Source organism: Lichenostomus cassidix, chromosome 18 (assembly GCF_008360975.1).
Source record: "Lichenostomus cassidix isolate B80296 chromosome 18, HeHo_3.0, whole genome shotgun sequence".
NCBI lineage: Eukaryota > Metazoa > Chordata > Aves > Passeriformes > Meliphagidae > Lichenostomus > Lichenostomus cassidix.
Window position 1 is genome coordinate 10,169,117 of NC_139498.1, and position 285,305 is coordinate 10,454,421.

A 285,305-nucleotide genomic window follows, 5' to 3' on the forward strand; every position below is an offset into this window, starting at 1 on the left:
GAGCTGCTCCACCGAGGAGAATGGACAAAAATCCAGCCTTGTGGTTCCTCAGGTGACTCCACACCCATCCCATCATTCCCTGGTAAAGGTCCATCAGCTGGCCCTGTTCTGTCAGCTCTGGGTGACAGTGATGTCCCTGCAGGGTCACAAGGACCTGCTCACCTGTCCCTCTGCTCAGGACTGCCCTGTGCCCATTCCCCAGGGAGAGGATGTGGATCCTCCCCAGACTGTGGGGATGAGCAGTTCTGGCTCAGCCTGGGTAGATCCCACTGCACCACCCAGCAAAGGACACCAGCAGGGACACAGCTGCACTGGGGCAGGCCAGGGGCTCCTCCTGGCTGGGGACAGCCACCAAAGTGTCTCTCCAGTCACACAAGGGATGTTCTACCCTCATTGGGATGGTGCCAGGCTGCCCAGGCCACCAGAACCACTTTAGGCCACCCCCAGGGAAGCTGAAAGGCCAGGGAGTCAGCTCTGAGTTGATTTCTGACCTGATGTAGCCTTGTGTCCAGCAAGGAGAAGCAGCAAGATGAGCAGAATACCCTTCCTGGCCATGTTTGGGTGACAGGGACACACACTGCAGGTCAGAGAAGCTGGGGTGACTCAGTGAGGCCAGTGGAGGTGGCTGGAGTGAAGGCTGCTCAGCAAAGAGTGAGCTCTGCACCTACATGGTGATAGCAATTCCAACTGGGATTGGGAACAGAGGGATTTACTGGCTTTTGAGCTAAGAATTGGTCCCAACCTCATCTCAGTCACCACTTGCTCTCAACACCTCAGATCCTGATGTTCTCCTCAATACCTTTCATGGGAAATGGAAAAATTAGCTAATTCCCTATTGCTCCATCCCCACTTATTAGTGCTACACAGAACTGGGTAATTATGGGTAGAACTGCCAGGCAAAACGAAACTTCTCCCTTAAAAATGCATTTTAATTACCTCTGCTGGGTTCATGTGCTCCCTAGGAAGTGCTGGTTGTGCCTCACTGACTGAGCTCTGCTCACAGGGAGACAGGAGAGCACAGGCTTGGCCAAAGGGCTGCAAAAGGGCTTTGTCTCCCCTCTGGACCTACCCTGGAAGATGACTGTGGGGTGTCATTCCTCAAAGCTTGTTTGAGCTACTAAAGTTGGATCTACTAAAGTTTGATCTACTAAAGTTGAACAGCAAACAGAAAGATACAGAATTGTTGAATTACGGACTGGTTTAGGTTAGAAGGCACTTGAATGATCATTCAGTGCCACCCCTACCCCTCCCACTATCCCAGGTTGCTCCAAGCCCCAATGTCCAGCCTGGCCTTGGGCACTTCTAGGGATCCAGGGGCAGCACAGCTTCTCTGGGCACCCTGTGCCAGGGCCTGCCCACCCTCACAGGGAGGAATTCCTTCCCAATATCCCATCTAACGCTCCTCTCTTGGTGTGAAGCCATTCCCCCTTGTCCTGTCACTCCATCCCTTGTAAATAGCTTCTCTTCATCTTGTTGGCTCCATTCAGGCACTGAAAGGCCAAGTCAGGTCATCCTGAAGCCTTTTTTTCCCCCCAGGCTGAGCAATCCCAATGTGCCTCAGCAAAGGCCGAGAGAGCAGAACTTGGGGCTTGGTGAGTGAGTGGTGGAGATGTGACAACCTCTGCCCCACACCAGGCAGCAGTGGGAAGGATCCCTGAGCACCAGCAGGGCTCCTCTGGAGCTCAGTGCCAGAGCTGTCAGGTGCCAGAGCAGGGACAGGGCAGAGATTTGGGTGAGGAGAGCTTCTCCCAAAGCCCTGCAGTCCAAGGATGGGCTGGCAGCAGCACCAGGCTGGGAGGAGAGCATTCCCTGCCCTCCCTGCACCCCAGGGCTGTGCTCTGGAAGGGCACTGACACCTCACCAACTCTGCCCAGCTCTCACAGTTCTTAATGTAAGCAAATTTGCATGGTGCTGAAGGCAAACGGATATGGAAATAGGAAATTTTACATTTCCTTCACAAAAGGCAACAAAAGAACCCAGCTGGACAGAGTGGTGAGGAAGCTCAGACTCAGAGCTGGTAGAAAGGAAAATGCAGTTTGACCCCTCTGGGGTGGCAGAGGAGCTGCTCAGCCAGACCCACCCTGACCTCCTTGGCACTTTCACATCCTGGGTGGGTGATGGGAAAAGCCCTGTGGGTGTTTGTGCTCCACTGCCAAGGGCAAAAGCAAAGCCCCTGTGGAAGCCTCACCACCGTGGGACATTCCACAAGTTCCCACTTTGCAATTCAAGGCTTTCTCAATGGAGACAATATCATGGATTATGGAGGCAAACTTAAAGAAGGGCAGCTTTAAAATACAATCATCTAGGCTTGTGAGACAACATTTTACAGCAAGTGGTAATGTCTCTCTCCTCCCCTTGCTTTTTCCTGGCAAGACGATGAAATGCAGTAAATAAATACATAAAAATAATGAGTCTTCCAGACCTTGCAGCATTCATTTTAATAGATGCTATTTAACTACACACAGAATCACAGATATCTACCTTTCAAATGCTGGTTACAAAGATTGGGAAGGCTGCCAACAAAATGGCTTTTATTTCCCCCCAATAGATATCAAAAAGAAACAATTTATATGTTGAAATTGCCTTTATTTTTTAATCCATAAATAGTTGTTACTGACAAAAGTGGAAAAATCCTTAAGACTCTAAATTTTACTAAACTGATAATATTTTTGTTTACAGTACATACAGAATGTGCTTTTACAGGTAAGTATAACAACAAGAATAATACAGAGAAAAACAGTCAAATACTGCTCATCTTGAAGCTTGTTTAATGGTTAACCAAGAGTCTGTGCAAAGTTACAGATACAAATGTACTTCCTCTTCAGTACTACTGTATAATAAACATGGAATCCATAAACTGGGCTAAAGCACAAAAATATCCACTTAACCCCTCTTAGGAAATATTGTCCCCCAAACTAAAAATATTACAGTAAGAAGTGTCTTTCTCAGAGCCAAGAAATTCTTGCTACAAAAATGTCTCAGGGGGTTGCAGGCGGGCAGGAGCAGCGGCGGAGCAGAGGGGCAGGGGGAGCAGCTCCTCCCAGCAGCAGGGTGGGGTGGAGAGAGACCTCCTGGGATGGAGAGAGACCTCCTGGGATGGAGAGAGACCTCCTGGGATGGAGAGAGACCTCCTGGGATGGGGAGAGACCTCCTGGGATGGGGAGAGACCTTCTGGGATGGGGAGAGACCTCCTGGGATGGAGAGAAACCTCCAGAGATGGAGACCTCCTGGGATGGAGAGAAACATCCTGGGATGGAGAGAGATTTCCCAGGATGGAGATAGACTTCCTGGGATGGGGAGAGACCTCCTGGGATGGAGAGTGATTTCCCAGGATGAAGACCTCCTGGGATGGAGATCTTCTGGGATGGAGATCTCCTTGGATGGAGACCTTCTGGGATGGAGAGAGACGTCCCAGGATGGAGACCTCCAGGCATGGAGATCTCCTGGGATGGAGAGAGATTTCCCAGGATGGAGATAGACCTCCTGGGATGGAGACCTCCAGGCATGAAGATCTCCTGGCATGGAGACCTCCTGGGATGGAGACCTCCCAGACATCATGTGGCCAGGGTGGAGACCCGGGGTGCTGGGAGCAGAGATCTCTTTCAGATTTACACTGACACACTCGGACAGCTCCGTCCAACTCTCCCCTCGCGCTGGGGAAGCACAGTTGGCTTTTCCCAGCTGGGATTTCGGCTCGGGGAGGGCACCTCTCACAACAGAGAGCTGGGAATGATCCCTTCTCCCACCTGCACAGAAGTGGCTGTTCCCTCAGGAGCAGCCCCAACGTGGGCTTATTGCTAACAACACTCACTAGGAAAATATTTAAGCCCCTTTCTCACACATTTCCCTTCTTTACCCTTCACTCAGCTGAAATACACCTGAACACGAAATCTGTTCGTGTTAAAGATATTTCAGCAGAGCCCCTCCTTCCAGATTAAGCACTAAATCTGAAACAAAATGAAGACAAGCTTTTTCTCCATGAGCTGAAGATGACAAATTGATCACGAAGAGAACACATACTTCAAACACAATTAAAGTTACACTGTTTCGTGGTGACTTTGCTTGTGGTGGTGGAAGAAGATGAGGATGTCTTCCCAGCTACCAGGAACTAACCATCTTTTACAAAAACCTGATGCCAAGCTCCTGCAGGTTCCTGGTGGGAATGCTTCTGAGAGAACAGAAATGTGCATGTGGGAAGCTCAAGTTCCTGGGAGCAGCTTTGCAGCTAGCCAGGCTCAGCAGACAGAAATTAAATCCAGGCCAGGGAAGGAGGGCTTACTCCCGGACAACTGTCTCTGTTTCTTCCCACCCACCCCCATCCCCAAGTAACAGATCATCATTTATAAAAGGAACATTAAAACATTGAAAAATATTTCATTATTTTCCTTAAAACACGATTCACTGGCATTAGAAGGCTTTTTATGACAAAGTTTCTGTTCCATGTGGTGCTGTGTGTGGTTCATTAAAAATAGTTTTCCATGTTTCGAAGAATGATTCAACACAGTTTGGAAGCTTAGATTGGTACAGGGTCAGTCAGAATGCACTGATTGCATTTTACAGTATGTATGTGTATATATTTTTGTATCTATATACACATACACAACCAGGGAGTTGTATAAAACCCAGTGCAGCCATCCAGGATGTGTGGCTGCTCAGGGAATGCAAATTATTATCAGCTTGTAGGAAATTAATATAAATTTTTCTACATCCCCCTCCCCCAGTCCCTGCACATGCACTCTGGGAACTGGGCACTCCCCAGGGGTGTGTTTGCACCTGTGGGTGGAGAAAAATAGAGATCAATTCTTCAGAGGATATGAGATTAATCAAGGCAGGTTATATCTTACTGTACAGAGGAATGTGGCTGCTTCCCGCTTTTCTCCTGAGTGCAGGATGTTGGGGTGACTCAACATGAGGAGAAGGAGGCAGGAAGGTCACAGAGCAGGAACAGCATCCCTTAGAGCTGCTGCCTGCCAGGACCCTGACCAGAGGGAGAGCAGTGGGAATCTGGGTGATCCCAGCCTGGCACTCTCATTCTGGGCAGGATTGTGACACATCACACACGATGTGTCAGGACAATGACAAACAAGATCAACAAAAACACTTTGCTGCTCTACAGTTTCTGCTGCCAGGGGATCTCAAAGCACTTCACAGACGTTATGGTCTGATCCCTCCATAGGATTGGCAATTCCCATTATCATCACCTGTGGACCATGGGGAACTGAAGTGCTTGGGGCCAGGCTGTGGGTTGTGACACTCAGTCCCAGACCAAGTGTTCGTTCAGTGACAAGGAGGAATAAGGGAAGAAAAATGACCTAAGGACACCTGTGTGTGCTGAAATGCCATTGCCCCATCTACCAACCCATTCCAGCACACAGAGCAAGCCGTGGGAACACATGGTGCCCAGGTGGTATCCAGGGCACGATTCCTTCCCAAGGAAATTTGCTGAACATTTTCTGTGGTGGTGGCAGAGTCCCTGAAGAGATTTGGCCTAAAAAGGCTCCTTGTGGGACACATCTGCTTGAAACAGCTGAGTGGGTGGAAAAAAGATAAGGAAATGAGGCTAAGATTTCTCTGGAGGATTCTTGCCCAGGTAGGACATGGCAGCAGAGGGCCTGTGATATTTGTTAGCCAGAATAGGAGAGGACACAGAGGTCGAATGGCCCAGGCACAGCTCAGCATCTGCACGGGCTACTTGAAGGAAAAATTTCCAAATTTGCATCTGGTCCACCAACTTCTTAGTTCACAAATGGAACATTTAGATGAAGACTAGAACTTGAGACACACAGCTATGGACATGGAAAGAGAGGAGTGTTTACCTACCCACAGCCTCCCACCGTCACCTCTTCTCCAGCTCTGCCACCACAGCTCCTGGATTTTACAGTGGACTCTGCTCTCCCACAGTGTTCAGATCTCCCTGGCTTTGCTTGGGCCAAGAGAGAATGAAAGAGCCCCAGAACCTCAGCAGGGGCTGCTTCCCCATGAGCTGTGAGAGTTTCTCTTCTCTTCACAAGAGTTACAAACTTCAGCTTGTGGGAAGCTCAGCAAGGGCAATGTTTTCACAGGGATTGTCTTCTGGGAGGAAATATCCAGGGACTGAGCTGAGGAGCTTGGAGGTAGTCAGGGGAGAGTAGTGTCCATCAAGGGAGGGGGCATGATGAGGTGTGAGCCTGTTCTCTCTCATCCCTCCCATGCCATGAACTGCCACCCTGATCCATAGACAGTTCTGGTTGTTGCCCAGAGGGATTTTGCCCAAGGCTGCAGGATCTGACCCTGGAGACTGTTATTTGTTCATTCCTTCCCATTTCAGTTTCCGTCAAACAAAGCCCCAGTAACCTCTCACTGATGGAGTCTTCTCAACACAGACTCCATCAGACAGGGCAGGATAAAGCTCTGGAAATAGGAGCAGCTCCAGGACAGGCTGGGAAAGAGAAAGGCCACCTGGACACCCCACTGAGACCCACCTGTAAGTGCCACTGGGGTAAGGACACATGCTCCTCCCACCTACCCTGCACCAGAAAATCCTGGTGCTGCACCAAAGCCTCCACAGGAGACTCACCCTCACTACCTACAATTGTTGTTTGCTACAGGACTGGACAGGGTGGGCTGGGAATGTCATTAAGGCCAGGAGGTGGGAGGTATTTGAGGGGAGGGAGAAGGGCAGAGCAAAGCTCAGTGAAGCCTAACAAAGAGCCATGTAGGGAAGGAGTCAGCATGGGAATGTGGGACATGAAGAGAAGTGCACAGGGATGTGCTCACAGCCTGAAGTCAGTCGTCATCTCACCCGGAAGAGGGAGAGTGCCTGCCTGGATCCATGGGGTGTGTGCATGTGGTGGGGCCTTGAGGGCACACCAGGGATGGTGTCCAGCACCCACAGCTACAGCCCTGGCTCTGGCTGGCCTTCCAACCCTCTAGGACCCTTTCCTGGCCGCAGAAGTGTGTTCTGGTGGGAGTTGGTTCTACAGAATTTGGTAGGAACACAAATTGAAGGGGAAAAAAAAATAAAAGAAAAACTGAACCCAAATCCAACAAAAAACCAAAGCAAAGCCCAATCTGTCTGGAAAGCCAAAGGTAAAACCCTCACAAATTCTGGACCCACGAGTCTATGTTTCAAAGATTTTACAAATATACAGTATCTAATTAGCATTATATCAGATATACAACATGCCCATTAATTATAATTATGCTGGATATATAATTTATATGCATGAAATGTAACTGTCTTCATGGTTAGGATTGGGACTCAGTGGAATTGGAATTTGGAAGGTTTTCTGGGAGGCCTTTGCAGGGAGAGAAAACCACGGCAAGTTACCGACCTGCTTTTCGGTAAACAGACACCCTCAGCTTTGTGCCTCTGCTAAGGGCTGGAAAAAGATTTGCTACATATGGAGTTCTAGGCTGCAAATGAGAGGAGAAAACGTTCAGAAACAGGGCAAGTGGGCCATGGAAAATGCTATCAGGAAAAGAAACTTCTGGGGTGAAATCCGGGTGTGGCAGCCTTGCCTGGCGGGGTCTCGGTGGGGTCAGGACCTCCCCCAGCACAGGTCAGCAGTGTGGAGCTGAACAGGGTCTGGTGCTTTAGCTTCAGCAGTGGCAAGAAGCTGGAGGAACAGAAACCCTCTTCCTCCTTTCTATTTACATGTTGGAGACACCAAGATACTAGAATGAGTGGAGAAAAGGGTCTAACAAGCATTTCAGCGTATTTGTGCTTATTGAACACATCAACCCCACTACTTCCTACACTGAGAGAGCAGGCGATTTGTAGGCACTAGTATGTTTTTATCTTATGAGTATATTTAATATAAACTAAAACTTTATTTCTCAGCCAGGCTATTCTTGTCCCTAGATCTGCCAGTCCCGTAGGAAAGTCTGCCCTTGAACTTGCTCCAAGGGTGACAAAGAACAGATGTGTGGGTGCTGACGGGTGTGGAGCAGCCTGGGGCTGACCCCAGCAGCCAGAACTTCCCTACTTGCTACAGAAAGACCCAACAGGAGGACCAAGAATGAGGCCCCTTCCTGCCAGGATTGGGGGGGCTGCATTTCCTCCTTCCTATCTCAGGCTGCTTCTCCTTGGAGCAACTGAAAAGTCCTGAATTCATGGAAACAATGGGATAATGCAGGTGAGCCCTTGGAAGGAGCCATCGATTACTATGGCTTTCTTTGACAGAAACTGATGCACATCAGGAAATTTCCTCTGTTATCCCTCACTAGTGTCTGACTGCTTGCTTCGGTTCTTCCTGTGTCACTGATGAAGGGGTGGCTTTAAAAACAACGTGGATGGGACTGTCAGAGAAGTCTTTGCAGACACTGAGTTAGTAGAGGTTATCTTGGCCTATAAGGCCACTGCAGAACAGGGTGCTGTGGCCACCCCAGTCCTTAAGGAGTATCTACAATGCACTGGGTCGTGTCAAACAGTCACCTCGGTTTTGCTGGCGGTGCGGTAGTGGTGGTGGTGGCCGGGGATGTAATGCAGCTGTTCCACCGTGTTGTGCCGGCGCGAGGCGAACGCTTGGCGCTTTGCCGAGGTGGGGTTCATACTCAAGGTATTGTACAAGTTATTTGAGGCACTGGGATGGGGGTGCATTTTTGACATCCTGTAGCGATCCAAGACCGGTGTTGACACAAAGACATCTGTGTGTGACAATGCCCTCGACATGGACTGCTCGGGGTACCCCGAGCGCTCCGGGGACAGCAGTGGGTCCTGGGAGTGCAGGCGCTCTGCCGACAGGAGCTGCTCGTCTGACAGGATCCGTTCATAGGACATGCTGAACTCCTCGGGCATGATCCTCTCCGGGGACAGCACTCTGTCCTGGGACATGGCCCTGATGGGACGGCGGGGCCTGTCCCTGTGGTTGCTCTGCTGGGACATTTTGATGACGTTGATGGGCAGCGTGCCCCGGGCTGCCAGGTCGGGCAGGTGTCTCCTCCTCATGTAGTACTCATCAGCCTCTTTGTCAGCTGTGGAAAGGGAGAGGGAGAGGTCAGAGATGTCAGAGTGCTGTCCCACGGGGTGAGAAGAGGCTGTGCTCAGCACTCAGCCTGGAGCTGCCCCTGGGGACACCTGAGGGGCTACAGACATGGACATCCCTGTCAGCAAGAGTGTGTGCTTTGTCACCCAGGGCTTATGGCAGAGAGAGGAGGGGGAAATGCATGGGGTCAGGGTGAGTCACTGGGCAGTGCATCCCACCCTCCTGCACCAGGGGACAACACACTCCCTTTGCTGCCAAGGCCAGACTGTGGCACCATGTGATTTACACAAAAGGTGACTTAGAGAAATTCTCAAATGTCACCTTCACAGGAAAGAACACGGCAGGTGAGCTGAGCAGGCAAGGAATTTCCTCATTTTCCCATTTGAGGAAATGCACATCTCACCCCTGGCCTTAGACACAGGTATTCCCTGGAGTCCATGACTGACCTCATCACACTTCAATTACCATATTTAAATATTTGTACATGTGATAACAAAACAGGTTTGGTGGTCGTGGGATGGTCTCTGAGACACTGGATCAGCTGCCTAAGGTTTCATTTCCTATTTTTTTCAATCACCCTTAGTTGATATAATAGAATTTATCCCATGGAACATTTTGTGCTCATTTTGCTGCTCCTGCATCTCAAATGATATATCTGTTGCTCTGAAATGCAGCACACACCCCACACACACTCACCCTCCTTTTTTGGCTTTGATAGAGATGCTGCAGACTCAGAGAGGATGTTGGCTAATGTAGCTGTATCGTGCTAGATCCCTGGAATTCTACTGCAGCTGCAATGACCTGGTTCAACCAACTCATCACTGGAAGAAGCAACTCCTCAATTGTTTGAGATTTTTAAAAAATCAACAGCAGAAACACAAAAACTTTCTGGTTAACCCATTTGATGTTCATATGCCATGAACTGTGGTGCTAGGATCACTTACCTGGAAGGAGGCTTGGCAGTCCCTGGGCAGCCTGAGCTGTCCTGCTGTGTGTGGCTGCAAAGCCCAGAATGCCATCCCTCCCCAAAATTCCACTGTCACAAGGGGGAGAGCACAGCTCTGGCCTCCGTGGGTCAGGGGATGGAGTCACATTTAATGCTCCACACTGATCATCCCTGTGAGCCTTCTCCCTCAGCTCTCTCTCTGTTTTCTGGATGTGTCCAAACGCATCCCACTTCCTTTCTGGCTCATCAGTGACTTCAGAGCACCTCAGAGTGAGACCCACCCCAGACACCTGGCAGGGCCCTTCCTCTCCTTGGAGAAGGCAGCCATGGTGTGCAGGAAGGGGATTCCTCATGCAAAGGCAGAGGAAATTTCTCCACCTTACAGAGGAAATGAGGCTTGCTTCAAAGTAACCTCATGGGAACAGCCTGGCATGGAGTCCCCAGAGCTGGGAACACTCACAGGACCAGCATGGACTTTTTCTCCCAGGCTTGAGCCAAGTGCTGATGGGCAAAGATGTCCTCTCCTACATGGCCTTGGCCAGCTCCTGGGACCTGACATAAAATTCCTTTGGAAAGTCATTTGCTTATAAGACAAATATGATGAAGATCTATGATAATGATAATACAGAGGAGCCTAGTTTATTTTCTGAGCTCCAGTATTTCAGTCCATGGGAGGTGATGTAAGATAGGAAAATATCAGGTGGTGGAAGAGGAAAATTTCCCATGCATGGAGATTCTGAGGATGTTTGAGTGATAAAAGAGCAAAGCTCTGCTGCAGGACAGAGTTGGGGCAATCATGAGGCAGGTGAGGAAGGTGCTCTCTCTTCCTGTAGGCCTTCAACAGCCTGGCAATTAAATATGGGTGGAAATTTCCTGTTTCTTCTGACACAGCCATCAGTCTGAAGGTTTTGTGCACCACATTGGCTGAGAGTTGAAGACAATTGACTGCTTGGCCAGAGCTCCTGTGATGGGTTCTGATAACATCCCAGAGCTTTGCTCACAAGATAGCAGATCCACATTTTAGACAAAATAACTCCTCAGTTGGAAAATCTAAGGACACTTTGCTGCCTCAGAGCCCCAAAATATATAAACAACAGTGAACTGGGGGGAGCGAGCTTGGGGGGGTTGACCTCATCACCTGAAGGTGAAATTGGAGGATAAAACCTTCAGCCAAACCCTGCAGAGCTGTGCTGGATCATGTCCCTCACTCATGTTCTTGTCCCCTCTCCCACATCTTCCCTTCCCTGACCCCCACGGCTCTCTGCACAGCCCAGAAGAGCCATGAGATGCAGGGATTGATTCCCTGTCTCCCATCCAGAAGAAGGAGCTGAGAAGATCTGTGCCATGGCCTGCTGGCACCGTGGCTGCTGCCAACGCCTTCCTCACAGCCCACACAGCCCCATCTGAGGGCACCCACAGATCCCCTGTGCTCACTTCCTGCTCGTGGGATTTGCTCTCCAGAGCACACACTGGAGGAATGAGTCTTTATTTTTCACAATCCAACACTTCTTGGAAGGATGTCTCACTGCAAATGTCAGACAGCAGCTCTCCTGGCCTCGAGCTCTCCTGTCTTTAAAACCACCTTCCAGGAAGCCTGAGGGCTGGGGAAATTCCATATGGCCCCAGGAACTGTAGGCATTTTCATTCTATACTGTGCCCATAGCTAGAAACCACCCAGGGTGTGCACAGGCTCAGTAACGATGCTCCAGGCTGGCTGCAGAGTGGGAATGAAGCAATTAGCACTCTGGCACTAGGCCTCTGCTCTGGATGAGAGGACTTCCACTGGATTTGCCCAAGTGACTCTAAATAGATGTAATTAAAGCACAGAACATCCCAAATGGAGATGTGCTTGGATGCTCACACCTGGCTGTGGTAGTTGCCAGCAGGAGCTAAACCAGCTTATGTGAGGTTTACAGCCCTGAGTCTGCCAGAGAGGTGGCACAACCAGCTGATTAAAAGTGGTCTGAAGTTGTTCCTTGCTAATTTAGATAAAAAATGCTGCATGCTCTACACTTCAAAACATTTTGTCCATTAGGAGCATTAAAAACACCTTTTCCTTCCCTCTCCCACCCTGTGACCCTTGTACAAGTCTGTGCAGCCTTTTGCTGGCCATGGCTAAACTGATTTCATTTCCAGGTTTTCATTTCTAAGCTCACTCCAGCTGTGCCCCCCGTGGTGCTGAGGGACACACGGAGGAGGGACATTTCCAGGTGGAGAAAAACTTCTCATCTCCATCTCAAAGCAATCAGAAGAGCCGGAGCAGCCGTGTGTCACACCCAGCAAGCTGCTCTAGGCAGCACCAGACAGACATTTTCCAGGCTGTTGGCTCTGAGGGGGTGTCAGCCTGAGCCAGGGATGGAGAATGAAGCCTGACAGGAATGTGCTGCATCACACACGTGCCTCGAGCCAAGGGAGAGCTCAGCACAGCTCTGCCACCACAGAATTCCTACACCCAGGGACGGCAGGGAAACAATTCCAGCTCCAGGCTTGGGGAAGTGGAGCTCCAGGAGCTTCACCCACTGGGTGGGAACTGTGGAGATCTGGTTGCACAGCTGGGCAAAACCAAAGTTCTTCTGGGAACTGAAATCTTGGAATCACAAGATTCCAAGGATCCAAGGTTTGTGTTGGAAGAGATCTTAAAGAGATGTTAAAGTTCCAACTGATGCACTAAGGATTTTTAGCTTCTATTTTTCCTGTATCTGTAGTTTTGGTGTGCAGCTCTAGGCTCCATATAAAGTGCTAAAAACCTCTGTTCCCAGCATTTTAGACAAAACAGTTCCTCTCAGCTGGGAAATCCAAGGACACTTCACCACCTCAGAGCCCCAAAATATGTAAATAACAGTGAATTGGGGGGAACAAGCTTGGGGTGGTTGACATCATCAGCTGAAGGTGTAATTGGAGGATTAAGGCTGATATGTTAATAGACAAAACTTATAAAATATGATGAGTTTGTGACTTTTTGTCCATTTTGGGTGTAGCCTCTCGAGTGGGCTCTGTCTGCCCTGAATGTACCTGGAAACCTTCAATAACTTTTTCTACTTTTGTCTAGCCTCTGTTTCAGGTAAGCTCTGTTCAGCATCACAACCCCTGCCATGGGCAGAGAGACCTCCCAGGCTGATTCCTCTCCCCCTCATCACAGCAACACAATCCCTGGGACAGTGAGGCTCTGATCACTCTGCCCCTTACCTTGTCACTGATGGTCCTAGGAGAGTGGATATGCACAATTTTAACCCAAATAAAATTCATTTTAACCAAATAAAAACTCCAATCCGGTATGTTTCTCCATCAAGGATGTGCGTAGAAATTCAAAAATTTGTCCTAAGAGGATTCCAAAGGACCAGAAACTGTGAGCAGACAAAAAGAAATCACTGGTGTAATTGCTTGAGAGAAATTTTTCTACTTTTAAATCGGTCCTGGGTCTTCACTTGTGTTTTTCAAACATTTGGAAGTGAAATTACTGGAAATCATGCTTTCTGCACAATTTGTAGGCTTTTTTCATAGGTTTTGGTTTGGGTTTTTTCTGCCCTCTCTCTCCTCCTTTGGCAGTTTCTAGAACATTGACCAGGGCTGATCTCACAAAACTTCAGGAATGCTTGGGAGCTTCAACTGCCTTGGCTTTAGGATAAACTGATTTGGGATTTTTTTGTATGTTGGGTTTTGGTTTTGCCCCACTCGGAGGGAGATCCCCAAATTAATGCTATTGCTCACACATTCCACCTCCACCTAAGATGCCACTGCAGAAAGGCAGAGCAGAGCTCCTCTGGCACTGGTTTTATAGAAAAGAGGCACATTTGTGATGTTCTGGGAAGAGAACATGGAAAAGCCAAGGACAGTTTTTCTCCCTGTTTCTCCTGGTTAGAATAGGTGCATATCTATGTGTATGTGAGGCACTCACTGTAATTCCTCTGCTTTTCCTAAAGGTAATTTCCCTGGATTTCTTGCACTCCAGCTCCAGCAGGTTTCCTCTCTGGACTTGTCTCTCCTTGTTTTAATTGCCTTTAACATTTCCAAACTGCCCAGTCATTTGTGATGATTCTCCAGCTGGTACCAAGTGGTTTAATATGCCTGAAAATGCGAGTTTCCTTCCTGACTGACCTTTCTCACTTAGCTGGAAAGAGCCATTCCCTGGAGCACTGGGCAGGATGGAATTAATCTGGCTGCTCAGGACGGAATTAATCTGGATGCTCAGGATGGAATTCATCCGGCTGCTCTTGCTCAGCTGCATTCCCACACCATCCCATCAGTGCCCTTCCCACCTGCCAGGGCTGCCAGGGGTACCCAGCTCCTCAGAGACCCTCCCAGCACACAGGTAACAGCCCAGGTGGGTTCCCTGCTGTCTGTACCCTGAAGGAAAAGCCAGGGAGATAAAGAGCCCTGGAAGAAGGAAGCTCCCTGTTCATGTGGGACTTGGTCCTGACTGCCTTCCAGAGTGTTTCCTACTGCTCCTGAAGGCTGTGCATCCCCTTCAAGCCCTTAGTTTGGAAAAAGAAAAAGCCCCAGTGCTGCTTTCCCACAGGCCAGGCCAGGTGGGTGCCCTACCTGCGAATGAATCCAGGTGAGGAATTCCACCCCAGCCCAGCCACACTCAGGATGCAGCAGGAATTCCCTCCCTGGAGTCTCCTGAAGTGGGATGTACTGAGCTGTGGGCATCACAGACAAGGGTTGGTACCCAAAAGGAGTCACCAGGGCACCTCAGGTGTCACCAAGAGCCTGGGAGCTTCCCAGAGGTCCCATAGATTGTCCCCCCTGATTACAGACCATGCAGCACACAGGGGATGGCTGATGGCTCTGGGGGGACAAGGTGAGGGGAGGTGGAGCTGACCCTGCCCTTGTTCACTCTGTCTCCTCATCTCTGGCAACAAGATATTAAATATTATTTCCTCTTGGATAAGCTTTGGTTATTAAATTTAGATATTCTCAGGCAGAAACTGTCTTTCACGATCTGTCTCTGCTAACTGGAGGAAAATAAGTAACCTTTCCCTGCCTGGCAAGCCCAAAGAAACCCTGACAAGCAACTGAAACATAGATTTAAAAAATATCTAATGCTTTTTATTTTGCTCAAATAAAAATGTTACATTTGTTAATGAGCTCTGCATAACGTTTTTTTTTCCCCTAAGCATGACAGGGAGTCCATTGGAAAGAAGTAATTTTAAATAAGAAAACTGAAGGCCCAATAAATAATTTTCAAACTCCAGCTTTCAGATATTGCAGTTTTTTTGTGTTGCCTTTAGCTCCTTCATATAGAATACGACAATTATCTTGCTGGCATTTTGCAAGGGGAGGTTTGGGAGCTGGGTGCCTCTTTTGCTTTGGCTCTGGAGGAGAGCAGCTGTAAGAAAGTGATTCAGTGATTCTGGAGGTGCTGAGTGTATTCAGTCCCAGTGGGAGCAGGGAGGGCTTGGCACTCTCAGAGCTGAGATTATTTGGCTACTCAAAAACACAGAGTCAAGTTGCTCTGGCATTTGCCAGGGGCTGTGCAAGAGGCTGAGTTAGTATCTTGCAGAGATCACTGAGGTCTGTCTAGAGCTGCCCTGGGTGGGTAAATAGGTGGCATTTGCCCTGCAGAGAGCAGGGATGCCCTGCTGGGGTTGGGGGTGTGGATATTCAAGGGCTTGACTGAACCCCACTCCAGCCAAGGGCCAAAGGCAAGCTCAGTGTCCTTGGGCTCCTGGGGACACTCAGGCATCCACTGGCTAGGACAGGGACAGCCCAGGGGGGCAGGAAAGGCTCCAGGAGCACTGACTACACTCACAACATTTAATCCTGGCACCTTAACACAAACCTATTTTTGCCATTTTAAACAAATACCTAAGAAATCATAAAATCATATTGTAGAATCTCAGATGGTTTGGGTTGGAAAGGACCTTAAAGATCACCCAGTCCAACCCCTGCCATGGCAGGGACACCTTCCACTGTCCCAGGCTGCTCCAAGCCCCAGTGTCCAGCCTGGCCTTGGACACTGCCAGGGATCCAGGGGCAGCACAGCTTCTCTGGGCACCCTGTGCCAGGGTCTCCAGAGGGTGTATTTTGTGTGCTGAGAAATTCTCCTTTTGATCACCTCGAAGTGGGGACAATGTCAAGCAGAAATGTTACCATGCTGTGATTTCAAGGGGTTTCCAATATCAGACAGCATCCTCCAAGCTACTCATGAACATCGAAAATTCATCACTGGGATGCTGTGAGGGGAAAATTCTTTTGGTTGGGAGTGTGAGATCCAAGTGTTTGCAGGGAACAAAGCTCATGGCAGAAGCAGAGCTGTGCACATGGCATATGGAACAGGAAAGAGGGCACGATCCAATCCCCAAATACCTCAGCTCTGGTCTCCAATACAGTTCAGCATATTCTTACTTTTAAGCACATCAAGTGAATTTGCCTTCATATAAGACAAGTACAGAAGTCCCCCGTTGAAGTGCCAAAGAGTGGAGACTTTTTGTTTTTTGTGCTAAATTCCATTTCATTGTCTCTTCTGAAAGATCTTCCACAGATATTTCTTATGGACAATCCAAGGGCTTCCCTGCCACTTAATTTGGTGTGTCTTCCTTAGCTGGCTAAAATGGGAATGTAGATTTTGTACAGAATAAGTCAGATCTGCTTCTCTTCCTCAGTGATCCATTGAAAGTGTAAACACCTGAGTTATTTCTCTAAATTATAGGCAAGTGTGACTCCATGGCTGCATCCAGAAACTGCTAATGGAAAATGCAGACCCAGGATGAGTCTGGAGAGAGCATTTCCTGCACAAAAATCACTTGTTTCAGAATCCCACTGAAGCTGAAGGGTTTGAGATCAGCAAAGGGGATTAGCTGGAGCACTGTGGGACCATTGGCAGAACAATGCAATCCATGAATTAGCAGGAAAGGAGAGATACTAATGGGTTTGAATAGGGCAAACCTGCTGGAAAATCCAAAGTACCCTGTGGATGTGAGTAAGGGACAGGTCAGCACCAGGTCTGGACACACCCTGTGGAACACACAGATCACAGCACTGCCCAAGGCAGCCAGGACTCCCCCTGGAAAAGCTGTCCCAAACCACCTTCTCAGCTTCCTGTTGTGATTTGGTTCCAGCTGCCCCCGTGGCTGCTGAGATCCCTGCCCTGGCTGTGCCAAGGGCAGCTCTGAGCACCCAGCCAGGCTCAGCTCGACTCCAGCAGAGAGGAGAAAAGGATTCTCAGATGACTCTGTCAGGAGCAGATCCGAGGGGAGGAGTGGGAGGCAGCACAGCAAGGAGGTCAGGAAGCAAACAACCACATGTACTCTCCCAGTAATGAAATGACTCCACACTCATCCCTGATGGGAAGTGACAGCCAGAGGAATCATTACCAGGAGATGCCAACTCGGGAATGCCACGGCGGAGCGACGAGGCTTATTGCCTTAACGCCGTGCCCACCGCGGCCCGAGAGACAGAGATACAGGGGGAAGGAAACGAGCTGACACCTACTTAGTCTCTTCAGAGATGAATATTTACTCGGGTTTGTCTTGACTGCAGACTCGTAGGACGGCGGGAGGTGGGAGAGGTTCTGGAAGGAGCGCGAGAAGGACAGGTCGTAGGGCTCGGTGGCTGAAGTGAGGATGTTGTTCATTCGCGGTTTGTCTGCAAAAAAAACAACAGAGAGAGGCAGGTCTACAGTGAGCACCAAAGCATGGAGAGAGGCAAACCATTCCCACGGGCTCCAGCAGGGAGCAAAGCTGGATCCCAGCCAGCCTCAGCGACAGCCGCTGGGACATGATTCAAAGTGGCAGCGGCAGATCAGTGAGAAATGGATCCTGGGGTGTTGTTTTCTTGTCCACAGTGATTACGGAGAGAAGCAAAGTGCTGCCTCACAGTCACCTGGAGCTGCTCTCCCAGTGGGATGGGGCTGGACTGGCCCTGCAGGGCTGAGCTCAGGCAGCACCACTCAGCTTCACCCCCAAACTGTGCTCTCCCCATGCTCAGGGACACACAAACCAGTCTTTTAACTGGGGCTGATGACCTGACTGCCCTGTTCTCATGCCAGATTCCTCACTCTGAGTGCTCTGAGCCTGGAGGCTGCTGAGCAATGCTGGTGCATGGCTCTGGGGCTGTGGGGCTATGGAAACCTTCCTGCTCTCCCTGCACTCAGGAGAGTGGGGAGTGGGGCTGTGGGGACACATCTGGGGCACTCAGAGGACAAGGCAAGGTGTTTGAGAGGTTCCTGAGGCAGGAAATCTCTATCCTGAGGGGTGGAGGATGCCCCTCTACAGATGTTCATTTTGCTGGTCACTGAGGGAGTCCCCAGGCAGTGTGTAAACACCCTCAGGATGTTAATGTTGTCAGGATTGTAATGCTGTCAATAAAGATTAGCACTGAGCCCAGACACTAAAATTGAAGTCCAGACTATCTGCAGAGTTCTCAAACCTTGCTCCTTTGCTGCAAGCTGGAAAATGCTCTTTCATCAGCCCAGCCAAGGGACAGAAACCTGTTGAATTGCAGTTATAACTCCCAGGTGTTCAGACATTAAAATGGGCAGATATGAAAGTATTTAACAAAGCAGAAACTTCAATTATTGGAAGCAGAGCTGGAACTGACACCATGAGCTCTGTGGGACCCCAGAGCAGTGCTGGGGTTCTGTACCTGAGGCAAAAGAACAAGGAGGTGACCACTGCAAGTGTGGTCTGAAAATGAAATGAGATGGGTAAGTTCTCTGCAGGAGCAGCACAACGTTCAAGCCTTGGGTTCACACAATTCCTGTTGTACATCCCTGAGGTGTCCCCATGAAGAGCAGTGCATGGTCAGTGTGCACTCACCTGCCCCAAGCCCTCTTGCTTCCTCTGCACAGTGGATGAAAGCACAGATTCTGCCCAAAATTGACAGAGCAGCAGGGGAATTTCAATTGGAAAATGTGTTGGCTTTGTGCAGTGTCCATACATTTGCTAACTTCTCCCATTTCCCAGAAAAAAAATTAAAAATAATCCTCCCAAGTAGAGTGCAGATATTTCACAGATAATTTTCTAGACCTGAGTCTAGTCTAAACCTCTGTTTCCTTCAAAAAATATCTGTCAGAGTGAGGCCATCTCCTCCCCTGCTGCCTTTCTCCCAGGTGGAGCCCTGTTTGTTGGGCAGCAGAACATCTCCCTCCTCTCTGCATTTTGCATTTCACTGTTTCCTCAGTGCTCCTGCTGCCTGAAAATGACCCCAGCACTTCCCCAGTGTGTCTGTGCATGGGGATCCAGAGCTGCTTCCACAACTTTTGTCCCACTGTAACTTCCTCTGGATATTTTAAACCTCCTCTCACCCCTCCTCAGCTCTGCAGTGCCAAAGACAGGCTGAGGCAGTCCTGACTTCCAGCACAGACCTGACTGTGATTTCCCAGAGTGAGGCACTTCCTTATGGAATTTATCCCTGGTGAAAAATTCCTCTTAACAACGAAATAACCACTATGGTTGATAAACTCTCCTTTCCCATTGCTCCTGTTCCTCTCTGCACTCCTGGAACAGGGCTCTGGTCTGGCAGAAAGAGCACAGAGCCAAGTGAACTGGAGTGTCATCTCTTAGAGAGCATCATTTCCTTGCTGATGACTTCAATCCATGTCTAATAGACTGACTGCAGGATTAGGGAGTGCATCGTATTCATCAGGGGGCTGGAAACAATTGATTAGATATTATCCAGTAAACAGAGACTGTATCAGCATTGAAACCATGTCCCTACTCCTACTCGTGCTTGTGTGGCAAGGACCCTGGGGTAACATCTCTTTGCAAATTCCTCAGCCAGAACCTGTAGCTAATCTCCATTTTCATGGAGGTTTGGACATGCTGCAGTAAGCCCAGCCATATGTATGGAGCTTGTGCTCGGTGCCAAAGCAGGAGCATTAATTGACTGCTTGCATGAGGTGTGTGAAATTAAGTGCCACACATTTATCTGATGGGCTGGTGCAGAATCACTTCATCTCCTTCCTGCTTTTTCCATCCAGTCAGTCAGGAACAGACCGTAATGATTTTGGCAAATGAGAAGTCACCTTGAAATCCACTGCCCATCATTCAGCAAAATAAGGGATAAACTGAAATGACCAAAGCTAATTTCAGATGTCTTTTGCATAATGTAGTTTGAGGGGGAGATCAGAGAACTGAGGCACTCTAGTAAGGAGAAATATCTTGTGCAATTTATATTCTGGGGCCAGTTCAGCACACGTTTCTCAGTAGTTTTTCACTCCTGCAATATATTTGAGTCATGCTTGTCTCTGGTCTCTCTCCTCTTCGTTTGTGGTGTTTGTGGCTCCTATGGAAGCTGCAGGGCATAGTCAATAATCAGGATGTAAATAAAAAGGTCTCCCATTCCCTGCAAGGTAGCTAAGGTTGCACCCTGCTGTGTTCCCCAGCATTCCCACTCATCCCAGTCCAGCTCTACATGCCAGGCAGCTGGAGATGACCACTGGAAAACAAGCTCTGTCCATGGTTATTGGGATTACCTTCGAAAGCCAGCTTTACCCCTCATTTTCCTCACCACCATCCTGCAGCTCTGTGCCATTTTGTGCCCCTCTGACACACCATCCACTCTGGCACAGCAATTTGCAGAGCAAAAGGCAGGAGGTGGAGCTCACCCAGCACAGAGAACACACAGCAGCCATGGGAACCTCACCCAGCAATGCCATTTCTCTTGGGCTCTGAATTCCCTTTGCTACAGCCTTAGAACAACCCCACCTTGGTACAGCCAGTGCAACGTTTTAAAATTCTGCTGATGTCTCTGATTGATTCAGCAGGAGAGGGCTCAGCTCTGCAGCATTTCCTCACCTTCCAGGCAGCAGGGGTGGCACAGTGCTTTGGGCAGGGATACTCCAGCCCTGGCACAGCCCAGAACTCACCAGGCTGGCACAAGGAGCTCAGGAAGGGAGCAGGGAACTCTGTGGAGCTCTTGTCTCTCCTCCTGGAGCCCTAGCAGGTAAGGTGGGTGCATTTCTTCTGCTTCACGAGCCAGAACTGTCAGGGCACTCCAAGCCCTGCTGTATTTTTGTGGAAGCAGAGGATCCCTCAGCCAGGCTCTGAGAGGCTCCTGCTCTGCTCACAGCCTTGCACAGAGGCTGGGGAAGGGGCTGCCCTGGAGGAGCGCAGGGAGCACTGCCTGTGCTCCTGCTCCATCCTCATCCAAGCAGCAAAATGGCCTGGCTTTGGTGTGGCACCCAGGAGGGTGTGAGTCCTGCAGTCCTGCTGCTCCTGGGGGATTGCAGGGAAGGTGAACACAAGGATTCACTGCTCTGCTGGACTCAGGCACTCAGCTGGTTCCTCATCTAAGAGGGAAACTAAGTCCCTCTCAGCTGAGGAAGAGCCTCCTTTCTCTGCCAGTGCTTTGCAAACTTTCTGCAAGCTCAGGGCTCAGAAGAAGTTTTGGGATTTCTAGAGCTGTGGAGATTAGACCTGAAGTCTTCTTGTCACATCTTGCTCTGCCCATGTTGTTGGAAGACAGTTTCAAAGTGTGTTTACATGAGGCACAAAACCTTTCATGTTCAAGGACAGGAGCAGATGATACCCAATGCAAAAAAAAAAAAAAAAAAGTGAATTGATGGCAAAGTTTTGAACAAAGCTCAAGTGGCAAAAGGGATGTGCTGCAGATTTGCATTCGAGTCTGCACATATGTTGTGCGAATTCTGCAAGACATTTCAACAGATGCCTTTTAAAACATTCACCCAGAGAAAGCAAACAATGTCACCTAGGAGAAGCTGCTACAACCCAGCCTTCTGCTGCTCAGCTTCAGCTCAGCACAGCTCCAGCCCTCTGTCAAAGCACTCCCTGCTCCCCCAGCACTGCCTGCTGCTCAGCCCTCGGAAGGCTCAGACGCAAAGTCTTGGATTCTGACGCAAGTTCTCACAAAGGGCCTCACTCCTCGGGAAGATCTGGTGGCACTGATGACGTTCTGGAGCCTTCTGTGCCAGCACTCAGACCTCCCAGGCCATCCTGAAGTGACACGCTGTCAGAGCAGGCAAAGAACTGATGTTCACAGACTCAGATTAAAATTTATAACATATATCTTCAGTGTTTGTGTTTTCACACTTCTGGTTTTCATGTTACAAACACTGTTATTAATAGTCCTTTGCATTTCTCATGACTAATCTCTAGGAGGTTTCTACATTTCCAGGTCAGATCCTCTGTGGTGTAAATCAGAGCTCTCCAGTGAGTAGCTGCCCTCATTTACAAGAGCTGGAGATGGAGGATTTGAAATTCAGCCAGTGAGAAAACCTCTCTGCCTATCAGGATGGGTCTAGGATTGGGTCTTTCAGGGCTCCTGGCTGAGAACTGAGCAGCAGCCTGAAGGAGGAAGGTGTAAAGGATGAACCACAGCCTGCAGGGTGATGTCCTTGGGTGTGACAGTGATGATATCCCTGAATGCTGTCACCTGGGAGATTGGCATGGAAATACACCTGAGTACACAGAATGCTTCCCTGGGCATTGCAGCTCCACCCCACAGCCAGGCTGAGAGGAGCAACAGTGAAGGGGAGAACTTAGAAATGAGAATTGCCCTGAGCAATTGGAGCAAAGGCTCTGCTCATTCTCATGGAGTTTGCTGCCTTTGCCTGGGGATGCAGAACTCAGCGGCTGGCTGTGACCCCAGAGCTGCCAACCCCAGGGCTGTGCAGAGCTGGGGCTGCTCTTGCTGGGTTTGAGACCATTGCAAACTGCTAGCTCCTTCCACCTCTGCAAGGGCCTCATGCCCAGAGCTCCTCAGTGCAGAGAGAGGGAGCTGATTCCAAAGGGGAAGTCACACAGTCATGGAATGGTCTGGTTTGGTTTGGTTTGGATCATAAAGACCACTCAGTCCCACCCCTGCCATGGCAGGGACACCTTCCACTGTCCCAGGCTGCTCCAAGCCCTGTCCAACCTGGCCTTGGACATTCCAGGGATCCAGGGGCAGCACAGCTTGTGGTCTGGTTGGAGCTCAATGGCTTTAAGCTCCCTTCCAGCCACACCATGCCAGGATTCCATGACTGTGACTAAAGGAAGAACAGCACACATGTCATCAGGGGTGAGTCCAACCTCCCTCAGCCCAACCACAGCCCCAGAGGGTGGCTCTGCACTGTGGGACATGGTGGCCAGTGAGCTCTCAGGGCACAGCAGGTGGATGTGGCCCTGAGTCTCCAGCAATTTCACTCCAGTGAGCTCTGATTCTGGAGCTGAAGCTGTTTTGCACGGCAGCAATCTGTGCATGGTGCTGTCAGAGCTGCTGGGCAGAGCAGGGCTCAGTGCCTGGCACCCCAAAGGGCAGCAGGGATGCACAAGGAGCTGCTGCTGTGTCCTGTCACACCTGGATCCTCTCCTTCCCACTGCCATTGCAGCCCTGCTGCCCTGCAGGAGGTCAGCACATCACATATTTGTTCTGGAGGTTATGTGCTGCACATCTGATTAGCTCCTCATTTTCTCCCAGATATTTCTGCTGGGGATAAAGCTAATTTAAACAGTCCTTAATTGTTGTGATTTTGTAAACAGTGTCTTAAACACAATAGACACAAAACTCTCAACAAATTGCTGGAGGAGATGTGACAGAATAGGGAATCATTTTCATATCTTCTGGGATTGCCCCAAATTGAAGCTTCTGGTCTGATGTTAGAAAATTGATGCAAGGATTTTTTCAGCAATATATCCCCCAAAGCCCTATTAGTGTGTGGGAAGGAAGATGCCCTGGATTTTTGAAATGAAGAAAAGAGAAAGAAGGAGGAAAAGAAGGAAGGAAAAGAAAGAAAAAAGAGAAGAGAATAAAGAGAAGAAAAGAGGGAGGGAGGAAAGGAAAGGAAAGGAAAGGAAAGGAAAGGAAAGGAAAGGAAAGGAAAGGAAAGGAAAGGAAAGGAAAGGAAAGGAAAGGAAAGGAAAGGAAAGGAAAGGAAAGGAAAGGAAAGGAAAGGAAAGGAAAGGAAAGGAAAGGAAAGGAAAGGAAAGGAAAGGAAAGGAAAGGAAAGGAAAGGAAAGGAATATAAAAAAGACACAAATGTTCATGAGTGTACATAGAGGAATCTGATAGAAGTTCACACAAGTACAGCCATAAAATGAAATTTGCCTCCATCAGAGCCATCTCAGGCATCATCTGTGGAAAAACACTTGGCCAAATTAAAATCTTGAAGTAATTGGCTGCTCGTGGTGGTTTACCAAGTATTTCTTGAGATGATTGTCAAATGCAATTAACTGACATAAAAATCGTGGTATGAACTTCCTTCTAACCATATTATTTGGAAATGCGCTTGGTATTTATAAAGATGCAAAAAAAAAAATGTTTATTAGGTACTCTTTAGGTTAGGATAATTATATATGCACTAAATATAATGAGATGAAACTTCAGTAGCAGTGAAAAATAAAGCAATAAGCTGCACAGAAACTGAGCCCAGGCAGTCAATGTGTATTTCTGTTATAGCTGATGCTCAGTTCTCTTTTGTGCCCCCAGCTTGGTTTTTTTCCTTCACATTTTAATGTTTTTATGGGAAAATCATTTTATGTGCTTATTTTGTGTGAAGCCTGAATATCTAAGCAAGATAAATTAATGTATCAAAAGATTTAGCTGCATTTCATATGTAAAACTTGGTTGTGCTTAGAGCCTAATACTTGCTCCCTCCCACTCACATTTTACATACAAATCACTACATTTCCTAAAAGTGCTGTAGAGTTCTTCATTTGCAGCTCAAATCTGCAGCTGAGGTAGAAATAAAGTCTAGAGTTAAGGAAACCCACATGAAAATTCTGATTTCAGTGGAACTGGGGTCTGAAGTCTGGCAGGAGAGCAGAATTCAGGCTGAGGTTTTTAAAGGACTGTAGGTACCTCTGTATTGGGACATTTGGTGTCCTGGGGAGGCATTAGGGGCAGGAATAGTACAGCAGAAAAAAAAATCCAGGGATTTCTGGAAGATTTATGGTGCTCAAAGTCACAGTGGTTAATTCAGAGCCCTCAGCAACAGCAGAATTAAAATCCTGGGTTGGGAGAGTCATGGAACTGTGGAGTCCCAGGATGGGTTGGGTTGGAAGGAACCCTAAAGCTCACCCAGTGCCATGGGCAGGAACACCTTCCAGGGGCTCCAAGCCTCATCCAACCTGGCCTTGGACACTTCCTTTGACTCACCTGCCTGTGGTCACTTCTCCTGATCCTGCTGGGAATTGTCTTCTCCACCATCCACATTTTCCAGCACACATTCCAGCCCTCTGTGCCAGCCAGGCAGGGAGGAAAGGGAGATTTGCCCTCAGCCTGTGCTGACAGAGCTGGGAAGAGCTCTGTGCCAACGAGGTGAGAGCAGCCTGGCAGCACAGATCAAACCTGAGCCCATTTCATTAGTGCTCATTCCTTCCTGCATGGGAAGAGCTCAGGGCAATGCCAGCTGTGGTGGGCAGAGAATTGGCACTCAGAAGTTGTGCCCCAAGAGTGGCACCCTGTGCCAGGTTAAACCAGAGAGCCAGGGCTTTACCTGGAACCTGCAGTTGGAGCAGAACAGCCCCAACACCTAAGGTCAAATCTGCTTTTTTCTTTGTTTTCCTCATTCCTTGTGAGCATGGATTGTTCTTATCCTCTGGAATTAGTTTCTTTGTGGCGACTGAAGGCAGCAGGACATAAGGAGCTGGAGAGAATCTGCCGTGGGAACAGATGTTGGCCACCCTCTGCCTTTCTCTGCCGAGCACTGGCCCTGTCAGGGATGGAGCAGGATGCTCCCAGAACAGCTGCCCCACTGCACATCTGGATCATTCCTGCACACTGAGATCCTGTTGTGGTTCCCAAAACAGGGGATGGCTGTCCCACTGCACATCTGGATCGCTGCCAGATGCTGAGATCCTGATGTGATTCCCAAGACCTTTGGGAAAACCCATGGGTTGGTGCATTTGGCTCTGCTTTTCCCAAGGGCCAGCCAGTGCAGGAAGAGGAAAGGAAACTTGGCTTTCCTTCCTTCCCCACCAGGAGCTCTCCTGCAGAGCCTGGGGCTCCCCAGCTGGGTGTGGGAATCCTCTGCTGCCCAATCCCAGGAGGGAGAGAGCTTGGAGACTGAGGGAGTTACAGGTGAAGGTAAAAGACTGAGAAGTTCCTGTGGTGGTGGGAGAAAGGAGAGACATCTCCAGCCCACAGCAGCTGAGCTCTCATCCTGACAGGAATTCCAGGATTCAACAGCTCACCCTTCACACCCATGGGGAGCATCTCTTCCCAGACAGAAAGGGAATTAAATTAAACCTGAGGTGCTGCTGGGCTTGGTCACAATTGCAGCAGGAATTCTGAATCCTGCAAGCTTTTTTGATGTCTTGCTTGAAAGGTCCAAATATCTTTTCACGCTTGCCAAGCAATGGCTCACCAACAACAGCACACATGAATATAAAGAACAAAGCATCCATGACCAGATGGAAAACTCAGGGAAAAGACACCTCTGAATCACACAGTTATTTGCAGTCAGCTCATCCAAGTCACTCGGAACAACCAAATTATTAAGACACAGGAAGCGCAAGGAATCCAAGATTATGAGTGTATCTGCCTTTGGTTTTTTGTCTCTTAAGTACATAACAAAGCAAAGCATCTGTTAGGGCCAGGGGGAAGTGGAATTGTTTTAGCACATTCCCTTGAGTTCTTGGATGCAATGGGAACCTGATGGTGGAGCTGCATCAGATCTCCTGGGCAGACACAGGCTAAGGGCAGCTCAGAACTCAGCATGGGCTGGCTTTTGAGAAGAAGTGTCAAGACCAAGGAGATGACAACACAATTTCAACCCTCTTTCTCCAGTTTTTCTCTCTTTTTTTTTTTTTTTTTCCTCAGGAAGGTAAAAAAGTGAACAGAATAAGTGGTCTGAGGAACATTGGAGGCTGTCAGTTCAGGCTCAATGAATACTGCTGAGTTTCAAGCTGACACTGTTCCTTCTGGAGTTTTTGGAAGACAGAAAATGAAGCCCTAATAACACAGTCTTACCACTGGAAGCAACTTGCAGGCTGAAGAGCTGCCTGACTCCTCTGGGGAGGAGAAACCCCAAAAGTTTTAGGTGATCTTTCCAAGGGCAATTGTTCTCCCACTCTCCTTAGCAGCAGGGAGATTTCTATACATGACCACAACTTGCAATAAATCTGCTCCAGGGTAGTCAGGATGAGATTTAGGAATTCAGAGCAAACACCAGGACAAAAAGAGCAGCAAATCCAGAGATTCAGTGCTGCCTGAAGTGTTTGAGATTTGCTGAGGAGGAAGGTTCCAGCTGCAAACGCTGGAGGAATGGATCACATTCCAAAGGCAAGGGAAGAACACAGACAAGACCAAGGCAAGGCAGCAGAAGAGGGAAGAAAGCAGAAGGGACCTGAGGGATCAATCAGAGGTTGGTCTGATTGCACAGAGCCCATGGATTTGGGTGCAGGGATTGGCCTGGGGCTGGATGGAGCTGGGAGCTGCTGGGTTGGACTGGTCTGTGGTGGCTCTGAGGGAGGTTGGACACAGGCCAGGCTCCACTGCTGCTCTGGGGCCAGGGAAACCCACAGGAGGGGACAGAAGGGCTGGGGGACAGGGCTGAGCAGAGAGGGACAGCTTTCTGGCCATGGAGGAAGCACAGAAACATCTCCAGGCTGGGACGAGATGGGGGAAACAAAGTGGGAAATAAAGGAGTATCTTGGAATTACACACAAGGATGATCAGCACAGTTAGAAAAGACTGGGCCATATTTCACTGTGCACACTATTGAAAATATGGTCCTGTGTTTAATGTTAATGGAAACCATCAGCCATGCAGCATCACCAGAGGAATATTTCCATTAACATTAAACACACTTTGGTGCCAGTAAACCTTACTGGCTGGCAGAGGAAAGTTACAACGTGTGTAATTTTGCTCTTTGCTTTCTCTTACCATGTGTAGGTGTCTGGGTGGCACTGTTTAGTATCAGGTGATTATAATTTTGTTCTTGGTCATCTGAAATTCACAGAAAAAAAAAATCCCTTTAAGAACCAGCTTAGCATTGCCACTGATCTGCAGATGATAATTACAGCTCGCAGTATCACAGGAAATCTCAGCATGATTAAAGAAAGGAGAAGGAAATGCTTAAGAAAGCAGAAGATTCTGTTATGCAGTTCACTTAAAATTCCAGATGCAAGGAGCACACGATAATGGGAATCTGCTCCCCTTCTGCTGAGCCTGCAAATGAGGGTTCTCTGCAAAGGTAAGAGACAGGTCCAGACAGGAGCACACCCAGCTGGACCCACAGAACCCCATGGTGCTCCTGGGGCTGCTGGGGCTCCACAGCCCCCATCCCACTGCTCCAGCTCCATCCTGGCAGGAGCTGTGGAGCTTTGGAGGTTTTCAGGCTGTGAGCCCCAACCACACAAACCCAGAGTGTCCCACTGTGACCACAAGCACAAGCACCAGGCTCTGTGTGAGTGCAGAGAGGAATCAAAGGTGTGGCTTGGCAGGGTTGAACTGTGCATCCCTCCCCAGGAAGTGGGAGTCCTGAGACTGATGATGGGTCAGTCTCAGGAGCATTGCAGTGGGAATCCTGAGATTGATGCTCCCAGGGCAGGGGACACAACCCACAGCAGAGTCACTGCTGGAATTGGGGCTGGCAATGCCCTTTGGGGTGGAAAACAACTCTGTCTCCTTCTCACTGTAATGAAATAATCAGATAAGGGACTCCTGATAAACCTCCATGGCCTTTAGTTTCCACACACACTCCAGTAAGGAATGAGCTCCTCATACAGATCTTTACAGCACAGAGGAGATCTCTAGCAATCTTTCCTGTCCTGCTCTGCTGGTGCAGGGGAGCTACTCCAATGTCTACTCTGCTATTCCTAAACCTTTCATGGATATTTCACTTCCTCCCAAGATCTGTTTCACTGGGTCTTTCCTCCTACTTTTCAGACCAGTTCCTTCTTTCCTACACTCCATGGACATGGAGAGAATTTCCCTTATTTCTGCCCCAGCTGTTTATGACAACACTGTTGCCGTGTGCTCCTTGGGCTTTATCTTTCATGCTAACACCATTTCTGTTATGTTCCCCTAGAAAACCTGCTTTGCCTTGGATTCCTGTCATTCCAGCACCCCGTGCTCCAGCTGACCCAGATCCTTCTCAAGTCTGGGGTGTGTTTCTGAGAGTTCTAACAGGGCAGAGTGAATGCCTGGATTGTCCCAAGTCAACTTCCCTTTTCACACAAACTTGTGACATTTTTCTTTTCCTGGTTCATGTAAACTTTGTGATCCTTTATTGCTTTTCCAAGGAACTCTCCAATTGTTCTCCAACACAGAAAAGGCTTTTTAGTATTCCTGCTTCAGCCTGAGGCATCTCATTTTTCTCCATTTAATCAATTTATTTTCAGGCTATTTATCCAATTTGTCAAGAACATTTTAAATTCTGATCCTGTTCTCTAATAGACTTATGGTCATCCAAGCTTCATATCACCTGCAAATTTAATAAGCAAATTCCTTTTCCAGCAGGAACAAAGAGACCAAATCCAGAACCACATCAGTCCATCCTTCCCCTGATGTTTGATCCCTGCATGGTCACTCAGCCCTCCTGGCCTCTACCCCAGACAGCTTCATTAACAACCTGCTTCTCCAATTAATCTCACGTTGCTTTCCTCAAAACTGCTGGAAATCTTGCTGAGGTCATGATCCTTAAAAAGAATTATTCCTCCCTGGCCATAAAACACAGCAAAAAAATCAAAATAAGGTTAAATTGCCATGATTTGTTTCTGAGTTTATCTCAGGTGGAGCTGCTCTCCCTGCAGAGTGTGGGGAGTGTCTGGGTGCAACCAGGATTAAAATCAGAGTTTATTTATTCAGGTAACAACAAACTGGGCATCTTCACCTGCTTCCTGCTCCATCCAGAAACCAGGCACTACTTATATCCCAGACAGAGGGGAAAAAAAGGATTTTAGCCTGGCTGCCAGCATGAGATGAGCAACCCTTGAGAGGAGCCCAGGTCCACAGGGATGCCTTAAGTGCCCTTGAACAAGTGACCTACAGGTTTCCTAAATTTGAATTTTCATTTGGATCCTCCACTGTTGGTTGCTTTCAGCAAGGACAAATCCTGCAGGAACTCATTTTGTGACTCTGCTTCAGTTTCTGTTCCTCCATGCAGTCAAATTTCACCATAATGTGAAAACTGGACCAGAGGATGAGTGGGACAAATAAGAAACTGGATATTCCTGAATCCCTGTCATTGTCTGGAGGGATATTTGGAGATATGGGACCAGATGGGTGAATTTTCACCCAGTTCCCAGTAAGCATGATGCATTCCCCTGCTTGTTAGTATCTACATTAGCTTTTAATTGTTTCTGGATTCACAGAGACCTTTTCAGTAAGAATTTTAAAAAGCAATATGTGATGGTAAACCTCAGAAATAAGATATCTTTAGAAATAACTGCAGTGATTTCAGTCTTTGTCACCAAAATTCAAAAAATACTTCATCTGTAAATATTTTTTTTCTTTTTTTTTATGGTGAGACTAAGAAAACAATTTATTACTAGAAAGCTCCCCCATGTGTAGATATTTCTAGGCCATGAGGCTTGCCAATCATCAACTTGACATTTCTCTTAGATAATCTGACTATTCCATGCCTCTGGAAAGCTGTGGGGGAATTCTGCATGTGCAGAATTCCTCAGCTTTGATCCATGGCATTGTTAGGCAGAAGTGTAGTTTGAATATCACTGTCAGAATGGGGTTTGATCCTTCTGGCAATGAGATGCTTGAGCTGCCAAACATGGCTCTGGGGCAGGATCCTCTGTGAAGAAATTTTTGGATTTTGGTTGCAAAAATCCTAAAATCCTTTGGTTGCCCTGTTTCTCTCTGATGGCTGGTTTTGCTTTTCTGCTGTCTGGTTCAAAAATCCCAGAATCTCTGAGGCTGCAGGGAACTCTGGAGACCTCCCAGTCCACCTCTGCCCAAAGCAGGGGCAGCTGGAATGGGTGATCAGCACCATTTTCATTAGGGTTTGGAATATCCCCAAGGACAACCTGGAGCAAAGGAGGCTCAGGGAGACCTTGTGGCTCTGCACAGCTCCTGACAGGAGGGGACAGGGTGGAAATCAGCAGGAATTTCTCCATGGAAAGGGTGCTCAGGCCTTGGCAGAAGCTGCCCAGGGAGGTTTGGAGTGCCCATCCCTGGAAGTGTCAAAAAAACATGTGGATTTGGCACTTGAGGTCATGGATTAGTGAACATGGAGCTGCTGCTGGGTTGGTGGTTGGACCTGATGAACTTAAAGGTCTTTTCAAGCTGAACACTCATGACTGTGACTCCATGGGCTCTGAGGATGGACACTGTATCCTCTCCCCAAATGCTTTTCCAGCGTCCAACCACCCTCACAAGAAAGGAGGTTTTTCTGATGTTGAGGTGGGATTTGTGCATCATGGTTTGTGCTTTTGCCTCTTGCCCTGGGCAGCCCTGGGGAGGGATGGCTCCCCCTGCTTTGTCACCCCTCAGTCAGTCAATCCCAGGCACTGCCCAGATCCCCCTGAGCCTCCTCTTCTCCAGCCTCCCCCACTCTCCAGTCCCTTCCCCATCCTCCTGGCCCTTTGCTGGACCTGCTCCAGCCTGGCTGTGGCTCTACTGTCCTGGTGCTCTCCCTGCTCCCAGTGATGTCTGATGGCTTTTTGTCTTTTCTTTTTATACCCTTTTTATACATTTTTATACCCTTTCCCTCTCCTTGTACCCTTCACAGACACTCCTTGTACCTTAGCCCCACATGTTTATAACTCTTGTAGTCTGATGTTTAGCTTAGTTTGGGGGTTCTCCAAGGGGGGGGGAAGTGAAACATCCCCACTGTCTCAAAACTAGAGGCTCCAAGCTTGGCTGGGGCCTCCTCTCTAGAATATGAAAACTAGGCTGCAGTCTCACTTGGGGGAGAGTAATTAGAATAGGAGAACAATGACTTTATTTGTTAAGTTTCTTCTTGGAGGATTTTCGGCAGATATGCTAATTTGCGAGGTCCATAAAATTCTATACAGAGTGCTCCTCAGTGTGTTTCCACCTTTGATGAGTGTGCAACTAGGATCCTATTAAACCCAAGGTAATACCCTTTTCCCCATACTGCTGTGTCTGCCTGATATCTTTACCAGCTTTGAGGCATCACCAGCACTGCAGATGTTGGTCCCCAGAGCTGCTGGATGCACAGGATCCCCTCTCCTAACCCGCCGGCCCCATTCCCATTCCCATTCCCATTCCCGGGTGCATCCCGGGATGCTGCTGCCTCCTTTGCCACAAGGGCGCATCGCTCCCTCATCTTCGACCTGCACCCAGCACGGATCCCAGCGGCTATTTTACCCCCCATTTATTACCTTATTTATAAGTTACTCGAGCTATTTTTGAGGTCGCAAACCAGGTAGTGAGCAGTGAGCCTGCTGCATGTCTCGACGACCTCTCCTTGACATTTGCAGCTGATAAGTTCATCGAGCATGACTAAATTGCTCGACAGACACTTCCCTCCCTCCCTCCCGCCAGCCTTGGAAAGTGATGCATTTCCCCAGGAGGTCTCCATCCTTCCACAAGCTTCCCGAGGAGCCTGTGGTTCCTCTGCCCATCCCTCTGGGCTCCAGCCAGACGTGGCTGCAGTCACGCTAAGGAGAGCACCAGCCTGGCTCCAGCAAAGCTCATGTACAGACCGAGCTGCGGGAAGCACCCAGAGCCCCGAGCTGTGTGCTGTTCCTGCCTGGTGTTGTTCACACGCGGCAGGAGCTGGCAGGTGAAGGGGGATACAAGGATGGAGACACTCGAGGTGTGAAATGCCAGCGTTCAGAACAGGAATGGACACAAGCTGAGCACGACAATTGTTCCAGAAGGGAAACAGCAGAGGTTTGTCTCTCCTGCAAACACTCACGGGTCACTTATCCCCACAGCCTCACTCCTGGGGGAAATTGGGTCTTCACTGAGGACAGTTGCACCTGAATAGGAACCATCATCTGATGTTGAGCAACTTCTCATTTCACCCCAAATCCTTTCCTTTCCCTTCCCCTTCCCTTTTCCTTTCCTTTCCTTTCCTTTCCTTTCCTTTCCTTTCCTTTCCTTTCCTTTCCTTTCCTTTCCTTTCCTTTCCTTTCCTTTCCTTTCCTTTCCTTTCCTTTCCTTTCCTTTCCTTTCCTTTCCTTTCCCTTTTCCTTCCCCCTTCCCCCTTCCCTTCCTTTCCTTTTTTATTTCCTCTCTAAAACTCAGGTGTTTTGAAGCTACTGCTGAAGCAATGACATCCAACCCAGTCAGAACCTGAATTATTGGCATTTTGATGTGGCTGAGCTAATCAAGCATCTGAATGCAGCACGGGGCTTCATTTACCACTTCTGTAGCCCTTTGTAAACACTTTCCAAGCAATAAAATGCTTTTAAATGATGGCTGAGCCTTCCTACACCTCTTCAGGTTTAACAAGATAATGCTGTTAATTGTGAAGTGCCAGTTAGGCAGAAGCTTATCTATTGTTGAGACAAGGATCTCAGTTCAAAGCTATTTACCAGGAAACTCCACTAGGGAAAGAAAGGATCCGCAGGGCTCTGAATTGCCAGACCACAATAGGAAATTTCTGAGAGCAGCTGGAGTAGCAATCAGATAAAATAACCAGCAGAAAGAATGAGATGTTTCAGTGGAAAAAAGCAAACCAGTGCTCCTATTCCTTTGCAAACAGGGGAGACACGTGCACAGAGAAGGGTTTTAAGGGCTTTTAGGTTTTCTCCAAAGTAAATGAGGCCACATGAAAAGGACAGGACAAAACGCTGCATCCCACACAGTCACATCTGTGGTTATTTCTGAATTCAGTAACCACTGCTTTGGGAAATAAACTCTTCACCCACGTGGGGTTGGGGAGGTGATGGGGACACTGAAAGGAGGAGGGGAGGTGTTGTTGGAGGAAGAAAGAGAAGCCTGCAGGTGCTGAGGAGCACTAAGGGACAATCTGGGTCTGCTGGGATGGCCTTGCTGCCATGCTGGGGTGGCACTTCTGCTGCAGTCACCAAACTGTCCCAGCAGCCCAGAGGCTCTCTGTGCCCCTGGAGTGCCTGTGTTAGCTCAGGGTGCAGGGAAACCACCCAGAGGTAGGCTGGGCTGAGGGACAGGGCAGCCCCAGCTCCTGCCCTGTCCACGTCCCTGCCTGGCCAGCTGTCCCACAGGCCCTGGGGACATGGCTGAAGGTGCACAGTGCAGTGACCAACCCTGATCCCCACCCTGCAACCCCACAGCCCCCCTGGACCCCAGCACCCCAGCACCCCAACCCTGCTGGTGGCAGGGACACCTTGCACCCTGAAATGGAGAAATCTCCCACGTTCAGCACTCAGGGAGCAGCTGAGCCTGTGCACCACCAACTCCCTGCTGTCTCTCCTGTCCCTGTTGCTGCCTCACACTTCTCTGTGTCACACGAGGTGACACTCAGGTGGCCTGGCAGCCCAGCACGGTGGAGGAGGTGTGTCCTGCAGGGAGAAGGGTTTCTGCTGTGGCTGGGCTGAGGGCTCAGGCAGCTGCACCACAGGGGCTCAGGAGCTCCTAAACTTCCCCAAGAGCTTCTCTCCTTATTGTCCCCAGCCTGTGTTTGAAGATGGAGAGGGAGGATCTCTCTGTGGATTCCTGATGTTTTGAAGAGAATGCACACGTGTTTTGGAAAAGAATCCCAGAATATCCTGAGTGGAAAGGACCCACAAAGATCATCCAGTCCAGCTCCTGGCCCTGCCCAGACACCCCAGCAATCCCACCCTGGGCATCCCTGGCAGTGCTGTCCAAACACTCCTGGAGCTCTGGCAGCCTCAGGCTGTGCCCATTGCCTGGGGAGCTGTCCCAGCTGACCCCACTGACCCCATGGAATCACACCATTGTTAAGGCTGGAAAAGACCTTTAGGATCATCAAGTCCAACCACCAGCCCAGCCTCACCACTGTGCTCACCACTGGCATTGTCCCCAAGTGCCACATCCACACAGTTCTGAACACTTCCAGGGCTGGTGGCTCCACCACTGTCCTGGGCAGCTCCTTGCAGTGCTTGGCAATAGGAGGTCATTTTTGTTCAGCAGCAAAAGCAGGGAGGAGTTGGAGGAGAGGCTGTGCTGGAGCTGGCTGGGCATCTGCTGGTTGGTGATGAACAACTGCTTTCATTTGGGTTTTATTGCCCTCTCTTCATTATTTTCCTTTTCAATTTATTACAATTAATTTTTAAATTTCTTTAATTAAACTGTCTTTATGCACAACTTTTCTCACTTTTACCTTCCAATTCTCCTCCGCATCCTGTTGGCTGTGTGGGGCTGAGCTGGGCTGAAACCACAGTCACCACCTGAATTGTCTGCACCAAAGTGCAAAACTCTGAGTAACTTGTTAAAGGACACTGTAAATAGACCCCAAAGAGTTCCCATTGCACTTCCTAGTGAGGAAATCCTCTTAAGAGATCAACCTTTTTGCACAGATTTAACCTTTCCTTTGGTACTTAGTTTTAGTCTTCTCCAGAGCCTATTTGTTTCAGTCTCAGATATTTCATATGGGAATATTAGTAATAAAAACTTGATTTATTGTGTTCTATAATGGAACAAAAATCAGGTGTCAGAATACAAAAAGGAAATGCTCTATTTTCCAGCCTGTCTTTCCTAATAAAGTTCCTTATAAAAACTGCAAAGCAAGGATATTTTAAATATATGCCAACTGAATTACAGATACATCTGTAACTCTATTACAGATACATGATCATTCTGACAGTCATGCAATATTTTGCATTCATTTTACAGTATTTATGAAAGTACTGGGAACTGCTCTGAAATCTATAGGCAACAGGACAAAAGAAATGCCCTAAAAAGGAGCCATCAGCCCTTGAAGGCACCCAGGGCAGTGGTAGAGTCCCCATCACTGGAGGGATTTAAAAGACAGGTGGATGTGGCACTTGGGGACATGGAGCAGTGGTTGGACACTTAGAGGCCTTTTCCAACCTAAGCGATTTCATGAAAAACAATTCTTTGCCTTCTGCCCCTCTGGTCTTTCCCACAGCCTCAGCACTTGCCCATCCCAGCCCTATTCCCCAGCAGAGATTTCCAGAGCAGGATGGAACATGCAGTTGTTGTTCTCATGACAAGATACCTCCTTGATATGTGCAAAAATGAAGAGAATTAAGAGAATTTTAGAATTTGTTAGAAATTTCTTTCCAATGAAGAGAAAATCCTTTTCCAGGGCTGATCTTCCCAAGCACTTGAGGCTTTAGGAAGTGAGGGAAATGCAAAGCCTGGAGGCAAGGAGGAAAGCAGCCCAAAACCTGCTGAGGAGGATGGAAAAACCTTCAGCTCAAAGCTCCTCATTGCTCACCCACCTGCCCCCTCTGGCATTTCCTGCTCACATTTTGTATTCTAGAGGGGAAGCCTTGAGCAAATGTCCTTCAGCTGCTGGCAGGGATGGTCAAGCAGAGCTGAGCAGGGAAGGGGAGCAGGGAAGGAAGGGGAGCAGGGAAGGAAGGGGAGCAGGGAAGGGGAGCAGGGAAGGGGAGCAGGGAAGGGGAGCAGGGAAGGGGAGCAGGGAAGGGGAGCAGGCCATCAGCACCAACCCTTTCCCCATGATTCTGGGCAGTGAGAGGGGCAAAGTGCAGCCCAGCAATGGGGCAGTGAAGCTCAGGGTCCCTCAGTGTGCCCAGGCAGGACTCAGAGGTGATGAGCACATGCATATTCAGCCTAATAGATCGTTAAACTCCAGCTGCCTTTGGTGTAAACGAGCCAAGAGCTAATTACTTTATACTTCTGTGCTGCGAATATCCTGCTTGCAGAGTGTTTCTGCACCTGCCTGACGATCCCCAAGCACACTGGCCCCCAAAAATGGCCTGTGGCAAGGGGCCAGCAGGACAAAACCAAGAGTTAAGCTGCTGGTAGAGTCAGCATGTCAGTCATTAGAGGGGCTGGAAATGCCAAATGAAAGGCTGTCCCCAAACCCTCCTTTTGATATTCATTATGTCAGGTTTTTGTTCTACCATTCCAACCTATTTTTCAACTGTAATCCTGTGACTCATTCATTGAACAGGATGCTCAGGGAATAAGGCAGCTATTCAGGAGTTATTTTAATCCTCATTAAGCGGTGAATGGCCCTGTTCTTTAGTATCCCACGCTATCCAAATCCTGCACTGATTATGGAACTGTTATTTTCCATGAAGGCTTTCCTCCACACCCATCCAAGCCTCACAAACAGCTCCCAGACTCCCGTGGCAGGTAGAGTGGGGGCTGCCAGCCCAGGTTGTACCTGAGCCCCAGAACAGGTGTGCTCACACCTGCCCAGCTTTGTTTTGTTGAGGAGCAGCCCTGCAACACTCAGGTCCAATTTTTCATTGCACACAGGGGATTTTTAATAGAATTTTGCAAGCACAAATCAGCTGCTAATTAATCATGCCCGTTTTGTGGGGGAGGAAAGGCAGCTGGAGCAGTTCCTGGTTTACCTGGGGGGGAAATAATGGAGGCAGGAAGAATCACTGGCCACACAATAAGAGGAGGAGGACTGGAAATGCTCCCCCAGCCCAGCTGAACCCCAGGTCTGTCACTCTCCATCACAGCCCTGCTAACCACTGCAGTGAGGGGCAGGGATGGAGCAAAGGTCTGGTGGTGAGAATCAGCTGAGGGAGCTGGGAAAGGAACTCAGGCTGGAGCAAAGGAGGCTCAGGGGGACCTTGTGGCTCTGCACAGCTGCTGACAGGAGGGGACAGCCGGGGGGTCAGGCTGTGCTCCAGGGAACAGGGACAGGAGGAGAGGGAATGGCCTCAGGCTGGGCCAGGGGAGGCTCAGGTTGGATATTTGAGAATATTTCTTCACAGAAAGGGTGCTCAGGCATTGGAAGGGGCTGCCCAGGGAAGTGGTGGAGTCCCATCCCTGGAAGTGTAAAACCATATGGCACTGAGGCCATGGTTTAGTGGTGAACAAGGTGCTGGGGTGGTGGTGCAACTTGGGGATTTTATTGTCCAACCTGACTGACTCCATGATTCAGTGTTTCTATGACTGTGGCTGTGGCAGCCCACTGGAGCTCAACCCCTTGGAAAACCATGACCAGGTGTTTGGAACTTGAGTGAGACAGAAACCAGAGGGACTTTGAAAGGCTTTGATAACTCAGCCTCCCCCAGCCCTGTCCCTGGGCAGACCCTGCTGTCCAGCCCCATCAGCAGAGCCTGCCAGGGTGCTCTGGGAGGTGCTGACCCAGCAAGGTCACACAGGAGGTTGGGTGTCTCTCCCATCTGGAGCTGCTGCAGTCTCATCAGCAGGATTTGCACTCTGAATTTGGCTGCAGGAACTACCTGGCAGTGCCAAAGAGCAGTCAGGGTCAGCTGGACATCACTCCAGTGCTTCCCCTGCCCACCCCTGGAGGTGGCACTTGGTGCTTCTCACATCTTGGGAGTGCTACAAGCCCTGACCCTTCACTGCCCTGTCCCAGCAGTGCTCAGGGCAGGTATTTTACTTGATAAACATCCACCGAGTACCTCAAGACTGTGTGAGTTAACATTTCACTGGAGACTTCAGCTCAGTCATTTGCTGCTTTTTGAACCTCTCTTTTTTCCAGCTTGGGTTGTGTTTATTCCTTATTTTAAGGCTGTGGGAAATGAGGGCTCAAATGAACTCTAAGAAATCAAGTGGGAGGTGAATCACAGAATCAGGGAAAACATCCTGAGGTGGAAGGGAACCATAGGGATCAACTCCTGGCCCTGCACAGACACCCCAACAACCCCACCCTGTGCATCCCTCGCAGTGCTGTCCAAACACTCCTGGAGCTCTGGCAGCCTCAGGCTGTGCCCATTGCCTGGGGATCCTGGGCAGTGCCAGCACCCTCTGGGGGAAGAACCTTTCCCAAAATCCAACCTAAACCCTCTCCTGACACAGCTTCACAAGGTACAGCTGCAGGTGGAGAACACTTGGCTGCAATGGAACACTTGGCTGCTGAAGTTCTGGAGGTTACAGCTGAGGAAAATAAAGAAAAAAATTAGAAAGCCAACAAAGCCCACTGAGATGCGAGGTGGAAAATAATCCTTCTCCCTCCAATATCTGAGTAAAAATGGGCGTGTGAGGAGGATGTTCTCGTACAACAGGGCTTGGAGTTCACTCACAAAAATCTGTCTCCTGTGCTGGAAGGCTGCACAAATCACACACTCATTCACAGTGGATTCTCCTCCTCCCACACAGCCCTCGTATCCACGATGGAACATGGAAACCAAGCCCACTCACAGCTCCCTACACACCAACATATGTCTCCCTCCCAGCACAGCCCTGCAGCTCCTCCCCGACTCCTTCCCAGTGCCAAAATGCCAAAGCAAACTGCAGGGAAGAGCTTGGCAGGAGGAAAATACAACTTCTGTTTTCAGGAAACGGCAGCTAAAAAGGGCACTTGAAGAAAAACAAAGCCACAAGAAAAATATTTCCCAATCTTGGCTTTAAAATGATATTTTTAAAACAGCAACAACCGCAGTGAAGATAAAGGTCACACAGAGCATCAAATCTCTCTCTCTCTCTCCAAGGAAGCTGATGCCTTCTGGAGCACCTTTGGAGAGGCTGTTGGCTTGAAGAAGAAATGTTTTTTCCTCCTCATGGACAGCAGAAGCTGAGGTCTGTCAAAAGGGCAGCTTTTCCTGCTGTTTCCAGAGCCTGGTTGGCTCAGCAGCAGGAGGTTTTGGAAAAGAGACACATCCTGCCTGGGGAACCCCTCAGCAATGCCTCTGTTCTGTAGAGCAGCAGCCACAGTGCCCTCAGCACAACAGGAATGTCTGAACTCACCTGGGGCTGCAGGTCAGCATCCCTCCATAGCATTTCCTGTTTTGTTTATTCTGCTTTTCTTTGCTTGCAACTAACCCATCACTGCCCTTTCTCACATGTTCCAGAATAAATCAGGAGAAAAAAGTGGATGAAGGACTCGAAGAAGTTCAGATTAAGAGAAAGAACAAGGAGTTCCTTTCTGGGAGAGAAAGTTCTGCAAAGCCCAGGGCACAGATGTGGCTGGTGTTGACAACAAGTGCCTGGGATCCCCTCTGAGTCTGAGAACCTCACTCTGCCTTGGAAATTGGATAAATCTGGACTGGTTTCCTCAAAACTCCAACAGCTGAGCAGGCTGCATGACTAACATGAGCCAGCAGTGCACAAACAGCAGCTGGGGGAGCAGCCCTGGATGGCAACCTTTGGGAAAACGTTCAGAACGTGCAGCTCATGTTTGCAGCGAAAACATATGGTCAGGAGAGAACAAAATGTGTCCTTTAAAGGGCATTTCTGAAGATGGGGTTGATTTGAGAAGGTATAAATAGTATGAGTTCCTAAAGCAGGATTAGTTAAATGCAATCTTTGGTGGAACACAGCCAGCTCTTGCACATCCCCAGTGCAGAGATAATGATGCAAATACCTTTGGAAGTAACACACAGTGCTTTTTAGCCCCATGGTATTGGCAGGAAGGAGAAGGGTGGGGAACACAAAGTCCTCCTCTTCTTTTTCCCTCCTCCAGGAAGTACGAAGAGAATTGAGGGTGAAATCCCTGTGAGAAGGGCTCTCCAGTCAGTCCAGGGGTGCTGGACCTCAGATCCACTGGGAGAGCAGAAGTCCAAGCCCTGTTCATTGCTTTCCCCCAGGAAACAGCAGGTCTGGCTGTCCTTTCTGACCCTTTAGACTGAAGAGACATGAATTAGCAGAGCTAAAACCCTTAGCCTGCTACACTCCAAGCCTTTTTCACTGTTTTCCCTCAGGAAACACCAAGGTCTGGCTGTCCCATCTGACTCTTTAGACTGAAGAGACAGGAATTAGGAGAGAGCTAAAACCCTTAGCCTGCTACACTCCAAGCATAACCCCAGAAAAAACAATCTTCTTTGTTTTTCCATGGAACAGAACTGGGTTGGTCCTTGTCCTGTCACCAGGTCCTTGCAGGAGGATGCAGGACTCTGGAAAGCAGGATGAACTCCCAGCTTGCCCAGCAGGGCTTTCCCAGCCTCAGGAGTGAGAAATGTGTGGTGTTACAAGCAACACCATGCTCGAGATGAATAGACTGAACTCCTTAACTGGTTTTAAATCACTCTAAAGCCATGGAAATTCACCTGCTGTTCATTTGTCACCTAGGCCTGGCCAGCCTGGAGGCGTCTGGGCAGAGAAGCAAAGCTCTTCTCTCTATGTGGCACAGAAAGCAGTGCCTATGAGGGGCCAGGAATGTGTCTGTTGGGATGGTTTGAAATTCATTCCACCCTTCTGCTGATTCCTGGCGTTTCCTTTTCCCTGTTTTCCTTTCCCCTTGTTTGCATGCCTGTCAACTGCTAAACGTGGCTTTGGGCCAGTGGCTCAGCACAATTAACATCCAGATGCAATCTAACACTGATCACAGTCTTATCTTGAAGCATATAAAGAAGTCACCAGCACTAATCAAGCCCTTAAAATGAGCCATGGCCATAAGTGCTTTATTAAGGCACACAGAAAGTGGCTCTGTGTTAGGGAAGAACCAAGAGCTCTATTTAAATCCTAATCCTATCAGCAATTAAGCAGATGGTTAACTTTAAGCATCTGCTTAAGTCTAACTAAGTCACATTAAAGAGTGGCTTTCAAAACAGCGATTCTATGGAAAGATCTGTGTGTGACAGTGACAAAATCTTGCTTTTTTACTGAGAATTCCTTCCTCTGCTCTGGCAGTGCTTCAATTCCAGCAAGAGGGAGATGGTGGTGCAGATTCTTTGAAGGAACTGAGGAGAGATCATGGATTCCCAGACCTGTTTGGGTTGGGAGGGACCTCAAAGCCCATCCAGTGCCACCCCTGCCATGGCAGGGACACCTTCCACTATCACAGGTTACTCCAAGCCCCAATGTCCAGCCTGGCCTTGGACACTGCCAGGGATCCAGGGGCAGCACAGCTTCTCTGGGCACCCTGTGCCAGGGCCTGCCCACCCTCACAGGGAACAATTCCTTCCCAATATCCCATCCATCCCTGCCCTCTGGCAGTGGGAACCATTACCCCTTGTCCTGTCCCTCCAGCCCTTGTAAATTGTCCCTCTCCATCTTTTCTGAAGGCTCCTTTCATGTACTGGAAAGCCACAACAAAGTCATTCCAGAGCCTTCTCTTCTCCAGGCTGTACAATCCCAATTTTCTTAGCCTTCCCAAGATGTCCTACCTCTGACCTCCAGCAGAGTGTGTGTTCCTGGTATGAAGCACAGATTCTGGGGTATTTTATACATTCTTATTATTTTTAAAATAAATATTTAATTAGAAGCTCCTTTCCATATGTTGTGACTAGAAAATTCCTGTTTGGCCAACTCAAAACCAGCTGAAATGACACTACTTTTTTAAAAAATAATATAAATTTTTCATGTTTGTGAGCCTCAGACCAGGGAAATATATTGCAAAAACTGGATTACTGCTAAAGGGGAATAAAAAGCACAGTTTAAAGCCCAGCTATTCCAGGAAAGCTGCCTTGATTCCAGTGTCCCAAATTGCCTGGCACAGTCAACATCTCTCAATAATGAGTCTGTCTCTAGTGACAATAAGTTACAATATTTATCATTATTTAGGTTTGCTCAAACAGGTGTCATTTGGGAATATTCTGCAATAACTACTGATATTAACCATCCTTAAAAATAGCACCACCAGTTGTGGCATCCTGCTGTCCCTTTCCATGGAAAATGAGCATCTCCTGGACAACTGCTTGGATGTCCAGTTGGCCCAGTTTTGAAAGTGAAATTATAAACCTTTCAAGCCCCAGGTTCTCGAATCCTTTGCTTAGGTGGGAATTTCACTGAGCTTTAATTAAAGGGAGATCACTGCCTCTCTTTGGTACTGAAGAGGCAGAGAGAGCTCTTGGCACCTCCTCAAGGCAAAAGGCAAAACAAAAGACTAAAACATTTATTTATTTTGAACCTGTGGGTTTAGGTTCAACCTCAGGTGTTTTTCCAATCTCATTTGTGGTTTCTTTACCATGTGTGGTTGAAACTCCCCTGGATAACTCATGGAATATTTACTGCCTTCCTGTATGGAAAGCTGGGGAACTGGCAGAGGCCAGGATTTACCGCAGAGTGAGCTCTCTCCTGCAGGCAAAGCAATTCCCAGTTATTTACTCACTCCCTGCCTCACATGGGAATAGTTACGTTAGCAGATTTGCTCCTCAGCTCTGCTTGCAGGAACACAGCTTTTATTGGGTTTTCTCAGGGTTTATTTCATTTTAGTTCTGCACCAAACTCACCACGGCCAAGCACAGCAGTTGTGAGGTCAGATTAACTGGGTGTTGGGGTGATGGGGCTGGAGAATTGTCCTGCTCCCTCCTCAGCCCTCAGGAAATGATTCCCATCCCTCCCTTGGGCCTGGTTTCCATAGGATCTCGCAGGAAATTCTCTCTGTTTTTTCATTTGTCTGGTTTTGTCGAGTTTTAGCCAGATTGGGTTCCTGATCTCACTTTTGGTGCAAAGGTGGGAGGCAGAGTGAGCAGATGGGGATGGGATGGGATGGGATAATGGGATGGGATAATGGGATGGGATGGGATGGGATGGGATGGGATGGGATAATGGGATGGGATAATGGGATGGGATGGGATGGGATGGGATGGGATGGGATAATGGGATGGGATGCAGCTGCCCCTTTCAGAGGTGAGTGGTGCTCCCCTCACAGGGAGGGTGGGTGGTTGGCTCAGTTCATGGTTTACTTCAGGAATCCTGGTCCCAATGTGAAGCTGTTCCAGGAACAAAACTCCCATAAGCACCTGGCCTGTGCCCTCAGGGTAAAGATCACAGCTGCATCTCAAGCAGAGCAGTGATGTTTGCCCAAGCTGGGCAGCTCCTCCAACCTCCCAACCCTGTTCTCTGAAACCTGCAAAGCCCTCGAGTTCAGTCACCCCTCAAGGAACACTGCTGGAGGGAAAAGCAGGCCCAGCTGGAGCCATGGAGTGTGACCACATCCTTCTGCATGTGGCAAGCACTGCTGGGGACAGCCTTGGGGCCAAGGTCTGTGCGGCCTTGCTATCTCTGGGGAGGAGACAGTAGCAAAAGGCACAGGAAGGTGAGCTCCAGGTGAAGCCAAGCAAGATGTGTGGGATGCAGCACTGCCAAGGGCTGGGGGCAAACCCAGGCTCACCACATCACCCTGTGCAAGGCACTCTCTCCAGCGTTCACTCAGAAAATGAGAGTGCAGGGGGTTAAGGTTTGGAGTGAGATTGAAATGAAAGCACATTTGTATGGAATAACCTCATGGACAGACACCTGGAATGATAATTACACACAAAATGTGTCTCCCTGTGCTGGTCTGGGCTCCTTGCAAAGTCCCCAGAGACACACACTGTGAGCCCATGCTGCTGCTCCTCTGCGACCCACAGCACACCACCAAGGCCAGCTGCAGGTGTGTGGACATCTTTCTTCCTCCCTGCTGACTCTGAAAGACCCCCAGAGCTTGGGAAAAATCCCTCACCTGTTTTTCAGAATGAAAAACTGGAGGCAGGAAGGGGAGAAGTTCCCTGAACAAGTGGTTCTTGAAGGTACAGTAAAATGTGCAGGGCATTTCCCAGTGCAGAGAAGGTATTTTTTCTCCTCCCTTTCCCCTGTTCTTCCCTCCATCTGCTCCCCTTTGGTGCTGTGCTGAGCTCTGTCCAGATGGTGCTGGCACACTGCAGTGCCCTCAGCCCAGATGCAAACCTGTCCCCTGAGGAAGGTGACTCCTTCTGCACCAGGAGCTGCAAACCTTCCTGGGGAGGCATTTCTGGAAAAGGGGCTTTGGCTCCTGGGCTCCTTGGCTCGGGGAGGAGCAGCCTGGGCAGGAGATGATGTCAGATAAAACTCCTCTACAGGATCTACAGCTGTTTTGGAAAATTCAAAATTCAAACCCCAAATACTGAACTGTTACCTCAGGTCTTTGTCAAAGACAAAACAGCTGCAGGTCCTGAAAGCCCTGAGGGTGTGAAGCTGCTGGGGGAAGTGTGAGGAGCTTGGGTTGAGCAGTGAGGGATTGGGGCACCCTTGGGCACTGCTCACACCCAGTGTTCCCTACAGCACCCATGGGGGGGCTGCAGTACAGCCAGGTGACACTGTCCTGTGCCAGCCCTGCTCTCCAACCCCCTGAATTAGTCAGGTGTCACCCTGCACTGTCACACAGCTAGGGACAGAGCCACAGCTCCCCCAAACCCTCTGGGGATCCCTCTGAGACCTTCCTCCACTCCCTTGTTCACAAGGTCCTCCCCAGTCTCAGGGCTTGGAAAGCTCCTGCTCTGTGAGCCATTCATTCCAGCTGCTCTCCTTGTGCAAAATGTTGGGAATTCAGAGTGCTGGCAGCCACTGGCACTGCCCTGGCACCCTGAGGAGACCCTGACTTCCTCACACCTCCTGTTGTGTGACAGCAATGCCATGCTGCTGATGCCTGATGACTTCTGCCTTTTCTTTTTTATATACCCTTTTATATATTTTATATACCCTTTCTATATTTTATATACCCTTTATACATTCTTTGTACCCTTAGCCTATACACTGTAATTTTTGTAGTCCAAAATTCTAGATTAGTTTTAGCGAGGCAGAAAAACCAAACATTCCCAGTAAGAAGCCAGAGAGCTCTGTGCTACCTCAAAACTCAAGGTTTTAACTTTGGTTGAACCTCTCTAAAACATATTTTATAAACTGAGCTCTAGCCTCATTTGGAAAAGGTTTCTTTGGAATAGGGAGGACGTTACTTCCTTTATAAAACTTCTTATTGGGGAATCCTAGGCAGATATGCTCATTTGCAAGGTGCATAAAAATTGAATATGCATTATAAGGAGTGTGCATCTCAGCGTGTTCCACCTTTGAAGAGCTGTGCACCCAGGATGCTATTAAAATCCTGAAGTAAAACCCTTTTACCCCTTTAACTGTGTCACCTCATCATTCTAAGAGCAGCTGAAAGGCAACATTGTGCAAAAGGGCTCTGCACATGGCACTGTGTGCCCAGTGCTGTGCCCAGTGCTGCCAGCCAGGAACAAGGATCAGATAAATTGGGGACAACTTTCTCCCTTGCACTTGCCTTCCCCAGGCTCTTTTCTGGGGCATTTCCCTTTGGAGGAAGAGATTTGTTTCTACAAAATCAGGCTGGGGAAACTCTAGGTCTGCTTTCATGTAGCCATTTCCCAGTTCCATACCCAGGCTCCCCTCCCTTGAACACTACATTTCTTTAGCATCATAGCTATGTATTCTGATTTCTTAACCCAGATCATGTCCAGCTGCAGCTTTAAATGTAGGAAGGACAATTCCACTGGAGAAATGCAGCTTCACTTAAATGCAGCACTCACTTAAAGACTGAGACTCTATGGTAGGTTATGTCTGCTGTCATGTAAATGTGGCAAATGATGTGACAAATGATGTGACAAGTGAAGTTTGTCATTCATCCTGTGAATTGCAGTGACACCCAGCACTGGGGGCGGTGGGGCAATGTGGATTCTCCCTGCCTGGAGGGACTGGATTGCAGTCATGCTGGGAGGCACTGCTGCCTCCTTTTCTCTCTGCATCTCTCCCTGCTTGCTAGTGCTGAGCCAGGGTGTGGGGAACTGAGCTAAACTGGGGCACTGACCAGCCCAAGCTTTTCCCAAGCTGCATCCTTCCCACGTTTTGGCTGACACAGGACAGCACCAGCGTGCTGCCAAGGGGGTGAAAGGCAATGCTGAGGCTGCACGTGCTGCATGAAGCACTGAAAGCCCCCAGGCTCAGAAAAACGAGGCTGAACAGATGGCTGGCAGCTGAAATCAGCTCACCAAGAGCTCAGCAGATCCACCTGATGTCATTTGCTGTCATAAAAACCATATTTCAGCCGTGCTCGTGTCTGATGGCTCCTGGGCTGGTGTTCTCCTGCTGCAGGTGGTTGGTTTGTGGTGCAGAGCTGTGCCAGCCCAGCTGCAGGTGCAGAGCACAGCCCTGTCCCTGCCAGGGGACACTGCCCAGCCAGGTGTGTGCCCTGCTGCTGCCTCAGGGCACCTGCCTGGGGAGAGCAGCCTTCACAGCAGCAGGTGTGGCATGGATAAAAATCCTTCCAGGGGTTACACAGCGGGAAATATTTGGATAGAAGTGTAAAATCAGCATCCTTGAAGGGAAGGGGCTGCCCTGGTCTGAGCCAGCAGCTGTGGCAGGGAGATGTTCTGTGGCAGGGAGATAGCAGCATCTGCTCTGTGGTTCCTGGGCTCAGATTGGGTGCAAGTTTGAGCTGAGAGCAGCGATTGTGCAACCTCTGCAGGCTGGGCTTCCCTGGGCACTGCCAGCCCTGCTCCTCTGGGAGCTGCCAGGCCACCTCTGCCAGCATGCCAGGAGCTGGGAGTCCCTCCTGCAGGGACATGTCTCACTTGGGACACCCAGAGTGCATTTCCCAGGCTCAGCCCACCCCATGGGCTGTTCACTTCCTGGGAAGCTGTGCTCCTTGTCATCCAACCCTCTGAATCCTTGGAAATCCATCCAGGAATGCCCAGCTCAGCCCAGCCTGGGCCTTCCAGGGCCTGCTGGCCCCAGTGCTGCAGGGCACCGAGCACTGCTGTCTCCCAGCAGCTCTCCAGGCAGAGCAATCCCACCCTGTGGTGCTCTCTGCATGGCCCAAGAGCCAGGGGATGCTCTGGCAGCTGCAGAGGTGGGCAGGGGTCTCTGGGGACACTTCTCACCACCTTGTCCCCAGGACAAGGCACTGGGCAGTGCTGTCCCCTGCACCTGATGGACACAGCCCTGCCCTGCTGAGCAGGAGCTCAATCCCAAAAGGCTGGAGTCCCTGCTTTGCCTTTTCCATCATATAAATCCTTGGCAAGTCTGATCTCATCTCCCTGTCCTTGTCACACATCGTCCCCAGAAGGGACACTGGAGGGACATCTGCAGCCCTGACAGCCAGGAATGAGTCCCCAGCGTGGAGCAATCCCTCCACAGCACTCAGGCTGTGCCAAAGCCCCTGATCTGCAGCTCCACCCAGGACTGTGCCCAGGCAGTGCCCTGGGGCAGAGCTGAGCCCTGTAGGACCACGGGAGAGATCCTGCCTGCAGCCAGGGCTGGAGCCAAGGAGCTTCAGGTTGGATCAGTGGTTCTGGGACACAGTTCCTGTGTGGAATAGTGGTTCTCATTCCCACAGACTGCTCCTGGATCCCCCTGCCTTGCTGTGCCAGGCTGCAAGATAATGCCACAAACCCTGATTGTGCCAGGCTGCAGGATAACCCCACAAGACCCTGGTTGTGCCAGGCTGCAGGATAACCCCACAAACCCTCTGTGCCAGGCTGCAGGATAACCCCACAAACCCTCTGTGCCAGGCTGCAGGATAACCCCACAAACCCTCCACCAAAACCCACAAACCCCCAGGATAACCCCACAAACCCTCACCCTGCCACCTGTCTGGCATGGGCTGGGAGAAGATTTTCCAAGAGTACACAAAACCACCTCCCACCCTCTGCATCCACAGCCTGCAGCTTCCAGTTCTTGCTTCAAATGCCACCGAGTTTTCCCGCAGTTTAACATTTTGATCAGGTTTCTCTGCTGGGAGAGGCTCCGGCAGTGACTCACGGCGATTTGGGAATCTCTCCTGCCAGTCCCACCTGCACACAGACAGCTAGGAAGCTTCCCTGTTTCCTGCTCTTCCCTCTGCCCCCAGCTTTGCCAGCAGCCTGGCAGCTGCCAGAGCTTCCCTTAGAGAGTGCCGAGGGAAATTGTACCAAGTTTAAAATTTTTTTATATCACTTTAGTCAGGGGTTTTGTTCGCCTTTGCCCCCGGGGAGGGGAATTGAAGATTCTTTTCAGGGGAATGTTTCACCATTCATGAGCTTAACATCTCAATGGACTGGGAGCTGCCAGAGGATGCACAAGAGATAAATGAGCATCAAACCCAAACATCACCCCTGGCAGGGCCAGAGACACCTCAGTCTGGGGAAAGAGAGATAAGAGAGCAAAGAATGAAAAGCTAATTAACATCTAAGATGAAGGGATCGATAACCAAGAGGAAACCAAATACTAAGAGCTCTGTAACTTGGGACCAATGAACATTGAACCAGTGAATATCTCTGGGTTTTGACTGTATAAGTATGTGAAAAAACTTGTAAAATTCATGTGTCATGGAATGATTTTATCTGCACAACGTGGGCAACGTGTGGATGAAATGATTCCTATTGCACATCCTGGCCGGAATGAAGTAATGCCTCGATTTTTTAACACTAAAAACGTTGTTGGAGCATTTTGGTTTTCCCTGCAGTTTCAGTGACAACAGGACGAGGAGAGGGGAACATCCATGGGAAGGCAGCACACAGTCAGCAGGGAGCCATGGCTCCTTTTCCTGCTCACAGGACACCGTGAGGGGCAGGAAAGCCTTGCAGGGAGAAAGCTGTGCTGCCATTCCAGGCACCTGGAGAGATGGCAGAGGGACACTACAGACACAGGGATCCCTCAAGTCCTCCCAAAGGGAACTTCTCTTCCCACATTCAGGCTTGGTGTCAGGAACTTGGGCACTGCTGAGTTCTGCACCCAATTTTATATGTACAGATTTTATATGCCTCTCAATTTTTAGAGGCAATTAGGAAGTTATTAATTTAGTAAGTTATTGCTATTTATTAATCTCCACAGACCTTGTAGATGCTTGTCATTAGTAAAATTTTTTTTAATTGCACCTAACTTTTGGCTTCCCAGCTTGTGGATTTTACACAGTTCTGAGAAAAAGAACAAGGGATTTACATTCTTCCCTTTTAATGCTGATAAATGGCTCTTGTTGGGCTAAGGAGCAATGAGCAGGGAGAGACACAAGATCAAACAGATCTTATCTGATCACAAATCTGGTCAGCCTGGAAATGAGGAGAGGGTGCTGAAGCTGTTCTGAAGCCCACCAGGAGAGAGGAAAGCAATGGATCTGAAGTGGGACAGGGCAGGGAGAGAAGGGACAGTGGATGGCAGTTTGTGGTGGCCTCAGTGTCACACACTGGTGGGGAGGCTGAGCCAGGCTCCCCAGCAGGACCTGAGTATTTTTTTCCTGTGTCTTTTTCCCAGTTTTCCACTTTTCTGCTTTTCCAATGGGATATTCTGCACTCCACGAGGGAAGCAATGGATGGTGATTCCTTAGCTCCTGACTGGGATGCAAAGGCTGGGGTTGCCTCAGATAAAGGTGGGGCATGAAAGCACCACAATTCCATGGAGCTCATCCATCCATCCATCCATCCATCCTAAACAGAGCTGTGCAGGGCTGGGGTACAAGGCTGCCCTGCTTCCCAGGAACAGCCCACTGCTTCCCAGAACAATCCAGGAGCACCACACTGCTTCCTAGGAACACCACACTGCTTCCCAAGAACATCCCGCTGCTTCCCAGGAGCATCCCAGGAACTCCACACTGCTTCCCAGTGCTTCCCATTCCTTTCCAGGAACATCCTACTGCTTCCCAGAGCTTCCCACTGCTTCTCAGGAACACCACACTGCTGCTCAGGGCTCCACACTCATTTCCAGGAACATCCTACTGTTTCCCAGGAACATCTCACTGCTTCCAGGAGCATCTCACTGCTTCCCGGAGCTCCCCACGGCTCTGTAAAGCCTCACAGGCAGAAATTTCCACATTTGCAGGGTGGGAGCTGATAAACTGTGAGTGAACATGGCACCTGACAAAGGATTTTAACACACTTGGAAAAACAGTGCTTTAAATGTTTAGCAGCCAGCAGTGAAACACATCTGCTCTGGGGTGGAACAATTCCTGACACTGCTGGAAACGCCTGAGTGGGGAATGGGAACTGTGAGGCTGATTTGCTCCAGGACACAACTGCTGGGATGTCTCTGCAGGCAGCAATTCCCTGGACTGCTGGGAGACAGGATTGTGATATGGACTAAGAGCAGCATTTGCAAATCACACTGAGAATGATGCCTTAGACAAGAGTTTCTCATGCAGGAACATAACCAGGGTGGTTTAGAGGCCTGGAAGATTTAATCCAGGCTTTCTCTTCCTGCTCTCACCTCCCCCTGCTCTCATCTCCCTCCTACTTGGCAGATTTTGTCCAGTATAACAGGGATTGCAGGCAATGGGGAGAAGAGCAGGGAAGAGAGGCTGGAGGCTGATAGTCCCACTTGGGCTGAGATGTAGCTGCCAGGACCTTTCTCCTCTCCTCTCCTCTCCTCTCCTCTCCTCTCCTCTCCTCTCCTCTCCTCTCCTCTCCTCTCCTCTCCTCTCCTCTCCTCTCCTCTCCTCTCCTCTCCTCTCCTCTCCTCTCCTCTCCTCTCCTCTCCTCTCCTCTCCTCTCCTCTCCTCTCCTCTCCTCTCTCCTGGAGCTGCTGGAGCATTTGCAGTGTCCCAGCTCAAGGCTGACTAATGAAACTGTTCATATTCCCAGAATTCCCATGAGGTGGGCAGAGAGCAACTGTTCTTGGAAATATTTGAGTTTTTCAGAATTGGCTTTTGTTCCCCATAGGGGATGAATTTCCTACAGACATTCAGGGATGTCACCTCCTGGGATGGCCTGGGAGCACAGAGGGGCAGCACTGGTGGGGCAGCCACTTTCAGGGAAAACTGCTCTGGAAAAGCTCTCTCAAGTGAGTGCCAGCAGCTTCCAAAAGGAAAATAAACCAACAACCCTAAACCCAAACTCATAGAGAGTCCTGAATCCTCCCCTGCTCACAATTTCCTGCAGCATCCATGCCCAGGCTGCTCCTGGCTGAGTGCTCAGCCTGCTGCAGCAGCTCTGGTGTGCAGGGAAGGTCTCCAGGGAAGGATTCCTGGAGAGCAGCAATTGTCCCTGCAGCAGAGCCTGCAGGGTCCTTGGCCATGAGGGACCATTGCAGCAAGTGCTGCACACCCAGGCTGGGGCTCTGTACTGACCCAGGGGCTGGCAGCAGCACAGAGCTCCCAGCACTTCCTGAAGGGACCTGGGGAGCAGCAGCCCCACTGAGCACCTGCTTTGGGCTGAAGGCTCTGGAGATGTGAATTTCCTCCTGTGCAGGGATCCTCAGGCACCGGGCACTTCCTAACAGAGCTTGTTCTCCTGGGATTTCTGAACTGGAGCTCCATGGAGTTTGGAAACCAAAAGGGTTTATTGGTGTGGATGTTTTTTGAACTGGGAAAATGGCAGCCCTGTGCCCAGGGTGAGGATGGAGGCTCCAAGGATTAGCTCAGAGTGTGCCATGAGGTGACAAACAGTCCCAGTCTGGCTCTTCCATCCCTGCAGGGCATTTCAGGGGCTCAGAACAATCCTTTTGTATCAAACCAAAACCCAAGGAGACTCGGGGGATTTCCCCATGGAAGATGGAGTCTCCATGCCTCAGCATCTTCCCATCGAAGTCACACTGCACCCACAGCACCTCCCTGGCTGCTCAGAGCAGCACCTTGGGCTCCTGCAGCTGCTTTCCCTGTCACTGTCACCATGAGCTCCTTGCTGCACATCAAAGCTGTGCCATTCACCTCTCAGCCCTGCCCAGCACATTCCCACGAGCTGTTCCCTCCTGCCAGTGATGGGATAGCCCTGGAAAACCCAACCCTTGTCCCTTGGGCTGTGCAAAGGGGTGCAGTGCCCCTGCAGGGGTCTCTCACTGCCAGGACCCAGCAGCTGGAGCTGGGTGGGCTCTGTTCCCCCTCTGTGCTGCTGCTTTCAGCTCCCGGGGGTGCAGAAGCAGATCCTTGGTGAACTCTGCATTTCAGAGTCCCATGGCAATTCCCATCTCTCAGCCACAGCCTCTCCTGCCTCTGCCTGTCTCTCACTGGTGAATTCCAAGTCCTTCCTGCACTTTGCACACTGCAGAGTTGCATCTCCTGATCCTCAGTGCTGAGGCAAGTTCTGCCCACACCTCCCTCCCTCCCTCCCCCTGAGCCACTCAGCCCTGCTTTTTGGGGAGGAGGGACAGTGGATGCAGGGCACAGACACATCAATATTTCAGAGCTGCTAATGCAGGCTCTCCATGAACTCTCCCTGCTGCTCTCTGTGCATCCCTCTAGCTGGATGAATCATGAGCAGGGAGAGCAGAGTGGAGTCTGCAGTGTTCAGGTGACAGCAGGGACATGGCTTGGGCCCATGGGGCAGTCAGCATTATTGGAAAGTTGTTCTCTGACAAACCCTCCCCTGCTGGGCTCTCCAGAGCTCTGTGAGCCATGTGGGCCCTGCTGGCTTGGTCCCAGGTCCCTGGGGGATTGCAGCTCTGTCCCCAGAGCTGGGCAGTCCCACAGCCCCTGTTCATGGCCTGTTCACAGCATTCCCTCTGGTCATGCACTGCTGCCCATGGTATTCCCATCCCTTCCCACACAGCACGGCCCAGGCTGCTTGGGATGGATCTCTCCTGAGACACTGCCATGTGTCACCTGTCACACCATCCACGGTTTTGGCCTTTGCTGACTCTCCAGACACATCCTGTTCAGATCCCTGAAGCACCTGATGTCTTCTTGCACCCCTTCCCACACCATTTTTTCACCACATGTGTTTAGGAAGGTCACAGAATCCCAAATCACTGAGGTTGGAAAACCCCTCCAGGACCATCCAGTCCAAGCTGTGCCCAATGCCCACCTTGTCCCCAGCCCAGAGCACTCAGTGCCACATCCAGGTGACACCTGCAGGGATGGGAACTGCAAACCTCCCTGGGCAGCTCCTGCCAAGGCCTGAGCACCCTTTCCATGGAGAAATTCCTCTTAATATCCAATCTAGGTCTCTCTGCCTTTGGGCAAGTTAAAGTTGAAGAAGGTCAAATCCAAGACATGGAGAGCTGCATTTCTAGCCATGATCCCTCTGGGACAGAGGGACAAACGTCCCTACAGCTCTGTCATTTGCAGCTGGATTACAAGGCTAGTCCTGCTCAGGTGCCAGCAGATAACAGCATTTCTAGCAATAAACAGGAATTCCAGCAGATTACAATATTCCCAGCAATGGGAATGCTGGAGATCAGGAAGTTGAACTGCTCAGCAGGGCACAGCCAAACTCATCTCCAGGATCCTGAAAGCACCCAAGACCTGCACCTGCAAAGGATCCTGCCCAGCACAGCCTAGGAGCTCCAGGTTGGCCCCAACCCCTGGATAGGAGCAGCTGGGAATTGGCACTCTGAGTGCATCCCCTTGCTCCCCAGGAAAAGATGCACAGCTGGGTCCCCCTATAATCACTGTTTTGTCATGGGGACTTTCAATGTTTTCTTCAGATATCCACATTCTAAAAATCAAAAGGTGTCACCAGCTGCATCCCAGGACTCTGTGGCTCAAACCTGCTTAGCTTTCCTTACACTCATCATCAGCTGGGGACTCATTTCCGAGGCATGGAGTCAATGTTGCAAAAACCCAGCCAGATTTTACTGCTCTGTAAAAACCTGAGCTGCTCCTGAGCCCTGAGCACAGTGCTCTCTGCTCCTCATTGCCCTCTCTGGACCTCTTGCCGAGCACTTCCAACGAGGAGATCCATCAGTCCCTGCTGAACTTCCCTCCATCCCTCCCTGGGAAGTGCAGGGATGATTCCAGGAGGGCAATCCCAGCACTCCCCCAGCCCAGTTAGGCTGCAATCAGCACAATCAGGACCTCTTTCCCTGAGGACAACAAGCCTCAGAGACATAATTTCATGCTCCTGCTGTCAGCTGCCTTGTACAATTTATCTTCTCATTACCTCTTTAACAGCACTGCTATTCACTGGCTGATCGAGGGAAATAACTCTTGGGATGGAGACGTTGGCTTTGGATAGAAAGCAGTGATATTATTATGCAGCAATATATATGCTAAGTTTCTGCAGCCAGAGCCCAGAGGAGATTGGGAAGGTGGAGAACAGCTGGGCTGCTGGGATCCAAAGATGGTTCTCTCTTGTTTAATGTCACCTTAAGGCAGGTGGACTTGTCATGGGAGTAAAAAGTGGTGGGCTGGAGAGAGGAGAGAAGGGAGAAGGGAGAGGGGAGAAAAGAGAAAAGAGAAGAGAGAGAAAAAAGAGAAAAGAGAAAAGAGAAAAGAGAAAAGAGAAAAGAGAAAAGAGAAAAGAGAAAAGAGAAAAAAGAGAAAAGAGAAAAGAGAAAAGAGAAAAAAGAGAAAAAAGACAAAAGAGAGAAAAAAGAGTAAAGAGTAAAGAGAAAAGAGAGAAAACAGAGCAGAGAGACAAGAGAGAGAAAAGCCCATCTGAAATCAGAGTAACTCAGCCCACACATACTCCAGACTGCTGTGTTATAGCAGATAACTTTCAGAGGATTCTGGTCTTTAGGGTGCTCCCCATGCTGCCCTCTAAACAGAGCTGGAGGCCCCACTGTGGCCTCCAAGGAAGAAGTAAGAAGAAATGACCCTAAGGAAGAGCACTGGACAGCTGACTTGGCAAAGGAAGCCATCAAAGGTAGCTGGTGCTGTGTGCAACGTTTTACCACATCCATCTCCAGCCATGCAATTCACCTGCAAACCTGCAGGGATCGGGAGATCTTCCTGTGCTGCTCTCTCAGTTGATTTTCCACTATTAAAGTCCCTGCTCAGCCTCAGTTTCTTGCCTGCACAAATCCCCTGCTCTGCTGGCACAGCTCAGCTCTGCCCAGGGCTGGAGCTCATCTCAGCTCTGCCTCTGGGGTTGTGTGAGGACTTTCTGCCTGGACTCCTCCCTGCTTCCTCCCTCCCTCTCACTGAGCAGGAGTGCCTATCACAGGCGGCTGGGGCTGTGTGGTTTGGCAAGGCACCAGGAATTTTTGATTCCAGAGGCACTCTGTTTTCAGCAGGAGCCTCAGCACTTTCCCTGGGCAGCATCAGACACTTTTCATGGTAAATTTCCCTTTGCTGGGAATTCAGCTTCCAACAAAAACAGTGTTAAGAATACTTTTACTAGCTCAGTGCACACCCAAGGCATGGGGACTGGAAAGGCACACCTGTTTCCAGGTGTGGGGAAACACACCTTCGAGCTGCTGATCTCCCTCCAAGGGCACCACCTCTCTCAGCACAGCTAAATCAAGCTACAGGCAGAGAAAAAATTAAAAATCTCTAGCTTTCATGCTATTTGTGTGTTTCCAACTCAGTCATAATTGTTTTATTTAGGATATTTAATGCTGAAATTCAAGTTCTTCACCTTTTCTGTTGATTGTCCTGGAGGACTTGTGAGGAAGTCAGGCCTAGTGATGTGATAGCTGACTTGTCAGCTCCTGATCAGTGACAATCCATGCTGCAAAGGGAACACAACCGGCAAGGTTCCTGGGAGAAGGATTAGGAACAGACTCTCCCAGGTCCTCACAGCCCAAAAGCAGCTATGGGTTGGTCTCTGACCCTACTCAGTGGTCACCTGTGCAACCAGGGTACCACAGCTAGACCTTTTTGCCACCAACACTTTCCATCAGCATCACTGCCCCTGAGAAGATCCATGTCCAGGAGCCATCTCTTTTCCAGGAGAGTGGAGGTGTGTGGGATGAGCCCCTCGTTGCTCAGTGCAGTGAAACAGGGATTAGTTACAACCTCAGCACAAAAAGCCACCAGCAAATGCCAGCACTGTGCCATACCAACCTTCCAGCCTGAACTGGTGCTGCAGATGATGGGGAGCTGAGCAATGAGGATGTGAGCAGATCAGAAAACCTTTCTGAGTGCTGAGCCCAGCAGCTGCTTTGCTGGGTCACCAGCCAGGCTGCAGCAGGGAGCAGCAGCCCTGCCTAGCCAGGAGGGATGAGCCCAAACATTTTTGTGCCACGTCTCTGAAAAGGGCATTGTCTCAGTCCCTCCAGCTTTCTCCTTTTAGGAGGAAAAAACATATTGAATAAAATATAGACACATCAGCAAAGATGCTGTGGGCACAGGAGTTCCCTGAGCTCTGCTGGCTCCCAGCTCTCCCAGCTTTGCTGGGTTTGCTTCCACACGCTGCACACACGCTGGAGTGTGTCACTCCCTGGGGACACACAGGAGCTGTCACAAAGCATTACAGCAGCTGCTTCTCCAGAGCTGCCTGCACCCCTCTCAGGGCTCTGGGCACTGCTGGGTAGAAGGCAGCAGCCTGCCCAGCAGCCCCTTTGGATTTGCCTGCCTGTGCTCTGTGCAGCTGCTGAGGGCACAGCGTGGGCTGGGCTGGGGATGTTCACTGCAGTGGGAAAGGCTGGTGCTGGGGGAAACAGCTCTCCCTCCCCAGAGCCTGTGACAAGGCTAATTCCCCACTGGTTCTGCCCTCATCTCTACCCAGAAGTCTGCAGGAAGAGAGGGCCTTGCCAAAAAGAGGGCTTTGGCAAGGTCTCTGCCTCTGGCAGGGTTGAACGTGGTCTGGGCAAAGGCCTCTTCTCTCCATTCTGTCAGCCCTTACCCCAGCTCTATGCCCCCAAGATTTCACCCCACCTGAGAGGTGGAATGCCCTCAGCAAGCTGGGCAGCAGTGCTCCATGCTCTGCTCACCCCAGAGCCCAGGCAGAACCTCTGTGACTCAGGACCTGCTGAGAGAAGGAGGCAACACACAGCCCCGAGCAGAACCATCACCACTCTGCTCTTTGCCTCAGTGACCCTGCAAAAACCCTGCAGGGCTCAGCTGTGGGTTGTTCTGGAGGCTCTGGGATGCCCTCCCCAGCCTGCTGACCCAGTTCAGTGTGGTGCCAAAGCATTGGTGCAGCACCAGCTCAGGATCCTTGGCCAGCACCTCCAGCATGATCTTGCCCATTAACTCTGCATAAACAAACAATCACTTATAACGTCAGGGAAAATAACCTCACCCATAATCACTGATTAGAAATGTTTGCTTATGGCTGGTTATTTATAGCCTACAAGAGGTAAATGTCACCCTCATTCCCTGCGTTCATGGGAGATATTGTTTAATTAGCGATCGCAGCCTCTGGGCTGCTGCTCTTTGGAATGGGAGATGAGTTCTGCTGTGCTTTATTTACCCTTCCTTCTGCTTCCCCAGCTCTTGTGCAGGAGTGGGATCTTGTTCAGGGGTTGGATCTCACCTGCAGTCCCTCACAGAATGTGCAGGGCACTGTTCTGGGCTGCCCTGCCCTGCCCTGGGATGTTTCTCACACAACACCACGGCCATCCCTCAGTCTCTGCTGTGATTTACACTGCATCTGACAATCCCTGTGAGCCCCCCAAGGTGCTCAGCCACAGCACTCCCACAATGTTCTTCCAAAGGAAGGCAAGAGTGTGGAAGAGATAAAAAGAACAGGAGGTTCATACTGACAGAAATGTCTCAACCTTCCCAAATTTGGGGTAGACTTAAAGGGAGGTCATTCCTTGAGAAAGTCCAGCCTAAGACATCTGAGATGAGTGGTTAGAGCAGAGCACAGAGAAGAATGAGCTGGAGCAATCCCTGCTCACAGGAGACCAGCTGTGAGCTGTGCTCTGCAACCCCAGGTCAGTGGAGGGATTAAGGGGACTGAGGGAGGATGGCTTAAAGCCAGAGGCAGAAATCACAAGTACCTGAGCTCCTCACCCATGCAGAGCGTGACAAGACCTACAGAATGGTATGAAGGACCACTGAAGCCTCAGGGTAATCTCAGCTTGCCAAGAGGTCAGGCAGTGCCTGCACTTTGCACTCCACCCTCGAGTGGGATCAGTAGTGAACAGGATGTGCTGATGAGCCTTTTTCCTAGCATCCCAGCTCTGCTGTCCTTGATGTTTGTTGAACATACTCAGAGCTACTCAAATCCCCCAGCAGCCTGTGATTATCTCATCTCTGCAGACAGGGAGTTTGTACATGCTCTGACAAACCAAACACGGGAGCAGCGATCTGTCAGGAGGAGTCTGCTTCACTCTCCCTGTGCCGTGGCAGAGCTCTGCTGGTACCGCTGGGATTCCTTGTACAAAAGCAGAACGACATCCAGGAGCTCCTAAACCCCTCTGTTATTGCTGTGTTTGTCTGGAGCAGCCAAACATGTTGTCCTCCCACGCTGTTCCTGCCAAGGCAGACGTGTCCTCACAGCATCCTCACTGCTGGGGCAATATCTCCCTCACACCAGCTAGCCCCAGAAAGGCCACAGCGTGTGACAGGGACTAATGGAAAGTTCATGGCACTCTGTCAGGCACCAGGACAGGAATGATCAGAGCTGGGCACAGGGACACCCTCCCTGCTGCTCTGCTGCTGGAGGGCAGGAGCTCTGGGCTGGCTTGCAGAGGGCACAAGGAACTGCTGCTGGCACAGGGGTTGGCAAGATGAGAGCTCACTGTGCAGCACCAGCACTGCCCTGCCTGCCCACCCTGCTGCTGGAGCCCCAATCTGGGCTGGGCTGGGATTCCCCCAGAGCAGAGGCTCTGCTTTGCCACACCTGCCTGCAAGATCCCCCCTGCAAGAGCACAGAGCACAGAGGAGGTTACAGCTAAAAACCACAGGGAGCTCCTGAGTGCTCTGGCCCTGAGCACCAGGATGCCACTTCTCTCTCTTTACGAATTCATCTGGGTGTCTCTGGGTAGACAACAGTTGCCTTGTGTCTTTTCAACATGCTCTATTAACTGCCATCACATTCTATCACTCCTCTGGCAATATCCAGCAACACCTCTGTAATTTATTGTCATTAGTTTTATTCACAGCCGTCACAGAGGTCACAGCAGGGGGGGAGAAGAGAACTTCATCCATTTCACCACTGAACGTCCTGCAGTAATAGCTTTTCAAACAGCTGATGGTAAAGGGAGATGAAAAGATAATGAATAACGAGGAATAAAGGAACTGACCTTTTTCCAACAAGAGGCTCTTTCAGCATCATGACACTTGGAATTTGGGTGAAACGAGCCCTGACTCCTGAGGCTGTGCTTTCTGACACCTCTGATGCAGACATCTCCCTCGGAGCTGGGCTGCTCAGCCTCCCTTTGCAGGCAGGGAAGCTGTTCTGTCAGAGGTGTATGATGAACTGTACCTTAAAAATTCCTGTTTCATGCCAGTGCTCTGAGGAGAGCCTGGAGGATTGTCCTGCATGGAGATATCTGCATGTGGCTCATGCCCACTGCACTGATCAGCTGCTCTTAGTGGCTCTAAGCTCAGAGATGCAGCTCCTGCCCCTGAGGAGGAAAAACCCTGGGCACCAGCCTTTTGTACAGAAAACAGACCAAAAAAGGGGCCACATGTGTCCCAATGGCACCTGGAGGTGCAGGCAGGGTGGAACTGTCCACACCCAGTGCTGAAGTGATTCCCATGTCGCCCAGGCCAGACTGAAAATCCTAAACCATGGGGATAAAAATGGGATTTCCACCACATGCAGAATTCCAGATAATGATTTTTTTCTTTGTTTGTTGTAAATCCCGTTGAAGAGAGGAAGGTACAGGCCACCCAATCACACAGATTTCAGGAGATATTTAGGATTAAATGCTTTAAACACATCTGTGTTTGTTTCCATGTGAACGCCAGGAAAGAGGGAGGGAGGAGGAAGGAAAACAAGCTGTTGCTGCAGAGAGCAATCACACTTTTGTGTTCAGAGGGAAAAGAAGCACCTCAGGTAATTCCTGCAGTGGTTGCCACCTCAAATCCAGCACTCCCATGGACCAGAGAGAAAGGAGAGTGTGGCACAAAGCTTGGCAGTTTGGTAAATGGAAAAACTGATTGTTCTGAAACATCTTCAGCAGAGTTTTTCCTTCCTGGAAATCTGCCTGGGTGTCCCTGTAACTGAGAGGGAAGACTGAACAAACTCCAAGAGGTCCCCAGAACTGCAGGCATTTGGACCAACGTGGAGCTTTTTTTCTACAAAACACAAGAAAAAGTGAATAAAGTATTTCTGACACTCTTGATCATGCAATTGATATTCCTGAGGTTTGTGTAGCTCCATGAAACTTTCTCCTTCCAAAAGCTGATGGTGCTTCAGGCAAAGGGTTGTGTCAGAGCTGTTCAGCCCCAGGGGCCAAGCACAGCCACAAAGTTCACCCTCCACACTTTGGATCCTGAGCTGTTTGTGCTAAAAGTGGAGTCAATGCTCTCATGCTTGTCAATCCTGAATAAAATTCCAGGAATTTTACAGTGTTTGCTGCATGTAAATGAAAACTGTAGGGTATCCTGATCTACAAAACTAATTAACTTGCTGATAAATTTGAAAATATCTACAGGGAGCTCATTAAGGGGAAAAAAAAATCCCCTGAATGGTGGAGTTCACAGAGCTTAACCCCGAGGTGAGAAGCAATGAGCATTCCAGCAAACCAAGCTGAATGTCACTCTTGGAAAAGTCCAAGGTGGGAGCTACACCCAGGGAAGGACCTGGACACAGAGAGACTCCTGGGTCACCAGGGCACCTCTACAACAAGATTCTGCTCCAATTTTCCTTGGAAGAATGTTTCTTCCAGTTTTAATTCCTCTAGTCCTCAAGGTTGTCTGCTATTTGCCCCACGAGCTAGGTTTGGGCTGAATTTCCCTACAGTGCTCCCCAGCCATGAGTTATTAGCACATTACATATTTTTATTAAGATTTTCCATAAAAATGTTGAACAATATTAGCCTTAGGTGTAGCCATTTCGGAGCTCTGGCAACTCCTCCCAGCCTGACTCTTCCCTTTAACACAAGATCTTTTCTGTCTTGTCTTCCTGGGCTTCCTCCCTCCCCTTTTAATTCTCCTGTAATCCTCGTTTTCCTCGGCATGGCTAATGAGTCCCTCATGTGACACCGTATCGAATGCTCCCTCCCAGCCCCCAGAGATGCTATCCAGCTTGTTCCCTTTGTCTAAAAACTCCATTACCTTATCAGGGAAAGATATCGGATTAGCCTGCCACAATCTCCTTTGGATAAAGCCATGCTTCATTCCAGCCTATTTCCCACTTAGAGCCATGGCTTTAATTACTTCTGCCTCCAAAATCTATTTCAAAGCTTGCATCAAGCTGAGCTCCTCTTTCAGGCTCCAAACCCCACTGTTTGCCATTCCTTATCAGGGCCCTTGGGCTGTGGCAGATGTTTTGTCCCAGCAAGGGAATGGCTGAGTGGGATGCTCTCCCTCCTGGGCTGTGGGCTTGGAGTCAGGGGGGAGATCCAACCTCCCAGGGCTTTAGGAACTCCTCACAGGAAGATTTTCTGGCCCATTGGGCAGCTGGACTGCTGGAAACAGGCTCACAGTCATCTCAGCTTTTGCACCATGACAAGAGTTTTAGGATCTCTTCAGGGAATCTGAAGTTGCCACTTCTCTCAGGTCTGACTGAATGGACCTCCCTGCCCAGTTCAGGCTCAAATGAAACCCACTTTTGTTGGTTGCAAAACTGAGAGCTGGGGATGTGTAGGGAACCCAGCAATAAAAGGCCATTCCCCAGTGTGGGACATTCAGAATCCCTGGAGCCTGAAGTGCTGCTGCTGATCCCAGACCTGTGGCTGTGGCCTCAGCTCCTGGAGTATTCCCTGGAGCATTGCTCTGTCTCTGTCCTTCTGATATCCTGGTCAACATCCACATCATTAAAAATGGAACACAAGTCCTCCCTTTATTTTGGAGTCCTACTGAGGATGGCTGTAATTTCACATCCCCCTCATTTCGCAGTAGTCTCACTTGCTCTCTTCTCCTCCTCATTTCATTTACATAACCAAAGAGCTTTTTCTCTTTGCTTTAACATGTAACTCACTGTGACACTTGACAGTTCTCCCTTCATCGATGCACTTCTTGACCTCTACGTTGTACTCTTTTGCTGATCAATCTCTTTAGCTTGGTTTCCCAAGGGGAAAAAAAAATCCAACCACTTTTTCATTCCTTCATTACTTCTCCTGCAGTAATTTTAAAACCCAATGGCCAATTCCAACCCCACCTGAAAGGATGGCAGAAGCACCTGTGATAATTAAGATTCTGCAAGTTTTTTTTCAAAAATTGGCAGCTGAGTAGATGAGAGAGATTCAAATTGGTGGCTGCACTGAGGGAAAAGGAAGCATCTCCAAACCATTATAGATTCCCCTTGGCAGCTCCTCTTTGTCAGTCAGCACCAGCCTGCAGCCAGCTCTGCCTGCAGGAGCCTCCAGGCTCCCCCAGCTCCCACGGGATCATGGAATAATGGGGGAGACTTAAGGGTTTGAGCTTGGGGTCTCTGTTGCTGTTTTGTGGGGTTTTGGGGGTGACTGGAGTGCAGGAAACACAACACATCCCTAACCAAACCCATATTCCTGCTTGCACTCCTTAAGGAATAAGCTGCCCTTCCTTCCTTCCTTCCTTCCTTCCTTCCTTCCTTCCTTCCTTCCTTCCTTCCTTCCTTCCTTCCTTCCTTCCTTCCTTCTTCCCTCCCCTTCCTTCCTTCCTTCCTTCCTTCCTTCCTTCCTTCCTTCCTTCCTTCCTTCCTTCCTTCCTTCCTTCCTTCCTTCCTTCCTTCCTTCCTTCCTTCCTTCCTTCCTTCCTTCCTTCCCTCCCTCCCTCCCTCCCTCCCTCCCTCCCTCCCTCCGCTTATTCTGAACATGACTTTTCTAAATTCAGTTATCTGTGATATCCCCTCCCTTGAAAATTTTGAAAATACAGACTCCTAACAGTTTTCCACCTGGAATTTGAGGTGCTGATTCTGAACCAAAGTCCTTGAGCTTCTCAGGCTTTGCTAAAACCTTCCCTGAGTTTGTAAGAGCTTTCCTTTTTGAACTGAAGAAATTTACCCACAGATCCATCCTTTGTCCTGGTATTTCAATTCATCTCAAGCCTATTGTGCTCATTCCACTCAAGGTCACTGTGTCTCACACACATTTTGTGAAACCTCCTCAGTGTAAGTGGTGCCTCTTGTTTATCGAGTGGCTGCTGGGGAAAGAAATTCATGAGACACCATGTCCAAGGCACCAGAGAGAGCTGGGAGCTGTTCTTGTTCTGTAAGCTGTTATTTTCTAGGGAATTAAAATCCCCACGATGACAAAATTCCCCCACTAACACTAATTTTGCTGTGTTTACCCATTTCCATTATAAACACTCCTCCGGCAGAACCTCTATTACCATTCTGTCCAGACTGAGAGTGCCCATGGCACACTTTTGTTGCCATGGTCTCCTTGATTTTCTCCTCATTCCATCACGTTTTCACCCCACCTGAACAGCCCTTGAAGGCTGCACACCCCAGGGCCAGCCTCAAGCACTCCCTCTCCTTTAACCCTCTCAGCTCCTTCACATCTCCAGATTATTTTGTTGCTGCTGGTGATGTTGCTACTGCTGCCCCAAGCCTTTTACCCTGACCCATTTAGGTGCTCTGACAGGTTTTTACTCCTCTTCACACTCCTGCTGGCTTGTGTTTGTCCTTTCCTTTCATCACTGCACCTCCTTTCCCTGACAAGAAATTCGTAACAAAGACTCTCTGACCACAGGGATCTTTCTGCTTGTTCCCAGTCTTCTCCCTTTGTGTCCTGCCTGGGAACAATCTCCTTTCTTCTCTCCCATTTCGTTTTCCATGTACTCTGCCCTGTTTTGCTTGGACACCAAGTCCTCTTACTTTCACTGTCCCCCTTTATTCTGAAGGATGAGGAGCCTCTCCCTGCTCCACCTCATCTCCATCTGCGCTGATCTCTTTTGCATATTCATTGCTGCAGCAATTCAATTCCTTAGATCTCTTTACCAACATCTGGCCTCTTCTTCTTCTACGTGGCCTCCAAATTCTCCTGATCACCTCATGCAAATTTGGGCTTTCTTGGACAATCATTTCTAACCTGTCATTTCAATTTTAAATGTATCCATTTTTGATTTCCCTGTCTGTCTTTTTTCATCCATTGTCTTTCAGCAGCTCAGTGTGTGTTTGACCTTGGAGAGCTGCCCAAGAGCAAGATGTGTCCAGTGCCTCCTTTCTAGTGGTACAATTTTTCTGGACACTAATATGGCTTTAATCCACCACCACTGCCTTGCCTTTTTTGCTTTAATCCATGGAATACAGACTTCCTGAAGTTCTTCAACTGTTTGACTTCCCAAACTTTCAGTGCCAGCCTTAACTTGTTGTTTTGGCTGGTCTATGCCTTAGTGCTCAGTTTTCCATAAGATAATTCACCAATAACACATCCTGCAATCTCACAGGAGTGGCCTTTTCCCACTGGGAACAATTCCAGCACAACCATCTGGATTTGGGTCATGGCAGAGCCTTTTCCATTGCATTCTGTATGGAACAAGCTCTGTGAATTGAAGGGAACACAACAGAAAGGCTACACCAATACACTGTAAACTACAGGGAAAAAACCTGAAAAAAACAGTTTCTAGTAAAAGGCATTGCCACATTCCATGGCAATCCTGACTTCTGAGGACTTCATCTAAAAGGAATTGTCTCATTCTGGGAAAGTGATGGGACCTGACTCTGGCAATTAAACTGCACCATGTGGCAAAGCCTTGAGTTGTTCAGTCACCAGCCAAAGATGTTCTTCCATTGCTCACAGCTTTATGGAGGGCATTTGTCTCCAAATAGTGCTCCCAAAACCCAGCCTTGCAGAGCCTGGACCTGGGAGAGTGTAACTTGTGCATCAAGTGAAAATGGGATTTGGACTGCAAAGTCTCTCCCCACTGCAGCCATTCCCTAGGAAGGATTTCCCAACCTCCCTGAAATCTGGGTTTACTGACACAGGGACACAGGAGAGCAGCATAAATACAATTTTATGAAGATTCATAGTAATCCCTGTTCTCTGGAGAGCTGCTGGAATGGCAACAAAAGGTCCTTTTCCCCTCAGAGAGTTAAAATCACTGTACAAGTAACCACCAGATATTAGCACTGTCACTGGGGCTAATGAAGCCTTTACCCTGGATCAGAGTGAGAACCTGAGCCAGCCTCAGTAATTGCTGTGTTATCAGTGCAAACATCAGAAGCTGCTCTCTCAGCCTCCCTTGGGATGCTCAGCCAGCAGCTGGGGAGGCTCAGGCACCCTGAAAGCCCTTCTGTGGAGCTGCTGGGGGACGAGGAGACTCCCTGAACACCCATCACACCCAGCAGTGCTGGGCACCCTTTGCTGCCAGGCTGGAAGAAGGGCCAGGCAAAGCAAAGCAAAGCAACAGAGTCCATTTTTCATATAAATTTGCCTAATTTACACCCAGGGTTTCCACCTGAGATCTCCTGTGGGCAGATGTGCCCACACATCTTTTGTGCAGAGGCTTTGCTGTTGTGGAGCTCAGCCCTGGAGGAGCCTGCTGCAAGGAACTTCCCTTTCTTTGCTTCAGTTTTTGAAATAGGTGCTAAAATTCCCAAGAGAAGCAAGCAGGAGTTGGGTTTGTGCCTCCCTGCCTTCTCTCCCAGCTTTGAACCTTTGCTTACAAGATGAGTAACATCAAGTGATTCTGAAACGCCTCTGGCAGATACAAGACAAGCCTTCAGAGGATGGATCTCGCTTTAACTCCTCCAACAAACGCTTTCCTGGTGTTTGGTGCACTCAGCAGCTGAAGAGAGGTGGGAGATGTGCAGCAGGGCTGCAGCTTGGGAAAAACTGGGAAGTGATGTGGATTGGGGAGGGAAGCTGAGGCCCTTGTGCTGGAGACTTGTGGGCTGTAATTATTTCCCAATTGGTAATTGGGGTGTGCAGCCTGGGGAAGCAGCAGATGGTAATTACATCCCATTAAATGTTTGTGTTTAGCTGGAGCTGTTTCAGTGCTGGCAGCGTGGGGTGGAGCTGGGGCTGGGCTGAGGGGCTGCCTGACACCTCACCAGGCTCGTGGGGAAGCTCCTGCATGCTTCCCACAACAGCCAGACAGGGACAGATCACCCAGGGATTGGGGATCAGGGTCCTCAGCCCTGTGCAGGAAGAACAGAGAATTGCAGTGCAGCACGAGAAGGAAGCACAAGAAGCCTCCCCTCTGTGTGGGGACAGCCCAGGCAAGCCCTGTCTAGGGTTTGTTCCTCTTGCCTCCTGTGTCCACAAGCCTTTCCCACTCCTCATGCACTGCACAACTCCCATTCCAACCACCCTGACTGCCAATCCAGTGTAGGACTCAGCCCTGTCCCACTGCCTCTCTCCACGGGGAGGACAGGAGGGACCTGGCAGAGCTCCTGTGCTCTCCAAGTGGCACTGCACTGCAGAGACAACACCTTCCCAGGGTTTCTGTTACAAATGTGTGAAGGAAGTCCTCATGTCCTTATTTTCAGAGCTCTTCTCCCAGCTGGAAGCCTCATGGGGCAGAGGAGCTTCTCAGACACCTTCTCACTGTGCAGGACCCTCCAAAGCAGATTTTCTCCTTGTGGAAGGCTCTGCTCCACACCTGCCAAAGTCTGTGTTTAAACATCTGAAACTCTGAAAGGTTCAGCAGGATATTCCTAACTTCCACACCCTTTCCTCTCCATCTCAGCCAGGGATATTCAGCCAGCATTGATTGCATCACAACTTTCAGCTTTTTTCTGGAAGATGCTCCATTTCTTATTCTGACCCAGCAGATACAAGATTGCCCAGGAAGGGGAAGTTTGTCCTGACCTCAGCATTGTCCAAAAGTTTCATTAAAAAAGGCAAGATATTTATAAAACACAGGTTTCCAGCTGATTAGTGGTTATTGCTCAGGCCTGAGAATGCTGGGGAGAGAATGCAAAGAGTCAAGGAGAGCTGGAGAGAAAGAAGGAGGAGGAAATTTGGGAAAACATTTCTAGAACCTCAAAGGAAACAGGCCAGGTTGCAAACACTTGTTATGAAGTGAAAGATGTGCAGTGATTATGGGTGAGCAGAGCTGGGAGGAGAAGAGCACAGCAAATTTAATATATATGGGTCTCACAAAAGAATCACCCTAAAGATTTGGGATCACCCTATAGATCTGTAGGAAACCCTGGGCAGTGCAGCAGGTTGGTGTGTCAGCACCACAAGCTCCCAGGGGAAGCAGAGGGCCTTCAGAACAGCCCTGAAATGATTGAAGGACAAGCTAAATAGGAAAGATTAAAGGAATTAAATTATGCATGGCTCGGGCAAGCAGTGATTAAGTAGCCAGGCAAGGAGGAAAACTGTTTAGTGTGGTCTGATAAGGAACAGCCTGAAGTTAAAAGGTGAGACTGATAATGGAAAGTGGAGACTGCACAAGAGAAAAGTTTTCTAAGAAAAACTCCAGTACTGCTTAGTGCTGGGTTTCTGAAGGGGGGTGGAAATGCAATTATTGAAAACTTGGCAAAATGCTGGAGAACATTCAGAGGGACAAGAGTGTTCAGCCCAAGGTACAGGTGCCAGCTCTGCTCTGGGAGCAGGGGTGCTGATGTGGCTCTCACATGTTTTGTTCATCCCATCAGTGGAGGCTCCTTTGTGAGCAGAGCAGGGAAGGTTTTCAGAACATGGCTGGGCTGAATTGTCTCAATATCACCAACACAGCAGCAGGGAGCCAGTCCTGGTGGGTCTGCTGTGGGATGGGCAGAGCTGGAATGCCCCAGGAATGGAGGATTCTTTGTGAAATACATGCATAAATACAATTTTACGATGATTCACAGTAATCCCTGCTCTCTAGAAAGCTGCTGGAATGGCAAGAAAAGGTCCTTTTCCCCTCTGGAGGGGTAAAATGTCCTGGGCTCCACTGTCTGAGCAGTGCATGCAGTGCCAGCCTGAGTCATTGGCCTTTGCAGGATGTGCTCTGCACTGAGGAGGGTTGGAAGGCCTGTGGGGATCCTTTCAGAATAAGCTTTCTTTCTAAGTGTAAAATATTATTCCCATCCACAATAATTATTAGAATAATAAAGATCTCATTACAGAAGCAGCAGGACTGTTCTCAGGTATTGCACTGAGCCCTCCCTGGGAATGCAGCAGTGCAAGATATGCTGATGTTGCCTTCTAGCAGACACATTGGAACAACTTGTGCTAATTGCCATTAATAAATATATGCTAAAAGCATGACTGGGAACCAGGCACACACACAGCTTTGGCTACTGATTGAAAATTGTACCACTGGGTTGTATTTTCTGCTCACTTTCATTATAAATCTCCAAGGGGCTTTTATTGTTTGTGTCTGCAATCAGCACAACGTTTGGGTTCTGCCATGGGCTGTATCTCCCCAGCCCTTGCAGTTGTTGGGATGCACTGCTGCATCCCCAGATGTGTGTAACACACACCACACCCCAGGCTGCTTTTCTGATGGACACAGAGGTTGAATTCACCAGGATGTTTGATGTCCCTTCCTCACTGGAGGTCATGGCTGTGGCCACTGCCCACACTCTGCTGCTCTTGGCTGTTCCCTGATCTCTGTCTCTGCTCTCCCTGGCACACCAAGGCAATGGACATAGCAAATTTCCTTGTGCCAGAGCCAGGGGAGTTGTGCTAAACACTTGCTAAACACTTCCCTGAGTTTGTAAGAGCTTTCCTTTTTGAACTGAAGAAATTTACCCACAGATCCATCCTTTGTCCTGGTATTTCATTTCATCTCAAGCCTTTTGTGCTCATTCCACCCAAGGTCATAGTGTAATAACCCACAGGGATGCTCAGCATGTCCCTCAGGATCAGTTCTCATGCCTTAGGCTCCTGTATGGATCAAAGCACAAGCCAGGCTGGGACATTTTCACCCCTTGTCATGCCTTCCCCTCTGCCTCAGCCCAGGCTGCCTGAGGTTTGTGAGGTTCTCCTGGGTTGGCAGGACACCTCTCCTGGGCTGTGGGTGCTGCCAGACCAGCAGCATCCAAACTGGGATCCCACAGACCCTCCCTCATGGGTGATGGAGCAACTGGTGTTCTTTCCCAGGGGTGTTCTTTACCAGTGTTACACTGAAGGCAATGATGGAAAAAGGCAAAGCCCACTGGCACACAAACAGGGAGAAGGAAATGGCACTAGTGAGGCAGTAAATCCAATAAAAGGGTTAATTTCCACAGTGGAAGAAGCAGTGGTTGTCACAAAAACAGCAGTTCTCCTCCACAGAGTGAGGAACTGCACTGCACAGGAGGAGTGTGAAGGTCACCTTCCCCCCTGGCTGTGCTGCTGCCAGGGTCAGCCCAGCCCAGAGTGTCCTGCCTCAGCTGCACAGAGCAGCTCTTCCAGCTGTTCCAGCTGTTCCAGCTGTCTGGGTGCTCCCAGCCTGCTCTGAACCAGCCACACACAGATCCCCTTCACAGCATGGACAAGAAGAGCAGATTTCAGATTGGAGCCAAAGAATCCCCTCAGGCTTTTGGGCAGGCTTAACTCCTCAAGGGAGCATCAGGATTTCTCCACACAGCATTTTGCAAACTTGCCTTGGGAAATGGGATTCCAATAATTAGGAAAACATCCCAGCTACCCCTCCCTGCAGCTTTGCAAAACAAGAACTAAAATCTCTTCCTTTTCTCCCCAGCTGCTTCACCTGTGCCTGTGATTTGGTGAAAGGCACTGAGCAAGCACCCCTTTCCCACAGACCTCTGCACTCCAGCTGACTCTGGGATGCTCATCCATGGTGTTGTGCCCAGCCTGTGTCCCTCAGTGGGAAGAGCATGGACAACCACAACATCCCTGCACTGTCCCCAGAGGTGGGATGAGCCTGCAGAGCCCTAGATGTGTTTACATCAGACCTTATTCCCCCATGATGCCAGGGACAGAGGCACAGGGGGTCACCTAAACCATTGCTCAGAGAAGCTGTGCTGCCTCTGGATCCCTGGAAGTGTCCAAGGTCAGGTTGGACAGGCTGGGAATACCCTGGGACAGTGGAAGGTGTCCCTGCCCATGGCAGGGGGTGGCACTGGATGAGCTTTATGGTTTCTTTCCACCCAAACCAGTCTGGGATTCCATGAGAGAGATAATCCAACCCTGTTCCTAACAACAGGAGGCTAAAAACCTCATCTCTCCCCAGTGAGTTGTTCTCAGACACTCAGCTGTGTGAAGACATTTCTGGCTGGCTGTCCAGCAGTGCTGACCCTGGCAGCCAACACTGAGCCCTCAGTGCTCCATTTCTGCTCAGGCCAGGGCTGGTGGGCATTTGCAGAAGGATTTCCTTGCTCTCCTGGCAGTGCCAATTTGTGTTCCCTCACTAAAGAGGAGCCTCAGCACCTCACAGCCAACAGGCTGTCCGAGGGAGATACTTCAGCTAAAAGCTGGGAATGGATGGAGAGCCCTTGGTGCCTCTCTGCCTCATGGGGGATGTGTGCAATAGAGACCCAGCAGGAGAACAGGGAGAGCTTTTCCAGGGGGGAGAGGCTGAGATTGGGCTGAGAGCCTCCAGCACAGCCCCTTGGCAAGGTGACCCTCAGGCTCCCTCCTGCCTGCCCAGGTGCTGCAGGCACAGGTGGGACATGGGGATGTCCAGGTTGTCACCAGGGCTGAAAGCCTGCTGTCACCACCCTGCCTCAGGCTGCTGCTGAGCAAGGCAAACGTGCCAGGGAGAGCTCAGAATTATCCTAATTCATAGAGCACACACCAAAAATTATAACCCCAGTTATAATAAAACACAAAAAAATTATAACCCTAGTTAGAATAAAACACATCTCCAGCATTAACACTTGTTGGCATTGCTATTAGATGATAAACATGCCCAATAACAAACACAACAATGTTTTTCTCTGGAACTATCTTGGTGATTTTGTTTGCTTAAGAGAAGAAAGGCAGCTGTGTTTGGGGACAGCATCTCCTCCCTGATACTGTATCTCACCAGGAAAGCTGCTTTGAAGCACGTTGGGATCAAGCACAGACAAAGGAAAATGGAAATTTCACTGTGAAAACTAATGATGAACCAATTTATCCAAGTTAAAGCAAAAGACTGAAAACAATTCTAAGCAGTTTAATGACAAAATACTCTAATCCAATGCTGGTGTAAGAGTTTCACTTGTGGCATCTCTTATTAGAGAAACAGAACCCATGAGAGTGCAGATGTGAATAAAATATCTCATTTTATGGCCTCAGAGAAAAAAAGAAACCTTTGAGGGGTTTATAAGCTCTTTCATCATTATGCAGTTGTTCTGCAGAGCTTGGGAAATCCTCTAGATTTAGAATAACTTTGGAATCCTATCTCGTGTGTGTGAAGGTCTCTGGGAATGCCAGGGAGGATGGTTTGGTGCAAAGACTCCCATGGGTTCTGCTGCCAGTGCCTTGAAATGACCCTGTGGAGAGCAGGAAAGGAGCTGCACCCCTCAGGGTCCTGCAGAATGAACCTCAGCAATGCATTCTCTAACTAACTTAGACAATTAACTAACTATGAAATAATAACCAACTTCTGAAATAGTAGTGCTGAGGAAGCTCAGAGAATCCCAAATCACTGAGGCTGGAAAATCCCTCCAGGACCATCCAGTCCAAGCTGTGCCCAATGCCCACCTTGTCCCCAGCCCAGAGCACTCAGTGCCACAGCCAGGCCTTCCTTGGACACCTCTGATGCCTTAGAATTTTGGCTTCTATATTTTTCATGTATCTGTAATCCTGTAATCTCTTAGTGTATAACTCTAGACTCCACATAGGGTATTGAGTTACTGTTCTCTCATTTTTAGACAAATCAATTCCTCTCTAAGCTCAAAACTCAAGGACGCCTCACTGTCTCAGAGCCCCAAGGTATGTAAACAGCAGTGAACTGGGGGGAGCAAACTTGGAGTAACTGACTTCATTACCTGAAGCTGTAATTGGAGGATTAACCCTGATATGCAAAAGGAAAAAAATTATAAAGTATGAAAACCCTGTGACCCATCATCCATTTTGGGTAGCCCCTGGGTGGGCTGTGACTGCCCTAAATGAACCTGAAGGCCCTTCAATAAATAGAATAGGCTTGACTTCATCTAGCCTCTGTTTTAGGTAAGCCTGCCTAGGGATGAGCACTCCAAACCTCCCTGGGCAGCTCCGGCCAAGGCCTGAGCACCCTTTCCATGGAGAAATTCCTGCTGCTGGCCAAGCTGAGCCTCCCCTGGCCCAGCCTGAGGCTGTTCCCTCTCCTCCTGTCCCTGTTCCCTGGAGCACAGCCTGACCCCCCAGCTGTCCCCTCCTGTCAGCAGCTGTGCAGAGCCACAAGGTCCCCCTGAGCCTCCTTTGCTCCAGGCTGAGCTCCTTTCCCAGCTCCCTCAGCCTCTCCTGGTGCTCCAAACCCTTCCCAGCTCTGTTCCCTTCCCTGGACACCTCCAGCCCCTCAATTCAAGCCCTGGGGAATGTTCCATGTGCCACCTCAGGGAACAGCAAAGCCCCCCTTGGCAAGTTTGTGATCTGGAGCTTTCCCAGGGCTCTGAATCCAGGGATTGCACCAGGGAAGCAGATATGGCTACAAGTCAATTGTCTTCCTGAGGGAAGAAAGGTGAACAGAAATGAGGAGTCAACATTGCTCAAAACCTTTTAAACATCAAAGGACACTCATGCAGAGGAGCTGAAGGATGCTTCATGCCCAGCCTCAGACAGTGAGAATTCACAGCCACTGACGCCTGGCCAGATTCCCTCATGGAGAGAGAGCCAGGGAGGGGAGAGACAGCTCTTCCCATCCTCTTTGAAACTTTATTTGCATTCATCAGCAGCAAGAAAACCCTGAATATGCCTGGGCAGGGCAGAGCTCAGCCTTCAGAGCTGGCCTTGCCTCCTACACCCCTGATCTGATTGCAGAAACCCACGGGGACAGGAGCTCTGAGCGGAGGGGAGGCTCTAGGGTTGCATTTTTCACTTATTACTTCTCTCTTTTACAACTGTACTTCCAATTTTGTAACCAGGAACCGAATCTTCCTCGTAACACAGATAAACTCCTGCAAGATTTCACTTGCTGTTTTGAGCAAGTACAGCTGGAGGGACAACGTTTGCCTGAAAGCAATTAACCCCCCTCTACAGGTGAATTCCAGGGCTGCTGGGCTCCAGGATGAACTAGGAAATCTCAGGGTATGGACATGTTTCGTGCCAAGCTGCAGGGAACATCTGGCAGAGTGCTTATCAGCAGCTGCAGGCTGTAGGGTGGCTTCTGGGAGGCATCTGCTGACAAGCAGAGGGGACAATCTGAGTGTTGAAGGGACAGCCTGAGTGCTGAAGGGTCACTCAGGGCAGCTGGATCAGCAGCTGCTCCCCTGGGATGCAGTGGGGAAGCATGGAGGGGAAGGACAGGGGCTGTGTGCTCTATAAATACCCCTGAGGGCACTCAGGGCCCCTTGGGGATTTCTCAGATGAGCAGGGCTGGGTTTGGGGTACATTGCTGAGCCAGGGTTCGTTTTTCCCTCATTTCCTCCAGAGGATATGTCACAGGATGTGGCTCTGCCATGCAGGTGCCACACTGATGTGACCTGAAGAGTCTAGCAGAGCAGGTGGCATTCACTGTTTAGTGAGGGGAGAATCTGCTGCCTCCCCCTGTGCCTCCCTCTGCCACTTCTCCTGGTTTCCATCTTCTCCTGGGTGTCCCAGAGCACCACCCTTGGGGTGTTTCCTCCTGCAATTTGAGTTCTTCCTCCCTTCCCACTGTCCCTGCCCTGATACAAAGTGAAGGTGAAGGATTGAGCTCATTCTCTGTGTCACAATGTCCTTCCCCATGAAAGCAGCTCAGAGGAAGGGCAATGACCTTGGGCTCTGATAATCTGGAGGCTCCCCAGTGCACATTCTGCAAGCCCTGGATGCTGAGGTGCTCCTTCCACATCTCACCCCTCATAAACAGGGAGCAAAACCTCTGCTTTCCCATCAGACATCAACTCCAGCCTGTTGTCTGTGGGATTGAGGGCTCAGGGCAGCTCAGGCCAAAGTGCCCCTGAAGCAGCAAACACCTCAGTGCTGAGCCAGTCCTGTTGCTCTGGAAATGCTGTCTGGAACACTAACAGGAGGCTGAAATCCCAAGGATTCCTCTGAAGCAGCTCCTGCTGTGCACAAGCTGGGTGAGAGAGGCAGGAGCAGGGACCTTGCTAATGCTGTGAAGAAACAGCTGCCCGGAGAGAAAAGGAGATTGATGACAACAGAGCTGGCAGGAGGTGCTGGATGGAGCTGAAAGGCAGGAGGACACTCAGCCCTCTTCCCTCTGGAGGTGGGAATCAGCTCCCTCCTTCCCCAGGCTCTCCTGCTGGGCATACTGGGACACCTCGTGCCTTTCACAGGGAGCTCTGGGGAGTTTATACACATTCCAGAGAGGCTGGAGCATCTGTGCCTGCACTGAAAAGTTCAAAACAAGTGGTTTTTCTTTCAGAGATGAGAGAGAAGCCTCAGCTCTCATTTTTTGGGTGAAAAGACAGCATTTTAACTTGTGAGACACCCACAGATGCACAGACCAGACTGAAAACAAAACACGAAACTGATGTCCAGAAATTCTTGGTCACAACAAAAATGTGCACAAATGTGGTCTACAAAACCTCAGGAAGAGCAGCCACAAACCCATGGCTTAAACTTGAAAGGAAATGTTGTTTTAAAATTTGGTTTCTTGCTGAAGCACTGCTTTGCAAACCAGGAATTCAGAGAAAATTTCACTTTGACTACAATAACTTGGGATGTTACAAACCAATGTTTGGGCCCAGGAGCTGCTCAGTGGAATTGATGGGAGCTGCAGTGAAGCACAGAAATGTCCAACTTGGATTCCCTGCTCATCATCTCCATCCAGGCTCCTGGACCTACTTGTCCAACACTTCAGCCCCTGAGTAGCTGATGAATCCTGGAACAGCGATTGGAAACGCAGAACTGAGGCTTGGGACACACATTCCCTGGAATAAATAAAATCTTCCAGCAATGCACTGGGCTCCTTGTGGGCCTTAGAGCACCTGGGGTGACCCCTGAGAGAGGAAGGACTGTCTGAGTTCCCACTACAAAACACTCCCTTCTGGCCTGTGCTTTGAGGAGCTGCAGATCACCCTGAGCTGGACAGCCAGGATTCCTGGAACCACTGGGCTCCTGCCAAAGCTTGTTCTGCTCCAGAGTGTCAGATGAAATGCTGGTGGATCAGTTAATTATTTGATTCCTTCTGCAAGGCTTTATTTTACTGGGACATTTACAACAGGGACTGAGATACTCAGTTCCAATTCAAATTAGCTCACTGGGCTGCTGCATGTGTTCCCTGAAATCCTTTGATGAGTCACAGGAACAGTTGCTATCATTCCCTTTTTATTTCATTTTTTTATGCTTAAGAGTAGAGATCAGAGTAAGCAGCACGAGTTCACCAATATTTTGCTATTGCTGCTGTCACAGCTGTCCCCAGTGTTCCCTTTTGTCCCTCTCTCTGAGCTCTGATGACTCTGCACTCAGGCTGTCACCAAAGGGGAGGGGTTAGACCCAGCTCAGCCCAGCTCCAATCTTCTGACTTCTGCTGGGGATGAATCATCCATCACAGAATCATTAAGGTTACAAAATACACCCAAGATCATCAAGTCTAACTCAGCCCCAAAGAATGATGTATAATACAGTACTCCAGTGGGATTCTGTTACTTCCCATTATCTTTAACATCTGCTATAACTGAAGCCCAGACTGATTGCTCTGGAGCCTCCAGGCTTTCACTCTCTACAGGTTTATGGATATTTTCTCATTTTTCTTTAAAATCCTTCTTTACACTAATCTGAAAGAATGGTCTCTTCTACAGCAGAGCAGGGATGGTGTTGGCCAGGTCAGACCAGGACAGCCAGAAGGAGAGGTTAGCTGTGCCTGGTGAGCCCAGAATTTCCCGGAGTCCCAGAGGATGCTCCAGAGAGTCCCAAGATGGTGCAATCCCAAGTCTCTGCCTGCAGCCTTCCAGCCCAGCCCCAGAACATCCCCTGCTCAGGACAGCCGTGTGCACCCAGGACCATTCCTGAGGAGCAGGAGTGCAAGCTGCACTCACAGCAGAGGTGCAATTCCTGCAATGCCAACCCCACGTGGCTCTCGTTTGGGCAAAGGTTGGGCTAGCTGCTCTGGGAGGTCTTTTCCAGCCTCACTGTCCCTGGGATTCTGTGATTTCAGCATTGTGTGAGATAAACCCTGTGCAGAGCTAAACCCCTCCAGCCACACCAGAGATCTTCCCCGGGCAGGTGAGGTCAGAGGGGTGGGCAGAGCACCAGGGGAGAGAGGGGAAGGCAGAATTTGGACACTGGGCATCCAACACCAGCACGTTCATCTCCTTCTCCTCTCATTTGTTCCCCTTTCCCTCAGCGCCTGGAAGCTGCTGTGTGTGACTGAAGGGAATAACCAAACATCCTGAGCTTTTATTCTCTCCAGAAATGCCAGTAATTGTTAGAAATTGTTTAGAAATAGCTCAGGAAATTGTTCAGAAATTGTTTTTTCTCGTGTCAGGCTGGCTGGTAACCCTTATTCAGGGTGTGGCCGAAGGGAGGTGTGTCCTGGGGCACTGTCTGGGGCACTGCCCTGATTACAGGGGATAAATTGGCTGGTAATTAGTGTTCCATGGTGAATCCTCCCTAACACCCTTTACCCTGCTGGCTGTCACGGTGACTGTGCCACCAGGATCTCAGTGTGCTGAAGCAGCTGCAGGAGGGAAGGGGAACATGCTGGGACAATCAATATCACTGATCCTGGTTCTGTGCCCAATATTGTGCTCAAAGCAGGAGAAGGAGGCAACTGGCACCTCCCACAGCACCTCAGTCAGGGGTTTCCACTGCTGGGCGCTCACTGATGATGGGATTTTAATTAGTGTTAGTCAGGTGTGAATTAATCTGATCATTTCACAGGTTGGAGCACCTGATGGATCTTAGGAGGGATCTGGTTTTATGCAAGATCTCCACAGCTCCTCTCCCCACATGACCTGTGGAGTTTTTTGGGAATTCTGGCTGTTCTGAGGCTGCTGACTGTGGCTAGCACAGGTCTTTCCCATGAGAATTTTTTCCTGTGTTTTATAAACAAAGATAAAGTTTGGATGTTATTACAAACAGTGCCTCGAGATTTGGACAGTTCAGGCCTGGCCAATCAGGCCTAGGGGGAGGTTTCTGACTGACCAATCTGAGTGACCTCTGAAAAATCTATATAAGTTGGAATTAAATAATAAAAGCTCTCTTTTTGATGCCACACTGAGAATCCAGGTCTTCTTTCTCTGCTAGCAGCTCAACAGCGACAGCTGACCACTGATGGCAGCAGGGGAAGCAGCAGTGCTGGGTGGCACAGGCAGCATCAGAACACACACAGCTTTCCTGGACATTTCCCTGTATTTCCAGGGTGTTTCCCACAGGAAATGAAAAAGGAAGCAGCCTCTTCCCTCTGCAGTTTGATTCTGCTCCACTTGAGCCATCTCAATTTGCCCTATGCATTGCCATATTTTTGCACCCAATTTGCAGTGATTGTTTCCATTCCCAGTCTACACAAATAATTACACATATATTTATTCCCTCATGGCAGCCTTTTTGGTGAAACTGTCTCCTTGTGACATTGCCATTCCCCCCTAATCTAAAATTCTGTATATTTTCCAGCAGCTCTATTTATTCCAAGATAGTTTTCTGTCAATCTCTATTTACACTGGGTTAGTATTTTTCCAAACATTTGATTAAGTTTGCAATAAAGTTTGGAATGTGGAAGAGAATCAAAAGTGGCCAACATGATTTTCAGCAACACATGCAGAGCCCTCAGCTGCTATTAGTGCACTTCACAGGGCTGTGTTCCACGTAAGGAGCCACCAAAATATTGTATTTATTTTGGTATGAGCTTACAGTAGAAAGAGTAAATGAAGCAGAAATAAATTTGGGGATGGGAGCTGGAGGGACTGATGAGAAGAAGTCCTGAAGAGCAAATCAGCCTGCAGAGGGATTCCTCAGCCCTTCAGCAACGGGGCAGGGATATTGGGGTAACACAAAGGTCACCTCTGCTCACAGTGAGTTTATATAAAAATATTCCAATTAGGGAAATCAGAAAACAACACCAATATTTAGGCTTAAATCTAGATCCATCTAGACCTGTGCAAACACAGAAATGAATCAGTGCCTGGTGTGGCAGTGGATGTGCTGCTCCAAAAGCTGGATGCTGCTTTGTGCAATTCCCAAAATCCTGATTTTGCAAAGATTTAGGCACTGGAGGCAGAACAACAGGTCTGTGCTCAAATTTGCCCTCCTAGAAATCCCCATTGCAGATTCCCCACAACTCTCCTGACCCCACAGCACAGTGTTGATGGTTTCCAGGCTCTCTGGAGAGCTGTCCTCTCCCCTTCCTGTGCTCAAGACAAGCCTGTTTGTGCCCAGAATGGCAGTGAATGAGAACTGGACTCAACCTGAGACCTGTCAGCAACTCCCTGCACCAGGAATTTCAGAGCAAAGGATTCCCACTCTTCCCTCTTCCCCTTGGGGCTGTGAGGCAGCCAAACCCCTCAGCTAACAGGCAGAAGAGAGCAGCCTCAGCCCTCAGCCCTCCTGCTGAAGCTGCTGCACAAAACAGAGAAAAGCCATGTTGGCATTTTCCATTTTCACCCTTCCTGTTTTCTTTCTTCCCCAGCAAAGCCAACATCCAAAACTTCCCAAGGAATCCACGTTGAACAAGAAGTGCAACTGGAGAAAGTTTTCCAGCTCCTTTCAGTCATCCAGGTAGAGGAGAAGAAAATCCCTGCCCATATCTGTTGTGGGAAGTCCTGGCTCCAGGCTGAGGTCTGCTCCTGGCAGGACAATTCTCCATTCCTACACCCAAGACAGACTTTTGGCCCATTGAGCAACTCCACCAAAGTGCATGTGAAAGTTGATTTCACAGCTCTGCCATTCCTCCAACCCTAATTACTAATAGAGACTAATTATCAGAGCAGTGTGATAGCAGACACGGAGCTTTATCCTTTCTGAGATTCCAATTACAGTCTCACCATCAGGAGCCATGCAGGAAATCCCAGATAAGAGATCTCAGCCTGTGTGTCCCTGAGGGAAAACCAGTTTGGTCCTTATCCCTCCAGGAAACCTGGGCCAGCAACAACTGTAAATCCAATTTCCTAAGAGGTTCCACTGTCAGCAGAGGCAGAGGGAGGAGTTAGGGATGGACCAGCAGAGCCAGCAGCTGAGAGATGTGTGTGTTGCACATGTGGGATTCCAGACAGGCCTTTTCCTTAGGCAAAAGGGTTTGGAATGAGGAGCCTCAGAGCAGGAGAGTCCCTGGCATTGCTGGGGGAAGTCTGCCTTGTGCAGATCTGTGCTGGGCTGCACAGTGACCAATGCCTGGGGCACACTGGGGGCTCCCTTTGGGAAAAATAGTCTGGCATGAAGCTGGATTTACAGGAAAACTTTAGGGATCTGAAGAGTGAAATAGCTCCAGAAACTCTCCTTGTGGAAGTAGAAAATGTGGTTAATAAAGGCTTTGTCCTTCTTCATCAGTGGAGTCTCTGTGCTGATGGAATCTCCATCAACATCAATGGGCAAGAGCCCAGGGAAGAAGGAGCCCATAGCTCTGGCTGTCCAGGAGGATTCATCTGAGAGAATGTCCAAGAGCTTGGGCCAATTGCAGCAAAATGTGAGAGCATGAAGTGTCTCAAGACAGCACTCAGCTGGACCTGAAGGGGAACCAGGAATCCTGCATGGTGATGGACACAGCATGGACACACTGGATATGACCTGGGGGGATTCTAGGGGATGGAATCTCCAAACAGCCTGCTGGACATGAGGCTGCAGGTTCTTGTCAGAGAATCATGGAATCCCAGAGTGGTTTGGGTTGGAAGGGACCTTAAAAACCATCCAGCCCAAGCCCTCCCATGGGCAGGGACACCTTCCACTGTCCCAGGCTGCTCCAAGCCCCAATGTCCAGCCTGGCCTTGGACACTTCCAGGGATCCAGGGGCAGCACAGTTTCTCTGGGCACCCTCAGCACCCTCACAGGGAGGAATTTTTTCCCAACATCTGATCTAAATCTGCTGTCCTTCAGCTTAAACCCATTCCCCTTGTCCTTGTCCTTTGGAAAAGTCCCTCTCTCCTGGAGCCCCTTCAGGCACCAGAAGGTGCTGGGATATCTCCCCAGAGCCTTCTGTTCCCCAGGCTGGATCAACACTGAGCTGCTGAGCTGGGACTGAGGGTGGCCCAGGGCAGCTCCTGCTGCTGTTTCCAGGCCCATTCAGACCTGTGATGTGCAAACAGTGACCTCCAGAGTCCCAAAGCCCAGCAATCCATGGGTAACAGTCATCTGGAGTGCTCCTGTGCACACAGGCTGTGGAGTTCTGGACAATCCAGACCTCTCTATGAACACATTTCCTTTGTTCAGTGCTGGTGGCATCTCCTGCACTGTGGTGTCACACCCTGGAGCCACCAGGGACATCAGGGACATGGGCAGGTGGACAGTCCTACAGCAACCCTCACCTCCAACCACAGCCATGCCAGCAACCCTCTCCTCAGCTGAGGAAAACACATTATAACTCCTCAATAATACCAATAAAAAGAAATTAATCCACTTTGATTAACAATAAAGGGTTTTGCCTTAATTCTTAGTAACTGCTAAATAATTTCCAGCCATTTTTGCCTTGATTTCAGTTCCTGGTGTGTGAAAAAAAAAATCAATTCCAGCTTAAGACTTATTAAAGTATTATTCTATCTGCAGATGTGATTAGAATGAAATGCACAAGGCTGGGTTTAATGGTCTTGCTCTCATAACATCACTGGTTAATTAGGATCCCTTGGGATCATGGCTGGGCTATCCTTCACTCCCACCAGGAAACACCTCCCCAGTGTCTCACACCTCAAAGTGCCACCTGCCTCTACTCATTCGTGGATATTGTCCCAAAAATACTGCTTTCTCTCAGAAGATGCATTTCAGGCTTAGCGGGGCCACAGTTGTCACTTGGAAGCACAAACAGTCACAAATCTGAGTTTTCAGAGTGATGCTCCTGGTTCTTCATGGGGCACAGAGCACTGGGAAAGGATGAGGTGTTGCCAACAGGGAAAATGCACTCCTGGAAACCCTGAGGTGTTAGTGAGGCAAACAGGAGGCAAGGTGTGATCAGCAGATCAGAGCCTGAGCAGCCCCTGCCCATCCCTCAGCTGGAGAAGGGCTGGGCAGAGCCCTGCAGGGAGCTCTGTTCTGCTGGAACAACGTCATGGATTCCATGGAATCTCCTGGAACAACGTCATGGATTCCATGGAATCTCCTGGAACAACGTCATGGATTCCATGGAATCTCCTGGAACAACGTCATGGATTCCATGATCTGTCTGACTGGATCTGCACCCTGAGCAGCTCCCACAGGAGAGGCTCTGAGCTCAAACACCCCACTGATGGATCCTCACATCCCTCTTGGGAAGAGGGATAACTCTGTCCTCTCCTCCCTGCTGTAAGATGGGGAAGTTTGGCACAGAGGTTGACCAGATCAGATTTGGTAGTATCTAAATGCATCCCCTAGGTTTGACAGGGTGTTTGAAAGCCCCCTGGTAAGAGTTAGCTGGACTATTTGTACCAAGGACAGCTCAGGGAGGATCTGATTCCTTGGCTGGCAGGAGAACCAGGAGAACATGGAGCTCAGGGTGCCAAGGCAGTCAGACTTGCTGCCCAAGGGACTGAAGGTTCAGCACCTCGAGACAGAAGCAGCACAGGGCAGACACCTCCCTGGGGAGCCCAGCAGGAAATTCTGGAGAGGTGGTTAAACCATCATTCTCCATGGGAGGCCAAGGCTAAGGACACTCATTTCTAGAGAAAACATCGTTGTGTGAGCTGGAAATGAGGTTGAAAATGAGGTTGGTTGGGGGGTTCTCTCCCTGTCTGAGTTCAGACATTGCTCTCCAAACAGCACCAACAGCAGCATTTAAATCAAGGTCTCTGCCCTCTGGTTTTGGTGGAATTACACATCACTGTCAAAGGCACTAAGCTGGGAATCAGTTGTATTGTTTGGGACTAAAATAAGGTTTTACTCACATCCTTCTCCTGCTGCCAAACGCAGGAGTCAAGTTCACCCCAACTTTCTCCGAGTTTCACATGAGAAATATTAAGCCAGTAAAACTTTGATAAAATCTACATCTAAATAAGAGTCCCCTCTGAAGGAAGAAGACTTATGCTGATGTGTGGAGTTGAAATAAGATTGACATTTGGAGGACATGAAATCTTTTGGGAAGCCCTAAAATATCCCCTAAGTAGGTCAGCTCAGTGACCTGGATCTGTACTTTTAATACAGGAGTAGCCTATATTTGCTCCAAGTGTTTGCTGAGGAACGAAGGGTTTTTGGGCTGTGGGTTTATTTTTAGTAGTTAAATGTGACCTTTGGAGGAGATCCTATAATAAGAACAACGACAAAGCTGGCCAGGGGTGAGTCACACCACATGCTTTGATTTAGAGATGATGAACACACATCATTTATCCCCTGGTCATTTCTGGGAGAAACTCTCACACAGGCAATTTTCACTGGAGGAATCAAGTCAATACTCTCAAATAGGAGGAATTTCTTGTTGGCAAAAAATATTCCTTGTCTTACAGGGTAATTAATCATCATTTCCATCAAAGGAGAACAGATTCTTTAGGATCTAAAATAAAAGAAGAAACCCAGGCAAGGTCAGAGGTTCCTCACTGCCTTGCCAAGCCTAGCTCAGATTCAAGCAGCCACCATCCAGGAGTTTTTACAATCAATCCCTTTATAACCTCCCTTCTTTTCCAATTTTCCCCATTCTAAAACAGTCTAAACAAATAAGTACAGAAAAGGTTGGCCTTTCTTCCTGCTTTGGGGTGTTCCTTACCCTGAGCAACCCCAAGGATCAGCTCCAAATCACACAACAAAACTCCCAGCTATGGGAGAAACCACAGCCTGGGTTGGGAAGAGAAAGCTTTTATTCCTGTCTAACCACATCAATAATTCCCAGCCTTCCCTGGGAATAAATCTGAGTTACCATATGCATCACCCTGCTGATCGAAATCCATATGGGGTTCATGGAAAATCAATATTTGTGTGAATATTCTTCAGGCGAGGGATGAAATTAGTCACAAGATATTAGGTAGAAGATACATGAAATGATGAACAGAGTGGCTTCCCAAAGGACATTTTCCCTTCAGGCCTTCAGTGAAGATCTCACTGTCTCAGATTAATTGCCCCAGCTCAGCCAGGGAGGCAGCGAAGCTGCAGGGATCATGGAGCTCTGGATCACCAGAGGTCTGCCTGGATCTCCACACTCATCCAGTCCAAAAAGCTCCTGTGGCTCTGAGGAGAACATCTTCACCACCATTCGTGGAACCATGGAATGGTGTGGGTTGGAAGGACCTTCAGACATCACCTCATTGCACTCCCTGGGCAAAGCCAAGCTCCAGAGAGACACCACTGAGCCATCCAACATTCACTGCCAGGGCAGACACAGCTCCCACCCTCCTGCTCTCAGAGGAGCAACCTGACAGTGGTTTGCCTGTCCTAGGACAGAATCAAACACCTGGAAATGGGATTAGATCCATCAGAACTGGTTATTTCTCAGGATGACTCTGCCACCAATTCTGGCAAGTTTGTGACAGATCACACTGCATGGCATCTCCACACAGCTGGAGCAGCTGTTTTCAGTGTTTTCCAGGGAATTTGCCATTTCTCCCCTCATTTCCTCCTTTTCCTCTACATCCAAGGATCTGCCCCTCTGTTCCTGTCTTGTCTTTGACAGCTAGCTGGTGGCTGCCAGAGGGATGATGTGTTTTAGGTAAGGAGCACACAGAAATAATCTCTCCTTCAATGTGTTCCCACAGAACAAGCTTGGAATGTGCTTGAAACATCTCCCTGGGACAGGGACAGCACCAGGGAATGGCTGGAGCAGTGCCAGGGCAGGTCAGGCTGGAGATCAGGAAAGGTTCTTCCCTCAGAGGGTGCTGGCACTGCCCAGGCTCCCCAGGAATGGGCACAGCCTGAGGCTGCCCCTGGATCCCTGAAAGTGTCCAAAGCCAGGTTGCATGGGGCTTGGAGGAACCTGGGACAGTGGAAGGTGATAAGCTTTGTGGTCCTTTCCAACCCAAACCATTCTGGAATTCTGTGATTATGACATCAGAGTGGGAACACCTGTGCAGCCAGTGAAGGATAAGATTTGTCTCCAAAGGACAATTCCAGTTTTGGGTGCAATGGGTTCCACTCAAGTGACAAGAGGCAAGGGCTTGATAAAGAAACATCACCCAAGTCCTCTATCCCAGAAAGGGTCCAGAACACACCTAGCCTTGCTCTGTTCCAGCATGAATTCACTTTGTCTTCTTCTTCGTAACAGCTTTTAAATGGTCCATCAATTATCTGGAAAATCTCACCCTTCCAAGCTTTGACTTGGAGGAAAAATGATGATGTATTGATGTTTGTTGATAGAATACATTAGATAAGTAAATCAGTCTGTTAAAAGGATATTAACTGGGAGAATGGTTTCCCTCATACTTTAAATGAATGGAAAAGTCTTTAAATGTCAATAACATTATGCAGTCATCTTAGCAGTTGACTTAAAAAATGGATTTATTTGTGTACTTGATAGAAATCCATCCTAAGATAATACACCCAAGACATGTGCTGACATCTGGGTTCACTATTTGATTTATCTATGGCAAGACTGACAAAATAGGACCCAAAAGTGTTTCTTCTTTCCCATCCCTGACAGGCTTTTCTAGGTTTGCCCTCAGACTGCTTTTATCTTCAAAGTGTCCCAGAAATGCAGAGCAATGTCAGGATACAGACTCAGTCCCAGGTAAACAAATGCAGCCAGGAGCCTGACTCACTCATTTCTGGCTGCGATGTGCAAGGTCTGGCTTTGTGTTGGCAAGTCTAAGTGGAACAGTCCTGCTGATTCCAGTGGCACTCAGGGAATGTCGGTGTGAATTGTACCATCCAAAAATCCCAGCAGGCTGAGCAGGGTCTGTCCATGCTCTGCTGTGTCACAGATGTCTGTGCTGCCCTTATGGGCTTATTGTATCTAAATGCCAGAATAGGAAATCATTTGTTCCAACAAACGCCTTTTCCTAAGGTCGACTGTGAGGCACCTCTGGGGTGATCCTGCCCTGTGCGCAGCCCTGGAGCAGCTCTGCAGTGCTGTGTGCAGCTCTGGATCCTCAGCCCAGCAGCACAGGGAGCTCCCAGCAGGGCCAGCAGAGGCTGTGCAGCTCAGCAAGGCCTGGAGCAGCTCGGTGCCCAGCAAAGGCTGAGGGAGCCCAGCTGAGAGGAGCCCTCAGCCCTGGCTGTCCCTGGCTGTCCCTGGCTGTCCCTGGCTGTCCCTGGCTGTCCCTGGCTGCAGGGAGCTCAGACAGGGCCAGGCTCTGCTCCAGGGGCAGCAATGGCACCAGAGGAACGGTAGGGACTGAGCCCAGGGAGCTCCACTGCACAGGAGGCACAACTTCTTCCCTGGGCAGTGCCAGCCCTGAACAGAGCCCAGAGAGGGCTGCAGTCTCCTTCCTGGGGATATTCCAGAGCTGCCTGGACACAATGCTGTGCCCTGAGCTCTGGGATGGCCCTGCTGGAGCAGGGAGGTGGCACAGATGGGACCCACTGAGGTCCCTCCAGCCTGACCCATCCTGGGACTCTGGGATCTGCAGCACACTCTCTAATCTCAAAATATAACTGAACTTCAACTCATTCCTTAATGAGGAAATGTTATCCTTAAGTATACTTCCATGTTTTTGTGTTTGAGGAAACATGGAAGAACACTGTGGCTTTGAGTTGAGCCAAGGTGAGGCACCATCCACCTCATCAGAAACTACCTCTGCCAGGGCCTCTTCTTGTTCTTGGGTCCTCCTAGACCCAACCTCCTGTGAGGACAGTCTGGGCTCATCCCTGTGTTTTGCCATCTAAACATGAGGTGTCTCAAGCTGGTGTTCTGGGCTCCTCCCACCGTACAAGGAAAAAGTGAGGCATCTCCACAGCACAGCAAGGAAAGCCTTGGAATGTCACCTCCTGGAGGTGTCCAGCTCCTGGTCACAGCAGAGTGGCTGAAGTCCTGCATCCTGCCACTGGAAGGACAGCTGAAGCCTGGAGGTGAAGCCAGCATTTCTTCACACACGTGGGAAATTCTCTCATTCATTTCTTATCTCATTTCTTAATGAAATTCTGTGACCTCTGGGTAGGTGACATGAAGTCAGCACAGACTTTGATTCCCTGCAGTGGAGAGGCCATAAAGGAGTTGTGACAGTTGCTAAAGATCTAAATGTGTTTGATTGCTGCGTTTCTGGGACTCAGCACAAATTTCTGTGTGGAAATTAAGAGACAAATTATATCTCTCTGCTGCATCTCCATGACAAACAGATTTTGTGTACTGATTGCACCTCCATTTTGTTTGATTTCGAGAGTTTCAGGTAAATGGGCTCTGTTTATTTAAGTAAGTTATAAATTTTGGGGAATGAGCTGAGTTTAAAGAGGTATCTAAATTTAGCTGTAGTGGTAAGTACTTCTAATAATGCCCCAATAGAAACTATTTTCTCCTGTATTCCCCAAACTATGAGTTAACTGCTTCAGAAGCTCTTTGGATGGCCAATTTCTCCTGGAGTTAAGGTTGTGACAGCCTCATAACTGTGTTGATAGCTCTCACAATTACTGATTAGTCTTGAAAGTGGTGAGCAATTCCAGCAGTAAACAGCAAATCTCTCCCAATAATCTGCTGACTGTTACCCTGCTGCAGTGGTTGGGAAAGTCCCCTTGAAAACTAAAGCTGAATTTCAAGCCCACTTCATTCACTGAGGCAAATGTGACTTTCAGCTGGTTGGACTCAGCCTCTGGAGCTGCTGATAGGAAGGAAACCTAATTAATGGGGAGGTAAAGAGAGTGATAACAGCTGGAGTGGGATTAGTGGTGTGAGCTTTCACCCTTAGTTCTCTGTGGTCATCCCAGAGAAATAATCTATTATTGGAGCAAAAGACATGATCCAGGCTTTCCATTTCATTGGAATGAGACAGTCTGGAGTCTGCTCTGAGGAAACATCTCAAGGAAGAGCTGCCAAAACTCCTGGGAAAATGACTGCCCAATGATATTGAGCATCCCAGGAGCTCAAAGTATTCACGTTGTTCTCAGCTTCCAAATGACAAGGTGTTTTCTCCCACAGAGGTGACTGGGAATCTTTTAATTGCAATGAGGGGGAATAAAAATGTTATGGAGTCGTAAAGCTTGCAGCTACAGATGGAACAGCTGGCACAGCAGGGACAGAGACATCAGGCACAGCTTGACACTCCCCAAAGTCCTGTGTGCTCAGAGCCAGGCTGGGGACGTGAGGCACCAACCCTGCACTTGCAGTCCTTGAAGGACCTGAGCTCATTTGAACTCCCCTCACACCCAGGATGGACGCACTGGGATCTGGACTAGAGACTTCCATGACTTTTTTTAACTGGTTGTGCCTTTACAGAAGGATTTGACAAACCCATCAACCCTTCAAAACCAATGTCCCATGAAGGGCACTTCCCAGAACAAGCCCTTGCTGTGACCAGCGCTGTCACAGGAGGGAAATGACCTCAGAATGCTGCACTCAACCCTTTCTGAAAGCCCAGTGCCTGTGCTTGCTCTGGGAAGGAAGGGCAGGAGGGAAAGAATTATCCCATTTCACTGTTTCTTGTCCAAGCTCTGTTGGGAGAAGCTCCATGGCAAGGAGGGAGCAGAGGGTTGGGGATCTTCCTGGCTTTGGAGACCTTCACATGTCCTTGCAGCACACAAAGGAGCACTCCTGATTATTCTGGATAAATCTAAATAAATCAATAGCAAGCAGCACACAATGACCCCAGGCTGTGTCAGGAGGAGGATTAGCAGGAGTCAGAGGGAACAGCCTCATCTTTGCTCTTTACTCTTGATGAATCTCTGACAGCAGGCACCAGGTCCTGCCTGTGCCTCGAGGGGAGGGACTGAGAGGAGGATTTGCTAAACCTTCTGCCAAGGCAATGAAAGGAAAGATCAGCTCATTTTCCTCAGCAAGCTGTGGCTTCTTCCACAGGCAGTGAAGAGATGAAGGCACACTCTGTGCTGCCCATGCCCCTGTCTGGGGGATGAACATTTGTTTTGCTCCTGGGCAGCACCATGAGATGGCTCCAGGCCTCACCCTCACTGCTGGCCTTTATTAGATGTACCACCCACGGACACTGGAACATCCTTCCTCCCCACCCACCCTGAATTTTGGAAAAGCCAAGCTCAGGGGGCTCTTCAGGCTCCTCTCTGGGACTGCAGCCTGCTGACTCCCCCAGGAGCCTGGGGACAGCCAGTGTGGCACTGCCACCACAGCTTTTGTACAGCAGAAATGCCTTTCCCCTTCTCCTGAGTGCAGTTCTGCTTCCACTGGACTCCAAACTGTCAGGAGACCTTCCCAGCCAGCCCAGTTGGACTGTGCTGGGCAGCAAATCCCTCATTTCTATTTCCCTGCTCTCTCTTTTCCCAGCTGGGAACTCAACCTCACACAGCCAACAGGATGTGGGAGGGAATTGGAAAGGTAAAAGTGAGAAAAGTTGTGCATAAAGACAGTTAATGAAAGAAATAAAATGTGATAATAAATTACAATGAAAAGGAAAATAATGAAGAGAGGGCAATAAAACCCAAATGAAAGCAGTTGTTCATCACCAACCAACAGATGCCCAGCCAGCCCCAGCACAGCCTCTGCTCCAACTCCTCCCTGCTTTTGCTGCTGAACAAAAATGACCTCCTATTGCCAAGCACTGCAAGGAGCTGCCCAGGACAGTGGTGGAGCCACCAGCCCTGGAAGTGTTCAGAACTGTGTGGATGTGGCACTTGGGGACAAGGCCAGTGGTGAGCACAGTGGTGAGGCTGGGCTGGTGGTTGGACTTGATGACCCTAAAGGTCTTTTCCAGCCTTAACAATGGTGTGATTCCATGGGGTCAGTGGGGTCAGCTGGGACAGCTCCTTGTCCCCCAGCCTGCTCCCTTGGCCATGTCTGTGCTGCTCAGCAGGACTGACCCTCCCAGTGACCAGCACTGCTCCAGCCCAGCCCCAAACCCAGCTCAGGGCAGCTCCTGAAGACAGCAGCAGCTCCAGCCCAGCCCAACCCACACCCACGTGCCTCCAAAGACACTGTCCCTCTGCCAAGGAGATGTCCCCATGTGCCACTTGGGATCAAAGGCTTCAGGTTTTGAGGCACATCCAGAGGGATCCACCTGGATCCTGCAGCTGCAGCATCAACACATGGAATTCTGGCCACCAAGGTAAATAAATGGGCTGAAGCAGGGCCTTCCCAGGGCTGTTTCCTGTTGTTCTTTCAGATTTTGTGTGTCAGGAGCTCATCCCTCTCACCAGGCAGTGTGAACCCAATGCTTGTGGGAGAATGTCTTTCTTCCAGACACAATCTCTCCTACCCAGGAGAGGTGGTGGGACAAATATTCCATTCAAACTAGTCCAAGACTCATGAAAATTCCTTGGAAGAAGAACGAAATTACCACAGAATGATATCCAATTGCTAGAAATCCAGTCCTTGCCTGAGAGGACAGATACAGTGCACAGTGTCTTACTGACTACACAGACTGTTAGTGTAGCACAGCATCAACTCACAGCACTATATAAAAATAATAAAAATACCACCAGCATTCTCTGCCTGCATTATTCTGTCTCAGCTTGTATACACACTAATGAGGACTTGCAGTTGTAGAAATGTAACGTTCCCTACTAAGTATATTATTTGTAGGTTCTCTAATAAATCAATGTTTTATGCAAGCAAAACCCTTAAAGTTAATGTTAGCAAAAAGTGCGCTCTCATCCCCAGCAGCTCCCAAACCCCTGCAATGCAGCCTTTTATTATTTCTGTAAAAGAAAAAACGGGAAATCAATAGAGATTCCTCGTGCGTAATCCTCAGCAAGATTAGCACTTTGTCAACCTCGGGTATAATCTCCTGGAAAGCAAAAAGGAGAAGGGTGAGAGGGTGAGGGGGAGGGAGAAAAAGGGAAGAAGTCACAGGGAAGCCATAAAGTGAGTTGGGGTTGTTCACTGTGCTTCTTCAAAAGAATATTTCAAAGGTGACTCTGCTCTGCTCCCCTTGGTGCCCAGATGTGCCTCACCCAGCTGTTGGCACCTTTAGACTGCAACTGGGAGAGAAACCTTCCAGTTTAGCAGTAAAGTTCCCTGTTTTAAAAAGGGAATTTAGGACCTAAATGTCAAAGTAAGCCCAGGAAGGGCAGTGCTGAGTGTTGGTGTCTTGAGCCTTGCCCAGGGTAAGAGCCTGGAGAGCTCTCTGGGGACCTTCCTGGAGCCACAGGGATGGCAATGCAGGTGACATCCCAACTCTGCATGGGAAAATTCATGGGCAAAGTGAATAATGGATCAGGGGAAGGACAGGGAGGGACAGAAATGCACCAAACTGTGTGTGTGGGACAGAATCTGTTGTGTCACATCCTGTCTGCTGTTCCTCCTCCCTCTGCCACCACCCCTGGGTTAAATTCACGGGGGAGCTGCATGGAGAGGCAACCCAAACACGAGCAAGAGGGAGAAATAATATCAAAGGATCAAAGACATGGGCAGGAAATGAGTGAAGAAAGTTGTCATCACCACAAACAATTCATTGGGAATAATCACCTGTTTCAATTTGGGCCAGAATTAAACAATATTGCAAAATCAGGTCAGGATGGAAGGGTGGGGACAATGCAGCACAATGGGATCACTGACAGGGTGAGGAGCAGAGTGAGGAGCAAAGTGAGGAGCAGAGCCATGGAGAGCAGCCCAGGGCACCATGTGAGTCCTGCACAGCTCAGCAGCTCCTCATGTGCAGCTGCCCACAGAAGCTCTCTGCTGCTGAGGAAGTTCTCTCTCCCAAACTGCAGTTCCTGGAAAGCTCAGGAAGTGCAAGAGCAGAGTTTAAACAAACAATCCAGCAGCTGCTGCTGCTCAGCAGCTGAAATCCTCGAGAGGGGCTGCTGCCATTTAGCCCTGTCTTCCTAATGAAACCATCCTTGGCTCGTGCTCAGCTCCACCTGACAGCGCAGAGCCAGCAGTTTTAATACAATTCCCACTTTTGATGCATAATTTATTGAGAAAAATGGAAATGAGCCTTCAGTTTTTCCCTTGCAGTCCTTCTCACACGAGCTTGCTTTCACTTACTGCTGTGGAAATGGCCTCCCAATAAACCCAAGTAATCTCTTCTGTGAATAAATAGATATTGCCAGTAACTCCCAAACCTCTGAAGCTGCTTTTCATGCAGTTCCCATTTCACCTGACAAATGTAAGGCTTGATAAAAAACAGCCAGAGAAAACTGAGGGTACTTCATGAAGAATTTGCATTCTGGAGACCTTCCCAAGTTATCCCTGAGGAGTTAGAGTGAGCAGGTAACAAATACTGCCAAGTAATCATCCACCCAAGCCTAAACCTTCATTCCATTAAGTTGCTACAGCTGATTATATGATTATAATATTTGATTATAATATGATTATAATATTTATGATCTATAAATCTATGATCTATAAATCTATTATCTATCTATAGATGATTGTAATATTTAATAAGCATGACTTTTATTGTTATATGGACCTCATTTGTTCTATATAATAATGGAAAAAGGGGTGCACTGGTTTGGCTTCCAACGTGCTAAAGTGATGCTAAAGGTTTAACACACTCCAAGAAGTGCTGATGCCACAGAAATTATTCTCCATCTGAGATCTGAATTGCTAAAGAGAGGAGCTCCTTTCTCTTCAATGACTCTGCAGAAGAATAAGCTCCTGACTATTAGACAGCCTAGTGGGTGAATAAATGCTCTTGTAATTTTTCCTCCAGATCTGTGGAATTCCCCAGACCAACAAATGTTACTTATTAAGCTCCTGACACTGGGATTCTGGACTCCTTACGTAAAACTAGCAATAAAGTCTTCAAAAATCTCATTAAAAGATTAGCCTGCTATCACCAGCAGCTGGGACATTGCAGAGGAGTGTGCTCAGCTCCCAGAGCCAGGAGGTAGAGGGAAACCTGGGCAAAATTCTGCTCTCAGCACATTCCAGCAATAAATACTGCACATCCCATCAATAAATACTGCACAGCTGGGATGAGGCTCAGAAGGGATGCACATCACCAAATATTGGCTATCAGAAAAGCAGGAGGGGATGTTCTCCTTACAGCCTCCTCCAGCTGCCAGCAATGATCAGATAAATGTCCTGTTTTTATCTCCTCCCTGAAGGAGGCACCTTGGCTCCTGATTCAGACAAGGCTGAAAATTAGGCACTTTGGGCAAATTGCTGAAGTTCTGTGGTGGTCAGTCAGACCCTGAGCCCTGATTCCTGCCCAGCTGTGGCTGCAGCAGCTGATTTATGTATTAATTCTAGCTTTGTCTTGAAAGCCTCCAGGGATGGAGGAACTCTGGACTCTATTGGTCATGTTAGGTTTATTTTTTTATTGTATTTATTTATTAATTTATGATATACCTGCCATTCTAGTACCTAAAGGAGCTGGAGAGGAGCTTTTCACAAGGTCCTGGAGTGACAGAACAAGGGGGAATGCCCCTGAGCTGGAGGAGACCAGGTTTAGATGGGATATTTAGATGGGATATTGGGAAGGAATTGTTCCCTGGCAGGGTGGGAAGCCCTGGCACAGGGTGCCCAGAGAAGCTGTGCTGCCCCTGGATCCCTGGAGGTGTCCAAGACCAGGCTGGACACTGGGACTTGGAGCAACCTGGGATAGTGGAAAGTGTCCCTGCCATGGCAGGGGTGGGATGGGATGGTTTGTAAGGTCCATTCCAACCCAAACCATTCTGGGATTCTCTGTTGCTTTCCATAGCTGAGCTGATTTTTCTCTGTCTGCCTGGGCTCAGCTATTAAAGAAACTCTTTATTAGATCTGTCAGCTCAGCTCAGCTCACCTGATACCTGTCTGCTCTCTTTATATTCAGTATATCTAGTGCTGTCTGAATCCCTGATTTCTTTGTGGAATAAAAGCAAATTTCCTCAAATCAAGAAATTATTCAACTCTTATATTCACAATTTTCTCTTCCTTCATGGCTGATTGGTTTAAATTCAGAGCAGAGCTGTGCTATCTCATTGGGGCTGTTTGCACACATCTCCTGATGCACCACTTCAAAGCTGCAAATGAAACAAGTTTTTGTCAGCACTGGGGTACCTGAAATTCAGCAATCAATTCTGATGTCTGTTCAAACACTGTTCCTTGTTGAGCTTCCTGTCCAATACTCAGAAACAAATTCTTAAAACTACCTTCCTGTAACTTCAGCTGATAAAAGGCAGGTAACAACAACACCTGGGAAACTACAGAAAAGTGTTGTCATGAGTACAGCCGAAGAATTTTAATTCAGCAGTTCAAATAAATACCTGCAGGCGCTTTGCTGTTGTCTGTCATTGCTCCCTGAGCTAAGTGCCAGCCTGGCTTTCATCTGCCTGCTCTGAAGAGGACTGGAATTCCTCCTGGGAGGTGTGGTCACACTTTCCAAACATACAAAGTTTTCCATGAAGTTCGAGTTAGCTTGGACAACTTTGGAAGCTTATGTAAGGGAATAACTTTGTTGTCTTATTCTTAGATCCTGCAGGACATAAACCACATTAAAAACAGGATTCCAGCACCATCCATATTATTGTCTTCTTCTTGGGAGGATAAAGCACTGTTGTGTTAAGAAATCTCAAACTCTTCAGATAATCCCCAAACCTTTCAGACAGAGCAAGATTCACACAGAAATGAGCACTGGTCATTGCAGTGTGTCCTGATTTTTTATGGGATCATGACAAAGTTGCTGTGAATCCTCTCAGTGACCATTGGGACACAGAGAGGCTGCAGCAGATGGGGTGAATAATCAGAGGATTTTATTAAAATAGACATGGAAGGGGACATTCCTGGACCAGGTGTATTTTTCCAGTGGAGAGGGTACCAAAAGCCTTAAGAAAAGTCTTCCAAGATAACCTTATCTCAAGATAACCTCAAAGGATATCCTCAAACCCCTCCTCCTCTGTGGATCAGTGCTGAGTTCCCCAAGTTTAACCTCTCATTCTAGCTGCTCCTGAGTCATTTTCTGCCATGCAAAAAAAAACAAAACAAACCCAAACCCACAACAGAAGAAAAGTACAAAGTGAACATCAGCCTCAGTAGGTTTAACTAAAATCTTCCTTAATTCTCATGCTTGGCCTGCAGCCCCAGTGGAGAAAACTCCAAAGGTTCTTCAATACTCGGTGGGAAGGAAGTTAAGGTTTGAAGGTGCTAATTAATGTGGGATCACTCCTGGCAAAACTGTGCTGTTTCTCCACTCTATTCCAGTTGATCCTGGCCCAGCACGGAGTGCACTGGCACTTCAAGTCAAGAAATGGATGGATTCAAGTCAGGAAATGCTATTTTTTTATCCTGAACATCATAACTTGCCTGTGAACCAAACATTTCTGCCCTCAGACAAAAGTGACCCCAGCTCACTAGAGAGCCACACTCATGGCACAGAAACTTGAGCCATTCTGGGTCACATCATCAATTCAATCTGCATTCAGACCAGGGCTGGACCTTGCAAGGTCGAAGCAAACAGCTGCTGATGTGGCTGAACATCTGGCTCAGGTCACTCGTGTTTGATGACATCCCCAGCTCACCCAGAGCTCTGCTGGCACAGTCCCTGTGGGATCCACATCACAGCACCAGCACCTAGCAGACCAAAGGCACAGTTGTCCCCTGCTGAAGGTGGCTGTGGCTCCAGAGCTGTGACTCATGTCTGCAGATCCCCTATAAACAGCCTTTAGCTCATGGTGTCCCATGACATGTCTGCTGTCCCCCATAGTGATGTCACCTGTCTGAGGGTGACATCCAAAGCCAGCACTGTGTCCCCCCAAAGGACAGGGCTGCTCTTGTGCCCTGCCACACCTCTGTGCCTTCAGATGAATGAGTTACAGGCAGAGAAAACTGTCTTTATTCCTGTGTGCTCAGCAAGGCTGATCCTGACCCAAGATTCCTGTGGTTCTGCAGCCTGGCTGATGGAAAATATCTTGGGAGATAAAGGACCTGCCAGTCTCTGGGAAATGACAGATCCTGGGTTGTTCTCTGGATTAGAAAAGTGAAGATGAGAGAGCAAAAATACAGCTGTGTATTAAACTAGGCAGGGAAATAGAGAATTTTAATGATTTTCTTGTCCTCATTGTTGCTTTGCAGTCCCAATAACGTCACCCTCCATTTTATCCCCTCCTCATAAACCTCTCCACTCTCCATCACTCATGTTCCTTCATATCCCTAAATCACAGACCTGCAGAATCACACAAGGTTTGGGTTGAGAGGGAGCTTAAAGCTCATCTTGTTCCACCCTATGGCACAGGCACACCTCCCACCATCCCAGGCTGCTCCAAGCCCTGTCCAACCTGACCCTCTAAATTGCTTGAACATTTTAGTATCAACTATTTTCCACCGCAAAAATTATTTCATTGATATTTTTATTTTAAAAAAAAACCACCTAGGATTATGTATTCTTAACAGAGGGTTTAACAGGGGTTAGAGGGGTATTTAGTTGCATCACATTTGTGGGAAAAGGAAAAAGTGATCCTTTGTGCAGCTCAAAGATCCACATTAAACAACCTGGAGTGAAGGAAGGGAGAACCTCTTGCTGATGAGAAGGAGGAAATGACCTCCTAAACATGGAAAGGAAAGGCTGAATGCTGGACTCCCTGACATCAGCTCAGGTGAGAACCAATCAGGAAAGAGAGATTCAAGAGTTTGGGAAATAACAGACCACTGCATTTAACTTTGCTAATTGGTGAGAGAAATAAGATCAAGTCTATCATTAATATCTGCAGAAAATAACTTGATGAACAACACTGTGGGAGGCAATTCTGTCAAAGTTTTGATCAATGTCGATCAAAAACAATTTCTTGAGAAGGAGAAGCCACTGGTGCTGCCTGTGTGGGTTTAGGAGGGAGGAACACACTGATCCATTGGTTAAAATGGTGCCAGAGAAATGAAAAAAACATCTTTTACAGATGCCAAGGGGCAGTGAGCCCAGCACTGAGAAGCCTCTTCTCAGGCTAGACCACATCCTTCAGAATCCCAGAATCCCAGCACCACTGAGGTTGGGAAATCCTCCCAGCCCATCCAGTCCAAGCTGTGCCTGATCCCCACCTTGTCCCCAGCCCAGAGCACTCAGTGCCACCTCCAGGCCTTCCTGGGACACCTGCAGGGATGGGAACTGCAAACCTCCCTGGGCAGCTCCTGCCAAGGCCTGAGCACCCTTTCCATGGAGAAATTCCTGCTGCTGTCCAAGCTGAGCCTCCCCTGGCCCAGCCTGAGGCTGTTCCCTCTCCTTCTGTCCCTGTTCCCTGGAGCACAGCCTGACCCCCTGGCTGTCCCCTCCTGTCAGCAGCTGTGCAGAGCCACAAGGTCCCCCTGAGCCTCCTTTGCTCCAGGCTAAAGAATTTCCCTTTAGTGCTGTAGGTTCATTGTCTCTTGGCTGCATTGATTTCCATGGGAAGGGATTGTCCTTCAGTCTGGTTTCTCCTGATGCTCCCTGAGAGAGATCTTGGGAGCTGCAAAAGTTTTCTTCCTTCTTTCCAAATTATTGTCACCTTGCCTGTTTGGACAGGGCATCTGCAAGTGCTTTCTCCAGTCCTGCTGTAACCTGCCTCTGCCCCCTGAAGAAGTGGGGAAGGACACGACTCAGGCATAAAACAACTATCTGAGAAGTATCACTTGACATGTGAACAGCAGGAAATGCATCCTCAAAATCCAGCACTGTCTTAGAAGTTATGGCATCAAATTCCCTGTGAGTGTTGCTGTCCATGTGGGCAGAGTGTGAATGGTCATCTGCCAACCCCTCTGGTTTCATGCAGCATTCCCTGAGCAGGGGGAGCCCAGGATCTCAGGTTGGGCACCCAAACTCTCAGGCTGGGCACCCAAACTTCAACAAAAACACACTGAGGTGTTCCCAGATCACAGGACACCTGTCCAACGCTGAGCTCTGCACTACATCAAGAGGATGGAACATGCTGCACCTCACCAAATCCCAAAGATGTTTCTCTAGATAAGACGAATAAATTGGACTTGGTTCAGCCTTAGCATGTTTGAACATGTGAAATATCTGTTTCACTCAAGGCATGGAGAAGAATTTAATTTGCACACTGAGGAGGGATTTAAGTGGCTGCACTCCTCCCTGTGCAATGTTTATTCAGAGCACAAGTGTGATTTCTTTTTGATGTTATTACCTGGAACATGTTTGTGTCTTTCAGTCTGTCCTTCTGAACACTTTCCACTGTCCCAGGCTGCTCCAAGCCCCAGTGTCCAACCTGGCCTTGAACACTGCCAGGGATCCAGGAGCAGCCACAGCTTCTCTGGGCACCCTGTGCCAGGGCCTGCCCACCCTCACAGCCAATAATTTATTCTGTATATCTCATCTAAACCTTCTCTCTGTCAGTCTGAACCCATTCCCCCTTGTCCTGTCACTCCAGTTCCTGATGAACAATCCCTCTCCCATTTCCCTGTAGCTCCTTCAGACCCTGGAAGGTACTCTGAGGTCTCCACACAACCTTCTCTTCTCCAGGGTGAACAACCCCAACTCTCAGCCTGTCTGCTGGGTTTTCATCAATAAAGTCATGTATTTCCCTGCCAATGAATCTTTGTGCAGAGAAAATCATCAGTGAGACCATGGCAGACAGACCAAATGGAAGCCCTGATCCAGCAGGGACAGGCAGGGGAGCAGCTGGTGGCACTTCCAGAGCTCCTTGTGGCCAGAGCTGGGCACAGGGCTCCGTGCTGGAGGCAGAGTGTGGAGCACAGGGCTGCTCTGGCCCAGCCCGTGGGAGGAAATGTCACCCAGATGGCTCCAGGCTGGTGTGGGATCACAGCAGGGGACTGAGCCTCCCCAGAAACAGCTTTCCCTCAAAAAAACATGGATGTCTTCAAAGTGCTGCTGCTGGTGGGAATGTAGCAGTGTCAACACATTCCTAACTGGGAAACACTCTTGGCACCTGCATGGAATTGCTAGCCAGGAGTCAGAGGGAAGCAGAGAGCTGGGACTTGAACTTGTGGTGAGGACAGTCACCCTGGGTGGGACATGCAGGTCAGTCCTGCAGCCTCCAGGTCGGTCCTGCTGCCCCATCCCAGCAGGAACTGCTGCTCAGGATCCATGGCTGGAGCCTTGAAGGTATTTGAAGACATTTTTTCTCTCCAGCTGCTTGCTGAAGTGTGGCCTCCCCTCAGAATTACAACAGGAGCCCCACAGGTACCAACCACTCCATCCTGGAGTTTTTGGTTTTGTCCTGCCACAGGAATATTTCTGCATCAGTTCAGACAGGGAGAGAGTCTGATTGGCTCTCATAGGAATGTGCAGAGACAGCCTAGTTCTGCAGGGAATAAGGAGTAAACTTCCTTTTTAGAAATGATTAGACAGAGGGACTGGTTTGTTACAGAAATCCTCACTCCATGGTTTCAGCTCATACTTACACACTCAGGATAATTCTCTTGGTCCCTTTATGGATAAACTTAGTATAAAACAGCCTCGTTTCTTAAGCAGAACACTGATTTTTCAAATATTTAGGGTTTTTTTAAATGTACAGGTAAATTACTTGGCTTTGCTTGGGACAGTTTTTGCTTCCAAGAGGTGTTCAAAATAGTGACATGAAGTGATTTGTCAGTTAAATCAAAGGTGCTACATCTGGGATTAATTATACCCTTTTTTCCATTGTAATCTCCTGCTCTGCTCCATGGCTTGTCTGTTATCTCCTGGAAATACCAATCAAAGAGAGCTCTGGAGTTAATTACTTGCTGTCAAGTCTTATAGAAATGGCATTATTGTCATCTGCTGTGGTGACAGGAGGATGCAGAACACAGTTAGGCCATGCTGGTGAATTCATGCCCTGCCCATGGAATCCCAGCAGTGAGGATTTCGTGGGAAGCTGGTTTGAATTGGTCCAGGTTTACCCTACTGGAAGCACAAAGCTTAGATAAGACAAGCACCTTTAATGTTCTTGTCAGCCCCACAAAACAGCAATCTAAATCTCAGTGTTAGAAGCATCACAGAATTCTGGAACTGCAGATGCTGGAGGCACCTCTGGAGACCTCCTAGTCCCTTCAGAAAGCAGGATCAGCTGGAGCAGGTTGCCCAGAACCAGCTGGGTTTTCCACAGCTCCAAGGACTGGGACTCCACAGCCTGCCTGGGTAACTCATTGCAGTGCTTGAACACACCCACAGGAAAAAACATTTTTTCTTGTTCTTGTTCCCTGTATTTCAGTTTGTGCCTTTTCCCTTTAGTCCTGGCACTGGATAACAGAGGCAAGAGTCTGGCTGTGTCTTCCCCCATGGCTGAGGTGCCCCTGGGACTCCTCCAGGCTGAACCCTCCCAGATACTCCAGCCTCTCCCCACAGCACAGATACTGCAGTCCCTGCCTCATCTTCACTGCCTTGCTCTGCACTCACACCACTGTATCCCTGTCTATCCATTGCGACTCCAGCCCTGGATCCAGGATGTTTATGCAGATTCCCTCCCTCCCCTGCTGTCCATGCTCAGGACCCACTCCAGGATGCTGCCTTTACCTTTCCTCACTGCACAGTGGTTGCTCACCTTCAGCTTGTTGCCCCCAGTGACTCTCACAGCCCTTTCTGCAAAGCCATCCTGTGCTTTCCAGAGGCTCCTTGGGGCTGCCAGGAGGGAGCAGATCCCATCCCAAGCAGCTTGGGAAGGTCACCAGCCCAGCCTGCAGCTCTGGGGTGTTACAGGAGTGTGGTGCTTTAACTCCCCCAGCACTGAGCACTCCTGGCTTCCAGCTCCACCTTCAGCCTGGGGCCATCTGTCATTCTTTCATCTGCCCCAGTAAAGTTTTGGAGATTTGGGATAGCACTCAACATGTCAAGCAGTAAATCAGCCCCAAAGGCTCTGTCCCCTTCTCCACGGGGATATCCAGTGTGTCACTGCACAGCTCAGGCTCAGCAGAGCTCTCTGCCAGCCCCCTGGCATTCCCAGAAATCAGGAACTTCCTCAGCACTGCACTCCCTTTTGTGTCCAAAGTGAGAAGAACCCTTGCCAGCTCATTTGGAGGCTGAGGTCGGCAAGATCAAGACAGGTCCATTGGGGAAAATTGTTCCACGCTCCGAATTTACATTTCCCTCCATTTGCAATGCCAGCTTCCTTTCATTCCAGTTTAGTATTCCAGATTTATGCAACCAGATTTCTTTGATCTCAACCAGCTCACAAAAGCTTTCAAGACGCTCTGCCTTTTGAGCCTTTCGAGTGGGAGTCACAGCAGACGAGTTCAGGGGGTGGATGTGCATCTCTGAGCAGCTGTGACCGCAGGGTCCCTCACTGCAGGGACTGCTGGGCCACTTGTGCTGCTCTGAATGAGCTCTCTGTCACTGGGCTGTGCTCCCTGGGGGGACCACAAACTGCTGAAACAAAGCTGCAACATCTGAGTGTTGCTCACCGCAGGAAGAGCAGGTTCTTTCAAGGAGGAGCTGTGTGTGTTTAATGAAAACCCCTGAAGAGATTTGGGGTCATTCCACAGAATGAGCAAGTTCAAACCAGGGAATAAAAGGATTAATTCACCGAGGAGGAAGTCAGAACCTTTCACAGCGAGAGAGGGACCCTGCATCACCCCTGGAATGCTAATTGCACTGCTCTAACTAACTTGTCAAAACACTGGGGCCAGACAGATTTTCAAAGCCAAGAGTTGGCCAAGGTCAAATATCTCGAGCCAGGTGCTTTGCCCAGAAGTCATGGAGAAAATACAGTTCTATAAATACAGTTACAGTTTGCACAGCAGTCAGAGCAATGGGAATTGTCCCTGCTCTGAGGTGCCTCAGGTGCCCTGTGGCTGCAGTGGAATTAACCCTGACTGTCCTCATGGATATGGATGTAAATTCAGCACCAGCTCCTTGCATTGGTTCCATGTCTGAGATCTGGTCTGGTGGTATGGAAGAAAAGGGAAAACATGTAAAATGTGACTGATAAATTCATTTATTCTGAGTCACACCCCAGTGTCACCTGTCCAGTGGTGTCAGCCAGCCCCGGGCTGGGATCACAGACCAACAGGCTGAGTTTAGAGTTGAGCAGGGAGGAATCTGAGATCTGACATCTGCATCCTTCAAGGCATGTCCACTCCAGAGCAGCTTTAATGCTCAGCCTGGGTCTCTGCTGTACAGGGGCCAGGGGAGCTGGGAGTGCTCTGGTCCATGTCTCACCCTCTCAGATTTATAATCCAGGTACAATTTGAACTATCTAAAAGGGTTTTGCTTAAATCCTCTCAGTTCAAGGACTTTTCCTACCAGGTCCTTGCAGGGAATTTGAAGCCAGAGGTCATGGTAGCTGCAGGGCAAGTGTGAGCATCCAAAATATTACAGCAACATCAAGGAAACTCAGAATATTTTATGGCTTTCTAAGAGCTGAGCAACTGAAATGGCAAACTGGACCTCAGACCTAAACACCACTTGTTAGGGAAGGCATGACCTACTGTGACACAGAATTCCTATTTCCTATATATTTATTAATATTTGCTGAAGGAGAAATTTGAACAGAAGAGGTGTGAACCTGTCCTCCCTACAGGGTCTGTCCCAGACATTACATCATTGGATTTCATAACAGGCCTAATAACAAGTGTGGGGAGGAATAATAACAGTTCATGTGGGGAGGGTGCAAAAACGTAAAAAAATAAATAAAATATCCACGTTGACGGTAATAGCAATGCCAATGTACACCAGGAGCCATGAGGCTGACGGTGCCTGTGAGTCCCAGGTGTGCCCATGGTGGCTACAAACCCTGTGCTCAATGCCCTTTGGCTGCATGGCTGAGAGGATTTGATAATTTCTGCTGTTTGGGGTGGTTTTCAGCCTGGCACTGATGCAGATGCTTCAGTACAATCCAATGTTTTCTTGAGCAAATCCTACTGTTAACAGAGAGCCTTTATTTTGCCAGACCACCTCCCTAGATTATGACCAATTAATTTGGTGACAAGCCCAGTCATTTGCAAAATTAGTGGCTAAGGCACCTCAACAGGAAAATAAAAATGTGGGCAACGAACTAAACAAAATGTAAAACATTCTGCAAACCAATAATCAAGTGATTCTGGAGCCTATTTTGCTGCAACAAAGCACTTTATCAGCCAGGATATGTTTTAGCAATAATGACACTTTATGAAGCTCATCATCTATTTCCAATTCAGACTGCCCTGGCCAGCAGAGAGCCAGAATATTCCACACCTCAGTGAGACCAGAATCCCAGGAACAGGAGGTGCTGAATATTCATTCAGCTCCATCTCCTACTCCTGACTGTGATCTCTGCTCAGATTCTTGAAGCCTAATTTTAATTAATACAAATTGCTGCTTAATATTCAGCCTGAAGTTTCGTTGTGCCTCCCTCTTCCCTTTTTGGAGACAATTGAATATTCACTGCCCTCCCCAAATTTGCATTAATCCAGGAGAAGTTTTTCCCATGAAAGAGGCTGGATGTGTGCTGGGAGTGTCAGTGAGGCAGTGGAGATGTCTCAGCAATGTGAGTGTCCTCTCTTTTCTCTCTCCAGCAGCCCCAGAGCTCTCAGACCATCTTGAATCTCTATCCTATGGCAAACAGACAGTGAGAATCTCTACCAGAAGGTGAAGGAAGGATGCTGGAAGGGTTTCCATAATGATCAATCCATCACCAGAGTCTGGTGGAAGTGAAATCACTGAGTTTCCACCACTATGAGTCTCATGTGGTTATTCATGGTCAGGAAGCTGCAGTGTTGGGTGACAGGGGGGAACTGATGTGCAAAATAATAAAAGATCTTCACCCTTGGGTTCACTTCCACCACCACAGAAAGGAAAGATCCCCAGTGAAACAGGAACCTCTCAGAAGATGCATATTTTGGTGTGCAGGAAAAGAGGGATGAGGCACACAGGAGGTGTTGGGATGTGGGCTGAGCCAAGTCTCCCTCTGAGCAAAGGAAAAGTCCCAGTCAGGACTGCCTGGAAAGGGTCATGGTGGCAAACAGGAACATCTTTTCCTCCAGGAATGGTGATCATGTAGGACCTCCATTATCTGAAATCACTAGACCTGATTACAGCAGGACTCCCTCCAGCTTGGCTTCCTGTCCAAACCAGGGCCAGGAACAGCTGAGGAACCCCGTGGTGGATAATTATCAAATAAAGTGCCTGAGGGCAATGTTCTCTTGGAGCTGCACCAGTTATTTGGACTTGGCTTGAGCTCTGAGAGATAACAGAGCATGACCCAGAAACGCCTCCCATGTGTGTCAGGTGGAGCTTACATAAGCTTCCCAAGGTAGTTTACAAATAAAAAAAAAAATAATGGGCACACAACATACATGGGAAACACAGATATCCCATGGATTGTGAGCTGCTGGACAATGGAAGTCACTCAGGTTCCCCTAATTGCCACTTTGTGGCACTTGCAGGAATTGGGAAGTGAATGATGTTTCCTTTCTCTGCCCTGAATTTTCTGTTCACTGTTACCCCACGTTAGGTGGTTTGCATGGGAATCGTTCATAGAAAAATTTCCTGGGAAGTTTTTCTCTTGTCTCTCCTGATGAAAACACACCATCTGCAAGCCTTGTGATGAGTCAGTGAGGGAGAATGGGCTCAGCTGGGGCCAGCACGGCTCCACCTGGGAATGTGCTCTCCCAGGAGTGGGAATGTGCTCTCCCAGGAGTGGGAATGTGCTCTCCCAGGAGTGGGAAGGAGCTCTCTCGCCGTGAAATCCTGGCATCTGCAGCAGGAAGTGATAACAGGCTGTATTGACAGCCCGGCTCATGAAACATGATTTGCTATTCCTTCTGGTTCTGTAAACCTGGCTAAGTGCTACCCCTTGGTCAATAAAGCTGGATGTTTACCTCAGTGCTGTCAATATTTCTGCCATTCCAGCGCGGCTTGGGGCTCAATAACCGTGAGCTCTGAAATCAGGGAGCTGCTGGGGATGGATTTGTGCAGCATCAGCTCAGCGGGAGGCTGAGCAGGGTAATGCAGAGAACAGAGAGCTCTGCTGGGCAAGTTCTCCTCCTCACAGCAGCACACAGCCAGGAGGGTTGGAAAAGATCTCCAAGATGATCGAATCCAGCCTTGGATCAACTCTGCTGTGCTCACTGAACCACATCGTGCACAGTGTGATCAACCACAGCTGCCTGGGGTTTGAACCCTTCCAGGGATGGTGGCTCCACCCCAGGCAGTTGTTTCAATATTCACCCACTCTTTTAGCAAAGCAAATCTTCCTGATGTCCAACCTGAACCTCTCCTGGTGCAACTCAAGGCCATTGGCCACTTGTTAGCTGGGAGAAGATCCCAAATCCCTCCTGCTGCACCCTCCTGTCACCTCATAGCAGAGAGCAAGAAAGTCCCTCCTAAACCTTTTCTCCTTTTTAATTTTTTTATTGGTTGTGCAATTTTTATGATTATTTTCCTTTACTACCTTGAATTCTATGTTCACCTCCTGTCTGAACTTGGAGTCTGAATTGTCTCAGAGTGAGACAAGCACAGCCTTTCCAAGCATTCTTCTCAGAAGCAAGGAAGGAGCTTCCATCACTTGGAAAATCCTTGAGGGAATGTTGGGGAGTTTTTGCACAGCCAGGCAAGAGAAATGGAGCACCATGATCTGTCTGGCACTGGGACTCTGGAATGACCCAAATCCTGCATTTTTTTCCAGGATTCCCTTGTACTTCCTTCCATCCATGAAACACAAAAGGAACTGGACAGAGCAGTGAATGCTCAGGTGAGAGTGTTAAGTGTTAAATGTGAAATTTATTTCCAAATATTCCAAATTATCAGGTATTGATGGCCATGGTGAGACTCTGATCCCAGACTCTGCTCCCAGCATCCTGCAGAAGGCACATCATGCTAGGATTTGCTCCTTTGGCCTTTCTAAAATGGGGTGTAAATGAGAAGCAAGGCAGGATTGTAAATGGGGATGAAATATTTTCCTCTTTAAAATCTTTTCTTCTTTCCAATTTCCAATCTTCTGACCAAAAAAAGAGGGACATTTGCTTTTTGCCCAGGAAAACAGCTTTCAAAAGAAGTCTCTCATTTTCAGCTTTTCAACAGGAACCCACGTGATTATTATATCATATCGTATAGCATCATATAATATCATATTCTATCACATTCTATCATATATAATTTAGAATATATTTATTATATTTATTATATTTTTGTATATTCTGTATATTCTATCTATTCTATTCTATTCTATACATCATTTAAAATATTTAAAGTTTTGCTGCTGTTTTTCTACATTTTTTTTTTTTCCTGTTTTAATGTCTCATTTCACCTCCTGGCTTTTCAGCCCCTGCACCCCAGCAGGGAAGGTCACTCTCACAAGGCTTTGCAAGGATTTTCAGCCACCATGGGTGACGCTGGGGGAGCTCAGCTTTGCCTCCTGTTTTCTGGGACACTGCACACCCAGAAGGTCACTGGCATAGCCCTGTCTGTGGGTAGCTGAGCATGGAACTGCAGCTTTCAGGGACATAACCTGTTCATTTCCCATCTTTTCTCTGCCTATCTTGACCTCAGAGGACACAGAAAATAGCTTGAACTAGACTTCAAAACAAAACATTTCATTCACCCTTCAGTGTGCTTGTCTGGGTGGTTCTTTGTCAGTTCTTGGGTTGTGGGGGAAGGAGGAAAAAATAAAAAGTGAAGCATTTCATTTTTTCATTTTGGATTGACCCAAAAATCCCATTTTCTGGTTCAGTCAGCAAAGCAGGTCATCAATTATTCAGCATGTTCCACATCAGTGAGAGGGAAGCAGTGCTGGGCTGGCCTGGGAGGGGTGGGAGGGCAGTGGGGTCACTGGGGGGAGGAGATGCCACTGCAGGTGTGACCCACTGGAGCCAGGGGAGTGTTTTTAGCTGCTCCTCTGCCACTCTGGAATGCACCTGAGCGGATGAGGGACTCAGGAGGAGTTGGGATCTGGACTGAGCTGAGAGGGGGAAAAGTCTGAGTCAGGACTGCCTGGAAAGGGTCACAGTGACAAACAGGAACATCTTTGTCGTGTGTCCTCAGGAGAGGAGAGGCTTCAGGGAAGGGGATGGTGGAGGAGCTGCATTTTCTGAATTCCTGATTCCAACAGGATCCCTGCAGGGAGCAGGGCAGGGAGATGAGGGAGGGAGAGAGGATCACAGGCTGCTCCTTGCTTTGGGACATTGGTTCCCTTCTCAAGAGGAGCCAATCCTGCAGCTGAAGGACTCCCTGCTCCCCTGGCCAGGGTTATTTACACCCTGCATGTGCATTTTGGGTGTTGGACCCCTGACTTCTCATCCCAAGGGGCTCTAAGGAGAGGTCCTGAGCAGCTCCTTTGGGACAGAGAAGCCTCACAGCCATTCACACCCAGCCCTGGGCTGGGGAACCAGAGATCACCAAGGCCAGCCTGGGACCCCAAATCCATTTCACTGTCCCCTGTTTCTGGCAGGGAGTGAAGAACCTTTCCCTGCCCCTGCCCTGGCACAGCTCCAGCCATTCCCTGGCACAGATGGAGACCCTCAGCTGCTCCAGGAGCACAGCCAGCTTATTTGCTGTGTTTAATGCTCCCAAATCCCAGCTCGTGGATTCCTCCTGCATCCAGGGAGGACAAACCCAGCAGCTCCCCCTGTGCTGGAGGCTCAGGGTGCACTCAGCATTGCAGACCCTGAGGTTCCTCATTCCTCAGGTTATTCAACTCAAACTCTCTTTGTTTCAGTGATTTTGGTGATATTTGGAAGGAGTGAAGTTCTCTGTGTTGTTGTGTTACATCAAATCAACACTTTCTTGAAAACAGGAACTTGGGAGGCAAATTTAATGTCTGTTTTTAACCTCACAGAATTATCTGGGTCTGATTGGCCAAGATGCCCAAGCCAGAGCAGTGTTTTAAAGGGAAAGCAGGTTGGAAGAGGTGGCCTGTTCCTTGCAGAAGCTGAGTTTTCCTCCAGGAAAATCAGAGGGGGAAAAGAAACAGAAGAAAATGGAAGTCCAAAGAATTTTCAATAATACTTTTTTTTCAATTTCGGAATTTTTTTTGCTGGTTGGAAATTCAATTTCCCCTCCACATAAAGCTGCTTGGATAAATGTCTGAGCATCTGCCTCGGTGACACCTTTACCTGTCACCATCTATCATTTACATTCCAGCTTTGCAATCTAGAAATTTAATCAGAGACTCTGAGCACAGCATTCCATCCCCCTCACCCCAACCAAGGGTGGCTTGGGGGATCCACAAGCCGAAGCAAGAATGAGTCATGAGTTTTATCAGATGGTTTTGAGTATTGTAGTGGGACAGAAATGCAATTATTGGTAAAAAAGGAGCTATCCTAGACTGAAAAATAATTTAAAAAAAAGAAAACCACCATTCCAGTCACTGGAAAATATGTAGTATGAACAGTTACAAAAAAAAATCTCTAAATTTTCAAGAAGTCCCATTTTGGCATTTCAAGCTGGGCAAGTGGTTTGGGGTTTTTTTGTAACTCAGCGTTTGGAGGAATCAAGAGAATATGAGATCTCTTAGCTAAAATTATGTATTCTGAGTAATAAAAAAATTAAAAATCATATAATCCCAGACTGGTTTGGGTTGGAAGGGACCTCAAAACTCAGTTTATTCCACCCCCATGGGCAGGGACACCTTCCACTAGCCCAGGTTGTTCCCAGCCCTGTCCAACCTGGTCTTGGACACTGCCAGGGATGGCCAGGTTGGACATTGGGATCACCCTGGGACAGTGGAAAGTGTCCCTGCCCATGGCAGGGGTGGCACTGGATGATCTTTAATGTCCATTCCAACCCAAACCATTCCATGATTCTAACTACCAGATTTTGCCCAGGTTTTAGAGAAATGTGGAATCATCCCCCTCTTCTCCTCTGTTTTTCCATTTCTCCTAGCAAAGAACAGAAATAAAAGAACTTCCCATCCCAGAGAGAACCCAACCTTTGCATCCCCTCAAGTGGCCTGACAAGAGGAGTGCCCCAAGACCTCTCCTTTGCCATGGGGTGCAAAAAGGACCAGGATGGAGCCAAGTCCCACCTGCATCTCCTGGGTCTGAAGCCCACAGCATCCCCATGTCACCCCAGCAGCACCCAAGGGTGACCCAGCCTTGTCCAGCCCAGGATGCACAACTGTTGTTTTCAGGCCTCTGAGGAGAAATGTCTCCTGTCCAGGGCAGTTCTCCTCTGCTATCACCACTAATCCTGTTAATAGAAATTGCATCAATAAACCCAGCTCCTTTTGATGTCTTCCTCCCTACTCTTCATGGTGGATTACTGCAGTAGGTCACCTTGTCTCCTCCCCTCTCCCTGTTAGAGCATCCTCCTTTGAAATCTGTAATTATCTCTCCCAGATAATTGCCAAAATCATTTGCAGTCCTGGAGAGATCTTCAAAACCTACTTGTTTATGAAAGCAAATAATTCAGGTTAATCAAATATTGTGAGATTTCCACTCTGCCTGTCTAGGTATTTGTACATTTAAATCTGCACCTTGGCTGTTACACAACCAGCCTGGAAATCAACCTTCACTGCAGGAGAGGCACAGACAGGAGGGAACTCTGCACTTTGCACTTCCAGGGAAAGGCCCTTGGATCCCAGGGAATTCAGGGGGAGGAATTGGAGAGGCTGGAGGAGGAGAGCTGAGCATTCCCAGTGCCACAGGAGCCAGCAGGAGCAGTGTTGGGTGTTTCCAGCACCCCTTGGCAGCCTGAAGGAGCTGCTGGCCACCAGGGCTGTGTCAGTGACAAGGGAAGGAGGGACAGCACATCCAGGGAAGAGCTCTCAGCAGGAGGAAATCCCTGCCAGGGGAAGAGTGACCCCAAAGGGGCTCTGAGAGATTTCTGCCACAGCACAGTGACACCCAGCAAAGGGCTTTGGGGTGTCTGGGGCAGTGTGGGGTCCCAGTGATGCTGCCAGGGCTCACAGCCTGCCCAGGCCCTGCACTTTGGCTGCATTATCCCATTCCCTGTCCCCTCTCCCAGTGTGGCCCAAGTTCATCCAGCCTGAGGCTTCCCAGGGCACACTGTGTGTCTGCAGGGGACACCTTGGTGACTCCATCAGAGCCACCAGCTCCCCCAGTGTGCCCTCCCTCTGAGCACAGAGCTCACCTCAGCATCAGGGCAGCTGAGGCAGCTGGACTGAGACCCACCAGTGGGCATTGCCAAGCTCAGGGAACCCAAATTTCATGACAAAATGGGCAGATCTGAGCAAACCTGGGCACTGTGCACATCCAGTCAGGAGCAGACTGCACAGTTCTGGGACTGGTGGCACACAGAGGAGACATTTGGACTCTCCTCACCACCAGATCATCACTGCAGTCACATCTTTGATCTCTCCTGGATCATATCAGCACTGGAATGCATTTCATGCCCTGGCAGGAGCTGCCCAGGGAGGTTTGCAGTTCCCATCCCTGCAGGTGTCCAAGGAAGGCCTGGAGGTGGCACTGAGTGCTCTGGGCTGGGGACAAGGTGGGCATTGTCACAGCTTGGACTGGATGGTCCTGAAGGGATTTTCCAACCTCAGTGATCTGGGATTCTGAGGGTCTTTACCTATCTACCTGTTTGTCTCCTGGGAAACAACATTCCAGCCTGGGCAGCAGCAGGTAGGGATTTTGGGGATCAAAAATCCCAAAAAAATCAGATTGCTCTGCAGGTCTGACCCTGCAGGGGAGCAGAAACTGCTGATGGAACAGGAACTCTTAATGGGAGTCACTTATCCAGAGCCCTTTCCCAATTTCTTCCTCTCTACAAACTCAGTGAACAATCCTAATTTGCTGCCTGGAGTTAAAATATTTATTCTGGACAAACATTCCAACCCTCTGGGTTCCCAGGTTGTCCAAAGAATTTTTTCAGCTCTTCCCAGGCACGTGGTTGAAGGTTATAACCAGAAATATTTTTTTTAATTTTTTTTAGGAAATAGTAATTAATTTCCAGTGAATGTAACAGATTACAAGGATTTATAAAGTTTGGGTCCAAATTCCAGATAAAGGTTTCCATATACACCAATTATAACGTGTGAAGTTTTAACAATTTAGGGATAATATTCAATTCCTGATTCCAAATTCCTCTCTCATTATTTGCTGGAGGTGACAAGTAAAAATGTCCTGAAGGAATAATTATTTATTACAAGAAACTGGGATAGTGGAAGGTGTCCCTGCCCATGGCAGGATGAGATGAGCTTTAAGGTCCCTTCCAACCCAACCCATTCCATAATGATTCCATAACAAACTGGACAAATCTAGATCACACATTTAAAGGTAAATAACCATAATTTTTTCAAATGTCTCTTGAGATTTTGAAAACTATCTGTGATCAGGGTTTTTTTGGGTTTTGTTTTTTTTTTTTCATTCTTTTATTTTTTTATTCTGAATGACATTAGTTTCAAAACTTCATTTGCAGTCTACAACGGAAATCTTCAAAGATTGAAAGCGAAATGGAAACTTTGCAAGATCCTGTCCCAAATTTGTTATCAGAGTGTATATTTTTAAATATCTTTTCTTCCCTCTGTTTTCAGAAAGGAAAAAGAAGACATCAAAATATCAGCATTTCTCATCAAAACTTCACTCATAGCTTCAGTTTCCTGTCTCATTTTCTCTGAAAGCAGCCAAAATTGCAAGAAATGAGCTCCAGGAGGAGGTTTGTGGCTCTAACAGTGAGCCCCAGGAAGAGCAGCAATTCCAGCCTGGCTGGACCATGGGCAGGAATTTACATAAATACTCAGCAGCACTGGAAGCTCTTCTCTAATTAAGATGCCATAATATAAACTCTGTTTTTATAAGGCCTATAAAATTCATCCTGGGAGTGGACTTGGCATCCCCATGGGACCAATCTGCCACTGTTTGTTTATTTTTTTATCGATTTATCAAAAAAGTAATAGACATCGTGTTCTTCCCCTGCCATGCTGCTGCTTTATAATTGAAGGAGGCACTTCTGCTCTGAGCCCCTATTTGCAAGCAATTAGATGTTGCTTTAAAAAATATGTCTGGTGAAATTGATTTTTCATGTCTCTCGTGAGTGATGAGATGGAAGTTTCAATAAACGCAAAGCGCAAAGGCCAATTCTGAGACTTCCCAGCTCCAGTGTTTTCTCTGCCTTTAAGTAATAGCAGTTTGGGATTGTCAGGCGCAGGGAGAGGGATGCTGCCTAGTGCAGACAGCTCAGGAGCTCAACAAATAACAGGAATGGTATTGAATCCATTGATTCTTCCCAGTGAAATGCAGCGTTATTTCCTGCTGCTTTCCAATACTCCGTTTGCCAGCCTCCCCGAGCAGCTCAGCTTTATTAACAAATAAAAGTTTGCAGTCCTGATGGCTGGAGAGAGACAGCAATATGCACAAATTCAGCAGATTTACACAGTGAACGCCAAATATTTTAAAATTTCATGAGTTTTGGAGAGCAGTTTTTTGATGTTCTAATGCTGGGCTAAGCGATAACAGAAAGATCCAATAATTTCATGTTGTTCCTTCATTTCTCCTGCTCTGGCTTTCTCCCTGCTCCAGCCCTACAGCCTGAGCTGCTTAACCCAGAAACAAAGTCCTGAATTGAGTTTGCCATTGTACTGCCAAGGCATGGAGGGACAGGAGTGATTTGGCTTCTGTGCCACTCGTTGGGAACTGAAGCTGTGCTCACCCAGGGTTATGTCACAGAGCATGGAATGGTTTGGGCTGGGAGGGACTTCACAAACCATCCAGTGCCACCCCTGCCATGTCAGGGACACCTTCCACTGTCCCAGGCTGCTCCAAGCCCTGTCCAGCCTGGCCTTGGACACTGCCAGGGATCCAGGGGCAGCACAGCTTCTCTGGGCACCCTGTGCCAGGGCCTGCCCACCCTCCCAGGGAGGAATTCCTTCCCAATATCCAATGTCCAGCCAATCCAATTCTCCTTGCTATCAGGAGAGGTCATTCCACTGTGACCTTGTGGGAATCATCCCAAGCACAGGTTGTACTTGGAGGTTTTTGCAACCCAGAGTGATGGAGCTGAAATGTGAACTGGAGAGTAAACACTCACCCAGGACATGGGGTGGAGAACATCCTTCTGCTCTGCAGCCTTTGGGATGTTCTCTCTCTGTCTCTGAGCCCTCTGGGGACACTTCAGCCTCCTCTCAGCCCCAAAGGCTGGCTCAGGAGCTGTGCAGTGGCTATGGCACTGTGGCACATTGTACAGTCCACAGCTCTTACTCTCAATCCTTCTGTTCTTGGCACAGAAACTCTCCCAGGATGGTCCTTTTGTCCATTCACAGCCCTGAGGGAGCTGTTCTGCCTCCCCTGTCCCAGGGCCCTGCTGCATCCCCAGCACCTTGTGCTACATACAGGCAGTAATCCATGTGGGAATCTGCCTCCCTGGCACTCCGTGGGACTCTCCAGCCCCAGGCTGTTCACAGGGACAGAGCAGGATGTGATCCATGGCCCTGGGCCTGCTGTGACTGCCATGTGCCACCCTGGGGACTGATGGCAAAGGGGATTGATGGCAAAGGGTTCTCAGCACAGACCTGAGGTGTTTTCTGGAAAGAGATCTCTGCTCCATCATCCCCTGGCTCTGGGAATTGCTCCTTCCTCCTGAAGCTTTGCCTCTGTGTCTCACTGCACACCCAGACCTTCCCTGGACCCAGCAGTGCTCTGTCTGTCCCAGGCAGAGCTGCAGGAGCAGCTCAAGCACAGAGCTCCAGCAGCAGGGGCTCATCTGGGGCTGTTCAGATCTCCCAAACCTCCTCAGACCTTTGGGAGGAGCTCAGGTCCCTTAGATTTGCCTCTCCAGCCCTGTTTGCTCCCTTGGCAAGTGTCACACCCCAATATTCCTCCAGTGCTTCAGTAGGAAGAGCCCAGGGTAAGACACAGGGTTTTTCCTGCACTGCCCTCCCTGCACAGACACTGTCCCCTCTGTCACCACACCCCAGCTGAGCCCTCTCTGTAGCTGACCCAGGCAGGGCATTTTTGTGCCGTTTTTATCAAGCTGATGTTTTGGAATCTCCACCAATGCCCACCTTCAGGGGCTGAGAGCCAAACACCCACCTCATCCCTCAGAGGGACCTTTCTTCCATCAACTGTCCTTCAGCTCATTTTCTGCATTTTTAGTGAAACCTCCACAGCTTTACCTGGCACTGGAGCCTCCCTTCCTTCACACTGAGTCCCAGGTTTCTTTTCAATGCCAATTAACAGTTTTTCTCTTCCCCTCACTAGGACGCCCTTTCCCTTGTAGTTTTCCTGCCCTGTCCCAGTGCTCCCAGCAGCACAGATGCTTCCTGCTGCCAGGGGAAAGCAAATTAGAGCTTGTCCTGTCTCATATGTCAGTGATAAGTGTCAGGGGAACCTTTGCTCCCAGCACACACAGGGCCATATGTTTGGTTCCCAAGCCAGAGCAGCAGCAAAATGCTGCTGATGGAAGCAATGCTGGCATGCATTTAATTCCTTCAGTTTTGTGCCTTGGCACTCCTGGATAATCCTTTGTGCTGGGTGCTCAGAGTCACTCCTGTCTTGAAGAACTCACAGATCAAGGAGGGCAAAGCCAGAGTGAGGGGAAACTGCAAATCAGCAGTGAGAGGAGCAAACCTGGTGTGTGTTAAGCAGAGCAGGAGCTGCACCCAGGGCTTGGCTGGCCAAGGTCAAGAGGCTCTTCAGGGAATCAGAGAAGAGAACCACAGAATCCTTGAGGCTGGAGAAGATTTTCAGGATCATCCAGTCCAGCCTGTGAACTGATCACCACCAGCCCAGAGCACTCAGTGCCACCTCCAGGCCTTCCTGGGACACCTCCAGGGCTGGGCACTCCAAACCTCCCTGGGCAGCCCCTGCCAATGTTTAACCACCATTTCCATGGAGAAATTCCTGCTGCTGTCCAACCTGAGCCTCCCCTGCCCAGCCTGAGGCTGTTCCCTCTCCTCCTGTCCCTGTTCCCTGGAGCACAGCCTGACCCCCCGGCTGTCCCCTCCTGTCAGCAGCTGTGCAGAGCCACAAGGTCCCCCTGAGCCTCCTTTGCTCCAGAAAATCAGAACACATTTGTGAGTAGATGTGAGCAGGGTGAGCTCCACTCCTGCCCAGGCAGCTCAACTTCCTCTGCACTGCATTTTCCCTTCTCCTGCCCCCAAATCCCCACCACAGCTCAGCTCTGCTTGGGATACACCACACCCTGCACCTTTCCCAGCCTCCTTTCTGTTGTCTCTCCCTGGCTCCCCATCACCAACTCACACAAGGGAGCCTTTGCCACTTTCCTTGATTCACAACTTCAGGGTCTCCTTCAGACAGTGCAGATAAAAGTCTACATGCACATGGAATTTAAATTTTCATTTCACTACCAAACTGCCCTCACACTGCTGCTGAATAGGTGGGGTTGGCTTGTAAATGCAGTATTTTGCCTCTGCAAAATATTGCCTGAATATTTGTGGCTGAAGCAGAGCGAAGCAGTTCCAGAGAAGCAAACATTAGAACTATAAAGGTTAGAGCAGGAGTGCAGCTTTGAAAGGGAACCAGAGCCTGCAGATAGAAGGGGAGATTTGTACAGTAGAATTTGTGTTTAATTTCTGCTTTATCCAAGCTTTTATTTATGCTAAATCGAGTTAGCAGGGCGGCGTGTCTAACAGGATAGAGCATGGAAATTAGGGAAAATGCAGGGAAATCAGGGAGAGGCTGCAGGGAAATCGAGGAGAATGCAGAGACTGTGGAAGGAAATCAGGGAGGCTCAGGAACTGTGTGGAAGGCATGAGTTTGTTCCCTGGCACTAAGGAAGTGTCAGCCCTGGCTCAGCAGAGAGCAAAAATGAACCAGCAATGCCACGATGGGGTGAACATCCCTGTGGAACCCAAGAAAATGCCTGGTGTGTGGGGAGCTGGATAGATGGGGCTGCTCCACACTGTGCTGCAAAGATGTGTGCAGCTCTGGGTACTCATGGTGAGACAGACATGGAGGGGCTGGAGATGTCCAGGGAAGGGAACAGAGCTGGGAAGGGTCTGGAGCACCAGGAGAGGCTGAGGGAGCTGGGAAAGGAGCTCAGCCTGGAGCAAAGGAGGCTCAGGGGGACCTTGTGGCTCTGCACAGCTGCTGACAGGAGGGGACAGCCAGGGGGTCAGGCTGTGCTCCAGGGAACAGGGACAGGAGGAGAGGGAACAGCCTCAGGCTGGGCCAGGGGAGGGGAGGTTCAGTATTGGGGAAAATTTTTTTCTGGGAAAGGAGGGACAGAAGCGGTGTGACTTTTCCTGTACCACACAGGACACCTCACTGGGGAGCTGCAGCTCAGCCCAGGCTGGGTTATGTCACAGAATCACAGGAGGGTTTGGTTGCCAACACTGGCAGAGGCTGCCCAGGGCAGGGGTTGGGTCACCATCCCTGGTAGTGTTCCCACAATGTGTGGATGTGGCACTCGAGGACAAGGAGCTGGGGCTGGCTTGGTGGTTGCACTTGATGATCCCAAAGGTTTTTTCCAACCTTTAAAATTCTGGTTTTTAATACTGTTGCTAGAGTTTTACCTTTTAATATTAGACAACAGGATCAGGAAGGGATGAGCCAGCAGTGCAGCAGGAGCAGGGCTGGAGCTGCTCAGGGAGCAGGACAGAGCCCTCAGCTGGTGCCACCAACCTCCAGGGGCTCAGCATTCCTGGGTGAACAAACCCTACCACACAGCCTGTCCATGCTCCGAGATCTCTGGCTGGGAGTTCACACTGCAAACCCTACAGTGTCTCTTCTGTTCACAGTTACTCCATCAGGGGTAACCTGGGCCTTGAAATGGCACAGAAATCAGGAAAATGGGGGTACATGGTACAGTCCTGAGTGAAATGAGCTCTGGGACAGAGTTTGGCATTAAGGCTTAGCAGGATGAGCTGAGGGATGGAGCAGCTCTGCTGGGAGGAAAGGCTGGGAAAGCTGGGATTGTTCAGCTGGAGAGGAGAAGCTTTGGGGTGACCTAACTGTGACCTTCCAGGACCTGAAGGAGCTGCAGGAAAGATGGAGAGAGACTCTTTACAAGGGATGGAGGGACAGGACACAGGGAATGGCTTCTACTGACTGAGGGCAGGGATAGATGGGATATTGGGAGAAATTTCTCCCTGTGAGGGTGTTGAGGCCCTGGCACAGGGTGCCCAGAGAAGCTGTGCTACCCCTGGATCCCTGGCAGTGTCCAAAGCCAGGTTGGACATTGGGGCTTGGAGCAGCCTGGGACAGTGGGAGGTGTCCTGCCATGGCAGGGGTGGGGCTGTATGGATTTAAGATCTTCCCAACCCAAACCATTCTGTGATTCTGTGACTAACAGCAGTAATTTTCTCCTTCTGCAATCTCAGTTCAGCCACTGAATCCTGATTTCCAGAAAAGAATTATCTAAGAACTCTAACAAGAGACTGCAGTGCTCTCACCCAGCCCCTTCTCCAGGGTCATGTCCTCTAACAGGAATCCTCCATGTTCACAGGGTGTCTTCCCCAGCCCGAGCTCTTCCTTCATCTGCATTAAAAAGAGCTGCAAGGCTTTGAAACACCTGCTGCTGCCCTGGGGCTGTGATCGCCTCATTCACATGCAGATCCACCTCCCGAGGAAATGACAGGATGGCTTCCCGAGTTCAGCGGCCTCTGGACCAGCCTCTCAGGGAACAAATGAAGCAAATACTCCTCCAAAAGCCACTCCAAAAAAATGATTGCCTCACTCATGTTAAATTGTGGCGCTCAGGCCACTGTTTCTGGCTGGGATTCTGGCTCTGTACAATCACACTTTATTGTTTTCTAATGAAATGCATGATCAAGTTAAATGAACATGAATGGGAGCAACAGTGCTGTAGACAAGAAAGCAGGAGGGATATATAATTAATGTGATCATCGGAAAAAAGCTGTGTGATATCATTCCATCAATTATCAGCCTCTAATAATTCTGTCACCAAGTAAATGAAAGCATTTTATCAATTAGTGCCAATCGTTTCCCCATAAAGAGAACTGAGTGCTGCTGAAAAGCAAATCATAACTGCAGCAATGGAAAAAGAAAAGATAAAAAAGCACAAGATGAGTCTGGAGATGGTGATGGCCCTCCCTTGCAGTGGAGTCACTGAACCAGGTCCACTGAAGGGGGGCATGAGGAAGAGCATTCCCAGCAAATCAGGGGTGATCCTGCCCTGTGCCCAGCCCTGGAGCAGCTCTGGGTGATCCTGCCCTGTGCCCAGCCCTGGAGCAGCTCTGCAGCACTGTGCCCAGCTCTGGATCCTGGTTGATGGAAAGCTGGATCTGAGTCAGCCCCTAAGAACCACGGTGTTTTGGGGGCATCAGGCCCAGCATGGCTGTCCAGGCAAGATAGGGGATTGTCCTGCTCTGCTCTGGGCTGGGGCAGTCTCACCTTGAATGTTGTGTGGAGTTTTGGGCACCACGATACAAGAAAGACCTAAACTATTGTTTAGGTAGTGTCCAAAGGAAGGACACAAAGACAGGGAAGGTCTGGAGAGGCCATATGAGGAGCAGCTGAGGGCACTGGGGATGTTCAGCTGGAGAAGAGGAGACTGAGGGGAAACTCATCAGTTACAAGTTTCTTGTGAGGGGGAGAGGAGGGGCAGCTCTGATCTCTGCTCCCTGGGACAGGGACAGGGACAGGGACAGGGACAGGACAGGGAATGGCTGGAGCTGTGCCAGGGCAGGTCAGGCTGGAGATCAGGAAAGGTTCTTCCCCCAGAGGGTGCTGGCACTGCCCAGGCTCCCCAGGCAATGGGCACAGCCTGAGGCTGCCAGAGCTCCAGGAGTGTTTGGACAGCACTGCCAGGGATGTACAAGGTGGAGTTGTTGGGGTGTCTGTGCAGGGCTGGAGTTGGACTGGATGATCCTTTTGGGTCCTTCCAGCTCAGGATTTTCCATGACTCTGTGATTCTCTGGCTTTGTGTCCCAGAGCAGGAGCTGCAGCTGCTCCTCTCCCCAACAGCCTGAAGCCATGCAGGGATGTCTGAAGCTGCTGCTGTGGCTGCTGCCCCTGCAGGGGCTTGGAACCCTCGCTGGAGATGTTTGTGAGCACTCAGCAAGAAGCTGCCTCTTCAGAGGGATTTTCTTTGCTCCTCTCAGGATGGGAGGCTGGTATTTGACTACATTATTTCCTAACTTAAAGTTCAGGCCATCTGGCATCCCAGTGTGCAAACAATCTTGTAAATTAAGGGGAAAAATATGGTCCTGATTCCCTTATGGCTAGAGGCTATTAAATAGCTGGAGATGTGCAGGGTGTACTTGCAATGGAAGAAAGTTGGTTCTCAGCATTCCACCCCCAGCAACTAAGGCAGCATTTTAGGTACAAAGAAACTGGAAATATAACTGACCTTGTTCCTTTCTGGCATGTTTTCCTTCACTGACCTATCCATGGAATGCTGATCCTCCTCAGGCTGGATGCAGTGAAGAGGTTCAGCCATGATTTTGTAGCTCTGGCCTTAGGGCTTTATGCCATCCCTTTGTTAGAATTCCCAGAAGGTTCCCTCTTTACCTTTGCCCAGGAGCTAATTTTGCTCTGTGCTGAACCCACAAAACTTTTTCCACTTGGTTTTCTTTAACTAATCTGAAAAACTTTCTTCATAAATGCTTTTAAATTATCACCCTCTCACTCCTTTCTTCGAAATCCTCCCTGGTATATTTGGTGCTGTGCTGTATTTTTCACAAGGCTTCTATTTTATTTAAGACCATTAGCAGTTTCAAAAGTTATATAAAGATGAAAGATCCTCCCATGTTTTAATGAACCTCAAAATGAGCTTTAGAACAATTTGATTAGAAAGCTCTCAAAACGTCAAGCGCTCCCTTGGGATCGAGCTGTAATGAAGGTAATAATTAGCAAGAACAAATTTTAGAATTACTTATTCCATAAATATATGTTTTACTCCTGGTACTCAGAGCCCGAGCCAAGTAGGCAAAGGTCTGGAGAAGTGGAACAAGGCTAAGAACATACAAAGACATGAAAGTACAGATGTTCCTGTTCCTCCACAGGAAAAATAAAATAAGGTGGGAAGAGACAAGGAGAGCTCTGTGTCCTGCTAAGGAAACCAAGGTGGGACTGGGAGGAGAGACATCCAACCCTGACCAAGTGCTGAGGATGCAAACACAGGTGGTGACCTGGCATCCCCATGATAAACAGGATTAACATGAGGGAAGGAGCTGCACGTGGATCTGGGCACCCCTGGGGTCAAGGAGCAGATGGAGCAGCCCTGGGGACAAGGGTTTGGGGTGAGCTGGACATGAGCCAGCCCAGAAACCCCAACCCTGGGATGGGAGGGGAGGGAGGATTCTGCCCCTGTGCTCAGGTGAGACCCAACCTGCAGAGCTGCCCCAGCACAGGAAGGAACTGGAGCTGCTGGAGAGTCCAGAGGAGACTACAGGATGATCCAAGGGATGGAGCAGCTCTGCTGGGAGGAAAGGCTGGGAGAGCTGGGATTGTTCAGCTGGAGAGGAGAAGCTTTGGGGTGACCTCATTGTGAACTTCCAGGACCTGAATGGAACTGACATGGAAGATGGAGAGAGACTCTTTAAAACGGATGGAGGGACAGGAAAAGGGGTAATGGTTTCCCACTGCCAGAGGGCAAGGGGAGATGGGATATTGGGAAGCAATTGTTCCCTGGCAGGGTGGGCAGGCCCTGGCACAGGGTGCCCAGAGAAGCTGTGCTGCCCCTGGATCCCTGGCAGTGTCCAAGGCCAGGTTGGACACTGGGGCTTGGAGCAGCCTGGGACAGTGGAAGGTGTCCCTGCCATGGCAGGGGTGGCACTGGGTGATCTTTAAGATGCCTCTGAACCCAAACCATTCTGGGATTCTCTGCTGCCTTCGGAGGAGCAGGAGGTTCCTGTGCTCCCTTCTCTGTTCTGACTGCCCAGGATGAGCAGACACAGCACTGCTGTTGCACTGGATGATCCCTGTGGGTCCAGCTCAGGCCATGCTGTGTTTCTCTGACCCTCTGACCCCCATCTCTGGTGTGCACTATCCCCCCATCCCTCAGGAAGCATTTCCTCATGGATTGCTCCCTGTGCCACAGCCCCAGCTGCACACAAACCTGGCTCCTGACAAACAGCAGCCAAACCTGACACCTCTGCCCAGCACGGGGGAGAGGAAGCTCCCCAGATTGTGTGTTTGCTTCAGAGTTCCTCAATGCTGTGGCAGAGACTAATCAATCACGGCATTATCACTGCTCTGTCATTTAACCCCTTGTGGTGCTCAGTGCTCCTGCTGTTCCCTGCCTGGTTAAATGATCTTCTGCAGCTTCATGCACTGCCTGAGCTTTGTGCCATCACAGTTTGTCATATTTTTAAGCAACTTTTCACTGGTTTGCTGCCTGCCTGTCGAGCTGGTGGTGCTGGATCCCCTGTGAATGGCTCACAGGAACGACCAGCCCATGTTCCCAGCTCTTCAGCAATTCTTGTGCAGCTCCAGGCTGAGGTTTTGCCCTGTGCTCAGCAACGAGGCTGTTCTGACACAGCAGCTTCAGGGCATTGTGAGTGCCCAGCGATGGGAGGCTGTGCAGGAATCACCCCCAGAGCTGCAGGATGGAGGGAGAACTCCTGCAGGAATGGTTATGTTGGTAATTAAATCCCAGCAATGAGGGCACCAGATGTGTTCACCTTCCCCAGTGCCATTACTCCTGAGCTCACAGGAGATGCTGCTGCTGCTGCTGTAAAAAACTCTTGGAGCAGAAGTGGATGGAAATTTTTCCTGCACTTGTAAGAGAAGTGCAGCTGGGGAGGCTGAGCAGGTAGGATAAATCTAAAGAAAGCATCTCTGATTATCAAAGGAGTGATTTGGAGTCTCTTGTTCATGTAACAAAGCAGATCATTGCTCTGGTTTCCAGCATGACTCAGGACTAGAGCCAGGCTTTAACTACGACCAGGACCTCCAGGACCAAACCAGGCTCTCACAAAACTTCTCCAGACTCCCCACAAACGTGTGGGACTCATTTTCTCCTCAGACTCTATAAGATATGGCTTTTCTTCTATACTCAGCAGGATACATTCATGCTTCCAACATTTCTGGGTGCCAGGTATGGAAAATACCCTCTGGTTTTATTTGAAACATTCCCTGTTTAGCCTTCTGCCATAATTTAAACCCCAACATGCAAGATCCCTTTCTCCAAGCCACATACCTTTAATGTTTGGTTGTTTTCCTTTAAGTCCCTGGCCTGGCTCCTGGGCAGGTTTGTCCTCAGTGGGAGCTCAGCTCTGAGATATCCCCAGAGCTTCTCCTCCATGCACCTCCATGTGGCAATTCCCAGCTGTGTGGGTCTGATCTGATCACTGTGGAAGGGTCCTGAGCACAGATCTCAAAGGAAGGGGTTGCCTTTTGTGGCAAATAAAGGATTATCACCCTTCATTCTTAGTTTTATTTCTACTTTTATACATTTCTCTGTCTGTCCCACCATTGTTTTCCTGGTCCTTCCCACCCTGGAGGAGGCAGTGGGATCCCTCTGTGCCCCTGTGTGCAATGTTATTAAACACAGTGCACAGAAATCTGCCCATTCATCATTCCCTTCTGCTGCACACAAAGTCACCATGGATGGGCCTTGCAAAGACAGAAGTTTTTCTCTCCCTATGAGCAAATGACCTTTGGGGCTTTGCAAAGCCACCTGGAGAGAAGGGCAGGGACAGGAGAAACAGCAGCCAGGAGGGGTCTGGGAGAGACCAGGGCCAGACTGCACAGCTCAGCCTCTGAGACCAGGAAAAAAGGGACTTTTCAGGAATTAAAGGGCAGTTGGTGCTGCCCTTGAACTGACTGAAAATACAGCCTGACCACTGCTGCTCTAACACATCCCAAATGACCTCCTCAGAGCCTTCCAGGCTGATTCCAGCAAAGGGAGAACCACTCCTGCTGCCTGGGGAGTTTCCTCTTGGTGGCTCTGACTTGAATTCTCATTTTCTGCCCTTCTTGAGCACCCTGGCACCAGCAGACACAACACACATGGATTTGTGAGGGAATGGAAAAGGGAACAGTTCAGCTCCAGTGCTCCCTCGCTGGGATGGCTTCGTGGAGACCAAAACCAGGCATTGTTTCAAAAATAGGATGATCCAATTTTGACATGAAAAAGGCTCCCTGCTCCATCTTGGGTTGTGCATAAAATTATCTTGGGTTTTTTTTTTCTCTACCTCTCCTCCTCATCAGAAAAAATCTCACCCCAGGCTATTTTGAAGCTCCAGCGTGTTCCTTTTCATTCATATTTTTCAGTGTACTACAGAAACATTTGCACTTCTGAAATCTCCTCTCTGGAATGTGTGAACTGCTCTCCACTGAAAGGGAAGCCTGGATTTCCGTGGATCATTTCCATTTGTCCTGTTTGGAGGTGAAGTAGTACAGGAGAATGCCTGAGGCATTCCCAAAACACAGGAAACGTCTCAGAAATGAGCAGTGGGCATGAAAATCACAGGATCAGTAAGGCTGGAAAAGACCTCCAAGAGCTTCAAGTCCAGCTTGGCACGAGGAGTTCTTAAATGGGGATTTGAATTCAAGGAGAAATACGGAAAAGCTCTTGAGCCACCACTGAGAGCAGCCTGGGAGAGCACTGAAGACTTGAGTGGGAGACAAAACTGAGGAGGGAAATCTGGGAGAGCTTTGCTGAGGAGACAGAAATGAGAGGGAGGGAGGAAGGAATGCCATGCAGGAAAACTGTGAGATGCCAAGATCAAAGATCCCAGTGACAGAAGTCTCCTGTCTGCCATGGGAGAGCTTGGCCAGCTCCCACCATCTCCACCTAGTGCATTAAAACTCCTTCTTTTAGTGATATAAAATACAGGACTATTTCTGTTCCAGTAGCCATGGTCTAGAATGAGTTGTGCTGCAAAGAGATTGCACAGATTTTAATCCATGTAATCATCTTTAACCTTTCCTGCCTGGTAAATTGGTTCATTTCCTTTCATTCATGGCTCTCAATTGATTTTATGTAAATATATACTTTTCTTGGTTTCTTTGCATGCTTATTTTTTTTCTTTAAAAACAAAAGCAGCAATTAAAGAATGATAAAGCCATTACTAAGTAGATCACGTGATGGTTTTCCTTTAGAAAGGAAAGTGTCACCACTTTGTGATTCAGGGGACTTCAGCCACAATAACCCTGAGACTGAATTCAATGTTTTGTAAGCTACTTGTATTAAATTTCCTGAATCTCCTGCTAAATCCCAGGCATTCCAGCTGCAGGCAAGGGAGGAGTGTGAATACTGCACAAGACAAGGGACAGCCAGTTCAGGGCTGTGCTGGGAGCAGGGACAGTCCCTGGGGGTGACAGAGCACTTGGGGGGAAAGCAGGACTTTCAATAAGAAAGGAAAATTTTGGGGACCTTCCTGATTTCCAGTAGCAACCCCAGGGGATGGAGTGATTTGAAAACTGCTTTGGCTTGGGAAGGAAAAACCTAGAGAAGGAAAGCATGGGGAAAACAGTGTTTGGGGTTAGAAAAGGGGAGAGAATGAAGCTCCATGGCCAGAAAGAAGCACTGGAGGGGTCTCATGGCCAAATCCACACATGGCAATAGTGCAAACTGTTAGAAGGGATTTAGGGCAGAAGGAACTCAGGACAAGGAGATGGGAGGTTTCATCTCCTGCCCTGGGACCTCACCATGCTTTGGTTGCTGCCAGCAGGTCAAGTCTGATGGTGCTCTTTGGTACAAGCTCCCAAATGTATTTCCTCATCCAGTTTTTGAAATATTTCCTCATCTTTCTCCCTCTGAAAGGCCTCCAGGAGCTGCTGCCTTGCCCCAGCTGTGGCTGTGACCTCCCCAGGCCCCACAGGCAGCAGGACACATGGCTTGGCCATCCACACTGGGCTGGACACTGCAGCCAGAGCTGCTTCCACCAGCCTCCTGGAGTCCCTTCTCCCACCCCTGCTGACCTCCAGGTGACCAAGGTTTCCCCAAACACTCCTGCTCTGATCCTCCTTTTCCCAGCTTTGAAGAGGAACCATTTCCCAATATGTGACTGCAGTCTCCTTTCAGCTCTGAGGACTCAGCACTGGATAAGGAAATTCAGACACTTCCCTTGCCTTTCCCTCTGTCCATCATCAGAGTTTTGGGCATTTGTCACCCTGTGGGTGACACCTGGGATGTCCCACAGGGCTGTGCTGAGCAGGAGCTCCCTGGCCATGTCCCCTGGGGCTCTGTGCCCTTGTGTCACCAGGGCCATGTGCACACTGACAGCTGGGGCTGCTTTTGCAGCCCTGTCTCCTTCATCTCTTCCCCTCCCGTGTCTTCAGCACCTCTTGGGCTGGTTGAACCCCCTGGAAGATCCTCCCAGTGTGACCAGAGATTGACTCCCAGCTCTCTCCATTGCTCTCCTTGCTGGAGCTGGTGTGGCTCAGCCCTTTGAAGCATGAAGGCTCTCCTGGAAAATGACTTTAAGTCACACCTGCAGTGTTTCCTTCTCCTTGTGGCCCAAACATTTTCCTCTGCCTGGGTTTTTGGGAAGTTTGAAGATGTTTCTCCTGAGATCACAGCCCTGTCCCCCAGGGAAGCCACCCTCTGGCAAGCCACCTGCTGAGGTACCTCTGGGACAGACACAGAGCAAGGAGGATACGGTGGAGAGGAAGGAAAAGAGTTTTTCCCCAAAGTGGCCAGAAATATGGTGTTTGAAGACGGGCAAACTCTGGGTGGGCAATTAGCAGATGGCACTGCTAATTGTTCACCTGACTTCCTCCAGCCCTGTCATTACTGATGCAATGAAAGGCTGCCCGGGATGAGGCAGAGAGAGACAGAGAGGCTTTAGAGGTTCCTCAAAGCCCCTCCTCCCTGAGCACTCATTTCTCACCAGCAGCAGTGTCCAGGCTGCTTCTCCAGGACGAGCCTGGAGAATCCTGGGCTGGCTGCTCTCGGGATGCAGCAGGGACAGGGAATGATGCTGACTGGAATTCCAGGGGTCCCTCAGGGTGTTAACCCCACCTTCCACTGCCTGATCCCTGCAATCTCCCTTGCAGCTCTCTCCACAGCTGGCACTGACCCAGCGCTCCCCTCTGTGATGTGGCACTGTCACCTCAGCCACGGCTGTCCCTTCCTGCCAGCAGCAGGGGACAGGCAACAGGGGCTGCACTTCCTGTGCTCAGTGGGCTGCAGTGTGGGCAGGGCAGAACTAATTAACCCCCTAATTAAAGCCCCTGTTCATATCAGGGGACACCCAGAGTCTCTCTGCATGCTGGGAGCAGATGTTGGCACTCATTGCCACGAGGGTTTGGTGGATGTGACCCTCTCAGTGCTGCTCAGGTGCCCAGGGCAGCAGGACCAGCCCTGTTAAAGGGCTGTCCTGACCAGGAGGGCTTTTCCTCAATGCCTGACTCACTCCAGTGGGAATCACACCAGTCCAGTCCATCCCATTGCCAGGAGATGTTGATGTCCAGCAGACAGTGCTGCACAAACCCACAGCTGGAGCCCCAGGCTGCATCCCTGGCCCAGGCTGGGCTGCTGCCCAACCTTCCAGCCCTGTCCCAAACCCCCATGGCTCCAAGGCCCAGCTCCTGACTCTGTGTGTCCCCCCAGCTCCGTTCCCTGACTCACTGTGGCATTAGCACATAACAGAGGATGTTCTCCAGCTCCCAAGTTGTGATTTATGAGGCTGATTGGGAAGCTACATTGCAAGAAGTTCTCTGCATGGGCCTGCCCTGGGGAGGCAGGAGCAGGGGCTCTAAAATGGTAAATGACAGAGGAGGGAGTGAAGACAGATTATTCACACTTTGTCAAAGGCAGGCGTGAGAGGCCACCCAAGGCAGGGATCAGTGCTGGGAGTTTAAAGAACACAGAAGGAAGCATTTTCTCAAGCAATGCCTGATTAAACTGTGAAACTCACTGCTGTGGAAAGGGAAAATTTAAAGAAAGGCAAGAAAAGTGCAGGGAATTGAAAAGCAGATCAGACAGGCAAGCAATGACATGAGAGTCCAGGTGCAATGTCAGGTGTAGGAATCTCTCAGTGCCTTGTGAGGGGGCTAGGGGGAGATGGGAAAGAGAATTCCCAGTGGAGAATTCCATTTTTTCCTGAGTCTCTCCTGTCCAAGGGGAGTTGTGGGGCTGCATGGGACTGGATGGGTCCATGGCAGTTTCCTGACCAAGGCAAACCAGGGCTAGTAGGAAGTGGGGCATCCAGAGAGCTCAGAAAAAGGGAAATGCTGTCTGCAATAACTCAGGAAAACCAGGTCTCTGGGTGGGTGGTTTGTGCTGACAGCAACAGATCTAAATTTGATGATAATCCCCATAAAGAAATCACAGACCTAAAATTACCTTCTGTTCACATTCTGGCATATTTTTGATCCACACTGCAGTTGGAAGAGTCACCTACAGGGAGCTTGTAGAAATAGTAATGTGATGATTGTGTCTTGACACCCATTTGTGGGCTGAGTAGAGACTTTTAGAGCTGGAAGTCACTGCTGAGAGACAGCAGCTCCACACCAGGTCTGTCCCCACAGCTCTCACCCAGCCCTGCTCCCAGCAGGGACAGGGGCACAGGCAGGGGACAAAGTGCCCTTTGGACAATGTTGTCTGTCCCAGGTTTTGGATTGGTCACTAAATCATCTCATCCAGGCATCACTGAGGCAAAAAAGTCCTTCTGAGTGCTCCAGCCTCCTAACCAGCCTGGAATTTGGGCACACAAAATCCACTCAATTATAGTGTGGGAGAGCTGGATGTTATTCCAGAAATGAGATTGTGGAAAGGTTGGGGAGGGCAGCAGATGGTGGTGACCCCTGTGGACACCAGACCTTCCCCAGCTGGGGTTTACACTGGTGTCCCACAGCCCTGTCTTTTGTCAGACAACCCTCCAGCCCCACAAGATCCCCACATCCCCTCTAGTCCCATAAACTCCTCATATCCCCTCCAGCCCCACAAGGTCCCTGTGTCCCTTCCAGCCCCACTGACTCTCCCTATCCCCTCCAGCCCCACAAACTCCTCATCTCCCCTCCAGCCCCACAAGCTCCCCACATCCCCTGCACTTGGCTTTCACTCACAGGAGAGAGGAAAATGAGAGGGATAACTCTGCTTTCTCAGGTGAGAGCTGCTGGATGATGTATGATGAGATACTTGCAATAACCAGCTTTTGCTATTCAATAGCTGAGCCAGAACCACCTGATCAATAGCTGGCTGGGAATTGCTTTAGGAGCTCGTCAGGCCCTGGATTGTTGTTGCTGCTGTCCAGGCTGATGTGGCTGGTGTCATTTTGATCACAATAATCATGGACTGTGTGTGAATTCCATGAGGCACAGGACTAATGAATGTCTGCAGGCTGGAGAGGAAATCACAGAGCAGAGAGACAGACAAGTGGATCTTTAAAAGAGTCCCCAAAGTCCTTAGCAGGCTCTGAGCACAGAAACAGCCCTTGAATGGATGGGTTTAAGGACAAGCAGTGAGTAATTAGGGCTGAGGAAACACCAGCAGGCTCCCATCCCTGGTGTGTGGATTCACTGGATTGGGGTTGATTTTGCACAGATTGGTGCAGATTCCCTGTGCTGGTGGCTGAGCTGCCCCCTGGACTGGGGAGAGGCAGGGAGCACAGGGGATGGGTGGGAGGCAAACATTCTGAAGAACAGAACTGAAATCTATTTCCATTGCCACCTGCATCAGAGGCAACTGGGAGGGCCTTGTCCTGAGTTTCTTCCCTCTTTCTTCCAAAGAAAGAAATCCCTGTGGCTGTGGAGACTCAGCAGGGCTGGACGTGAGGGAAAGAGATGGAACCAGGCTCTTCTCATCAGTGCTCAAAGGACACCGAAAAGTGAATGTAAAGCTGAACTGCAATATAAATTCCATTTAAACACAGAAAAGCTTTTCTCTTGCTGTATCCTAAACCCATCTGGGCACAGACCTGGCCAATCAGGGTGAGGTGAACCTGCACTGAGCTGGGTGGCACTGGGTGATCTCCAGAGGAGTCTCTGTTCCCAGGCTGAGGTTCTGGAATAGAATCCCAGAATCACTCAGGTTGGAAAAGATCTCCAAGATCATTGAGTCCAGGCTGTGACCAAACCCCACTGTGACAACTAAACCAGAGCACATCCAGTCCCTAAACCTCACATTCTGCCAGAAAAGCCACGTTCTCCTGTCGCATTTCTGGAGCAGAGGGAAATGGCTTTGGTTACTGGGGCTGGACTAGGATCAATCCCTCCCTCCCCTTTTATCTCCCAGTTCCTTAAGATCAGTTGCTCCCTTTATCACCTGACAGCTGAGATCCAGGATCTCTCCTAGCAGTGATGCCACACAACAGAGCTGTGGAATTTTCCAAGCAGTCCAAGCCCTACTTGGCAGCCCCTGGGGACAGAATCCAGACAAACTGGATCACTCTGGGTTACTCTGTGCCCAGGTTCTGCACTGGCTGTATGGGAAAAATATTTTAAAAAAAGCAAGAAAGGGGAGAAAAGCCCCAGAGGAGGAGGAGGTGGGGTTGTGGAAGGCTTCCCATGCTTACCAAGCTCAGCCCTTGCAGAGACTCTAACCTAAATTAATAGATCCTCTGGGGTGTGCAAAACTGGGCTAATATTTTGCAAGAATAGCTCTCCCCTGCCTCTTGCCCTCCAGTATGATGAAGACAAAATGCCTTCATTATTGCAGCATTTAACAGTGTGCAGTGTTTATGAAGAGGCTGGAGGATGTGAAGGAATCCAAACCAATTACATTAATCTCCCGGCAAATAAAGCTGCAAATATTTACCTTCACTACACTGCTTTATCTTATTGGACAAGCTCTTGAATTAATCTAAATCCAGTCCTTTAACCTTGCTGGATGGATTGTTCTCACTGACATCAGGAGGTCAGCCAGACTTTACAGCTGGGCTGCACAGGCAGACCCCAGCTCATCCATCAATTGCATTTGGGGCACAGGCAGCCTGTTGAAATCTCCTCCATCCATGGCAGTGCTCAGAACAGCTCTCCCTGGAGCTGTTGGGGGCTCAGGGTGATGCTGCAGTGAGAGAGAAGTGCAGAACAGCCCATCCCATGGCTAACAAACAGGGCAGCAGAGCCAGATGTTGTGCAAGTTTTATGGAGTGATGCTGGTTTGTCACCATGAAACCTTTCCTCACTGATCCAGCCCAAACTCTCCCTCTGCCTCAGGCCAGTCCCATGTCTGCTGCCTGAGGAAGGCTGGATAAACTCAGTCTGCAATAGTTCAGCTTGGGTTTTTTCTTTCTTTTCTTAGATTTTTTCCATGTGACACCAAATTCAGAGCTTTGGCTTCAGCAGCAGCAAGGGAAGGGGGAGTAGGACATGAACTCATGGTGCCCACAGGATAAAAGCAGCCAGGACACCCCAGGGATGGACAGAGCTGATCTGTTATTTACCCTGTGACAATCCCTCCCAAGCTGCAGCTCCTGCACCCTCCCAGAAACCCCAGATCTCTGACCTGCAGGGCTTCCTACTCTGCCCAAAACTGCAGGGCTGGGTGTGCTCATCCCAGCAGGGCTGGGCAGGACCAGCACTGCCAGCCCAAGCTCTGCAGACAGTCAGGATTTGGAGTCTTCCTGCCAGTGAGAGCACAGAAACTGCTAGAAAAGAGCTGAAGGGAGGCCTCTCAGACCTTCCTGACCAGAAGCCAGGAAATACATTTCTTCCCATTACCAGTGAAAATCTTTCTTTTGATCTCAGACTGGTCTGGGTTTATCCCAGAATCACAAATTCATTAAGACTGGAAAAGAGCTCCATGCTCATCAAGTCCAGCCATTCCCCCAGCACTGCCAAGGCCACCACCAACTGTGTGCCCAGTGCCACATCCACTCATGTTTTAAATCCCTGCAGGGATGGGGACTCCACCACTGCCCTGGGCAGTCTTTCAGTAAAGGAATTTGTCCTCATACCCAGTGTAAACCTTCCCTGGTGCAAATTGAGGCTGTTTCCATGTGTTACCTGGGAGAAGAATGACGAGTACATATCAGACAGCTTCTCTAGGACAGTTTAAATTGTTTTATTAATTAAGTTTTTTCTCTACTAGGGTTTTCTCTACCATTTTGTCATTTTGGACAACTAGAAGTTTAAATTCATACACTGAATTCTGAGTCCTGTGTATGTAAAATGCAGCAAAGTCCTTTTGCCCATCAAAATCTTTGAGTGTGATGCTGCCCTGTCTGTGATTTCAAACTCCCCAGGTGTGTCCAGGTGTGTGCAGCAATTCCTGGGATGGTCTTTCATGGAATCACAGAATCTCAGAATGGTTTGGGTTGGAAGGGACCTTAAAGCTCATCTCATCCCACCTCCTGCCATAGCAGGAACACTTTCCACTATCCCAGGCTGCTCCAAGCTCCATCCAACCTGGATTTTGGTGCCAGATTTGGGGTACATTCTCTGGACTGGCCTTTAAACACCCTTGTTTAAAGCCCATCAGCACAAGTTGTCCTGAAAAAATGTTCCCTGAGTGTTCTGGAATATCAGAGTTTCCTCCAGCTCAGCTCTGCCAGGCTGTGTAAGTCAGCCCCTGGAGAGCTTTTGAGTTATTTTGTGTAAACACTTTCAATCTCCAGAGCTTGGCAATTGGTGCTTTATTTATTTAATGTCCCCTCCCTACACCTTGGAACAGCATTTTGCTTACACAAGTCCCAAAGCAGAAGAGGGAAAAATCATTCCAAAGGTGCTGCATAACACCTCCTTGCTGTCCATTTAGGCAATTTATAGTGAAACCAGATAGCTCTAAGTAGACAAATCCATTCCCTCAATAGTTTATACCCCATCATAGTTTCTTCCTCTCATAAATTCAACTTACGTATGAGAAATCACACAAATTCTCCAAATATCCTGTGAGTTTCATTGATGGTTAGGAGAGTGATTTGAGCACAACAGAAAAGCTTCTCGAAATGCCAGGAAGATGCAGGGAGGAGAAGCAGCAATCTCAGGGAGGAGAAGCAGCAATCTCCTGCTCCATCCCTGTTCCTCCCTTGGCAAAGGGTCCTGGGCAGCACAGCCTGCTCATGGTCTGGGGGGCCATGGGAAATTCACTTGAATTTCACAATTCAGGTGAAAAATGGGAGCTGAATCATTGAATTTATCAAAAAATAAGATTTGCTATGAGACAAACGGAATCCACAGACTCCTACAGCGAGGAGAGCTTGGGAATGGGGATGTGCTTTTGTCAAATAGGAAAAGGCTGCCCATGAGGAGGAGCTGAACCTGGGACCAGATGTGTTCCCACAAGTGTGGTGCAAATGCACACAAGTGAAGGAGACTCCCAGCAGGAGTAAATAATCTGGGCATGGTGTTGGGTCTCCAGCAGATGAAAGCTCTAAAGCAAACCCAGATCAGAGAATCCCAGAATGGTTTGGGTTGGAAGGAATGCTAAAGATGATCCTGTCCCATCCCCTGCCATGGTAGGGACACCTTCCACTAGCCCAAGTTCTGTCCAGCCTGGCCTTGGACACTTCCAGGGATCCAGGGGCAGCCACAGCTTCTCTGGGCACCCTGTGCCAGGGCCTGCCCACCCTCACAGGGAGGAATTCCTTCCTAACACCCAATCTAAATCTACCCTCCTTCAGCCCAAAGATGCTCCCCTTTGCCCTGTCCCTCAGGCTCTGATCCAAACTCCCTCTCCAGTCTATTCTGCAGGAATATTTATAAGATATCCTTCCAGAGCAGCACCCTCACTCCAGCAGAAGCCCAGCACTGCTGCAGAGTGGTAAGGAGAGTCTGAATGCAAGATTTCACACTGAGGAGTCCCTGTGGTCCCTGTGGCTCCCGGCAGTGCCTGGAAATGCTGATCCAGCACAGCTCCAGCTGCAGGGCTGGGAAGAGTCAGCTCCCAGCACAGCTCTCCCAGCCCTGGTGGCTCGAGGACAGGCTGATGATGCTGCTGAGCTTTCTGCAAGGAGCACAGGAAGGAGCTTTGAAGTGTTGGATTGAATATTTCATGTGCTCCCCTGAGGCGCTGGGTGTGCACTTTGAACTGAAGAGCAATCATTGCTCACAGCTCTCAGGGCTCCCAGCATGGGGTGTCCTCCCCAGCAGCACTTGGGGCCTCTGGGCTAGAAGGACAGTTCTTTCTAATTATTTCTCCTTCCCAAGGTCACTGCAAGGTGTGGCATCTTCAGCCTTCCCCACAGCCCCAGGGATGCCAGGTGTCCCACGTTCCAGCAGGGACAAGGTCCTGCACTGTGTCCTGGTTGGAAGAGGTGTCCCCTGGTCTGAAGTGCCTGTTAAACACCTAAGGATGACCTCAAAGCACCACAGGAAGGTGCCAGGCTGCTTTCTGCTCCAACCACAGAGTTTTTATTCACATTCTGCTCAGTACCTGCCAGAAAGCCTTTGTCCCTGGTGTGCTTCCTGACCAGCTGTCCCTCTGCTCCACCAGCCCAAGGGGAAGCTGTTGGGCTGCAGGCTGGGCTGTGCTGACATCACCTGAACAGGGCTTGGGAAACAGCTGAGCAAAATCACAGAATCTGCAGGGCTGGAAAAGAGCACCAAGACACAACCAACCCCACCATGGACACTGCAACATAGCATGGAGAGCCACAGCCACTTGGGCTCTGAATGTCCAGGGATGGTGACTCCACCATGTCCCAGGGCAGCCACTGCCACTGCTGGGTGAGGTGTCCTGTGAAGGATGGTTGGATTCCAGGGATGTTTAAGGGGGAGTGACAGAAGGAATGGCCAGGCTTGCCATGGAACCTGCAGGGAGTCTTGGGGGATTTTTGGAGAGCATAGGTCAGCCAGACCAACAAGATCTGCACAACCATATTTGTAAAATTATATAAGGTCAGCCTACTCACACCTGTCCCAGAAATACTAGATTTTGGTGCATGTGTTGAAAAACTGACACAAATGGGGAAAGAGTAACATTTTATTTGAGATGAGGCTGGGGTGGAGGTGCTGCAATATGAGGGTAACAGAAAGAATAATCAGGAAATGAGAAAAACCAAAAAAGACAATTATGCAAATTATATGATTGATTCTCTCCAAGGGCACCTGGTGGGTAACCCTGCACTTGACCACCACAACTGGAGCAGAGCAGTGGGAAAGGTTGGACATTGGAGTCTGGAGCAGCCTGGGATAGTGGGAGATGTCCCTGCCATGGCAGGTGTGGCACTGGATGAGCTTTACTGTCCCTTCCAACCCAAAGCAGTGTGGGATTCTGTTTCCATGAATCCCCCACCCCTGTGGGGCTTTACAATCTGGTTTAGATGCTCAGAGCAGTGGGGTGGGTGTAGGTGGGAGCTTCACCTGGTGTCAGGTGACAACCTGGACACGTTGGTGCCGTGGTGGCTGTGTTGTCCCCAGCCTGGTGGCACTGGCAGCTCTGGCAGCTCCCTCCAGCTTCAAAACACAGGGGAGATGGGACAGTGAATGAGCAGAATTCCCTTAACAGATTTGATGCCTCACCATCCTTTAAAAACTGTTCCTTCACAGAGTTTCCTCTTCCCTACAGATGATCAAACAATATAAAACCCCAAGCAAGAGCTTTTCAAAAATCTCTCCCTGGATTTTTTTCCCAGTCTTACTGGCTGGAAGGATTGGACAAGTGTAAAATCATCACTGCTAAGGAGAAATCCTGATTCATACTGGTATAGGATGATCCTCCTCCCTCTGCAGTGAAGTGCACATCAGCCAGGGGAACCTTGGCCCCACATCTGCCCCATCTCATAATTCCCTGCTGGGTACAGCTCCAAATGGAACTTGTCCTGCATGCAAACCCACTTTTCCTACACCACAGCACACAGGGAAAGCTCCTCCCTGGAACTCTTCCAAGTCACCAAGAAGGAGCTCTGAGAGGTGGCAGAGGAACTGGAGTTGTGGAGTTGAGGAGCAGGAAGGAGGAAATGCATCTGGAATTTAAAAATCCTCAGGAAGTGTCTTTGTTAAATGCAGTGGAGCTGGGATATTTGCAGCATCTTGCAAATGCCTGAATTTTTTATTAAAAAAAATGGCAGAATCAAAACCATTTTATTAACTCATCCTCGTTTTGCTGATCTGTTTAAGGCAAAGAAAAGCAAATAAACGATTCCCTCCACTCCAGATGAAATGTTTTATATCGAGGTCCTTCAGGGGAAGTCATTTGTATTTTCATTCAGAGCTAACTCATTATGAAACATCTTTCAATTGTCATTTAAAGAAAAACATGGAATTTGCAATGAAACACATTGTTAAACACAAACCAAAAGTCTCCCAACTGGAAGGAGGAGCTGATTCCAGGCAGGCAGCCCAGCCCAGCCCAGCCCAGCACTCAGCTCCTGCTGGAGCTCTGCTCTGCACCCACAGCCCAGGAAATGCCAATCCAGGGATATCTCCTGAGTGCTGACAGCCAGCAAGAACCACAGGGCACACCAGGGGTCAACAGCCAGGCTTGAAGGACACAGCAGGATCCAAGGAAGGGTTAAATCCAGCAGGGAATTGCACCCAGCATTGACAAAGGTGGGACACCTGAATAAGCCAGGCTTGGCCTATTAATTCCTCCTGATCTGACTCCATTCAAAGGCTCTGCAGGGACTTTCTGCTGCTTTTTATTTTACTGAACCCAAACATTTCCCTGAAGTTCCCATTGCTGGTCACTCCAAAGGCATTTTTGTGCCATTTCCCCAGTGAGATCCATGTTTTCCAAGGGATGGAGGGACAGGACACAGGGAATGGCTTCCCACTGCCAGAGGGCAGGTTGGATGGGATATTGGGAAGGAATATCCTGGGAGGATGGGCAGTGACTGGAATGTGGGCTCAGCCAGGTAACCCCGAGCTCCCCAGAGAGCACAGATCCACTCAGGAACCAGCAGGAGAAATTCAATCCCAATTCAACCCCAAATCCCAATCAGTTCTGCCTCCAAGGCTCAGCCAAGCCCATGAGGTGCTGATCACCCCCAACACCAGAGCCCCTCTGCCCCCCAGAGCACAGAAGCTGCAGTTGCTTTAATTGCAATATAAAAATGCCTGAAATTCCATCTCCTTCCCTCCAGACATTACTGCCATTCCTGTATATGCCATTTGCTTGACCAGCTCCGGAAACTCCAGATTCACACACTTCACAAAAAATAAATCAAAAAAATCCCATTCTTTTCAGAATGACCTTTACTTTAAAAATTGCCCAATATCTGCATTTTATGTACGAAAATGCAATTCATTCAGCCATAATAAATATCCAGGATTGTCCTGAGAGACCCCATACATTTGGATCTGGCCAGATCCAGGCAATGAATTTCAGTTTAATATTGCAGGCTTATTTGTTTTGCTATTAATTCCAGCAAGGACAATTGATCAATTGTTTTAATTTTAAATCAGAGAGCTAATATCTGACTCTGGCTTCCCTTGTGGTCATTCAGTCGCTGCCTCTGAGCTGCAAAGATCAGATTTTTCTGGTTTCTAGGTAATTCAGCCACACTGTGTAGAGAACATCAGCTGCCCTTTCCCCGCGAGGCTGGAGGTGATGCAGCATTTCAAATGTGGGGTTCAGGGGGCACTGGGAAGGCAGAGGTTTGGCAGAGCCCTACAGGGTGTGCAGAGCCTCAGTTTCCCCGTCTGGAGGTTTGGAGGTTGTGACCTTTACAGCCCCACAGACCCTTCTGCCCTGTTCTCAGTGTCTGCAGGCCAACTGTCACCCTTTGCAGTAAACATGGCCTGACCCACTGGCTCTGTTTCTGGAATCCTCTCCTGCTTTCTCTCTCCCCTCCATCATTTTCTGACCTTCCTCAAGATTCTCTTGCTGTCTGCACTGCAACTTTGGCCCTTCTCCATCTCAGGGTGGTTGCAGGTCTGCAGCTCCCTCCACCTCCTTCGCCTCCTTCTCCTGCTGTTTTTCCACCTCAATCTCTCAAAACCCACACCCCACATTCTGCCCCCAAGTCACAGAATCCCAGAATGGTTTGGGTTGGAAGGGACATTAAAACTCTCATTCCACCCCTGCCATGGCAGGGACACCTTCCACTGTCCCAGGCTGCTCCAAGCCCCAATGTCCAGCCTGGCCTTGGACACTGCCAGGGATCCAGGGGCAGCACAGCTTCTCTGGGCACTCTGTGCCAGGGCCTGACATCCTCACAGGGAAGAATCTCATGGAATTTTTGCCAGCTCCTCTACAGATACAAAGTCAAGGTCTTAGCTGAGGTCACATCCCACTCTCCTCTCCCCCTTTTTTTATGAAATGGTGTTTCCAAATGGTGGTTTTGGAAGTAAGAGTGTTCTGCAGAAAGAAATTTGTTGGGCTTTGTTTGCTGTGCTCCTCCTTCAGAATCAATTATTCTTGCAATTCTCATTTGTTAGCAGATTCATTGCTTTGATTCCTTCCTGCATACTGATATCCCCAATCCCAGTTCTCCAGGTACCTGGAATGGTGGCAAAATGCCTTTGTGCTTTGTGGGTCAGAGGCTGCAGCTCTGATCCTCGTGGCAGCTCTGGAATGTTGTGATTTCATTTCAAGTTCTGCACATTTTAAGTTCAGCCTGCCCCTTCCCTTGACACTTTTGGCCTGGTCTAATTGCAGTCCCTGCAGCTTTGCTCTGTTCCACTGAAAAGCTCATTTTCTGAGCTTAATTGAACTGGAGTTCATTGTCTGTAGCTCATTGTGCAGCCAGAGCAGAGCACAGGGGCTCTGTGGTCCTGCTGATCCTCAGCAGGCAAAGCAGGCCAGGCAGGAGCAGGACGAGCAGGGACATCTGCTGGGATGGGAGATCTCCACTCAGTGCTCCAGCTGGGTCACTGGAGATGACCCACAGAACATGTTGTCCTTCCCTGCCAAGCTGCAGGATGCTTTGGGACAGGTTTTAACTTCCTGTTCCCTCTGGCCATGCCAAAGGCCTTGGGAAGCATTCCAGCATGGCCTGGGGGCTCCTTTCCATACCCCAAAGCTCTCCCTGCTCCAGGGTACTGTGGCTCATCCCTCTCTCCAAACCAAGCCCTGCAGTGCCAGGCTGAGGCTCCAGGCTGACCCCAGGGCAGAGCACTTCATTGATTTGCTCACTGGCTCCCTGCAGGCTGGAGAAGGACCCTGAGAGTTGTCCAGGGCTCATCCCAGCAATTTCCCTGCTGCTTGGAGGACACTTCCAACAGCACTGGGAGCAGGGGACCAGAAACAGGTTTGGTAAAAGCCTCAGCTCCTTCTGCCTTGGGCTCAGCAGCTGGCCTGGGAGCCACTGCTCCAAATTCCAGACATGTGCTGGTCCAAGTGAGACTGCAGCATGGCACAGCCTTTGGAAGGCAAGGATCTGCACCAGAGAGGGCCTTGGGCTGCAGTGTGAGCCTGGGCAAGGCTCTGGGCACATCTGATCCTGCTGCCTCCCTCTGGGGACGACCAGGAGGGGCTTGGGAAGGTGCAGGTGACATTTGTATGAAGCTGCACTTGAGCTGTGTGGGAGATGCTGAGCACAGCCTGGTCCAACAAAGCTGGGAAGACACGTGTGGCCTTGGAAATACTGAAATAATGGATCTAATTATTCTGGAAAATGCCTGTGTCACCCTCATGCCATCTCTGTCCCATCACTGCTCCAGCTCACTCCAGCCACTATCACCATCACCACACTTGGAACGCTGGGATAGCACCTGAAATCCTAAAGGTGGGGCATGTGACATAAAACCCAGTTATATAATGGTTTGCAGGATACAGACAAGGCAATCACATCCCTCTCAGTGCTCGAAATCCAGTGGGTACCTGGAGCAGGTGCCAGGTGATCAGGACATGGCACAGCAGACTCCTGCCGTGGTACAAGCACTGAGCACAATAGAGATGGTGCTGGGGGTGACAGTTTGTGTCCTCTGGCCTCAGCTCTGACAGCTTCTTACAGAAATCTGTATTTATTGCAACTCCAGTGAGACACAGGAAACAGGAAAGGAGCCCCAGGCAGGAGCTGGAGCGTTTGCTTCGCTCTCACTGCGCTGTCCTGCAGGCTGGAAAGTGGGAGAGATGAGATAGAGAAGAGATAGATTGTCTTCTGAGCTCACTCTTTCTCTGCCATTAATCAGCCTCTCTCCTCAGATAATTTGTATAGAGTATAACTTAAAGCAAAACAAAGCCCGAGAATGATTTCTGCCCTTATGAATTCTTAATCCAAGCAGGACAGCAGATAATGTCTCTCAAAATGTTGCTGCTGCGCTTTACAGCAGTGGCCAATTAATTACTGCAGTTATGGTGTTCCAGGGCCTCCTCATCTCTTCAATAAATCTCCTGTGTCCAGTGACAGGAAGAGTTCCCATTCCACAGGCATAACACAGAGGGACAGCTCTGCCCTGGAAGGACAGCTTTGTCCAGCAGAGAGATGCTGCTGCCAGGAAGGACCCAGCCAGACTCTGAGAACAATTTCTGCTTGTTCAACTGGAGTTTTGTGTGGCACCCTTTGCCCTGTTCAGCATCCCTCCTCCCTGGGCTCAGAAAGACTGGAATTTGGTCCTTGGCACCACCTGGAACATTCCCTGCCCTGTCCTCATGGCTGAACCCTGTGCTGGAGCGAACCAGGGGCTTAACTGGATCTAAATCTGCATCCAAACCCAGGTTCCCAGTGGAACAAATAAAGCACATTTGCTGTTAGGTCTTAGCATTTACTTCCAATTGAGGCATCAAAATATTGAGCCCATTCTTCAGCGTCCTACAAAAGGCCTGGCCACAGCCATTGATGTGGAACGGTAACTCAATCACCAGCACCCTTGGGTCAATAAACTTTCGACATTATCTCAACAGAAATTTAAATCTCGGGTTAGTTTCCCATCTGTTTATTTAATACCAATGCATTAAGAATGTTTTGCCCTTGGCAATCAATGAAACCAAGTCTGCCGTGGGGTTTGGGCTGAGTTCTACCCTTTGAAGTGAAGTCAGGTATAGAAATCTGTCTGCAGTTCCCTCTGTAACAGTTTGTTCTAGAGGAGGAAAAAAAAAGTTTGAATGTTATGCTCTGATTCTGATACAGAATTCTCTCTAAACCTATTGTAGTCCAAAAAAACCCCTTACAGCTGAAAGCAGCGCTCAGCTCGGGGATTTGGCAGGTTTTTCTCACCGATACAAATGGGGATTAATGAACAACCTCTCGCTGCCCTCAGAGCCTCCCGGGTGCCAGCCCGACGTGGTGCCTTTGAAAATGTTCCAGTGAACTGCAGGCAGTGGGAGCTGTGGGTTTGGGATTGGAGCTGCCAGAAGAAAGATGCCCATGAATAACAATCTGTAGCAGCTGCAGAATTCCCGGCCCTTCGCTCGCTCCGGCTCTTTGTGCTCCATTACGTAAGCCTGGTGCAACTCTGGAGTGCTCCCAGCTCTGCACCCACTTTGCAGGGCAGGAAATGGCAAAGCAAGGAGGTCAGGCCAGGCAGGCTCCTCCAGAGCAGCCACGGGAAAAGTGCCCAGGGGTCCTGACTCAATTCCAGCTGAGGAGAGGGAAATAATGGATGGGGAGAAACAAGATGATGATAAATCTCGTTCTGAAGTCTTTAATAATGAGGCTTTGTTGTAAATCCATCACAAAGAAACATTAATATGGAGCCACCAAATAGGTCAGGTTAATTACATCATCTGAAAATGCTGTGATACCTCCAGCCTTCAGAAAAAAAGGAATCAAATCCCCCGGGAGTGGGAGAGATGGCTTTTTTTTAAATTAGTTGAGTATTAAAATCTCTGTGCTAACATCTCCCAGTACTCATCTGGCTTAAGGAAGATGCTACATTTCCCCTCCCATTTGACACAACCAGCCATTTTCAGGTAAGCAGTGATTAGGGCTGATTATCTGGGTGCCATTTTGCATCCTGCACTGCTGGCCCATCCTGGAGTCATGGAAAGGCTTCCTTGGCTGTCCAGGTTTTGTGCCAGAAGACATTCCTGAGCCCTGGAGTGAGCACCTCCTCACTGGATGGAGCCTGTGCCTCTATTCCCTGTTCCCCATCCCAGGGAACACCAGCCTGTCCTGTCTGGATTCATGGCAAGGAGAGAGCTGGGAGCTCTCAGCGCTTCCTTGGAGTCCCTGCATGAATTTAGGGAAGACACTCTGGACCTCCCTCTGGCCACAGTGCTGCCACTTCCCAGCTTTTCAAGGTCAGTTTGGCTCCCAGTTTCCCAAACTCTCCCCAGACCTGCATTTCTAGGGAAAAAACCCAAAAGCTGCAAGACCCTTGAGCTTTCCAGCTCCAGGAGAAGATGATCCACATCCCAGGAGTGCCAAGCTGAGAGCACAAAAGACAGGAATGCTCCAGAGGTGGAGCTCCAGCTTGGTACCCAGCAGATGCAGGTTTACCATAAAAATGGGAATATTCCCACAGCCAGCTCGAAACAGGAACACTTCCAGGCTGTGCTATGCTCAGGAACAGCCCAGCTCCCCTTCCTGAACCTCCTTGGGTTTTGCTTTCAGCCACAACCAGCTGGACAGGGCTGCCCATACCAGTTTTGGAAGGGAAATAATCTTTTCAAAAGGAGCAAACATTTCCCTTGAACAACTAAATTCCTTTTGAAATATCCTCCTGTTGGGTTTCGTGTTTTGAAAACTTGAAACATTTTTTAATTCTCAAAACGCCTTTTTTTTTTTTCTCACTTTTCATCCAAAAATACACTTTTCCCAGGAACTGTTATTATATTATCACAATACCTTATCCCTCCTCGTCTGTAAAATATCAGTGATGTATTACGGAGTTATATTAAAATCTCTATTTATACTTTTGTCACTTCAAGCCACAGCAATTTTACCAAGCAGCAGTGACTCCAGCAGACCTACCCTCACTGGCAAGATGTCACTGAGGCTCCTGCACGGCAAAAAAAAGTTTGTTTAAGCCTTCAGTAATTGTTTTGAGCTAATAATTGCCAGGTGGGAGAGCTGTGAGTCACCCAAGCACTACAATCCTGTGACCTGCAGAGGTACCTGGAGGAGGCAGAGGTTATTGAAGAAAGCAACACTTCCCCTTGCTGGTTAAATGCAATTTCTTTGTGTTGCCGTGCCACTCACGGCGTGGCTGACGGAGGAGTGCAGAGTGTGACATGGGAAAGTGGTAGGTGTTGTTACTAAGCACATTACACTGACAAGAAAAACACAGGGCTCAGAGACAGCTGAGAGGCTCTGCTGAGGCTCGCCGAGAAAAACAAGCTGCTGACAACTCCTGCTCGCCCCAAGGAACATCCAAGTGCAGGCAGAGCTGAGGAGCACAGCTCTAAAAGGCTGGACAACTGCCCCAAAGCCAGGCTTTGCTACAGTAAGGAAGAGCTTAAAGGGTTCTGTGGGGGAAAAAAATTAAGAAGAAGAAGAGAAAGAAGGAAAAAAAAAAAGGAAAAGATTGCTTTCTATAAATAAATGTGGGCAGGGAAAGTGCTGGGGAGGGAGAAGATCTAACAGACAAACTTGGCACAAGAACAAAAAGTAGGCACTAGCCATGAATAAATTGCGAGTGGAAAACTGAAGGAAGTTTCCATCCAACAAAGGAACAAAAGCCTGGAACAGGCTGGCACAGGGAGAGGAGAAGTGACTGGAGCGAAGCTGAAGGGCAAGAGAAAGGCGTGGGGAGAGCAAGGAGCTGCCCAGGTCATGCTGGGAGTCCTGCACAGCTCCCAGAGATTTTGGGATGCTGCAGCCTCACCCTATCCCAGGGGAGCTGGGTTTTGGGGAGCTGAATTTTAGAGAGATGGATTTTGGGGAGATGGATTTTGGGGAGATGGATTTTGGGGAGATGGATTTTGGGGTGCCCACAGTTCCCATCCATCCCTCGGGAATCTCCTTCCTCAGAGGCTGACAGGACATTTCCTCCCTGACATTTCCCTTGCTGTTCCCTGGCTCAGGGACACTTTGCCAAGGTCAGAGCCGTTCTGGGGCTGCAAAGCCTTTGCAAGCTCATTTTAATGCCCTCAGTGGGAAAGGGGAATGGCTCTGACAGCTGAACTCAGGGCTTAGGTATCAAAAGGTTTTATCAAAAAGGGGCTTCTCTGAGAAATCCTTCTCCCTGCTCTCCAACAGGAGCCTTACCTAAAGCCTCTTTTTGTTCTCATTTATCCCATGCCCTGGGGTTCCTGTCCTCACGAGATAATGGGGCAAGTGAAGAGGGATTTTTGAACTGTGAGGTTTTTTTATCAGTGGAAAAAGCTCAGGACAAAATTAACAATAAAGTTATTTTGGAAGGATCTGAAACTTTTCTTTGGAATACAAAATCAAAACAAAGCTGTCTGGGATCAAATGAAAGTGGTGGTTTTTTCTGCTTTAAAATTTGAAATTAAGTTGAGATGGAAGCATTTCAAATGGAAGCACATTTCCAACGGAAAAACTGAAATTCAAATCTGCAAAACAAAACATTTTCACCCGTTTTATTAACAGTTCCCTCCCTTCTATCCCAATCTAACAGACTTTTTCATGACCATTGATATTTTATCCCATTAAAACAGTTTTGCAGAAATGGCTTCCCTCTGCCAGAGGGCAGGGCTAGATGGGATGTTGGGAAGAAATTGCTCCCTGTGAGGGTGGGCAGGCCCTGGCACAGGGTGCCCAGAGAAGCTGTGGCTGCCCCTGGATCCCTGGCAGTGTCCAAGGCCAGGTTGGACATTGGGGCTTGGAGCAGCCTGGGATAGTGGAAGGTGTCCCTGGGCATGGCAGGGGTGGGATGGGATGGGATGGGATGAGCTTTGAGGTCTCTTCCAGCCCAACCATTCAGTGATTCCATGATTCAATGAAAGACCTTTTCCCACAGTTTCAGCTTTGGGCTCCTCAGGGCTGTTCAGTGAAGCAGGACTGAAGGAACCCCTGGTCACAGTGAGCACCAGGACTCCTGATTTCCCCACTGCTGCAATCCCCAGCTCCAGAGATTTCCTGATTCCTGACAGGGGACTATCTGCCTTGTCCTGCCCTCAGCATTTCGATCATAAATGCAATGGTAATTACTGCTATTGCTGCTTTTATTATTTCTTTTATGCAGCTGATTTATCTGATGTGTGCAGCAACAACAAAAACATGGAAACCTGGGAGACAAAAGATGTGGATCAGAGCCTCTCAAGGAGGGAGCAAAGAGAGCCTTTGCAAGCTTTATTTCTTTCTCCTGTGGCTGTTCAGGATTCAGCAGAAGAATACAGATATAACCAAAATCAACCATTCAGAACATGGATGGACATGGAATAGCACAGGGTCAGTGCTCTGCACTAGAGATCCATTTTCGGTGGACTTGCAGGTGGGGATGTTGTGGAATCAACTCTTAGATACAGAAACAGCAGAACAAAACCAAACCTGAACCTGAAAATTTTCACAGATCAGAAAGCAAAATAAGTTCCCTGCCAAAGGAGCCTGGAGGTGGCTGATTTGTTCCATTTGAGGTGATAAGGAATTCACACCTGATACCTGAAGGCTCTTTGTTGTATCAAACATGTTTGGCTTTGAGACTGAAAACGAAATTGAAAGTAGAAGATTTGGAACAAGAAGCACAGAGAGCACTTCAAAAAGAGACCAAGGGAAATGTTTGTGGAAAGGTCAGCAAGAGACCCCCCGAGCTGCTGCTCAACCCCTCTGCTAAGCTTCATGCAGATCCCAGGGTCAGAGCGCCCCAAAATAATGCCCTGAGTTCACAGTGGGCCTGGAAAAATGTTCTGCTCTTCTGCAGGAGAAAAGCCTCGCCTTGAAATGCACAGGGAGTCTTCAGCTCAATTTCCTGATATAAATAGGGCAGCTCAGAGTCACAGTGAATACAGAAAATGTTTTCTTATATGCAAATGAGAGCTCACATTATTTCATAGAAGGAACTATAATAGTTGGAAATTAGCAAATGTTTCCAGATCCTTGTTAAAGGCAAGGGAAAAAAAAGCAGCTCATCTAATGTTCCCGGATAAAAATGACATTAATTGAAAGTTTGATTCTATTCCCTAATGAATTTTCCTGTTGCATTGTAATTAATAACTACTTACATCCAAAAGAACTCGATATCCCTTCAAATTAGGGCATTACTTATAAATATGGTAATGGTTTAAGAGCAGTTCTAAGAATGCCAAGCATTGCTCTGAGAATGGCTGTGAGGAACAGGAAAAAAAACCTTAACAAACCCTTCATGGGCTGCAGGGCTGTGGGGAGCCATTGCAGAGCCTGAATCCAGAGCCTGAATCCTCTCCCAGGACCTTGAATCTATCCTATCACAGGAACCTGAATCCATCCTCTCCCAGGAACCAAAATTCATCCTCTCCCAGGAGCTCTCCAACCCAGGACCTTGTAGGATATCCATTGGTGCCTCAAACACACCAGGTCCTCCAGCAAACCCCACAGGGGTGTTTCCACCCTGAGATTTGGGATTTGTCCAATACCTGCCATAATTTATCATTCCTAGGCCAGGCAGGATGGATGGATGGATGGATGGATGGATGGATGGATGGATGGATGGAGGCAGCTGTTCCTGTCCCTGTGGGATTTCTTTCCAGGTCACTTCCAACACATCCCAAAGATAAGAGAACCACAGAATCATGAAATTGCAGGGCTGGGTTGGGAGGGACCTTAAACCCCATCTCATCCCAGCCCTCCCACCCCCTGCCATGGCAGGGACACCTTCCACTATCTCAGGCTGCTCCAAGCCCTAATGTCCAACCTGGCCTTGGACACTGCCAGGGATCCAGGGGCAGCCACAGCTTCTCTGGGCACACTGTGCCAGGCCTGCCCTTCCTCAAAGGGAAGGATTTTTTCCCAATATCCCATCTTTCCTTGCCCTCTGGCAGTGGGAAGCCATTCCCTGTGTCCTGTCCCTCCATCCCCTGTAAAGAGTCTCTCTCCATGTTTCTTGCAGCTCCTTCAGGTCCTGCAAGGCCACAGTTAGGTCACCCCAAAGCTTCTCCTCTCCAGGATGAACAATTCCAATTCTCCTAGCCTTCCCTCCCAGCAGAGCTGCTCCAGCCCTCGGATCATCCTGGTGCCTCCTCTGGACTCTCCAGCAGCTCCAGCTCCTTCCTGTGCTGGACCCTGGAAATGCTTTGGCCATACTTGACCTCTAAACATGCCCTTGAGGCTGCTGTTAAAGCATCACTCGGATGCATGAGACTCTTTCAAAAGGGCCTCAAGGATATTTTTTCCTTGTTCCTGGTAAAGAGAGAAAGGCAGGGAAATGAAAACACGGCAGGAATGAGCTGACACGTGCAGGCGCCTTCCTGCGCAGTGTCTGTGCCACTGTTCCTGCTAATGCCACACACACCCACGGCCAGGATGGTGCTGCAGCTTCCAGCCTCGTGTGCAGCAGGATCCAGGCCATTCCCACCCCAGGCAAGCTGATTATTTGGCTTAACCCTGTTTCCTTCCAGCTCCCGCATTCTTTACTCCAGTAGTTACAGTAACTGATCTGAACGTGAATCAAGAACCTCGACCACACCCCAACCAAAACCTCCACCATAAAAAACCTTGGGTTTGCCTCCTTCACTTGAAATAATTCCTTTGAGTGCTGGAAAGAGAATTCCCACTCATCCTGCCTGGCTGGGGAACCAAGAACCACTCAGGTATTGGGATTGTCACCCAGTGGAGGTGACACTGTCCCTCGTTGCACCCAGCACAGGCAGCAGGGGTTTGTGGGGAGCTCTGAAGTCCAAGGGGGAGAAGGGTGGAGAGGAGGGGTAGGGGAAGTGCTTCCATCAATCCTGTGATGCTTCCAGAGGGAAAACAGCTTCTGCTGCACAGGAGGAACCCAGGAGCCAACACCAGGGAAGGGATGGCATGGAGAGCTTGGATGGAGGTGACATCATAGAATCATGGAATCCCAGAAGAGTTTGGGTTAGAAGGGACTTTAAATCCCATCCATTTCCACCCCTGCCATGGGCAGGGTCACCTCCCACTATCCCAGGTTGTTCCAAGCCCCATCCAACCTGGCCTTGTCCTGGCAGTGTCAGTGCCCCCAGGAAAGGGCTGGAGTCAGTCCTTCATGAACCTGGTTTTAGATTAATGAGTGTTTTACATTTTCTTTCTTTCTTTTTATTGTTACCTATTTTGGAATTATGTTCTAGTTGAAAACAGCATTATGGTCCCATTTTCCCTACTGTCAGGTAAAAAAGGGTCATAGAATTGTGGGGATTTTTAACTGGCTGCTTCCTTTATCCAGGGAATGAAGGTCTTTGCCAGAACACCTCTTGTGAGCTTTGGTTTACATCTAAAACTCATCCTGCATATCAGTACTTCTGGATTAGCCTTTCTCTCCTTCCACTATCCAGAAACACAAATTTCCTGCTTTGAAATGACAACAGCTTTGCTTCCCATGATAGCTCAGAAACCCAGAAAAGAGCTTTTTCCAGAGCAGCTTGGGCTGAAATGCCTTATCCCGCCCCACCACACACACTCTCACACTGCTGTATTTACAGATCCGGAGCTCCCTGTGCAGCTCCAGCTCCACACCCGCAGCTCTCAGCACAGCAGGGTCCTGGGAGCAGCCCAGGATGTCCCCCTGGAGCTGGGGCAGAGCTCATCCTGCTCAGCCAGGCTGCAGAGCCTGCCGATGGGATATAAAAAGCTGGGGATGGATGTGTGCCAAGAGGTAGTAAACAAACTGGGAGCTCTGTTTTTCCTCTGGCTTTCACTCCAGAGCCTTGTCTGTCTGTGGAGGAGAGTGCCCGGCTGCGCTGGGCGGATTTTTCGGATTCTAAACCTGGCGCTTTTTTGGGGGAGAGACAGGGAGGGGCTGTCATTAACCCTGCTCTCCAGAGGGCCAGCTAGCAGCAGGAGGCTGCCTGGACTCTGGATTCAAGCCCCAGCCGGTGAATGACACGAGAACAAAGTTCAGATCTGCCCTCCAATCTCATTGCCATCCTGCAAGCATGAAAGCAGATGCACACGATGGATGAAAAGCCAAACATATCGATCACTCCGTACATCGCTGGCAGCCAGCTGTTCTGGCAGCAGGCAGGCAGGGCTGTGCTGCAGTCAGCCACGAGGCACTGAGCAGGAGCACAGGAGCTGGGACCGGGTGGGTTTCATTCCTGGGAGCTCCGTGCCTGTCGCCACCCCAGCCATGCTGCTCTGAGCCTTCTCAGTGCCCATGCTCCCCGTGTGGAGCCAGCAGCCGTGCCTGGCTGTGTGTCTGCTGTGTGTCTGCAACCTGCTGCTCCTCTGCCAGCCTGTGACAGTGACAGTGTCCCTGCTGCTGCTGCTCTGCCAGCCTGTGACCGTGTCCCTGCTGCCGGAACGCCGGGACATCGCAGCTGCCCTGCCCAGGGCCCACAGGGTCTCAGCCCTGCTCAGGCCCCACGACCCCCGGAGCTCGTACAGGCAAGGTAAGGCACAATTCCCGTTATTCTGGGCTGGGCAGTGAGGCAGGAGGAGGTGGCTCTGTGCTGGAGGAAGCAGAGGCCTCTGCAGGCGCAGGGAGCTGCAGGAGGGGAGGATGTGATGCTGCCGTGGGAGGATGCAGGGATGCTGTGGGGGGGACGCCAGGCAATCCATCCATCCTGCTCTGCCTCCTCCCGCCGTGCTCTGGCTCAGCTTGAGCTCTCCGGCCTGTGCACGCTGCATGCTCCCTCCCAGCCCCCCAGCTCTCCTCCATCCAGCTCTGATGCCCTCGGGGATGTTTGCAAACCTCTGCCCCATCTGTCTGCCTGCATCAGGAGCCAATTCCCCACGCAGATGGAGACCACGAGCCCCAAGCTGGGCTCACCATCCCCTGGGAACCCACCCAGAGTCCCCGCGGGCACAGCAGGACACAGCCACTCCGAGGCCCACAGGACAGGGACCCTTGGCCTGATGGTCACCCAAAGTACCCAAAGTCCCTCACCCTGTTCTGCAGCCCCACAGAGAAAGGGGAACACAGGGACAGAGCTCCTAGAGGATGCTTTTCCCATGGGACTTCCTTCCCAAAGCCCCCTTTTGCTTGTTCATCTGCGAAATTGCACAGAGAAAAGAAGGCAAACGCAGCTCACGGCTGCTGTGGCAGCAGGGGTGTTCAGCCTTCCTTTAGAAGCACCAAAGTAGAGACAAAAATAACCCAAGACAATGCAGAGGAGCTGTTTGTCCCTGCCTGAGGCCGGGGCCAGCTCCCTGCCCCTGCCTGTCCTCAGAGCTGCTTTTTTAGGGCTTCACAGGCTGCTCCAGCTCCTCCCTTGACCTTCCATCTGCACATGGAGAACTGTCCTCCAGGGCCAGTCCCTGTCCCTTTGATCTGCTTCCCTCCCTGCAGGGATGTTTTGTAGCTCATTATCCATGTTATCCATGTCCTACTGGAGCCTCTCCCCTCTCCATGGCCGAGGAAGGGTTAAGCCTCTCCATGCTCTGGATCAGCCTCCTCCTGTTCTCACTCGGTTCCATATCATTTCTTCTGGGGGGAAATGTGTGCCCTGCAGGTCCTGAGGCCTCTGTGCAGCTGCTGGAGAGGGCAGGTTTGGATTCCATGGGCACACAGTGCCCCATGAAACAGGACTGCTCCGTGTCCTCCCCCTGCTTGGGGTCGCTGTGGCTGGGAGATGTCTCTTCCATTTGTGCTGGAAGTTTGAAGGAGGATAATAACAGATGCAGGGAGTGCAGGGAGACAGTGATGGGGTTGTGTTTGGGGAGCTGCTCTCCAGACCTGGAGCCTGTCTCTAGGCCTGATTCCTATGTGGAGTCAGATGAATCCTCACCCCATCCCCACATGGTCACTTGTTTTCCCTTTTTTCACCTCTTGGCACCTGCAGATTCATTTGCAGAATCTTTAGCGCTCACAGCTCTATTGTGTGAGGTTTTGTTTTCACCCAAACTATTCCACAGACAGGATGGGATGAATATTTTCCTTGCAGTTGCTGATTTTTCCCCTGAACCATGCAGGCTGCTCCCCAGTCAAACAACTCCTTCCCTGCCAGCTGAGGCAGAGAGATGGATTGTCCCTGCTCTGTCACTTTGGGGATGGGGATTTTTCACTCTCTGCTCTGCAACCCTATTGTCCTTTGCTGTCACTAAATGATTATCCCTTCAGTGCCAGGGTTCTCCATCTCACAGAGTACAGTTCATTGAACATCACAGAGCTCAGAAAAACCTACAGTCCCAGTCAACAAATAATGACATCAGCAAAAAACCACCCCTGAACAGCCAAGAGCAAAACCAGCCTAACCAAAGAGACCAAAGAAACCCCAACCCTGAACAAAATCTCTGTTCAGTTTTCGAGTCCAGAGCTGGGAAATTTTAAAGGCAACAAAACTGCAGGAAATTATTGTGAGAGAATTTGGAATCATACCAGAATCCCAGAAATGTCTGGGTTGGAAGGGACCTAAAAGCTCATCCAGTGCCACCCCAGCCATGGCAGGGACACCTTCCACTGTCCCAGGCTGCTCCAAGCCCCAGTGTCCAACCTGGCCTTGGACACTTCCAGGGATCCAGGGGCAGCACAGCTTCTCTGGGCACCCTGTGCCAGGGTCTCTCCACCCTCTGAACAAAGAATGTTTTCCTCCTATCCAATCAAAACCTGCTCTGTTTCATTTTGAAGCCATTCCCTCTTGTCCTGTCACTCCATCCCTCGTAAACTCTCTCTCCATCTTTCTTGTAGCTCCCTCCAGGCACTGGAGGGCCACAATTAAGTAGAACCCCTTAATTTAAATCTCCTTTGTTATATGTGTTTCATTACATAATCCATCAATAATTATCAGTATTAATTAATTCCCCACCACATCGCACCATTCTAAATTTGCCCAGAAATGCTTCTCATCTATAGATGTGCAGAAGGAGACAGAAAGGAAAGAGGTAAAATGAATCCAGGGAGAGATGCCACAAAGAGTTTTGCAAATGATGCCTTTAAAAACAAGAAACAGAATGAAGGTTGAGGCTGTGCCTCAGCTCTACCCCCTGATGCCTTAAGGGATGATGTCTCGTTATTTTGATCCATTTGGGATTTAATGTGCTGTGGAGCACAGCTCCCACCATTAATCCCAGCTCATGTGGGGGAATTACAGCATTCTACCTTGGATTTGCTTGGAATTTCACTGCTAAAGGAGCCCAAGAGAACAGGTCAGGCTGGAAGAAAACCAATTCCTAGAGACTTTCTAAAGCCTCTAATGAGAGGGACAGTTTATCAGGGGTTATTTTTACTGCAGAGAAACCCCATTTGGTACCTTTTGTGGGTTCACATCCCCACAGAGGTGTGGAAAGATACAAGATCTCTCTAAGACCTCAAGAGCAAAGGCTTCCAGAGCCTCATTTCATCCTCAGGATTCAGGTCTGTGGCAATAATCAGAAAATATCAATTGCAGAAATGTCCATATTCCAAGAGAAATAAGATTTCCATCATTAAAGTCAATCTGGCAGGGTTGGAAATCTCCGGCTAGGAAACTTTGAATCCTTCATTTCCGGTAATTTGGGCTTACTTCTTGTAGCACTCTGAGGTGATGGGAGGAATCTGAACACCTGATGGAGCTCCATCAGGAAAAGCACGTCTGGCACACGACTGTGTCTGTGTTAGATGAAAGCAGGGAGCAAGGAGAGAGGATCAAAGGCTCGGGATGAAGCATCCCAATGGTCCTCCTTCAATCTCACAAGTGTGAGACTCCTCACAGACCTCAGGGGCTGAAACAATTTTGGTGTGAGTTGCAAAGAATAAATGCGAGGCTCCCAGAGGTGTGGGATGGGCTTTATCCATGATTATGCTCCTTATCCCTGTGATTTGTGCAGATATGGAGCACTAGAGGAGGGAGCAGAATAAGCCATAAACTTCATTCTCTTTCATGCCTGTCCCCAGTAGGAAATGCTCAGTAAACAGGAACTGGGTCATTCCCTCTCTCCAGAGAAGTTGGTGTGAGAGAAACAGTTAAAAAATAATTATGCCACATGAGCCACTAGAAAGTGCCTTTTCCGAGCAGCTTCTGAGAAACGTGGGAACCTCTTTGGCTTTTCAAACTCAAAGGGACTTTGCTTAAGTTCCCTTCCAAAGGAAACTGCTTCAGCTCATTATTTGCAGACAGCATCTGTCACTTTTCTATGCCAGTGGCTGCTGATCGTCCTCAAAGAACATTGTACAAATGTGCAGACTGCTGTGTGCCGAGAAAGGACTGCTATTATATCAATTTTCCACTTGAAAGCAGCAATAACAGCAAATAAAGCGGGAGCCACATGACTCTGCTGGATCTGGGGCACTCACGGAGCCATTCACCCTCCCTGAAAGATGAGAGCCTCCAAGGGGCCGTGTGGCAGCCACAGCACTGCCGGGTGCCAGGACAAACTGGTTGTACTGGTGGGCGAGGCAGAGCCTTGGGGAGCTGCCCAAGGAGCTCCTGCAGTGCCTGAACCCCAGGTGACAGCTGCTGGTGTCTGTCTGTCCTGGAGCCAAAGCCACCCAAAGTGCAGCTCCTGTGAGAGGTGGGTGTGAGGGACACAGCCAGGCCTTGGCCAACCACCATTTGAGGTGTGCTCTCCTGATCAGCAGGAGCTCAATCCACTTGGATCAGCTCCTTTTCCAGGGCTGATTCCTGCTGTGTGTTCCCTCCACGGAGGGACAAGGGCACTGGGACATCCCTCCTTCCCTCCACTTACCCTGCCAAAGCCCCTTTTGCTGCTCAGAGCTTGTCAGCTATGTCATCTTCCAGTTCTCTTCCCACCTGGACTCGTTCCTTCCCCTGGTTTGTCCCACGTGCTTTGGTGGCACAGTGGGATTCAGTCAAAGCTCAGACTGGCTCATCTTGGAGGTGTTTTCCACCTGAATGGCTCTGTGATTCCATGGGCAATCCACAGCTCCCTGGTGAGGTCAGCCCAGGGCTCTTCCCTCCATGGATAAGTCTGGCACAAGCAGATTTGTCTGGGATATCACATCATAGCTTTGCCTGTAACCAGCGAAGAAATAGCTGCTGGTGGCTGCTCTCCAGCTGTGAGCAGCTGCTCCTGGAGTGTCCTGTGTCCCTGCTGGGGACAGAGCATGGAAGGACTATTGGATCCTCACAAGGATCTGCAGGTTTTTTTGGGAGAGGGGAGCACAAGCTGTCCTGAGGGATGAACACGGATCACCCAGAGCTGTCCTTTGTGAGGCCCCATGGAGGTGTAAACATGGCTCAAATGGCATTTTTTTCATGAGTTTAGGGTGGGGTTTGGGAGAAATTTTACCAAATGATGACTTCAAAAGAAATTTGGGCATTTTGCTGTGCCAGCATTTCTCTGTTACCAGTGTCATGGGGCTTCTTTGCCAGCTGCTGTCACAACCCATGGTGATGTCACAGCTCATGGTGACATCACAGCTCAGCACAGCATCTCCATGGGCACCAGGTTCATTTCTGGAAACATCTGTGTCCCTCCAGACTGGTTCTGAGGCTCCAGCCCCACAGAATTCCCATAATGCAGCCAGGAAAGAATGGGATCATGGATTCATGGAACAATTTGGGTTGGAAGGGACCTTAAAGCTCATCTTGTTCCACCTCCTGCCGTGGGCAGGGACACCTCCCACTAGCCCAGGTTGCTCAGAGCCCCATCTGTGCTGCAGCTTAGCCAAATTTACCACCCTCCTGCAGGTTTTGGTGACTGTGGGACGTGAAGTGGCATTTATTTCATGGCTGCTCTCACCTGCATGGAAACAGGAGTGAGAATGGATGCCAGGGATGCAGCCAGAGACCAATCCCACCACATCCAGCTGCTCCTGCCTGCACAGCACTGGGATTATTTCATCCCTGCTCTCACCCACTTGCCTGGACTCCCTTATTCAGCGGACTCGTGGTTCATTCTGTGCATTTGAGGCACTTTAGGTGGCTTTTTCCCAGGGACTCGTGAGGAGATGAGGTGGCTGAGGTTGGGTGAGGTGACCTCCCTCCCTCCCTCAAGTGGGGAAATAAGGGGGAAATGTCAAGCAGCTTCATGGGCATGCCCTGACTCTGTCCTAAGACCACTTCATCACACATTCCACATCCTCCAAAACCTCTCCAGGAGGACCTGGCAGATTTCTTGGGAGGCTTAGAGCTGGAATTGCAATAAGACTGGGGCTTTGAGAAGCTGTGAAACAGGGAAATATCATCATCATTCTCACTGCTCCCTCTTGCCAGGCCCTGGTGGGAAGGCTCTGGCCATACTGGGAGAGGTGGAACAGCATCACCCCACAAACTCCCAGTTCCTCTCTGTGCTGTTCCCAAGGATCTCTTTGCACCCACAGAAACAGGGAGGGCAGCAGCCTGGGCCAGCCCTGCATCTAAAGGAAGGACAAAATTAAACCATCTGCTCCTCTGGAAGAGTCAACAATGGGGAAAGTCAAAGAAAGTCTGGGTGAATTCTGACCCTGTGACCCTCAGCACTTCCTGGCAGGTTTGAAAAATCCCCACATTCCCCAAAATAAGGTGCAGATCCCTCAGAGTGATCTGTGCAATTGAGACCTGTGTTTTCCCTATGAAAGAAAAATTGGAGCTTTCCCATGGAGGAGACATTTCAATTTTCATCAGTGAAAAATTACATTGTTGAAATAATGGTGCTGCAGGAGGAGGAATGAACTTTCTTCCTGTGACTGCCAAGTGCAAACAGGGGACAGGATCTCCTGCCTTCTGATCAGGATCCCCAAACTGTTTTTTCCTTGGATATGGGGAAATGATGGGATTGCATGAAATGCCCCCTTGGCAAGAAGCAGCTTAAAAGTGAGCAAGATGTGATATCCAAAAACCCAGCTGAAGGATATTCCCTATTACCCCAGCAAGTGCTGAGCAGGGAACTGACCTCCCACAGCACAGGGAGAGGTGAGAGGTTATGAAGGAACATCCCTTGGAATCCTGTGTGTCCACATTTGCCCCAGGAGCAGCTCATCCCATCCTGCTCCCAGAAGGAAAGGAAGGGAGGGAGCTACACACCAACAAGATTGGCCAAGTTTTGATTTTGCAGGAGCCTTTTTCAGACACAGTGCACTGACTTTTGAAAAATATTGGTGGAATGTTTTTTTAAAAGGTTGGTTTACTTGGAATTTAAAAAGTGTATTTCAGTGTTTCCATACCGAATGGATTTCACACAACATCTCGAGTTCATTTTAAAGGCCTTAAATATCTGGATGCTTTTCAAAAGTTGAAAATTCCTGCTTCACTTCTGTCACAGCTCATCTTTTCCATTCATTATGTTTTGCTTAACCTTTTGGATAAAAATGTCGTCATTCTCCCAGGGCTTCTGCAGCATTCTAATAGAAAGTGGCAGATTTGGAGAATATATATGGATTTCAGGGAACAATAATTCCATCTCCGTTGTATTAGACTGCAAACGGCCACTCCATGTGCTGCATCTGCTCCAGAGGGATCCAGATGGAGAATTAGATGGTCCTTTTTAAACATTCAGCCTAATTCTGCTCTTACTAAAACCAGTATCAACTGTACTGCTGACTGCAGCAGGGAAAACATGGGATTAGTGGTCCCAGGATGTCACACTGCAGGGATGTGCTGGAACATCCAAAGGAGTGTGGGCAGCAGGGCCAGGGGGGGATTGTCTCTGCTCTGCTGAGACCCCAGCTGGAACAGTGCCCAGTTCTGGTGTCCCCAACGGAAGGACAAGGAACTGCTGGAGTGAATCAAGAGGAGCCCATGAAGTGGCTAAAGGGCCTGGAGCAGCTTCCCTGTGGAGCCAGGCTGGGAGAGCTGGGAATGTTCAGCCTGGAGAGGAGAAGGTTGTGTGGAGACATCAGAGCACCTGCCAGGGGCTGAAGGAGCTCCAGGGAAGCTGGAGAGGGATTGTTCATCAGGAACTGGGGTGACAGGATGAGGAGGAATGGGTTCAGACTGACAGAGGGGAAATTTAGGTTGGATATTGGGAAGGAATTGTTCCCTGTGAGGGTGGGCAGGCCCTGGCACAGGGTGCCCAGAGAAGCTCTAAGTGTCCAAGGCCAGGTTGGACATTGGGGCTTGGAGCAGCCTGGGACAGTGGAAGATGTCCCTGTCATGGCAGGGGTGGCACTGGATGGGCTTTGAGGCTCCTTCCAACCCAAACCATTCTGGGATTTCATGATTCTACCATCAGCATTCCCAGAATCTCCAAAGGTGAGCATCCATCACACCTGAGGTCCCTTGCACAGCTCTCCCTCACATCCTGCACTGGGTGTCTCCATGGGATCCTTTCTGCAGGCAATGCCACATCTCTCCTCAGCAGGCTTTCAGCAGTTTTATCCATGTCAGAACTGGCTATTGAGGTGAAACCAACCCTTCCCAGAGTTTGCTCCTCAGAGCCAAGGCTGTGGCAGCAGCAGCTGAGCACTCACTGCTCCCAGCCAATTCACCTGGACAAGGCTCTGGAGCAATGTGGGGACAAGCTCCTAGTGACACTGGGGACAGGGCTGTGGAGCAGACCTACATCATCCATGCCCACAGTTTTCCAGTCACGGAAAAGCTTTGCTGAAGGCATAAATGAGCACTACAGCTCTTGGCTCATCCATCATTTTAAACATTCACCTTTTGGAAAAGATGGGAAACAGCAAAATCAATGGAGGCTCCAGTGCTGGTGTTTAACCACGTGGGAGTTATTGGATGAACTTGCAGAGAAATCAGAGAGGCAGGGATGGGTTTGGGCTAAAGAGCAGCTCCAGACAAGTGTTAAAGCCCCTCTGGATGAGCCTGGCTCTGTGGGAAGGGGGAGGGAGGAAGGCTTGGAGGCAGGACTTGGCCATCAGCAGGGTGAGCTCAGCCAGGGGACCCTGCACCCCCAGGCAGTGGGATGGGAGCCCTTGACAGCCATGGATCCCTGTGCCAGCACTGTGGAATGCAGGTACTTCCTAGAAATTGCAATGCCAGGAAGAGCCTTTAGTTTCCAGCAGCAGTTTGGAATCATGGAATCACAGAAGGTTGGAAAAAACCTATAAAATCACCAAGTCCAACCATCAACCCAGCCCCACCTCGATGGTGACCACTAATCCATGTTCTCAAGTGCCACATCCACACATTTTTGGAACACTCCCAGGGATGGGGAATCCAACCTTCCCTGGGCAGCTTGTTCCAGTTCCTGACCATCTTTTCTGTGAAGAAATTTTCCTCATATCTATTCTGAACCTCCCCTGGCACAGTTTGAAGCCATTTCCTCTTATCCTGTCCCTGTGAGCACAGCCTGACCCCCTGGCTGTCCCCTCCTGTCAGCAGCTGTGCAGAGCCACAAGGTCCCCCTGAGCCTCCTTTGCTCCAGGCTGAGCTCCTTTCCCAGCTCCCTCAGCCTCTCCTGGTGCTCCAGCCCCTTCCCAGCTCCATTACCTTCTCTGGACATCTCCAGCCCCTCAATGTCTCTTATTCTCAATGTCTTAAGCCATTTATTTAAGGCCTGGGATTTTAAAAAATTGCATTTCAGTGAGAGGAGACATGTCAGGGAGATGATGTGTAGGATGGACAGGAACAAACAGGGTAAACAACTGCCTGGCTCTGCATGTGTAGCTCAGGAGGAATTAGGAAAACAGCTCTGGGATAACAGGCATTGGAAATGTTGGGAGTTCTCCCAAATCTTCAGGAAATCGGGCAAAGTGACCTTGAATATCCTGAAGAGCTGGGGTTTGCTCCTGAAGCTGCTGGTAGACGAAGATGATGCTGGTCTGTCTGCTCTAATTAGGTTTTTAAGTGCTTCGGGGTGAGGACTGACTTTTCACAGGGGATGTGGCAGCAACCAGCACAAGGGAGCTCTGAAGCAAGGCAGAGCATCTGGCTTTGTTAGCTGAATAATGGTCAAAACAGAAACAGCATAATAAGGAGACAAAAACGCTGTGTTGGAACAAGAATAATACCAGTAATATGATAATAGCAATAATTACAGCTGTGGTATTAATTGTGGTTGTCTGAGCAGAGCTGAGCAGAGGGCTGAGATCAGAAGGGGAATGAGCCCCAAGAGAACAGGTCCCATCACCCCTGTGGGAATGAGGAGCCCTGCAGGAGGTGGTGGCTCTGGAGGCTGCAGTGTCCCCAAATGTCCCAGCAGCTGCAGTGTTTGTGGGGGGAAAGACAGGAAGCTCAGCTGGGGTCACAGCTCGTGGCTGGGGTGGAGCAGGGGGTGACTGAAACTGCTCCCCTAGGAGGAATTTCCCTGCCCACAGTACCTCTCTGAGCATGAGCAGCCCCATCTAAACCAGTAACTGCAGATTCTTTGGTGCTGGTGAAGGGGAATTGGCCAATTTCAATCCATCCCACCCTGAGCAGAGTGTCTGAGCTCAGACTTGGGGCCATTTCAGCTCTCATGTGCTCAAATTTGGTGTAACAACACTTCCTGTGCCATCGCCACTGAAATCCTCAGCACTGAGAGGAGCAACTGTTTTTTCCTGGAGCCACATAATGCTGGTACAAGAAACCTCTGATCTCACTTGGGTTCTGGAGGTCCTGCTGAAGTTCCATTACTCAATAATAATAATAATAATTACAAATGAATCATAGAATCACAGAATTATTTGGGTTGGAAGGAACTTCAGAGCTCATCCCATTCCACCCCTGCCATGGCAGAGACACCTTCCACTGTCCCAGGCTGCTCCAAGCCCTGTCCAGCCTGGCCTTGGACACTGCCAGGGATGGGGTACTCTTCCTTAGACAAGTCCTGAGCAATCCCAATCTCTGGTTTCTGTTGAATAATGTTTCCCAGGCAGATAACACCACCTGGGATATCAGTCAGCTGCAATTTATATTGTTGACATATGTCAGAAGTCAGCTGGCACTGCTATATCCCACTATGGATACAGCACTGACCCTGGTCTAGCTGGGAAGTTTGGAACTGAAAGTGGATTTCTAGAACTCCCCTTGTGGCAATCACTGCCCTGGTGCAACGTCCCAATACAGAGAAGAGGGATGGGAACTCCCCTGAGATATTTCCCCTTGGGAAGGGACTGAATGATGCTGAACTGCTGGAAACAGAGAAAGCCAGGTAGGAATGTCCTGTGCAAGTGCAGCCAGGCACAGCTTCACTCCTGCTGACGTTTAGGATCTTTAGCTGAGGAGTGATTCTCCTGGGGACCACCAGAGTGATCCAGGGGACTCTGCCCAGTGACTCAGGGCACTCTGGAGTTTGGGACTCCTCACTGTCCCTGCAGTGAAATCAGGGAGCTGCATGCAGCTCATTGGAGGAGGGTGGGGATATGGAACGTCCTTTTTCTGAGCAGGCCTTCCAAAACCTTGCTTTAGCACTCGTCCTTTCCTGGATCAAATGGGAGTGGCTGCAGGTGGAATGGTGCCATTGCCAAGTGCCACTGTCCCCAGAGGGCTGTGACTGGAGCACTTGGGTTGAATCCTCTCAGACCTGGCTGGTGAGCATCTACCTCTGGGGGCCTGACCTGGACCAACCTCTCATCTTCATGACCTGCAGATTTCTCTGAAAGAATTACTTTTAGGGGCCAAATTTTTAATCTTCTTTAAATTTTAACCCAGTGAATCCCAGAATGGGTCAAGTTGGAAGGGACCTCAGTGGGTCCCATCTGTGCCACCTCCCTGCTCCAGCAGGGCCATCCCAGAGCTCAGGGCTCAGCATTGTGTCCAGGCAGCTCTGGAATATCCCCAGGAAGGAGACTGCAGCCCTCTCTGGGCTCTGTTCAGGGCTGGCACTGCCCAGGGAAGAAGTTGTGCCTCCTGTGCAGTGGAGCTCCCTGGGCTCAGTCCCTGCCGTTCCTCTGGTGCCATTGCTGCCCCAGACAGTGCACAGCTCAGCCTCAGCTGCTTCCCTCATCTGGTTTTGCCTCAAGTGAACTCCACTGACCACAGACTGAGGCATCAAAACTCTCAGGGTTGTTTTGGAGACCATCAGCAGTAAAACTGAAGCTGTGCCAGTTATTCCTCCTCGGAATCAGGGTAAACAAGGAGCTTGTGATGTGGCTCTGTAACATGAGCTTCATTGGCAGCCTGGGAAATCAACTCCTCTCTGATGCAGGAATAATGTGATAGGCAATGTTTCCTCCAAAAGAAAATTGAGACTTAGATGAAAGTCACACATTTTTTATGTGAATGACATTTTCAAGGGAAAAGTGGAAATTTTTTTATTCTGAACTTGTTGCTATTTCTGTGGTTTTATCCCCCATGTCTTCTGCCTTTGTATTTTTGTTCAGAAAAGTGTTTTGTGTGTGAGTGCACATGTGCATGCATGAATAATAGATGTTTTCTAAGTGGGATTGTTCATTACTCTCAACCTCCTTTGTAATCCTCTAATTTCGGCATAAATGTGTTTTCCCTCAATGCTGGATTGGTCTGACCCCAAATTAATACAGACCAAGGGTAACTTTGGGACTAAATTGAATGATGTCTGTGGAAATGGAGAATGTATTAGTTATGTTAGCAGCCACATTCCCTGACAGCAGCTTAAACTGAGCACTTAAGAACCCTCTTCAGCATTTTATTGTCTCTGATGAGATCATGATTCAGACTACTTGAGCAGTGTCTCAGGAACGAAAGCCCTGGGGGAGTGGAGCTGGATATCAGGGCAGGGTTTGATGCATGGGCTTGAAAGGAATTCGGGTTTAATGTGCTCGACTCTGCCAACAGAGAGAAAAGTGTCAAATGAGCCCAGAAATGAGGATGGAGACAGTGACAGCCAGGTGCCAGTGACAGCCACAGACAACAGCACATCCAAACCCAAAGGCTGCTGTCAGACAGAGAATCAGGGAATCAGGGATGGTTTGGGTTGGGAGGAACCTTAAAGCCCATCCAGTGCCACCCCTGCCATGGCAGGGACACTTTCCACTGTCCCAGGCTGCTCCAAGCCCCAATGTCCAACCTGGCCTTGGACACTGCCAGGGATCCAGGGGCAGCCACAGCTTCTCTGGGCACCCTGTGCCAGGGCCTCACATCCTCCCAGGGAGGAATTCCTTCCCAATATCCCATCCATCCCTGCCCTCCTTCAATTTAAAACCATTACCCTGTAGCTCTTTCAGGTACTGGAAGGAAAACACTCCATGCAACAAGTGAAGTGTTGCCATCTATGTGAGGTAGATCTGGAAAAGGAGAATTCCAGTGGCATTTGCAGCCCCCAGTGTCACAGACACAGCAAAACTGTGGGGCAGAATTGAACCCAGGGCATAAAATCATTTCCTCCCCTGCTTCTCCATGTGCTGGGGGGAATTCTTGGAGAGGAGGTTTCAGTAGTCGTTAGGGTCAGTTTAAACACCAAAGCCTCCTATAAGTCTGTCTAGCAGCTCCTCTTCACCTGCTGCTAGGTGATAATGACTTGAAAAACAGAATTAATTAGGCTGAACCCTTCTGTGCCTTTTGTATCTCTCAAGGTGGATTTTTGATTTTTACTTTTTTAATATTCAGGGGGGAAAAAATTCATCCTTTTCCAAGTAAGAAATAGCAAGGAAAGGATTTGCCTGTATTTTATTAACTATTTAATTGTTTTAAATGAGGGTTTGGTAGGGCACCTAGGGTGTGAATAAGTCTTATTTTCTTCTACCTTTTAGTCTTAGACAAAACTGATAAAGCTCTGAACGTCCAAAACTTGCTCAATAAAACTCTTTAGAGTGTATCACTGGATTCCCTAAGGCTGTTCTCTGTCCTAGGCCCTGTGTCCCTCAGGCCCCTCCATGGCCAGGCTGTCACCTCCATGTGGCCTGAGCTAGGTGTCACAGGGATGAGGCTGTTGGCTCCCAGGGCTGTGTCACCAGATCTGTGTCACCTGTCCTGGGCTCCCCATGGCAGGAACTGCCTTTCTTGCCATGAACACTCAAAAACTGAAGTTTGTCACCAAAAAAAAAAAAAAAACCAGTGAGAAAAGGAGAAATCAGACACAAATTGAGAGAAGAGGAAAATGAGCTGAGTGGAGCTCAGGCAGAGAGAGACAAGAAAGACATTTAAGATGGGAAGGTAGGAAAGATCAGATTCCATGGGATGATGGAACATTCCTGTCCATTGGAGATGGGATTAGGAGAAGTACAGGGGAAACAAGAGGAGAAAAGCTTTGGGCTGGCAGGAGAACAAGGCCTGGGAATTGGCTGAAGAGAGGAGCAGGAGGGCAGCAACTGGGGACAGAGCAGAAGGAAACCAGAGATCTGTGGGAAGAGGGGAAGGTTCAGAACTCCCCAGAACAATGCAGAAATCCAGAATTGATCCTCCAAGCCCCAGATTTTAACAGAGCTGTTTGCTGAGCCTATAAGGGTCTGCCTGCTCCCTAGGGTGCCATAGGAACTGAGCACCCAAAGCCTCATTCCTGGTGTTCCTCTGGGAACCCAAAGGTCCCATAGCTGCTGTTGGCCTCTGTAGAACAAATAACACCCTACAGGATGGAAGAGACATTTTCCAGGTTGTTTGTTGTCTCCAAATTGCACTGTGATCCCAAATCCCAGAACTCCAGTTAAGGTGCAATGGAGTTGTCAAGCCAAGATGCCAAAATGAGGCCTCTGCAAAACCAAGCTGCTGCTCTTCTGCATTTCCTTCATGCCATCAGCTTCTCTTGCAAGCAGCACATAAATTTTGGGAGGGATTCTCTGCCTTATCCAGTGAAAAGTGAGCTCTGAATAGACTCCAAGCAGATTTGAAATTTCAGGACAGCTGAAGGAAATGAGGATGAGCACTTCTGAGCAAAAGAAGTGCCAGAAAAGGTACAAGCAGAATTTTGGAATATTTGACAGTATAAAGAAAGGACTCAGTGTAGGGAATTCAGCTGATAAAAGAGACACAGGAATAATAATCTGGCATTAGTAAATTGGTTATACTGACAACTTGGGCTTTAATCTTAGCACAGTTACCTGGTTGCAATAAAAATAGAACTTCTCCTAAAAATGGTGTGAGAGAAAGTTAAAAGTGTTATGAGAGGATTAATAAACATCCTACATAGAAAGAAGCAGGAGGAAATTGATATTTCTGTGATTGCAGCAGAACTGGGGCAGGAGATGGCAAATCATGTCTGGCACCAGGAGCACATGGAGATGTTGTGGAATTGGGAGCAGGATGGGAGCAGAGCTGTGGGGGCAATCATGTAAAACCTCAGGCAGAAGATGCACATGTCAATGAGCCCAACGTAGTTACCTCAGGTCTGTCACCCTCACTTGGAGATGTATCCTTGATATTCCTTTAATCCAGCAAGTTTAGGATGAAAAAATTGCATGTTCAGTGCACCTTTGCCTGGTTTAACAACTCAAACTGCTCATGGCTAATGCTGGCTGTTTGAAAATCTGGGAACCACAGAGATGTAGAATCATTGAGGCTGGAAAAGACCCCTGGGATAATCCAGTCTTGTGTCATTGCAGCACTAAAACTTGCCCAGTCACCACATCTGAACATCTTCCATCCCTCCAGGGCTTGGCACTACAAAGCTCCCTGGGCAGCTCCTGCCAAGGCCTGAGCACCCTTTCCATGGAGAAATTCCTGCTGCTGTCCAAGCTGAGCCTCCCCTGGCCCAGCCTGAGGCTGTTCCCTCTCCTCCTGTCCCTGTTCCCTGGAGCACAGCCTGACCCCCTGGCTGTCCCCTCCTGTCAGCAGCTGTGCAGAGCCACAAGGTCCCCCTGAGCCTCCTTTGCTCCAGGCTGAGCTCCTTTCCCAGCTCCCTCAGCCTCTCCTGGTGCTCCAAACCCTTCCCAGCTCTGTTCCCTTCCCTGGACACCTCCAGCCCCTCCATGTCCTTGTGGTCACAAGGGACCCAAAACTGGACACACCCTGAAGGTCCCCCCGACCTGCTGTGGTGACAAGGTTGGCACATCTGGGCCACGTTATGGCAACCCCAGTTTTAGGTTTTGTTCCTAGGAACGATTTATAGCTGAGTTCCCAAACTGAGCCAGGCCAACCCTCCCCCAGGCCCTGCTGGAGCCTTCTGAGACCTCTCCTTTGCATTTCCAACACACAGCAGCTAATTCCAAGCATTTCATTGTCCCTTCTCATGCTCAGCCCAAGCCCAGATCTTCCTGCAGCAAACTGTCTCTCCCACACTGGATTTTGGGAGAGCAGGAAGATCTCAACCAGGATCTCTTTGACTTTCTGGGGGTGTCTTCTTGCACAAGAAAAGCGATGGGAAGGTTTCTCCCTCTTCAGAGGATGAAGTGTGACAATAAGCCAGGTGCTGTCCTTGTGTGAGATCAGTCCTGAAGGTAAAACCCACCAGGACAGGCCTCCCCTATTCCCCTGCCCCAGACTTCTCTGGGATTGTTTTGTCAGTAATTGCATTTGCCAGGAGCAGTATTGAACCTTGGCAGTATTTTCCTTGTTGAGGAAACTTAGCAAAGGTTGGGAGTGTCCCTGCTGGGGTGTCATGGGGGAACAGAGAGGGGAAATCACTGACAAGGAGATCACTGAGGCCACTCTCCCTCACTGCCTTCCCCTCTACTCAGCAAGGCTGGCCAAGAGTCTTGCTGTAATCTTATCACTCTTGAGTGATGATATTAGCAAAAAAGTGTTGATTTAGCCATCAAATGCAATAAAAGTCACCCTTTGACATCTCCTGAGTAACTAAAAAGCACCCAGTGAAATTTTCAGCAGTGCTCTGAACCTGCAGCCAAAAGCTCTTTGCACTTTCAGCTGCCAAATGTGTTAAGGATTGGAGTGCTTTAAGCCAGCTGTATTTATTGCTTTTAATCCCAGGTATTTGAGGTTGCTGAAGCTGAGATAAGGGCCAAGCCTCTGCTACAGCACCTGTGAGGCTTGGCCAACACAAGGGACATGCTGGTGGCCTTAGCAGTGCTCTGAATCCCTCTGGGTGCTGCACGTGTCAGCTCAGGAATAAAGCCACCTCTGCAGTGGCACCAAGGAGGTCCCAGAGGGACTGGGGGACTTTCACAGCTCTGTCCCCCAAAGCTGGGCACTGCTGCTGGGCACAGGTGGCTCAGAGGGCTGTGAATGTCCCCTGACGGGAGTGGGGAAGGTGTTTTTGATTTTTCAGCTTTTTTTGTCTTATGGCACTGCTTGAAGAAAGGGGTGAAAGACAAAGGGAATGTGGGAAATGGCATTAAGATGAAGGAGGGGAGAGATAGATGGGATGTTTGGATGAAATTGCTCCCTGTGAGGTTGTAAGGCCCTGGCATAGGGTGCCCAGAGAAGCTGTGCTGCCCCTGGATCCCTGGAGGTGTCCAAGGCCAGGCTGGACACTGGGGCTTGGAGCAGCCTGGGACAGTGGAATGTGTCCCTGCCATGGCAGGGGTGGCACTGGATGGGCTTTAAGGTCCCTCCCAACCCAACCCAACCCATCCTGGGATTCTGGGATTCTTTGGTGCCCATGTCCCCAGAGGACTCTGCTCTGTGCACAGCTGCCTTCCCTCCTCTGCCACAGTCCTGCTCCCTCCTGCACACCCAACCTCACAGAACCTCTGTTTGCTCAGAGATCTCACTGAACACAGCTCCTGCAGCTCCTCATGTCCTGTGCCAGCCTGCTGTGGGGCACTGCAGCCCCTGCATGGCTCAGGGCTGATTTCCATCCCCACAGCTCTGTGGCTCCTCTGGAGCTCCATGACATTGAGCTGGGACATTTCCAAAGGGCAGTGGCTCTGTTCTCTGTTCTCTGTCTCGTGGCAGTGCCAGTGCCAGTGCCATCCTCAGGGCCGTGCAGGAGGGCTGGGTGCACATCCCAGCTGCAGCTGCTGTGTCCTGGGTGGCTGCAGGTCCTGGGCTCACACTCATCACTCATCTGTCCCCTCATGGAGCTGCCCTGGATGTCCCACCAGGATGGGGCTTATTCCATCCCTCTGCTCAGCTGGAGCTGGGGATAAATCAACTCCAGAATGAGCAGAAGCTGCTGTTGGGACAACCATAACTCCATCCTCCCTCCAGGAGGCTTTATTAGCCTGAATAGCTGCTCAATCACTGGGAATTGTGTTGGGAGCCTTTCTGACTTGTTTATTTATTAGATGACCTCCCGTGATTTCTGTGTACTGCAGGTTTGTTATCTGAGACAATGCTGATAAGAGCACTGGGATAACAGGGATGGCAGCACCCAGAATGGATTAGCTCTGCTCTCCTGGGACAAGTGATACCTCATAAAAGGGATTTTGCACTCATACAATATTTATTCTTGAAAGCAAATCCCAAAGTTACGACATCAGTACTACACAATTCCTTTCCCTGCAGCAAAAAAGGGCAGCCCTTGGAGTACAGCTGGTCTCAATTTAGCTGAAATGTGATCACTCCAGAGGTGTCTGGGGGCCTCAAAACCCCCTGACTGCCGCTGAGAGCACGGGGAGCCAGAGAACAGAAATCTCCTGAAATTCCTGCACACTGCCTTTGCCTACAGCAGGCACCAGCAATCTTTTATTTTCCTGCTTTCCAGCCCAAATTTTTCTTCCCTAATTGAATGTATTTCCTGCTTACATTTGCCTGTATCAGCCTATACGTTATGGAAATATGACATTTATTGTTCAAGAAGCCCAACACGTGTACAGTCATCACTCAGCCTTGCTAATGAGCAAGAACCACCATTTGTGAGCTGCTGCTGGGCTTTCAGCTCTGGAAATCTGGCAGTGATGTTCCACTTTTCTTCACCCCCTAGGGTGGTCACTGAAGAGCTGGGTGGCTTCTCCACAAAGAGTGATCCTGAGCTGGGATCAGACTGGTGGAACACACAAAACCTCAGCCATACTGGCATTTCCTTTGCCCTGATTCCTGATCCAGGCATTCTGGAGGCTGTGTTTGCTCCGTGAGCTTTTCACAGGGCAACTTAAGCTCTTGGATCTCTTGCAAAAATCCCTGTGATGCAGAGAGGTCTCAGATTTCTCTCAGCACTGCTCAACACTGGGTTTCACCACCCTCTTTGTGCAAGACACATGGGACATGTCCTGTGACTGTGCCCTGGGCTCCATCTCTCCAATACTGCCCTGAGGACATCCTAGGGTGTCTCAGCTGGGATCAGTGAGGGCTTGACAGACTTGGCTGGAGTGCAATTCCCACTGAATTTCCCCCTGCAGCCCAGGGCTGAGCGTGGCTGGGTTGGTGGAGCCTGCAGGAGTCCTGCTGGTGCTTTCCCAAGGTGCTTTCCCAGCTCCTGCCCACACCACGAGCTCATTGCCTCTCTGTGCATGGAGACAAATCCCAGCAGTTCCCTGGGCTCTGCTGAGCTCTAGGACTGGGGCACAGAGCGAGGTGAGGACACGTGACAGTGGCACCAGTGGCACCAGTGGCACCTTCTCAGTAGCAGCACAAGTGAACCCCCACGTGGCTCTGGTGTCACTAGCTGTGCCCAATCCATGCCTCACCAAAGGCCATGGTGGAGTCACCACCTCTGGAAGTGTTCAGGAGGCACTTGAGGTGTGATTTAGGGGTGATTATGGTGATCCTGAGCTGATGGTTTGACATGATGATCTTGAAGGTCTCCTCCAACCGTGACAATTCTGTGTTCTGGAAAGGCCAGGAAGGCAGGGATGGTTTATCAGCTTTGAGGTCTGAGATGCTGGAGGTTCCCTCAGAGTCCTGCAGCTGGGAGGACAACTGGCTCAAGGCTGAGCTCTGCCCTCAGCAGGACCTGCCTCTCCCATTCCCTGCCAAAGGATCTTATCCAGCAACACCAGAAAGCTCCTCAAGGATCCATAAAGCAGGATTTGACAGGAACCTTCAAAGCATGATGAGAAACAAGACCTGTTGAGTCTTTACCCCAGAAATGAGGCCAAAGTCCAATTTCTACACCCAGATTTTGGGGTGGATATCATTAACTCCTGGCCTGCTCTCCTGGGATGGTTCATGGCATTGGGAGAGGAGAAGGGAGCCAATGCTGGCACTTTGTAGCACTTTTTTGCAGCTCCTTCTGATCTGAACTCCTGCAGATCATTATCTGGTGATAAGATCATTATCTGGCAAAAGCCCAGCTTTTGCTCTTCCCAGTCAGCACTCATCTCCAAGACAATTTGAATTAATTGTGTGAAGGATTTCTCCAGCCTGGAATGTTGAGAAACATGCAGCTGAAATCAAGGCAGACTCTGATCCCACTTGGGCAGAGCTGCAAGGGACTGATGGGGTTTTATAGTTGCTCCTCACCCTGAGGGAGGGAAAAGCCTGGTCCTACTCATCTTTGTGCCCAAAATTCCAGCATTTCATCAGCAGAACATCTCTCTGCTGGGTGCAATTTGGCTTTTGAAGGTCTTTCTTTATCCTCTAAGACTATTCTGTACCTTCCATAAAAGCATAGATTTCCACCATTTTTCCTGTAAATTCTGGTTCCCGTGGCTGTTCCCCAGAGCTGGCAGAGGTGTGGAATGCTGACCAGCCAACTCTGCTGACACACCAGGTGCATGAGACCCAAATCCACTGAGCACACACAGACAGGGCTGGGAATTGTCTCTTCCCCCAGGGAACAGAAACTCAGCAAACCAAATTTCTCCACCAATACCTCCCCACCTGCCCTTACCACCAGAGATATTCTCCCTATCTGGCTGATGACAATGCTGATAATGATAATAACCATGGTGATGACAGTGATCACAATTAAGATCTTACTTTGAGTATAGTCTGAGGGATCCCTATTTCTCCATGGCTGCCCCATAACAGGGGCAATCAAACCAGCTCTAAGAAAATTCCAGCCCCCAAAGGGAAGCTTGATGCCAGCTTTTTGTATAAATTTTCTTTGTGTAAACTTTCTTCCCCCTCCTCTCTCCCTCCTGCCTCTCAGTTCTGCAGCATCACCCTGTCCTAAAGGTTCACACACCTGAGAAAAGCAAAATAAATCTGAGGTTTGCACTGAGTGTCAGCACAGATCAGAGGCTCCAGTCACATCTTTAGCATGGTCAGGCACTAAATGCAGTCTGAAATAATTAATATTAATCATTTTAAGGCATGCCAGGCTAAAACTCAAGTTTGAAAGAACAGATCAGAGCAAAAATCCTTTTAAAGCCTGTTAGCAATAACCAGGTTTGAGTTTTGTTTTTAATTAAAACAAATTTCCTTGACTAATATTACCTTTCAGTGCACAGCAGGTTCAGATTTTTTTTTAAGGAGTAAAATTAATTTTTTCTAAATATTCTTCTGCCTCAAACTCCCACTTCAGCCCTCTATGTGCACAGCTCAGTGGAGGCTGTTTGCACTTGATTTAAATTCCTTCCACTGAGCCATCCGTTCTGGATTGCACCATTTCATTCCAGATGTGCAGCAGGACTGAGCTTCCTCTGCTGCTCCCTCTGGATTCATCCACCTGGAAAGCAGCTCCAGAGGAACAAAAGGGCAGGAAGATCTTTTTGCAGGAATTCCTAACTTGTTGTGGCTCTGTTTCCACCCCGGGGGCTGCTGGAGCCTCTCAGCATTAAACACAAACTCTCTGCACTCTCCATGTGAGGGATCCAACAAACTCAGATTCCCCTTGCACTTTCCTGGATAAAAAGGCTTTTGTTTTAACTAATCTTTCGTTCTCAGGGGTGATTAGGTGCTTTAGCTAAATGAATCCTATTATTTAAAGCCTTCTTGCCTCCTCCTCGGCGTGCATTCTGACTCACAGACCTATTTTCACATAGGGATTGTGGAAATAAGGTGGATTTTTGCCTTTTAAAAATAGCAGTGGGCAGGTTTTGGGGCTGAGCCTTTTCTCTGTGGATGGCCAGTGGTTGCTCCCATCTTAGCAAAAAGAACAGATGCTCAAATCCCTTGGGTGCTTCTTGCTGGTCATGTCTGACCACTGCAGAAGAAGGTGCAATGGAAATAGAATGACAGAATCATGGAATGGTTTGGGTTGGGAGGGACCTCAAATCTCATCCCAGTTTTCCCCCTGCCATGGCAGGGACACCTTCCACTGTCCCAGACTGCTCCCAGCCCATCCAACCCAGCCTTGGACACTGCCAGGGATGGGAAGTCCTCATCCTGTGCCATGGCCTCCCCACTCTTAAAGAATTCCTTCCTAAAATCCATTCTAACTCTGCCCTCCTTCAGCACTATGGTCCTTCAGACCATTGCAGATCCTCACCCAGATTTTCTGGCCTTTATAAATTAGAAGATGCATCTTAAACCAAAAAAACCCACAGCCAAAATGCAGCAGTGTATTGCCAAAGCCAATCCAATTGCCAAAGCCAGTCCAACCCAAGCTGGCACTCCCTGGGCTCCACAGGACACAGGGGACACAGGGATGGCTCTGGAGCTGGGGGGGTTGCCGGGATGGGGACAGTGAGTGATCTCAGGGCTCCCAGGAGCACAGAGTGCTAGCACAGGGGGCAGGAAACAAAACTCTTTGCTTCCTCCTGTTCCTCAGAACAGGGCAAGGCTGGAGGCTGCAGCCCCAGGAGCAGCGAGCTGAGGTTTTCCATGGGCACAGTCCTGCCCCACCTGGCTCAGCTGTGTTCCATGAGGTGTTCCATGGGCACAGCCCTGCCCCACCTGGCTCAGCTGTGTTCCATGAGCTCCCCCTGCACCCCACACCCCCTGCTCCACGGCAAACCATTCCCTCTGCCTCCCTCTCCCAGCCCAGCCCACGCTCCTCGTGAACTCGGTGCTCCCCAATGGCATTTTTAGATTCCTCATTCCCCCAGCAGGATAAAGAGCTCCTTGATCCAGGAGCTCTTTGACTCAACTTTCTGCAGCCCAGGGTTCCCCAGATCAGCTGCAAAAATAACCACATGGACCTGGAGTCAACATCCAGAAAAGATCAATTAAGGAAGGAGCCAAAAACAAAGAGCAGGGGGAGGGAGAAGGAACAGGAGCCAGGAATTTGCATTCCCACGACTGAGGAGATTTATCTGCATTTCTAGTTAATAGAAGACATTAATTGATTCATGTTTTTTATGGCTGCACACTGAGCTATTTCTGTCTGGAAGGAGACACTCTTAAATGGAATGAGTCAGACCAGACCTGTTATGTCACCCTGGGACCCTGAAAGACTTGTTAATAGCTCTGAAGAAATCGAGTTGCTTCACAGGGCTATTTTCTCTTGAGACATCAAAAGCAGAGCGAGAAGAGAGTAGTTCTGAAGGCTGAAAATGATTTTTTACACGGTCCTTTGCATTTGACAAATAGCAACAGGATAATCAAAGAGCTTTGCTCTGCACAAGACACTTGCACAGACATCCCAGCAGGGTTTATCTGTCCAGCTAAACATGAGCTCCTGAAAACGTGGCTAGGGGAACTCCTGGCAAGTCCCAGCTCCTCAATTCCCTTGCTTCCAGGTTCACTTTGCAAATCAAAAGAGAAGGAAATTCTGTATTTTGCCTCTTAAAAATATTACAAAAAACATGGGAAGGAATTGTTTCCCCTGAGGATGGTCAGGCCCTGGCACAGGGTGCCCAGAGAAGCTGTGCTGCCCCTGGATCCCTGGAAGTGTTCAAGCCCAGGTTGGACAGGGCTTGGAGCAGCCTGGGACAGTGGAAGGTGTGGAATAGGATGAATTTTAAGTTCCCTTCTAGCCCAGCCCACTCTGGGATTTTGTGATATTCTTCCTCTAAACCCTTTTTCCCTACAATGACACCTGTCCTCTAGACAGGAATAAATAATTATGTTATAAAGTGGAACTCCAGTGCCCTTCCAGGTGACACAATGGCTGTTGTGACACATCCTGGTGGCTCTGCCCAGGGGGAGGGGAGCAAGGACAAGTGCAAAGGGACAAGTCCATCTGTAAGATCCCCCACTTGTGCCTTCAGCCCTGTGCCAGCATTCCCACCTTCAGTTTGGAAAGGTAATCAGATAGTTTGGAACTTAAATGCTTTGTGTTTCACCATTAGACCATAGAAAATATCTGTGGGAAATGTTGACAAATTGAAAGTATTTGTCATTTCTGCTTCTGTTTCCCTGGTGACAAAAAAGGAAAAGAAAAAAAACACCAAAAAACTACAGCCCCCTCCAGTTTTTCCAACCTGCAGTTCATGGACTAGTCCATTTTATCCTGATATTTGCCTTGCTCACTTTGGTTAAAGCAGCACAAGGCTGGAATGGGCCTCAGCCTCTTCTGGAAAGCTGAACCTCTTTGCCAAAACCAGCTGGAATCTGTTTGCCTCCCTCCAGGCAGGAAAATGCTACCTGGCCCAGGCTGTTCTTGCTAGAATAAATGCCTGCATTGGCCTCATCCTATTTAAGAAGTGAGAGTAGTGCTTCATTCCATGGCAGCCTTTGCCAGGGAGGAATCATCCCTCCCAGTGGTGCTGATGGGACATCTGTTGTTTTCTCCAGCCCTTCCTTTGGTGTTGCTGCCTTGAACATTTTGCAGCTCGTGGACACCAGAGGAGCTCATCAGAGGGCTCAGTTCTGTCTTACAGACATGCCAAGTAGCACCCTGGGTTTCTTCTGAGCTCTGCTGGCACTGGGTGGTGACACTGTCATCCTTGGGTGTTTGTCACTGCCTGAGCAGCCCTGCAGGGTTTCAGGAGCTGGCCTGGAGTGTGGAGGTGTAAAAGTGTAAAAATCCTTACAGTTCAGGCAAAACTACCTCCAGCCACATCCACGGTGTTATCCTTCCTAAGGACAAGGCATGGGAGAGGGAAAGTGTGCTAATTTTTTAGCTGAATGGCTCCTGTCTCTCACTGTTGGGCACAGCAGTGGCTGGAGCAGGGAAGATGCCCTGAGAGAGGCAAACTCCCTCTCCTGGCTGTAGCTTTGGAGATGTCATTTTAAACTACACCCAAAACCCTGTTTTTAACTGCACACCTGGTACACAAATTCCAGTGTGTCACCTCAGTTCTTATCCACACCCAGGAGCTCACCTGTCTTAGGGTGAGCTGAACCACTGCAAAAACACCCCCTGCCCCTTCCCTGGAGAGCCCAAATGACTAAAAGCCAAATGACTCAGACTAAAAGCCCCATTTTTAGATGCTAATTAAGCTGAGATGAGCCCCATCTCTGTGACCCATGTGTGAGTTGTGAGCCTTTCAAGGGATGGGATCACCTGGCCAAGGAGGGTGAGTGGGGCAGTTCAGGTGTGGACTGCCCTCCCCTTTGTCTCCTGACAGGATTTTCTCCCCTCTCTGGAGAGCTCTGGAGGTCTGACATTTGAAGCACAGGACCTACCCTCGCCAGAAAATCAGAGGAGAGAAAAGCAATGGCCTGATCTGTTTATCTGTGAGTAAATCAATTCCTGCAGAACGAGGATGGGAACAGACACAGCTCAGGGAAGGGCTGAGCAGCTGGAAGCTGATGGACTCAGAGCTCTGGCAGCTCCTTCTTGAGGGATATTATTTGTGCTTTCAGAGCAGAACTACAAAGGCACAAATAAATCCAGCTTCTCTGCGAAATTGTCCTTTATTCTGCTCCCCGTCAGGCACTCGGGGTTGCTGGAACAGTTTGGTTACAGAAACATTGTCCCTGCTGGGCTCCAGAGCTCCTCAGAGAGTGCCAAGGGAGGAAAAGGGATGCATCCTCCCCTCCTTGGGGCAGAACTGCTGGGACAGAGTGTTCCTCTGGGGAATGACCAGTCTGTGCTACAGAGCTGTGCCTGCACAGTGCCTGCACTGAGGGGAGCCTGCTGAAATTCCAGAATTTCAGAAAATTTCCAAAGAAATCCAGCTCAGACCTTCCCACCTCCCTCCCAGGGTCCATGCAGGACAAAACCCCACACTCTTGGCTTGTGCTGGTGTTGTCCCTTGCTTTGCCTGTGACCTCCCCTCCCAGATGGTGAGCCTCCACAGTGATGCAGGACGATCCCACATCTCCCAGTCCTCCTTTTCTGCGCTGAAAAAGCTGAACTGTCCAGCAGGACAAGCCCTCCCCAGAAAATCCTCTTTGCAGCCCAGCTCTGCTGCAGGATGAATCAATCTCCCTTGAATGGAGCAGAGGAAGAGCAACTTCTGTGTCTCCTGCACCTCCCGTGGGTGATTCCTTATCTAGATAGAGCTAAAGAATAGCCCAAAGACACCAATTTTTATGCCTTCTGTCTGTTCCCTGGTGGATGGTTGATATCCAGCCTGAGGGCTGCAGGGTGTGTGATAAATGCAGTGAATTTTTAAGGAACTGAGGATCATCCAGCTGGAGGCACTCAAGAGGTCCCCCTGTGGGTAAATCACCCTGGTGGGTGGTAGAGGAGTCAGACATGGTTGAGTCTCCTCTGGAATTCTCTGGGATCAGGATGTGCCCCACAGCAGGGCCTGTGGCTCCAGGGGACACTGAAGAGCAGAGTCACCATGAGTGGCCTCTGGCTGTGTTTGGTCTGTGCTTCCTGCCTTGGGAAAAAGGGAAGGGAAGGAGGAATATCTGCTGGAACTTCTCTGTGCCTGGGAAAGCTCCACGAGCAGCATGTGCCCTAACTGTGGGCTCCTCTCCCAGCAGGAATGCAGCAATTCCCACTCCATGGAGCAGAAGGGATCCTAACCCTCAGCTCCACCCTGAGCTCCAGCCTTGGTTCACTGCAGGCTGAAGATATGGACACTGCTAAGTTTCTGCTGATAAATATCCCTGCATTTCTGCAGACCTGGGGCTGCTGCTGGGAATTTTCAGTTTTTTCAATTTTCATCCACGTCCTGCAAGATGAGGAACAGGAACCTGAAGAGCACAGGGTAACCCTGCTCATGCTCTCTCACTCCTTTTCAAATGCTGCTCAACATTTGCTGGGGAATCCCTGGTAAAAAAGGTCACTATTGCCAAATCTCAGCTTCATCAGCACTGTTCCTGCATTCCAGAGGGCTGGAACAGAAGGCTTTCTGTTGTAAAATCTGAAACAGCCCTCAGCAGCCTCCTGAAGGAGGGAAGTTCACTCCTTCCTGTGGGCTGGAAGGGACTTTAAAAACCATCCCATCCCATCCAGTGTCACCTCTTCCATGGCAGGGACACCTTCCACTGTCCCAGGTTGCTCCAAGCCCCAATGTCCAACCTGGCCTTGGACACTTCCAGGAGTGGGGCAGCCACAACTTCTCTGGGCACCCTGTGACAGGGCCTCACACCCTCCCAGGGAACAATTCCTTCCCAATATCCAATCTAAACCCACTGGCTGTCGGTTTGAAGCCATTCCTCCTTTTCCTGTCCCTCCATCCCTTGTCCAGAGGCACAGATGGGAGGGCAGCAGCCTGGAATGCCATGAGCTCTGCTCCCCCCGTGAGCAATCTCATTTGCAGTGGGCAGGGCTCAGAGCCCACACAGGGATTAAACATCTGAGAGCAAGAGGAGCAGCGTGGGTGCTGCAGATGAGGTGCTGTGGGCTCTGTGGGTTCATTGTTCCTGTGGGTTCTGTGTGGTACTGCAGGGGTGTCACCCATTTATCCTCTCCCTCCTGCCCTGCTCAGACTCCTTTCCTTGCTGCCCTGTGCCTGTTTCCAACAGCAGCTGCTGGAGCCACGATCTGGAGCCTGCAGCAAGCAAACACCTCCCTGCTGAGCCACTGTGGCCACCAGGGACCACCATGGGCTCAGTCTGGGCTCAGCTCTACACCCTCAGCACCCCTGACTCGTTGTGCCCTGAGCTGAGAGCTCTCAGCAGCCACAGCTCTGGACTCGTGTGGGGCACAGCACAGAGCTGGACCTGGGTGAGTTGTGGCCCTTGAGCTGCAGGGAGGTCAGGGAGCCCCAGGAAGGAGAGGCTGAGGTCACCAAGCTCAGCATGAGAGCAGTGACACTCCCCAGAGCCTCAGGGAGCTGTGGGTCAGCTGTGCCTCAGCCCAGGCCACAGGCAGTTTGTTCCCAACCCCTCCCTGTGCAGTTCCTGCTCCCCCTGTCCATGTCCCATTTTCCCTCAGCTCCCAGCAAACTGGAGCAAGCTGAGGGTATTTCTGGCAGCCTGTGGGTGCTCAGCAGGAGCTGCTCCATGGAATGAAGCCCTGCCCTGGAGCTGAGGGGATGGCAGGAGCTCAGGGAGGTTTCTCCAGTCCCAGGAGTCTGAAACACTTCATCCTCAGCACTGAACTGGCTTCCCTCACTCCTCTGGTAACTCTGGCAGTGACTTTGCCTGTCTCCTTCTCCACAAAAGCACCAGGAGCTGTGCTCTGTGTCCTGCACACTCCTGACCCCACAGCACCCTGGGACAGTGACACACATGGCTGATGCTCCTCCTGAGCCAAAAGCACTGCCTGCTCTCCCTTCTGAAGGCAGCATTTTTCAGTCGCTGCCCTGCACACAGAGAGGAGGAGCAGCACTCCCCAGACTGCCCTCTCTGGCCCTAATCTGCTCCACAAACTTTTATCCACAGCTCCCTCCGAGCAGAGACACCTCACCAGGCACTTTGAAAGTCTTAACTCCTGTTCTACCTCCTCATGCAAACCTCAGGTTGTTCTCATCACCTATATTTGAACTGGCTCTATTTTTAGTTTCCTGCTTTAAAATGAAGATGAGGACATGCCTTTTATAGACTGTGCACTCCTGCTATCTGAGCAGATCTTAAATTAATACCAGTTACTTATACCTGGGAATAAAACATGGTGCTACGTTTCAAACAATAGAGGCAGTGTGATGACAGACAAAGAAGAGATAAGAGTGGAGCATCTTAGGAAAATGTTGAAGGGCTGTGTTTCCAAAGAGCAATCCAGGAATTGGCCACACACAAAGCTCAGCCCTGCTCAGAAATGGGGTTTGAAGGACAGCTTTACTCAGCAGATCTGCAGCTCTCCGGCTACACAAACATTTTTCTTTTCGCAGCTGGAAGGTGATCCCCGAGCTCACTCTGTGTCCTGCACTGATCCCAGCATTTGAAAAAACTCCCACCAGCAAAATCCTGGAGCCAGGTAGCAGTTATCACCCTGCAGGGACATCCCTTTGGGGCACATTGGACATGCATTTCTTCAGCGGAGAGAAACTAGGGAAGAAAAGGAAAAGGAAAAGGAAAAGGAAAAGGAAAAGGAAAAGGAAAAGGAAAAGGAAAAGAAAAAAAAAAAAAGAAAAGAGAAAAGGAAAAGAGAAGAGAAAAGAGAAGAGAGAAGAGAAGAGGAGAGGAGAGGAGAGGAGAGGAGAGGAGAGGAGAGGAGAGAAAAGAGAAGAGAAGAGAAAAGAGAAGAGAAGAGAAGAGAAGAGAAGAGAAGAGAAGAGAAGAGAAGAGAAGAGAAGAGAAGAGAAGAGAAGAGAAGAGAAGAGAAGAAGAGAAGCTCTAATATTTCTTTAATGCATTCCTGGTTCAGAGGGGAGATGCAAACCCCCTTTTCCCCAGGGGCAGCTGTACAGCAGCACCGTGGGCTGCTCTGCATTGCACACCAAAGTTCATTTTCTGCAGCAGGTCCAAGGCAGTGCCATTGAAATCCATCACAAACTCCCAGCTATTGGCAGGAAATGGGCTTGGGCTCAGCTCTGAGCTTGAGGAGCTGGGCTGTGCTCCAGGGGCTGTGGCAGCCACAGGAGTCACTGGCAGCCCCCCAGCTCTCTGTTCATTCACTCGCTGGCAGGACTCTCCAAGAGGCAGAAGAACTGCCATGAAAAGATCTGTCCCTGGCCAAAGGCTCCCTGCTCCATGGATCCTCTTTCCACGGGCTGGAATGCTGCTCCCTGCTGTGCAGCCACTCATTGAGAACGAGAGCAATGGCAAAGAGCTGCTCCTTGTCTCCACCTGCCAGACAGAAAATCCCAGCTTCAATCCAAGCCCCAGACTGCCCCAGCTCCAGGTCCTGGCAGCTCTGCTCCAGGAGCCCAGCACAGCCTCCAGGCACTGCCTGCCAGGGATACTCTCATCCAGGAGAGGCTTTGGAGAGCTGATCCTGATAGTCTTTAGCTAAGGAATGAGGGATAAGAGACCAGCGATGTGTTTTCTAGGAGTGTGATGGGCACTGCACGAGGGATTCCAGTGGGGAGTTTGAAAAGCACTGCCTGAAGAGTGAGGATGACAGAATGGGCTTAGTCCAGTTGTGGGAGGGATGAAGATGCTGACAGGAAGGAAAGAGCTGTGCCAGCAGCATCAGGAGCTGAGCAGGGGGAAGGCTCAGCCCTCTCAAAGGGTGGCTCTGGCTCTGGGGCTCCCAGTGCAGCTCCCCTGGGTGGATCCTTCCCAACACAGGGTGGCTGGCAGAGGGGCAGAGTGCAGGGCTGCCTTTGGGAATGACAAAGGCATGTTCCACTCATCCTTCAGTCCCGAGCCCTTCCTCACATCCAGCACTCTCTTGGAGAGCCCAACAGCCTCCATCTCTGGAGAGCCTCTGGGCTGCAAATCATCTCCATCTGCAGGGGAATCCCAGCTGAGGGCTGCACATCCCTTCTCCTCAATCCTGAGGGGCCGTGGGGCTTTGGCTCAATGCCCACCCACTGTGGGGGCAGCAGGAGCAATTCCTGCCCCAGGGGAATTCCCAGGGGAATGAATCCATGGCAGCCTCCAAGCCCTTACAAAGGACTTCATTCTGATCCTCCCTTTCTGTTCTCCCTGCTCCTTGGGAATCTTGCACTTTGGGTTTGTGGAGACCAGGAGCAAATGTTGCACTGCCCAGGCTTCCCTCCCCTCTAAAACAGATCTGCTCCACTCTGATTTCAGACCCAGAGCTCAATCCCAGCAATGTCCCTCTGGTAGGGGGGAATTGCTGAGCTCTGTCTCTCCTTGAGCCCACAAGGAGCAACTCAAATGCTGGGAATAACTTCTGGATAAAGCCACTCCTTTCCCCTGTGTGCCAGAGAGAATCTGCTCCTTCTTGGAGTGAAAACCAGGGTTCTGCTCCCAAACTTCTCCTCCAGCATACACTGAGCCCATCCAGGCCAGCAGAGCCTTGGCTGCTGTGGGCACTGAGCCTCCCACAGCCCAAGGCTGCAGCACTCCAGGGATCCTGACACTTCATGGACAGCAGGAGGGCAGTGGCCATCGTGGCCCTGTTGGTGGCCCTGTGACATCAGGGGGGATGAAACAGAATCATGGAATGGTTTGGGTTGGGAGGGACCTCAAAGCTCATCCAGTGCCACCCCTGCCATGGCAGGGACACCTTCCACCATCCCAGGCTGCTCCAAGCCCCAAAGTCCAACCTGGCCTTGGACACTTCCAGGGATCCAGGGGCAGCACAGCTTCTCTGGGCACCATGTGCCAGGGCCTTACAACCTCACAGGGAAGAATTTCTTCCATATATCCCATCCATCCCTGCCCTCTGGCAGTGGGAAGCCATTCCCTCATTCCTGTCCCTCCATCCTTTGTCCCCAGTCCCTTCCCAGCTCTCCTGGAGCCCCTTCAGGCCCTTAAAGAGGCTCTGAAGTCTCCCTGGATCCTGGAACACAAATCAGTCTGAGATTCTATGATTCCAGGGATCATGGTTCCCATCTTCAACCTGTGGCCTTCAAACACTACCAAAACACACACTGGTCATGGCCAGGGCCCCACGTGCTGCACAGAGATGGAGATGAATCTGTGTCAGAGTAAAACCAGTCAGTATTTTCAAGTCTGGCTCCCAGGAACTGTGCAGCCACCTCTGTGGCATTTGCTGGGTACATCGTGACTACTGAAGGATAAAAAGAAGCTCCTAAGACCAAATAATTCCCCTGGGAATGAGCACCATGCCTAGAAATTCCATCTGGAAGGCAAACCTGAGCCCTGTGTCTCCACAGACACTTCTCTGATGATGAGTTCATCCCAAGGAGTCCCTCCCAAGGAACTTTAGCAGATAAACTGTACAGAACACACTGGCTTTGCTCTAGCAGTAGATTTTTGGGAGTGCTCAAGCTCTCCATCTGCCAAACCCTGACCATGTTGTAGTGGAGAGATCACAGATGCTTCAGAACCACAGATCCCTCTGCAAAGTTCCCTATCTGCTCCCAAAAGCCTCCAATTCTTTTCACAATATTTGAATTTCTTATTTACATCTGGCAAGCAGAATAAAGAGTGAATGCAGCCCTGCCAAAAGCTGCCAAAAGCACATCAATCCAGCTCTAGGATGAGCCTTCATTTGGGTTAAATTCCCCATTTGGGTACAGAACCAGCCTCAGATACTCAGTGACACCACAGCGAGAAATCATAAGGGCTTTTTATACACCAGTTCTTGATCATAAATAGAGAAAAACACGTTCTTCAAAGAGGAGCTTGTGGCAAGCAGCTGCAGCTCCACTTTCACAGACAGCTGGGCTGTACCTGCCAGCTCTTCCCCAGCTCTCAGCTCAGCTTTCAAAGGTATCTGCCAAAACATCCCGAGAGCTGACAGACTCGCTGTGAAAGGGTGGCCAATAATAGGCAGGGCTGCTTTCTTCTCCTCTCAGCCATTGTCATTTATTTTGTTATCCTGTTAACGCACAGCAGAAAGAAGAGGGATCCATCTTGGAGTTCCAGGTTATTGAAACCCATCCATGGAACCCAACAGAGAGCTGGATGCAGTTTGTAGGGCTGGGCAGCAGCTTTGGCTGCAGCTGGAGGATCAGTGGAGTGATAACTTCTGGGATTTACCTTGTCATGGGAACAGGAGGTCCTCAGCAGTGGCAGTGGGGAAGGTGAGTCCCAAACTCTGGGTCTGTCACAGGGACCACACACAAAGCCAGGGATGCCCCAGGACCTCTCAGCTGCCAAAACACCTGGAAAATCCCTGGATGTGCACACACAGAAAGGTCCAGGATGCCTTTCCCTGCCTCAAACACAGCAGTCTGGCTTTCAGCGTCTCTAAGAGAGAAAGAAGAGACAACCCCAGCCCTGTCCTTGTCCCTCAGGAAGCCCCTTTGACCAGGCCAGGTTAAAAATGCCAAAATCAATGGATGGGTGAGCAATGGGATCTCCAAGTGACAAACAGTGTCTCCTGCCCTCCCCAGGCAGGCTGTCTGTGGGAAAGGCTCCTTCCCTGCTGCAGGCAGCTGTTCCCAGAGCACAGCTGGCTCTGGAGCAGCCCAAGGGCTCCCTGTCCCGGGAATCTCCTGGATCTCCAGGTTCAGCAGGGATCTGTGTGCTCCCTGCCCAGCTTGGGGCCATTTCCCTGCTGTTCCAAGGGACAACAGGCGTGAGGGAAGCTCTCAGATCAGCTGCCAGTCCCTATGCTCCTGGCTGACAGTGTGGGACACTCTGCTTTGAGAAGCCACATCCCCAGCCACTCCCTGCAGCTTTCTGCCCAGGCTGGAGACAGAGGACAGGAGCCCTTCACCTCTGTTCCTTCCCTCCCCTCTCCTCCCACCCGGCTATTCCGAGGGCTATAAAAACCAGAGCTGTCCAGACTCTGCTGAGAAATGGACCGGCCATGTCTGAGGGTGATTAAATAATTCACAGCGGCTTGAAATGTCCTATTGCGTAATGGAATCTTTCTGCAGAGCTCCCAGGCCCCTTCCACATCCCAATGATCCTATTTTCCAGTCAATACAATTAAGCGTCGGAATATGCAGCAGTTGGAATTAATCTGGAATCAGAATGCGAGTGATCTTTCGCACAGGCGCTGCAAGACGCCATCCAAATCATCTGATATTATCCAGGATAAACACCAAGTGATTCATTGGGATGCAGCAGGCTGGGGCTCCACAGCTCTCCATGGATGGGATGTCTAACAAGTGGTTAATGAGCAAAAACCCAACACACCTAACCCGCAATTTTTGCGAATCTATTCACGGCAAGTTACAGGTGCAGGTAGGAAAAAAATGATCCTTTAAGTTCTGCCTTCGCCTGTATTAATGAGTCTGCTGCAAGTGTGGATTACTAATGATGGGGGCAGGCAGTAAATTCCAGCTCGGAGCTGATTCACTGCGTGTTTTGTAGCTGCGCTGGGCCGAGGAAGTTGTGACAGATGTAATATAAGACCCCAAAATAACAAAGTGAGGGTATTAACCAGCACTTTGGGAAAGAAACTGGAACACAAAGCTGCAAGCCAAGCAATGGGGAGCCAACCGTGACAGCAGGGAACCAGGGCAGTGTTGGAGGGAGGAATCAGAACTCTCAAAGTGCTAATGAGGAGCAAATTAATAAATCTCTTTTCTCCCATTCATCTCTGAATTGTATTTACATGCCAGTGGGGCAGTGACAGTGCTGGTCCTGAGCTGGTGGCTGTAAAAGGGGCTCAGTTTGGGTGTCCCAGAGCAGCAGGGGTGTGTCAGAGGGGCAGTGTGTGTGCAGAGGGAGGAAGTGGTGGCAGCCCCAGTGTCCCATCCCGGTCTCCCCCGCCGTCTCACGTTCAGTGGGAATGCACAGCCTGCAGCAGCCCAATATGATAAATCAGCTGAGGTGTCTGCACCGAGATTAGTTTGCATACAGATCTGTCATTGCTGAAATACAGAGCCTGTCAGAGACACTCCTCAGCCTGCAGAAAATCCAGTGAAGGATGTGCAGATGAGAGAGCACAATGGATGGGGAGATCAAAACATCTCAGGGAGGAAATGACCTGCTCCTCGTGTTGACACAGGATGTCCCCAGCCCTGCCGTCAGTGACAAGCTGTTCTGAGAGTCACACAAACACAGCCCAGCGCTGCTGGCTGGGCAAACACAGCCTCAGCCCTGAGTCACTCGCTCTGTGCTTCCTCTCTCCACACACAGCCAAGGCATCGCTTCCAGAGGGAGCAGCTGAGCTGTGGGGTTGGGAGAAGTCCAGATCTTCCAGAGTAGGAAGGGATGGACAGTGGAGCTGCCTGGAGCTCAGCTGGAGACACCAGAGCAGTGCAGGAAGACCTGATTGCTAAGTGTGATCTAGAGCTGCTTTTGGCTGTCCATGGCTACCTTTGGAGGAGCTTTTTGATGTCCAAGCCTAGAGGCTGAACTGGCAGATGAGACTGCTGCTTCACCCCTGGCTCTGCCTGAGTGACCCTTCAGACACCCTGTTAGTTTGTTGGGAGTTTCCATACTTGTGAGGCACAACAAATGTGCTTAACCAACACCACAGACCACGGTAGGAACATCAGGTGTGACCAACCACAGCCCCACAGTGTGAGCACTGATTGGTTCTAATCATTGTTTTACATTTATGTAATTTGTTTTTCACCTCTAGTTTAGCTGAGTCATTCCCAGAATGCTTTTCTAGTTAGCCAAAGTAACAGACATGAGCAAGGATTTCACAAGGGCAGCAAAACCCTCACTTTGCAAGGCCTGTCTGCTCCACAACAATACCTGGACCCCACATCCCAGTGCTGCCCATGGCATCTGACTCTCCAGCAGGCTGCAGGGTGCAGGTTGGCCAAGGTGCCAGCTCAGAGAGGAGGTGTTTCCCTCAGCATTTCAGAGCCACTGACAGATGAGCAAGGAGAGAAGCCATGAGACTCAGCTGCCCCCTCACAGCAGCCACCTTCCCTTCCAGCCTGGCTGCATCTTCTGTCCTCACAAATTCCTGCAGCTCCCAAACCCTGACCCCACGAGACAGCCACCTTCCACTGCTCTGGCTCCAGGAACAGATGGTCTCTCTGCCCTCATGTCCAGGGAAAATGATCTGTTTTTAAGATGGGGTGAGATCAAGAACACTTTTCTCCTTTTGAATACACACAAAACCAGGGAGGGAGATGTTCCTCAGGAGATGCCAGGGCTGATGCTGGCTCTGAGGACTGCTACCTAGCTGGCTGTAAGGTCCTGCTAGGGGACAAACACCATGTTCCCACCCAGCAGGCACAAACCCAGCTGGTGCCCCAAAGCAGTGCCCTGAGCCTTGTGCCCATGCACGAGGCACAGAGGAGTGAGAGCAGAGGCCCAGCAGGCAAATCCCGCAGTCAGGCTGCAAATCTGCCGTAGCTGCACAGAGAATCACAAGATCAGATGTGCTGGGGGAGCTTTTCCTGCTCAGTCACCAGGCTGGCTTCTCGGCTCGGCTCTGCTCTGCCCGGCAGGTTTGCACCTTGCCCACACTGAGGGTGATGCCAGCACACAGAGCTGGGGCTGCACAGCCACAGCCACAACCCCAAACACATGGCTCATCCTTCCCTCCCTTTCCTGCCTGCTGGTGCTGCAGCAGAACATCCCCAGAGCAAATTTCAGTGGGACACTCCAAGCAAAGAGCTTCCTGCAGATGGCCTGACTCAGAGCACACCTCCCAGTGAGTCCAGGCACAGCCCTGAGCCAAGAGTGAGAGGTTCCATTTCTGGAAGTGTTGTTGGCCAGGCTCTGGGGACATTGGACTCTTCCTGAGTTTTCCCCAGAGCTCTGCCTCTGCAGCTCCTCAAGGATCTGGCATGAGCTTACAAGGAACTAACACTGTAGGAACAGTTCTGCTTTTCCCAATGGGATGACCCTGTAAGGTTTAGAGGAGTCTAAAACCCCCTATTCCTCCTGCTTCACTGTTCCCAACCCCTTGCACTCAGTTCAACTGGGAAATTATGATTTTTCCAGACAATAACCTCCCTATTTTTCACACTCTTGCAGAGCAACCAGGAAAATGAAGAGGTTGTTCAGTGACGAACAGAGATTATCATCTGCTCTACAGAATTTCTGCTGCTGTTCCAGACTGCTGAAACTCAAGGAGCTCAATTCCAATCAGAAACGATCTTCAAGGTCTGACACTGAGAGTAAAAAATACCCCAAAACCAAAATAAAAATCACATTTTTACCTGAAAACTCAGCACTATGATGTGGAGTAGGCAGTGTGGAGTGAATGTGCTGCTCTTCCAGCCATGTTCCCTCCCTGGGGGTGCAGCTGTGTCAATCCCCTCCAGGCTGGGGGACTGTGCAGAGCTCTGGGGAGCCCTGGCAGCACTGAGGGCACAGCCCAGGCCACCTGGGACACCTGAGAGTGCCAAGATGCTCAGAATGGGCTGAAAAAGCTGGGCTTTCAAGCAGGTTAGGGCACAGGGGGTGAGCTGGCTCCTGTCACCTACATGTGTCCCTGGAGCACTGAACCCTCCCAGCACCTCCCACAGCACTGGGAGCAGAAGGTGGATCCATCCTCCTTCTCTGAGGGCTGAAAGACCCTCTCTGGCTGGAGGGGGCAGAGGTGCCCCATGCCCACCCAGTGAACCCATCAGAGGTGCCCCCAGGTGCTTCTACATGGAATTAAAAGCTGCTACCTCAGAATGAACCACCCAAGTTCCACCTACCTAACGTTAGATGAGATCAGCCCTGCCATGTGCCTCACCACAGGGACTTCCATGGCCTAAAGAGCTGAGATCCATCCCTGCATCATCCTGACAGACTGACAGCATGACTGCCCATGGTTGGGAGAACACATGTTGTAATGACTTTATAGCCTTTAAATGCCAGGCAGTGATGCATTGCCTGGTGGAATGTCAGAGAAAAGCCATAAATCCCCATCCTGCAGGAGCCTGGGCATGTCAGACATGTGAATATGCTGATTTGGTATCCATGGTACTTTGGCATGTCTCACATCTTTGTCTTCTGCCCAAAATAGATGAGCTCTTAAATATTACTCAGCACTTGGAGTTCTGCCATAGCATAGAAGACAGTTGAGAAAACACCAAAAATGTGTCTCCCAGTGCAAAGAAATATTGAGAGAAACTTCACTGGCTTTGTTCAGTCCGTGGGCAGAACTCTGTGCATGGTGGTGGAACAACAAGGCAGGGTGAGGTTATTTGGCTGAAGTGGAGGTTGGAACACAAGGACTGGAACTGAAATAGAACAGAACCTGCTCATCTAAATAGGAATGGAACAAAATAGAACAAAACCTACTCATCTAAAGCCCTGGCTGAAGCTCTCACCCCTCCTTACAGGTACTGGGTGGTCACACCAAGCTGAACACAGGAAAACTGTCACACAGTATTTCCAAAAATCCAACCATTTCGGGCACAATCCTAACGACAGAACCCCTCAGTCCTCTGTGCCACCTGAAATCCCCACTGTCACAGCTCAAACAGACAATCAGATCATGTCACAGACAAAGACAAAGCCACACACGAGCACAAGCAGCTCCTGCAGCAGTGAGATGTTCATCACTCTCACCACTCAGCCGTGGGGGAATTTGCCATGAAGAAATTAGAAATGAACATTAGAGCACTGTTGAAAACCAGGTGAATTTAGCTGAAAGGTAAATTCTAAGGCCAGTCCATTCTGATGTCTATAAACAGCTGAGATATTGTTTAATTTCTTCAGAGAACAAGAGCCTTTTATTCACTTTGGGAAGCACCCCTGTCTGGTGGCTGTGGTGTATAAACACTCTGCACTCCCTCTGCCCACTCTCCCACCTTCCCAGGGACAGGAAATGGGCTCTGGAAAAGGTGTGGAAACCACTGGCCCACCTCCAGGAGAGCAGAGCCCCCGAGACTTTACAGCTAAAGAAGGAAAGGAGGTTTTGTTCTCATCTGGGGAGCAGCTGGGAGAAGCCTTTTGTCCACCAAACTGCTGGGAGGTGACTGAGGTGGGGATAATTCACCTGTCTGAGACCAAGAGCCAGATTTACAGCCCTGCTCAGGGTTATCCACAGGCTGGGTGCAGCATCTCAGGACACCCCACTCCATGGACCATCTCTCCTGGGGTACATTTGCTACCTGACCCTAAACACACTGCTGCTGTGACAGGACATGACTGTAAAACTCCTTTGGGATGGGGACACCTTGTGTGACATGCCACCCACAGGTCCTTCCTTGAACCATTGCAGCTCCCAGCCCACCTGAGGTTGGAAGGTGACTTCCTCTGCTTCCCTTCCCCCTGGGCAGAGCCCGACTGGGATTGTGGGGTGTTGGATTGCAAGAGTGGGATTGCAAGGTGTGGGATTACAAATATGGGATTCAGGATATTGGATTATAAATCTGGCATTGCAGGGTACTGGATTACAGGACTAGGATTGCAGGGTATTGGATTAGAAGTCTGGAATTGTAGGGTATTGCATTCAAAATCTGGGATTGCAGGGTATTGGAATACAGGACTAGGATTGCAGGGTATTGGATTCAAAATCTGGAATTGCAGGGTATTGGATTACAAGTCTGGGATTGCAGGGTATTGGATTACAAGTCCCACGGGTGCTGCCTCAGCCTCAGTAAACTTTATTTAAGCACACACAGACATACACAGACAATATACATATATTTGTTTCTTCTCTGACAGTTCTACAGGACCAACACTGCTTTGGATGACACTCGTGGAGAATTGCAAAAAGTGCAGGAAATGTAGGAAAAACCAGGTCTTTTAATCGTTTGTGAGTTACGGTCATCCACAGAAACAACAGAGGAGTTCAACCAGGCGAGCACGAGGACACAGCTGCACATACAGTCCATTGGTCTACAGAGGGATCTCCACATACATTGTGTCTAGAGGGTACAGCAGTGTGGGGCAGGAGGACACAAAAGGGCACTGGGATGGCACATGCACCCCCAGGGTCACAGCCAGGGCACCGGTGGGGCTGGGGCAGGGGGGACAGAAGGACACTCCAAACACATCTCACTGTACACTAGAAAAACTCACCAAATAGGCACAGCGTCATCAGGGACCATCCCCGGGGTTCTGGTGTCACCAGGACACAGCTTTGGTGTCACCAGAGCTCCTGGGATGTTTGGGTAGTTGTCTTAAAGAGCTACAACTGTGTCTCCACATATATTTATATACAGTACATATACACAGAACATACACAGAGCAGTATATGTATATTTTTGTGTTTTCCTGTTTGTACATTATATCACAGATTATAGGAACACATAAAAGATAGGCTTTAGGACCTATGAAGAAATAATTTTATAAAATATTCATCATACCCCCCATCCAGAAAAAAAAAAAAAAGAAAGAAAAAAAAAGAAAAAAAGCCCAGAACTCAAGGAGAAGAACTCCAGACCCACAGTCTGGAAGTGGTCACTGCCTGCCCTGGGACAGCTGGACATTCCTTCCCTTCCCTTTGGGAGCACAGCACAGGGTGGGGGTTGCACCCGTGCAGCCAGGAAAACACAAAGCTGTAGAACAGTCCCACTGCAAATGCAGAGTGGATGCACCCTGCCCTGCCCCTCCCTGCCAGCATCCCAAAGGTGCTGCCCCAGCCCAGCACTGACATCTCCTGGGCTGACCCACAGGCCAGCACTGCCAGCTCAGGCCGCTGGCAGCTCACAGCTTTGGATTTAAAACAATCTTTTGATTTAGCAAAAAATGGTTTCCACTGTACCCTTCGTGTGTCCTCTTCCTAACGTGACAAACCCGGAGGAGATGAAATTGTGGAGATCTGGCCCTCCGCTGCGATAAATATCCTTTCCATAGTGACCTGCCAGGGAGAAGGAAACACAGCTGCCTTTAGTCAGTCTGCACGTGTGGATATACATAGATTTATATATACATGTGCTGTACAGCCCTGCTGCCACGCTCACAAATGTACCACAAGGTGCATTATTAATGGCACCCCGAGGGTGTCACAGAAAACAATTCCTATGGCAACGTCAAAGCCTTAATTCTTTGTTGGCAAGAATTTACGAAGAACGACAACTGCGTGTTTTGGAAATTGCTGAGGAATGAACAGAATCTGAGAGGGGAAGCACCAAAGTGCCAAATCAAACAGCTCAATCTTCAGGAAATTGGCTCATCCCTGGCTCACATCCAGGTTTGCTCTCCCAAGGGCCTCGTGTCACTCAGACATTCAGGATTAAGGAGATAAAGGAAATCAGAAGAGATTCCAGCAAGAGCCCTGAGAGCATCCTGGTGGCAGAGATTTTGTCCCAAGGTGCCAATGTCACCCCTACCCCACATCCCCATGAGCAGCAGGACAGCAAACTTTGATTTTAGCTTTGATTTGCTCTGCTCCATGCATGGCATCCCTGGGTAGTTCCTCAAGTGCAATAGACTCCTCAAAACACTTCCTCAGAGCTTTCTCAGCCCCTGACAACAGAGTAGATTCAAGAGACACCCAGCTTTTTAATATTTTAATACACTAATAAAAAAAAACCCTCCTGCCTCCCTGTTACCATGCAAAGCTCTGAAATGAGGACACAGATAATTTTTCAGATACTCTTTTATCATCCCCTCCCTTTTCCATGTTGTTAATTTTTCTGTTCCTGTTATTTCAGGGCGAGGCAGAGATAAGATAGGTGCAGGGGGAGGGAAGGGAGGTGGCCTCGGGGGCCAGGAATGCAGCTCAGTCCCTGTGAAATTCCACTTCTCCCTGAGTTCCTGCCCGAGCTGTGGTGGCAGATGGTCCAGAGGCTGGGCTGGAGCAGAGCTGGGTCAGGCAGCTGTGGGCAGAGCAGGAGAGCATCCAGGATCCAGGTGGGAACAGCCTGGGGCTCTGTCCTCCTGGCTCAGCTGCCTCTCCCAGGTACCACAGCCCTTCTCTGTTTTCCAAACACTGACACCAAATGCTGGTTGCTCCCACCCAGTTTCAGCCTCTCTGGCAACTCCGTGTAAATCAAGAGAGACTTTGGGACCTCCTCAGTCTGGGAAGTTTCCCTTTTTTCTCTGGAGAGAGTCTGTCTCTCCCAGCACCCAGCAGTGGGCAGTGGCTCTGCAGGGCATTGCTGCCTGCTCCTGGTCCCTGAATAGCCTGAGGGGAGACACCAGCTGCTCCCCAGGGTCCCTAAATGTCATGGAGTCACTGAGTGGTTGGGCTGGAAAGGACCTTAAAGCTCATCCATTGCCACCCCTGCCATGCCAGGGACACCTTCCACTGTCCCAGGCTGCTCCAAGCCCCAGTGTCCAGCCTGGCCTTGGACACTGCCAGGGATCCAGGGGCAGCCACAGCTTCTCTGGGCACCCTGTGCCAGGGCCTGCCCACCCTCACAGGGAACAATTCCTTCCCAATATCCCATCCATCCCTGCCCTCTGACAGTCTGAAGCCATTCCCTGTGTCCTGTCCCTCCATCTCTTGTAAATATTCTCTCCCCATCTTTCCTGTCAGCTCCTTCAGGTCCTGCAAGGCCACAGTCAGGTCACCCCAAAGCTTCTCCTCTCCAGGCTGAACAATCCCAGCTCTCCCAGCCTTTCCTCCCAGCAGAGCTGCTCCATCCCTCTGATCATCCTGGAGCCTCCTCTGGACTCTCCAGCAGCTCCAGCTCCTCCCTGTGCTGGATCAGCTCTGCAGGTTGGGTCTCACCTGAGTCTGCCCCAGTGGGTCTCAGCAGCTCCTGTTCCTGTCCTCAGCAGTGCCAGGCCAGGAGAGGTTGGCACAGGCTCTGCCATGCCAGCAATGGTGCTGGAGAGCCTCAGAGGGACCTCCCAGGGCAGGCAGGAGATGCTGACATTTCTGACAAATGTTTATTCGTGTCTAACAGAAAAGCCATCCCCCTCCCTTCCCACACGGTGTATTTTCTGGTCAAGGTCAGCCAAGTGCTCCCTGGAAATGTCACCAAACACACACAAAGTGTTTGCACAGCTTTGGGAGTGATGGAGCTCCCAGTTTTCTCCTTACAGCTGTGGCAATTCAAGGTGGTGACAAAACCCTCCAAATGTGGAGGCATCCCTCAGAAATTCCCTGAGAGGAGTTTCCAGAAAAAGTAAAGAAGGATTTTCAACTTCAGTGGGAAACATCGTGGGCTCTTTGTCTTTTCTTTCTGCCTCCCTCCTGCAAACTCTGGATTTTAGATTCCTGGAAAAGGGTGGCAGAGCTCTGAGGCTGCAATTCCCAACTGGATTTCCTTTTCTTTACCACTCTTCCAAAATATGCTGCACCTTTGCTTCCCACTGAGCCAATCTTTGCTGGAATCCCAGGAATTTCTGTGCACTCAGGGCCAGCTACTCTGGTGACTGCCATAAGTTTCCTGGTTTAAAGCAGGATAAAAAAGCCACACAAATATTGCTGCTACCTCCAGCTGAAATCAGCTGTCTTTGACAAGTCCCTTCGGAGAATCTGCTTAAGACAGAGATCAAGAAGGGGAAGTTTATAAAAAAAGCAAACATTTACTGGCAGATTGAAGATTGTTCGTCAGCCATTTGCTCTCTGAACCTTGTTCTGCCCCTGCTTATGGAACATTGTAGTTCAATTAAAACATCCCTGTGATAACGAGCCATTAGCATTTGAACAGGAGTTACATTTTCCCAGGAGAAACTTGAATTTGCAGACTTCAAGTAGCATGACTTTTCCCTTTTCACGGATATATTACAGGATGCTACGTCTGCTTTTTGGTTTTTTGGTGGTTTGTTTTTTGTTTTTTTTTAATTCCTGCTCACTTGTGATCATTTCTCGCAGCTTTGCAAAATTCTGGGACACAGCTTTTCCTTCCCTTGCCTTACAAAAGTGCCTTGGGGGCTGCTGGAGGGCCAAATCCAGGTGTTGTTATTCAATTTATTTGCCATAATCCCATCCTGAGCAGGATATTTCCCACTGGAACTGAAGAGTCACTTGGAGCAAACCCAAGTGCAGGTGCCCAGCAGAGCAGTGGGAGCACAGACAGGGCTTTGCCACACCAGGAAATTCCCTGTTTCCTTCTCCACTGAGACTGTTCTCTTTTCTGCCTCCAGCAGTGCTCTCTCCAAGGTGCTGAAAGTCCTTTGGAGCTGCTGGAGTGAGATCAGAGCTGCCAGAGAGGGCTCAGCCCAGAGCTGAGAGAGCTGAGAGAGCTGAGAGCTGAGAGAGCTGAGAGCTGAGAGCTGCCTGTCCCACGGGCTGGGAAGCAGCTCCTGGAACTGATCCAAATGTTCACCCTGACTGGGCTGAACCTCAGTGTTACACTCTGCCCTATGGTGAGAGAGCTAAAAAATGCTGAATTCCTCGGAAAACAGCTGTAATTTGAGTGGTTTTCGTTTTCTTTCAGGCTTCAGGGATTTTTCATGGAAACAAAATAGTTTGGATTGGAAGGGACTTTAAAGGTCTTCCAGCCCCACCCCTTCCCCTGTCCCAGGCTGCTCCAAATCCCAATGTCCAGCCTGGCCTTGGACACTGCCAGGGATCCAGGGGCAGCACAGCTTCTCTGGGCACCCTGTGCCAGGGCCTCACAACCTCACAGGGAACAATTCCTTCCCAGTATCCAATCTAAATCTGTTCTCTGTCAGTCTGAAGCCATTCCCTGTGTCCTGTCGCTCCATCCCTTGGAAACAATCTCTCTCCATCTTTTTTGAAAGCTCCCCTTAGGCTCCTTCAGGCCACAATGAGGTCACCCCAAAGCTTCTCCTCTCCAGGCTGAACAATCCCAGCTCTCCCAGCCTTTCCTCCCAGCAAAGCTGCTCCATCCCTCTGATCATCCTGGTGCCTCCTCTGGACTCTCCAGCAGCTTCAGCTCCTTGCTGTGCTGGGGCAGCTCTGCAGGTTGGGTCTCACCTGAGCACAGGGGCAGAATCCATCCATCCCTCCCCTCCCTGCTGCCCCTGCTGGGGCTCAGCCCGAGGCACAGGGGGTTTCTGGATCCTAGCTCTGAACAATCCTTCTCCCAGAGCTGCTCCCTCTGCTCACCCCCAGCAATGTCCCCATCCTGTCACCCACCAGTGCAGCAGCCATGACCCCTCCATGTCCTTGTTCTCCCAGGAGTCCCTGCCTGCACATTTTGAGGGGTTTGGGAATGAATCCCCTGCCCCAGAACTGCCCCGATGGGATCCCAATCTGTTCCCAAAGCACAGCAGCCACCCCTGCCTGATCCCACAGCACTCCCTGTGCACACAGATTTTGTATCTCTGCTTCTCCTGGCTAGGATCACATTCAAAGTGCTGCTCCAGAGCACTGTGTGTGACCTTCTGGAAGAGGCTATTCTGCTCTTTTGCTCCCTGCTCTGGCTCAGGCTCAGCTCCATGTGCTCCAATGCCTGTAAGGCCCTGCACTCAGCACATGCTCCCAGGGAAAGAGCAGAGCTGTGGCACAAAGCAAACCTAGCTGAACACTTACACAACTTCAAATTCCCAGCAGAGACTGAAACAAGGTGAAATTTTACTTCTTCCCCCCCTCTGCTCTGTTTGCAAGGCACGGCCAAGGCAGAGAGCAGAATGCTCTGCCTGCCACACAATGAAGGCAAATTCTTCAGGGCACTGAGCAGCGAGGGAACATTTCATCACAATGGCATCCTACAGAACACACATATGGAACAACCTCAGCCACAAACTGCAATTACAAGCCCAGCCCTGCTTTAACAGAATTATTAGAGCTGAACTAAAATGCTGTTATCCACCTCTTGGAAATGTTATTACTGAGCACAGATTACATCACCCCGAGAAGGGCAGACAGGGACTGGCATGGACAGACTTTTGCAAGATGCACAGAGATCTGACCTCAGCCTCCTCACAAATTGCCTTGGGGAAAAAGGCCTGCAGCCAGGGAGGAGTCCTGACATCCAACTCCTCAGCACAGACATTGTTGTCAGACAGATCTCTGTTGGAAAAGAAAAAATCCTTTTATTTTGGGGGGTTGGATTGGAAGATCCACAGCCTCCCTGATTCGGATGCTGCTCATTCCTGCTGGAGTGATTTTTTTGGGGTTGTTTCCCACATAACAGAGCAGGAGTGATCCTTTGGAGCTGTTTGACACAGGAAACAGCCCTCGACCGAGGGCAGGAGGTGCCAAAAGGGCAGGAGGTGTTTGCAGGGTGCTCTGCACACCCTCTGTCCTGCCACTCCCCCTGGGGGACCTTGGGATGTGAGGGAGGCTCAGCTCCAAATCCAAACCGATGAATTCCTGCCCGAGAGGTGCCCAGGGCAGGCAGCAGCACCTCCCATCCAATGTGGGGGAATTCTCAGGAATTTGTGGGTGTCAGACACTTCCACAGGACTGAAGGAAGTGTTTGCAGCCAGATCAGGCACCTTGGGGGTTCCTCTTGGGCCACAGTTCAACAGAGATTACAGAGATAAGGGACATCCCAGGGATGTCACTGAGACATCAAACATCCCCTTTTTCCTTCTCCAAACAACCCAAAAAGCAGAAGCCAGCTGGCACCTCTCACACTAGTCAGAAAACAACACAGCAAGGGCTCCACCATTGAGTTTTGCCTGTTTAACACCATCCTTCTGGCATTGCTGCCTGTCCAGGGCAGGAAAATGTGCACAAAAAAGCAGCTGGAAGGAGTTCAGTGGTACTTGGGGTGAGCTGTCAGTGTTGCACAGCCAGACATGAACAGGATGAAGTCCAAATCAGGGCAGGGAATATCAGATTTTTCCATGTCCTACAGACATTTTCTAGCTTAAATCACACTGGGAGACTAACGACAGCCAAGTTCCCTGTCCCAGGAATTACAGAATCACAGCAATATTAAGGTTAGAATAAACCTCTGAGATCACCAAGTCCAACCACTAACCATTTTCACCATTTAAACCATGGCCTCAAGTGCCACACCTGCATTTGCTGACCCCCCCTAGGCAGCCTGTTCTGGGGCTTTGCAACCCTTTCCATGCAGAAATTTTCCCTGTTATCCAATCTTAACCTCCCTTGGCACAACTTGATGCCTTTTCCTCCTGTCCTGTTGTTCCCTGGGAGCAGATCCCCCCTGGCTGCACCCTCCTCTCAGGGATTGTGGGGAGCAGTAAATGTGACAACCCATCATTTCACCCTCCTTCAAAAGCATTTCTTCCTTTATGCCCCTTTCCCTCCTGCCAAGCCTTTGGAACATCCCTTCCTGCTTCCTCCAGGTTTGTCTCCATGCCAGGGGAGTGCTGAGCCCAAACTGCTGAAATCACCCCGTGGGGACACATGGCTGTGGTCAGTGCTGGCCAGAGGTTGGGGTGGCTTTGTCCATCCCATTCCTGCATCTCTGCCCAGGGCACCTGGGAAAGCTCTGCTGGGGCAAAGGAGCTCTGATCCCTGCAGGTTCCCAGGGGTTGGGCAGTTCCTGTGCCCCAGGGCTGGCTGGGCTCCCCTTGCATAACTGCCTCAGGAAACACAGGAACAGCTCAGGCCAGGATCACTCCCCAGCCAAGAGGGAATTTGGGTTCAAAATAGAGCAAGAGGATCATTCCAGCTGGAAAACTGAGAGATCCTTACTTTGCCTTTTGATTTATTCCAGTGTGACTTTTGCATTAGCAGCCTTCAGGGGGCATTTGCATCACTTCTTCCTCCCTTCCTTGCAACCAGGCCAGGTAAAAGCTCCCTGTTCCCAACCGAATCCTGGAACTTTCAACTCAAATGATTGGCCAGGAGCTGGGCTTTATGGAAAATGACACATCCTGGAAGAGTTCCCAACACAAGGATGGGGAACAGTTCCCTGGCACAGGGTGTGGAGCAGTCCAAACGGGCAGCCCTGCCAGGAATATGCCCACTTAGTGCCCAGCAGAGCCAGCCAAACCCAGAGCACTGAGCTGCACCAGGCCAGCTTGGACTCCTGGATCTGCCTGGCACTGGAAAAGCTGGAGAAAGTGAAGCTAAAAGCTGTGCTGGCTGCAGTGGCCCAGGGAACATCTCCTTTGTTAATTGTTTACTCCGTTAACTACAGCAGCTGTCCTTGACTTTGAACCCCCTGCGAGCTGGAACAGGCTGGAAGAGGCTTCAGGAAACAGCACTTTTAGGTTCTGTTAACTTTAAAAAATGACTCTGTGAAAGCAAAGCCCAGGAGTGCAGCGCTCCAGGGTCTCCCCAGCAACGTAGGCTGACAGAAATACAGTCATGAGCTCATACTCTGCTCGGATAAAAGCACTTTCAAAAGGAGGGGATTAAATGGGGAAGAAAATAAAACACAGCCCCTCTGCAGCTCTCCAAAAGCGTATTCTGGGCAGCACAAAACCCACTGAAGGGCTGGGACAGCCCTGCTCCCACGGGCTGCTTCTCCCCAGGGATACATGAGTGGTTTGGAGCTCTAAAGCTTCCCAAAAGGCAAACTTAAAAGCCCCTAAAGCCACTAAAAGTCACCCTTTTGCTCTGCAGCACAGCAGGAGGAAGGAGCCCCATGGATGTTGCCCTTTACAGAATCCCAGTGTAGTTTGGGTTGGAAGGACCTTAAAGCTCATCCCATTCCACCCCTGCCATGGCAGGGACACCTTCCACTGTCCCAGGCTGCTCCAAGCCCCAATGTCCAACCTGGCCTTGGACACTGCCAGGGATCCAGGGGCAGCCACAGCTTCTCTGGGCACCCTGTGCCAGGACCTGCCCACCCTCACAGCCAAAATTTCCTTCCCAACATCCCATCTAACCTGCCCTCTGGCAGTGGGAAGCCATTTCTGCAAAACTGTTTTATTGGGGTGTCTGTGCAGGGCTAGGAGTTGGACTGGATGATCCCTGTGGGTTCCTTCCAACCCAAAAATTCTGTGGGTCTGTGATTCTGTAGAGATATTTCATAGCCTTGATTTGTTTGCACTTTCAGTACATTTTATGGGATGCCCTGGCACAGGATGCCCAGAGAACCCCTGCATCCCTGGCAGTGTCCAAGGCCAGGTTGGACAGGCTTGGAGCAGCCTGGGACAGTGGAAGATGTCCCTGCCATGGCAGGGGTTAGAAGAAGATGAGTTTCAAGGTCCCTTTCAACCCAAACCATTCTGGGATTCTGTGACTCAATGGAATGAGAAAAATTCTCTTTCTGGTTCCTTTCCCAGGCCCTGAGCTCCTTCTCTCACCCTGAGCACTCTCATATGCTTAACACCCTCAGGGAAAGTCCAGACCAGAGGCTGAGGAGTGTTGTGTCATCCTGCTGGCTCCTGGGGAAGGCAGCAATGCCTGCAGGTTAATTTAAGGTGTTCTGGACAGAGAATATCAGTCCCCACTAACTGCTGCAGCTTTCCAGCCCTGTGACACAGCTTCACCCAGCTCAGTGCTTCCAGGCCATCTCTGCCCTCAGAAGAATCAGCTTGAACTCCTTTCTGCCAACTCAAGGCCACTCTTCCCTCCTGGCAGACTGTTAAACACCAGGATGGGAATTTGGAGTTGGGACTTCCCAAAGTCCCATTTCTCATGGGAAGCTCAAATGTGTGAAAACAGCAGTGCTTGGTGCTGCCCTGACATGGACTGAAATCCAAGAGGAACAGCCTCAGGCTGGGCCAGGAGAAGCTCAGCTTGGCCAGCAGCAGGAATTTCTCCATGGAAAGGGTGCTCAGGCCTTGGCAGGAGCTGCCCAGGGAGGTTTGCAGTGCCCATGGCCCATCCTTTATCCATGTGGCCCCACAAAGGCAGTGGTGACATCCACAGAGTGCCATTGTCCCACATCCCCTGTGCTGGCACAGCTGGGCACCAGGGGAGTTTGGTGACCTCAGAATTCATTTGTACTTCAAGCTATCCCAGCTGGGGATTCCTGTCAGGCTCCAGGGCAGGAATCTCTGCTGGGCTGCTGGGAGTGGTCCTTAGCCATCCTCCCTGCTTACTGAACAGCAGGGAAGGGAAAGAAACAGAAAAAAGGGGAAAATAAAAGAAACACAGAAGAAAAAGAAAAGAAAAAAGAAAAAAAAAAAGGCAGAGGCAGCAGTTCCCTGGCAGAAATCTCCAGGGAGCAGTTGCAGGGCTGTGACAGAGCTGATGGTGGGAGAAGCATCAAAGCAGCTATGAACTCTGAGGTGTCTTGGCTGCACCACAGCCCTGGGTGGCTCTGTGACTGTTCTTGGTGGCTCTGAGATTGCCCTGCGTGGCTCTGGGACAGCCCTGGGTGGCTTTATCCCCGCTAGGCCCAGCCCCTGGTGCTGAGTGGGGCTGGTGCTGTTTCCAGGGAGATCCCCAGCCCTGCACTGCCCCTGGCTGTGGGTCTGAACTAGGCTGGGCTGGGCTGGGCTGGGCTGGGCTGGGCTGGGCTGCTCTGGCTGCTGTGACATCCCCACAGTGTCTGTCACCCACCCGGGTTGGCTCCCTCGGGGACAGAGGTGACACCAGCCTTACCAAGCCATCCTGGTGACAAAGGGATGACCAACATGGCAGGAATGAGCACAACTCCAGAGCCCCAAGGGCAGTAAATAAACTTTACAGATCCATTTTAAGGGTGGAACAAATGAGTCTTTCTATATTAATTTGAACTGCGAGCTCTGTTAACTATTTCTGGTGCTCTGATGAGAACATTAAAACATTAAATAACAATAAACACTCAGCTCCACACCCGAGGTGAGCTCCTTTGGCTCTGGAGGATGTGCAGAGCTCTATCCATGCAGCCTGGTCATAAATCTGCTTCCCTTCTCCCAGCCCTAATTCCCAGATCAGTAAGGAAGAAATTAAAAAGTTTCCAGGCAGAGCAAATGCCAGCTTCAATACACATAAAGCCTTTTGGTTGACACATTTAGAGAAACCATATTAATTAATTATCTCATGAATATCTTGGCTGCTTTTCCTGCAGCACTGTTGGATTTCCTGCCCATGAGCTGTCCCAGCAGGTGAGGGCTGAGCCTCTGCTGGTCCTACTGCTCTGCTGGCAGCTCCCAGTGCCCCTGCTTGTGCCATGCTGGAGGTGGCACTGCCCAGGGCTCACTCTGACTGCATTTCTGCCTCACAGAGCTGAAACTCCACTTGCTGGGACACCTCCAGTCTTCCCTCTCCTCCTCTCTGTGGGGAACTCAGAGTGTCTTGTCCTTTTTGTGCTCAAAGCCATCACAGAATCCCAAATCACTGAGGCTGGAAAATCCCTCCAGGACCATCCAGTCCAAGCTGTGCCCAATGCCCACCTTGTCCCCAGCCCAGAGCACTCAGTGCCACCTCCAGGCCTTCCTGGGACACCTGCAGGGATGGGAACTGCAAACCTCCCTGGGCAGCTCCTGCCAAGGCCTGAGCACCCTTTCCATGGAGAAATTCCTGCTGCTGTCCAAGCTGAGCCTCCCCTTGCCCAGCCTGAGGCTGTTCCTCTTGGATTTCAGTCCATGTCAGGGCAGCTCCAAGCACTGCTGGTTTTACATATTTGAGCTTCTCATAGGAAATGGGACTTTGGGAAGTCCCAACTCCAAAGGACATATCCTGTGCTTTGCTTTGCTCTGAGGTGACCAACAGTGGTGGCAGAGCCAAGGTGACCTTGGGGGACTCCAGGGACCTCAAACGACCTAGAGGCAACCACAGCTCAGTCATTTAGGAAGAGAAAGGTCCTAATCTGACCTTCAGCATTATTTGTTTTTTCTTTTTTTGTTTTTCCAGGTTCCTATTCTGACCTGGGGCCACTGCTCCTGAATAATAACAAGAAGAAGAAGAAGAAGAAAGAAGAAAGAAGAAGAAGAAAGAAGAAGAAGAATACTTCTACTACTACTGCAGGTCAGAATAGGACCCTGAAAATAATAATAATAATAATAATTATTATTATTATTATTATTATCAGTATTATTATATATTTTTTCAGGGTCCTGTTCTAACCTGGGGCAACTGCCCCTACTATTATTGTTGTTGTTGTTGTTGATGTTATAGAATTTACCTATTTATTTCTACAATTTGATTGTCACATTCCCTCTCTGGAAGATTTTGGCTCATTTGCCATGGCCAGGGGACAAACAGGACAGAGCTGCACACCCACTCACTGCTGTGAGAGTTTTTCCTTATTTCAGCTGAGAGATTCCAGTGGCACCTCCAGCCCTGAAAAGGGGAAGTCTCCAAAGGAAAAGGATCAAACACAGGACCTGTGAGTCTGGTGTTGGGATTTTGTGCAACTCCAGCCCTTCATTTCCAAGTAATAACATCTCCTGAGGTAACTGAGGGAAGCTGCTTCATCCCTGCAGCCTTAACTGCCTTTAGAGCTGCACTTTTAATTCAAGATGGAGATATTAATTTCAGAAGTGCTGAACATTTCCACATTCACATTCATCTTCTTGAAGAAAGAAGCTACAAAACCTCAGCTACACTCCCCAAACGCATCTGGCTCATGAAATTACACCTCAACAATCAGAATTTTTAGGAATACACGGTCCATGTGCACATTAGCTGCAGCCTGCACGTTGTGGGATGACTTTCAGGGGAAAAGGATGATGACAACTGAATTTTCCTGCTGGGTGGGGGAGTAAAAGGGGATGGACCTGCTGCTGCCTCAGTTCATTCTGCAGAGCTGAGTTGAAAGCACAGGAGCTTAGGAAATCTCTGGAAAAACAGGGATAAAAGGAGAGGAAATGACTGTGAGTATGTCTTAGTCACCTTCTGAAGAGACTGATCCCACCACGAGGAGCAGGAGGGGCACAGGATGGAAAAACACAGGTTTGTCAAGAAAAATGAGATTTGACTATTAATATTTGCTTTTTTAGTTCTGGTTAAGATGGGAGAAAACTTTCTTTTGAAAGACAGAAGAGAATAGAACTTAGTGAGGCAACGGAAACAAGAATTCATGAGGGAGGCAAGGTGGCTGAGCAGGTGATGGGAGTGATGAAGGACTTTCCTCTTTGCAGGGGGATGAGGAAAGGGAAAGGCTCCCTTTTCTTGCAGGACCACAGAGAAATCAACCCTTTATCTATCCTGGATCTCCTCTGAACCCAGCCACACCCTTAATGCTGTGGGGAAAAGCAGCCTGGGGAAAAGTGGCAAAGGAGGCACTGAACACACAGAGAGCAGCGAATTCCTGAGGATTCCTGTCCGGAGTAGTTCTGAAGTGCTCATGAACCTTCTGGTGCTGCTGCTTTTTGTCTTTATGACGGAAGGGGAAGGAGGCTGAGGGTTCCATGCCGGGATCAGGAGGAGCTGCCTGCCTGTTGCCTCCCCTCTGCTGGCTCCCAGCAGCAGCAATTCCATTGACACGGGGGGACTACGACTCTGGCTGGGCACGAGGAGCCACCAGGACATGTCCCCAGCCAGAGGGGACACCTGGACACGTCCCCAGCCCAGGGCTTCCCAGGGCACACAGGTGTGGAAAGCTCCTCAGCTCAGCAGGGAGCAGTGAGGCTTTGGCAGAGCTGCAGATAACCAACACCCAGACATTCCTGCCGTGAGCCCTTCAGCCCCCAAGGGGATTACAGAGGATGGATTTTTCACAAGGGCAGTGACAGGACAAGGGGGAAGGCCTTAAGGTGAAGGAGGACAGGGTTACAGTGGATATTGGGAAGGAATTCTTCACGATGAAGGTGGGGCAAGCACTGGCAGAGTTGCCCAGAGAAGCTCTGGCTGCCCCTGGATCCCTGGAATGCTGAACACTCCAGTAACACCCACTTTTATCGGGGTCAGATCTGCAGGGATAGGACAGGGAGCCACTCCCAGATCACACTGAAGGAATCTGAGGGCCCAGCCTGTGCTGCTGTTAATGAGCCTCAGCAGCAGCAACTCCCTGTGTCCTGCTTTGGGATGACTCCCGGGAGTGGCTCTCAGCAGGAGCTGCTCCCAGCCCTGTCCCCTTGCCCTGCTGTCCCCGAACACTCTGTACCCCTGGAGCTGAGCAGCTGCTCAGGGCTGGGCAGCATCACAGCCAGGCAAGCTGTGCTGCTTCTGCTGGAGCTTTGCTGATCTCATTTCGAGAGGGCCTAATATTCCCCTCCTAATTAATTTGTTCTCTTCGCCTGCGACCAAGCTGCCTTTTGTTCTTTGGGAGCTCCTCAAAAATTAGCTGCAATACCTGATGGAATTTAATTATAGAGGCTAAGGGAAGTGATTAAGGGCAGAGGGAGAGCTGATCACACCTCACAGGCTTCAAGGGTATCAGCAGAGGGGAGGCAGAACCTGCTTTTCTCAGGTGGAGGAAGAACACTGAGGAGTGAATGTCCCAGCAGGGATTGAAGGTTGGAGATAAACATTCCCTGATATCAAATGCCTTTGCAAGGGTCAGCTGGGTCTGACTAAAGCTGTCCAGATCTGCTCAGATACCATTCCAGGGAAATTAGGTCTGCACATCACCCCTGGCCCTGCGTGGAGCTCTGGATTCAGATGCACTTGGATTCCCTTGGGAGTTGAGTGAATGGAGAACAGGCTGCAAGAGAAGCATCCCCAGCAAGCTGAATCAAGGCTCTTGCTCCTGATCTCTGCCAGAGGCTGGGACTCCATATCCCAGTGCTCAGGGGGAGAGCTGAGATGCCCAAGCTGCTAAACATGAAGGGAATGCAGGAATGGGGGCTCTTGGGCCAAACTTCAAAGGAATTCTGTAAAACTGCACAATTCCAGCAGTCTGGGCACCACAGCCATGCAAATCTCTACTCCAGGGCAGAGAAATAACCCTTATCCAGAGAAAAGTACTGGAATTTCATAAAAGGGTGGCTAAGGAAAGCGAGAGCAAAATGAGGAAGAGAGGGGAAAGGAAGAACTGATCCAGGAAAACATGGAGTTCCACTCCTGGGAATTGCTCCCATCACACAGCTGAAGGTATCCAACCACAGTGAGTGACCAGGCTGGGAAAAGCAAACTCCTTCCCAGGCACATCCTGCATTCCAAGGTACTGAGCAGCCCTGATGTTCAGGAGGTGCCAGCATGTCCTCTTTGGGCTCTGAAACGCGGGCTGAGAGGTGGCCTGGGATCCCTGGTGATCCAGAGGCACCCAAAGGAATAACTCCACTGTGGCAGGAGTGCCTGCAGCCCCCAGGGGCACTGCCTGGGCCGGGACAGGCTGAGGGGACAGGAAAGGACAGCAGGAAGGGCACAGGAAATGTCTGCTCCCAGCCTGCAGCACCCTCCTGGGAAGGCACCCTGGGGATGTGGGAAAGGCTGCAGGTCCAGGATCTCCTGGAGGAGTGGCTGGGCTGTCCATTCCCACCAGAACTCACCATCCACCCGAGTCCTAAAACCACCACAAACGGCAGGAAATCCCATCCAACCCCTTTGCCTCAAAACAGCTGTGCAAAGCTCCTGCCACATCCCAAGGAAAAGCTTCCCAGAGCCAACACACAGACCTGGTTCTGCTCAGGAAACAACTCCTCCCTCGGGAATGGGGCAGGCAGGGCTGAGGGGAGCAGGGCAGGAGCTGATTGTGTTCCCAGCACAGAGCAGGGAGCTCAGGGACTGCACAGAGCCCTTGGCTGGTGGGGACATCCCTGTCCCTGCCCTGCTCAGGGATCATTAACAGCAGCTGGCTGGGGGCTAATGAGCTCCCCAGGGCAGTGATACAGACGAAGACTTTCCCTGAGTGAGGAGTCAGAGCAGGACAGCCCCAGAGCCACTTGTGTCACTGATCACCTCTGTCTGACTGAGGAGCTGATGGGAGCACTCAGAGCCAGCTCTGCCACAAAACACAGCTCTGTCTCCCAAAACCACCTTTGATTGATCAATTAATGATCTCTCCAAACTTCCCCAAGTTTGGAGAAGTCCATCAGGAGCTCTGTGATGATGCAGCCTTGGCCAGGCTGGAGCAGCAGCTGGGCAGGCTGGGAGGTGAGGCTGTGCTGAAATTCAAGGTGAAGTTCAAGAGGTTCCTGACCCTCATGGAGCTCAACAAGGCCACATGCAAAGGGCTGCACATGTGTCAGGGCAATCCCAAGCACCAACACAGGCTGGGGATGAGCAGAGGGAGCAGCCCTGGGAGAAGAATTTGGGATGCTGTGGGGCAGAGCTGGGACCCAGAAATCCCCTGTGCCCTGGGCTGAGCCCCAGCATGGGCAGCAGGGAGAGGAGGGGGGATTCTGCCCCTGTGTCCCAGTCAGGTGAGATGCCACCTGCAGAGCTGCCCCAGCCCTGGGGAACAACATCAGAGGGACCTGGAGCTGCTGGAGAGAGTCCAGAGGAGGCACCAGAATAATCCAGGGGATGGAGCAGCTCTGCTCTGGAGCCAGGCTGGGAGAGCTGGGGGTGTTCCCTTGGAGAAGAAAAGGCTCTGGGTGATCTCAGAGCCCTTCCAGAGCCTAAAGGAGCTCCAGGAGAGCTGGAGAGGGACTGGGGACAAGGGATGGAGGGACAGGACACAGGGAATGGCTTCAAATTTCCAGAGGGCAGGGATGGATGGGATATTGGGAAGGAATTGTTCCCTGTGAGGGTGGGCAGGCCCTGGCACAGAGTGCCCAGAGAAGCTGTGCTGCCCCTGGATCCCTGGCAGTGTCCAAGGCCAGGCTGGACACTGGGGCTTGGAGCAGCCTGGGATAGTGGAAGGTGTCCTTGCCCATGGCAGGGGTTTAAGTCTCTTCTAACCCCAATCATTCCATGATTCCATGAATGTTCCTCACTCTGTAGCCAAGGTGTGGCTCATTGGCTTTTCCTTGCCATGGGAATGGTCTCTGATTCCACCCCCAGCATGGACTGCTTTGGTCTGTTCCAGTGTCTGAAATCTGGATTTTGGATTTGTGCACCAGAGCTTAATGCAATGAACTTGCTATCCTGAGAGAGAATTGTGAAATGAGGACAATGTGTCAAACTGGGAAGCCTGAGAAGGAAAAACACTGAGTGGATTCAAAACTGAAAGAGATCCCACACTAATTAAAACAGCCAGATTTGGTAATGATTGCTAATGGCACATTGAGCTGTCTAGTCTGAGCTAGACATTCATTTTGCTGCTTCCTGGGTTGAGTTTGCTGTTTATTTGTTTGTTTATTTTGCTGGTTTTAGGGCTGGTGGCCTCGTGAACATGACAGTCCTGTCACAGCTCTGACAGGGGTGACACTAATGACCAACAATGAACTCTGGTCACTAGGGAACCCCCCAGAGTGCCTGTGCCTGGCCTCCCTTGCTGAGTATCTTGTGAAAAGGTGAATGAAATTGAGTATGGGAAGAAAGAGGCAGACTGTTTGAAAGGAAGAAGCAATTCAGACTCCAGTTTGGTTTGGGGATGTTTTTCCTAAAGTTATGGCAGGTTTTAGGAGGAAATCAGGGGTTTCTGGGGTGGTTGTGGCAATGTCACTCGTCCTCATGGCTTTATTTTCTACCCATGCAGTCCTGTGGCTCTTCTGAGCTCACACAGCCCAACCCCAAATGCAATCCTTCCCTTTTAGAGCTGTGGAATTGCTCCCACCCTGTGTCACCCCACAGCAACACCCCCTGTGCTCAGGGAACTGGCACTGAGGGCAACATCAAAGACCAGCTATTGGAGACTCTGCTGTCTCCATCTCTGCTGGCTTTAAGGGACTTCCAGCTGCTGACTGGGTCAGATTTGCCTCTCTGGACCTGACCTGTGAGGAAAAGAAAGAAAATAAAAGAATCCCACAGTCCAATCAAACACTTCAGTCTGGACTCTTATTATTTTTATGCTATTTTTAGGTGAGAGCTTGTTGAAGTCCCAACTTGTTTTGAGCAGGAACTGTGTCTCTTTCATTTGGAGGAACTCAACATTAAATACACCAGGATGTTAAAAGTGAACCTCAAGAAACACAAATACACCAAAACTGTCTGTTTTTCACAGTGAGGTCACTTTCACTGTGACATCTCCCTGGGAAGGAGGAGCTGGTGACTGCCAGGGTCACACCTGGGACCAGAGCACAGATCTGAGCAGGCTGGAGGTGCCAATGGTCCTGGAGGGATTGGGAATCCACCAGGGAAAAATGGGAAACCCCATTTGATCTGCAGCTCTGTCACAGACTCTTCACAAGGACTGTGTGACCTGTGGGTGGCTCAGGGGAGGTTCACCAAACCCCTGAGGTTCCTCAGGCTGGGAATTCATGCTCGAGGGGAACTTGGGCTGTGCCTGAGCTGCTGTGCCAATGGTGGCAGTCATGTTGTGAGCTGCACTCCTGCAAAATGCTCCTGCCCATATCCATGGCACTGTGGGGTGGGGAATGACCTCCAAAAGCTCTAAATCCAAGGCTCATGGGGACCACAAACTGCAGGAGCTCCTCCATCCCACTCAGGTCCTGGTGGGAGCTTTTGTGTTGCTGAACTTCTTGAATTTGTGCCTCTTGACTTCTGTGTGTTACTGGAGGGAGAGGAAGTACTTGAAGGAGAGGTAAGATGTGGAAATGGGTATCCCAGGCCTATGGAATTGGGCATTCAAGGCCTTAATGCACAAGTGGTGCTCAGCTGTAAGCATTGAGAGCCCAGGGCCAGAGGTCACACACATCACAGAGCTGTGGGTCTCACACCCTTGGACATGCAGCAGGTGCAAGCCATTGATTAACCCCCAAAATGTGAACTAGTTAGAGCTGGAGATATGACATCATCATCATCATCATCATCATCATCATCACAATTGTCTCAGAAGCAAAGGAAGAGCTGGGAGCTCTGGGCAGGTCTCTGCTCTGCTACAGCCTCTGCAGGGATTCCATTGCCCCTGGAATGCAGGAGGGAGGGAATGAGACCCTGGGGAGCCCAAACCTTTCCAGGAACAGCAGTCAGTATCAAAGTGTGATTTCATATCCTAATGGGAAATATTCCCTTCCTAGGGAGAAAGCTGCTCACCTTGGGTGTTCTGCTTCCTGTCACTCAGAGCAGGCAATGGACCTGGAGCAATGGGACCCAGCAGGGACTGCTGAATGCAGCTGGATACAGCTGGATGCAGCTGGATGCAGCCAGAGAGGTGAGCTGTGAGTGCTGCTGAGGTTACTCCAATGTCACTGTCCCCAAGGTCCCAGTCCAGTGGGGTGGCACTGCCCTGCCCTCTGGCTGCACTGACACTTTGTATTTCCATTCTATTCTCTCCTAATTCCTCAGTTTCAGGCATAGACCATCAAATATTTCCAGGAGATTCTCTGACTTTTCAGGCTGGATCTTGGCAGAGCACAGGGCAGGTTTGCATGGTTCCCTCCTCACATTTCCAACCCAGAGCCAGGGATGAGGAGGAAAGAGAATGGAGGGTGAGACTTGGGAGGGACAGGAGAAAGGAGAAGAGAGAAGGAGGAAAGGGGACAAAGAGATGAAGGCAGGAAAGTGAAGGAGATGGAAGCAGCAGATCGAGGGAGGTGATTCTGCCCCTCTAATCACAAGACTCCACCTGCAGAGCTGCCCCAGCACAGGAAGGAGCTGGAGCTGCTGGAGAGAGTCCAGAGGAGGCTCCAGGATGATCCAAGGGATGGAGCAGCTCTGCTGGGAGGAAAGGCTGGGAGAGCTGGGATTGTTCAGCCTGGAGAGGAGAAGCTCTGAGGTGACTGAATTGTGACCTTCCAGGGCCTGAAGGAGCCTCAAGAAGGATGGAGAGAGACTCTTTCCAAGGGATGGAGGGACAGGAAACAGGGAATGGCTTCAGACTGCCAGAGGGCAGGGATAGATGGGATATTAGGTGTGTTTCTATTGATTTAACCAAAACTCCTTCCCAGGAGGACCTCTAACCTCTCACACCAGATTTCAGACTGCCCTGGGCATTCCTGAAGGGAACAGGGCAAGGGGAAGGGACATCTCACAGCTCTCAGGTGGGAAAGGTACATCATTGACAGCACTGGGCAAAGGTGGGAATGGGAAATGGGAAATTATAGGAAATGTCACATCCCAAAAGCTTTCCCATTCATATCCTCAGGGTGTGTGGAAGTGGAAATGGTTTGGGTTGGTCAGAAGTTGTCCAAGGTTTCTGTTCTCATGGTGGTAAGAGCAGAAGAGCAGGAACATTTCCAGGAAGAGGCAATTCAATGTCCACATGGATCACATTGGGATTTTTAAATCCTGCACCACTCAGAATCTGGGACAGGTGTTTGCACCAAAACCTTTCCATCTCAGACACAGTGACAATTTTCCCTTCTGTTTTTAGGAAAGAACAGAGTTTTTTCCAAGAAGCTGCCAGTTTCTTGTAGCAACCCACCCTGGCACTGCATTCCTCTGTTGCACAAGCAGACCCAGCTCTGTTTGCAGCAGTTATTTCTGCAGATGGAGCTGGAATGCTGAACTCCACAGGTGCCTCACACCTGGGATAATGGGAACACTGAGTCACTTGTCTGCCTCAGGATCCTCTGTGCTCTCCTTCAAACCTCTCAAAATCCAACACAGCTCTCTTTTGAAGCCCAGGAAGACACCTGGCAACTTCCAAAGGATGCCAAAATGTCATTGTGAAGGAAGATTCAAAGTTTCCATTGGATTTCTGATGTGATGCTCACACTTCTTCCCAGGCATTAAGAAAGGGCAATCTAAAATACCTTGCCAAGGTCTGATGTCACTGCTGTGCTGAGTGACCTCAGCCAGCTCTGAAGGGTCTCTGGATGAGGCTCTGAAGATCCAGCCTCAAGGAGAGCAGGAACACTTTGTCATTCCCAAATGGATGCCATGGCCTGAGCAATGCCAAGTGCTGTGGGAACCTCTGATAAATGAATTTGCCCTTAGAAACTCCAGGTGTGTCTGGGTGAAAAGCTCTCCTGGCACATCCTGCTGTGCCCTAGGAGGGAAGATTCCTTCATTCCCCAAATCCCTGCCTGTGCCTGGGCTCGTTGGGCTCAGGGATGCTCCCTGTGGCTGCATCCTCCAGTGGTGCCTGCCCAGAGCACCAGAGGGGAGCTGGGCATGTCCCAAACTGGGGACACCACATCCCTTTGTTCTGCTGAGCTGCAGACAAGGTTTTGGGTGGGTTAAATAGGAATACCTGGATGGCAAGAAGCTGGGATTCTTCCAGGGCATGGTTTAGCTCCTGAAAGAGTGGGACAAAAGCAGTTCTGCCATTCATCTCTTGTAACCTGAGCCAGCAGAGTGCCCTGGGGGCCAGGGGGATCCTGGGAACAGGAGGAGGAGCATTCCCTGGTCAGGAGTGACCCTGTCCCTGTGCTCTGCTCTGGAGCTCTGTCCAGCCCTGGGCTCCCCAGCTCAGCAGTGACAGGGAACCACTGGAGAGAGTCCAGTGAGGACATGGAGATGATGAGGGACTGAGGAGGGGCTGAGGGAGCTGGGGCTGCTCCTCCTGGAGGAGAGACAAGCCAGAGGGGACTTTTCCATGAGCACAAACACCTCAGGGGCAGAGCAGGGCTGGACTGACCCCAGCAGTGCCCAGAGACAGGACAGACCCTGGGCACAAAGTGACCCCAGGAGCTTCTGGTGAGCTTGAGGAGAAACTTCTCCTCTGGGAGGTGACAGAGCCCCGGGCCAGGCTGCCCAGAGAGGCTGTGGGGCTCCTTGCCTGGGGCTATCCAAAACCACCTGGATGGGATCCTGAGCTCCAGGTGACCCTGCTGGGGCAGAGGGCTTGGAGCAGATGATCTCCAGAGGTCCTTCCAGCCCCAGCCATCCTGAGATTCTGTGGTGTCAGCCTGCCTGGTTTTGTTGGATAAATCGTGCCTCTGCCTGTGCTTCAGTCAGAGAACTGGGAAATGGTGATAATACTGATTTTCTCAGCTGGGCCTTGGGAGCCTCCTCATAAATATTTATGAAGTGCTCTGTTTATAATTGTGAGTAAATAAATGGGTGTATGGAATTCACAGTCCAAGGATGCAAGTTGTTCTCTTTCACACCCTCAAATGGAGTCATTTATGGTTTCTGCTTTCCTCTGGAAGCAAAGGATTTGGGAAGAACAACTTCAAAAACTCTCATCTCAAAGGGAGATGCAATTAGGAAAGAAAAGCCAGGACTTGAGGGGCAAATCCTGCTGACGTCAGGAAAGGCAGGGAAAGGCTCCTGTAGGTACTTCATGTTCCTAAAGATGGAGATGGTGCCTGTTGGAGTTTAAAAAGTGCTGAAGTGTCCAGATCCTTTCTTAAATCATTTCAAGAGGGGACACCATGCTCAGAAACTCGGAATCTCTTGGGATCTTACCCACTCCTGTGACACTAGAGTAGGTTACCTTTGGGGACCTTCTGGGAATCCTCCTGGCTGTCTTTTGCCTCTTCCCACCCACTGTGTCCTCAGCAGCAGTTGTCCCTGCATTGACCTTGACTTTGTCCTTGACCTTGTCCCTGCACTTGTCCTTGACCTTGTCCTTGACCTTGTCCCCGACCTTGTCCCCACCCTTGTCCTTGACTTTGTCCCTGCCCTTGTTCCCGACTCAGCAGCTGATGGTGCACATTCCCAAAGAACCCAGAACTGTCTCTTGGTTCTGGTTTGTCCCCACGATGGCTCCTTGACTCTAGGGATTACTGCACAACCTCCTCCTGACTCAGTTTCCCCAGAAATTGTGGATGTTGGTTCTCTCCACCATCCCTTAAAAGCAGGGGAGGTTTGTTCTGGAGGGAAAGTGAAGACTGCTTTACAAATGGCTCTGGAATAACAGGCATGCAGGTCCTGTGTGATTATCAGAGATTCCTTCAGCGATTATATTTTCATGCTTCCCTGGGTTCCTGGAGCTGGAGTGCTCTGCAGCTGACCCATGAAAACAGCTCCATCCCTCACTGGGAGGGCAGGGGATGATCCTTGCAGACTGCAGAGGTGCTTCCCAGCCCTTCCAGGATCCCAAAGCAGAGATCCCCAAGTGCCCTGCAGCTCTGACTGTCCCTGCCTGCACTCAGATCCCACACAGCCAGCCCAGCAGGGACTGCTCCAGGGAACTCCTGTCCCCCAGATGGTCTCACCACCCTTTCCTTCACCTGAATGGGCAGCTGGAAACAAAATGCCCCAGGCCCTGCCTGTCTGCCATCACCATGGGAATGCTTTCCTGCCCATGCTGTCAGGAGGTGGCAAGGAGCTAAATCGCACAAGACAGCCACTGATGGATTATGGCACCCAAAATTAACAGGAGGGATATTTATATTTTCCCTGCCCAAGCCTTGGAATGAGTCCCTCTGTGTTTGGCAGCTCTCCCCCAGAGCTGCTGAGGGCTGAGGCAGATGCTGCAGAAAGGAGTGCTGGCTTTGTTTACGAGAGAGTTACTCTCACAGGGAGGAACTCAGCCAGTTGCTTTCATCTTAAAGGTGACACCATTGGTTTTGTGCCTCTCTTGAGTGACAGTGGGCTCAGCCTTGGCCCCTTCTGCAGGCATTTCTACTGTGGGGCTGATTGCTCAGTCTGAGTCATAGAGTCATAGAATCATGGAATCATAGAGTCATAGAGTCATAGAAACGTGGAATCATGGAATCATAGAGTCATAGAGACATGGAGTCATAGAATCATGGAGTCATAGAATCATGGAATCATAAAACCATAGAAACATGGAATCACAGAATCGTAGAGTCATAGAATCATGGAATCATAGAGTCATAGAGACATGGAATCATTGAATCATAGAGTCATAGAATTATGGAATCATGGAATTATTGAGTCATAGAATCACGGAATCATAGAGTCATAGAACCGTGGAACCACAAAACCATAGAAACATGGAATCAGAGAATCATAGAGTCATAAACTCATGGAATCATAGAAATGGGGAATCATAGAATCATAGAATCGTAGAGTCATGGAATGGGTTGTGCTGGAAGGGACCTTAAAGCCCATCCTGTTCCACCCCTGCCCTGGCAGGGACACCTTCCACTCTCCCAGGCTGCTCCAAGCTTTGTCCAGCCTGGCCTTGGACAGCCACAGCTGCTCTGGGCACTCTGTGCTAGGACCTCTATACTCTCACAATGAAGAATTTCTCCCTGCCATCCAGTCTAAACCTACTCTGAGTCACTCTGCACCTGTCTTTTTCTAGTCCTGGGCCACCTGTACATATGATTTTGGTTGTGTCCTGTCAGGCAAAACTGTCAGAGTTTCTTGGTACCAAACCCTTTCCAAGGCTTGGTGGTGGCTCAGTACCATCCCTGCAGTGACAGGAAGGATGCCCAGGCCAGTGGTGATCTGAGCTTTAGCAGTTCCCTGAGGCAGGCTCTGGGCAGGGTGTCCAGGCAGGGTGTCCTGGCAGGGATGTGACAGGGATGTCAGCCAGGCTGGGATGTGCCATTGCCACCCCTTGCACTCAGCCTGTTCCCTGGCAGTGAGGGCTGCAATACCTTCCTCTCCTGCTGCCCCAAACCAGAGCTCAGCAGCCTTTTAACGTGAACAACCACTGGGAGTGAGAAGGTTTAACCCCTGAGTCAGTGAGAACTTTGCCCAGAGTGTGATGAGCAGCACAACCCTCACCCAGAGCTGGGACAGCACCTGCAGGACCCTGAGCCCTTGTGGGCAGCACAAAGTGTGGCTTTGGCCCTCACTGGACAAAGTTGTGTCCAGCTGCCCTCCAGGGCTGGCTTTGCTCCCCTCCCTGCCAGCCAGCAAAGAGCCTTCAGGGCAGCCACCAGGCCACCTTGCTTTTTTGGACTATTTTCTGTTTGGCTGAATTGCTAATGCCAGAGTAATTACTTAGGAAAATTCCTTAATCGAAATCACATTTGTGGAGGTAACAAGCAAATAGGTCAAGGAGAGAGCAACGTGCCTTAGGAGCAGGAGCTGCTGCCCTGAGCTTCTGCAGAGCCCTGGGGAGGTGCAGGGCCAGGGCTGGGCTCCAGGGCTGTTTGCAGTGCAGATTCAGCCCAGGCTGCCCTTTTGGGTGCTCTGTGCTCTGGGGAGGCTGCAAACATCTCCCAGGAGTTCTCTGTCCTGGTTCTGAGTGCTCTGAGTCACTCATCCTTCCAGGAGCATATTGCTTTTACAGGGATGTCTTCAGCCTCTGCATGGATCTGATCTCAGCACCCTGAGGTTTGGAGCAAACTTGGTTGATAGAAGCTGCCCTGGATTCTCAGAAGGGTGAGATCCACCAGAGACTTGGATACAATGAAACACTTTAATCACAGAAAATATTTACTCTGAGAATTTGTGTTTTAAACAACTAAATACCAAGAAGAAGCAGGTGCTGCTGAGACCCAAATGCCCAGCTAGGAGCTGAGCTGTCCAAGGGACAGCTTGCTGACCTCCCTCTGGCTGGCGTTGGAAAGCTTCTCACCAGACTGTGATCCTCACACAGTTAAGTCCATGATGTCAGCCTCAGGTTTGGGAGTTTGGGATAACTGTACATCACACACAACCTTTGGCACCTCCCTGTGCATCCTTGCTGGATCATTCAGGAACACATTGAGCAGCCATGGCCCAAAACAGATCCTGCAGGACTCTGATCCTCCAACCCCTGCCAAACCCCACTGTTTGTTCTCATCCATTACCTCCTGTCATTGAATTTGGTATCAATACTTGGGCAGACCTTTCCTCTCAGCCCATGCTGCTCTCCAGCACTGCTGATGAAAGACCTCACTGGCAATTCCCAAAGAAAAATGACTGCACTGCCTCGACAGCTTCACTCCATCCCACGGCAGCCACAAGGAGCCCTCCTTTCCAAAAGCCTCTCCCACTTCATTTTCCTGCAATCCCTCACGGTGCATCTGCTCAGCAGCTCATCTCTCACAGCCCCAGCTCCATCTCCAGAGCCTCCCTAAAGGTGAGCATTGCCTCCTTCACTCACAGAGGCTGATGGAATGGATGGAGCAGCTCTGCTTTCAAACCCCTCCACTGAATATTGTCTAGCCCAGGTTACTTTTTACCATTTGGCTGATAAGATTTTCTACAAAACTTCACTGGTTCTTCAGTTTCAGGGAGCTCATCACAAACAGCTCCTCCACTGCACAGCAATCTCCTGTCCTCCCCCTCTACAGGGATTTACAGTGCAAAGATTAAAAAGTTAAGGGTTTGTCTTCCCTGAGCATCCTCACATTCTGAAGACACACTTTGCCATCATTTTCGAGCAATCTCTGCCTAAAAGATTTCCCTCCTTTAGATCAAGACATCAGATTACACCAGAAAAATACAACATTTTTTCTGTTGCAAAAACTCCTTTCATCTTGAGATGATTCTCTGGATGAATCTCAACAGAAGAGATTCTTGAAGCACATCTGGGAGAGAGAGCTTGGCTTTGTCCAAAACAACTCCAGGCAACTCCAGATTTGAGCCTCTGCAACTCTGATAGTAAAAAGGAATTTTGTTGTTTGCATGGTTGTTTTTACATCCTTTTCTTTAGCTATGATAAAGGAATTGGCAAAAATTACCAACAGAAAACCAAGAGCAAAAGCAAAATCTTCCCAAACCTATGGAAGTCAGATATTCTATGGCTGGGAGAGAAGGAAAACAGATTCCAATCCAAACTGAGGTTAGTCCTGGTCTTTAATTCTCCCTTGGGACCTGATGTCCATTCTGAGTTTAGCCTTGTCCTGGGGAGGATTCCCTTCCTCCAAAAACAACAGCTGCACTCTGTCCTGTGTCTCTGCCCACCCTGAGCTGAGCCAGCACCCCTCAGTGAGACACCTGCATGCCAAGAGATCAGTGCCAGGATGAAAGGAGTCACCCTCTGAACTCTGCTGCTGTCCCCAAACTGAATGCAGAGTCCCCAAGGTGTGAGCTTGGCCACAGCCCCACAGCAGTGCCACCACACCCTGAGCTCCTGGCACACAGCAGGGTGGCACTGGGGACCCCAGGAGCACTGAGAGGGTGGGATGGGGACATCTGGAAGGGCTGCTGGAGGGTCAGTGTGGCCCTGGGTGCCCTCAGAAGCAGGGCAGATGAGTTGTTGCTAATTACAAGTGGCCCAGCAAAGCCCTGATTGAAGAAGGGCAGTGCAATTAAGCCTCATAAACAATTCAGGAGAGTAAATCAGGAGCAGGCTGGCAGTAGCCAGTGAAACATTAATGGCCTGACAGCTGCTCCAAGGTAAATATTTCATCAGCTCCACCAAGTATCACTCTGACAATTATGTTAGAGGGATGTTCACAGGTGTCACCTGTGACCAAACCCGGGGCTGGGGCTGGGGCTGTACCAGCAGTGAGTCCCCACGGAGTGACCAGACAGTGGGCACCTGGGAGCTCCTGGAGACACAGCCTGGGCACATGGGGAGGTGGGAGAGCAGCAGCACAGCCCAGAGGGGAGAGCAGGAGCTCAGGGAGCAGAATCTGTGCTTGTGGGGAGAACTCAGCACTCCCCAAACTGCCAGAGTCTCACTGAGCACCACGGGCAGGAAAGCAGCTCCTCGGGGGAGGCTGGATTGAGGGTCTTGGAGGGTTGGATTGAGGGTTTTGGGGGTTTGGATTGAGGGTCTTACAGGGTTAAATTGAGGATCTTGGAGGTCTTTTCCAACGTTAATTCAATGATTCACTTTGAACTCATGAACACTGACGAAGCCCAAGCATGGGAGGACCAAATGTCTCAAGATTTTCGGAGAAGGAATCAGACCCTTTGTTCTTCTGGCTACTGAGCTGCACAGCTTGAAAGGAAGAAGGTCCTGGCGGTGTTCTCAGTTCTCACTCCACCATGCTGGTCACTGGCACTGCTGCCCATCCTCTTGAGGAAGCAGCAATGAAATGAATGCACCAAGAACAGAGAGGATGGAGAAGAACTTTGATGAGATACACACTATTAGAAGTGTGCCAGGGCTGGAAAGTGGCTGAAAGTCAGGAGGGGCTGAAAGAAATGGTTTTCCAGGGTTTTTGGCTAAAAGCAAGCAGAACTTGAATTCTGGTGTGGGATCTACAACTGGGCACTGCTGGAGCCCCAGGAAGGCTGAAGCAGGAACACTGCTGGAAAATAAAACTGGGTGTTCTTCAGGAGAGGCAGAAAGAAAGGTGGGAGAGGCAATGAGTGCTGGGGGGGAGATAAAATTCAATTTTCTCAGGAAAAAACCCAAATAAGTTTAAAATATCAGCATAGATTAACAATAAAATAAATAAATAAATAAATAAATGTCTGCTCCAAACCCATGGATAAAAGAGCACGAGGCTACCACAGGACCTGGTGATCACTGCAAACCTGCCCAATTCCAGCAGAAATCTGTGTCAAGTTCTCAGCCATCCACCACAGAGATCTGCATCGCTGGGGGACAGTTTGGCTTCCATCCCCAAGCCAAAGAAATACCAAGAAAAAACAGCAAAGCCCTGTTATTTCTGTCTGTACCAGCTGACAAGTCCTTCTAGTAGCTGGGGGCCCATCTGAGCTTGTGCTGCCTGGCACTGCAGAACTTCCAAAGATGTTGCAGCCAGAATTGAGGTGGAACTTGACTTCAGAAGACCAAAATAAATTTGGGAGACAGTCTTGGACTACAAAGGACCAAAGAGCTCTGAGAAACCTGGAATTCCCTCCAATCTTGAGGCTAAAATTACCAAACCAAGTCAAACTGAAGGTGTTGGTTGTGTCAAACACCCCAGGATGCTCTCCAAAGCCAAGGTCTGTCCCTCCTTCAGATGTGAGACACTTTGCCTCCTAAGAACAGCCCAGGAACCTGGGGGAAGCAGCTGTTCCTTGCTGGGAAGTTGCAGCTGTATCTATAGGAGGCTTTGAGGGATGCTCTGCTGCTCCTGCCCTGTCCCTGCAGATAGGAGCAGTGGGAGTTTCCCAGGCTGGCTCTGCACAGCCCAGCATTCCCAGGGCTTTGGGAGCTCCTGCTGCTGCTCCTGCTGCCCTCCCCAGCCATGGGCACACAGAGCTGCTTTGCTTCTGTGCCAGTCCAGATCTTACAGCCTGGGAATCATCCAGATGCAGATGCAGATGCAGATGCAGCCCCCATGGGTTGTGTGCCAGGACAGCAGTGCTGGGGCTGCTCCTCAGGGCTGGCACAGGACACTGTCCTTGCTCACCAACAGCCTCCTGAGGGATGGCTGATGTAAGGGATGTGACCTCACAGATGTGGAGTGACAGCCAAAGTGCTACACAACCACTCCCCTGCCTTCCAGAAAGTTCCACAGCAACTCAACCTGTCCAAGCTCCACTCCAGCTCTCCTTTACACCAGGCAGAGAACATTCAGCACTGGTCAGATCCCACAATGACCCTTTGTCCTGAGTCCCTTGATGGATAAATGCCCTCAGAATCCTGTCAGGCAGGTGGGGACAAGTGGAGAGCTGAGTGGAGCCTCCAGCTCCTTGTGCTGCTCTTGGCCCTAGCATAGGGTTTGGGGACATAAAGGACAGCCAGCAGTGACAGGAAAGCTCTTCCAGCTCAGCTCCTCCAGCTGTGCCACACCTGGAGTCCTCTGGGGTCACTCCTGAACCTCTCAGATTTACCAAGGAGAAACACAGAGAGAGCAGCTCAGAGAGAGAGAACATCACTGACTGTGCTTCTGGGTCTGCCAGGGCAGCATGGCTGGGGTGCAGAGAGGGCTGCAGCTCCTCCTGAGGGCAGCTCTGATCTCTGCTCCCTGGGACAGGAACACAGGACCAGGGAAGGTCTGGAGCTGTGGCAGGGCAGGTCAGGCTGGAGATCAGGAAAGGTTCTTCCCCCAGAGGGTGCTGGGCACTGCCCAGGCTCCCCAGGCAATGGGCACAGCCTGAGGCTGCCAGAGCTCCAGGAGGGTTTGGACAGCACTGCCAGGGATGCACAGGGTGGGGTTGTTGGGGTGTCTGGGCAGGGCTGGAGTTAGAATCCATGATCCTTGTGGTTCCTTCCAGCTCAGGCCATTCTCTGGTTCTGTGCATTCCTGCAGTTGGCAAACTTTGGGTAGAAAGCCACACACTGGAGATTTAATATTTATCTCAGTGCTTTGCGGAGAGGCACCCTGAGCCCTGGGGCAGAGCTCTGGACTGGCAGTGGTGGAACATCTGTGGGGTCCTTTTACAGAGCAACTCTTATCCCCAGAAGTGACTTAACACCAGAGACAGAGGCGTTGGCACAGCTGACAAACCAGACACAGATCTGGGGAGAGAGCTGCAAAAGGCCAGCCACAGATTTTAGAATTATTTTCCTGAGGAGGATTTGATGAGATGTGAACTTCATTATTTGCTAATGTTGCAGCACAGAGCCTTGTCCAAAGCCCAGGAGAGTCAGAAGGAATCTTTCCATTAACTTCACTGATTGTAAGTGAGATTGTGACAGATGTACTCCCTTTCCCTTCCTCCTCAAATATTTTAAATCAAACAGCAAGAGCAGTTGGATGTGTCCTTTTCTGGAGGAGGGCATCATTCCTTCTTAGGGCTGCTTATATAAATAACCCCAGGGGAGCCCTTCAGGTGCCCATAACGAGTCAGATGGTCTGAGGGCAATAAAGCTTCAGAGAAGGAGAAGTGAGCAAGAGGCACTAAATTCCCAAAGCACTCCCATGGCTGGAGGGCCAGGAGGAGCAGGGCCTGCACCAAGGATAAAAGCTGTTTGCAGACAATAAAATCATCCTCAGGCCTTCAGCATGAGCCAAACCTTCCTGCTGTGTGTCAGCCTAGAAAAAAACCTTCTGAAAGCCACCAGAAGACACCTTTGGCACATCCCAGCAGGAGGGAATGGCCTGGAGATATGGGCTGGAAGGGCAAGGCAGAGACTCAGGCTCAGCTCTTTGCTGGGGCTGAGCAGAGTCTGAGAGCAGCCAGGGAGAGGCACTGAGCCCTTGGGGATGGAGGTGCTAAACCAGAACATCACCAGTGGGGTTTTCAGAGGCTTCAGTGGTGTCTCCTGCTGGTAAACATTCCCACTTCCCCTAGCCAGGGTCCTGCAAGGTGTGTGGAAGCTCCTGGCTGGTGTCAGCTGAGGCACTCCTCACACACCCAAGGTCTGGCTCACTGGAATTTAACCAGGTCACGTTCCCAGCCCCACCTGCACTCTCACCCACGTGGAATCTGAGCTGGTTTGCCATGGGGAGGCTGCAAGGGGCACTCAGAGCTGTGCAGAGCCTGTGGCCACTGCTCTCATGGGGGCTTTGGCCAGCGGGCAGCTCTGGAGCTCACTGCCCCAGGCAGCAACGCCAAGAATAAAGCAGAGAACCTTTGTTCCAGTACATTTTGGTGTAGTTTAAAGTCAAAAAGACCCAACTGGGAGCTAAAGGAAGCTGATAGTGATGGCAGCAGAGTGTAGATTGAGTTGCAATATCTGGGCAGGGGTCCAACAGGAGGGGAAGGGAAGTTTGCTGATTCTGGCACGCTCTTAATGGAGCATTGCTTGCAGCTCCTCACCTCTGTTTATACTTCCATGGAGTGTGATAGGATCAGCAATCAGGAACCAGGAGAGGCTCAGCACGCAGAATGTGCTTATAAAGATTTCATTCTTCACAGTGTCAAAAGCAACTTTCTGGAGGCCAATTTAATTGTTGTCAATACCAGTTGCAAATTGGCCTTAACATTTTTAAATTGATGTTTTCTGTAAACTGCTCTGATTAATGGAAGAAAAAGATTGTGTTTCTGCCTTTCTTCTGAAGATCTAATGGAGGTAACAAACCATAATTGATCCAGCAAGACACGGAGAGGCAAACAGGGAGAGTCAAACCTGCTGCAGGAATGATTTTCCATATCCACAGAAGAATGGCACAGGACAGAGCAGCTGGTTAAAACGAGGGCTTGGTTGGGTTTGTTCCCTGAGGAAACTCTCAGCAGCTTTAACTGAAGTACCTGATCTGCAGGCAGAAGGGGTTTGACTAAATTGCCACCATGGTGTCAAACCTGAGCCCTGGAAAATCCCAAACCTGCTGGCCTGAGCCTCAGCCCACATCTCCCAGTGCCTTCAAGATGCTGAGAGTCAATCCCAGTCGGACATCAGATTCCCAGAGCATCTAAACATGTGGACCTTCTCACAGGAAACCCTAAAACCTCTGCTCAAGTGTGAGGGACTCAGCTCTGTGGCACCAAGCAGCCCTCCCTGAGCAGGGCCATCCCTCTCAGCCCTGCTCCTGACTGCACTCCCACATTTCAGCATCTCACCTCCTCCTCCTGAGCTGGTTTTGCTGGTGAATGAGCTAAACCAGCTGATGGAGGAATGTGAGAGCTCCGGAGTCAGGAGAGGAGTGGCCATGGCAGAGGTGTGAGAGGGAAGGGATGGAGCCCTCAGTTCCTTCACTGGTCTGAAAAAAGCTCCTGGGAAACTGGAACTTGGGAAGTGTGACACTGCAGGACAGGACAAGGGCACCTGACCTTCCTCCTTTTGGGTGTTATGGTCCAGAGCTGTTCCCATTTCTGCTGCTGTGTGCTTTGAGAGCAGCATTGCTGTGCCAATCCCAATCCCACTGTACAGATCCAGGAACTGGGAAAGCAGCCAAACGTATCAGGTTGGACCTCCTACACACAGAGAGCCTCCATCCTCCCTACCTCCATCCCACTGCTCCCTGGCAGTGTTCCTGTGACTCCTGCATCCACCCAGCCCACTTCCCAGGATCCCATTAGCCCATCAGCCCAGGATTTGCTCCTAAACCCAGCAGCTGTTAAAAATACCTGGCAGACAGTTGTAGAACAAGGGGAATGGTTTTAAACTAAAAGAGGAGAGATTTAGACTGGATATCAGGAAGAAATTCCTCCCTGTGAGGCTGGGGAGGCCCTGGCACAGGGTGCCCAGAGAAGCTGTGGCTGCCCCTTGGTCCCTGGCAGTGTCCAAGGCCAGGCTGGACATTGTGGCACCCTGGGACAGTAGAAGGTGTCCCTGCCATGGCAGAGGTGGCACTGGATGATATTTAGGTCCTTTCCCACCCAGGCCACTCTGGGATGCTGAGGTGCCAAAGCCTGGCTCTGGGAATCAGGCCTGGTGCTCCCAGTGCTGGGGGTGCAGAGGGGCTGGGAGCTGCTGTGGGGCGATTTGGGATCATTCAGTGTCCCCAGAGCCCCTCAGTCCCTCCACCGTGTTGGGTACAGCCTGCACAGGTTTCCCTGACTCTTTCCACATCAGTGCCCCTTCTCCTCTGGAGCACCATGCCAGAAAATCCTGCTTCAGTGCACTTCCACATTATCCCTGTGTTTCGGTGTGGAGCTCTCAGCAGGCTGAGTTGCACGAGGAGGTTTTGTTTCAAAGTAAATCTGTCGGCTTAGTCCTCCCTCCTGCTCACAACTTCCATTAGTCTGGCTTTAGAAAAAAATAAACTAAAATTTGAAACGCTGTTGCCATAGTAACCCCCAGTTTGCAGATATCACCCAGCTGATAAGCACCGTGCTGGCCTCGTGGCTCTGGTCCTGCACTGCCCAAGGAATGCTGAATTCCCCCAAAAGCCTTGCAGCAGGCACCTGGTGTTTATCCCGTGGCTCTGGATGTGTGGATCCTGTGAGTGTCATTATCCTCTCTGTGTACACAACTCACACCCCCCACCTCCTCCTTGTTTCCCCACAACAGCCAGACTTTCGGGTTTATTTTTTTAATCTCTTTTTTTCAGATTTGTCACTGGTTAGCTGCTTTAACACACAAACCCTGCTATCAGCCACGGCAGATATCTGGGCGTGAGACACCAGAAACCACCACAAATATTTCTGCTTTTCCATCCCCACGAAATTCACTGGGAAATAAATTTGCACTGGGGATATTTTGTTGTCTTCTGCATCTTGTTAGTGGGGCAGAGTTTTCCCAGAGGTCCTTTTACACAGATTACCCTAAAACTTTACAGCTCAGGAAAAGGCTCAGGAGAGCAGAATAAACCAATATCCAGAGGCAGCAGCCGGTGTGGCCCTGGGAAGGAGGAGGCTGTGGGAGCTCAGGCTGTGCCCCTGGGCAGCCAAACCTCTCACAGCTGGATATCCCCCAACATCTGGCAGCCACAGGAGAGGAAGGATGGTTGTCCAAAGCAGCAAGATTAGGAAAGAATAAGCAAAGAAATATTTCTCCATTAAACAAATCCATTTGGAATCAGGGCAGTTAAGCTCTCTGCATTCCAGCTCCTTCTCCTGGCTTGCCAAGCCATTCTTCTCCTGTGTTTCTGGGCTTTGAAACTGTTTGGGACAAAGTCTTTGCTTTCCAGTGCATGTTGGGAGAGTACTGAGAGCATCCAGCCCTGGGCAGAGTACCAGGGCATGCATGAGTGAGGATCCTAAATCCTCCACCCCATGGAGAGCAGCTGGTGTCCAAAGGGAGGATCCTAAAAACTCCACCCCACAGGAGAGAGCAGCTGGTGTCCAAAGGGAGGATCTTAAATCCTTCACCCCACAGAGGGGAGCAGCTGATGTCCAAATGGAGGATCCTAAATCCTTCACCCCACAGAGGGGAGCAGCTGATGTCCAAATGGAGGATCCTAAATCCTTCACCCCACAGAGGGGAGCAGCTGATGCCCTCTCAGCTCCCCCATCCCAGCAGCATCCACCTCTCCCCACTCTGCTGGGCTGATCCTCCTCCTGGCAATGACATTTTTTATGCCAGGACACCGAGTAACTCTTCCTTTCAAAATGTTCTGAGACAGAAAATCTGACATTTTCGGGTGGCTCAGAAAATGCATTATTAACCCATTTGGGATTTTCCTGGGAGGGAAGGCATTGGGGCTTTCCATGCCATGGGATGTGCTGGCAGGAGAAGCAGATGGAGTGGCACTGACTTGCCTTAACTCCTACAAATCCTCCAGGTTTCAAAGCTGGTCCTGTTCCTTTCTTTTCAAATGCCAGGGAATGGCAAAGGGAGTATGGAGAAAAGCAAAACCCCGTTCCTGGAACACTCCGGGTGTTTTCCATGTGGTTTCCCTAATTCTTCACCCACCTGCACCTTAAGTAGTTTCTTACAGCAGAGTGCAGGGGCTGGAAAACGACCGGGGGATCGTTTTACACCTGCTTTGTATTCCCCTGAACAGCTGTAAATGCCAACACAAACTGCGAGCAGCAGGCATTGGAACGCCTTCCACACACATCCCTGCGCTGATCCTCGGCAAATTAATTCAAATAGTTGCTGGGGATTTGGGGGAGAAGCTCGCTAATTCGGTCAATGAAGAAAGGAAGCAATTTGAAGCACAGCCCAGCTGATTCGGGGGATGGGAGAGAGGGGAAAGGGGGAAGGATGGGTGAGGGGAAGGAATCGATAGCCTGCAGGGAATCTAGATCTCCCCAAGGGTTTAGGGGAAGGTATTGATAACCTGGAGTTTGCCACCATGGTGTCAAACCTGAGCCCTGGAAAATCCCAAACCTGCTGGCCTGAGCCTCAGCCCACATCTGCCAGTGCCTTGAAGATGCTGAGAGTTGGACATCAGATTGTCCCAGTTGGACATCAGATTCCCAGAGCATCTAAACATGTGGACTTTCTCAGAGGAAACCCTAAAACCTCTGCTCAAGTGTGAGGGACTCTTGGATCCCCCAAGGGTTTAGGGGAAGATATTGATAACCTGGAGGGAATCTGGATCTCCCCAGGCTTTAGGGGAAGGCATTGATAACCTGCAGGGAATCTGGATTCCCCTGGGTTTAGGGGAAGGTATTGATAACCTGGAGGGAATCTGGATCTCCCCAGGCTTCAGGGGAAGACATCAATAACCTGGAGGGAACTGGGATCCCCTGGGCTTTAGGAAAGGACTGAGCCGTTGCTGAGCCCAGGGGCAGCAGGGCAGGGCAGAGCCCCTCCCGAGGTGATGCCCAGGGTGGAGGTTGCCCCATGCTGCTCTCCCTGGCCTCGGCTGGAGGTGTTTGCTGCCATTCCCATCGAGATTAAAGACCTCTCCTGCATTTGTTCCCATTCAGAACGAGCTCTGAATGTGCCTCTGGGTGCAAGGCACTGCTGAAAGCTGCACTTTGAATGCATCCATCTCTGCAACATCCTGACTCAAATGGCTTATTAAAAGCCTTCCCCAGATAGATCAGGCTAATCAGAGCACTGGCCTGGGTTGTTTGCTGCATTCCAAGTGGAGATCCTGTCAATGAGCTGGTTTTCACACCTGCAGGTCCCCCAGCACAGGTGAAGAAAAGATTTTTAACACTGGGAAAAGTCTCTCTGTGGTCAGCCCTTCCCTGGCACTTCTGGAGCTGGATTCAGACCAGTGCATTCCCTTGGGGGGGAAATTGGATATCCTGAGAATGAAGAGGTCAGCTGAATCTAAAACTAGGCCAGAGCCTTTTCTCCAGCAGAAGAGAGTCTTGTCCTTGTCCTTACAGCCTGCTGCTCCTGCAGGTGGTCAGAACTGCAGAATTCCAGGCTCAGATTTTACCTCCCTGCCTCCTGCTCAAGCAGGGACACCTGAGGACCCTTCACTGCTGAAGGCATTTCACAGGCATGACAGGGACATCCGTGTCCTGAACAGATTTGGAGAAATCCTCCTCCCACACAGCTTCCCACATCAGGCTCATGGTCCTGAATATCCCTTTTCTCCCAGGCTGGGATTGATACCAGGGGAAGCTGTGTGGAAAAGAGTCGGTGTGGAAGAGCCAGGAGGAGGCTGAGAATAAAGGAACACTTCAGACACATGCTGTGCTGGAGGATCAGAGATTTGTACCAGCTGTGGAGCAGGATTTGAGTCCCCTTGATCCATAAGGATTTCCCAAAGCCAGCCCATGTCCCAGCACTATGACAGAACACTGATTTACACCAGAAAAACACCAAATCCTTACTTGGGGTCATCTGTGGCTTGTTCTTGGCTTGGAAAACAATAATGAGATGACCCTGAATGTCTGCCAGTCCTGAGCTGGCCACCCCTTTATTTCTGGGGCACTCAGAAAATACCCATGGGACCAGATATGGAATCTTGCAGGTGCTTTGCTTTGCCACATTTTGAGAAAAGCAAACCAACTCTTTGCATTTGAGTTCCAAAAGGCACTCAAATATCCTTTGAAGGCCAGAAATATTTCAAGTATTTTGGAAGCCAGAAGGCCTTCAAAAACATTTGCAGGCTGAAAGAGCTGAGGGTGTTCAGCCTGGAGAAGAGAAGCTTCGGGGTGACCTCATTGTGGCCTTCCAGGACCTAAAAGGAGCTACAAGAAAGATAGAAGGGGATTGTTTCCAAGGGCCTGGAGTGACAGGACAAGGGGGAATGACCTTAAGCTGAAAGAGGGTAGGTTTAGATCAGATGCATAAGGAAGGAATTCCTCCCTGTGAGGGTGGGCAGGCCCTGGCACAGGGTGCCCAGAGAAGCTGTGCTGCCCCTGGATCCCTGGCAGTGTCCAAGGCCAGGTTGGACACTGGGGCTTGGAGCAGCCTGGGACAGTGGAAGGTGTCCCTGCCGTGGCTGGTGTGGCACTGGATGGGCTTTAAGGTCCTTCCCAACCCAAACCACGCTGGGATTCTGTGCCCCACGGATGCTGTGGGAGGCAGTGATCCTGAGGAGAAGCCAGTCTGACTGTCTGCCCTGCTGCTGTCCATCAGCATCACTGTGACAGCAGTGCCCTCGCCCTCCCTGACCCAGCAGTTGACTGTGGATGTGCAGGGGAGCTGCCTGTGGCCCCAGCTCTGTGTCCTGTGCCAAATGCAGCACCTTCCTCCACGGGAGCTCAGTGCTGCTGTCTGACTGTCCCCAGCCCGTGGGAAGCTCTGACCTTTCTGCCATCCCCCCAGCCCTGCCTGGGTTGGTTGGCTCTGAGCACATGAGTGTCACTGACCTTCAGAGCAGATGTCAGCACAGATAACGTGGCCAAGGAGGAAAGGCAGGGGAACTGAGCTCAGAGCTTTCCTTCCAACACCCCCAGAAAGCCTTGCTGGGATGGAGAATTAAAAGTGCCAGTGGAGATGAGATGGATTTTGTGTAATCCCAGATTCATCAGCTTTTACCTGTTGCTCACAACACAAACACTGACCTAACCTGAGCCCTGTGAGCTGGAGGGGCACAGGATCTGCTGTGGTTCACACTGATCAGGGGGTGCACAGCTGGAGCACAGCTGGAGCACAGCTGGAGCACAGCTGGAGCTGTGCTCTGACCTGAGCCCACACCTGACCTGAGCTGCACTGCATGAAAACAGGGAACAGAAATGTCCATGGAAGTGAGCGGGGTGGGAGGGAACAAGGACTCTCCTGCCATTCCACAAGTGCAGAGCCTGATTGCCAGAGTGAATTTGATACTTGAAAGTGGCAATAACCTCTGGAGAGATGCTCTGCAGCCACTTGGGGTGCTCAGGCCCTGCAGATCCCAGGCTGGGAAGGGGATCCTGCCTCTCCCACAGACCAGGGGAAGGGGACCTTGCAAAGGAGGAGACTGAAGCCTTCTCAAAACCAGGGGCTTTCTCTGAAGAACAACAGTCTCCATGTCGAAGGCAGGGACACTCACTGCTCTTTTCCCTTAGACAGGAATTAGTTAGATCTGGGGCTTCCACATCAAAGCTCAACAGAGAAGTTAAAACCAAACCCAGCCCTGGTCCTGCTGTGCCACCAGAGAGCTCAGGGAGCTCTGAAATCACTGCCTGGGGAAATCACTGAGCACTTGGACTCATCTTGAACTCTCCCTCAGGCATCTGTGAGTGCTGGGACAGTGCCCATGGCAGGGTGGGCTGGACATTCCCACCTGTGACCCTCTGAGGGCTGCCTGAGTTCTTGGCTGAGGCCAGGCTGGTCAGGGCTTGGAGCACTCTGGGACAGTGGAAGGTGTCCCTGTCCACGGCAGGGGTGGCACTGGAGGGGCTTTAAGGTCTCTCCCAACCTAAACCATTCTAGGATTCCATGTGCTGATTTAGATGGAATATCGGGAAAAAATCCTTCCCTGTGAGGGTGTAAGGCCCTGGCACAGGGTGCCCAGAGAAGCTGTGGCTGCCCCTGGATCCCTGGAAATGTCCAAAGCTGGGATGGATGGAACTTGGAGCAGCCTGGGAGAGTGGAATGTGTCCCTGCACCTGGCAGGGGTGGAAAAGAAGATTTGTAGGATCCATCCCAACCCAAAGCACTCTGGGATTCTGTCGGAGCAGCAGCTGGCAGTGGGACATGGACTCCTCTCCACCCTTCCCTGAGGAATTCCCTCCCAGGCATTGCAGGGCTGCAGCTCTGCCCTCAGCCTTGCAGGGACTCTGCAGCCTCAGCCCAGCCCAGCCCCATTTGTCACTGTCACCTGCAATCATCCTGTTCACTGACACCAGACCAGCCTCGTGGAAAAATGAAGCCAAGGTTTATTTAGCAGGACTTAGGGGCAGCCTTCCAATTATAAGTTTGGAAACAAAAGTTCCAAGTCAAACAAACACAAAACTCAATCAGCCGCTGTGCAGCGAGGACAATCCTTTCTGGCTGCTTAACCTCTCCTCCTCTGGGCTCCTCAGACAAGCCACAGCCACAGCCCTGCTGCTTTGTACCATCCCACAAAAAACCCTACAGCTGTAGGCTCCTTGAGCCAATTTGCAGCACCAGTGAGCAGTGCCTTGCCTTGATCCTGGTATTCCATATTACTGCCTCTTTCTTCCAGCTGTCTCTAGCTTGTTCTTTTTTTTTTTTCTTCCCCTTCTCCACCCCAAAGAAATATTAGTGATTTTCTACTCCACACGAGGGCTGAGCAGCCTTATTCTATTTAACAAGCTAGGACATGTACTAGTTTTCCAATTTTTACTTCCTTCCCAACGGAAAGATTTTAGGATCCACTTCTACAATTCCCTGATTCCCACAACAACCTGAAGTCCAGCTGAGTGACCAAGTGACAGACACAGCAGAGTATCGCCCTGTTTGACCATAAAACTTTACAAGAAAACATTACAAGAAAACATGACCTGTAAAGCTGTTTTATGAGATCATGATCTCTGTAAGTGATCAGCTTTCTGCCTGATATGATCTATGAGGAGCTGCCAATGGTGGCCACAGCTGAGCCAGGAACAAGCTCTTTTGGGCAAGTTGTTCATCCCTAGCTCTGGCAGGGGCTGGTGAGAGGTTCAGTCCAACTGAAGGGTCCAATCCCTGCAGCTGCCAGGGAGGTGTGCTGGGATTTGGGAATATCTCAGAGGTGAGTTCCTGCCTGTTCCAGCCCTGGCTGGACTGTGGTGGCTTTTCCCCCTCCCACAGCCTGGGCAGACATCATCCAAGCAGAGCTGAGTCCTGTTAACATCCTGCCTTTCCCTGCTGAGCCTCTTTGCCTTGATCTCACATCCCAGTGCTCAGCAAGGACCAGCAGCTCCTCACTGGGTGCTGTCACTCTGGAATGTGGCCATTAGGTCACACTGCCTGTGCTCTGGTCCTTGCATCCTTCAGTGCCTTCACTTCCACACTAGGAAGTCTTAGGAATGTCTCTTGGAATCCTCAGCTCCTCACAGACAGCAGGCAGGAATTCTGCAATCAGCAATTCCCCTCCAAACATTCCCTTTTCTCTTTTCTCAGATTTGACACAACACCTAAGCCAGACTTCCAGCACCCAGCTGGTCCCTTCAGCTGTGAGCAAAGAATTCCTTCTGCACCTTCCTTCTGGATTGTCTGCTCTGACTGAGCAACGGGAGCCAGTGGGGAGAGACAGAGTGTCTTCAGAAGGTTTTAATGGCACAGAATCCCAGGATCATTCAGGCTGGAAAATCATTCCCAGGACAGTCCAGTCCAAGCTGTGCCGAATGCCCACCTTGTCCCCAGCCCAGAGCCACCTCCAGGTGACACCTGCAGGGATGGGGACTGCAAACCTCCCTGGGCAGCTCCTGCCAAGGCCTGAGCACCCTTTCCATGGAGAAATTCCTGCTGCTGGCCAAGCTGAGCCTCCCCTGGCCCAGCCTGAGGCTGTTCCCTCTCCTCCCGTCCCTGTTACCTGGAGCACAGCCTGACCCCCTGGCTGTCCCCTCCTGTCAGCAGCTGTGCAGAGCCACAAGGTCCCCCTGAGCCTCCTTTGCTCCAGGCTGAGCCCCCCTCAGCCCCCCTCACAGGACTCATTCTCTGGGCCCTTGTGACCCTAAAGCTGATGTCTCAGCTGTTCCCAATCCTGCCTGTCCCTGTGCACTGCCCACAATCCCTCATTCCTTGTGTTTCTATCCCGGGGCAGAAATCCACAAATCCTCTCAAGAGCCATTCCCAAGCCTTGGATATGCAGAAACATCTCCCTCATCCAGACAATTTACCTCAGGAGCTGTTCTCCAGACCAAGGCTTTATCTCACAGATCCAAATTTACACACAAAATCCCAGGGCTCACTGCCTTTGGGGTGAAAATGGGAAAGCAAAGGAATCCTTCTCAGTTCTCAGGGGCAGTGTTTTGTACCCAGCAGCAGGGGAGGCTCCCAGAGGACACTGTCACCTGGGCCTGTCTCCACAGGGTGAGGACATTGCACTAAAACCCTTCAAACAGCCACAAACCAGCCCTGCCTCAGCCAAGGGTCCTTCCCCTCCCAGCTGAGCCCACAGACCTTCCCCAGAACATTTCCCAGCAGGGACCATGAGCAGGACCAGGTGACACAGGGCAGGAAATGCCACCAGAACCTCCCAGGTGAGGCTGAGCACATCTTTGTGCAGGAGAGTCCCATGTCCAGTCCAGCCACATCCACACCCCCCTGAGCAAAGGGCAGCAGCCACAGAGCCACTGCAGGAACAATGATCCAGGATTAGGGATTATCCATCCATGGAGCATTAAATCAACCAGAACAACATCTGCAGCTAGGAGGCTGCAATCCCTGGGCCACTGGGGAAATCAAGGCAAAAAGAAGGCAACTTTTTTGACCAAAAGAAGCTGAAAACAACCCAACAGGTGCCCTAATTCCCAGGCTAGTGCTTCTGGAGCACCTCTTGGAGGTCCTGGGATGCCTCTAGGTCACCTCCTGCACTGTCCCAGCGCATTCCTGCAGTTCACCTGCATGAACACAGCAGCCCCAGTCCTCTGGAATTCTCTGTCCTCAGCTGCTGTGCACAGGGAGCCTGGAAGTGCCTCACAGCACATGTGTTTTTTAGGAAACACACAGCTCAACACCAGCTCCAGGTACAACCTGCATTTACACCTCAGTGCTTGTGAATTTTTAAAATGCCTGGAGAGGAGAGCCGCTCTGCTCAGCAGAAACCTGAAAGAATCATCACCACTGATCCCTGCACTCCCCTGCTCTGCCTGATTGCCTTTTAAAGCCATTTGCCATCCTAATTTTAGGTTTACAGAGCCTGCTGCTGTTCAGGGTGATGTTCTGCTGGCTCCTAACACGGCTCTGAGCAGAGAGAGAGAGAGCAGCACTTACCTGGGTTGCTCTTGGAGGTCCTGACTGGGGTGTAATGGTTTTTGGAAGAGGTCCTGACTGGGGTGTTTTCTTTGGGGGAGGTATCTATGGCCGAGATTGTCTCTCTTTCACAGTGTCCGATTGGGATTGGTCCCTGCTGCCTTAGGATGTCAGCCAGAGCCCTGGGGGGACAGAAAAAAACAAAGAAAACCTTATTTTCACACAGCAGCTAAAATTCAGTAAGCGTACTTGCATAGTCCATGAATCCAGAAGCAGTCAGATCTCTACCATAAACAGAGAAAAAAAAAAAGCAACAATAGTAATAATAATAAAATTTTTAAAAGTGGCTTAAAAGCTCTGTTTCTTTCTGTGAGTCTGCTGCAAGTATTTCCAAGCTTGCCTGGCTATTGTTTGGTTTCTCATCTGCTCCCTCTAATTCACTTCAGCCCAGGGTTATGTCCCTCTCCAGCATTTTCCAGAGCAGACAAACTGCTCCTGGCACATCAAGCACTGCTTCCATCAGGAGCCACTGCTGGCCACAGCCCTGGTGACTCCTAAAAGCACCACCAAAACTGCCCTGCCCAAGCCAAACTCCTTTAAAACTGTCTCAGGCCAGGAGTATGGTCCCCACATCCTGAAATCCCTACTTTTCCTGCACAAAGCTCAAACCAAAGCAGTGCTGGGAGTGTTTCTTAAAGGAGAACCATGAGCCAGAAAAAATGGATTAAACAACTTCCAGGGCTTGATGTCAACACAGCTCTGAGCCTGCCTTGAGCTTTGTGCTCATCAGGGATTGCTTTAAAGGCTGAGATCTCCCTGCTATTCCCAGGAGAAAGCAATGTCACACAGTTCAGCTGCAGCCAGTGTTTTCCCTCTGGACACTCCAAGATTTTTTCCCCACTCTGTGAATATCATGGCCACAGTGGGATAATTACAGAGTGAAACACCCTGGTTTTCCTTGGTCAGCCACAAGCTCTCTCTTGACCCCCAGGAAAAGCAGGAAGGGTGGCTTGTGTGGGTTGTAAGGGACAGTGGCACTTGAAAGCTGATGGGGCTTGAAAGGCTCTTTTCTCCTGGCTCAGGGAACATGTCTGGTGTCCCCTCGGGTAGCAGGGGAGATGTCAGGAGGAGATATCCCTTCCCTGCATATTAACGAGGAGGATGCTGGTGTTGCTCATATCCACTGGCATCCCTTAAATGCCACATTTCTGGGCTTTCAGATGAGAAATAGTTTGGGACCTGAGTCCGTTCCATTTTCCAAATCATTTCCTCTCCAGACTCCTGTCCCTGTGCATAATGGATTGCAATACTAATGTGCTCCACAGAAGGAACTCTTGGAGGATCTCAGAGGCTCCCGAGGAGGATTACATTAGTTCAGCACCATCCTGTACAGAATCAGGATATTTTTACCCTTTTTTTTGATTATTTATTGATTGTGGAGAGAGCAGACCTGGAGGCTATAACCAACCATGGAATATCTGTGAGTGCAACAGACTGATCCTTGAGGAGGGAAGGGATTGTTGTTTGCAAGGAGAGAAGAGATTGTGCCAAGCCAGGCTCAGAGAGATGTGAAGGTGGCAGCAATCAGAGGGACACTGAGCCTTGTCCCAGGGCAGGACTGCCTTTGTTTGCCCCTAAGGAAAAGAGGAACTGGTGTGAGTTTGGTGAGGAACTGGTGTGAGTTTGGTGAGGAACTGGTGTGGGTTTGGTGAGGAACTGGTGTGAGTTTGGTGAGGACCTGGTGTTTGGTGTTCTCCCAGAGCTGCTGGATTCCTTCCCCCCAGCTGGCACAGAGCTGTGGGTGCTCCCCACCGTGTCCAGCCATGCCTGAGGTGTCTGTAACTCATCCCCAACCTACAGGACACATTTGACATTTTGGCTCCTTGCCCAAGGTCATGGAGAACGTGAGTGACAGAACAAGGTCCTGAGTGGACCAAGTCGAAGCTGGTCCTGAGTGACACCAAGACACCACACAGTTCTCTCCTGAGGGGAGGACCATTCACCCCATAATCCTGGCTTTTCCAGGATTTCCAGCCCCTCCCCACTGCCTCAGACCCTGCTGCCTGGGGAGGCCAAGGAGCTCTGTCAGTCTGGCACCACCCCAGCACATCCTGTTGAGACATCCCATTTGTCACAGACAGCAGGTTGGCAGAACAGAGCTCTTGCTACGCATCTCCAAGATATATTAAGCATCAGATGAGCATTTAATGGCATCTGCAGTACAGAAACACTGCGAGCCATTTTTCAATCACACACATTGCATTAGGACCATTATTTACTGGCCCACAGTGGTTTGGGCTCGTTTTGAACACTTGTCCAAGACACTCCGAGTGTCAAGAGTGCAATCACTCAGGGAGCAGAGGATAACACTAAAGCAGGGTGGATAACACCAAAACACTCCATTCCAGTTATTTTAATGGAGCCAGCTGGACAGGAACAGGCAGGGCAAGGACTCGGAGAGGGCAGGCTGGGATGGGGAACACACAGAGATGTGGAGCTGGAGGTTTTGGGGGATAGAAATGGGAGAGTGCAAACCAGTTCTGCTCGAAGCTGAGAGTGTTCAGAGACCCTGCATCCCACCAGTGGGGACAGAGCAGGGCTGTTCGTGGAGCTCTGAGGCAAAGGAGACAAAAGGCTCGGGGTTTAACAGGAAAAAGCCACAGTGGGACAGCAAAACACTGGAACAGGGAGGCTGAGGGATCTCCACCCTTGGAGATGTAATTCAGCTTGAAAAGGCCCTGAATAATCCCCTCGATTGAAGCTGGCCTTGCTCTAGGCAGCATGAGGACCTCCAGAGGTCCCTTCCAACCTGATTTCTGCTCCCACTGAGTCAGGAGCACCTTACACTGCAGGTCAGGCTGCTTCTCCTCATTCTGCTGCTTTTCTCCTGGGATTATTACTCTCTGAATGGGGTTGGGTGCAGCCCTATAAGAACACCTTCCCTGTCTCCTGCATGGACAGTTAGCCTTCCTTCACTAAGAATAATGAAGATAATTTGAGTGAATATTCCCTGGAACAACTGAAGCTGGTGAGAAGTGAGAGTCTGAGTCCTCTCAGACATTCCCTACCAAGAGCTCAACCTGGAGCCTGCTGCCCTCAGAGAGGACAAAACTGCAAGCCCAGAACATTTCAGTTTTTGGTCTTTATCACCAAGAAAACCACAGCTGAGGTATCTGATAAGAACAAATTTAAACCCTTTTTTGGTTTTCATCCTGAAGGGATGGAAACAACAAGAGCCACTCTCTGGGTTGGTTGCTGGTCACAACCAGAAAATTATTTTGGGTGCCAGACACATGGAAGGAAGGAGACTTTTACACCCAGACATAGTGAAGAAATCCCAGGAAAGTGATGTCTGAGATAAATTGCATGAGATAAATTGGACAAAACTGTCCAAAGCAGCCCTGGCTTATTTGTGTGTGGGACTAAAGCTATGTGGGCTCAGCAATGCTGGAGGTGTCACCTTCTCATTCCCTGAACACCCCAATCTGGGTGTCCTGAGTGCTCCCTCCTCACCCTCCTCATGTCTAACAGAGGGGAGAAAGACTGTTCAGAAGCAGCAGAACAAAACATTAAAGGTGGAGGAGAAAGTCCAACTTGGATGGAGCTGGTTCATTCCATGCCAATTCAATCCCGTTGCTGTGTGGGATCCAGTTTATTTCCATAAAGCCCTCAGGTGGTGGAAGGTCAGTCCCACTCAAGTGAGGAAGGATTTGGTTGGTGAAAGTCCCTTGGGTCCAGCTGGCTCACTGCCCACTGCAAAGCTCCAGGAGAACACAGTCACTGGAATATTTGGGTCCTTGTGTGCAGCCATTTGGGTACAATTAGTCCCACTGATGTCACCAGCATCCTAATCACCTGCATAAGGATATGAGACACTCCAGAAATCTTCCTGTGACGACACACCTCTTATCTGAGCAAAACAAACCTGCCTGGCTGGAACGTGCCAGCCGTGGCGGATGGAGCAGAGTCCCTGTGCAGATAAGGGTTTGTGACACCTTTGTCACCCACGTCATCTCTGTGACAGCGACGGAGCTTCGTTCCACCTGAGCCCAGAATAGCCACAGGGCCAGCAGGGCTGCTGCTCCAGAGGGCTGGGCTGGCAGGGTGGGAGGGAAAGCTGGGGATGTGTCCCAGGGCAGGACAGCCCCAGCCAGGTTCTGCTCCCAGGGATGGCTCTTGTGGACAAATTGAGCCCTTTGGGGAGAAACCCAGCAGGATGAACATGGCCATGAGGCAAAGAAGGAGCTGTGGCCATTTGCAGAAGGAAAAATCAAAAGGTCTTGGTGTAAACTCAAAGGAACCAAGGGGGTGGTTGGTAGCAGCAGGGCAGCAAGGCTGGGCATCAGCTGGGGCCTGGTGCTGGAAGGGGAAATGACTGATTTTGATCCCAAAATGTGACTTTGTACCCAGGGAAAAGTGAGGCTGCAGAGCTGTGAGGGACCAGCTCACTGCAGCTCAGCCTGTCCTTCTAACCCAGCCCAGATCCTGAACCTGCTCCCTGAATTATCCATGAGGGAACAGCAGCTGGAGCAGTGCTGTCCTCCCCACAGCCTTTTTGGGAAAGCATTGTCCCATTTTCCCAATATCCACAGACTTTCAACACTAACTGATAGTCTGAGTGTGGGCACAGGTGTCCCTTCTGCTGAAGGCAAGGGGGCTTTGGTGACAGCTCCACCAGGCTGGCATGTGGCCTGTGGGAAACAAGATTGGAGTGGAGGGGTCTGTAGGTGAGGGATGGGAAAGGCACTGGGAAGAGCTGCCCATTTCCAGTGGTGCAGGGTGAACACACTCAAAACTTCACTGATTTGCCTTCTGAAAATCCCCTCTCATGGAGACCTTCCAAACAGGGTGCTGGAAGACAGAATTTCCTGTTCCAAGTCCCTGCAAATTTGGGAAAGAACGGAAGGAGAATGACCAAATGGGTCTGGCAGAGCACAGTGAAAGGAGCAGTGCCTGGCTGAGCTGAAGCTGCTAAAAGCAGAGCTGGGATGGAGTTGGTGGCAGAACTCCAATCACTTCAGCACAGCCAGGATTTCACTACAAGTTCGCTTTAAAAAGCGAGGTTAAAGACTCCCCTATGCTCTGTTAGCAACTCGGGAAGGAAGAGGCAGTTATTCCAGGAGATGGATTTATCCAGCCCGGAGCCAGCTCACCTGGAAGGGCCAGCTCTCTCCGAGGGACAGGATTTCAGTCAGCATTGCTCTCACAGAGGGTGGCCGTGCATTATTCATGGCTCGGTTTGGCTCCTGTCCCCACACCTGCTCAGCCTCGGGGAGCTCCAAACGCTGACCACGCCTGGGGCTGCTCAGTCCCGGGAGAATCCCACATTCCAGGGGCTGCCCATGGCATTCCCGGCTTTGTCACTCAGCAGCTGGCAGGGCACAGGTGCCCTCAGCCATCCCCCTACACCCTGACCGTGCCCAGGGCTCAGCACGCAAGGATGGGGTGTGAATTGATCACCCAAACACTCAGCAAACTGAGCCAGCAGGGAATTGCTGCTGCTGCTGCTGCTGCTCCGGGAGGCTCCGGCTGGGAGAGGCTGCCAGAGCAGAGCTTTGGTTGGGGAAGTGCAGGGGCTCAGCAGAGCCAGGGCTGCAGCAGTCCCAGGTCAGCAGAAGAGATATCCCTGGGCTCTGCAGTGCCAGGAACGACAGCAGTCAGTCCTTCAGAGCAGAAATTCCAGTGAGGAACACTGGGAATGGCTCCTCACATGCCTGGACAGACGGGTGGTGATGCCTGGCAGAGCTCAAGGAGCATTTTGAACAATGCTCTCAGGCACAGAGTGGGATTGTTGGGGTTATCCTGGAGAGCAGGGCCAGCAGTTGGACTTTAATGGTCCTTGTGGATCCCTTCCAACTCAGGATATTCCATGACTCCATGATTCCATGATTCCATGATTCCATGCCTCTGTGTGTGTGTGTACAAGAAGAGGTGAATTCACCTCATGGAGTTAAGAAGGGAAAACACTAAACACTGTGGGACACCTTTCCAAGAGTGAAGCATTTGCACCCAGCATAAATGAGGCAATATTCCTTCTTAAAGACAAACATTGCAAGAAAAAAACATATGTCTTCTGAAAAATCTTAATGTCAAATAGAAGAATTATTTGGGAAGCTCCTGGAATTTAATCTGGCTCTAATGACAAATTTCAGTGAAAACTTAATTCCAGTTGTACTAAGAGTCAGATTATTAACCCAGACTGTGGCAGCAGGATGAGGCTGGCAGCTTTCCTGGGGAACCCAAAACAAACACAAAGGTGACATAAACACATTACAGATACACAGCCATTGGTGAATGCAGGTATGTGAAAGAGCATTTCAGCTGAACTTCAAATAAACCAGGTGTTACACTGATAAATAACAGGGGAACAGCTGTGGCTGTGAGCTCATCACCTCCCCTGTCTCTATGACTGAGGTGGAATCAGAACTGAGCAATGAAGCTCCTGCCTTTGGGCCAGGAACTTTCAGAGCAGCAAACAGCAGCAGGGCTTGGGCTGCACATCTCCCACAGCCACTTCACACATCTCCCACCGATGTACAAATGGAATAAACTCTTGCTATTGCTGTGATGTGAGCAAGGAATTCACTGCAGGGACTGAGCTCACAATGGGCGACACCAGTTCCTTTGAGCACAGCAGGCTGGAGGAAAATGAAACTGTTACTGATTTGGTACTTAAAAGCTTAAAGTGAACCTTTCCAAGGGATGTTTCTCTGCAGAGATGTTACCCTGAGCAGAAAGTGTCCTCAGCAAGGGCAAGACCTGCACCTGGACCATGGTCAGGCTGTTGGGGACAGTGAGTGGCAGGAGGGAGTTGGTACCTCCAGGTGCCACTGAGGTTCAGGCTGGCTGTAGGAGGGAGCAGCCCCTGTGCCCCCCTGCCCCAGCTCCCACCTTCACCCACCCAGCTCCAGCCCCTTCTCTTCCCAGAGCAAATGGGAGGCTCCCTGGAAAGAGATGCACCCAGGAAAGACATCAGGGGCACTGGGGAGAACGGGAAGCTGTGCAGAAAAGGAACAGAGCACCCATCTGGACCACAGAAAGGAGAGAAAATAAAACCAGCAGCTCTTGCTGGCCATTCCACAGGCACGAGAGGCTGTGGGAATGCTGCTCTGCTGGTCCAGCTCTTTAGCCTATCCTGTTTGGGCACAAACCTCCTCAGGCACAAACACAGCCACAGCACTTGGTGCTCACACGGCTCTGAGAGCACAAGGCTGCACACCAGGGAAGGTTTGTGCACAAAGTGTCTGGTTTTACACCAAATCCTCTGTTGGGAGCACAATTAAGGGACTTTGAACTCACTGGAGAAAGCTGCACTGTCTCTGAAGAGCCCTAACCCTGAAGAGCCCTCGCAACAAAGGAGGTTGTGCTGAGAGCTGAACCACAGCACAGCAGTTATTGTGGAAGAATTCCGTGTTTATCTGCCTGGGGAAGGAGATATCTGAGCCCTGCAAGCAATGCAGTGCTCTCACATCTAAAGAATACAGCCAGCCCACGTGAGTGGTGGCAAAGGAAAGCAAAAAGAACCCTGACCTCATCTTCCTGAGAAAATTCAGATCTTATGTGAAACAGAAATTTTAAAAGGCATCTGATCTCCAAAGGCACAGAGATCAACTGCTACTTAAGGATATAAGAGATTACAAAACTAAAAGAAATAGAAGTTCAGAGCTACACTGGATTCCCTCGACACCTTATGATGGAGTTGGACTAATAGAAAAAGTTAATTAGCAAGCAGGAAAATATCAAATAAATGGGAATTAGAGACACTGAGAAGATTTGGTGGAGGCAGCATGGTTTCTGAGCCTGGCCTCTCATAATGGGAGAAGTTCAAAGGGAAAGGAGAAGACCCAGAAGCATCCAGAGGAAGTCAGTGGCCAGGCAGCCTCTGTGCTCTCACAGAGCCAATCTCTTGATAAAATAGACTCAGAGAGGAAAACATGGCAAAACTCCCAGTTACCAAACTGCAAACCAGAGCTCCAGACTGGAGCTTTCCCAGCACACAGAAGTGAAAGAAAAGGAAAAATATTTCATACAGGTACATACACACTAAGACACACCTGGGCTGGATTTGGCCAGCTGGGTCTGGATCTGGACAATTCACTCTGCAAACAGGACAAGATCCAGGTGTTCTCCCTGCTCAGGAGTTACCCAATCCAGCAAGGTGCAGGGTTGGTTTGAAGCAGAACTAGTTCTGAGGAACTTCTCTGAGGTCACAACTGGGAGGTGTCCCTGCCCATGGCAGGGCTGGAATGAGATGATCTTTAAGGTTCCTTCCAACCCAATCCATTCTGAGATCCTGTAATTTTATGGCTGCCCCTGTCTCTGGTTTGCCTCAATGGAGTCTGACCCGTGCTTGTGGCCCTGTATTCTGTGCCTGTGAGAGGGACAAGGCACTTCACAGGAGAGGCTCAGAAAGCATCAGGATTAAACAATACAAAGCAGGGCAAAGAGCAGCTGAAAGGCACCCGAGTGAGTCTGAGTGGAGTGAAAAAAGGCAGAGCATAAAAACACATCAGTGCAAAGAGCCCGAAAGCAGGAACAGCATCCAAGAAAGAAAATCTTCTGTAGAGTCCCCGTGGCCAGGTGTGTTCAGAGCACTCCCTCCCTGCCCTGGGGATGGATGGAGTTTGATTGTTTGGCCCCAGCAGCACTCGGCAGCAGAGAGCAGAGCTGAAGGAGCTGCCTGTGATCACATCTCAAACAGCAGGGCTGGAGAAAGGCACTGCTCACAACCTTCACACCTGAAAGCAGCTCCCCTCCAGCAACCCCTCAGCAAGCACAGGGCCCCGAGCTGTGGTGAGATGCAGCCTGCAGGAACAGAAATCCTCCTGTATTTCAAGTTAGGCTCACACAGAGCAGCAGGCTCCTCGGATCTGTGGGCAAACAGATCCAGTGCCTCTGGTTCCTGTTGGAATTCAGAGCTGCGGAGCAGAAATGACAAGGAGTGGATCAATTTAACTGTGGTCTCTACATGGGGAAAGGATGTTCCTTTACAAAAGCTGTCAGTTCTCATTCACAGAGCTGGAGATGCAAAGGCAGAGGCCAAACAGAAGAGGAACACAAAGATCTTCCCTCTTTGCTGCAACTCAGATGCTGTGGGAGGAGGGTGAAGTCAAGCACTGGGCACACAGTGCCTGCTTCCCTCAGACATCCCTTTCACATCCCTCAGACACACTCCATGCAAGGGAAGGCCTTTTAGCAGGATACTGAGCTGGTTTGCTGGGAAAAATCCTGGTGCTTCTTCCCAAGAGAGCAGCTGGGCTCCCAGCAGTGCCCCAGGGCCAGCAGTGCCACTGTGTCCCTCTGGCTTTGTCTGCCCAGTGGGAAGCACTTGGGATATTTCAATCCCGAGCTGCAGACCAAATCCAGGTTCCAATCTGTGCATTCCCAGCTCAGCACAGAGTGCTGCTGCTGAGGCTAAACAGGGGTCAAGGAGCAGTACTACATCTGTGAATTATTTATGTTCCATAGCATGGGGATGCAGGGTCATGGCCATGGAATGAGAACATTCTGTATCACCCCTTCTTGCTATGGAAAAACACATCCAGCTTTGGAAAGAACCAGCTGATATTCCTTGTTCAAAGATTCTCTAACTCATCCTCAGACTGGAAGTAAAGCAAATACTCTGCCCACTTAAGAAATGCTCGAGCAAAGAAAACAACCCTGGCAATGCAATGAAAACAAATCGTCCTCACCAAAGCATGGAGAGCATCAGCACACACAATATTGCTGGGTATAATTCTCAGAAATCAGCCCCAGCTTCTACCTGGAGCCCAGCAATAGTTCTGGCTGTGTAACCCCAAAGCAAGAGGCTGTTCTATATGGCCAGGCTGAAAGATCCCATAATTATGAAAAAATCAGTTCCATTGAAAGCATTACAAGCGTTTCTGTAAAATATGAATATTTCAGCTCCTGGTTTTCAAAGCACTTCCACTTAACTGCTCTTAGAAACGACTGTCTCAGTTACTGCCACTGCTGAGCCCAGAATCACAGCAGTGCCTGTGCTTTAAAGGGCCATGGCAGTGCCTGGAAACAGGAGCTGATTCCAGCTCGGAGCTGCACATGCAGCTCTCCGTGCACAGCCAGCCCTTCCTTCCAGGGGAGAGTGACAGCTCTCCTGGGAATTCGTAAACCCTCCTGCTATCAAAAGACATTAAATGAGCCCTGCCTCCCTCAAAATGTTCACTCTAAGTGAGTTAATAAGGATTTTCTGTAAAAGCTGGGTGAGAAATGAGCAGGGAAATAACATCCACACACAGAACTGCTCAGCGAGCATTTACGAGGAAGTAAAATTTACAGTGTGATCCTGCTCACGGTGAAGTGCAGGGAAGTCCTGACTGATCCTCCCTGGCTGTGGGATCCTGGTCCCAAGAGGCTGTTTCCAGCCCCCTGTAACAAGTTCTGCTCATGCTGCTGCTCTCCTCATCCCAGAGGAGGTTTAATGCACTTCCATCACCCCAGAGAATTATTCTGGATGTTACACTTCACTCCAATTGACGTGACCTCAAACAGACAGAAATATCCGACTCCATCCTGCTTTCCTCCTTCCCCGTTACCCCTCAGCAGCTGTCAGAGACAAAGACAAACCATTCCTCTCCTGGTATTTACATTCTGCTGAAAGCACTGATAGCGCTCAGCCCGATGCAGCCCTGGCTGCCGGAGATGCACTTCACAATATTTAAACCCTCGTGTGATGTTGATCAAGTTCAGGTAACACAGCTCTGAAAGGTATAATCTTTTACCAGCTACCATATTATAGAAGTCAATCAACTCCTTAAAATGCTCTGGAAGTCAAGCTTCCCAAGCACTCAATCTGCCATTCATACTTCTACACACAGGTGAATCATTTCACCAGAACTTATCTAAATAAAGCAAAGCAAGCATCAAAGAAATGAAAACATCAGGAATAATCCAGACAAGTCTGGCAACACTGGCTCTGATTTCCAAGGGGGAAGGATCCAACCCTGCAGCAGGCTGGAGCTGGAGCAGAAGTAACATATGGACATCCAACCCAGATTTCCAAATTTAGTGTGAAGATAAGGCCCAGGCGAAGTTGCCTTGGAGCCAGAAGAGCTGGGCAGCTGGGGAACCATCCCTCAGTTAACAAAAGACTTAAAAGAGCTGATTTTCTGGCTTAGCCACTTTCAGGACCCTTTTCTCTACACAGTTGTGTGTAGTTTTTAACACTGTGAAGTTATTTGCTTGCAGGGAGCAGGGGCAGGTGGGATTTGGGATGGAACATGAGGACCAGACCCCCAGCAAATGTAAACAAGCCTCACTGTTTGTCCTCACTGCAGGGAGGCGTCTAAATAAAACACATATTCCCAAATAAATAAAAACTGCGTCACTCATCTCTTTTTCCTCATAAAAAAACTAGTATTTCTTCCCCCAGTCTCTGTTGATTGCAATTGAAGTTCAGCCTTAAAAAATATGGTGAATGATTTCAAGAGTTTTGATTAACAATTCTACATTAAAATAATTTTTAGGAGGCATTATCTGCTAGAGTTAAGGTCTTTCCCCCTGATGCTCAGCACTGCTCTTCTAAAGAAGCCTCTCACCAATTTTTATGTTCAGACACAGGGAGCTCTTGGATTCGCAGCACGCAAGCAGCACTCATCATTTGGAGGGACTTTTTCATCATAAAATAAATATGAACCGCGAGAGAACACGCATTTGTCCAAAAGGAGGATTGCTGGAGCCGCCTGAGCTTTTGCTTTGAAGCAGGATTTTCTCTGGCACGCCGAGCGCTCGCGGCTCTTGCAGCGCTGTGTACCAGCTCTGCCGAGGGACAGCGAGCTGCCTCTCCAGCCAGCAAGGACAGAGTTATCGGCACCGAGAGAGAAAACTGAATGCAAACGGCAATGTGCAGAGCTCTGCCTGCCACCAGCGCTCCCCCACAGCCCCAGCCGCCGCCAGGCACAGGCAGCACCCAGGGGGACACAGATCCATCCCCGCCACACTTGCTAAACTTCTCCCCGGCCGGGCCAGGCAGGGCGGGACCGACAGGGTCCGAGTGGCTCTGCTGTCCCCGCAGGGGTGCAGGGGGGGCTGGGGGAGCTGTGGGGGAGACTTGGAGGGGAGCAGGAGGGTCTTGGGGTTTCTGGGGATGCCGGGCGCGGGGGGGGCGTGCTGGGGGCAGGAGGGGAGTTTCGGGGGGCTGGAGGGGGTGCAGGGCGAGGGCGTGCCGGGGAGCAGGGGAGACTCCGGGAGGAAGGAGGGGGTGTCGGGGTGCCGGAGAACAGGAGGGGTCCGGAGGGTAAGAGCGGGGGGCAGAGGAGGCTCTGGGGGCAGGAGGGCGCCGAGATGCCGGAGGACAGGGGGTCCGGCAGCCAGGACGGGGGTGCAGGGGGGCGTGCCGGGGTGCCGAGATGCCGAGGGGAAAGGGGGGCGTGCCGGGGAACAGAGGGGGCCTCCGGAGGTAGGAGGAGATGCCGGGGGGCAGAGGGGATAGGAGGGGCATGCGGGGTGGCAGAGGGGGGTGTCGGGGGCAGAGGGGGGTGCCAGGGGGGCAGAGGCGAGTGCCGGGGTGGAGGGAGTGTCGGGAGATGGCAGTGGATGCCAGGGAGCAGAGGAGGGTATCAGGGTGCCCGGGGGGGCTCCGCGCAGAGCGCCGGAACGGGCGCTGGCCAGAGCGGGGCAGCGCGGAGGGGTCCGGGAACAGTCCTGGAACAGTCCGGGAGCTGTCCAGGAGCTGTCCAGGAGCTGTGCGGGAACAGTCTGGGAACAGTCCTGAGCAGCCCGGGAACAGCCCGGAGCAGTCAGGGAGCTGTCCGGGAGCTGTCCGCGGAGCCCGTGCTGAAAGCACAGGGCGGTGACCACAAACGGGGCCACGGGAGAAGAGCCACGGGGCACCAGGACAGGCCCCGAGGGGGGCAGCGGGATGGCCCAAGGGCTGTGGGTGACCATGGTTGGACCGTGGAAAAAAGGAAGTCGTGAGCAGAGGATAGATAGGGAAAATCCTTTGGTGGGTGGTGAAAAGAGGGAACCCTTGGACAGCCTTCACAGAGTGGGAAACCCTTGGATAAATGACTCAAAGGGGGAGCCCTCGAAGCGAGAGGACAATGGGAAATCGTTTGGAAAGGTGGCACAAAAGGGGAGCCGTCGGAGAATCATGGCACGGGGGAAATCCGTGGAAGGATGGAGCAGGGGAAACTCATGGTGAGCCAGAGCAAAGCACAGAGACTTGAGTGGGTAGTTCACAGGGAGACTCCTCAGACAGAGAGTGAGGTGGGGGAACCCCTGGGCAGTGGTGTAAAAACGGAACCCTCGGACAGCAAGTCCAAAGGTGGAATACTTGGAGGGGCCATGCCATAGGAAACTCTTGGACAGGCTGCACAATTGGGAACCCCTTGGCTGGGCAGTCAAAAGGAGCACCCTTGGCTGGGCAGCGCAATGGCAAAACCCCCGAGCAGACTTTGCCGCGGGGGAACGCTCGGAGAGGGGCTGTTCCCGGGGAGAAGGGGCGCCCGAAGCAGGGGAAGGAGCGCACCTGTGAATGTTCATCTCCCGGGGCGGGCGCCGCGCCTTGTCGTAGGCCACCTTGGCAAAGACGCCGGCGATGAGCACGAAGGCGATGGCCCCGCACGAGATGTAGACGGTGGCGTTGGTGCTGTCCTTGTCCGGGTCGTACTTGTTGGCGTCCCCGTCGCCGCCGTCGCCGCCGTCGGCGGGCAGGGCGCCGCTGGCCGTGGTGGGGTGGGCCCACTCGGGGCTCTTGTAGTTGCGGCACAGGCTCTGGTTGAGCTTCTCGGCGCGCTTGTTGCAGCAGAAGCGGTAGAAGCAGGTGCCGCAGCAGTAGCGGAAGCCCGTGAGGCTGTTGTTGCACTCGAACTCCTTGTCCCACTGCCCGCTCACGTCGTAGTAGCCCCAGCACGTCTCGTGGGCCGGGGCCGAGCCCCCGCCGCCGCCCCCGCCTCCGGGGGGTGCCTTGCCGCCCCCCGCGCCCTTGCCGCGCCCGGGCAGCGCCGTGGGGGCGGCGGCCCCCGGGCCCGCCAGCGTCTGGTTGAGGAGCTCCTTGCCCGGCTTGGGGGTCCGCCGCGCCGCCGCCGCCCCCTGGGTCCGGTTGCCCTTGGCGCGGGGGGGCCCGGCCGCCTGCGCGGGCGGCGGCAGCAGCAGGGCCAGGAGCTGCAGGGACAGCAGGAGCAGCGGCAGCAGCAGGTGCCGCGGCCCCATGGCGAGGGGCGAGGCGGGGGGCGCGCGGGGGGCGCGGCGCGGGGGGCGCGGCGGGCGGGGTGGGGGCTCAGCGGCCGGGGCGCTGCCCCATGGAGCGGGGCGGGGAAGGGCGCGGGAAGGGGGTCCCGCCGCTGCCGCGGGGGCTCCTCAGCGGCGGCTGCCCGGCGCCGGGCGCTTCATGCCGGCGCGCGGCGAGCGGCGGAGCCCGGCGGAGCGCGGCTGGAGGCGGAGGGGTCCCGGCGCTGCTCCGGCGAGGGGCTGCGAGAGACGGGGAGAGGGTGAGAGCGCGCCGCGCCCCGGGCACCCCGGCCCGCCCCCGCCCGCCCGCCCCCCGCCCACGGCCTTACCATGCCGGAGCGGGACTGCAGCGGGGCCGCGGGGCTGCCCGCGCTCCTCGCCGAGCCGGGGGCGGAGCGGCGCCGAGCCGGGCGCGGAGCAGGGGCGGGCGCCGAGCCGAGCCGGGCGCGGGGAAGCACCGCCCACCGCTGCCGGGCCGCTCCTGACATCACCGGGACCGCGCCGCGCCGCTCCGCTCCGCCGGCACCCCGGCACGGCTGCCCGACCGCCCGGGGCAGCGCGGCGCTCGGGTGGCTCCGCAGAGGGGCAGGGAGCGCTCCGGGCCGGCAGTGCCCTGTAGGGGTGTGCGGGGTGCGGACCTTGCGCGCATCCCCGGGGAGCTGGTCCCGGCAGGGATGGGCAGGGATGGGGTGAGTGGCCACCGGGCTTGTCCCTGGGGAGGTGGTCCCGGCAGGGATGGGCAGGGATGTGGTCCCTAAGGTGTATGTGGTGTGCAGACCCTCTGCCTGTCCCCGGGGGTGTGGTCGCCGCGGGTGTCGGCAGGAGTGCGGTCCCTATCGATGTGTGTGGCCCTGTACCTGTCCCTGGGGACACGATCCCTGCGGGGATGCGCTGGGATGTGCTGAGCGGCCCCTGAAGCTGTCCCCGGGGGTGTGGCCCCTGTGTGGATGGGCAGGGATGTGGTCCCTATAGCTGTGTGAGGTGTATGGCCACTGTTCCTGTCCCTGGGATGGGGTCCCTGCAGAATGGGCAGGGTTGTGGTCCCGCTGGATCTGTCCCTGTGGAGAGGCACGGACAGCATTCCCCCGTGGGCAGACAGGGGCTCTGGTTTGCAGTCTGTATGGTCCCTGACAGTGTGAGCACTGGGTATTGTTCTCATCAGTGTGCACGAGTTTATGGATGGATGTGGGGGAATGTGGTCTCTGAAGGTGTGTGAGTGTCAGGGATGGACATGTGCAGTGATTTGTTCCCTCTCCGTGTGTGAGGGAGGTACAATCTACAATCCCCAGGGATGTGCATGAGCAGCACCTATCCATGTGCACAGATGGTTTGGGCTGGGGACCCTGGGGACACTTGCAGGCTCCTGGGGGTGGTCCTGGGCAGGTGTCTGTCCCAGTCAGCTCAGGGGCAGAGCTCCCTCACCTCTGCTGAAGCAGAACCACAGAATATTCTGGGCTGGAAGGGACCCACAAGGATTATCCAAGTCCAGCTCCTGGCTCTGCACAGGACACCCCACAGGTTGCCTCCAGGAGGTTCCTGTCTCAGTGCCTGCAGCACAGCCTGGTGCTGGGCACACCTTGTCCCCAGGGCTGTGCTGTCCCCACTGCCCTGCCAGCTCTGCACAGGGACATCCTCCATGCCTCCCAGGCTGCCCAGGGATTGCTGCCCAGCCTGGGGCTGTTGGCATCTAGTTGGGAAGGTGCATGAGGTCCAGCTGAGTCCCAAATCCTTCTCCCTAATGTGCTCAGGGTGGAGAGAGCAGCATCCCCCACCCCTGCCTGACACAATCCCCACCTCTTCCAACTGTTGCCACTCCAGGAGAGCTCTGGGATGCTGCAGGGATGGGCTGGCACTGTCCTGGGCTGCCCAGTGACCCAGGCACAGCCACCACAGGTTCGCTCTGAGCAAGGTTCCTTCAGGCACAGAAGCTGTCACTGCTGTGAGCCACAGCCACCAAGGCAGAATTTCCTCAAAGTCCTGGTGCTTCCCCCGTGTCCCACTGCAAACGCAGCTAAAGCCTTTACAAACATTTCCTGAAGCCAGGCAAGGTGCTGCCAGCTGTAAGGACACACAGAGGACAGCGAGGAATCACAGCAAGGAGGAGCACAGGAGATGGGAACCGAAGGGATGCCCTGAAGCTGCAGGCAGGCAGTTTTCAGGAGAGAAGGGAATGTGATGTAGGAGGAAGAGAGCAGAGGAAAGGGAGAGCCACCCCTAAAATCTCATGTCTTGCACCCTGTGAGTCATTTCCTCACAAGCTCCCAAGGTTTGAATGCCCATAGCTCATCTGATGACTCCCTCAGGAGACCCCACAGGCTGTGAGGTTGGCAAAGAAAGCTTTAGCTTTGCCATCAAAGCTGCTCTGGTGCTGGGGGACACCTGGGGAAATGGAAAATCCCTTCATTCCTCATGGAAAGGAGGACTGTTACCCTTCCATGGCCTCGGAGTGCTGGAGCTAAGGGAGGTGCCCAGGTCTCCCTGGTAAATCCACACCATGGGGTCCCCAGGCCTCAGCTCAAACCTGAGGCAAACCTGACCCCAAACTCAAACCTGAGGCAGAAGGAGACAGCCTAATGCCGCCATGGCCACCCAGGGGGAATTTCAGCTGAACCCCAATGCCCTGAGCCCAGCTCCTCTGGCCCCTCCTTGGGGATGATTCTCCTGTCATGAGGGACTGCCAAACTCTGACACCAAAGGTTGTAAAGCAGATTTGAGTGATGTAGAGAGGCCATCTCCAAACACTGTGGGCCTTCCACATGTCCTCATCGAGCTCACCACAGAAAGCATCTTCAGCCTTGGGTTGCCTTGAAACTCTGTTCCTGCTTCTCCGAGGCTTTGCAAAGGGTGGGAGGCAGCAGGATGGAACAATCCATGTCTTTCCCTCACCTGGCTAAGCCCTGCACTCCCACCCAGGAAACGAGGTCTCTACAATGGCTCTGCTCTCCCAGGTGGGCAAGGCTGCCTGCTGAAGGCAATCCTTGGGCAAAAAATCCATAGTTTTTGGGCCATAAACAATTGTCACAGCTCTGTCCTTAAACCAAATGTTACAGAAAATGCCTAGTGAAGCACTGTCTCCCTGGAGAGCAGCTCGAAGTGTCAGCTATTCTACCCCCAAAATCATTTGGGGTCTGAGATTTGCCTTTCCCTCTCCAGTCCAGAACTTGGGCTCCTCATGCTCCTCTGATGCCACCATGGCTTTATCACACCGAGGTGATGATGCAACCCCACCCAGATGCCTCTGCCTCCTCCTGCTCAATTTCTCATCGCCACCAGGCAATCTAAAGAAGGACAGAGCTTCCCTGGATCCCCAGCATAATCCCATTGCCTTGCCTGGAGCCAAAAGCCGGGAGAGAAAAAGCTGAAGCAAATGTGAAAAGAAGGAAAGAGTCCCTGAGGAGCAACGTCAGATTTCTGGGACTTTCCTGGGTTTAGAGCCGCGTTGCTGGCTGTGGAAGGGAAGGACAGAGGCTCAGATGCTTTGGGAGAAAATGCCAGTGCTGCTCTCCTCCCCATGCCGGGGAGCTGTGTGACAGTGACTCGGTGACAGCTCCTCTCCCCAGCTCCATCCCCTCCTGGAAGTCACTCCAAAACCTCCAGCGCTTTCTCTTTTATCTCCTGTCCCATCCTGCCCAGGTTGTTTTTGGCAGCACGACTGTTCCAGAGCTGTTTTCTTGTTTATCTTCCTCGCCGGGTGCTTTCATCTCTCTGCCGGAGCTGCCGCGGCTGCAGGCAGGGAAGGGAAGTGCAGCTTCAGAAACTCCTGAAATCCAATTCCTCCCCAGCTTCGTTCCCCTTTAGCCCCTTTTCCTGCCACCCCTCGTCGGCCTCTGATGACTTTGTGAGGAGTTTGTAATGAGTCTGATGTGCTCAAAAGCTGATTCTTGCCCGTCAGGGGATTCGATTGTGACCGTGAATCTTCATTAAAATGAGCCCAGCACTTCGGACCTAATTTTTCTTCTAAAATTAATGCAGCTACAAAAAGCTCCTAATAGGAGTTTGGGGGATTATTTCTGTGGAGCTGCATTCCATCTTGCTGGAGCAGGAACGGGTGGATCCCGAGTTTGTTTCAAGCAGGAGGATGATTATTCCAGGTCCAAGACAGGCTGAATGGAAAGCAGGGGAAAAAGCAGGGACTGCAGGGCCTCACACAGGCAGGGCCAGATGTGATCAGGTTTTTGTGCAGCTTCTGAGCAGCTGTTTCAAAGGACAGGGCAAGAATGTGGAGCAGAACAGGGACATTTCACCAGCTTTTTGCTGTTGATTTCTTCTCTGGTTTCTGAGAGGATGCTGTGGATTTTATGGTTCTGTACAGTTTGAGGAGCTGGGATTCTCTTTCCCCATGGGAACATCTTGTTCCTTCCTGCTCCTGGCCATGCCCTCAGCCCCTGGCTGTGAGTGTCACCAGCTCTGTCCCACAGCAGGGATGTGTCTCTGTCTCCTGTTGTGTCTCAGGCAGGGCTGGGGGAGGAGGCTGCCAGGCCAGGAACAGATGGGAGGTGTGCCCAGCTTTGCCAACAAGGTGCCACCTGGGCAGCAGTGCCACCAGCACTCCTGGGAGAGGTGCAGGGACTTCACTGAGGTGTCCCCAGCATTGGCCAGGCACTTCAGCAACGCCCTCTCATCAAGTGGGGCCATCTGTAAACAGAAGGCAAAGAGACTTCTGCAGCAAACGAGAATTTTGTCATTATTTATCCAGCTCTGCTCACAGAGATGTCTTCAGAAAAAGTGCTTTTACCACTGCAATTCTGCAAAGCCCTGCAGGGTCCTGTGGTCAGTGATGGACAGAGGCTCGGTGCCTTCTCCTGGTGGAAGTAGCTCTGAGACAAAACTGAACAGCCAGACCCACAGAGTTCCCCCAGTAATGCTCTGTGGGGTGGAGGGGACAGTGCTGCTGCTGCACAGTTGACATATTTGTTTTCTGCTACTTTTCCTTTTCATCCCAGTTTGAACTCCTCGAAAATGCACTGACCCAGCAAACTGTGGTGTGGGGCTAGCAGAGGTGTTTTGTTCCTTCCTCCATGTGTGGAAGAAGATCTTCAGAAAGACATCTCTGAGGCCACTCTTGTGGCTCTTTCTTACTGCTCCACCCCAAACCTGTTCACCTGGCAGTGTTCATGCACTTTGTGGAATCTTGTGATGCCTGATCATGGAATCACAGAATCCCAGAGCAGTTTGGGTTGGAAAGGAGCTTAAAAATCATTTAGTTCCATCCCCTGCCATGGGCTGGGACACCTTCCACTCTCCCAGGCTGCTCCAGGCTTCATCCAGCCTGGCCTTGGACACTTGCAGGGACCCAGGGGCAGCCACAGCCTCTCTGGGCACCGTGTGCCAGGGCCTGCCCACCCTTGCAGGGAAGAATTTCTTCCCAATATCCAACCTAAATTTCCCCTTTTTTGGTTTGAAGCCATCCCCCGTTGTCCTATCACTCCATCCTCATAAACAGACTCTTCATTTTTCTTGCAGGCTCCTTCCTGCTATTAACAGAAAATCCAGCACAAGGGAAACCCTCCAAGTATTCTCTACAAACTGTGACAACCCCTGGGGATCCAGGGAGAAAGAAGAGAGTGCACAGACCTCAGCATGGGCTCCTCCTTCACTGGTCTCTCCTGGGTGATGGTTCCTCCAGGCCTGCCAGTTTGGGAAGCACATTTGGAACTGCTTTGCCTTCCTACCTTTGTCACTTCAAACTGGGGCTTCTGCAGGGTGGATGTTCCTCCAGGGCAGCACACCCCTGTGTGACACCTGCCTGTGCAGGACCTGTCCCTGCCGGCATACCAGGGGTTAATTCCCTTTCCCTTGCTGCCTGTGCCCAGAAGGGAAAGCAGTGTGAGCTTCTCTTTTCCGTGTCATTACTGTCCCTGTTGTTATTCCCATCACCACCATGGCACAACCTGTCCCTGCCAGGGCAGACTCCTCTCCCAGCACCCAGCCAGGCTCTGCTCCATCAGTGTCCCAGAGATCTGAATTTTCCTGGCTCAGCTCTTCCATTCAGATTGCCCTGCAGCTCCAGGCAGCTCATCCCCAGCCAGCCCGAGGCAGGAGGATCCATCCAAGGCAGCAGAGGAGCAGATGGAAGGAGCCAGGCTGAACATCCACACCTTGCACTGTCATTACCCTGCCTGGGCTGGAAGAAGGTGATGGTCCAAGAGAGATGAGAGCAATTAGCACTGATTTGATGATCCCAGGCTGCCTCCAAGCCCAGCCATGTGGCACTCAGAGAGCTCCCAACCATCCCTGCATCCATACCCACCTCACCCAGGCCACCACGGACAGCTCAGGCACGGACAGCTGGAGGGGATGTGAATGGGCATTTTCCTTTTCTCCAAACATCTTATCCACTGGCTGTCACATTTTTATCTGGATGTGTTCATTTAGCAGCACTCAAGGCCACACAGGAGAGCATTTGCAGCCTGCAGAGCTTGGAAGATGTGGGATCCCAGACCTCACCTTCTCACAGCTCACCCAGGGCTATCTCTCATCTGTCTCCCCCTTCACACCCCACCTTTAGCCCGGGAAGAGCCCAGAAACCTCAGGACAGCCCCTCAGGAGGGTTGTGGTTATGGCACTCCCAGTCCCATGAACCAAACCCCTTCCACTGCAAACCAGGAGCCTCCCAGGCTCCAGCAATTCCAGTCCATATTCCTGCAGCCATGGAACAGAGAGTAATCCCCCAGAATGCTGAGGTTCCAATGTCATCCCCGGGATCTAAACAATGTTATCCTAAACAATGTTATCCTAAATGTACTTAATCAGCCTTGAGGTTCTGACCTGTGTTGGGATTGGGTGGAGGGCAGAGCACAAGGGTCACACAGTGGCAGCTGGGACATCAGCTGGACACCACGAGTCCCCACAGCTACCTGTGCTACAGACCAGGGGTATTTCCCCATCAGCCTTCTCTGCTGTCCCTGGCACTTCCCAAACCTTTGTGCCATTCCCAGTCATTCCCACAGCTCTGGGTGCCACCACCCATTCTGGGACTGGACACTGCTCCTGGAGAGAGCCATCTACTGCTCCTCTGACAATATCACCCCGTCTGGAGGCCCCTTAGGGTCACCTTTCAGCAGCTTCTCTGCATTCCTGCACCTCAGCAGAGACCTTGGAAATCCTTCATCTCCCAAAAGGGAAAATCAGGGCATTAACACCAAGTCTTAACCATTCCCTGAGCAGATAAAGCCAGGCTGTAGGCACCATGCTGTAGGCACTGTGGGAGCAGAAGGATCTGTCAAGGCACTTGGATTCCTGTATTTTATGCCCAGTCTGTCAGACTTGCTTTGCAGTCAGTCCTCAGAGCCAGAGGAGGCTGTGCTGCTTCTGCCATGGCACTTTAAGGAGAAACCAAACTCCTGGGAAGAACAAAGTCCGAGGCAGGGACAGGACGTGTCACATGGATGACAACTGCTGGGGCTGTTCCCATCGTGCTGAGCCTGAGGCTGAGGCAGAGCCCTGGGCAGGAGCAGGGACACAACAACAGGCTGGGATTGTGTCCTGTGGCAGTGGGGCTTGGGTTGGAGCATCAAATAAATCCCTCTTTCCCCATGGAGAACAGAGCATTGTCTCTCTCTTTCCCCTTGGAGAACAGAGCACTGTCTCTCTCTTTCCCCACAGAGAACAGAGCACTGACTCTCTTTCCCTATGACAGAGGCAATTCCTGCTGTTTAGCTCACAGCTGGAGAGCTGAAGTTTGGTGCCAAGGAGAAGCAGGGGCTCTGGAGCCTCCCTGGAGGACCCTGAATGTCTGCTCTGGACCTGTGCCCATCCTCTCCCCGGGCTGGGCAGCAGCCTGGGCTCTGCCTGGCCCTCACCACCAGGGAATTCTGTGCCCTGGGGGTCTCCCTGGGCTCCCACGCTGCTGGTGCTGAGATGAGACCTCTCTTTCCCATGGCAGTAGGATTTGTCCCTTCCTGTCACCTTCCTGGTGCCTCCTCACCGCTGCCTACCAAAGGGGGGAGCTGCAATGAGACCCTGGAAGAGCAGCCTGAGATGGTTCCAAATGGCAGAGTCACCCCTGGAGGTGTTCAAAAACGTGGGGATGTGGCACTTGAGGACATGGAGAGGGTGCCGTGTTGGTGACTTTGGAAATCTTTTCCAACCTAAATGGTTCTGTGAAATCTAAGGATCTAGAGACTCTCCCTGATCTAACAATAACTACGACTTTTGTAGAAGGTCTTGCATTCCCATGATCCTCATATATCCATGATTCTCAGCTTCCAATCTGGATAGGAATCAGAGAATCACAGAATCATTTAGGTGGGAAAACACCTCCAAGATCCTTGAGGCCAACCTTTGACCAAACCACCTCCATGTCAACCAGAGAGGAGCACTGAGGGACCCAGTGGCACTGGATGATCCTTGTGGGTCCCTTCCAGCTCAGGATATTCCATGATTCCCAGCACAGGGCTCATGCCATGGCCTGATCAAGACACAGAGGTTTTCCAGGAGAGGTTTTCCAGAGGTTTTCCTGCCTGCTGCAGCCCTCCCTCAGTGCCTGGGCCAGGCAGGCAGATTTGTGCAGAAGGCAGATGAGTTCCTCATGGATTTCAGAGTGTGACACATCCTCTCCCAAGCTCCCTGAGCCCCTCTGCTTCTCTTCTCAGGTGAATTTTATACCTTTTCGAAATTCCTCAGGGTTGAGCCAGTTCTTCCCAGTCATTCATGAGCCAGGTGAATGACTGGAAAATGGAAGGATTCCAAAGTCCTTTGAAAAGAGCTGAGAGCTCTCTGAAATTAGGATATTTTTCAAGGCTGAGAGGGAGACCAAAGAAAGCTGAACCCCAGGCTTGCACAGCTGAGCAAAGAGTGTGGGATGGGAGCACGGTGTGCACGGCAGGCTCGGGCAATCCTTGCCATGGGCAGGAACAATCGCAATTCCCGAGCAGGGGGCAGTGGGAGGATCGGCTCTGGCGTGCTGGAGGCAGGCACTGCTCAGGCAGGGTGCCCCCGGCTTAATGGGAATTCTTTTCCTTAGATCTTTGTGCTGCTGCCAATTCACGCGTCTGAGCAGACAAAAGAGCACTTCAAGAGTCCAATTGCTGCTGCCTGCAGCCAGCACCGGCCCTGGAGCAGCCCAGGAGAGGAGGAGGGAACATTCCAACCGGGCAAGAAGCACGGGGAGGAGCATCCTGTGAGGACTTCTGGCCCTGTGGACTTCAAAATTCTTCAGAAAACTGGGTAGTTACAGGAGAAATTATCATAAAATCATAGGATTGTTTGGGATGGAAGGGACCTGAAAGATCATCCTGTTCCACCCCCTGTCAGGCAGGGACACCTCCCACTGTCCCAGGCTGCTCCAAGCCCCAATGTCCAACCTGGCCTTGGACACTGCCAGGGATCCAGGGGCAGCACAGCTTCTCTGGGCACCCTGTGCCAGGACCTGCCCACCCTCACAGGGAACAATTCCTTCCCAGTATCCCATCTATCCCTGCCCTCTGGCAGTGGGAAGCCATTCCCTGTGTCCTGTCCCTCAATCCCTTGTCCCAAGTCCCTCTCCAGCCTTCTTGTTTGACCCTTTCAGCCACTGCAATCATGTCTGAGAAGAAGCAGGGATGACAGGAAAGCTGCATTTGGGGTTTGCTCTGGGGGGAAGGTACAGTCCATGCTCACCAGCTTTGTACTTGAAATTCCCTTTCACTCCCTGCACACCCTGCAGGATGTGTGCCTGGAGAAAGAGGACAAATCCAAGCCATGCAGCACCAGGGAGATGTGGTGGTGTTTGCAGGGGATGTTCACATGCTTCAGGGGCATTTTTTGCCACTGGAAAGTGTCTCAGCAGCTGTGAGCAGTCACTGTGTGCTGAAGAAACCGCATGGGCACCACCCAGGGCTGTCCCATGGCTGACACAACAAACTGGGCTGCACCAGGGCCTCTGAAACCACCTAAGGGAAAGAAACCTGATGTGAGAAACCAGACCCTGTAATGACAGAAAACCCAAATGGAAAGGTAAAGGATTCATGGACAATGTGACCAACAGCAAAGAATTCAGCACACTGAGGAGGTAATCCAGGATCTCCAGGAAACAGGAGGAGTCCCAGCTTTTCTGTCAGGCAGAAGTGGTTAAACCAACTCTGACAGCACAGAACACTCAGAATGGTGGATAATCCTCTGCTCTGCTCTGTCTGGTGCTCTGCAGTCACAGCCTGGCCATGCAGACAGGAGGCTCACTCACTGCTCCTGCCCTGCCCAGGACACAGAGCACTCCCTGTCCCCTCCCTTGCCATTTATTCCACATCTGTCACTGGGGTGGGTGCTGGACACTCTCCCCTGCCCAAACCCCCTGCTGCAGCTGCCCCTGATCTGGAGTGACCTGCATGGATTTGCTCTACCTTGGTTTCCAAAAGCCAGGACAGCCCAGGAACCCTTTGGCACAGGGACATCTCTGGGGTGCCAGGCAGTGTTTGTCCCTCACTGGAGGAATTCCTACTCTGGAGCACTGGTGAATCCGTGGGCACATCCCACCGGCAGCACAACAAGGACCCCACAGTGTGCAAAGGGAGCCACACTGAGTCACATCCACAAATCCAGGGCTGGGGGGCCAGAAGCCCCCATTCTTTAAAGGTTTTTCTCTGCAGAGCTGTGTGTAGAAGGAACCATGGAATGCTGAGCACTCATCACTCCAGCACTCCCTTGTTCCCACCACACAGCCCTTCCACAGGATCTGCACCTCCCTGCCTCTCTGTGGGAGCACAGAAGGAGGTGTTGGGACCACAGGCTGCTCTCCCTGAGCCTGGGAAACGATTAGCAAACATGCCTGGATTTGAAACTTTCCCATTCCGTTTTTATTAATTCTCCCTTTGCAATAATCCTCAATATGCTTCGTTTACATTCAACGAGCAAGAGGGGAGCACTGCCTTAGTTAATTTAACTCCCACAAATTCCCATCTCTGCTGGGGAGAGATTGTGCTTCCTCACAGATAAAGCAGCTTCTTCATATTTCAAAAGGTTAGAGATTAGATCTGCTTACTGCTATACTTTTATTAAAATTCCTATTTACATTTTTTTAACATTGATACAATTACAGAGAAGGTAGAAAGAAAACATTTGAGTCAGAGCAATCCCTGAACACTGGAATATCCCTCAGCCTGTACAGCCATGGTCATGGCAGGTGAGAGCTCTGCTTGCTGTCCCTGCAGATGGGCAGGAGGAGCTGCCTGACCTCCTCCACCTCCTTCTCCTCCTCCTCCTGCTCCACATGCTGAGGGCTCAGAAGTAGCACAAAACCTGACCACAAAACCTGATTGAATTCTTCAGCAAGAGGGAAGTTGAATGAGAAGGCTCCAGGGTGACCTTATTGAAGCCTTTCAGTGCCTAAAGGAGCTCCAAGAAAGCTGGAGAGGGACTGGGGACAAGGGATGGAGGACAGGACAAGGGAATGGCTTCCCACTGCCAGAGGGCAGGGAGAGATGGGATATTGGGGAGGAATTGTTCCCTGTGAGGTTGTGAGGCCCTGGCACAGGGTGCCCAGAGAAGCTGTGGCTGCCCCTGGATCCCTGGCAGTGTCCAAGGCCAGGTTGGACAGAGCTTGGAGCAGCCTGGGACAGTGGAAGGTGTCCCAGGCAGGGGTGGCCCTGGATGGTTTTTAAGGTCCTTTCCAACCCAAACCCTTCAGGATTCTGTGATTCAATGACTGAGAAGCAGCAGCAGCTCCAAGTCCCTGCTCCAGGGGCATCCAGCTGGAATCCATCCTTGGTCACTCCAAGGGGCTCTGGGCAGTGCCCTCAGGCCAGAGCACTCTGGCCAGGCAGAGGGAATGCAGGGCTAGCTCCAGAGCTGGCCCATGGCTGGGAATTCACTCCCTGGGCTGGAGGAGGAAGCCTTTAAAACTGCAGGAGCCTCAGTGAGCAGCAGCTGCTGCTGGCCAGGGGAGCTGCAGAGCCTGGGGGCTGCTGGGTCCCTGTGTGGGGACCTTGAGGTGACACCCCACAGCCCTCAATAGCAGCTGTTGGTTGTGTCCTGGGGACGTGGAGACACTGCTTTCAGGTTCTGGGGTGCCATGTGGGGGTGGCTGTGGGGTGACTGGGAGCCAGAGGCTTCCTGGCTCTTCATGGCTGTTCCTTCCAGCTGGGTGTCACCAGCCTTGGAGTGACAGAGACTCTGAGACTGCAGGGAAAGCATTTGGGAGTGGCTTCTCCTCCCCACTGCCCTCCCTGGGGTGTCACACCGAGCTCTGCCCCTCCCTGTGGCCTTCTGGCAGCACCCAGGCAGTGGCACAGAGGGAATTCTCTTTTGGAGCTGTTTGTCCATTCCCTGTCTGCCCACAAGAAACACTCAGCTGGAATGTTTTGAGCTGCATGAAGATCATGGGATACCCTGGGCTGGATGGATCCCAACAGGATCCAGGGAGGTGTGGCTGGATTTGATCTTGGTGAACACAAGGATGGAACTACAGCTGCACAGCCTCCATCCTAGAATTCCCATCCTAGAATTCCCTTTGCACCTCCACAGCAGCTTTCTGTGGGAAATCACCCATGGAGTGATCAGTGCAGAGCATTTGGTGCCTCATCAAATGTGCTCTGGGAAGGACAGAGATGTCTGAGGGCTCTGCTTGGGACACTGTCACTGCACTGAGCACAGGAGAAAAGAACAACACCTGTAATTGACTCGGGGGGAGATATTTAGGTCAGCAGAGCTGTAATTACCTGTGCTGGAGGCTGGCCAGGACTCCAGCCTTACCACCCCTGCTTGCAGGAATCTTGTGGAACTCGAGTAGAAAATCACAGAAGAAACCCCTGTTTTCCTTTGTAGGGCTTCAGAGATATTTTTTTACAATTTGGCTTCTCAGAAAAGGGGTCAAGATGTCTTCCCAGTCCTCCTGGTTTTTATCAACAACAAAGAAGCTCTTTGCTGTCTGTGAGGGGAAGATCTGAGTCCTCAGGAGCAGCAGAAACCTTCCAAGGCATTTTGATGTTTCCTAAACAGAGTGGGAGGGGTGGATCTGTGGGAGCTTTGCCTGTCTCCCCAGTGTCACCCCACAGATTCCTCCCAGAGAAACTCATCTGGGCGTGGAGAGGAGAGAAAATGAGGTGGAAGTGTGTGGAAGCTTCTGTAAACCAGGAGTGCTGGGTGGAAGTCAGAGGAGCTTTGTTGAGTTTTTATGACTGCAAATCGGGGGTGATGACAGTCAAAAATCATGGAAAAGACTCAGATTAGGAATGGAAAAGGTTTAGATTGCATGTTGGGAAAAAATTTTTCCCTGTGAGGCTGGGGAGGTCTTGTGGCTGCCCCTGGATCCCTGGAAGTGTCCAAGGCCAGGTTGGGGCAAGCTGGGATGGAGGAAGGTGTCCCTGCCCATGGTAAAGGGTGGAATGGGATGAGCTGAGGCTGCAGCTGATGCTCTGGAAGGGTCCTACTGTCAGTGAGGAGTGAGGAACCACCCCTGACCCTCCAAGAGCAGCTCAGGTTTCTCCCCCAGCTCTGAACCCCCAGGACCAATGGAATCTCTCAGGAGAAAAATGGGTGCTTTGCACAGAAATTTTCTGAGGTGTCCTCAGATTTGCTCTGTAATGCAAAGCCAGCAGGAAAACAAAATTACCTAAAGGAGCATATATTGAACAGTGCTTTTGTGGGGAACTCACTGCCACGAGAAATACAGACAGGTTTAAAGGGCTGCCAGACAAATCCATTCCCAAAAACACCCCCAGGGCCATCAGACACCAGTGCAGCTCCTGTCTGAGGAGATCTCTGCAGCTCAGCCTGCCTGGAGCCTGCAGGCACACGAGGAGCTCTGTGTTCCTGCTTTCCTTCTTCTCCTTCCCTAAGAGCTGCAGCTGGATTATGTAGAAAACTCCCAGGATTTTGTCAGGCCTGAGGCTCTCCAACGTGCTCCTCAGTGCCAGGGCATTTGTGCTCGACAGGCAGCAACAGCCAGGGCTTTGCAGGCTTTCTGCAGGGTGTCCTTTCCTCCTGGAAAGGAGGTTTTGAAACGGGCAGGAACCACCTGGGAGCTCTGTTGGTCTTCCACCAGAGAGCAGCAGATCTTCCCCCAGGGGTTCCCATGCCTTTCCCCACCCTGGGCTCAGTCCCTGTGTCACCCAGCCCTGCCCTCCCTCTCTCACAGCACTAATCCACAGCCAGGCTGGCAGGGAGCAAACACATCTCGGTGCTCACAGCCCTAACACCACCTTAATTAAGTTCTTTGGAGGAGGATTTCCTCGGACTGTGAGTTCTCCTAAATGAGAGCAGACAGGGCTGAGGAGAAGAGGCCACCAGACAGGATGTCTGGGACAAACCCTGGCTGTGGCCCAGGTGAGCTCAGCTTTGCCCCTCAGGTGTCAGTGCCAGACAATGCCAGCCCTGACTGACTCCATGCCCCAGGACAGAGCAGCTAAAAGGCTTCTTCACCCCAAGGCCTGACCATTTGTTTCCACTCTGTCGCCTGCAGGAATAAAAGCTCTGACCTCTGCTGACAAATCCTTTTTCAGGAAAAACAGCAAAACTCCTGAGGCTGAAGGGGGACGAGCCGTGCTGATGGACACTGCCCACTCCTCGAGTTTTCAGCAAGCAGAGCGAGACTGTTGGTAAATGTTATAAAACACAAAAGCTATTGGAGTAAATCTTAGCTGTGATGGAGTGATCAACTGTGGGATGAGTTCCAGGGACAAAATGCCATCAGCACAGGCAATGTGTTTCTGCTCTTCTCGGAAGAGCAAGCACGAAGCTCCCTTCCCACCCCCGAAAATAACCAGCTGGATTTTTCAGGATGCACAAGCAATAGGTCTTTTTGAGCTTTACTAACCCCAGGATAATGATGGTCTCTTGATCTTCATTTTTCTCTGGCAAAACAAACAAAATTATACACATTTAAAGTCCTCCCTTAAACTCCCAGGACATTCTTTCTCCTCCACCCTTTCCCCACCAGCCCCAGCCTCATTCTCTGCCTGCCTGCATTTATTTTTCTATTTATGTTTTAAGGAGATGCATTAAATTTTCAGGGATTCTCCAGGGCACGGCAGAGGTAGTAATTTGATTTATGAAATTCATTTGCTGGCGGTTGCGTGCCAGCAGCTCGTCCCCAGCTCTGTGTCACAGCTGCTGCCCCTCTGGGCTGCAGGGACACATGGAGAGGGGCAGGTGTGTGGGACAACATCCCCACTGCTGCTGCCCAGCTCCTGCTGCATTCCCTGCAAAGATCCTGCTTGCTGCATCCCACACGGGTTTGGGTGGAGGGGAAGAGCACAGAGACTGAGAGAAGAGCCTCCTTATCCCAAAGGAGACAATGCTGAGGGACAGAGCCCTCTGTCCCCACTGGGAGATGTCCCTGCTCTCCTTTCCTTGCTGCAGCACCAGGATCTTGCTGGGAAAGCCTCCCCAGGAATGTGGCTGCTGCTGGACAGGGCTGATGTCACAGTGAGCCACCTCTGATGGAGCTCCAGCAGGGCAACATTTATCTGAGGGAAAAGCAGATGTGGCACTGAGGACCCTCCAGCCTGTGCCCAGTGGCAGCCCTGAGTCTCCCACAAACACCTCCTGGAAGTGGCAATCCAAGAGCTCCAAATCCTGCCAGCAGCAGCTGCTCCCTCCTCCCAGAAGAAAGGAGTGTCCTGGGATAGGCTGCAAAGCAGCAATACACTCCAGCAACAGGAGAATGCTGCTGGAACAACCTGAGCTCAGCAGGCTGAGAGCTGGGAAACACCTGGAGCAGGGATCTGGAGACACAGTTTGGGATCTCCAGCTCTGGTTGAGCACAACACAAAATACCTTCATCTTGCAAGAACTGCATCAAGCCTGTGCATCCTGAGAGGCTGAGAGAGCTGGGAAATTCAGCCTGGAGAGGAGAAGGTTGTGTGGAGACATCAGAGCACCTTCCAGGGGCTGAAGGGACTCCAGGGAAATGGGAGAGAGACCTTCATGGAAGAACTGGAGTGACAGGATAAGGGGGGATGGGTTCAGACTGAAAGGGGGCACACTTAGGTTGGATATTGGAAAGGAATTCCCCACTGTGAGGGTGGGGAGGCCCTGGCACAGGGTGCCCAGAGAAGCTGTGGCTGCCCTTGGATCCCTGGCATAGTCCAAGGCCAGGCTGGACAGGGCTTGGAGCAGCCTGGGATAGTGGAAGGTGTCCCTGCCATGGCAGGGTGGATGAGTTTTAAGGTCCTTCCAGCCCCATCCATTCTGGAATTCTGTGATCCCCACCCACCCAGGGGAGGCTCTGCCTGGGAGCTCAGCCTGAGCAAGGGAGAGGCTGGGCAGGGGACAGGTGACTTGTGTCCCTCTCTCCTGCTCTTTTCAGATGCAGAGCCAAAGCCCAGATGGTAACTCAGGAGCCTCTCCGCCTTGGAATTTCCTCCTCACTGAGCTCCCTGGGTTAGTGATGTCCTGCAGAGCTGCCAGCCAGCTCAGCTTCGATCCTCTCAGTGCCACCAGGCAGCCACAGGCTGCTCCCTCTTGGGGACTCGGGATGTCCCAGTCAGTGCCACCCCTCAGCTGGATGCAGGGGCTCAGTGCCTTGTAGGATGGTCACTTGGTTCCTGTTAAAGCCCAGCAGGTTGTCACAGGGAAGGTCCCCTCGTGCCCAGGGACAGCAGGGGACAGGGCAGCTGCTGCTGAGCTGGCTGGAGCTGCTCAGTGCCTGGCCAGCCCCACCCCATAGCTGGTGGCCCCAGGGCTCTGTCCCCAGCAGCTCCCCACATCCCCTGCCCTTATTGCCAGGCCTCGATATTCAGCCATTAATTAGTCCTTGCCGGTACTATTTACTGATCAGCTCGTTATTAGTCACACACAGCCTGTCCCCTCAGCACTTGCTTTGTTCTTGCTGGAGATTATATCAGCCTGTTTGTTCCCTTGTTTACAGACGTGGTGTAATCCCAACTGCCTCCCTTCCGTGTTTAATGAAGGTATTTACTCTAAATTGTTTGCCGGGATTTTCTTCTACAGTTGAGGGATAAGAAGGGCTTGGAGCACGTTATTTCATTCCAGTGGTTTGTATTAATTGGTATTTTAGATCAAATGGAGGAGACTCAACTGGCCTAAGTGGTTGTTACCTCTCAGTCAGCGGCTCTTCTTGGAGGAATGGAGCTGATGAATTTTGTTGCAGATACTGACAGGAATGTTTTGTGCTCAAATAACAAATCCTCAGCTCAGCCACAACTAGGAGCATCAGGAAATGAGCCTGGAGATGGGAATGAGCCATCACACCCCTGCCATAGCCCACACAGGGCAGGAGAACTGCCCAAGAGCTCCCTGGGATAATCCACCCTGGGTGTCATTCCCAGCACTGGGAAACATTTGGAAAAGTTGGTGCCACCATGAAGCTCAGCTGCCAACAGCCAGCACTACCTCCTCAGCTGCCCTGCACCCTGCTCAGCCTGGCCAGCAGGTCCCACTCGAGGGGACACCCCTGGCAGGAGAGGTGGTGGCTCCTCCTGCTCAGGGGAAGGTGCTGTGTGTGCCCCAGCTCCCCACCAGAGCTGTCACCTTCCAGCTCTGCCTGATGGGGTCTGGCCCTGGGGACACCCCTGGGAGCAGCACAGCCTGGTGGGGACACCAGCTGTCCCCTGGCTCTCGGCAGCTGGGACAAGGTTGCTGTCCCTAGGTGACGATGTTGTGTCACAGCCCAGGGAGTCCTCAGCAGCTCCTAGAAAACGGAGCAGCAGCTGAACCACAGGCAGTAAAACAGGATCAACCCCTGGTTCTGTGAGCTCCAAAGCCAAGCCAGCCCATCCCCCCAGGGCACAGCATCCAGTGACAGGGCGCTGTCACCTCCCCTGAGCCGGGACAGCTGCATTCCCCTCCCTACACCCCACAGCTCGTGGCTTCCCCAGCTCCGGGCACGGCTGGACACCTCCAGACAGGTGTCACCACAGGCTGGCAGGGAGGAGTGCATCCAGCCAAGTGACAAAAGCGTTCCCAGGCCCGAGCCAAGAGCAGGATTCCATGTGTTGATGAGTAAATGCCTGTGCTAAGAATAGCTCCTTCCAGCTTCGCTGCTCACCCACCTTATCCTGCTCCAATTACCTGCCTTAATTTACTCCAGCTGTTCCTCCAGAGCTCCATGATCTATTTTCTACCCCCTCCTGGTTCCTCCTTGATTTCCCTGTATATTTTAACATTCCCCATTCGTTTCTGTCTGGAAGAGCCTCTCCTGACAGGAAGGCTGCTTCCAGCGCCGCTGCATTCCCGGCCCTTCCCTCTCCCATCCACTCTCAGCAGGCTCTGCAGCACATCCAGCTGCTGGCAGCACACTGGAGCCCTGCGGAATGCATTCAGCCCAGGAAGCACTTGTTCCTGAATGAAACTTATTGTCCTGACCCATTCCCGTCTCTCTCAGCAGACAGGTTTGAGGAGGAAAATCGCAGTCTGAATTCCTGATGCTCCACTGAAAACTTGCCTCAGCTGTTATTTCCCAAATAAGGGAAATTTCTCCTCTCGCAGTCCTGTCTGGGTGGAAATCCTTGTTCCCAGAGCGGGGCCATGGCACTGTGCTGTCACTTGGAGGGGCAGGACCAGCCAATGGTGCTGTTCCCTAATTTCATATTTTGAAAGGGAATATGAGAGAGAATATTTAGTATTTGAGAGTGAAAAAATGGTGACAGGGACAGATTTTGGTACAGCTGGAGCTGCAAAGCTGCCCTGTTCCGTGGCTCAGTGTGGATTTGATCTTCCTTCCCTCTCCACAAGCCTTTCACTGGCAGGCCCAGGAGCAGAAGGAAGTGAAACAATCAGATTCCAGAGGGGAGAGGCTGAGAGCAGGGAGCAGGTGTGAGCAGGGAGCAGTTGGCTGGGGCTGGGATAGGGATGGGATGGGATGGGATGGGATGGGATGGGATGGGATGGGATGGGATGGGATGGGATGGAAGTGAAATGCAATCAGGTGGGATAGAAGTGGGATTAGGTGGGAGCAGGTGGGAATGGGTGGGAGAGGGATGAGAGCAGGATGTGATCAACTGGGATTGGGTGGGATAGGGATAGTGTGGGAATGGGAGTGGGTGGGATAGAGATGAGATTGGGGGGAGCAGATGGGAATGTGTGAGAGTGGGATGGGATTGGGAGAAATTGGGTGGGAGTGGTAGGAGTGGGAAGGATTGGGAGGGAGCAGGTGGCAGTGGGATGGGAGTGGGTATGATCGGGTGGGGTGGGATCAACTGGCATCAGGATGGCATCGGGTGGGGTCAGTAGAGATCGGGAATGGGATCGGGGTGGGATGGGGATGGGATCAGATGGGATGAGGTGTGACGGGCTGGGGTCGGATGGGATCAGGGATGGGATCAGGTGGGATCGGATGGGATCAGGGATGGGATCAGGTGGGATCGGATGGGATCAGGGATGGGATGGGATGGGATCAGGTGGGATGGGATGGGATCAGGAGAGATCGGATGGGATCAGGAGAGATCGGATGGGATCAGGAGGGATCGGATGGGATCAGGAGGGATCGGCGGTTCCGGAGCACAGCCCGGAGGCGGCCCGCGGCCAGCGCCGCTAGGGGGCAGTAATGCACCGCCCGCGGCACCGGCCGGGACCGAGCGGGGCGGGATGGACCGGAATGGACTGGAACGGACCGGACCGACTGGAATGGACCGGAATGGACCGGACTGGACCTACTGGAATGGACCGGAATGGACCGGACCCAACCGAACCGACAGGAATGGACCCAACAGGGCCGACCGGGACCGAGCGGAATGGACCGAACGGGACCGAACAGAACTGACCCCCACTGACCCGCACTGGCCGGCACTGAACGGCAGCGATCAGAACCAGCCCGCACTGACCGGCACCGACGGGCTTAAACCGACCGGCACCGACGGGAACCGCCTAGCACTGACCGGCCCAGCACGGCCCGGCTCCGCCACTCCTCTGCCCTCCCCGTTTGGAGCATCCCCATCCCGCCCCGCCGCGCTCCGCCGGGACAGCGCAGGGACCGCTCGGGGACCCTCGGGCTCAGGGTCCCGGGCACGGGGCGGGAGGGGCCGGAGGGTGACCCCGAGCATTGGCCGCAGCCCGCCCTGTCCCTGCTCCCGGCTGCTCCGGCCACAGCGCTGCCGCTGCCCTCGGGACACCGCGGGGACACGGACACGCTCAGCTCTGTCCTGGAGCCTGCCTAGCCAGGGCTGGACACTCCCAACACACCCCGAATGCAGGACGGGGATCCTGCTGGGGAGTAGGAATGTTCCTAGGGACCAGGGATGCTCCTGGGGACCAGGGATCCTGCTGGGGAGTGGGAATGCTCCTGGGGGTCTGGGATCTGCCGTGGGCAACCACTGGCACTCTTTTCCCGCTGTCCCAGCATCCCAGTGACAATCCCCCGGTGCTGTCCTCTGAGCCACTCCTGATGGTGCACCCGAGCAGGAAATGCTGTCCCTGATGCCAGTAGATGTGGCAGAGACTTCATTTCCTTGTTCTGTATTGGTTTTGTTCACAAGGTATCCAAAGGTGGCAGAGACAGCCACTCCTCTAAATGGGAGTTTTTAGCCAGTTTGAGGGTGTTCTACCCCACTTCCCCAATCTTCCTGCACCCTATAGAGTGTTCCATCCCATGGTTTCTCAGTAACACTCCAAAGCCTCCACTGCACATCCATAAATATTTGCTCCTTTAGAGGCATCTGCTCCACCCCACAGCTCAACTCCCTGCCATGCAACAGCTCTTCCTCTGCAAGGGCTGTTTGGGCTCATGTTCTTCCAAAGGGCAAAAAAATGGGAATTTTCTGAGGGAAACCAGGTTATTTGGGACAATCCTATCCAACTCTGCAGGCTGGAGACATCGCTTGCTGCAAGATTGGCAGCTCCCTGTCAAGCAGCCAAAGGATTACTGCTTCCCTCCCTGCTAAAGCTCTCCGGTGTTTGTTCCCTCTCCATCCCTCCTATCTGGAGCTTCACACACCCTGTGCCTTTCATCTCCTGCAGGCAGGGTGATCCAGGTGCCTTGGAGGCTCTCCAGGCTCAGCAGGATGATGTTGGGCATTGGTCCCACCTCAGCAAGGGTTTCCTTGTCAGCTTTGGACAGCCTGTCCCACAGCACCCACACGGGGAGATGCATCCCTGGCGTGGTGGGTGACTGTTATCCTCAGGAATCCCCATTTTCCCTCACTGAGCAGCTGGGTCATGTGGGTTTCCATGCTGTTTGAGATGCCCAGGAAGGCACAGCCACAGCAGCAGCTGGAGGGAGCTTTGCGTTCTGTGCTGTAGGGAAGTCCTGCCAAAACCTCACTGTGGAGCAGAACCACCTTGGCTGGATGAGGACACTGAGCCAAAGTGGTCAGAAGTCCTGCTGGAGGCTCTGACTGCAGCCTCCTGCTCAGGGACACCCTAACTGAGCTGTCTGACCAAGAGGCTGAGGATTGAAGCTCCTTAGAAGTCCTGAGCCAGAAGTTCAGTCCTGAACCACGGCAGCAAAGCCAGCAGCAGTTTCCAGAACAGCCAGCCCTGAGCTGACCTTCTCCCATGACTCACGTCCCTCCCATCTGCTCCCAGGACCTGTTTCCCAAGCAGAAAAGCAGAGATGCTGGTTTGTCACAGCCCTGTCACAACTGGGAAGAGGTGACAAGGGCCTGGTGACTCCTTCAGCACCTCACTGAAATCAGGGCGTGGAACCAAACACAGAGATTTTAACAAGAATTTCAATCCGAGGGGATGGGATGGGATGGGATGGGATGGGATGGGATGGGATGGGATGGGATGGGATGGGATGGGATGGGGGGATTGTGCCCCTCTGCCCCTGTGCTCAGGTGAGACCTCACCTGCAGAGCTGATCCAGCACAGGAAGGAGCTGGAGCTGCTGGAGAGTCCAGAGGAGGCACCAGGACGATCACAGGGATGGAGCAGCTCTGCTGGGAGGAAAGGCTGGGAGAGCTGGGATTGTTCAACCTGGAGAGGAGAAGCTTTGGGGTGACTTAATTGTGGCCTTGCAGGACCTGAAGGGAGTCTGCAAGAAAGATACAGAGAAACTCTTTACAAGGGGTGAAGGGCCAGGAAAAGGAGAATGACTTCTCATTGCCAGAAGTCAGGGTTAGATTGGATATTGGGAAGGAATTCCTCCCTGGGAGGGTGGGCAGGCCCTGGCACAGACTGCCCAGAGAAGCTGTGCTGCCCCTGGATCCCTGGCAGTGTCCAAGGCCACTTGGACATTGGGGCTTGGAGCAGCCTGGGATAGTGGAAGGTGTCCCTGCCATGGCTTTAAGGATGGCCTTTAATGTCCCTCCCCACCCAACCCACTCTGGGATTTCTGCTCTATGAGGCCCCACAGCAGCAGCCCAGGGTGGCCTCATGTCCTGCAGGGGACCAAGGGCTCCCTCCTGGTGCCACTGGGTAGGGATGTGCTCAGTGTGGGTATCACCATGAGCTGGAGCCTGCACAGCCTTGAAGAGCAAGCAGAGGAATCCCAGCCCAGCTGCTAAGCCAGCCTCTGGTCAATATTGGATTTTTGCTCACTAGGTATTTTAAAACCCCACACTCCAAATATTCACTTCCCAAACCTTAAAGACTTTAAAACGACATGAAAATACACTTACCTAGGAAAAAGAACCACAAGAAAGGTCACTTTTGTTTAAAAGGCACCAGTCACTGTTTTGTTTAACTCTTAAAGGATCGTTTAAGAACACACAGGAGGAGCCTGGATTTGCAAGAGCTTGTTTGATAGCACAAAGGATTTAGTCTGAATTCCATCAGCTGCACAGATTTTAACCTGTTCCTGCCTTGGTGAAGACCAAATCCTCCACCCAGAGATTCACCCATTTTTCCTGGCTTTTCCAGGCACTGAGCATTATAGTGGATAGGAATTCTCAGTGCTGGAGGGCAGAGAAGAACAGATCTTGTTTCTGGAAGGATACCAGAACTTTGGCTTGTGTCTCACTGGGATTAAAAAGTACCAATTTAAAAATATTCCATGAAGAAAATTCCCTGCTTTTTTAACTTCTAGCTTTCCTGGATTTTTCCCTTTTTGCTCCTTTGGGTGCAGTGCCACTTTCCCTAACTGCTGTCATGTTCTGAGCAAAGAGGAGGACTGCTGTCACTGCAGGCCCTGCGGCTGTTCAGCGAGAGCAGAGATCCTGCAGCCACCCCTCCTCTGGCGCTGCGTCACATCTGCCAGCCCCGAGCGGTGTGTCACACTGCCCCGGGCACTGTCACTTGTGGGTGACTGACTCCCTCCCCGAGCAGCCAGGCAGAGCGTTTCCACATCACCAACTGCACTCGCAGCAAATGGAGAGCAAATCCAGACTGATTTCATGCCTCGCCTCGGCTCTGCTTGGTCACGGGTGGGAGGGACGTTTGGAGCAAGGGACACTTTCCTTCCCACAGCCCAACTGCCCAGCCCTCAGTGCCAGCACAGCTCCCAGCCTGGGTTTGCATCCCAAAAAGCTCGGGTAGAGGCAGTGGGATTGTCCCACAGCAAGGCTGGTGATCCAGCAGCATCTTCTGTCCTTTCTCCAGGCTCCTCCTGCAGCAGGAACAGCCCTTCCCAGGGAGCTGCCACCCTCCCAGCACTGGGGACATTTCAGAGGACAGAGTTACAGGATCATTTCTCAGAGTTCTGCCATGCCTGGAGGGAGGTGCAGCACCATCTCTGCACCACCAACATCCTGGCACAGACGTACCAAAGTCACCTTCTCCACCAGGGATTGTCCCAGGTCTGTGCCAGCACAGCCAGATGGTCCCAGATGTCACTGCTCCTCAGCCAGACACCACACACCCCTCCTTGGGACATGGAGAGACTTCTTACAAGAGCATGGGGTGACAGGACAAAGGGGAATAACTTCAAACTGACAGGGAGTACATTTAGATGGGATATTGAGAAGGAATTCTTCCCTGTGAGGATGGTGAGGCCCTGGCACAGGGTGCCCAGAGAAGCTGTGGCTGCCCCTGGATCCCTGGCAGTGTCCAAGGCCAGGTTGGACATTGGGGCTTGGAGCAACCTGGGACAGTGGAAGGTGTCCCTGCCGTGGCAGGGGTGACACTGGACAATCTGTAAGGTCCTTCCAGCCCAAGCTGTTCCATGATTCTGTGATAGGATCATTAAGCACACATCAGGGATTTCACAGCAGAGAGGATCCAGATGTGGGAGCAACTCCTAGATTTTGTTACTTCAGCTGTGACAAGCTGACTGCTTCCAAAAGTCCAGTTCTGGATTCTGGTCCTTCCCTGGTTCCCTGTGACACCTGTGAGTCACCCAGAGCTGCCACCAAGCTGAGCCTGGCCTGGTGTCACCTGCCTGTCACTCTCACATTGGTCAGGCACTGTTCCTACACCACCCCCAGCTGTCTGAGAGCAAATATTTCCCTGTCAGGAACCCCTGGTGTGTTTGTGGCTCACATCAGGAGCCTTTCCCAACTTATTCACCAAGCAGACAGGACATGACTCTCCTGCTGGCACTGTGGGCACCAGCAGCTCTCAAGCTGGCTGGGGGAATCCAGGAGCTCCTTGGGAAGAGCAGGAAGCCTGGATGCCACAGGAATCAGAGCAGACAGGAGGTACCTGTACCCAAATCTGGGTCCTCACAGAGCACCAGGGATGGAAGTTTGGAGCAAAGCCTGACTGCAAACCCCGGGGCTGTCTGAGCATCCTGACAGCGATGGGTGGAGCAGAGAGAGTTCTGGGGACTGAGCTGTGACTCGAGAAAACACAAACACAACTGGCTTTTATCTCTAATCAGAACCTGACCTGCAGCACTCACCTCCCAGCCTCTCAGCACAGGAGGTGTTTTTTCATCATCATTTATCCTAAAATCCCTCTGGTGCACGAGGTGGTTTTCAGGCTCAAGAAGTGTTTCAGCATTACAGCCCCAGCCATGCTCAGCCTTGCCTGGGCCCCAGGAATGGGTTTCCTCCTCTGGGAAGCAATTTGGGGTATGTTAAAACACTTGGCAGTTCTGGGCTGGGCTCTTCTGCCCATGCAGTGTTGGTGGGAGGCTCAGTGGGAGTGGAGAATACCCATCAGGATGGGCAGGAGGAACCCCAAAAACCCCCAAGGAGGTGTCTGGCACTGCTGGAAGACCCTGGGTGTCCAAGGATCTGTGCCCAGGGCTGCTGGATCCCAGATGGGACCTGTCTGGGGCCATCCTGTCCTGGCCCAGCAGCAGGGACACCACAGCACCCCAAGTGCACTATGCTGCCCCATTTCAGTATTTCCATCCTCCTCCTGCTCCTAGATTTCCCAGTCACACTCCTGCTGCAATCCAGAGTTTGGGGTTTGCCAAGAGCAGCCCCAGAGGCTGTGACAGCAGTGTCACCATGCTGTCCCCTGGCTGCAGCTTGGTGTCCCCAGTGCTCCCAGTGTCCTGCAGGAGCTGCATGGAAACAGATCCCAAAACAGCCTCCTGCCCAGCTCTCCATGCTCCACCTGGGGCTGCTGGGAGTGGCAGCTGCTCTGTGCCAGGTTTGAGCTCTTTTGTCACTCTTAGAAAAGCCTGTGAGAAGCAGCAATCAGCTGCCCAGGAGAATTAGGAATGGGCTGGGCCAGGCAAGGCAATTTCTGTGGGGATTCTGGGTTCTAAATGGGAGCTCTCTCCACCGATTAGCAATGCACAATGGATGAAGAAGTATAATTTCCCTTCCACTTTTCATTTCAGAGGCAGGATTTCCTCTCAATGAGCAATCAGAGCAGCACTGAGTGACAATGCTCCATGCAGAGGTCCTGGAAGCATGGCCAACCCTCTCCCAGCCCTCCACAGAGCCTGGGATGGCAGGGATGCTGCAGGGGGAGTGTTCTGGGGGCTGCCCGGGTGCTGGCAGAGCCCAGCTGTCCCTGTCACAGCACAGAGCTCAGCTGGGGATGCTGAGCGAGGGGTGAGCCCAGCAGAGCCCTGGGGCTGTTCCCTTCACTCTGGCTCCTGGAGACACTGGTGCTGGAACTGGGAAGGGACACCCAGGGAATGATAACCCTGTTCCCAGCCCTGTGTCAGGCTCCGTGGGGACAGTAAAAGCTGTGCTCTGTGTCACTGGGTGTGTCAGGACAGGCTGGTGCTGCTCAGAGGGGGAACAGCAGCAGGGAGGGCTCACAGCTGCTGCCCCTGTGCCCTCAGCCCGAGCTCTGGACCACTGCTCCCAGGAAGTGTTGGAAAACATCCCAGTTTCAAAACTTAATCAGGTTTGGTTTACCTTTGCCTTGGGAAAAGGAGTTTTTTAAAGTTTTTTTAGGAGATGTATTATCACTCTGCGGAGATGAGCTTAACATCTTACAGACTGGGAGTAGCCCAAAGATACCCAGAAAGAGAGCAAACATCCACAGAGCATCAGTAGAGCATCAGTGACATCCATGAACATCTACCCCAGACCTGCCTCTTGCACAGCTGGAGACATCTAGTCCAGAAAAGAATGATAAGAAATCAAGGAGTGAAGACCTAATTAGCATCAAAGGTGAAAAAATCCGGATCCAATAAGCTATTCAACTTCAGACCAATGAACATTAAACCAATGAAGTTCTATGGATTTATACTGTATAAAGTTAGGGGAAAATCCTGTAAAATCCATGTATCATGGAATAATTCTCCCTGCACACCCGGGCTGTGTGTAGATGAGATGATCTCTGTGGTACATCCTGGCCAGAAAAACATCCTGGCCAGATAATAAAGTAATGCCTCAACTCTCTAACATAAAAATGTTGTTGGAGGGTTTTTGTTTTTCCTCCAGTTTTGGTGGCAGAAGGGCTGGGTGGGAATGCAGCATCCACAGGAGCAGCAGGGTCCTGAGCAAGGCACAGACACTCAGGAGGTGACAGCCCAGACACTCAGGAGGGGACAGCCCAGCCTCCCTCGTCAGTCACAGGCTCTGAGCAGGTCCAAAATGCCTCCACCAAGTCCATCCCTCAGCCCAGGCCACTGCTTTGTACCTCTGTGATTTCCTCACCCTCTCCACCCCACACCTCCCCCATCCCACCTGGCACGAGGTGTCCCCAAGGTCACATCTGTAGGTCCTGCTCAGGAGAAGCTTCACCCCTCGATATCCTTGCCAAGGTGGAGCTCCTTCCCCTCCAAGAGTGGTAGTTTGGCCAGCTGAGGTCCTTTCCTTCCAACCAGAGTCACCCACCTGGGACAGCACAGTGTCCCCCTTTCACAGGAGGTGACACAGGCTGCTGGCCAGGCTGGCCCAGCACCACCAGCTGGGGAGGCCCATGGGGAACCCAAACCAGTCATGGACTGGCCCAGGACAGCCTTGCAAGGCTCAGGGGGAGTCATTTTGGGGTCTTCCTTGTCCTAAAATGTGGAGCTGCCCCAGCCCTGTGTGCTGGTCAGCCCTGCTTAGCTGGGACCTTCTGCCCTCTGCCCTGGGCTGTGGCCTGGCACCCCAAAAAGGTCCCTTCTCCCCCTGGGGTCAGCACAAGGCAAGGGGACTGTATTGGTGGCAAAGGTGCCCAGTGGATCCAGGGCTCAGAGTCTGGAAATCTCCCAGGGAGCTGGAATTTGTCCTCAATCCATGGCAAAGCATCCCCCAGCAGAGCCCTGCAGGATGTGCTGAACAGGGAATGTCAATATTTCTGTCAATATTCAAAGGAGACAAGAGTGGAAATGTAAAGGCTGCCAGTGCTTCCCATTTCCCAGCCCTGCCCTCAGCTCCCTCCTCCTCTGCCAGACTTGGATCTTTGGGGTGGAAATTCTCCACACTGGGGTTCTGGCAGAGGCTGAACCATTCTGCTGTGTTTCATCCACACAACTCTGCTATTGCTGAGCCTGAGCTGGAGACAAAAGGCCTCCTTTTGATAAGACAAGGAACACTGGAGACTCATTCTCTAAATAATTCCATCTCTTCAGTGCTTTGGAGCAGGGGCTGGAAATTTCACAGAAAGCTGAAATCTTTCTTCCATTTCTTCAGTGAGAGAAAAGCATTGACTTGAGTGTTCTCCAAGGAGCTGGTGATTTGTAGCTGGGCCTTCTCTGCCTGGAGGCAAACAGACACACCTCTGGTATGGAATATTCCCTCCCTGCTCCTCTCTGCATCCCTGCACCACAGCATTCCTGCCATGGATGCAATGCCAGCTGTGCCTGTGCCACCTTTCCCAGTGCTGCTCAGGGACATTTGGGACAAATCACTGTCCATCCCACTGCAGTCAGCTAAGGGCTGCCCAGGCAATGGGCACAGCCTGAGGCTGCCAGAGCTCCAGGAGCCTTTGGGCAGCACTGCCAGGGATGCCATGGGGGGATTGTTGGGGTGTCTGGGCAGGGACAGGGGTTGGATTGATGATCCCTGTGGGTCTTTTCCAACTCCAACAGGACATTGTGTGGTTTTTGCTGTTCCCTGAATTGAATCCCTGCTGCTCAGGGCTGCAGGAGCCCAAAAGGAAGGAGTAAATCCTAACCTTGGTGGGGAGGAGAGAAAGTCTGGGAGGTTTTAACCAAAACAGATAATGCAGGGAGTGAGGGCAGTGGGAGGCAGGGCAGTTCTGCTGCAGCTCCTTGCTGGGGGAGAGTCAAAATCCATAGAAATGTATTGGCTCAGTGTTCATTGGACTCAAGTTGCTTAGTTCTTAGCATTTGGTTTCCTGTTGAATCCAGATTTTTGCCTCCATGCTAATTAGCTTTATGTCTCTTTTCTCCCAGACCAGGTGCATCCAACTACACCAGGGGTGAGGTTTGGAGCTGATGCTCCATTAATGGCTTTTATCTTTTTGGGTATCTTTTGGGCTACTCCCAGTCTGTTGATGCATTAAGCTCCTCTCTGTAGAGTGGTGCTGCATCCCTTAAAAAAAACTTTAAAAATTCCTTTCCCCAAGGCAAAGGCAAACTAAGCCTACTGGAGAATTAAAAAAATTTAAAAGTTATGTTGTTTCCAACACATGGGCTGTGCTGTGGGGCTGCTTGGGGCTCAAAGGGACAGACCAGGGACTCCAGGGACACCAGGGCTTTGCAGGACATCTCTGAAGGGGGGAGGAAGGCAGCAGGGCCTTTACAGCTCTAGGGAGGTGCAAACTTCCCAAGAAAGTGTGGAAAACATAGCTGGCTCTGCAGTGACTGGTGGTGCCAAAGGCCTGCTGAATGCACAGGGAAAAGCAGGATTTCTTCTGGGATATCTGCTAGGAAACTACTCACACATCCCTGGATTTCATAGCCATGATCCTTCCCAAGGGTCCTGAATGTCCCTGTGTGTCCCTGGGTGTCTCTGGGTGTCTCTGGGTGGCCCTGGGTGTCTCTGGGTGTCCCTGTGTGCCCCTGGGGGGTCCCTGGGTGTCTCTGGGTGTCTCTGGGTGTCCCTGTGTGCCCCTGGGTGTCCCTGGGTGTCCTACATGTCCCTGGGTGTCCTGGGTGTCCCTGAGTGCCCCTGGGTGTCCTGGGTGGCCCTGGATGGCCCTGGGTGTCCCTGGCTGTCCTGGGTGTCCTGGGTGGCCCTGGATGGCCCTGGGTGTCCCTGGCTGTCCCTGGGTGTCCTGGCTCTCTGCAGAGGCTCCAGGGGTGGCACAGGAGATGCAGCAGTGCTGCACCACATCCCACACCTCACATTCTCTCATTCCTTGGGAAAATGTCCCTGATCCCAGCAGAGACCTGTGGCTCCCACCCAGGGGTGAGACCTGTCTCAAAGCATTTCTGGGTGCCCATGTCCCTGTGCTGTCCCTGTCCCTCAGGGCTGGCCTGTCAAATCACAGAGCAGCATTTTTCCCCTCCATTCCTGGGATGAAGCTTCCTCCCTGCAGGCCAGCTCTTTAGCTAAAGGTTGCTGGAAATGCCTGTTTATTTTCATTAGTGGTGCCAGCCCCACTGCCCTTAATCCCTGGAGAGTGGCTTTCATTGCTTCATGATAGGGCCTGTCAAAATTCTGCCAACAAGAAAAGAAAAATTGGATTTTCAGCTGCATTTTTTTTAACAGATACTGTCAGGTTTCTGAGGGAAAAAAAAAGACCCAGAGGAAACTCAAAGAAGCTTTCTTTTTACTGAGCATAACAAAAATCCATCTGAGCAATATAAAAATACAGGGCTGGATTCTAGCTGAAGTGTCAGATCAGAAAGGTCTGTGATTTCCACTGGCATGGGGATTAAAAATCATGTCCAGCCCACTCATCCCACACCTCTGTGATGAGCAAATGCCACCTGGAGGGAAGGATTTGGGGAGAAATGGCAGAAATCCTAAAGGGTGATGATAGCAAAAGTGTGTGTGAGTGTTTGTGGAAGGGACAGAGCAGGAGGGAGCAGCATGAGGAGAAGGGAGAGTGGGGAGGGAATTGGGGAGGGAATTGGGGTGGGAATTGGGGTGGGAATTGGGGAGGGAATTGGGGAGGGAATTGGGGTGGGAATTGGGGTGGGAATTGGGGTGGGAACTGGGGTAAGAATGGTCATCCCAAGAGCTGAGATGAGCCAGGACCCCTCATCCTGCCCATCTGCAGGAGGTGGCCTCAGTGAGAGCTCTCTGTCCCCAGGCAGGGCACTGTCCCCAGCCCCCAGAGCTGGCAGGGCTGTGGGTGGTGCTGCTCCTGCCTCTCCCTTCTCCTCAGGCAGAGGCAGGATTTGAAGGAATGTGCTGCCAGCCTGCTCTGGTGTCCTCAGGAGAGGGAGCCACCAGCCAGCCAGGACACAGGAGTGGCCACCCTGGAGTGCCACAGGTGCACACTGGGAGGGTGGGGCAGAGGTGAGGAGCACTGGCCTTGTTTTGGCCAGAAAGGCATCAGAGCTTGAGGGCTCAGCTTTGCTGCTCGGCCAGCACTGAGGACCAAGTGACTGAGAGCTGGCACAGAGCTGAGAACTGGGGCTTTTCAGCCTGGAGGAGACAAGGAGAAACTTTAGAGACCCTTCCAGGACCTGAAGAGTCTCCAAGAGAGCTGGAGAGGGACTTTGGACAAAGGCATGGATTGGTGAGAGGAGAGGGAATGGATTTAAACTGAAGGAGAGCAGATTTAGATTAGATATTGGGAACAAATTCCCCCCTGTGAGGGTGTAAGGCCCTGGCACAGGGTGCCCAGAGAAGCTGTGCTGCCCCTGGATCCCTGGAGGTGTCCAAGGCCAGGCTGGACATTGGGGCTTGGAGCAGCCTGGGACAGTGGCAGGGATGGCACTGGAGGGGCTTTAAGGTCCTTTAGAACCCAAACTTCTGGGATCCTGTGACTCAGGGCAGCTCACTGACTCAGTTCCAGACATACTTCTTGCCTCCTGCCAGGCATTGAGCTGTTCCTGTCATTTACTCCTGGAACAAAGGGCTCAGTGAAGGTCTCCAGAGGTGAAGATTAACAAAGGAGAATATGTGAGCTGTGCCCCAGCAGGAGTGGGGACAAGTGGCAGTGGATGCTCTGACTGACTCTGCTCTGTCCAGCAAAGCCAGATGGACCCAGAAGGACAAGAAGGTGACAAGAAGGTCACAGTGAGGTGCAGCCCTGCTTGATGTGGCCCAGGATTCAAGACAGGAGCTCACAACCCATCAGGTCAGGCTGGGACAGGGCTCTCCTGGCTGGGACACCAATTAAGGAGTAAATGATGCTTTGCCTCTTGGTGACTTTATTTCTGTTTTTAAACTCTGGTGCTTCTTCCTGACCTCTATGACCTTGCAGGGAGCCCCAGGGTGCTGCAGGGTGGGAAGGATGAGCAAGGTCCTGAAAGGATGAAATGCCCTTCTCCCACTTCCTCATGTCCTGCTGGAATGTAGTGCAGAATGAAATTTCAAGATGTGACAGTGGATCCCAGGGATGAAATGTCCTGGGTGGGAGCAGGGTGGCCAATCCCTGATCCCCCACTGTCCTCCCAGAGGCTCAGAGCTGTCCCCCTCCAGTCCTTCCCTGGCTCCCTGACTGCTCCCAGAGGGTTCTGCTCGAGGCACAGTTTGGGAGGTGACACCTGAAGCAGAGGACACCCCATTCCACAGGAACAGTGTCTGTGCCACATCCCACTGCTGGATCAGCCCCAAGGGACAGGAAACAGCCTAGGGTGGGGCTGGGACTCTCTGCCTTCATCCCACAAACCCTGAAACTTCTGGAGAGTCCAGACTCCCATGGGACCCTCTGACCCTCATAGCCTGCACAGGTGTCCCTGCAGTCCCTGGCCTGTCCCCCCTGGTCCCCAGCAGCCCCACAGCACAGTCCATGGTGCTCCCCAGCTCCTGGGCAGGGCAGAGCTGGCAGGTCCCCAGCTGTGAATCCAGGCCAGAACAGCACTGCTGGATCTCCACTGCATTTCCCTTTCCCTCCTGCTCCATCCCAGTGCCTCAGGCTGCTCCCAAGATCTCTCCAGGCTGTCAGTGCAAACCCATGGGCTCCCCCTGATCTCTGTCAGCTCATCCTGCCCCTCATCTCCCTCAGCAAAGGAGCTGCAGCAGAACTGCCCTGCCTCCCACTGCCCTCACTCCCTGCATTATCTGTTTTGGTTAAAACCCCCCAGACTTTCTCTCCTCCCCACCAGGGTTAGGATTTACTCCTTCCTTTTGGGCTCCTGCAGCCCTGAGCAGCAGGGATTCAATTCAGGGAACAGCAAAGAACCACACAATGTCCTGTTGGAGATGGAAAAGACCCACAGGGATCATCAAATCCAACTCCAGCCCTGCCCAGACACCTCAACAATCCCATCCTGTTCATCCCTGGCAGTGCTGCCCAAAGGCTCCTGGAGCTCTGGCAGCCTCAGGCTGTGCCCATTGCCTGGGGAGCCCTTTGCTGACTGCAGTGGGATGGACAGTGATTTGTCCCAAATGTCCCTGAGCAGCACTGGGAAAGGTGGCACAGGCACAGCTGGCATTGCATCCATGGCAGGAATGCTGTGCTGCAGGGATGCAGAGAGGAGCAGGGAGGGAATATTCTGGGCACTACCAGAGGTCAACCTTGTGCCAATTTGTGGGACCAAAGCAGAAGGGAGGTGAGCCCAGAGCCCTGAGCAGAGCTGGTTCTGCCTGGAGAACAGTTTGTTCCACTCTCCTGGCACAGCCAAGGCACACAAGGCTTCTCCCAGGGCTGTTCTGCTCCAGCTGAGCTCAGGAAGGGTCATCCCTGAATGCAGCAGGGAGCACATTATCATTTACCTGCTGGCAGGGCTGGGAGCTTTGTTTATTGAAAATAAAAACACACACACTGCTTAAAATGCCGTGCAAAGGTGAGGCTGGGGACGAGCAGAGCGCTTCGCCTCTCCTTGATAAATTACCTTTCAGCAGCACCTCTCTCCTGCAACAACCACTTCATAGCAGAGCTGCTGCAGAGCTCTCATTACTGGGGAGAAAGAGGAGAGGCTTTTCAGAGCACCTCAAAGCACACAGCTCTCAGGGCTTCACTTCCTGGGCTCCTCCAACACAAATTATTGAATCCGTTTCTCACCCAAGCCGTGGCTCAGGCGACCTTCAGAGCCCTGGCTGCAAACAAAACCTGAGACACACTTGGCAAAAGAAGCGAAAAGCAGGGGGGGTGGAAGGGAAATTAGAAACGTGGAAATGTAATAACTTTCCATTATGCAAATTTGATTTAATCAGAGATGAAGTTGGAGTGCAATAAAAACATACTTTCATTAAGTTTATGACTTTCAGACTCTATAATCCCCCAGAAATGTCAATTATAATGTTACCATAGTGATCCAGGGCTACAACATCCAAGGGATCCGTTTTCCCACCAGGAAGGGCACACTGGAGATTGGCCTGGATCTGGTTTCTCAGCTCCTTTAAACTGATGAGGGCCAATGACAAATGATTTTTTCAGTCTGGATGAGTCTTAGAAGTTCAGCCAAACTCAAACCATCTGAGGCCCCAATGGGATCACCCTTGTGGGATGTACAAGGAATGGATTTCAGTTCCTGCTGCTCGAGGTCTGTTGGGGTTGTGCAGTCCCTGAAAGGAGCAACCCAGGAGGGACCTTTCCCCAGGAATGGGCAGAGCAGGAGGTGTTCAAACTGCATCCTTGGTTTCCAGGACCTGAAAGGGGCTACAGGGAAGCAGGAGAGGAACCTTTCATCAGGAGTTGGTGTGACAGGACAGGGGGAATGGCTTCAGACTGGAAAGAGGGAAATTCAGGTTGGATATGGGGAAGAAATTGTTCCCTGGGAGGGTGGGGAGGCCAGAGAAGCTGAGAAGCTGTGGCTTCTCAGAGAAGCTGTGGCTGCCCCTGGATCCCTGGAAGTGTCCAAGGCCAGGCTGGATGGGGCTTGGAGCAGCCTGGGACAGTGGAAGGTGTCCCTGCCATGGCAAGGGTGGCAACTGGGTTGGCTTTCATGCCCAGCAAAGCAGCCCAGGGCTCTCAGTGGCTCAGCAGCTCTGGCTGGATTCTGTGGCTCCTGGTGAATTCCTGGCTGGGGTTTAAAGGCCTCCTTGGCCAGGGAGCAGCAGGACAGGCTGCTCCCCAGGCAGGAGCTGGGCACAGCTGGCAGGAGCAGTGGCTACAGCAGCACAGGGGTTCTCCCCCCAGTGCTGAGCAAAAGGACGTGCAGTGTCCATGGCCAGGCTCAGCCAAGGGTCAGCAGTGCCAGAACAGACCATGAGTGGTTGCAAAAGTCAGGATCAGAGTCAGGGTTGGGAAGAGCATCCAGGATCAGTCACTGTCCAGGGCTCACCAGCCAGGTCTGCAGTGACAAGGACAGTCTGAGGTCCAGCTGGGCCAGCCAAGCTGGGCTTGGGAGAGCCTCAGCTTAAGAGCAGCTTCCAGAAGAAGCAGAGAGAGACCCTGCTGATGTTTTGGAGCCAATCTGCTCTAAGCTTTTTGCCCAAGGGCTCCAAGCTCCTCTGACAGCTCCCAGAGAGCTGCCCAGGCACAGCCAGCTGGACTAACACTGCCAGGGGGTATTCAGAGCCCTGACCCCTCTCCAGTGCCCTACACACCCCACAGCCCACCCAGGGGAGCTGCATATGCCCCTAAAGCACAGGATCTCCTACTGCTCCCTGGGCTGCTTTTCCAGCTGGAAGAATAAAGAGAAGCAGCTCCTGAAAGCACACAAGATTCTGAGTCCCACAGTCCCACAGTCCCACAGTCCCACAGTCCCAGCACTGCCAGGTTTCAGTCATTTGGAGAGCTTGGGTTTGCTAAGCCTGGAGTGCAGAGCACAGCCAGAGACAGTCAGAGGACATCCATGTGGGCAGGCTGGAAGGCTGATGTTCCTTAACTCCTGCTAAGCATCCCTGCCAGGCTCCCAGTGCTCCTGTGGTGGCTCAGGGAGGTGACAGGTCCCCATCAAGCCCCTGCTTGTAAAGCAGCAGTTTCTGCTTTGCTGGGGGAGATTCCTTAACAAGGTGGCTGCAGAAGTGATGAGAAGCCTTCAGCTCCTGTGGTTGTTCTGAAGTGAAACCCAGCTGGCCACGACCACTTTAAAAATCTCTTTTTCCTGCATGCTGTCAGGCAAATGAGGTGTGTGTGTCCCTTCTGTCCTGCATTCACACCTCACCCAGAGCCCAGTGCCACTGGGCAGCAGTGAGGATGAGAAAGGGATGTGTTTGCACAAACACTGCCCTGGGGAGCAGAGCCAGGGATTCCTTGGTGTGAAACACTGACACAGCTCCTACTATCAGCAAAGGCATCAAGTCAAGTGGAACACCAGGGTGAATTCCTGAGGAAGTCATTTTAGCCTCTTTTTAAAGGTTATCATCTAAAAGTTTACAGCAACTTCACCCAGCAGTCCCCAGCAGTCCCTGTGATTGTCTTGAGCAAACATCTCTGCTAGAAATGCCAGCACAGGGAAATTCACAGGGAGCTGCATTTTCACCTCTCCCAGCCCCTAATAAGGCCTGAAGCTGCTTGGTGCTAATGAGAGAAATCTCTTTTGCCTAATCTTGTTTTGAAGCAAGTCCCCAGCGAGGAGCCAGAGCACTCTCAGAGCCCAGCACACTGTGGCTGGTGGCCAGCTGCTAAATTCAAAATAAATAAATGTATTGTGTGTAGATGAGCAGTGATGGGGACAGTGTCACCTGTCCTTCCTGGTTTGCAGCATGGCAGGAACTGTCCCTGCTCTGGGCAGTGACACTCAGGCCCTTGCACTGCCCTTACTGGGAGTGAGCACTTTGCCACCTTCCCAGGCTGAGCCTTTCAGACAGGTTCTGTCACTGCTGGCCACAGCAGCATCCCAGGGAAGCTTTCCCAGATTCCCTGCTGCCATTGATGCTGGAACAGAGCCCTTCAAGGTGCTCTGGGCTTCATTTAACTCTGGGGATGCTGCTGGGGCTCCTCACCACAGGTCACACTCTCCTGGGCTGAGGATTTAGGCAAAGCCCTGCAAGTCCTCAGCCAGGTTTGTTAGAGCTTCCCGAAGCAGTTGGAATCATTGAGGAAAACAATTCCACCGAGTGGATTCCAGCGTTTAGCTGGAGCTTGGCGTGGCTGGTGCATAAAAAGGTGTGAGAACAATCTGGCTTCCTGCAGGGCAAAGTGCTCACTGGAGCTGAGCTGTGCCACCTGGGGACAGGGACGGACCCTGTGCCCTCCTTCTGAGGGGAACAAGGACAAACCCCTTCAGCCTGGGACAGGGAAAGGAGATTAGAAGCCAGAAATCAGTGCTGTGCTTGGAAGAGTGATGTTCACCTCGACAGGGCACAGTGCTGGATCAATCTCAGGGTAATCCCACCTTCACCAGGGGATTTTGGACAAACTCACCAGTGTTCCTCATTTTTGGTGTGGTTTTTTTTTTCAGTTGGTTGTGTTTTTACTTTAATTTCTTTGGATTTTTGGGGATTTTTTTTTTGTTTTGCACAACCAGCTGCTCTCACCACTGGCAAGACCTTCAAGAACCAGAACTGGTCAGTGCATTTCTCATTGGCACAGGTTCAATCTTGAAGGATCCACCCAGGCTATGACAGATCATTGGTCACTAAGCCAGACCAAACCAGCACTTTGTGCTGCATTTTAAAGTGAAATAGGGCAAAATGCTGCTTTCTATGTGGTGCAGAACTCCCCCACTGCCTGAACAGTCCACCTTCCAAGTCAGAATGTGACTGAGTCTCCAGCTGCAGACCCAGGGCTGTCAGTGAAGGCTCTGAGGAGGACTTACTGCCAGTGGATCTCATTTCCCAGCTCCTGAGGCTGTGGTTCTCCAGCAGGGAGGCTCAGGAATGCACACCTGGATCCTCATCCCAAGCTTCCCCAGCAGCAGGGACCATCCTGCCCCTCTGGCTCGGTGTGCACACCCTGCAGAGCTCTGTGCTGTGGGATTTGGGAAGGGACTGCAGCTCAGAACAACCACACAGCACCAGGGATCTGCTCCTGCCTTGGCTCTTCCCGTGGAGCTCTGCAGGACTGAGGGATCTGGGCCACGTTATTCCTTCCTGGGAGAGTCCTTTACAAGGAAACCTCCCTCTCATGATCACCAGGAGTGGTTGGAGGGTCAGTTTGTCCACATCAGATCTTCCATCAGGCTGCACTTGGGAATTGCATGAGGTTTAACAAGGCCAAGGGCAGAGCTGCACCTGGGTCAGAGGAACCCCCCAGGATCCATCCAGAAGGATGAGCAGAGGGAGCAGTCCTGGGAGAAGGATTTGGGGGTGCTGTGGGGCTGAGCTGGAGCTGCCCCAGCCCAGAACCCCCCATGCCCTGGGCTGAGCCCCAGTGTGGGCAGCAGGGAGGGGAGGGAAGATTCTGCCCCTGTGCTCAGGTGAGACCCAACCTGCAGAGCTGACCCAGCACAGGAAGGAGCTGCTGGAGAGTCCAGAGGAGCTCCAGGATGATCAGAGGGATGGAGCAGCTCTGCTGGGAGAAAAGGCTGGGAGAGCTGGGATTGTTCAGCTGGAGAAGAGAAGCTTTGGGGTGACCTCATTGTGCCCTTCCAGGACCTGAAGGAGCTGACAGGAAAAAGGGAGAGAAGCTGTTTCCAAGGGTGCCAGGAGTGCCAGGATATGGGGGAATGGCTTCCCACTGTGGGAACGTAAGCTTAGATTAGATATTGGGAAGAAATTCCTCCCTGTGAGGTTGTGAGGCCCTGGCACAGGGTGCCCAGAGAAGCTGTGGCTGCCCCTGGATCCCTGGCAGTGTCCAAGGCCAGGCTGGACATTGGGGCTTGGAGCAGCCTGGGACAGTGGAAGGTGTCCCTGCCTGTGGCAGGAGTGGCACTGGATTATCTTTAATGTCCCTTCCCACCCAACCCATTCTGGCATTCTCTGCACATTTCCCTGTGACAGGAACTTGCTGGTGTGTCGCTGCAGGGCCCCTGAGGTTCCCTGAATGCTGCATTTCCCCAGCCTTTGCAAAGACTGGGATTTCGTACAGACACAGAGCAGGGCATTGTCTGCTGGATTAGGGCCTTGATATTTCTAATCACACCCTGCCTCATCCTCTTGGAGTGCTCAGAGCCCTATTCAGTGGCATTCAGTGGCTTCTCTGGGTGCTATTTCGGATGCAGAATAATTAGCAACATGCAGGAAAAGCAACAAAGCCATGAATGGTATTTAGTGACAATTATTCCACCGAACCATTCCTTACTATTATAAATGGAGCTTATTAGCACGAAATTGTTTCCATAGGAAGCAGCATCAGCAATAAAAAGAATGGCTGCAGGCTGGCTCTGCAGCACAAAGGAGCTGCCCATCTCCTCCTCGCCGCAGGGCACGTGCAGGGACAAACCCACACGGCTTGGGGAGCATCAGCTCGGCACTGCCAGCCCTGCCCCAGCCCTGGCACAGCACGGTGCTGCTGCTCCCTGAGCTGGGCAGGGCTGGCAGCACTGCAGTGAGCTGGTCTGCCGTGGGGATGGACAGCTGGGGGTTCACCTGGCAAAGAGAAGCTTCAGGGTCACCTCAGAGATCTCTGCAGTGCTGAAAGTGGCTTCAAAAGAGATGGAGAGGGGCTGGGGACAAGCCCCTGGAGTGACAGGACACAGGGAATGAGTCCAGACTGAAAGGGGAGAAGTTAAGGTTGGAAATATGGAAGAAATTCCTCCCTGTGAGGGTGGCCAGAGAAGCTGTGCTGCCCCTGGATCCCTGGCAGTGTCCAAGACTAGGCTGGACATTGGGGCTTGGAGCAGCCTGGGATAGTGGAAGGTGTCCCTGCAGGGATGGCACTGGATGGCCTTTAGTGTCCCTTCCCACCCAAACCATTCTGAGATTGTCTTATTCTCTAATCCAGCTGATAAAATCATTTGCCTCTCTACATTTAATTCACAGGGAACTCCAAATGTCAATGAGAGCATTTGAGCATTTCTCATCTTGGAGGTGATAGTAAGGCCTGGATGACTTTAAATATTTTCTATACTTTAAATACTCATTTATTTAATGGATTTCCCTCAAATCCCGCAGGAGGATGTAGTCTCTGTGCACTGCTGGTGTCTGTGGGGATGGAGATGCTTGAAGAGACCCCTCAAGGGCTCCTCCATCCCCTGCTCCTCTTCCATGTGTGCACCTTCCCTGTTAGGAGGGGTCTGATATCTGGGAGGTAATTCAGAATAAGGCATGGACAGCATTCTCAGCCCTGCTAACCCTAACCCTAAACTTAAACCTAACCCTTACCTTAATCCTAACCCTAATCCTAATCCTGACCCTAACCCTAACCCTGCTCAGCAGGAGAGAAGCAAACGAGGCTCCTCCAGCAGAGCCTTCAGCTGTGTGAGGAACTCACTGCTGCCTGGCTGGACACACTCTGCAGGCACAGGGAGCTGGAATCCCGCAGTTTCTGAGGGAGGCAGTGGAGATTTAAAGATCAGCCCCCAGGAGCAGAGGCCAGCAGTCACCCCCTGTGCAGTGGAGTGTGACAGCCCTACAGATTTGTGACAGTGTTTGCTGCACGCTTCCCTCCTCCTCCTGGGGATTTACTGGGTGCTTCTGTTCATCCACTGCTCCAAATTGGTGGGAAATTCCCTCGCTCTCTCCATAAAATAGCACTGATGCCATCTAGAAAGTGTGCACCACACACCTGTGAGAGCCACAGCAGTAAAATCAGTGCTGCTGAGGGAGCTCAGGTGTCTGTGCAGGAGAACATTCATTTCCCTTCATTGGAAATTTGATTTCCCTGCTCTTTATCAGGCTGTGATAACAGCAGCAAGCCCTGCAGAGAGCTTGAAAGGCTCTGGATGGATCTCCCTTCTGGCTTGGGAAGGTCTGGGATTCTCTGCAGGGCTTGCCCTGTGCCATAAGGGATTTCCCCTGTCAGCCCCTTCATTCTCCCACTGGGATGTGCAGCAGCAAAGTGCTCAGCACTGTTTGCCCTGCCGTGTTCAGCAATTAGGGGCATTCATGAGTGACAATTTGGAGGCATTTCTCAGGCAGATCAGGGGGTGTGACCGAGTGTCCCTTGCTGGTGGCCACTGCCTGACCGAGCATGGAGGAAATTCTCATTGCTCCATGAATTGCACATGAACATTTGCCATCCCTTCAAGCTCTGCAGATGAAGAAACATCTTCTGGAAGGGGCGGAGGGAGTCAGGCCAATTACTGGTGCCTCAGTGAGCGGAAGGAGAAGGAGCTCCACGGGTGGCCAAGGCTCCCTCAGTGCTGGAGCAGCGCAGAAATTAATTAGAGCTAAAGAGCAGCAGCCACAGAAACTCCAGGAGCAAATGTCGCTTCCAAAGTAGGGCAGGGAGGTAGCTCTGGACTAATTAGCCACATCTGCACTGCAGGAAAAGGACACAACTGCCGGGGCAGCCTCCTGTGGGCACCCCAGGCAAGGCCACCAAGGGTCAGCATGGACTGAGCCGAGCAGGAATCACTGCTGTCTTGCAGGAACAACTCAGAATTCCAGAGGAGCTGTGCTGGTGCTGAAGCACAGCAGAGCCCTGCACATCTGTCACACGTGCTGTCTCCTCGTGGCTGTGCAGGGCTGCTGTAAATAATGCTCATAAATACCATAGCCAAGTGAATGTTTCCTCCACTCTCCCGTTATTTGTTATTATGCACAAGTGCTGGATTCAGGCAGAGTTGTCTGCAAAGTCCCCTGGCACGGAGCAGCCAGAGCTGTCAGGCTGGGGGTGCTGTGGGAGTGCAGCCTGGCAGGGTGGCAGTGGCATTTGGGATCACTGCTGTTCCCCTTTGTCCCCAGGACCTCCTCGTTCCACACGTGGGAGGTTTTCCCATGAGAAATCTGTGCAGAGGATTCCTTCCAGCCAGGGCTGGCAGGAGCAGCCCAGCAAAGAGCCCACGAGCAGGGAACACCCCCTGGATGGCCATGAAGGCTCCTCCAGGCAGGTGGGAGCAGGGACAATTCTGCCCAGTGTCCCTTCAGCTGCCTGGGCTGGGGGCAGTGACAATCCAGGAAAGCTGTGGAAAAGCAGCATTGTCCCTCATCCTGTCCTGCCAGCCTGGAGCAAGCACAGAGCACAGAGCCTCCTCTTCCTCCCTGCTGCCCTCTGCCAGCCCTGTGGGCTCCCAGGGACACGGGGGAGGGGACAAGGGGACAGCTGGTCAGGCAGGGCCATGTCCTCAGCATGGAGGGGGCAGTGCCACAGTGCCCCAAGCAGGCAGGGGCTGGCAACAGGGACAAGGGCCAGCCAAGAGCCCAGGGATGGCCAGGAAAGTGCAGAGTGATGGAGCAGGTCAGGGGCACAGCCTGAATCCAGGGGAGCAGGTTGGGCAGCAGGGGAGTGCCCAGAACCAGGGGAGGCCTTCCCACCTGGGGCTCCCGTGGGCAGCACCCCTGGGAATGCTCTGGGGGTTTGCAGGGCTGTATTCCCAACAGCCTGGACCCACTTTGTGCACCATAAAACAGAGCTGGCTCCATGGAGGGTGGGCAGATCCCTGAGAGGGAACAGCAGGGTCCATCCAGCCACCTGACTGGCAGTGCCAGCTGTCTGCTCTCCAGAGTTGTGGAATATTCAGGGTTGGCAGGGACCCACCAGGATCATCGAGACCAGCTCTGGAGTGAATGGCTCAGGCAGGGATAAACCCCACAGCCTTGGCTTTATTAACACCATGCTCTGAGCTCGTCTCAGGGGCTGCTTTGGCATTTCTCTCCAACCCCAGGAATGCCCACAGGGAATGGCTCTTGTGGCACCTGGGGATGGTCTGTCTCTGAGGAGGTGCTGTACCAACATCTCTTGCCTTCTCAGCTGTCAAAAGACCAACATCTCTCTCCCTCTTCCTGTCAAAAGACCTACAAACCAGGCAAATATCCATGCTCAGCCCAGAGCTGCTGCTTCCAGAAGGGCTGCAGAGGATTCCTCTGGGATCCCAGAGAACAGGCAGAAGCTGCTAAAAGTGGGGTGCAAAGCACACCTTTGGCTGTGAACAGCAAGGAAGCACCCTCCCAACATCTGGGGACTTCTGCACGTGGAGCTGAAAGACTCTCTCGTGTTTTGAAGGCTCCACATCCCGTATTTTTGGAGGGCATGTTGCGTTTCCTGCCCGGCAGTTGATGAATGGTGTGTGCACGTGGCTGCTGAGCATCCAGCAGGGATTTCATTATGCAGAACGTGCTCTGAGCTAGCCAGGGAATCATCCCTGCACATGGGCTTGCTGCAGGAGGGAGGGATGGATCCCAGCCCTGGCAAACACCAGGGATGAGCACTCCTGATGCTCCTGCTTGGTTAAACAGGGGGGAAAATATCAAACCCAGCCTGTGTGGAGCTGGGGGAGGATGGCAAAGGCTGGGAGGTGCCTTTGTAGTGAGGAGTGAGCAGCAGAATGTTGTAGGGGGGTGGGGAAGGCTCTGGTGTAGCTGTTCCCTCACACTGGGATGGGGGTGGCAGTGCAGGGACACCAGGGACAGCTCCCAGAGGAGGGAAATGAGCTGCAAACATCTCCTCCAGACAGACAATGTCCAGGCTCTGTGTCTGTGAGTGGCCAGAAGGCATTTCCAGAGCACACAGAGACACAGGGGTGGGGCAGCAGGACCAAATCCCACAAATGTGGCCCATAGGATGGGCCTTGTGTCTTCATGGATGTGCCAAACCACATTCCTGCCAAACCAGAGCCCAAAACCCCAGAATCCCGGGATCCCAGGAAGGTTCAGGTTGCACAGGACATGATGAATTGCCAGTTTGAAGGGCTGCAGGCCATCAGGGCAGGATGGGAGCAGCTGGCCCAGGGCCACCCATGGCAGATGGGTTGTCTGGCTTGGCCCAGAGGTCTCACAGCTTCAGCAAGACAGCTTTCAATATTTTTCCCAAAAAGAAGGCAGATTGAGCCCTTTGCATCTCTCCAGCACTTTTTCTCCAGTAGTCACATCCTCTGGTGTTCTCCATCTGCCCTTTCTGTTTCCAGCTTCCCTCCTGAAATGCCAGTGCCAGCTGTGCTTGAGAGCAGCCCAGTCAGCCCTGGAGGGAGGGGAAATGCCCTCCAATGCCCTCCCTGCTCCTCTGCCCCACTTCCATGTGCCAACATCCCATTACCCCGTGGCAGAGTCCTGCCCTGGGAGCTCAGTGGGATTTCTGCAGCCAAAAGCTGCAAGCAGTGCAGTTCCTGAGGCTGTTTGGATCCACAGCTCTTCTCCCTGCTTCCAGGACTGGAAATTCACTGCTCTCTGCCTTGCCCCCTGCCTGTCACACAACTTCTGGGTGCTCTGGTGTGTTTTGAAACCTGAGGCACCTCAGAGGGGAATGGTTTTCTCCCAACAGTGCAGTGAAAACTGGGAAAACAAGCCTGGGAAAGCAGAGGTGGTGGCACTGTAGATCTCATTTCGTGATTCTGAATCAGCCCTTGTGGCCCCTGTGTTTGAAGGCAGCCAGGGAAGCAGTGCAGGGCATTTACCGAGTTGGTTTTAAAGGTTTCAAGTGGTTGGTGATTTATTGCCTGCCTCAGCCAGGGCTTTGGCTGTTTAGTGAACCTCATGAGATGTCGTTTGGAGGCTGATTCTGTCGTGACAGGGCTAGTTTCAGATCTCACCCTGCTGGCTGATGCTGTCTGTGGGGACATGCCTCCTCTGACCAGGTTCACCTGTTCTGACTGCCACCTGAGGGTGACACCTCTGTCCCTCTCCCCCTGAACGTCCTGGGAGGGAGGAACAAGGTGATTTCCGTATCCCAAAAGCTGCCTTACCCAGTGGCATGGAATTGGGATTGACTGGCTTTGTCCCTGGAGAGTGGCAGCCATCCAGAAGAGCCCCCACACCACAGAAAAATGTCAAAATCTTCTTGCTAACGTGGGCAAATTCCCTAATAAAAGAAGAAAGACTACAGATAAATGAGGGAGATGGAGGATTGAACTGCTTCCAATTCCTGCTGACTCCAGGTATCCCTGAATCAGCCATTCCCCGCCCTCAGCCAGAGGTGCTGGGAGCTTCTCCTAAGGATTCTCTGCTCTGCCAAACCCCCAGCCATGGAGAGCCCACGGGAAATTCTGGCAGCTTGGAACCTGCACTGAGCCAAAGCCCAACCCTGCGCCCTCAGCTGTGAAGTTGAACATCTCAGCTGGTGGAGGAAGAGCTGCTGAGCCCAGGCAGGTCCTGCCAGATGTTCCATGAGGGCATTTCTGGAGCATCCACTCGGGACCAAGTGCCCCACACAGAGTTTGGGCTCTGGAGCCTTCTCACCACTCATGGGTGGGTTCCAGGGGTAGCTCCAGCAGGGAGAGAGCTGCTCTGGTGCTCTGGTGCTCTGGCCATGGGGACAGTGTTCCCATGGTTCAGTATTTCTGTGAGGATCTGGGACCAACGATGACATCATGGAATTCCAGTTGATTGCTCATCATATGAAGAATCCCAGTTTCTTA

The 285,305-nt window shown here is 50.9% G+C and overlaps 1 protein-coding gene and 1 long non-coding RNA gene across 10 annotated transcripts; one reads left to right on the forward strand and one right to left on the reverse strand.

Annotated features, from left to right (window-relative positions):
• Positions 1–2,419: 2,419 nt before the first annotated feature.
• On the reverse strand, positions 2,420–240,980 carry SHISA6 (shisa family member 6). 9 transcript variants are annotated; one of them, XR_014855659.1, is made up of 8 exons: positions 240,264–240,980; positions 226,799–226,959; positions 185,929–186,024; positions 27,682–27,744; positions 17,347–17,499; positions 3,409–8,955; positions 3,225–3,304; positions 2,420–3,168 (listed from the first exon to the last, which is right to left on the reverse strand). XR_014855659.1 is itself a non-coding variant. In XM_085077982.1 (6 exons), exons 1-6 carry the CDS (start codon positions 240,944–240,946, stop codon positions 8,405–8,407), a joined length of 1,707 nt encoding a protein of 568 aa, XP_084934108.1. In that variant the 5' UTR covers positions 240,947–240,980; the 3' UTR covers positions 2,420–8,404. The 9 variants fall into 9 exon arrangements, 2 of the variants coding, with proteins under 2 accessions (XP_084934108.1, XP_084934109.1); XR_014855656.1 differs by having other exon boundaries at positions 3,341–8,955; XR_014855657.1 differs by having other exon boundaries at positions 2,420–3,440; positions 3,529–8,955.
• On the forward strand, positions 145,994–182,451 carry LOC146429696 (uncharacterized). Its single transcript, XR_014855652.1, has 2 exons — positions 145,994–146,720; positions 182,256–182,451. It is a non-coding gene; the product is annotated as an uncharacterized LOC146429696 (long non-coding RNA).
• Positions 240,981–285,305: the final 44,325 nt, after the last annotated feature.

Bases quoted from the DNA above. Each gene is read 5' to 3' on its own strand.
- SHISA6 (XM_085077982.1), bottom strand. From the start codon at position 240,946: ATGGGGCCGCGGCACCTGCTGCTGCCGCTGCTCCTGCTGTCCCTGCAG. The intron at 17,500-27,681 runs GTAAGAGAAAGC...TTTTTTTTGCAG, and splicing joins CACCCAGACACCTACACATG to ACAAACCGCGAATGAACAAC. The intron at 8,956-17,346 runs GTAGGTGTCAGC...CCCTTTCCACAG, and splicing joins TTCATCTCTGAAGAGACTAA to CTGACAAAGAGGCTGATGAG.